General features: G+C 36.6%; 5 protein-coding genes across 7 annotated transcripts; 1 reads left to right on the forward strand and 4 right to left on the reverse strand.

Moving 5' to 3' along the window:
* Nucleotides 1-619: 619 nt before the first annotated feature.
* Nucleotides 620-44,381, reverse strand: LOC126817217 (regulating synaptic membrane exocytosis protein 2). Its single transcript, XM_050544028.1, has 20 exons — nt 44,294-44,381; nt 39,242-39,417; nt 37,434-37,650; nt 30,752-30,910; nt 25,405-26,194; nt 23,890-23,964; nt 22,089-22,208; nt 20,235-20,355; nt 18,641-18,684; nt 17,851-17,918; nt 16,672-16,850; nt 15,938-16,031; nt 14,930-15,239; nt 12,829-12,912; nt 11,261-11,455; nt 8,794-8,896; nt 5,088-5,182; nt 3,976-4,089; nt 3,000-3,142; nt 620-1,240 (listed from the first exon to the last, which is right to left on the reverse strand). The coding sequence occupies exons 1-20, from the start codon at nt 44,312-44,314 to the stop codon at nt 1,076-1,078; spliced, it is 3,273 nt and encodes a 1,090-aa protein (XP_050399985.1). The 5' UTR covers nt 44,315-44,381; the 3' UTR covers nt 620-1,075.
* A 50,485-nt stretch (nt 44,382-94,866) lies between these two features.
* Nucleotides 94,867-142,338, forward strand: LOC126817222 (uncharacterized). 3 transcript variants are annotated; one of them, XM_050544034.2, is made up of 3 exons: nt 94,867-94,978; nt 118,726-118,798; nt 140,511-142,338. In XM_050544034.2, the coding sequence occupies exon 3, from the start codon at nt 140,575-140,577 to the stop codon at nt 141,607-141,609; it is 1,035 nt and encodes a 344-aa protein (XP_050399991.1). In that variant the 5' UTR covers nt 94,867-94,978; nt 118,726-118,798; nt 140,511-140,574; the 3' UTR covers nt 141,610-142,338. The 3 variants fall into 3 exon arrangements, with proteins under 3 accessions (XP_050399991.1, XP_050399990.1, XP_050399989.1); XM_050544033.1 differs by lacking the exons at nt 94,867-94,978; nt 118,726-118,798 and adding an exon at nt 127,864-127,977 and having other exon boundaries at nt 140,511-142,337; XM_050544032.2 differs by lacking the exons at nt 94,867-94,978; nt 118,726-118,798 and adding an exon at nt 136,460-136,603 and having other exon boundaries at nt 140,511-142,337.
* Nucleotides 142,339-164,472: 22,134 nt separating this feature from the next.
* Nucleotides 164,473-195,796, reverse strand: LOC126817340 (PDZ domain-containing protein GIPC3). The gene is made up of 5 exons (XM_050544221.2): nt 195,181-195,796; nt 189,748-190,117; nt 174,525-174,634; nt 172,296-172,377; nt 164,473-171,118 (listed from the first exon to the last, which is right to left on the reverse strand). The coding sequence occupies exons 1-5, from the start codon at nt 195,475-195,477 to the stop codon at nt 170,934-170,936; spliced, it is 1,044 nt and encodes a 347-aa protein (XP_050400178.1). The 5' UTR covers nt 195,478-195,796; the 3' UTR covers nt 164,473-170,933.
* A 5,335-nt stretch (nt 195,797-201,131) lies between these two features.
* Nucleotides 201,132-222,564, reverse strand: LOC126817508 (uncharacterized). The gene is made up of 14 exons (XM_050544522.2): nt 222,455-222,564; nt 221,195-221,381; nt 217,774-217,847; nt 217,012-217,098; nt 215,160-215,369; nt 213,137-213,252; nt 211,850-211,970; nt 211,065-211,290; nt 206,979-207,043; nt 206,500-206,634; nt 205,365-205,610; nt 204,163-204,269; nt 203,671-203,809; nt 201,132-203,012 (listed from the first exon to the last, which is right to left on the reverse strand). The coding sequence occupies exons 1-14, from the start codon at nt 222,522-222,524 to the stop codon at nt 202,855-202,857; spliced, it is 1,941 nt and encodes a 646-aa protein (XP_050400479.1). The 5' UTR covers nt 222,525-222,564; the 3' UTR covers nt 201,132-202,854.
* A 17,394-nt stretch (nt 222,565-239,958) lies between these two features.
* On the reverse strand, nt 239,959-244,941 carry LOC126817841 (uncharacterized). Its single transcript, XM_050545002.1, has 4 exons — nt 244,932-244,941; nt 243,670-243,888; nt 241,421-241,536; nt 239,959-240,102 (listed from the first exon to the last, which is right to left on the reverse strand). Exons 1-4 carry the CDS (start codon nt 244,939-244,941, stop codon nt 239,959-239,961), a joined length of 489 nt encoding a protein of 162 aa, XP_050400959.1.
* Between the last annotated feature and the right edge of the window lie 43,417 nt (nt 244,942-288,358).

A 288,358-nucleotide genomic window follows, 5' to 3' on the forward strand; every position in this document is an offset into this window, starting at 1 on the left:
CCATTCGACCCCCCCACCCCAGCCCCAACGGAATGTGATTTAACGTCTGGTCAGCACAATACTGCAATCAACACGTGGTGTTTTTCATTTCAATGGTTACATACATGTACAATGAGGACACGGGCGGACCGTGATTTTCCACCTACCCGAACCACTAAACACTATTTTCTTGCATCACTGTCATGCATCACTGGCAAGGGGGGACCGCACCGGAAAATTCCATTAAACCTTTTCGGCCAAAACCAAGTCACAGAACAAGGAAAGTTATTAGTTTATACACTGTGTATGTGATTTTAGGCTGAATGCTAGTACAGTATAATTGAATTAAATTCTAGACTAGACATATTAAACTGAGATCTAATTCATCTTAACGGCCCATTTCCATATTACATAGGATCGCCATACAGATGACAAAACTAATAATACGTGTCAATGTCAGGAAGTGATGTCATCTTCCGGTTCTTAATTAAAGTTGATAACCAGTTTAGATCACCCTATTTCATTTCATTTCTAATTTAGCCCAGTTTTAAAGATCAAACTGTTAAAAGACTTTAATTAATCGCAAATAGATGAGACTAAAATAGCGTCTATCCATTTCAATAAATATGACCCATTAACATATAATATAATAAAGATTTTATTACATGAAACTCTGGCACCAGACAGTTATAAAACTGTTTACATATAGTAAAAATAAAACAACTTTAATTTGGATCAAATTATTCTTTTTATCGTTCGATTTAAAACTATAATGTCAATGGTCGCTCTTTTATCAGCCATATTGTTCTGTGGCACGAAAGGTCAATCAACCATTTTGGCTCATAATGACATATCTCTTAATATGGTTGATATTGTACCGAAGGCCATCTTTGATATCCTTATCTTTAAGAGACAGTCGATAGCCATGTTCAGTTTGAAAACCACAGACCGAGATGAAGCATAACCGTCATTTATAGCTTTTTATTATCTCTTGTAAAGTTCTTGAGTTTCATCCTGTCTAACCATTCCATCTTTCATGTCCATTGTATTTTCTTTCTCTAATCACTGCGTCTATTTTCACCTGCGATGTCACTCATCACCAATTCAATGAATCGTTGGACCCAAGATCTGTAGCATTTTGTTTAAAGAGTTTGTACCAGGCCATTGTGTGTAAAGATAAATCCAAACTATCCAACTTAACAACCGCTTCCCCGACAAAAATCTTCCTATCAAATCCTTTGCTTTTTTCCCAAATTGTGACCTGAAAAATGAAAAAAAATGACATTAAATAATACCTCTTTAATCAAAGACTTGTTTTCAAATTATCTGTGAAATGAAATGAAATGAGGTTTAACGTTCTACTGTTCTGCTCCGAACTGGGCTAATGAAGACGGGCATACGTCATACTGTTCATACAGTGTGCTATGAGGGAAATTTGGCCCCGACAGCGGCACTACGGCCTACTCTTATATCGAATTCCAACTGTCAAGGGATTTTTTTACGTGTACGCCAATCCGAACGACTAGACAGCTGTATTATCTTTGTATTGTGACTTTGCGATACTTTATTTAAAGAATCTTTTAGTCACAATTGTTCTTCTTATTGCATAAGATCATCTGATAAAAAGCCTACTATTAACACTGTCAACAACCGCAAAGTGAGGTGGGCGCGCGTTTTCCACTCCTTCTCCCATCATATAGAATCTTTTGCCCTTTTCGACAATCATATTTTTAATGACTCTCTCGTGTCATCGTGTGTACGTGTCTTAAACATACCCTAGGTTGTGCACCATTAGCGTTTATAAATCTCCGAAGTAAAAGAAAATCACAAAGCTAAGCTGATTCTATTGTCATTAGCTTAGATGTTGACGCGATCTTCAATCAGCATGAACAATAACACGTCTCCCATATTAACTTAGTTATACCTCAACAATTCCCATTTGCTAATTTCGTATCCAATTAAATATTAATTTGGATGAAATACATAAACGAAACATTGACTTATCTCCCATATGACTTTATTGATATACTGCGGAAATCCCAGTTGTTAGTTTCGTACCTAATTAATTATTTGGATGAGTGTCCTGGTGGTGACTTTAATGACGTGATACAAAAAAATACACCAGCAATACAAAGAACGAACATTAACATGTTTCCTAAATGAGCTTATAGTTATACTGAGAAAATCCCAGTTGTAAGTTTCGTATCTAATTCCTTTTTTTAAAATTTGGATGAGTTTCCTGATCGTGACATTAATGTCTTATGACATGCTACAAAAGCTCAATCATAAATACAAACAAATATTCCCCATTGAAACCCATTATCATAAATATTATTTTTCCTACAACCAAGATTACAGAACTGTCATTTCATCATTCCGCCGTTTTTACTGAGATGATTAACGGAATAAACTGCACGACAAAAAAAGTCAGAAAAAACCACACGGGACTATGCGCAATAAGCAGATTATAAGTATAATGGTCATATGAGACTTCTGAGGTAAAAGAGTTACGTCACTACAATTCTGATATGAGACTTCTGAGATAAAAGAGTTCCACAGGTGGATTACATTAGTTACGTCACGTCTACTCCATAGAATCCACATAAAGATGCATTATGTAAGCTCTAGATAAAGAGCTGACAGTTCTCACTATAATAGTTAAAAACTAGATAATGAAAAAGGACTACATGTATGTTGATAATTTCAGTCAAATTAATTCACTCTGAGCGGAGTTATAGTCGATTGCAGAACAGTGTTGCCAACATTGTCATCATTGCTATCGTTGTTACGATAATAAACAATGTGTCGATTATCCATTTTTAAATTAAATCATTAACTGTCATCCGTATTTAACTCTACTGAAAATTTAAACATCCGATGACACCATGAGTTGATTATGTTCTTGACAAGTCTAAATGTCTAATTGATAATTTAAATAACATTTGCGGCCTGAAAAACAACTGCAATAGGCAGATGTAGCTCTTGAATAATGCATATTTAAGATGGCAACTTTTACTGACCCTCATACATCTGCCATGAACATTAGAAGCCGAGTATTTGATTTTACTTCTATATTGTGGAATACTGGAAGCTTTAATCAATCTTGTTTTCTTTTTCTGTATGATCTTTCTACCTTCCACCAGATAAGTTTTAATATACGTATCTGAAATTATAATCATTGGGAAGTTATAGGTAGGTGTTTCTAAAAGCTTTTAAATGGACGCGGTAGCCGAGTTGTGTCGAGTTTGAATCTCGAAGTGGGCAGAGAAGAATCTTTGGGTATTTTTCAAACCCAACCTTTAATTGTCAGGGGTTGACCTTGGTGAAGGCTAAGATAGTTTTACTGTTTTGAAGAATAGATATGAATACAGTAGTACAGTAACACCGAGAGAGAGAGAGAGAGAGAGAGAGAGAGAGAGAGAGAGAAATGGGGTTTAACGTCCACTCGACACAAACTGCATCATTTCGGGAGAAACGCATTGTTCCATTTTATTTCAATAATTCGCTTGCCCGTCGGGGTCTTTAGCAGTGGGAGGAAACCAGAGGACCCGGAGAAAACCAACGAGGTTGGCCAAGCGACCTTACTTCTTGTCACGCACAAGCGGGGAATCAAAACCACACCACCTGACTCAATGACAGATCTTATGTTACAAGGCGCACGTGTTGGCCATTCTGTCACGCAATTCGGTCTTTAGTTAAAAAGCACCGAATCGTAACCTGGTGGTTCTAACAGACCGTAGAGCTCTTCTACGAACAGCGCCAGCACACGTAACCATAACAATACCATATATTAAACCACGATATCTAATTGTTAACCCATTCCTTTTATTATAGATGCTGGGGTGGAGGTGGATGAGGTTGGCCACGTCATGCTATCTAAACAGGACGACACATCAACGACCCGCAGGATGTATGTAATTAAAGATGTGTAAATGGAGTAAATAATGTGTGAACAATCACAATAAATACAATAAACTCGTTACTATGGTAACCTACCTGGTGATGTATTGGTGCCACCCAGATAAAGATTCCTGGCACAATATATATCCACTTCTAACTGACCTTTTGTTATCATAAAACCCAATTTAACATCGCCACACACTTCAGATTCTACAATTAAATGTCACATTCGTGTTATGAAAAAATATCTTTATTGATATTTACACTATGAACTATATTAGACTGTTAGAGCATTGACTCTGCACTAAAAAGAGGACAAGACAGCAATCCAAAGCTGTGAATGGGAATACACAATCTATACTAGTATTTGTAACTATCGTTTGTTTGTTTGTCTGTCTGTTCGGGGTTGGCGGCTACACTAGGGTTGTCCCTAGGCTGAAATTTGGTGTATAAGGGTAACTGGGACTGGGAAGTAACATAGGCCTGGTGGCGATGGACTATCACTTCTGGTATCGGTATTAGACTACTTGCGGTTCACGGCTAAACACGTGCTATGCCGGGTCAACCGCTAGTGGTTAATAAAGGGGATATTTGTTTATTGATCTGCTTAATATGGGAAAAATGAAAATGAATTGGGTTAAACGTCCTACTTTTTTGAAGGAAAAAGTACTTTTCACTGAATTCCAGCTATCGAGAGTTATTTTCCTTGCACACTAACGACCAAAATTGAACCCGTGACCTCATGGTATATATAAGCAACCATAAATACTCTTACAAAAACGCAGGTAAGTGCAATGGAATTTTAACTCGTCTCTATGTCTTTTAGCGGGTGGGATGGGGTCTAAGCTGTAAGACCTGTTATCTGGACGCATGTGGGTTACTGAAGGAAAGTAACCTACGAAATGCCCTACCATGATTTCTGTTGCGTGGAGGTTATTTACACCCTATTCCCGAGTAAGTTGTACATATATAGCAGACCGTGAATGCCAGTATGAGGTATATATATATATTGTACATACTAGAAGGATACCTGACTTCACCCGGGGGTGGTAGTCCATCGCCACCAGGGCCTATGTCACTTATCAGTCCGAGCTACCCCAATACACCAAATTGTAACCTCGGGACAGCCCTAGTGTAGACGCAAACCCTGAATAAAGAGACAGCCGAACAAACGACAGTCACAAATATCCTATATTGTTGATAATTACCTGCCGAAGGTTTTGGGGTTAGTTGTCCTGGTCCTAATATAGAGGTTATATCGTCACCATCTGGCGCAGGGCGGTCTGGTGTATCAGGCACGTCCCTGAAAAAAAAAAAGTTACAAATGTATTTGCGTATATTTAATGTTGACCTCTGTATAGGATCAAGGAACGTATTGAAATTTCAGACATAGTGCTGTCTGGCAACCTATATACCAGCAGCAGTTTTATTGTTCCAGCAATTTTTAAGAAAAACTCTCTCCGGTGCTGCCTCTATCGGGTGACGGGCGGTAGGGGTTGGGTACTAACTCTGGGGAATCGTCAAGGGAGGTAACGACAATATACCCACAGCGAGCAAGCACAAAATTTCGTGATTCCTTTATAACCAATTACTACTATTTAAGGTCAAGAGAAAAAAACTATTTCGAGTTGGCTATTATTATGACAAAAATGAGCCACGGTGGCTCAGTGGGTAGGACGTTGGCGCGCTAACCTGGAGGTCCGGTGTTCGATCCCTGCGTTGGCCGAGAAAGTTCATCGGGATTTTTCCGGCGTGGTTCCTCCTTGTCAGTGATGCAGGACCGAGTGCCTGGCAAGGGACAATGTATGGTGGACTTTAAAGATCCCTTGTCAGTTGGCATGCGATATAAGAATCGACCGTAGCGCCACCGCTCGTCTTCATTAGCCCAGTAGGACGTTAAACCCCATTTCATTTCATTTATGACAAAAAGCAGAAACAAGATCGACGTACTGTCACTTTAAATCTGCCATTACCATATTTGATCAATACACTGACATACATGTATAGTATTTCTTTAGATGTTAGATGACTTTCTGGCTAGCGTTTCATCTCCGTGACAGATGCTTTTTGGATTCCAAAGTACAAGAGAAAGTACAGAAGTGCTTCATTTTGAATGGCATGAAAAACATGTTGTTTATTTCAACGGTTACGCGAGCAATGCGGGGCAATCTGAATAAAATACAAATCTATATTTCGTTTCGTTTTTTTTATACTTTCGATGGCCTACACTACATGAAGATTTGACAAGTTATAGCGATAGGTCACGTCAGGGGTCAAAAGACCGACTTATGACCCTATGACGTCAGACATTTGATTAACCAATCAGCATTGATGTTACTAGTGGATTACCCACAGTTCCATGAAAAACACGCCTAAAGCTCGCCGTAACAGACCGTTTCATTGGCTTATCCCTGACAACATTCAGAACACGAGTTAAATAACAACTCTTCCAGATCCAAGTGTAGTACAGACAAGTAAAACGAAATTTTGAACTATAAAAACGAAACGAAATAGGATCTGTGTTTTAACCAGATTGAATGCGGAGCAGGAGAATTTGGGCCAGACAGTGGCGTTTCCTCATACTCTTCTTAGTTTTTCATCTGTCAAGGGCCCTTTTACGTGTTCGCCAATGTATACATGGATCCCGATTTTCCATCCGCACCCCGACACGTGAAAACCGGATTTTAAAGATCTGGAAGGGTCCTCTCGGTCCACGCTCGGATTCGAAAAATGTGCACTGAAACCGATCACTCCAATGGCGACAGCTGTATTCTTTTGTATTTAGACGACGTTCAAGAACAGTGATTTGATATTATCTACATATTATTTCATTCATTATTCACAAATTCATTATTTTCAACAAACCAGACAGTCTTTAAAGTAATCAATAAAAATTACGATGTAAACGTTATAAAGGAAACAATTGTATCTGAACAAGTGGTTCGATGCGATTGCCATCCACAAGCTAGAGCGCCATTTTTCGTACAATCAGTTGAAATAATCCAGGGATTTACGAGCTGTTATTTGCCCTAATCCAATCCATCATAGATCTTGGGAATGTAAAAATGCATTTTAAGTCTCAAAATCGGATAAAAATGTGACCTGTAGAGTGTTCTCGAATAATGTGAACGGACACACGAGTGTCCGACATAATATGTCCACATAAACATGTCGGCGTATAAAAATGTGCCAAATAATAATAGTTTGCAGTATATTTCAAGAATAACAAAAACAGAAAAAAAAAATCAAAAGCAAAGGGTCAAATAGTTAAAAATCAATAAAGCTTTGTTACGATTCTCTAGTCAATCTATTTAAGCTTGTGATAAATCAGTTCATGTTCTTTTATATCAATTATCAGGGAACTCGAAACGGGAGTTGCATCCGGCTGTAAGTTAATTAGAACGCTGGTAATATGTTTTATAGACGTACACTATACATTGTGAATTCTCTAATATAAGTAATCATTTTTATGTATTATGGCGGTAGCGGTGTGAAGCTTCGTGTCGAGTTGGCAGAAATAGTTCCGAATGACATTCTGAATAATTTATTAAGCTCACACATTCTAGTGACATGACAACATTGAATGCATTTTAAGCTCGCAAAACAAATTTCTTGATTTGATGAATTTTCGACTGAAACTGACTTCGGCTATTTTTACTAAAAGCAAATATAGACTTAAGCCCCGTTTACATGACCAAATAATACACATATGTGCATATTTGCATATATGTATTAATTACTCACGTATGCAAAAGTATATTTGCTAAGCGTTCACATGTTGTATAAGCATTCACAGTAAATATGTAATAAAGTGTTTAGATGTCATTTAGTCATGGAGCGGATAGCAAGGATTCGTCGTCAAAGAACCTTTCAATTCTTTTAAGTGTATGAATTTTTACCTTGCATTGATCAGAGGTTTTCTCAAAGCCTTTCTCAGACAGTTCTGTTGATAAACTTTTATAAATGCTCCCATTATTTACAGTTGGGTCCTCTAACTGATGCTCAATACTATTTTCAAGCCAAATACTTATCAAAGCCCTAGTTGCTTCATCATCCCATGCGATTCCGCGACTTTTGCGACCGACTTTACCTCTAGACATCTTGCTGACTATTCAGACTACTAATGACGTATTTGTTTTACCCAAAACACCACTCAACATCATATATTTAGCGATGATGCAACTGATAATGAGATATACACACATATGCAAATATTGCCGAGTGTTTATATGACACAATCTGCACAAATACTTACCCTAAATACTTTTGCATATATGCAAATATACTTTTGCATATGGTCAGGACTAGGTGCAAATTTGCACCTGCAGTATTTTTACACATGTATGCAAATGCGTTTACATGACGAAATTTGCATATATGAGTAATGCAAATTTCGTCAGGTAAACGGGGCTTTAAATGCCATACACAATGAAAATTAAGTATTACATAAAAGTCTCATTGAAATCACATACTATTCAAGCTATCAGTGGTCGAAACGAGTGTATAACCCGCATATTACTGGATGACCACGACTTTACTGTTTGGACCGCATATGAGATGACGAATTTGTGTGTGAGAGAGAGAGAGAGAGAAATGGGGTTTAACGTCCACTCGACGCAAACTATAGGTTATTTCGGGACTAAGACATGGTTCAATTTTATTTCAATAATACGCTTGCGCGTAGGGGTTTTTAGCAGTGGGAAGAAACCGGAGGACAGGGAGAAACCCCACGAGGTTGGACAGGCGACCCTACTCTTTGTCACGTACAACCGGGGAATCGAAATCCCGCCAGTTGACTCAATGACAGACCGTTTGATACAGCGCACCGCCACACGTGCTAACCATTCGGCCATCCAACCCCCCTGACATGACGAATGTACGAGAATATCTTGTATACCGGGACACAACACTTACCTTAAAAGATCCTCATCATTTTCTGAAGGCCCGTCTGTGTGGTAGCTTGACTGGCTGCTGCGCCGACTTAACGGGTGAGGTGGGGCCAACATGTCTAGATTAACTGAAATAAAGAGATATAATAGTACGTTGATAATGGATAAGTTAATTAATGTCTAATTAATAATTTAGATAACATTTCAGGCCTAAAGAAAGACCTGCAATAGGCAGATTTAGCTCTTGTATAATGTATGTTTAATGATAGCAAACATCTGAGCATCGGAGTAAAACTAAGGATGTAATTGAACATTAATTATAGCAAACATCTCAACATCAGAGTAAAAAATAGGACAGAGAGAGAGAGAGAGAGAAATGGGGTTTAACGTCCACTCAACACAAACTAGGTCACTTCGGGACTAACACATGGTTTAATTTTATTTCAATAATTCGCTTGCGCGTAGGGGTCTTTAGCAGTGGGAGGAAACCGGAGGACCCGGAGAAAACCCACGAGGTTGGACAGGCGACCCTTCTCCTTGCCACGTACAACCGGGGATTCGAAACCACGCCAGTTGACTCAATGACAGACTTTATGGTACAGCGCGCACGTGCTAACCATTCAGCCACCCAACCCCCCAAAATAGGACAGAATTGAGCGTTAATGACAGTAAACTGAAGTATGAAAGCTTTTTAAGAATAGTTTAAACCGTTTTTTTCTTTAGCCAAAGTCGATCTTTGCCGATGTTAACCTCCTTTAGTGTTAAACATACATTATGCAAGAGCTAAATCTGCATATTGCAGGTCTTTCTTTAGGTCTTAAATGTTATATAAACTATTAATTAGGCATTTATTCACAAAACAAGACCATAATCGACGCTCGATGGCATTGGATACTCGAGATTTTAACTAGATTAAAACAGTTCGACATTTAAAAATTTAATTTAAAAATGGGAAAGCGAGGCTAACTCCCGATTATACCAGTGCCCTGGTTACCACTGTGCACACATCTTGTCAAAACTACAATGATAACTTGGCTGAGAATGAAGTAATTTGAATGAAATTTTCAACATTTTCTTTTTTTATCATCTATTTTTAAATTATTATAGCAATGTATCTTTAAAGCGAGAATTTCAAAACATAATTATTTCTATGTCTTTTGCTCAATAGGTTGTCAACTCACTATTATACGATTATAGGTATTATTCTCCCTCTTAAAAATCCTTTGACCCCGGATATAATAACATAATTACCTCCCTTGTTTTTCTATTCCCCCCATGGAATAGCTATCTTCAAACGTTTGAATTTAAAGTTGAAAATGATATTTTTGCCAATTTCTCAACTGGCAATAGTGAATTATAGGATTATTCTTTAACAAGGTAGGATTGTTTATAGATACCATCTATTTTAAAGCTTTATTTTAATAAATTTTAAAAATATAACTTAAAAATATGAAATTGCAGCTTTAATATACTTGACAATCAGGAATTATCAAAAAATTATTTCTTTCATTTTGTACGTGACCATCAACGAGTACATGGGTTGACCTTGACATTTGAATTTTCAAACAATGCATTTGGGAAATATCGGAGTCTGAAGAGTACAGTAAGCTAGTTTATCGACGACTAGAAATGATCATATTTGTTTTAATATAATTCAAGGATTCAAACTGGCCTTATTTTATAAATCAATAACAATATTTCAACTTGAAAGATTCCAGACAGGTACTAGAGGAAGATAAATGCGGTACGCTGGTCTTTTGTAAAGTAAGCAGGAAACTATGGATAATTCCTATCAGACACTCCCAGTAGACTTGCTAATGGATAAATAATTTCACATGGAAGTCTAGTGGATATGACAACAATATAACTCATCCACACGGGATCAAATAAAATAAGAGTTTTACAATTTTTATATCATTAACTGGAATAGATGGTTTAATAGTTGGCTGTAATATTATCATGTTCACAGCAGCCATTCTTTGCATATAAATTTTGCTCTAGATTTTTCCTTCTGATATATAGGCCAACTGGACAGGACATTAAAACCGATTGGCTAATTCGATGTGTTATGTATTTAGTCTAATCTGAAACCCAAACAGGTCCTTTAAAGAAGCTAATTCTCTAGCTCAATATTTTCCATATTCGAAATTAAAAACACGAATTAAAATTGATCAGTTTCAATCAATATTGATGTTGTTATCTTGCCTGAAACTACGGGTGCCAATTTGTAATGAACAAATAAAAACATATCCTACAACACGATGTGGAAGTAATTAGTAACGGCTGATTCACAAACGACAAAATAATAATTTAAAAAAACGTGTAGAATGCACTAATAAGCATAAACTAACTACTGCAGTTCAATTTGAATATAGATCACTTTAAATACATTCATGTTACATTAATATGTGCTTTCAGAACCATTTTTGTCTATTTCAAGGTTCCAAAAAATAGAGCCATACACCCTTTAAATATCACACTTTTATACTTACCATTAGAAAGTTTACGCAGTCTGGGACTGTCGAAAGTTTCTGTTTGTTCCAGACTAAGTCCACGGCTGAGTTTTCTAGGGATAAAGCCATCGCTATCGTTTTCACGCTTATCAGATATAGATAAGGATAAAGACACTTTACAAACAGCATTAGACATTCTCTTCTTCACCTTCTTACTGAAACTTTGTCGTTTACCTGAAAGTTAGCAGTAGAAAAACCTACGGTTAGAGGTATAAAGCCAAACGTTAGAGGTATAAAATCCAGAGTTAGAGGTACTAAACCTAAAGACTAAAACCTGAAGTTAGATGTATAAAACCTAAAGCTAGCAGGCTCTTAGCTAGCAAGGGGGGGAAGGGAGCAAGGCGGCAAGGGGTACGGGGAGGGCAAGGGGACAGATGCCCCTCCCCGCTGGAAGGCGCCCTTTCCATTGGACGCAATACGAAGCCAACAACCAACGTGCCCATCAGTTTGACTAATGTCACTCGCGTTTATGAGCGCCTCGCCAATCATGTCGTTATATATGACCCCCCCCCCCATCCAAATGGCGAGGCGCCTCATAATGAATCACACGATTAACACCACAACTTGATTGATTGGGCGCCCAAAACGGAGTGATCTGTGGGGTACCTCATCCCGGAGGAGGGCCCATAATGACATGATTATAAAACATTCTTTAAAAGCGTCATCATGGGCAACGCCGTTGGTAATCCGGGAACTTGAAAGTAGTTCCAATGGCGGACTTCGTCATACAGCCGAGGCTAGATGTAGGGTATCTGGAATCTGCTGAGGGTTTGCCGAGTGTGAAGCGCCCAAAACGGCATGATTGGTTGGGTGCTTCATCCCGGAGGGGCGCCCATAATGTTAGAGGTATAAAACCAGAAGTAAGAGATATAAAACCTCTAAAGTTAAAAGTATAGGTTAAAGGTACAAAACCTTACATTATTAGTATAAAACCAAAGTTACAGGTATAAAGCCCAACGTTAAGAGTATAAAACCTAAAGCTACAAATATAAACCTTAAGTTGGAGGTGTAAAAGCTGAAGTTAGGACGATTCCGCTGGTATTATTAATCAGATTACAGCGTTTGGTTGAACTAGACTAGTATAAACTCTTTATATTATTGAAATCTTTTTCTTTAAAAAATCAGATAGACCCAACCAATTTGCTGTATCGAATTCCACATTATGATGATCAAATCGGGTTTTTTTTCGAACACAACGTAAAGAAGATCAACAACACAACTGCTAATAAATCAAATGAAATAAAGTTTAACGTCCTAGTTTTCGGCACCGACTGGACTAATAAACACGGCTATACGCCACGGAGTGTTTTATAAGGGAAATGTTATACTCTTTTTTCGAATTCTAACTACCCGGGGTTCTTTTACGTGCACGCCGAAGTGTACACGGACCCCGTTTTTTCACACCATCCAAACGACTAGACATAGTCCTTGGCGGGCCCACCTATTAGTATGACATTTTACGGACACCGTATTGGGTATATGTCACAATGTTCAATAATGAGAAGTGGTATCAGGTGTTCTAAACGTGAAATATTGTAAAAGCTTACCTTCGTTAAAGATGGCATCCGGAATATTAGTTGGTGATGGTATCGGTGATGGCGTATAATGGTTATCAATGCCGTGGCCTGTAACTGAAACAATTAGCAAAATGAGATAAATAAAAATAAAGTTTTACATGTATCCTCGATAATCAGCATAAATTGCAACTCCGTTATGGACGATCGCATTTGCACCATGAGTTTACTATGAATAGTAATTAAACAGTGGGGTACTAGTCTGGGGCTGGTTTCACGAAATTTTAACTAAGATAAAATCCAAATTTCAGTAATTTGATTGGATAATATTAGATTGATTTTAGTGCTTAGCCAATCAAAATTGAGATATCTACTAAAATTTGGATTTTATCTTTAGTTAAAATTTCGTGAAAGAGGGCCCTGATTCTAACCGATACATCGGATGTTCGATGTAATTCTAAAGATTATTTGGAAGATTGGCAGCCGACAGTAAAACTCCCCAGAGGACAATAATTTAAAAAAAAAAAATAATAATAACACGTATGCAGAAGCGTTACAACCGTAATTTCCCATGCATAATCGTAAAGATAAATCGACCATGTTGCGTTTTATATTCCGTAATTTATATTTTATCCGTGTGCAGTCTCAAAACAGTAACACAAAACCGCAACGAAACGAAGAAGAGAAAAGACAACGACAGGGATACAGATTCGACTCGTCTGTGTTTCGAATACCTGTGTCCTTAAAAAATCACGGTTAAACAAATAGTTTCTGTCTTTTTCAACATTTTTGGGAAAAAAAATAACTAACACCTTTTTACTGTTAAATTTTTTCATGGAACAATAGACTAATAGTTCCTTGCTTTTAAAACACTTCATTTAAAGACACATTATGTAAAATTTAGATAAAGAGCTAGCCATTCTTACTATACTAGTTCGAAAATAGATCATGTAAAATGAATAATTTGAAAATTTTATTCCAATTACTCTATTGCGAGCGAAGATATTAGCCATTGAAGGTTTAACAAGACGTGCGCAAAAATTTCAATCACCGTACTGGTTGTTCGAAGCTAAAGTCTCGCTCCTCCAGTCTTAGATTATATCAAAATATGTCTGAACTGTTCTAATCTATTTAATATCGGAGAAATAAGTTAATTAATGTCTAATTAAGAATTTAGAAAACATTTCAGGCCTAGATAAAGAAAGACCTGCAATAGGCAGATTTGATTTACCCCCACTGTGCCAGTTTTATTGTTTAGGGATTAATCAAATAATTAACGATACAACAATGGGGATTAGTTAGGATTAAGGGTTAAGGGTTTACCAGAGGATTAACAGTTTAATTCAATATTTTATTCCATTTTAAATCTACCTTTTTTATACTAAAATACAGTATTTAAAATTTTTAGCATATAATGTACTAATGTACAAGTTATCATTTAAACATTTTCCTATTAATAATACATCTTCAACAAAATACATCTTACAATCCAACTAATGGGAAACAGCATCCCCGTACTCGATGACGGTGTAATGCCCTTCATGGAGGCGCCGCTTTTCTGTTACCAGTCTGGGCCCTCTTTCACGAAATTTTAACTAATCGTTGTTGGCCGGATGGTTGTGGCAATCTCTGTATGTGGTGATCAGGTTGTCGAAGGTATTGATGGTCGATGGACAAGTAGTCTTACAGCATCTCCAATGGACCATATCCCCTTTCCTCGTTCGAATTCTAAATTTATGCCCTCCTGAGCATTTGGTATGAAACTAACATCTACTTGAACGTTTGCCATCTTGTGATATCTGTCAGATCAATGTTGTTGACAAATGACAGTGGTTCCATATATAGAGTGTCCTCTGAACAGAGTTCACCACTTAAGTAAGTTTTAACAAAAAATTGCTTATCATCATGATAAAATAAGATGAACACAGTTTACTTGCCATATGCTGAACGAATAATCTGTTGAACACAGTTCTCTACACCATACAATTGGCCCACTTGATTAAGCCAATTAAGGCTGTTAATTAAAATCCGATAATCTAGGATAATCCAGGGATTAAAAACTGGCACAGTGGGAGTACCCCGCAGATTTAGCTCTTGCATAATGTATGTTTAATTAGATTAAAGTAAACTGTACCTGTTTGCATCTTAACCAAAAGTCTGTTACTAGTGTGTTCATAAGATGGTGTTGTTGGTAGGGAACGATGAACTGACGGATGGTCATCACCTTTATCTTGTGATCCGATCAGGATATCTGCTTCAGATATATCCCCAACAGATGATTTACGGTCTGGAAGAGGGGAACTATTCTCGTCATGATCTTCCAGGTCGTACCAGATTGGACCAACTGGAACTTTGTCTTTCAGATCTAGTAAAACCTCCCCAATAAAAATATCTCCTGTTAGCTTCTGACTCCATATCGTAATTTCTACCGAGAGTCTCTTAACCTTAATAAATAAAATATTGAGATATAATTATGAAAAATGGATGAATATAGCAGGAATAAGTGGTGTTTTCAAGAATTTGAGCAGGAGAGGGCCCGGGGTGGAAACATCCCGATGTTTGCAGAGAAAGTTCATTAAGCTGGAGTCACACTGTCCCGAAATCGACACCAGATGGAGGACACACGATAGAATAAATGTTCAAATTCGGCTCTGATTTATAATTGCCATACACATTTGTTACTGTACTTGCTTGGAAACGTTGAGAGAATACTCTTCGAAACGTTGCCTAAATAAATCAGTAATTTTTTCCATAAGTATGTGTTATAGTTTATTGAATAAGGATCAAGGTTCCCTCAAGAAATTTAATCACTATTGTGTTCACAAGCTTTTTCGGACAAATAGTATATCCCTGTAACAGATAATCTTAGATTGATGAAAATCAACAGGATTCATCCGTTACGATTCCAAGGCCTCAATAGAGTTAATTATCACACAGTCCTAATGCTGTTACACAAAACTTGAAAGAAATCTGAATGGAAGGTCACGTAAAACTGAATATCGACAGGGTTTTTACTCTTATGACCACAGTGCTTCAAACCAAACGTGAGAAGAATCCGTTGAAAATTGTAGCCTACATTCACAAGCCAATTGTTGAAGGACGGACCGACGAGGTGATGCCCATAATACGACATAATAATTACCTCATGTTCTGCTATTTCTGGATATTCAAAAGTTTTATTCCATTCGGGATTCCTTGTCTTTTTCTGCGGTTCTGTCTCATAAAAACAGAACAAACTGTAATAGAAAATAGACTTAATGCAAAAATAAAACAAGAAATAGTTGGCTCTTCAAATGAGAAGTGGTATCGGGTGGTAGAATATAAATAAAATTAAAGAAAATCGGGATAATGAATAAGGGCGTGGGGAAGTTGGCCCAGACAACCAACTCTTGTTTCGATTTCCAACTTTCAGGGGACTTTTAACGCTTAGTAGTGACAATGCGTCATGCTCAGCGGGTCGCCAAGCCGCCAAAAAAGTCTTTTACATCATGTCCAATCATACTTGTTAGTTACAAAGTCCCATGCTCAATGGGTCGTCAAGGCGCTAAAAAAGTCTATTACATTATGTTCAATCATACATTGTCTTAATAGTTAAATTTTAATTAAATTAGCCATCGATGCAATTAAAAATTAAAACCATTAACTCTGAACTGGACAAGCTTGTGACAACTTTTAATTCGGTCATCTCCTACTCGGTTCATCGATTAGAACCAAGAATTAAAAGCGAACTAAAAATTTCTGTTTTATTTAGGGATGCAATTATTGACGTCTTTGAATGAGCACCATATTCAATGGATTCTTTAAGATCTTATTACAGAATTATGTCTCTACGTGACAGAAATATCCCAGTTTCATTAATATTAGATCTTCATTTACCTCCTTTGGGGTAATATATGTACCATGGCGAACGGCTTTGGAATTCTTGAAGCTTCATCAGATAGACCAATATCCGTTGCTTTAATAACCATAACTGATAATATTTCATCCGTGGGCGAATAATTAATCTGCGCTTGGATACGACCGCTCACCTTCCGGGTTGTCTTTTTAATTTCGATCTACAGAGAAGGAAAAAAAACGTTAGGCATGATTACAACGACGAATACTAATAGTGACGTGAGCATATGTTGTAAGCATTTGATCCCATGTATAGCACTGATAATTGTCAGCAGGATCCCGGAGAGCCATTATGGGATAACAGGAACTTAATGTTCAAATCGCGAGATCTAGCATGTCAGCTCTGAACTTCATCATGAACCCATTTTTATTGATTTTTATTTCGTTTTTATACCAAGTTGACAACAAGACGACAGCGATCGCTATAGTTAATCTGACAGACGATAAGAATTGCTGTTGAAATTACCCGATTTCCGTTGTGTTAATTGTTTTGAGGTTTCGCCATTATAAGAAACATGATGCATTTGTCGTTATGAGAGAAGACTTAAGACAAAATGCTCATTGTCACGAATAGTCTTATATATCTATAAACAACCTTCTATAATAAGACAACCATGATATTTATAACATTTTAAATCCTTATTGAAACATTCTGTGTCTCTTTTCAGTATAACCGTTTTTTATGATCTATTCTATATATACGTTAAAAAAATATTTCAAGCAGCTCAAGCCGACAATTACCAGAAATACTATTTCTATTTGAATGCCTGGAGTATGCCAAAATAACTTCATCTAAAGAAGACATGCACATTATTGCTATAATAGTCCAAAAATAGCTAATGAAAAATGAATATATTGAAAACTTCATTCATATTACTTTATTCTGAGCGAAGTTATGACTGTTTGAAGATATAGCGTAGATAGTCCATTATCGTACTTGACAACCTAGACTTCGCTTCGCGTGTCCATTTTATCGTAAATTTTTAAATCTCATGGATGTTTAAATCCATTTAAATCTCGGTCATCCGATGACCTAGAGAGTTGTTTATTGGCATACCATGTTAATAAATGTCTAAATAATAATTTATATAAGATTTGAAACCAAAAGAAAGACCTGCAATAATGCATCTTTAAGTGTAAATTGAGAAATATACAACTTACCGGGGTAGGGGGCAACATTCTTCGCCTTGGTTTATTCATTGTTGGTAATGGATTAGCCATGGAAAGACCTAGAATATTTATACAACACATTTATATTCCCTTAATAGTTATTTTTAAACACTGAACCCCTGTTAAGGTCATAGAACAGGTCATCTTGATCATCTACCCTCTCCCACTCTGCTAGGGTTAGGTTACACTTGTCGAATAACCAGATGCTTGAGATTTAGTATGTATCAATATTGGGAGCCGCGGTGGCTCAGTGAGTAAGACGCTGGCTAGCTAACCTGGAGGACCTGTGTTCGATCCCCGTGTTACCGTCGAAAGTTCAGGAGAAAAGGCCTCGAAAGGGACATTGTATAGTCGCCAGGATGGTACGAAAATTCAAGGTCCCATGTACACATTGGTATGTACGTAAAATAATCCTTGGCTGTTCGAATTCGATATAAGAATTGCCTATAGTACCACTGTCGGGGCAAAATTTCCATATTTGCAAACTATGGCGTATGTCCGTCTCAAGCAGCCCAGTTGGAGCAGAACAGTAGGATGCCAAACCCATTTCATTTCATTTCTGTATCAATTTTAGACAGTTTCATTATTCACCCATCATTGTTATTTAGAATGTCAAATGATGACAGCTAGCTGTACCACGTGACGTGGGAAAGCTTGGAAAGTTGGAAAAATGATTGAAACAACACCACGCAAGTTTGAAGTTGTACCGGTTTTTGAGACGATTGCATGACTATGTTTTGAACAAATGTGTATAGAAACCGTTTACATAATTGTCACTAACCTGTTTTTAAAACTCTTCTATCCCCCGGAGATGCTAACTTATTACTGCAATAAACAAATATCGTTTTTTATATTAGATTAGGAAAGAAGCAATCACCCACATTGGAATCGATTGAAATCATATCGTGGAGTAATCGTGGTGATCCTATCAGGTTTTACCATATATTGTATATATGTGGCCAGTCGTTGTAATTGTGTTTGATCGTATCGAAACGTATCCGAACGTATCTGCACGTACCAGATTGTGGACTCATTAGGGAGAATCCTATCGTAACGCATCACACGACAGTGGGATCCTAGCATTACGAATTAAGACTAAATTATCTTTAAATTTCCCTCTGTGCTTCATGATGTTGGTATTTTTCAGTTACCTATTTATTTACGGTGCATACATGATCTGAAAGCTGTTCACAACATGTAATGGTCGATTTTAATATGTTTCCAATCGATGGTTATGTGTTAAGGACCACGACTGTCGAGGAACGGTGAACCACGATTCTGGCTCAGTGAGTATGTCGCTAGCTCAGTGATCAAGGTGTCCAGGGTTCGATTACGGTGGTGGCTGAGAATGTTCTTTTGGATTTTAAAGACAATAAAACGGGGCCACGGGATACCATTGGCAGTACGTTAAAGATCCTAGTGTAGTTGATAATCTAAATAAGAGTAACATGACTGTATTACCCTTGACAAGACAAAATTTCCCTCGTAGATATACTTCAATATCCCTGTTGGTGCAGGAAATACGATTAACACAATTTGACTCATATCATTTGATAGGCTGGGGTAGGTTGACATGCGAACACGTGTGCTAGTCTCAGCGACTTACTGCACATATGAGAGAGAGAGAGGAGAGAGAGAGAGAGAGAGACGTCCACTCGACACAAACTAGGTCATTTCGGGCCTAACGCATGGTTCAATTTTATTTCAATATTTCTCTTGCGCGTAGGGATCTTTAGCAGTGGGAGGAAACCGGAAGACCCGGCGAAAACCCACGAGACTGGACGTGCAACCGGGGAATCGAAACCACAACAGTTGTCTCAATGACAGACCTTATAATACAACGTGCACGCGCGAATCATTCGACCATCCACCGCCCCTCACCCCCTGCACATATAAGTAATTTATGTAATTGAAATTTGATCTATGAAAACAGACTGGAACCAAAAGTTATAGAGAATTCCCTTTGGTTTCCTCTGACTGTTTTCATTCTGAAACACTAGTCTAGTATTTAAAAAATCAATATGTTAATATAAACGAGTGGGTTTATTTTTTTTAATGTCAACGACATGCAGATTCGTCAAAAGATAAATAAAAAAGCACTGAGGATTGATAAGCTTTTCAAAATAAGTTTTATGTTCAATTAAACAAAAAACATAATCAAGATTGACAACATTGTAAAACTAATCTTCAAACCATGATGTCGGCAGGCAGGCGGATATTATGTGATAATCACGGACTACTTTCTTTTATCTTTCAGTTTGTATTTTTTCTTTATCTCGCTTTGTGGTCTGGATTTTAACCATCAGCCTTTCAGGATGATTACTTATGCGCCTTTGTGTCTGAATTAAAACTATTAAGCCATTATACTGAAATACCTCTGAGATTGATGAAGCACCACGAGTTGAACGACATTTCCTGCTTTATCCGTAATATCCCGTGCTTCCTCGAATGTTACACCAACTAACGACTGGCCATCTAGTTCTAAGATCTGATCACCTTTAAGAAAGAAAGAGAGATGGGGTTTAACGTTCGCACAACACAAACTAGGCCATTTCTGGACTAACATATTAGCGTAGAGGTCTTTAGCTGTGGTAGGACACCGAAGGAATTCCACGACGTGAAGAACCAGGCAGGTGACCCTATTCATTGTGACTGGGATCGATGCCACCCCACTTGACCCAATGGCCGACTTTATGATCTAATGTGCATGTGTTAGACCTCTCCGACACCCAACCGTCCCTGATCACTTCTAAGATAAATGCAGTGTATATATTTAGATTTGAGTGAGAACAAGATCAAACGATGAAATAACGAAATGAAATGAAATGAAATGGGGTTTAACGTCCTACTGTTCTGCTCCTAACCTGGGATAATTAAGACGGGCATACGCCATACAGTGTGCTATGAGGGAAATTTTGTCCGGACAGCGGCACTACGGCCTACTCTTATATCGAATTCCAGCTGCCAAGGGATATTTTACGTGCACGCCAATGTGTACACGAGACCTCGGTTTTTCGTCCCATTCGAACGACTAGACAGCTTTCCTTGTCAGCCCCTCCGTCCTGCATCACTGACAAGGGAGAACCACGCCGGAAAATCTGGATGAACTTTCTCGGCCAATGCAGGGATCGAACACCCGACCTCCAGGCTAGCGAGCTAGCGTCTTACCCACTTAGCCACGTGATCCCCCGACGAAATAACAATGTACATAACATAACGTTTGATTAGTTATCATCACCGTGCACTTAAAGATACATTGGTTAAGAGTTTTATAAAGAGTTGGCCATTCTTGCTATAATAATTCAAAAATAGATGATAGAAAAAGAAAATGTTGAAATTTCAGTCAAATTACTTTGTTCTGAACGGAATTGTCACTGTTTGAAGTTTGGACTAGAAATAGGCATCAATTGTGTCTGCACCGTCTATGAGAATTAACGATCGTTTGCTTGACAAACGATAACTCCACCCACATATTCTCGATTATCAAGTAACATGCTCAATGGCTAGGGTAGCCTCGCTTGGCAGGCCTTTCATGACCAGTTTCCGGTAGTGACATCAGCGGCTAACGGTAAACGTTAGCTTGGTCTTCCATTTATTGATTTAATTTTAAATTGACGACTGTTTAAATCCAAACTGTATCCAAGCCATCCGTGGGTCTACAGAGTTGATTTTGAGCTTGTCGTGTAAATAAAGGTCTAATTAATAATTTCTATAACATCTGAAGCCTAAATAAAGATTTGCTATAGGCAGATTTAGCTCTTGCATAATGTATGTATAAAAGTTGGCACATATTCTCAAATGTTTGGCACTTTTCAACTTTGTTCATCTCCAAAGTAGTTTACATTAGTAAATTTAGGATTCATACAAGATAATTTGTGGCATATTTTTAAAATTTTTTATCATTAACTTAGTTTTTGGTACAGGTTTTATATGTATATAAAGTCATATTTAATCATTGCTTGATAAAGGGTAGGCAAGCCTAGTGCAGATGTCGTTGAGTAATAAACAGTATTATTCCATAGAATTGTGCTCTGGGCATCTCCAGTTCAATTACTAAATGCCATTGAAAAAATATAACTAATTCTAACGTAAACGAAAAGAGAGATTGGCTAATAATTCAGTTTATTATGAAGTATCTTTAACAAGATCTTTAACAAGAGCCCAATAATAATATACTTTACAGGTTAAAGACCTTTTACAAAATGAGTAGGTCATCTAGTAACCATTACCTTCTTTGATGCCACCTTGAACGTCTGCTGGGCCGCCCTTGATCACCATGGAAACAAAGGCACCTAACTGGCCACTGTCACTTTCTTTACCACCCACCACCCTCATGCCCAAACCTTTCGCTACAAAATAACATTAAAAATAACATCTAAAATATATTTCAATTCCTAGCACCACCTCGACAGTTTTCCTGTCGTTGGCTGGTTGCTTTATATGACCTATAGCCACGTTCATCACCACCCAGGTACCTACCCCCCTCATGCCCAGACAGATTGCTACGAAATAACATAGATAAAAATAAAATGTCTGATATGTATTTCAATATATTCCTAGCCGGTCTCCTAACCATTTAGTGGTTGATCTATAGCTGACCTGTAGCCACATTCATTACCACCGAGGCACCCTCATGCCCAAACCTTTTGCTACAAAATAACATAAATAAAGCTAAAGTGTCTAAAATATATTCTAATATATTCCTGACACGGTCTCGACAGATCTCATTGATCTTCTGTCGTCTGCTGGTTGACCTATAGCTAGACTGTCTGTCTAAATCTGCTCTGATTAAAATACAGACGTTAATTTGCTTCGGGGATTTTTTCTTTTTGCACTTTGGATCTGACTGACACCAGATTATGGTACTTCGTGTTCTACCTACAGCAATAGGTAAAATGTTATCGTTGTGTGAGGAGTTGCTACCAGAATCGATATCGTTGTTGTTCAAAACAACTGCATGGGATTTGTAATTCTGCACAGAGAGAACTATCTACTTTGAGAACAGATCTCTGCAATAAATTTCCGCCATATTGAAACAGTAGTGTTTCAATTTCTAACGCTTTCTACTCCGTTTCACATCTGTCATACATACACAGACTACATACTTTAGGAATTAAAATGTCGGTCAACCAGCTAAGTGTCTGTTCTCAAGCGGATCTAATTGTAAACAGATAGCATAAGTTTAGTATGAATATTTACAGCAGGTTTTCACATCATCAGTACGCACGGAGGTCCTAGACAAGGGAAATGATCTAGTAATTCGGATGGGGAAAAAACCGAGGTATAAATAACAGAATATTATACCAAAAAGGAAACAGACCAGTAAATATTATTTTAAATGTGAATGGTACAGATCACACCAGATAATTTTTTATACTTATATTATAATGGCTAGGGAATGTACATTGTGTTAGGCCAGACAGTCAGTTGAGGATAATTATCCGGCCATTAGTTGAAAACCATTAACCCGTTGGTTTTAAATACATGAGAAATTACAGTTCTATTTATCTTCAACTGCTAATCTCCTAAACAGTCAACAACAGTACTCAATTACACAGGAATGTTTTTCAACGTGAAACACGAACACATTTTATTTCAATAAATCGCTTGCGCGTAGGGGTCTTTAACAGTGGGAGGAAACCGGAGGACCCGGCTAAAACCCACGAGGTTGGCAAGCGACCCTACTCCTTATCACGTACAACCGGGGATTCGAAACCAAGCCAGTTGAATCAATGACAGGCCTTATGATACAGCGCGCACGTGCTAACCACGACCAATCAAAATAATACTGTCCTCCTTTTACCATCAACTAGCTGTTTACCCGGCGTTGTAAAGGGTAGAGATTTCAAACAGGAAGTAGTATACCCTCAAAACCGAACGTGGTAGGGCAACACCATCAGACCTATATTACTCCCGGCTCTATGGTTAGAGCTGCCCTTACGCCCCAAATTTCAGCCTCGGGGCAGCCCTGAACAAATATAAAGTGGTGGTATACCTGTTCTTCAAAATATGAATACAATAAAAGCTTACTTCTTTGACTGGGGTCTGATTTATCTCTGTGTAAAATAACTTCATGTGGATTACCAGCTGCAGTTGATACGACTCCTACATAAAACAATATATATATATATTTTAGTGATTTAACCTTAACAATACATGTCTAAATATATGGACAGAAATGGAGCGGCCATCTTGGATTTATTCAAATTAGAAACTTTTTTGTCTATCCGCGAATCTACATTTTTGATATGTTATTCAGTATCAGTTCGGAAGTTGATTACTGAAAACCCGGTGTCTGGGTTTGTTTCGCTTGGTTAGCTGGCCACTACACTCTAAACCTAAACAAGATTGGTGGATCCCGCCTTAATCAAAATTAAACAGATGCAAACCCTTAATTACTTGCATATCTATCTGTTTATTAATCACCAAGCAAATCAAATGATGTATCAATCTGCTTAGAGACTCAATATTGAACTTAGTCAAGGCATCGATGCAATGAAACTATACAACCAATTAGATTTTTCATGTTCCAAACCATCTACAAATCTGTCGCGATCGATTGGAAAACATATATCAACCACCAGGAAAACATTCTTGATAATCTACATTTTTTATTTTTTACATGTTTTGTATAAGAGATGTTATTAATGTTAGGACTGGGAAGAACTAGAAGCCTATCAATTTTATTTAATTCTGATGATTACTCTATGGTTTCTTACTCGTGACCATGCTCCGACTCAACAATAAATATGTCACAACCTTTTTGACTTCGCGTCGTAGGAGTATGTTCCGTTTTCTGACAACCTATCAGTTAATATGAAAACGAAGTACAAATTTCTTACTGCATCGCCTCCTTCATTAAAGATACTCTCCCAGAAAAGCATTTATCGGGTGGTTATTTCTAATGAAATTATGGCAATTTTCTTACTAGAAAAATACTGGATTCCATGAAAAACACCCATGGATACGCGAAGATTGTCCGATCTCTCAGCGTTAGTGAGCGCTTGATGTAGATGTTGATAAACTTGATGTAGAACTTAAACCTACCACAGTTTCTGAGATAAAAAACACAGAAAGAGACGTGGGCAGTTGATAATCCGAGAATTTAATTAGGCTTCGATATTTATGATAAATGGACAGCCATGTGCAATGAATTCTCCTCTGGCTTCGCACCCTTGCTACGTAGCCCGTCAGTCAAGTCACATGACACAAACATGACTTCTTTTGATATATGTTTTATAGCAGAGAATTCCCTCGCGAAAACGATGTTCTGAGAAGGATTAAAGTAAAATTTTGATAGATTAATTAGTTTGAATATGTTTTTGGTCCAAATATGTCATCAAATCACCCAGTTTGTACGCGGAAAGGTATCTTTAAGAATCCCTTTCATTAAATAATATTATCACAATAGCTGTCGTGGGTGTATGTTTCATTTCCTTACACCCTATTATTCAAAACGAAAGCAAATTACAAACTTCGTAAGGTTTCCTTTCATTAAATAACACTTGCAGTGTCTTCGGTTACCTTAAATATGATTTCTCTTACCTGAAAAGGGACTATTTTGACAAATTTCAATATTTTCACACTGAGACAGGGTGACACGTCTCGACAATAGTTCTTCTTTAGAGGCTACCTGATAACAGCAGCTCTGAAACCCTCGTAGAGCCGCCGTTCTATTCTCCTTATGGTTAGGCAATTGACCGAAACCATCGCCATTACCGTCGACACATTTGGCGTCAGACACCAGACTGGAAGAACTGCTACGGTATATGGCGTCTTGTCGCTGCATTTTATTTAGAGGTAATGGAGAATTGGCACAATCTGAGATACTACTATCTTTGGTTAAATAAGACAAGGCACTGCTGTCGTCTGTCATTGAATCTAGAGACAATTTGGATCTGGAATGGAACTTTCCAGTTAATTGGAGTTTCGGTAAAGATTTGTACCGACTTCTGAGCTTTGGCCGTTTTCTTTCCTCTGAGCTTAACCCGGAAGAAAACGGAACATCGTTTGTATCGGATGTCATTTCGTAAGTACTTTCCTCGCTGAAATGGTTGCTTGGCAAATAACGTCGACGCCATTTTCTTTGTTGCCTTTTTTGTCTGAATAAAAGTCTTTCTCGGTGAAGTTCTTCTTGATTATCATCAACGTCATCTTCATCTTCGTCAAAACTCTTTGAACGAGGTGTTACCGGAAGACTACAGCGACGAGCACGTCTGACTGACAAATCATGGAAGTCACGTGACGTATCCATGTCACGAATCAATTCAGAATCTGTCAAATTTCCCATGGGCATTTTCTCGCTGTCACTGGGAATTAAATTCTGCATGGTTCCCTGAAATGAAAAAAAGAAACTACATCTCACTCTGTATATCGAGCAATATTTACTGCTTAAACAAATAATCGGCGTGTATGTGGTCTTTGTTAACGGAGACTGGTAGTCTTTGAAATTATGTTCGATATTATTTGACTATCAAAAATCGTTAAACCACGCTTAACCAGAAGCAGAATTTGTTTTGGTATCAATAAGACAATTATCACGGCGGATGTGACGTTATGCGAGGAAGTGTCCACCAGTTTAAATTCCTATATACAGACATCAGAAATCATTAAGAAATAGCATCATCAAAAGGATAGTCTTTTAAATTTTATATCATGACCTACAGCGCACGCGTTAGAGCACTAGGCCACCCATCCCCTACAATGCAAAGGAATCGGACATTACAGAGACAATATATTATCGATTATAGTATACATTAATCAAATTTCAAACATTAGCAATTTAAATGGCGCCTTTTAAATCAAATTGTCTGCGCATCTTGAGTATGTTTCATTTATAAAAAAATATACCATAACAGATATTAACACAATAGATTTAATGTTTGTAAAAAAAATGGTTTAGTTTTTACATGCCACCGCTCTGCTTTGTATTATTCAGGGAATTTGCAGTTACGCAAGTGTACTTATTATGGTTATGTAAATTCGGATTGACGCTTTACGTAAAAGGGATGTACATGTTAAATTAATCCCACGTAAAGGGTATTAAGCCCCCATCTTATACGTGTAATCTTTCAACATTTGATTAAGCACATTGCGCAATATGACGTGATTTAAAAACCTGTGAACACCATAATATATCCAAATAGCTCAAGTGAGTATTTTTGATGATCAAACGGAATGAAAGTCATCCAGAATTAGACATCCAATAGATGATGTAGTGCAACTACAAGAAAACATAAAACAGACGGTACATTATCATCATAAATACTAAAGTTAAGAAACAAAGTTTTTTCAACCACATAAAAAGCAGTAACCTTGCTTTTAACCAGACAGAACATATTTTATTACTTTTTCTCCTGGGATAATGCTATGTAATTTCTATGCCCTGATCTGGTGCCAAGCTCGAGAATGTGGATGATTATCAGAAACCAATAATTTAATGCCCCTATAAAATTTAAATTTATACTTTAATGAATGAAGTGTGCTTTAATGGGACACCAAGCGCGCCAATATAAACTTTAAGATCATGCATAATACCCCCAAGTACTTTTGTAACAAAACCATTGCTCGAAAAGTCAATCAAATCGAATAATTGTCAATTGTCTCCGTTAGCCCTGTTATCGTAAAATAAGTCCTTAAATCACATTTCGTTTCATTTAGTTTCAACTGAAAAGGTAAACAAACACACTTCTATAATCTGCTGATCACAAATGTTTGCTTTTAATAATTGTACTTCCCTGTTGCCAAATCCAAAATGAACGATATTCAAATTTGATGGATGTCTAAAAAACAAAATGTGGCACTGTTTTAACTTTTACATTATATTATCAAATATGACACGCAATAATATCACGGATATATCCCAAATCTTAGTTCTCATAAGGAACATTAAGATGGAACATTAATGATGAGTGTCCAGTTTCACTCGGTACCATGACCGGGTTATGTTAGTGTGAGGCCTGTATGCAATATATCCAAAATCTTAGTTCTCATAAGGAACATTAAGATGGAACATTAATGATGAGCATTCAGTTTCACTCGGTACCATGACCGGGTTAAGTTAGTGTGAGGCCTGTACGCAATATATCCAAAATCTTAGTTCTCATAAGGAACATTAAGATGGAACATTAATGACGAGCATTCAGTTTCACTCGGTACCATGATGACCGAGTTAAGTTAGTGTGAGACCTGTACCATATAAAAGGACCCCGATTAGCACAATATATAGATACAACATGTCCTTTAATTACTGTGTTAAAAGAATAACATCAATTAAAGAAGATTGGCTCGAATCGCTAACCGTAAAGCCGACCATCATCTGAGGAACTTTGAATTCCTTGCCAACTAGAATATTGTTGAAGTTAAATATCGAAATCCGTATTTATAATGCAACTAGCGCTTGACCCGGAGTAGCACGGGTATACCCATGAACCGAACGTAGCATAACTCTGGAACTGGAAGTGGTAGTCCATCGCCACTAGGGCTATGTTACCCCACGGTCCGAGCTTATCCCCATACACCAAATGTTTCCCTCGGGACAGCCCTAGTGTAGCCGCAAATCCTGAACAGACAAAGAAACAACAGTTACACATATTAGTATAGAAGATGAACCATGGCAAATTTTGCAGACAATGTAAAACAAGCCAATGTTACCTATAAATAGTTGGTAAAATCTTTTGATAGGCCTCTTTGATCGGCCACTTTTAAATACGACTGAATCCGCTTGAATATATTTAAAGACAATCTGAAGCCAGTACAGGTGAGTTTAACGTCCACTCAACACAAACTAGGACATTTCAAGACTAACATAGAGTTCAATTTTTATTTCAATAAATCGCTTGCGCGTAAGGGTCTTTAGCAGTGGAAGGAACCCTACTACCCGGAGGAAACCCACGGATTTGACAATTGAGTAGTAGTAGAGCAAGTGTAGAAACAATCAATTGAAATTGATAACTTGCAAACATTTAGCGCAGGCCCCGAAATATATTCTGACAATAATCTCCTCGTGACCTCTTTACATGACATGGGATCTGAACACTCTGGAACTGCTGCGTATGTGCATAGAGATAGATACTGACGTCTATGGTATGTGTTGCAATGTGAGACTTTTATAACTTTACAATACGAATGAGTTTCACGTGGGAGTTATTAAGATTTGAAATACTAAAGACCATTATTTTAATTACTTCACTTATCTCTTTGAACAAATTAATGTGCATGAATTCATTTACTTTCCTATCCAAATTAAAACAGGGATGAGGGGACTTTTAATAACATGTTTTTTTTAAAGATTTTAATTAAAATATTAAAATATTTAATCAAAAATGATTATATTAAACTATAATTTTTGAAAGGCATTTGGGGATTGGGCACATTGAAGCGTTCGTTACTTGTATAATTTAAAATTACAAGAGTAAATTTGGCAAAACTTCGCGCTATATAATAAACCAGTAATTGCCTTCTGTATAAATCGTCGATGAGTTTTTATATTGAAGTACCAGTATGTAAAATTACCAATTAATGAAATATAAAAAGATATTTTTTCGCAATAGTCGGAACCAAATGTATTATCAAATTGTTGACGTTATTAGACATCGAAAATAGTTCTGGATGGTCAAGGACCAGTGATCATTACAATCTATAACAAGACTTTACTTTGGAGACCTCTTTCAAAAATACTGGTAATCAATATTGGAAATTTGCTATTACCAGAAATAGCCCAAGGAAAACGACTACGAATTGACACGGTGTATTGAATAGGTAAATAGGATTATTAACCGATGGTAAATAGACCTGGTATATGAAAGATAAACCATATTTGTTGATCTATTTAGTTTTCCATTTATATTTTGATCTCATAACATTTTATGTATTTAGTAATCTCCATATACAGCATCGCTCATAGCAAATTGACAAATGCGATTTTCCATTTTTATCTCTGGAGAGTCGTCTGGTAACGAAGTGGGTTTTGTTTCTTTTAATCAGCTAACAAAACATAACAAAATTGTGTAGATGCAATTAGTTATTTTTGGAAATATAATCCCAACTTATTTTTTCTGTGGAATTGGAAGGCAAATGAACTGAACATATTTCATGTGTTTAAAGAACACTTCATTTTTCTAGAAATTCACGAGAAGTGGGTAGGGGTAATCAGATGCAATTACGTTCGCGTATTCTTGATTACACATTTACACTGAATTCTAATCTATTTAAGTCTAACTACTCGATCAAATCATGTGTAATTAAGTCTGTATCAGATAGCGCTACATAGGGGGGGGGGGGGGGTCTTGATCATAATTAATACTCAAACATAAGTCTGCATCGGATAATAGGTTGTCGCGTAAATATTGAATGAAATTAGGCTTAACGTTATATTTTTCGGTACCAACCGGGATACGACGTGTCGGTACCAACCGGGATACGACGTGTCGGTACCAACCGGGATACGACGTGTGCTATGAGAGGTAATGCTTTTACGAGCATTGCAAGGTATACACGGGAGATCGGTTTTTCGTCCCAGACGCGGTGTAAATATAGATGATCTTGATGATCATGAGTTTGAACTTACACCACAAGGCTATTCTTTCCAAAAAAAAACCAACAAAAAAAAAAAACAACAACAAAAAAACAAAAACAAAAACAAAACCAACCCATATATAACAAAAATAATTAGCTATGTGAACTACTTCAATGAGAAATGGTATCTGGTGTTCCAGAAAGGGTAAACATCCCTAGAACAACACACATCACTACTTACATGTACATGTATAGCTAAATAAATGGCGTGGCATCAAATTCCGAAACTAGTGGGTAGAAGAAAAGCAATAAATTAGCCCGATTGCAAAGGTCGCCATTTGTATTGATTGAGCAGGCGGATGAAAATATTACTTACACTTAGGTCTGATTCAGTTTCTGTACCGTAGACATTAACTTTACTCAGCATGACCTGTCCACTCGGTATATAAGTATCATCACCACACCATTGTCCTGTCTTGCACAACGTCTCTCGTTTTAGTTGACACATATTACATATCCATTTACCGCGTACACTCTAAAAATAGACGAAACCATATTGATTACAGACCTAACGAGGGATTTATTATTCATGGGCAATTAATAAACGTAACAACAAGACAAATCTTACCGCAGTACACGAGAAACAGAATTCCCAACCTCCAAGAGCCCCTTTCTTATCCACACATTCTAAAACACAAACAATTGATTGCTAATATTACTAGGTTGGGGTTAACTTCCGCAAACATTTATGGTAATATCGCGTAAAAGAATAACTAGAAGGTCTAACGACCCTTTTACAGTGCCTTTTGGTGGCATGAGAGAGAGGGTTATGTCCAAAAAATATTTATTATTTATTCGCTCGGCGTACAGGTAATGTATACTGTGTGTATAAGTTTGTGCTTAATCATCCCTAGAATCTCTATTGTTAATACTGAGTAAATAATGAAATGGGGTTTAACGTTCCACTGTTTTGCACTGATAGCGGCACAGTGTCTTATATCGAATTCCAACTATAACCGTGCTGGTTATAGTAGTTCAGTGTTAGAATTGAAATCTAGAATATTTCAGATAATACTTTAATTTAAAAAAAAGGAAAGTCATCAAATTGAATTCTGTATACATGTAAACTCTAAGGAGCATAATTATTCTATTTCTTCAAACCAGTGTATGTGTGTGTGCTATTGAAAGGTGACTAGCCAAGGATAAAATGTTATGTAATGCTAATGTTAATTCATTATAATCCCTTATTGTTTATAAAAATGTTATAGATAGAAAGTAACTGCCAATATGGCCTGTCTGGTGAACATGCCAATCGTATGATTAATCTATTAATTGTTTTATTTACCATTGTTTTATTTGTTATATTGTAAATTATTACATCAATGCCTGTGTATGTCAAGACTTGATCTAGTCAAGTTATTAGAAGTAATTCCATACAAATATGTGATTGTACTTGATACTTCAGTCTTTTAGGTCTCTCCGACTTAGTAGCATTACGTACTAGTCAGTTATCCGCGGTCCTGGTGTGTATGTACATAATTATTATTATAAGTTTCCAGTATGAAAGATTTGAAGAACCATTCCAGACTCTTGTAATATCTGTATCTGACGGACCTCACGATCACACAACTGTCAATGGTTCTTTTACGTGCACGCCAGTGAGTACACGGTACCTCGGTTTATGCTGAGAGACAATAAGTTATTTTTTAATGTTATAATGTGTTTCTAGAAGAGTTATAAAAAGGTCTAGAGTTACAAGATTTATATTAGGTTTACACGTACATATATCAGCTAAATGTACAAGGGGTGGCTGTACAATGTACAATAATGCGATTTTTTGAACGTAAGAAAATATTTTGGTTCTCTTTCGATATAACTTGTCGATTTTCATATATTTCTTTGTGCGACTGAGATAAAGCAGTTACTGCGCATTTTATGGCTCTGGACCATTTCCGGTGCCCATTGTAAAACCAAGGTGAAAAGCAGTATCTACATATACTCACTAATTGTTTCTGTGATGTACTGACAGTTTACAAACTGCATATTTAAGCATAAATATTGTTACAGAGATTTCCACATTCAGTTGAGTCTAAACACTTGACATAATTGCTCTTTTTCTCCTTAGTTATACCAGGGCAATTTACATTTACTGTCAACACCTCGTCTTGGTGTTCCAAGGAGAACGGCAGTATCTACTCTTACTGTCGTTTACTGGGTTGTCATAGGTGTATTGAGAACGGCAGTATTACACTTACTGCGTTTCTCCTTCGTTATACCAGGACAATTTACATTTACTGCCCAAACTGACACTGTATATTTCTTTGCCTAATTTAGATACAGGAATGAAAATTTTTACATGTGATAGAACAGATACTGCTGATCACAACGATACCAAAAACGTATTTTGACCAAAAGTGTAGATACTGCCTTCTTCCTTTGCACGGCAGTACAGCTCTTGCACAGATAAGCTTAGAACTTTTCATCCAGCTCTGGTAATTCATGCCAAAGAAGCAAGACATCTTTCATATGGGTTAAAAATAAATAGTTTTAATCTCATTGACTCGCAGATAACGTCGACGCCCCTTTAGCTTAGGGGTGGTCAACCTATTGACGATTGCGGCTGGTCCCCGGATTCACTCACTTCTTTTGATATTTCTTGTTTATCTCTTGTAATGTCTGCGTAGTTTGTCTTGTCCGGTTTGTTTGTGTGTAGTGTGGTCCCCCTGCACTTAATATACTAATTACACAAAGACAAGTGTGACTTTGTTTAGTTGTCCTTAATTTGTTCCCGTCCATTACTGAACAAAGTGCATGGTATAACATAGTTTATCGGTAGACCGACGTTGCAGTCACTAAAGATGTTAGGTCATTTGGTAAAGTTTGAAATGTAACACATGAAACTGGTTCTTGGGAGTGTTTAAAAATATTCGCTATTAGTCAATTCTCTGGTTTCCATGGCAACGGTAAAAAATCAAAGATATCGATTGTTAAATCAAAATATTTAAAGGGTGGATATTACTTTGTTCATAGCTCATTTACGCTCTGGTATTTAAATAAAAATAGCATTAGACACAATATTATTTAATAGTGTATGATAACGCAATACAGCACTAATTATATCCGGAGTGTACTTCTACTTTGCATTTGACGTATAGTATATATTGATTCTGTGGATCAGATGCAGAGCTAAATTTATACCATAAAAAAACTGCAGGGATTAAAATCTGTAATAATTTCAAGGTATTTTTTTTTTTTTTTTTTACGTCCAAAAAATATAAATTATTTCCCGAACGGTTTACCATACTAAAATGGGGAGAGCACTCCGAATTTGACGTCGAAGTTGTTTTGACATCCGCCAGCGCGTTGTTTGACGTAGCTTTGTTATCTGATAGGCGTAGTGGTGTCTTTTCCCTAAATATTAGGTAAGTTCTATTGAATTATTGCCTACATGCAAATCGTGCTGTTCAATCTATTAATAACGCAAAATGGCCACATTCAATGGGAGGTGGTTGTAGGCCGTAGGCTTAAAATTGTTTTAAAGATACAATTACTGTAGTATTACAACTACTGGTTTGCTCAACCCAAATAGGCCTACCTATCGCACCTTTGTAATATCAGTTTAAATAATTTACAAATTTCATGACTGAGTCATGGATGCCCATCTTTAACAAATCATGAATAAAATCCGAATATGCCACAGTTCATTTGGCGATCTGTAGCCTACAAGAAGAAAGCCACGAAGAAGACAGACGTTTTCATCTTGCGAATTGTGAATCACTTCACGATTAGCAATGCCTAGGGGTCTGTTTCACGAAATTTTAACTAAAGATAAAATCCAAATTTTAGTAGATGTTTCAATTTTGATTGGCACAGCACTAAAATTCATTTAAATATTATCCAATCAAATTACTAAAATTTGGATTTTATCTTAGTTAAAATTTGGTGAAACAGGCCCCAGAAAGTAGACAATGAAATTTGCGTTTTCTATATCGAATATTTAGTTCATTGGTCTCATTGCGGCTGCGGATCTTGACTTTCGTTTAGATTGTTCCGAGATTGAATACCGGCTTCGGTTGAGAAGAATCTTCGGATTTTTCAAGCCCAAGCTTCAATTGCCAGGGCTTGCTATTGTAGGACTGACAAAAAATGTCTGCCTAGTCGTGTGGATGGGACGAACCATACAGGTCCACTCGTATATATAATGGCGTACATATAAAAGAAACCGTGACAGTTGGCAATCACAGACGTGTAGAAGGAAACGCTGCAGTGCGGGCAAAATTCTCCTAACTCGCGCCGAAATGTTAAAATCCCCATCCAATTGAGTGGTCTAATTATTGTAGGCTAGGCCTACGTTTACGTGTAGGCCTACATTAGTTAAATGGGCAAACCATATTTTATATAGGTCGAAAGAAATACTCCCGTTTCATTGAACTGAATGTTTTGATTTGGTTTTTAACATGAAAACCGTTCTTTGTTTAAAACTATTTACGACATAATCTAATGTTGAGATATGTCTATATTTGACTTAAAGATACATTATGGGAGATAAGATAAAGAGATGGCAGTTCTCGCTATAATAGTTAAAAACTAGATAGTGTAAAGGTAATTTGCTGAAAATTTCAGTCAAATTGATCCACTATGAGCCGAGAAAGAAGCGGGTGAAATTTTGCATAGTCTCGGTCATCATTACTAAAATCATTAATATAAACAGCATAGTCTCGATTATCCGCTTTTATTGATTTAATTATCAATAGCCGTTAGCGGCATATAGGAATCTAATCCAGCCAACATCGAAGGCTAGCCTTGACATCGAGAGTTGATTATGGTCTGGATAAGTTAATTAATGTCTAATTGATAATTTAGATAACATTTCAGGCCTAAAGAAAGACTTGCAATAAGCAAATTTTGCTCTTGCATAATGCATGTTTAAATAACAGATCTTGTCACGTTAGCTTCTCCTATAGATTTTACGTATATAAGATGATTTCTACTTTTAATTAATCTCGCGTGACAGCTGATATCCATATACTTCGCCTGTCTAATTTCAAATCCCCACGGTCTACCTATAAGAAAATAATGACTACCTGGTTTTGTTTTGTCAACGGTTTTGTATTTAAAAACTAGTATGCATCGTAACAGTAATTAATGGTATCTATGTGATATGACGTAGATGGAAGAGGGCGCTAATATCACAGCTGGTACTGGTTGGCCTACCAACACTCGTGACTAATGGTGAGATAGGTACCACTGTTTCATATCCTCAATAAATAAATGCCTGTAGCTTGGTAATTAAAGTCAAAACTGTTCACTATATGTAGTAAAAGCAACGGATTTTAAAATCATTTTTCTCAAGGATTATGTAAATGTTTCATGGAGACTGGACATATTCGGTTGCTTTATCAGTGTAGTGGAATACACTACCCCTAATTATAAATGTAAATCCAGTAACATCTTTCAAATCAGTCAACAGGATACCGTAGTCCTCTTGTGAATGTCCTAACTTTGAAAACATATATTTTTGCTGTTAATGTGTGATTTTCTATTGCACGTTGTGACATACAAGACTGTTAAGAATGGTTGCATAAAAGCAATAAGCTGTGTAAAATGAACATCACAGCTGGTGTTTTTAAAACGTAGCGACTGCACAGGTGTAATCAACAAAATGAGCTACACTCAAAAAGTTTATCCGTTGTTTTTAAAACGCAACTTCAAGATTTACGGGAGCCACGGTGGCTCAGTGAGTATGGCGCCGATCCTCCAGCTCCCCCTTAGGTGCGGTATATGACGGACGGCAGGCAAGGAAAGGCGTCTATTCATGCCAAACAAAATTAAAGAGGGATATTGAAATTGGCCCCGTTCGTACCCCCGTCCCGATTTACTTCCGGACTATATCTCACAACTGTTCAAGATAATGTCTTTATAAAAACTTCACAAATACCGTGAAAGTAGTTGCGCATTTTGATAATTCGAAATTTCTTGGATTTGATAATTTTGATGTTTTCATGTGACCAATTTTTTTATATACACGGTCGCGGGATGTTGATGACCGAGTCTTCTTCTTATTATTAACTCAGAAAATCTTCCGCACGCTTAATGGTAATCCAATAACGTTCTTACAATATGACATTCGCTCTATTCATTTCCTATAATTATGCCAGAACAAAACCTTATACACAATAAAGAAAGTTTGATCATCCAATTACTCAACATGAATTGAAAATCAACTTTAAAAATATATCAGATGTTGAATGGAGTATAACGTCAAGAATGAATCAAAACGAACTTAAAGATGCATTACACTCACTAACAAATGCTTTGTGTAAGATTTAGATAAAGACCAGGGTCCTGTTTCACGAAATTTTAACTAAAGATAAAATCCAAATTTTAGTAGATACTTCAATTTTGATTGGCTAAGCACTACAATCAGTCTAATATTATCCAATCAAATTACTAAAATTTGGATTTTATCTTAGCTAAAATTTCGTAAAACAGGCCCCTGGCCGTTCAGAATTGATACGACTGACTGGGGTTCGTAAATTGATCGACCTTTAGCTCTTACATAAAGGAGTGAAGTCGCTAACTCAATAACATCCACAGTTTTCGACATTGATTGCAAACAGGACATATTGGTCAATTTAAATCAACATTAATGTTGTTATCTTACCGTGAAAAGTTGGGCTTCTGATATCTAATATTTAAGACAAAATGAACATTTTAAAATTGGCACGCGAATTGTGTGCCAGAATGCTTTCGAGCGCCAGTTGTACGAAGCGACTCGATGAACGAGACTAAACATATCCCATTTAGGAGACTACTACCGGGGTATACTGGAATAACCAGACGCCAAAGACTGCCATTCACTTCCGAATTTTCGAGTATTTCGCCGAACATAGCTGATTAGAAATTACAGTAAAAACAGATACTATTGAACGTAAATCAGTTTATGTACATTCATATTACATTATTACATGCGTTGCGAACCATTTGTGCTCATTTTCAGGTGCCAAAGAATAGAATAGCGATTTGTATAGCTATCAATGTTTAAAAAATGTCTTTACCTTATTTTTCTTGACGTTCCATCTTGGTCTTGCAAAAGAACCACATCTTGTACATACACGTTTATGACAGTCGTAACACAATCTACCAATACCATCAGCAAATTTAGTTTTATAACATAATCTACACAGTCTCAAATCCACGTGTTTTAATTTTTTCTTCGTCTCAGCTTGTGCTCGTATAGTTTCCTCATACTTCTCCAGCTCTTTTCTAATTCGTCTGTTTAAATTAAAAGATGACACAGGATTTTAGCCACGGATATTCAATATGAAGCAAATTTAAGAGACAAATCTACATGGATGTATTCAATATGAAGAAATTTTAAGGGATAGATCTGCCATTAATGCACCACTGATCGTCATTTTGGGTATTTAGAATCCCTTGCAGACCACTATACCGAATCTCTAAAAGAAATGTTCAAAAGAGGTTGTATTCCGTTTAGTATTTACACAGATACGCGAATAAAAAACACGCGGCGTCCTCTACAGACGCTCTAAATAAACCAGCGCCATCAATTAGGGTTTGAAAAATATTTTGATTTTTTTTTTTTTTTTGATTTTTTTTTGTAAACAATATTTTATTTCAAAATTATTAAAAGGTACCAGGGAACAGGCATAGCCTTTATCACACCTCTCCTCATACAAAGAATGTAAAACATATAATATACAGATCTGCTATGTACATATTATAAAATAATGGTGGAAATTATATAAATTAAATAAGTTATATACACACACTATTTATAACAAATGTTAATAAAAAAAGAGGAAGTGCTGTTTTATAAGCTGATTAAAATTGTTCTATGAATAAAATCCGATATTGAAGCTTCATGTATTCATGTACTTTTTTTAAAGATTATATTAGCTGTAGCCTGATTATCTATGCCAAAAAGAAGTGATTTAATTGCTGGTGTGATGGTAAAAGATTTATTGTGTTTTGTCGTGCATCTGAATAAAGTGGGCACCAGCGGAGAAAATGTTCAGAATATTTTGATGGTCCTCTTTAATCAATACAAACGTAGATATACTTGCTTTGTTTTCTTAATTAAATGTTAAATAATCAATTTGAGTACATTCGAGCGTTGATCAAATGGACATTATGTAAGATTAGATACAGAGCTGGCAGTTCTCGCTATATAAATAGTTAAAATATAGATAATAAAACGGACTTTGTTGAGAATTTCAGTCCAATTACTTCACTCTGAGTCGAATTGTCCTCGTTACAATAACACTAGCCTTGACTGTCAATACTACCGTTGTTACGATAATAAACAAAGTCTCGATTATCCATTTCTACGATAAATCATCAACCGCAGATCGGATTTAAATCTATTGAAAATCTAAACTATACGGTGGCATCAAGAGTTGATTATACTCGTGGTAAGTTAATTAATGTCTAATTAATAATTTACATGACATTTAAGGCCTAAAGAAAGACCTACAATAGACAGATTTAGCTCTTACATAATGCCTGTTTAAGCTGTTAAAAATCAGATATATACCGAACATAGCAAATGACGATCAGAGGCTTTAATAGTATAAGAAATACATAATAAGAAATAATAAAATTTCGTATTCTCAATTTAAAACCAATGTGGAAAATTATCAAACAAAGCATATTTTTAACTGTGTAAATTTTAAATACTATTTAGAAGTGATATAAAATGTTCTAGAATAAGTAACTATATTTTATCAGTTGCACAGACACCGAAAGATTTTAGTTACATTTTTAAATAGAAAACGAATGCCATCAAAAAATGCTGTTCATTGAGTGGGTCTAAGAGAAAAAGAAAAAAAAAACGTTTACTTACTCAATACGTTGTATTTCAGCTTGTTCAAACTCTTTTTGCCTACGGAATACTTCGTTAAGAGTCTGTAGTTCTCCAGCATTTAAACCGGACAGGTCTGGTGATGGCGGACCATGCGATTGTGTACTTGACGACGTTGGTTTTCCTAGAGTGTGCTTTATACCCAACCCTCCAAACACCTACAATATAAGGTGTGCAAAGAGAATTGTCTTAAGGATCTTAAGGAAATTAGTGATTCCTGTGAAGCAGAAAATACACTTTACTTTAAAAGTCTTAACAGCGTGTAATTAAAAAAACAAAAGTAATCTCCGTTCACAGTTTGCCCAGTATATATATTAAGCAGCAAAAGAAACGCCAGGTTGGTATGTTACTCTGAATAGACGCATTGCATAAAACTTGCCAAATGTTTTATTGTATATTTGTGACCACATCTCTTACTTTACCTGAGCATTAAGGCTCCTTCCCAAACACAGAATTGAACACAGGAAATGTTATCAAAAACGCAACCTAGCTTCTGAAATGGTAATGTGTTCTTCATGATTTGCATGTAACTCATGCTGCTCGTGCTGTTTACCGGGTCCAGCCCTATAAAATGCACCCTCATACCTGGTTGAATCATTCATACTACAACGTCAGCTGCATGCCACGACTCACGACAGCTCAGGGGAACCAGGGGATTGGAAGACTCGACGCTGGCCACACTGCCCAAACCGTTGCCAATCACTTCCAGATCAATGTTCGGACCATCTACAGGCTTCAGCTATCAACTGCAGATTGCAGGGCCAGAATATGGCATTGACGTGGCCAGCGTTATTCTGACCAGTGTGTCATGGAAAGAGACTCATGGGGAGGTCCAAGCATTCTGGGTTGGGTGGAATCGGCCTAAACCAGAGTGTGGGTGGTCCTGTGGTGTTCCAAAATCTTGGTCCAGGGAGAGGAGGTGGCATCACAGCAGTGCGCTACTTCGATCAAGCTCTCAGACCCCACGTCATACCACATTTCGAACGCGTCACCGAAACAACGTTTTCCAGCATGACAACGCCCGTGCCCACACCGCCAGAGTTACTCGGACTTTCTACAGCAGAAGGGTGTCAACGTTATGCATTGGCCAGCCCTTAGTCAGGACTTAAACCCGATTTAACATTTTTAGGATGAAATTCAGAGGAGACATAATAACGCCGATGGATTACGCCAGGCATTTTCTGAGAGTGCGGTTCCAGTTGCAAATGGCGTTTATCAATCGTCTTGTCCACTCCATGTACAGACGCCGCGCAGCTGTTATTGACACTCGCGGTGGGCACACCAGATACTGATGTATAGACTGTGTACAGACTCTAAACCTTCTCGTAATGTCTTGGAATTGTGATGAATTAATCACTAATGTGTCAATATACTGTTCACAAAAATTGCTTTGATCCATTTAGTAAGTCGTTTTCTAGAATGATTTGATTAAAGTGCCTCTCTGATTTTGAAATCGTACTGACGTTTCTTTTGTTGTTTAGTATATAATGTAAAGTCAAAGTGTTCGAAGTTCATCGTGACACAAGGAAAACAAATAACACTGAAATGGAAAATATTATTATTATTCTCAGTAAAAGAAGATTAACAGATTGAAGCATGTTGTCCGCTTCATCTAATATAGTTTATAATCTTTTCCTTGAACTAAACTAATTTGCGTGACTTGTGTATTAAAACGAAAGATAATATTTCATGCAATTCGAATATTAATTAATCTGCAAAAGCAGAATATATAATTCGCTGCATATTCTGATAATACCCTGGGTGTAAGAATATGATCCATGACGTTCAGGTACCGCCCTATTGAATCGTTGTCGAAAACATTTAGTCCCCCAGTCAATTTTACTGGACAACTTTTTACTGCTAAACGGGTGTCAGTCCCTGTGAACGCATATACAATGTAAAGGAACATTTTAGTGAGAAAAGAAGACCTTGCTTACCCCGCTAGAGTCAGTATGAGCGAGGTGAAAGGATTAATCGGACCATTTGAAAGTAAAGGAGTTACTCCAAGAAGTAACTTAATAAAGGTCGGGTGATAAACTTAGTTTGTAGAGTGTTCACGAGAGAGAAAGAGAGAGAGAGAGAGAGAGAGAGAGAGATGAATGGGGTTTAACGTCCACTCGACACAAACTAGGTCACTTCGTCACTAACATATGGTTCAATTTGATTTCAACAAATAGGGGTCTTTAGCAGAGGGAGGACACCCCGGAGGGCCGGGAGAAAACCCACTAGGTTGAATAGGCGACTCTACTCCTTGTCACGTACAACCGGGGAATCGAAACCACGCCAGTTGACTCATTGACAGACCTTATGATACAACAATTCGCCCCCCCCCCCTCCCCCGGGGTTCACAAGAAATCGCGGACGTCTCAAAATTGACAGTCGGCTGGGCTGGTGCGACGACAATATACGAGCACACTTCAATGTGAGTGTGTAAAATCTGTTATATCTTGTATCTATTAACGGCACATTATGATGCGTATCTTCTTTCTAAAAGCTCGATATACAGAGATACATGATTCATCCCTTCGAATACACAAACACAACCCATTATAATATAATGAGATATCCGATAAAAGAAGATAATGGGGTATGTATTTTTTGATACAAAATGAGCTACATCTTTTACCTTCTATAACAAGATTTATTATATACAATTTTCAAAAATCAATACATGTTTCCTATTCTGAAGAGTATATTTTGAAATCTGGTAATTTTTATCAATAGCGTTGTCAGTATTTTCAATACTATTAATTTTGACAAATCGGCGTAACGTCACGAGCTTTTAAAATACCGCATTGAACCGATTTCTGAACAAACTACCTTTTCAAATTACATTCAGATATTTTGCATACATACTGTGATAATGGTAAAGTATAGATGCGTTTCATTAAAAAAGAGAAAAAGTAGCAAAATATATCCCAGACTATTACTTCAGTACTATAATCGATCATGGTCTGTCTGCATAACAAAACCCAGATTTTTGCAATGTGTGCAACAAGCACAGATCGGGATCATTATAATCTCTATATAAATTGTCAAAATAGGCTGATAACTTTTTGAGTGAGTAAGACGTTGGCTCGCTAACCTGGAGATCCTGTATTCGCTCCTGGTGTTGGCCGAGAAAGTTCATCAAGATTTTTCGGCGTTGGTTCCTCCTTGTTTGTGGTTCAGGACAGAGGACCCGGTAATCTACAACGCATAGTCGCCCAGATGGGACGAACACCCAAGGTCCCGTGTACATATTGGCGTACACGTAAAATATCCCTTGACAGTTGGAATTCTATAAGAGTAGGGCAGCTGTTCGGGCAAAATTTCCCTCATAGTACATTGTATGGCGTATGCCCGTCTTCATTTGCCCAGTCTGAGCAGAACAATAGGACGTTAAATTACATTTCATTTCATTTAAATTGATATATTACATGTAAAATGCCGACTGAACCCCTTAAATATAGTTTAGATACCAAATTTGGAGAAAAATCAATAGAATAATCTATCTGTACAATACTATATATGAAAGACAGGATAAAGGACAGGCTATAGTTATTTTTATATTGAAATAATGACTTTCTAATAACGGACAAGTTAATAATAGTCCGGGGGACAATTAGAATCTGTCTACTAGACTCCTAATAGCCATCTTTAATACAAACTATATTGAAATAGACATCTGTCAAAATAACTCAGAACTGTTTTTTTTTCCTTAAAATGCCAAAGATTTGCTTCTAAAAGAACAATAAGCCAGCGTTTCGTAACAGCTGCCATACATCATTACTATGTCCCCAAGGCTATTAAAATCCACCGGGAAATGACCTTTGACCTATTCATTGACAAATTTTAAATAAAAACGCTCCTATGTATTGCTTTAATTGTTGATAAACGAGGGAACATGAATTTCTATAGAATGAGCAAGAGACCGATCGCCTGGTCTCCTTTGAATACCGGGAGCCGCGGTGGCTCAGTGAGCAAGACGTTGTTGGCTCGCTAACCAAGAGGTCTCGTGTTCGATCCCAATCTTGGTCGAGAACTATCATCGGGATTTCCGGCGTGGTTCCTCCGTATCTGGAGAGATAGCCTAAAAAGGGACAACGTTTAGTTGCCAACCTTACTAACACGATAGAGGCCTCCGTTTACATGCCCGGAGTTACATGCCCTTTTCTGAAAACCTTGCTAACGCGATAGATTATTTGGTGTGAAATTTGACGTGAAGCACTGGGATCGGAGAGGGTGAACTCTGTTGAACACTCTAGGAGAATTCATGGACTATAAAAATAATTTAGTATCATGCAAACATACTGATACATTTGTTTGAAATAAAATTAGAATAAAAATCTAAATTTATGATATATTTATCATGTATATTGGTATATATATTTGTCGTGTATATTGGTATATTGATAAAACTACTGGAAAATCGTTAGACCGTTATTTAATCTCGTCTCACTTGGAGTAGGATATTTATGTATATGCTATGGCCGAAGGTGTTTATTTCTAAGAATAAAATGGAAACAATTGTTGACGTGGTGCCAGTAATCGAGATATATATAATATATATATATATATAACAGTTGGGAACATTCCTAATCATGTTTAAGTGAGTATAACATTGTAAAGACAAGTTTCTAAAAGTGACTCATTGTCTTCGTTATCATTCATTATATCAGCTTACTAGAATACCAAATGTCTTCTTTTATGTCTGTATTAACTCCTGGGGTTTGTAACAAATCTCAGTTCTTGTCATTTAAACGAGGACAAATTGTTTCCTTCTTATATTAGCGGACTGGGCAGCACTGAGCACGCAGGCCAACCGGTTTCCTTAGGCCTTCATCGTGGTGTAGAATAGGTGACAAGATGAGAAAAAAAAGCACTCTTCACGCATAAACCATTTTCTCCTCAGGACATTATATTTCTTTGATTTTGAAATTTATTTTCAATTGGAACACGTGGATCCATGACCCTCACTGGGCCCTCGGACACCGCCAGATTTTAAAACAACATCAATAAAAAAGAATCCAATGAACGAATTCGCAAACTTACCTTCTTCATTATGGACGCCATGTTGACATTTAGTAGACATTTCTTTTACATAGTCGTTTTTCCACTTTCAAAATTCATATTCTGATATCTGGAACAAAATAACAAATTGTCACTCTAGTTTTCTTGTAACTTAAAAAAGCACCAAGACTTAAAAAAGGAGTCACAGTGGCTCAGTGAGTAAGACGTTGATTCACTCACCTGGAGGTTCCGTGTTCGATACCGTTTTGACCTAGAAAGTTTATCGGTTTTTTTCCGGCGTGGTTCCCCCTTGTCAGTGGCGCACAACAAAGGGATAAACTATAGTCGTTCGGATGGGACGTAAACATAGACAAAATCCTTGACAGTTGGAATTTGGATTTAAGAATAGGCCATAGTACCGCTGTCCGGGTAAAATTATTGTCCTCATAGCACACTGTGGCGTATGTCCGTCTTCTTTATCTATATCGGTGCAGAATAGTATAACGTTAAAGGGACAATAACACTCTTGCTGGCTTGACAGTTCCAGAAAATAAAAAATAGCCTTATTCTAAGTACTAGATGTGTTAGTGTCCTACCTGTTGTGTAAATTATCCATTAAATCCTATTTTACTTGTCCAGAAATATCTTTAATATCAAAAATATCTTTAAATCCAAGTCTTTTCAAATCATTTAGTTGAATTTGTCCAATTTTTTAAATTAGGTGTGTTAAGATGAAATTTGTATCATCAATTAAGTGGAATATTGTAAAATAGTACAATTTGTTGACCAGAATAAAGATTGGGACATATTATTCAGTTACAACAAGAGTGGTATTTAGCTTAAACCCCGTTTGATTTCATTTTAAAATTGTGTGCGCTCACCCCGTCGGCAAACTTGCATACGTCACTGAACATGCGTATTGCACGTCCTTAATATCTGTAAGACTTCTCGGCAGGTTTGTCATTAATGGTTATTCTGTCCTGTTCAATCATAAAAGAGAATAGACTCGCTATCACCCAAAGATTATCCTTAAATCATAACTCAAATCTAATGCGACCTTTGCCTCTCATTAATGGCATGATTAGCCCGTAAGCTAATAGCGATTCATATATTCCGAATTACCCAAGCACTAAAGAGGCCATTGTTATGGCAAGAAAGCAACAATTACTGTTGAAAAATCTGTTGGCTGTAAAGTAACTGGTACGTTTGATTCTGAAACAATTTCGAAAGCCAAAATACGTGACCTATTTGAATTGTTTAATGGCCAAATCTGGCGGTTTCAGTTATAGAGAGAGAGAGAGAAATGGGGTTTAACGTCCACTCGACACAAACTAGGTCATTTCGGGACTAACATATGATTTAATTTTATGCGCGTAGGGGTCTTTAGCAGTGGGAGGAAACCGGAGGACCCGGAGAAAACCCACGAGGTTGGACAGGCGACCCTACTCCTTGTCACGTACAACCGGGGATTTGAAACCACGCCAGTCGACTCAATGACAGACTGTATGATACAGCGCGCGCACGCTAACCATTCAGCCATCCAACCCCCCTGGTTTCAGTTATGGTATTGGTCTAGTTTAAATCATGAGTATATTGTTTTTATGCATGATGTACGTTCAGAGCTCGGCTAACTAGATAGTATTTATCAAGTCGCAGTATGTAGCCGTTCTCAATCGCTAGATTTGCTAAACGGTGTTATGTTATTCATTAAAGGAATTTCATTCTTAAATTGTAGGAGTGACTTGACCATCTCGACGGCCACTTACCACCATAAGTTGAACACAGTTCGGTAATTCTATACTCGGGGTTATCCAGGCACTTACAAAGAGTGGAATGACCTAGTATACAGGTCTGCATGAGTCTTCTACTACACTCGTCACAGAAATATCATAATATGATCGCTTATCGTTACACCTGAAGTAGCTACCCTGGTTACCGGTAAGCTCAAGGATAAGGTTCGTGTCAACATCTATAAATCAGTGGTACCCAAAATGGCTCATTAAGGATATGATGAGACGCGCGACGGCAATATTATTCGACCACATTAGATTGGCTTATGAGGAAAATGCACAGTTAAAAGAGCAAGTCAATTTACACTCGCTCGGGTGGTAACTAACTTGCCACTTTCACTACTGGAACTTGTCGGGCCCTGGGTCCTGCACCACTGACTAAAGGAACGAATCCCTTCTGGTTAATAAGAACCTTACTTACTGAGTCACCGCTACCCCATAAATCTGTGCTGATTTAGTTGATTGTGCAGTGGCCATTTTGTTTTAAAAAAATAAACACCAGCTGTGATTTATATTTGACACCACTTACAGTTTTTAATACCACTTATTCTTAATAGTGTTGTATTTCACATCGTGCAATTGATATAAAGGAAATAAACTGGGAAGTAAACACTAGATCACATGTTGATGTCAACCTGTTAAAATCAGTATCTATAAATCAATTGTGTTACAGCAGCCATTATCATTTAATCAAAATAACAGCCTTGTTTTGATAAGTTGATAATCAAGATTAAAGATAAAGAAAAAAAATATCACGATAAAAAAAAAGAATCTTTTGAACGAATTCGCAAAGAGCTCCCCAAAACAAATGAGCAATAACAGTCGGGTGTAAAGGATAAACTCTGTATATTAAAATAGGTTCTAAATGCACAACCCGGAAATAAAATCATTTCTACTTTAATTAGCCAATCAAATCACCGATAGTGACGTTGTGTAAGGGACTGCAAGTCATTGTTTATAAACATAATTTTGTTTAAATAAGTAGTGACTGACGGTTAATTTCATGACGTCATGAATTTAAGCCGAAATGATTTATACCTGTTTTATTTAGACCAATTGTAACATACGCCGATTGGGAATGAAATCAGATTTTTATGGTTTCTATCAGTGTTATAAGCCGTTGGGATTAGTCAAAATTGTGATCTTGTTAAAACGTCCAAAAGGAAATAAAGCCGGACATGACCTCGGGGTAACAATTTGTTTTTGGTACAGTACGAGTCCATTGCTCGGTTGGTTCTAGCTTGCTAATGCTAGGTTCCCATTGTCGTACTATGGGTTACGATATGATTGCTCCCATTGAGTCCACGTTCGGATACGTTTCGATACGATCAACACGATTGCCGCGACTGACCTCAATATATGATAAGACCTGATAGGATTACCACGATTACTCCAAGATTAAAACCACGATTTCAATCGTAGCAGGAATAGTGATAGTGGGAACCTAGCAGGCGTCATTTTGTGCGTAATCTTACAGCCTTTTACCTAACACGGTTTCCTGATTTTGAAAAGAAACGTAAAATTTGTATTTTAAGACGACGCCATTATTATCTTGGGCAATTAGTCTTAATTCATTTTAGCACGAACATGTTGATATAGGTTGACTTTGGGATACGTAAAATGTATTTATTCCATCTCTTTTCAAATTACATTTTTTCTTAGTAACTGAAGAATATAATTACGAAGCATTACAAAATACATAGTAGCCTTACAAATAACGGTCTCTGTATTATCTCCAATATGAAGATTATTCATCAAAGTTCAAAAGGTCATTCCCAGTAACACGAGCACTATTCCATTCACAGTTGAAGATACTGTTATTAATCCGCGCAGTAAATTGCCCCACCCCGCCCCCTTGAGTCACCCCCAGACTTCATTTATTTTACTAGACACGCCAAAGAACACACTTGATCAATCGACAAACTTGCACCGAACATGCGTATCGCACGTCCTTAATATCTGTAAGACTTCTCAGTAGGTTTTACATTAATGGTTACTGTGTTCTTTTCAGTCATCCCCCAAAGATTACCCTCGAGTCATACCTTTGCTGCTTATTAATGACATGATTAGCCCGTAAGCTGATAACGATTCATATATTCCGAAATATCAAGGCACTAAGGAGGTCATCGATATGGCAAGAAAACACCAATTACTGTTGAAAAATATGTTGGCTGTAACGTAACTGGTACGTTTGATTCTATAACAATTTCGAAAGTCAAGATACATGACCTATTTGAATTGCTTTATGACCAAATCTGGCCACGTTAGTGCATTAGTCTTAGTCTAAAACATAAGTACTGTTTTGATGCTTAGTGTACGTTCAAAGCCAAGCTGACTAGATAATATTTATGTAACCGTTTAGATGGCACAAAAACCGAGTTTTCATGTAGGGTTATACGGAAACTTCAATGACTTGTAGCCGTTCTCTTAATACGATGGTTCATCGGGATTTTCCGGCGTGGTTTCACCTTGTCAGTAATGCTGGACGTAGGGCCTGACGAAAACCGAGTTCCCGTGTACACATTAGCGTATACGTAAAAGATCACTTGCCAGTTGGAATTCGATGTAAGCGTAGACCGTAGTGCCGTTGTCCGGGCACAATTTCCTTCATACCACACTGTAAGGCGTATGCCCATCTTCATTAGTCCAGTCGGAGCAGGTCTTCATTAGCCCAGGCGGAGTAGAGCAGTAGGACGTTAAACCCCATTTCATTTCATTCCTTAATAAGATGTTAGTTTAAAAACAACCGTTTAAACAGAAACAGTGTGTGTGAAAAATATACAAAGGAAGATTTCTAAAGGACCAGAAAATTCTTCAGTTTTTGAAATTTTTCTCAATGATCTATTCAATTGAGAAGACAATGCTGTTGTGTTCTATAGCACACAGTCATAATCAACTGAAAAAAACGCTATTATATCCTCCTAATAAACTATTCATTGTACATTTCGCATGTAAATTACAACAGAATATCAAAACCAATATCATGTACATACCTTAAGGTTTTAGAATTACATTCTTAAATCCGCACAGTGTAGATGCAACACTTAAAATAAAACATATATACATACAAATGCTACACGCACTATTCCACTTAACCAAACTGGTAAATAATCCACTATTTTTGTTCGCTGTAAGCCTGACACTACATGAGTGAATCTCAGTTCATTTTATGAAGGTGCGATCAACAACAGTTTAGATCGCAGTCCAGGCTGTAAAGTAAATTAACGCCATCAATTCCAATTAGCCATATTATTTGTGATAAATACGACAATTGACACAGCATAGAAAAAGCTCTGTAATAACGCCAGTGTCATGACTACAAAAGCAAATGGTTGGAACTTTATGGAATGGTTTATAGTTCGCTCCATGTTAAATACTCGTTTTACTAAACACAGATAGTGAGAGAGATAGCAATTAGAAAACTAGAGACGAAATGAAGTAATCGAGGAAAGCAATTGGGCATTTACTCTACTATAATATGATCGATTCAAAGTACATTAAAGTCCTGTGTCATCTGAATTACACTTAAATTACACTAAAGTCAAAATGCACTAAAGTGGGGTGTTTTTGCCAAACAACTGATAACACTTCCGATCGACGATATCACGGAGATCGACAGAACTGACATAGAGTTATGACGTCAGAGCATATATAGGCATGGCGTAGAAAAAAACAAAAGAAAAAAAAAAAAACAAAAACGTGAACCCCCTTCAATAACCTGTTGGGCGCTTTGTGAATATAAGGATTGAGCTTATGGGAAGTTTAAAAAAAGGGTTATAGGCCAGGAAATGTCATTAGTTCAACATTAAAGTCAATGGTGAGAGCATTATTATTCTTCATCCATTAGTTAAAAAAATGACTCGACAGAAAAAAAATAGTTGAACGAACGCTGGTTGAAATGTCTTACTCTTAAAGGTCAGGGCTTGCATTTTGAATACGATTTAATCTCAAAATGTAACAGTCGATCTAAATAAAAGAGGAAGGGTCCCTGAATCCTATTATGCAGATTTAAATTCGATTTAGCTCTTGATGTATTTGCATTATTATGCATAGCCAGACTGTAAATATATTGATAAACTATAACGGTTAATAAGACAAAACACATGACGATCACGGGCTTTTAATAAGACAGCTCAAAAAACAAATTTCAAGTATCTAAGATCGGCTCAATAACAAATAGAATAGCATTTAGAATAACAATAATTACTGCAGACATTGAATAGTTGTTTATATCGTTATAAAACAATATTCCACAGAAATAATTTTTATTTTTGTTATATTTCTTTAGACATAATAATCTGGATGAGCGATGGGCATTGAACAGTTGTTTTTATTGTTTTAAAAAGATATCTCACGGAAATAAATTTTATTTTTATTATATTTCAATGAATATAATAACATGGATATGGGATGAGCGGTTTTTTTATTTATTGTTTTCGTGATATCTCACGGATTTAATAAATAGATTTTATTTCAAATAAACACATCTGGTAGTTTAAAATGTTATATTTCAATGGGTATATCAACATGCACGGGCACAAGGTCTATCTACTATTATTGATTTCAAGACGCAGCGTGATTTCTTTTTCTTTCTTATTTATTATAAGTAATGTATCTGGGATTAAGTTAAGGCATTAATGCGTATTACTCTAACAGTATGGCCGTGAAGAATTGTTTTTAACTTCTTTGCTCCTTTCTAACATAAATGTGTCTCCACTGAAAAGATTCTGAAAGGATATTATGTTACCTCTTTCGTTGTTGTCAGTTGTTGAGTTGTGCATGTTCCGCAGTGAATCGACACACTCGGTTATAAATGCAGATAGTCGAAAAGACAAATGTGAATTTAACAACCCGAAAACCAAACTAGCACGGAAAGAAAACATGTAAAATATCGCGTTAGACTTGTTTTTGTCATAGATGCTTTATTGCATTTGAGGAACTCTCGGGTTGGTAAAAAAAATGTATTATTATCGATTTAAAGTGTTATGCCAAAGCAACATGGATTATAAAGATGCCCATCAAAAGAGCTGACTCAACACTTATAGGTGACACTGGCATGTTTATATAATTTACGAATCATGCTGAATGTTGCGACATTTTCAATTTATAACTTTCTTGTAAATACTGAACGGAATTGATCCACATTTATATTGGTAAATCGGGTTGTGGTCGGAGTACAATCTGTATACAATGTCTATTATAATACTATCCTAGTTCGTTCATAAACGGTACTTAATACGCCCATTTCGTCTGTACCCTGTCCGCAGTGAGTTTATATCAAGTTCAGATCGGGCAAATTTGCCATTTCCAAGCAGTCCAAGTCCGCCGTAGTTAGTTTAAACCCGTCGGTAATACCGCATTCCCAATACGCCCGCAACTGGTTCGAACTAGTTCTAGCTAGTTTGTAACCCGACCACCTAGTTCAAAGACAGTTCAGATCGTCCCCATCACAATCTTAGCGCATTCTTGTCATTCCCAAAAGGCAAAGTGTCTTTATTTGAGGAAACAGTTCGAATAGGTCTACTAACCAATCTCACGTCCCCAGCCCATGCTGGACTATGTCTACTATGTGGCTTCTGTGGCAAGTTTCTTAGGAAAGGTGAAAGCAGACGCAAAACCCTACGAACGAATAAACTCGTCATTCCTCATTCCCGTTCAACGCTTCAAGCTCTACAGATCAAGACATTTAAATACAGTACTAGGATTGCCTCCTGTGTTTCACCATGCCTCCAAAGAGAAGTACCAGACGATCTGCCCATGGGAAAGCAACCACTAGTACTACCCGAAAATCCCCAATCCCCAGCTCATCTGAAGGCCAGCCAGATTAAGCCCAAGATGCTGAACCTCCTGAACATGTCCCTGGACCCTGTAGATCTCCACACTATGCTTCAGTACTTCTAATTTATGCTCCAGCACACCACGTTGTAACACGCCCCTAGCACGATGGAAATACAATTCCGTTCATAGTGCGGCAATTCCGTTCGTAGTACGTCCATCGCGTTTAACTGCAGGACTGGGAATCTTTTGAACAGGCTCAAAGTTCTAGAGCACCAGCCCCGTCCAAGCCAGTCCGAGCGCGTCCATGAAGTTCTTAAACAGATCCTAAACAGTTGCTACACGTTCACTCCGTTTGAACACAGCTTTACCCCTTTAACATCATTTTTCGGGAACGCGGTGAAAACTAGTTTAGTGTGATGGAGCGTCCATGAAGTTCTTAAACAGATCCTAAACAGTTGCTACACGTTCACTCCGTTTGAACACAGCTTTACCCCTTTAACATCATTTTTCGGGAACGCGGTGAAAACTAGTTTAGTGTGATGGAGCTTTAGGGAGCGCTGATGAAAATTATATCAGATTAATTAAGCCTATTTATTTTTTCTTCGTGTGGATATTGACGATTTGATTAGCCAACCAGAGTGCGAGGCCAATAGGGGTCAATCTCGGCGCTTAGTATAAACGCATTCGGTGTTAGTGCGACTTCATTTAAATAGTAGTGAAGCAACCAAACGCGTTCAGTATTTACGGCCCTTGAGTTTGCGCTGGCATTTTAATAGACGTGCCCTTGACTTCATCATGCTTTTTCATTCTCGTGACGTAAGTTATGTATAACGCAGCAGAGCGATTTGCTAATGTCTAGGAAAAATCCATGCTGTTTGATTGCAATGTCTGATCACACAATTACGAAAGATTATTTTAGTAGTTGTGGAAACCGTCCACCTGTCTATTAATCATTTTAGTTTTCCGTTTTATTTTCTAATTGATTAAACTTTGCGATATTGGATTGAGATTTGATTTGCTGTTAATTTTACACTTAATGGTTCTTTGATGACTTTAAGTTAAGGGGTAGGGGAAGGTTTGGGGATGGGGGGTGCTAAGGCGTACATATGCTTTAGATTATAAGGTATGGTGTGGTTTCGATTCACCGCTTGACAGGTAGTAGTGTGGCCTGTCCGACCTTGTGCGTTTTCTTTGGATCCTCTTGGTTTCTCCCACTGCTGAAGACCCATATGCGCAAGCGAAATATAAAAACAAAGTTGAATTATTTTGTTGAGTGGACGCTGACACCCCCCCCCCCCCCCCCGCCCTCTCTCTCTCTCTCTCTCTAGGAATATTTGATTAAGGGTTGTTCCAGATCATTGTGGCAGTTGGATTCGATTATGAATTATGAACCTTTTTTCCGAATCATTTTGCTTTAAACCTTGAAGTACTTCATTGAAGGATTTTACAAGTACCATACAGTTTATCCATTCTAGTTTTCTCAAAGTGCATGCACTGTACAACACGTGACCTATTGTCATGTTTACCATGATAAGGAACGTTAAACAAGAAAACCTAGAAACAATGACGACAAGTTGTCATCCCTTTTCTTATTTGTATTTACTCACATCTTATATCTTCCTTTTCTATCAATCTGGTTATCTTTTTCTTTAAACAAAAGCTTTAGAAATAAAGATTCCCAGAATAGCACACGGGTCGTGTTGTTGACCGTTGATTACTTCACGCCATTATTGTATATTTCTTTGGTACACTCAGCTTAATGCATACTAAACTTACTAGATTCGCTTAAGAACAGGCACTAAGATAGTTGACCGACATTTGAATTCCAAAATCAACTAATTTAGTTGAAAACACTAAGTGTAATTCGAGATTTTTGAGGAGTATTTATTCCGCTTTCATTGAATTGGTTTATTTAGTCTTGGTGTGTATGACAGGCTTAAAACTGAAAAGAACGTACTACTTTTCGGATATGCCGACCGTTCAGGGCAGAGACCCCTTTTCGAAGTAGATAGCTCTCTGTGCACAGAATGGACCTAAGGTTCACCCAATAGAATCAACGCAACATTGAACTTTAGTGATAATTTAGATTTCTGCAATAGAGATACGTGGACTGCGTGGACTGTTCACTACTAATGCCTGGTTTCGTTTTAATTTGGGATGGTACGATGACTGAATGCGTATGGCGTTGGCTGACGCTCACTACCAGAGCCCTGTTTCACAAAAACTTAAATCTCTTTAAAATCGCCTTAAACTAAAACTTCATCCTAACTGAAACATGCATTATGCCAGAGCTAAATCTTCCTATTGCAAGTCTTTCTGTAGGCCTTAAATGTTATATAAACAAGACAACAATGAGGCTGATGTCAACAGATGACACATATTAATTAGTTGCACATTTATCTTTTTCAAAAGTATCGATCAATTAAACTGAGTACCCAATTTCATTTCATTTCTATATTTAGTCTAAGCATAAAATGTTCACGATCAAACTTAGTCAAGGTGTTGAAGTACCTGACAGGTAATGTTAACGATTCAACCCAGTCATCATCGAACATAGTCAAGGTTTTGATATAATTAGGACCAAAGTTATCATGTGCCAAAGCATCAACCAATTAAATTGCTTATCTCTGCGTATCTCTTCGAAAGGCAGGGGACAACTAAACTATTTTAAAATTTATTAACATGACAGGACTATTATCAGTGCACGCATCTTGTCAAACCTTTAAAGGCTAACATCTTCGCTCAGAATAAAGTAATTTGAATGAAATTTTCAATATATTCATTTTGCATTATCTATTTCTTTAACTATTATAGCAAGAACGGCTAGTTCATTACCTCAATCTTACATAATGTATCTTTAAACATGCATTATGCAAGAGCAAAATCTGCTTATTACAAGTCTTTCTTTAGGCCTGAAATGTTATCTAAATTATCAATTAGACATTAATTAACTTATCCAGACCATAATAAACTCTCGATGTCAACGCTAGCTTTCGATGTTGGCTGGATTAGATTACTATACGACGGTAACGGCCATTGATAATTAAATTTTAAAAAAGTGGATAATCGAGACTATGCTGTTTATATTTTTGATTTTAGTAATGATGACCGGGACTATGCAAAAATTTCATCCGCTACTTCCTCGGCTCATAGTGGATCAATTTGACTGAAATTTTCAGCAAATTACCTTTACACTATCTAGTTTTTAACTATTATAGCGAGAACTGCCAGCTCTTTATCTTATCTCCCATAATGTATCTTTAAGATAGGGGAGTTTCACAAAACGATTTTAAGCATTTTAGATAAATTCCACTTAAATAATATTTATTTAACATTTTATATCAACCTAAAATAGTGATGTTTCACAAAACTATTTTAGGACAATTTTAATTAAAATCAATTTTAATTTAGTACAGCCGTCTCCATCCCTCTCCTAACTTAAATTCACGACATAAACAAACATCGATTCGGGCTTAGTTGTTATTGCGACAGATAAATCTATTTGGAATAATGATAATACTCTTTCTAATGGCAACCGGGTCACATAACTTTAACATACCACCATTTACAAAAACAATTCTCACTCAATTTCTTTTTGTGGCATGGAAAATACAGCTACGGCCCACCCGTTTATTTATTGTAAGACAAATTAAGCAATTCGATGACGCCCCAAATTAGAACCCCAAGAAATAAAACCCACTCAAAACCCCAGTAAACAAAAATCTTTGTTACTGTTTTATACATTACCATATGATTCAAGTATAAAATTGTACTATTTTTAAATAATTAACAGACAAAAAAACCCAAAAAACAACAACACAACAGCAACAATTATTTATAAAAAATATTTTAGTGTGCAATTGTTCAAAATGGCCACTTTGTTGGTATTAGAAGCCATAAAAGGCTTACAATCCATATGCAAAGTATTTACTCTGATGTGGTTTGGGGGTTAAAATTATTGTTAAATATAAATAAATAATCTAAAATGTGTTTATTGAAAAATGTTATAGGCCTATATATTTGAAAATAAATTTATTATTTTTTAATGAATGCTTGCGTTAATAACATAACATAAATCAGAGAAGTTTTAGGAACCAAAGGTATTTTATAATAGTAAAAAAAAAATCATTTTAATTGAGTAAGATAGATAGGCCTTATCAAGTACGGAGTGTGTCACTTCGGCATTTTCGAAGAATACTTGAAAGGGTGTATTTGGATTACATTTCATGTCAAGGGATCTGAACAATAGCTGATCGGTGGCTAGATTAGTTAGTAAAACGCCAGAATTTCCGTCGTTTGAGTAGGACTTAATTACATTGCTATGCTCCGTTTATTCATCTTTTAAAAAATATTCATCATGTTTTATAAATTCCCGAAACACACCCACTAATCTCATATTTTTGTAAATGACATTATCAATAGTTATCCAAAATATCATAAAACTACGGAATTTAAAAGATTTAGTTGATCGATACGCATTATTTCTATCGAAGCCTGCTAGTAAATCAAAGGCCACCAAAAGCAGCAAGTTCAAGGTCAACCCACTGATGCATTTCCAAACGAATAAAACGCAATAAACTCACCCCAATTATTTATTTCATCTCTCTACGACTCGAGCAAACACCCACTATTGATATTGTAACCGTTAGTTCAACCTGTCAAAACTTTTCAGTTCCGAAGCGTATTTGTTTAAATCCGAATGCCAGCTGACGAAAAATGCTCGGCACAGGTGCAACCAACTTTAATTAAAATGTATTAAAGTTCCAGTTTAAGTTATAATCGATCTTGGTGAAACGCATAAAATTTAAAATTTCAGTTTGATTTGAATTAAAATCTATTTGATTGATTTTAGCTTAAATATTCATTATGCAAGAGCTAAATCTGCCTATTGCAGGTCTTTCTGTCGGCCTGAAATTATTAATTGCGACATTAATTAACTCGTCCAGAGAGAGAGAGAGAGCGAGAGAGAGAGAGAGAGAAATGGGGTTTAACGTCCACTCGACACAAACTAGGTCATTTCGGGACTAACATAAGGTTTAATTTTTATTTCAATAATTCGCTTGCGCATAGGGGTCTTTAGCAGTGGGGGGAAACCGGAGGACCCGGAGAAAACCCACGAGGCTAGGTCATAATCAGCTCTCGGGGCCATCGTTAGCCTGCGATATTTACTGGATTTAAATACATTTTGTGATGGATAATTTAACGTAAAATCGATAATCGAGACTTTATCATACCAACGTCAGTAATTTCTCTTTTGAGAGAGAAGCAATTTGACTAAAATTTTCAGCATATTTTGTTTTCATTATCTATTAAAGGGAGAACTGTCAGCTCTGTATATAATCTTACCTAATGCCCCTTTTAAGTTTTTATGAAAAGGGGCCCCCATGGACTCGATTCCGATTTTGGTGTGATTTCCAGTCCACCATCGCAGGGGTGGATCACGGATAACCTGGCAAGGAAATATCTTTAGTTGTTCGGATGGGTCTCAAAAACCGAGGAGTACCTGTGTACTTGCTGGAATTGGATAAAGAGTAAACCTCAAATTGGACTCATATCACATTATATCAAATGTGCCAATCTGTGACCTACCTATCATATATTGAGGTAAATCGTGTTGATCGTATATCGACACGTATCCGAACGTATCTGGACGTACCAGATTGTAGACTCAATAGGGACAATCCTGTCGCAAAGCATCGTACGACAGCAGGAACCTAGCATTAACCATGTCGGTGCTGAAACGTCATTTAATTTTTCAATATGGAATTTGTTTTCCCCTTTAGAATGCCGGTTTGCTGTTATTTAATTGTCATATTCGGACGTGGGATGCTATTTCGTATCCATGTTTACGTGGACACCATTTCAGTAGAACATAACATACTTGTTTCTCAACCTTATTTAGATCAGTAGCATTGACCTGGCAGCGATGATTCCTGCTAAAAATACTATCTTTTCAAAGATAGCACAAACCTTTGATCTAAGATCAAATACATTTGAATTGAAAACAAATGGCTTGTCCCCGAGGTCTAAAGAGGAAAAAGAAGAATGAATAGATTGTTATGAGAGAAAAATAAGAAGAATGTGTTAATCTGTTGTATAATCCTGCAGGGCAATAGAATAAAATGTCTCTAATTACACGATCCACATTCGTCGACCAACAAATCTTAATCGTTCAAACTATACATGTATCAATTTACAATTATTGTCTATGAAAAGACATTTGCCCCACTTTTTATTGTATATTGTGAAACGCCTACTTGCATGGCATAGGCTTTTTACCCTCAAAAAGAAGAAAATTCCTCATAAGCTAAAATAGCACGAATGACGGGATTAGAAGTTGACCTCGAATACTATCCCATTAAAGGGCGCATGGCTCTATTCTTTGGAACGTTAAAATATATGATAATGGGTCTAAAAGCATATATTAATGTAACAAGAATATATATAAAGTGATTTATATTCAAAATTATTTTTTTAGTGTACTATCTAATCAATTATGTTCGATGGAATACGCGAACAATTTAAATTGAACGACAGTCCTTTACGCCTGCTTAGTCCATTCTACAAGGTTTTTTTTAAAGTTATTTATTGTAAAAATCCATTACTAATTACATCCTCGCTCTCTTGTAGGATCTGTTTTTCTTTATTAAGTATACATGACGCCCGAAACCATAGAATACACGACAAGCTAACAACATCACTATAGATTGAAATGGACCAATATTGAATTCTAATTCGTGTTTTTAATTTCGAATATTATGGAAAATATTCAGTTTGAGGTTTAGCTCCTTTAAATCGGTGCTATGGTGTTATCAATGTGTATGGAATGATGTCGAAGGTATCGCCAACTTACCAGTCTGATTAAAATACAGATCTATATTTCGTTTCGTTTTTTTTATACTTTCGATGGCCTACACTACATGAAGATCTGACCGGTTGTTGCGATAGGTCACGTCAGAGGTCATACGAGCGGCTTTTGATCCTATGACGTCAGACATTTGATTAACCAACCAGCTTTGATGTTACTAGTGGATTACCCACAGTTCCGTGCAAAACACGCCTAAAGCTCGCCGTAACAGACCGTTTCATTGGCTAATACCTCACACTATTCAGAACACGTCAATGATAACAACTCTTCTAGATCCTAGTGTAGTAAAGACAAGTAAAACGAAATTTTGAACTATAAAAACGAAACGAAATAAGATCTGTGTTTTAATCAGATTGCCAACTTACTACTAATGCATACGTACGCCTCATTGGCCCAATGCCTCACATCGAATATGAACCTGTGGCCTACATCCCGTTCACAAGGTTTTTAGATAAGTTTGGTAACTCGAGAACGGAAGGTCGCGAACGCTGAATATCGACGGGGTTTGTCGTCTCACGAACCCAATGCTTCACACTAAATTTGGCAAAAAAACACGGTTAAAACGGTAGCCTCTATAGCTTTCACAAGGTTTTCGAAGCGGAGAGGGGGGGGGTTAACTCTGGAACTGAAGGTCCCGGAATGCTGATGATCGAAAGGATTCGTGCACCCATGTTCCCGATTCATAACACTTGAAAGCTCATAAACTTTGTTACACTTTGTGTATGTAAGGCCATAACCCAGGCAGTTGTACCAAAATCGAATTCAACCAAGTTCTTTTGATCCTCAACATCTAAAAAGGGCACCCATGAGGCAGAATGTGAAACTGTGGTCGTATAAAAATTTACATAATTTACAGATTTGTATTTATAGGTGCGTATCGGTATCGGTTCTCTGCATATCTGTTTAATCACAGTCCCTGTAGCATACATACTTCAATTCGGGACACTCCCGACTTCACAATTTGACTTTCCTAACACACAAAACCAAACAGGATACCGTTTCAAACCGCGACATCGGGTTCAACAACATGTCTGCTTGCGTGATAAAAGTAGATTGGCAATGTTATTACGCGTATTATGCATTCTCAAAATAAAACAACATAGAGTATGGACGGATAATAATATTTCTTACTTTTATGTCACTGCGTGTTACAAGAGTAATTTCAAAGTGAATTTTTAATAACATTAGCTATTAGATTACAGTGTAACGTCAATAAAATAATGTGAGCACGGCGTCTTATTAACAATTATATCCTTGTTTATTACCCGTTATTACTGCCACCATGAAATAACTTGACCATATTATTTCGAATAAACCCATGTCACGCTAACTTAAAATCATTATGAAAAATGAACCAAAGCTGAAATACGGAAGCAAGTTTCAGTCGAATCGTATACGGACAGATTTGAATCTGGTTTTTACTTTAGGCTACTACTTCTATTACGTGTTATGTAGTTCTTTTCGGCATCTGAATTTCAACGGTCCAAGAATTATGATTAGATATCCATGCATGCATACTATCATATTTTCAGTTTGCCGATTGTAACTGTTCATGGTTGTTAGTACCGGTGGTGTGTGAGGGTGCGGCGTCCTGCCTAATTCGGAAACGGCAATAGTGGGAAATCTGGGGCGTAACGAAGATTTTAAGAAACGAAAAGGGGAACACACGAGTTATCCTTATATATATATATAAGGAATGAGCGATAACAGATACATGGTGGAATTTCAGCTCACTGAAAACCAAAAGCTGTTACACGAGACTGTGAGAGGATATCTGACAATTCAAAAAATAAATATTTTCAAAGTCTCAGATAAACATTATTGTCAACCCACAAAATATAGTCTTCCACACATAGACCCACTCGTCTGTTTTAAAGAGGCAGGGATACTTACTCTTCATCATACAGTTTAAGCCTCGGTCCGGATTAAAATACAGATGTGACGTCATCCTTTGATGTTGGCGTTCCATTATTTCAAATAATGGTATGGGCAATGTGCCAAGCGTACATTATTTACAATAGTTGAAATGTTGGACTCACGTGACGTATTTCATTGCAAAGCACGTGCGAAGGCACCCCTATCTCTAAGCCACATACGCCCACATCAGGGATCGAAACCACAACTGCAAGTCAGAGGTGACCGGCCAGCTAGAGGTCTAGACTACTAGGCCATGCCAACCCTCCAAAGATGTGGAATCTTTGAGACCTTATATTGTGGCATACAGTCAGTTGTCATAAATGACAGTAAATGTAATCCAGTCAATGTCAGCTAGTGTCTACGACGTTAGGATCACAGAATTTTCTTTTTAACCATAACCAGATAACACCTAATTAACGCCTGCACAGCCCCCGTTGGGGGTATAATATTAAATTGCTACAAAAACCAAACACGTTACTTTCCATTTAATTGATCTATAAGACCGTATTATTTCCATAAAGCATTGGATTGAAGTTAACTGTCTAAAATTGAACGATGATAAGACAAAGATTCTTAATATAATAACAAATATAAGATATTCTAAACTTGATCAAATTCCATCATTTTCTGGTGTGGCTGTTGCGAGAACATCGGATTTTAACCTGATACTTGACATGTGTCAGCTAATATTTGCATATCAACCATTATTCACTTATACAATATTGGCCAAAAGAAGACATATGATTGATAATGAACCAATAAAAGTAATGGTAACCACGCTTTTAACAACAATTTTGACTGCTGTGAATTTTCCACCTTGTCGGCGGTTCAGCAGCACGAATAACTAAAACACAACTGCATAACTGTTTAGTACTAGCACCTCTCCTTCCTATTAAATGACGAATAATAACCCCAATAAATCTATAGATGTATTCGTCAAATGTTGTTTGTTGGTGGCAGTAGTATGTGTCGTTACTTGTTCACAACGTGTCCGTCTTCATTAACCCTGTTGGTGCAAAAAAGTAGGACGTTAAACCCGATTTTATTTCATTTACGTATTGTTATTTATTTTATCAGTTTGTTCAACCGTGGAAGTGTAATTGTAAGTGGGGGGGGGGGGGGGTGTCTTCATTGGCTGTACTATTGAATTCACCCCAGAATAATGTGACCGAGGTCCATCAGATATTACAAGAGTCTGGAATGGTTCTTCAAAGTTTTAATACTGGAAACTTATAACAATAATTATCTACATACACTTACAGGACTGTGGATAACCGGCTAGTACCTAATGCTACTAAGTCGGGTAGACTTATAAAAGACTAACGTATCTAGCTACGAGAACGTAACTAAAAACTATGAGATATACTGATGTGTTTGTTGTTAGCTACGATTGGGAGCCTTCAGTTTGACGTGACAAACTCAATGCTTTTATTAATACATGTAACATCTTAAAAATAAACTTACATGGACCAATGTAGTGACACAACTATCGCCTTATTCCAAATATTCGGGTTTAAATTAATGAAGCGTCGTTTGTATCCGACTTAGAAACGCCATCGAAGTCCATCCTACACGCTTCTTTTCATTCGGAAAACCTCTACAACTGGACCGCTTCTGGTACCCTACATCTATCATCGGCTGTGCGACGGTGATAGCATGGACCGTAAATAAACCCATACAATTGTGATGCGGCTCCCGGCTTACTTATGTATTATTTAAACTTACCGGTTTTATAAAGAAATTCTCAAAATGGCGTCGTTCGAAGAGTGCGTAGAGCTTTCATTGCATGATTGTAAGGAATCGGAGTTAACCGAGGTGTGCCGAATGGCTTCTGTTAATGACAGACAGCTTTTCAAGATGACTTCCTAGTAACGACTTACAACGCCTCGATTTAAAATGCGATGATTTATACCCATTTCAGGTAGGACTATGTGCGTAATTGTAGTTGGGTGTGGCAGAAATGTTAGAAATAACAATAATCAGTCGTTGTTTTGATAAAAAAAAATGTTGTCAATTGCGCTTAATAAAGCCCGATGTGTTTCACAGGTTTGTTATCTATAACGTATCAAGTACAATCACATATTTATATGGAATTACTTCTAATCACTTGGTGAGATCAAGTGTTGACATAAACAAGCATTGATGTAATAATTTACCATATAAGGAATAAAACAATGATAAACTCAAAATCTCAAATTCACCTTTGTATATTAAAATGAAGCCAAATCAAAACCAAATGAATGGTTCGACATTAGTGTATATCAAGATTGGGTTCAGCGTATAAGTACGAATCTGAAATAAATATATGTTGACAGCTGTCCACCTCGGGTGATAACCGAACTGGGGATCATAAGTCCATTTATTGCTTCCGAAACAATTACCCCCCGCACATATTCTAAAATCTGAATCTGTATCTAATTCAATTATACCAACATGCCATCGATTTTTCGGGAAGATCTGTCAACACGTCGAAAAATTCGTTTAGTAGGAAAATCCGTGTAGTTTTTTTCTCAGGAATCGGAAATGCATAGACAATGATCGGAAAACAGCGGTGATTTGAAAATCACATTAAAAGGGCGATTACTTGAAAATCACGTAAAATGGGTGATAACCTGAAAATCACGAATTTCTTTTGATTGTATAGGTTATATACAATGTACAAGAGTGATAGATAATTAAATAATAACATTTCAGGAAGTGCAGTTCGGTCTAATAGCATGGACTGTTTATTGGTGGATCTGCCATCACATGGGTTAAACATATACTATGCAAGAGCTAAATATGCCTATTGCAGGTCTTTCTTTAAGCCTGAAATGTTATATAAACTATTAATTAGACATTTATTAACTATACAAGACCATAATCGACTCTCGATGGCATCAGATACTAGAGATTTTAACTAGATTAAAACGGTTCGCCATTTAAAAAATTGATTTAAAAATGGGAAAGCGAGGCTAAGTCCCGATTATACCAGTGCCCTGGTTACCACTTTGCATATATCTTGTCAAAACTACAAACAATGATAACTTGGCTGAGAATGAAGTAATTTGAATGGAATTTTCAATATTTTCTTTTTTAATCATCTATTTTTAAATTATTATAGCAAGGATGACCAACTCTTTATTAATCTCCTAACTAATGTATCTTTAAATGGTCGCTAACTGGTGCTAATATTAACTAAATGGTTATAGGTTTAAAATGCTCTGTAAAACATCCCACAGAGATGCTAACAGGTTTCCGTGGGTATAACTTGTCAAGGAGGTTAAAAAGTTACTAAGTGGTGCTAATATTAGCTAAGTGGATGGGTTAAAAAAAACAAAAAAACTCTGTGACCAAATTGGCCGTGGGTGTAATTTTTGATATTCATGTGTATTACAGATTAGGGTGGTGGGGTGACCGGTTGGTTAGGTCATCAGATCTATTATTGATTCAATAGTCGTAGTTTCGATTTCCCGCTGTTACTTGACAAGGAGTAGGGTAGCCTGTCCAACTTGTTTTTTATTGGTCTTTCGGCTACACCGCCTCCCCCAACCAACCCCCCACAGCTAAAGGTCCATACGCGCTAACGAATTGATTGAAATAAAATTGAACAATGATAATTCCGTAATGACCTAGTTGTGTCAAGTGGACGTTAAACTCTCTCTCTCTCTCTCTCTCTCTCTCTCTCTCTCATTATCTGGGGATCACGTGGCTAAGTGGGTAAGTGGGTAAGACGCTGGCTCGCTAGCCTGGAGGTCGGGTGTTCGATCCCTGCATTGGCTGAGAAAGTTCATCCAGATTTTCCGGCGTGGTTTCCCCTTGTCAGTGATGCAGGACGAGGGCCTGACAAGGACAGCTGTCTAGTCGTTCGGATTGGACGAAAACCGATGTCCCGTGTACATATTGGCGTGCACGTAAAAGATCCCTTGGCAGTTGGAATTCGATATAAGAGTAGGCCGTAGCGCCGCTGCGCGGGCAAAATTCCCTCATAGCACACTGTATGGCGTATGCCCGTCTTCATTAGCCCAGTTTAGGAGCAGAACAGTAGGACGTTAAACCCCATTTCATTTCATTTCATTTCTCTCATGAAATTGGGATGTATCTATATATGTACAATGCTGTGATTTTATATAAAGATATAGCCTCATTTTATGATAGCTTCTCACAAAATGCTCTGCTAAGGCGGAGTTTCTTGGTGGTGCCATCTGTTTTATGTCCGGACTATTAGGCAGTGCATCACGACTTCTCGACAAAAGACAGATGATTCGAATTTAGTTTACACTAAGGGTAAGCATATACATTACGTCGTACAGGACGCCCATACCAAAGTTTTTAGGTCTGGTGTTGGTCTGATCTTGTCTTTTAATCTAATTTTGTCATGCCCCATTATATTGTTCATCAGAGATATGAACATATGTGGCATAGTATATACATTATATTATGAAACAACGTGCGTGGACCATCCGTCCGTGTAGAATTTCCATCCTGTGATTGTTCCTAAGCCCCAGATAAATAATTAAACCTCTCTGAGAGGTATTTATCAATTGACTACTAGAATATTTGGTATTGAAATAATAAACACCTTATGATGTATGAAATCTCCATACCTACCCTAGCTTCAAATATCAACAGTCAAAACCATTTTTAATAGGAAGGCTTCCACTCAAGGAGGCTGCCGATTTAAGGACTGAAAATCGAGACCCAGTTTATAATCGTGGCAATGGTTATTGAAAATCGAGAATATTAACTGTAAATCGACCTATTTAGGCTATTTGTTTGCCAAAATTTCAAATTCATAACTTCGCCCAAAATACTGACTTTACAATATCTTTTTTTGAATTATTTTTGCAGGAACGACCAGTTCTTTATCTACATCTTACGTAAAGCATCTTTGATATCTCAAATTTAACATTGACAAAAGGAAACATATTTTGTGACCCATTTGCCTGTGCTGTCATTGAAGCGGAAAGGAAATGAAATGAAATGGGGTTTAACATCCTACTGGTTTTCTCCAACTGGGTTAATGAAGACGGGCATACGCTATGCATCGGCGTAACGACCTATACTACTCTTCCAACTGTCAAGGGTTCTTTCACGTGCATGTCAATGTATACATAGGACTTCAGTTTTTCGTTCCATCCGACCGAACGACTATACGCTGTCTCTGGCCAGGCCCTTCGTACTACACCACTGGCAATACGGGATCAACCTTCGCGGCCAACACCAAGATCGAACAAGGGACATCCAGGTTAACGAACCAACGTCTTACTCTCTGAGCCATAAGCGGAAGGGGATATAATAGTATTCTGTATTGCATGGCAAACAAGCGTTGGCGTTATTATGATCCAACCATTGCGGAAGCATGGTTAACAAAATACATACATTTTATTGTCTAAAGAGACAAGTCTAGCATTCTATTTTAGCGTCAATGTTGTTAAATATATTGCTATCGTTCGGAACACTTCCGTTTACATCCGGTCATGTTTTATTTTCTCAATCTACATTAATTACAGAGCTTGACTACCTAAATGGTTAGAGGGGACTATTTTATAACGAAAGGGCGAGGATGGGGTTTGTTGTATGGTCATTACAATACTACGGTGAATTTTAAACAAACATATAATTATGGTAATTTTCATGTTTACGTTTACGTGTCCACGAAGGAGGACATGTCCAACGGTGAGAGATTCGTTTATGTGCAAGCCAATATGTAGAGAAATGGGTCTCGAGGTTTTAGCTCCATCCGAATGACTAAACACACGTTTTATATTCAACCATAAAGCAAAATACGTTTAACGCCCCACCAACACTCCACATAAGACTTATTTGAGACCAATATATGTTCATTAATTCATTTACATCTACTTCGGGCATAAACATATCATTTCAGTCGCTATTAAATATTAGTTTTAGTGATGAACGAGCCAAAGTCATACTAATATAGCTCTGAAAAAATATCCAGTTCTATTATGTTGGTTAATGGATATTATTATATAACTTATTATATGATTTAGAAAGTATTTCTTTACTCCGCGTCATTTCAATAAATAAATAAGATGTAAACAGTTGATCTAAACGTTTAATTAATTTGGCGTGTATTTCGTGGAGTGCCTAACGCTGACTAGTTATATTTATCGTAAAGAAACATGACATTGTAGAGAACGGATATTTTGTATTAACTTTCCATTCATTAGTAGTAACATTCCAATATCACCAGCTTATGGAGTGTATGTGTCTCAGCTAGTTCGATACGCGATAGCTTGTTCTTTTTATTCTGATTTTTTTTAAAAGTAGGTCGAGGCATTTGTCATCTAAGCTTCAACTACAGGGATACTTGCCCACTAAACTTACAAAAACCTTTAAAAAGTTTTATGGCCGTCACATTGACTTGATTAGTAAATATAACATGACTCTTTCGGCTATTATTGTATATATATTTAAAGTAGCTAAGTCTCTAACTCAATATCATCCAAAGTCTTCGACATTGAAAACACGAATTATTTGTCAATTTAAATCAACATTGATGTTGTGGTCTTACCGGGAAAAGATGGACTTCTGATATCCAATATCTAAGACAAAATAAACATTTTACCATTGGTACACGAACCGTGTACCATAATGCGTTTCAGAGCCATTTGTAGCACGGGACTCGAAGAACGAGTTAGACATATTCCACAAGTCATATCAAACGGTGACGTCATATTCTTATCTGGAGAGCATGCGCAATAAATACTATCGGTGTAGACTGAAATAACCAGACGCTAGAGATTGCCATTCCATTGAGACTTCTATGGCGTATTTCGCCAAACATAACTGATTTGAAATTAGGGTAAAAACGGAAACGATTGAATGTAAATCAGTTCATATACATTCATATTACATTTTTATATGCATTGTAACCCATTTGTGTCAATTTCTAGATCCCAAATATTAGCGACTTAGCTCCTTTAATTGACGCGTATACTATCTTCCTGATAATGCATACTACATCTGTTAACACTGTTCATCATGTGCATTTTGCATACGGATAGTCCATTGGTCAATTACGGTTTGGATACAGCTATGGCGGGTGTGGCGCCAGGCAAGGGTAAGCTTACTCTTCCGGACACCTGTTACCACTGTCTGTCGTGAACAGTCCATTTGCTGATTACACTATTTTGCCTATACCGGTTTTTAGAACTTCGAATTATGTCTAATGGTTTCGATTGTTCGTACTTGGTTTTAGAACCGCACTACACGCAAAACAAGATACACACACGCACGATAAACCTGTGCCGCTGTGGACAAGATAAACTACACAGACATAGCAAGAAATACACAACAAATATCAAATCAAGTGATTAGAAAAAAGAAGTGTCAAAACATGGGATGGCATGATGACAGAGTTCTCATGAATCTGTGATATGCGATCTACAATAAATCTGTGTGACCGCCGGATATTTAAGCTTTCAGTCGAAGGTGGGCGACTGTGGGCGTCTTGTACTTGTTTTGTTGGTGATAAACTGTTTCTATTGAGTTCGTTTTGATTGCAAAATAATAGGCCATTGTCTGTAAGTGTTTTCAGAAGGCGAAAGTTTAAAAGTAGAAGTTACGGCAAAATGTAAGGCAACAGCACGCACACCAAGCAGAAGTCGACTCGAAAATAGGAAATTAAGAAACACACCGCAATATTAGCGCCCCCTGTTTTGCCTTAACTTCTACTTTCGCGTTGTGAAATGGCGAAAAATAGAAATTACAAATATTAGTTATAGGCTTCCATATTTACGCCTTTAGTCTCGTACAAATTATATGTGCAAAATAAGTTGCTTGAATGAAAAATCTCAGTATTGATAAAGTCATACAATCTAATCATTAATGTGAGATTGAGCCCACCTGGGCTCTTGCTAGAGACATTGTTTGAATCCGGAGATTAACTTCCCACTTCATTCGCATTAACGAGTTTCAGAACTCTTAACTATACAATTTCCAATACACGCACAAGTGCGCACGTTTTATTGGTAATGTTTATTCCGTGAGTCTTAGTTTCGAATCTTCATTACTGTCACCATAGTAACCTTCATTTATTAATTTGTATATTTACCTGTAATATACGTGATCAGTGATCAACCAGCGTTTCTATTCAACCAGTGCAAATGTATTAATCAAGCTGGAAATATCAATAAATAACAAACTTTATCAACACACCATGAAGTTTGTGAGTTGGGTTGGAGGGGGCGGGGGCATGTGACAAAACAAAGAGTGGGCCGCCTACCTAGTCCCTTGTGTAATCTCGACGTGCTATGAGGGAACAATTGTGCGAGGAAATCGGGGTTTCCGCCTATTCTTCGTAGCATTCAATTTTCAAGGTTTCTTTAACATGCCAAGGTTTTGTCCCATCCAAACAACTAGAGACATTTTCCTTGTCAGGCCTCCAATCAATCTTGTATTACGCACATGGGGTGATCTGATCAACACCGGGATCGTACCCATTGACATCCTGATTACTTGGCCACTGCCATGGATCCAGGAGGGATATAACAGCGACGACAATCATTTGTTTTTTTATTCTGAGTGAAGCCACAGTATCATTGTATCCCCGGCAATGTGCGGCGCAGTGACCCCCTCCCCGATCTATTCACTTGATTTGAAATTTGTTGTTTATTATTAGTTCTCTTGTCTACAGCAGTACGAGAGGTTGGGTGGCCGAATGGTTAGCACGTGCATGCGCGTTGTATTATAAGGTCTGTCATTGAGCCAACTGGCATGGTTTCGATTCCCCGGTTGTACGTGACAAGGAGTAGGGTCGCCTGTCCAACCTCGTGGATTTTCTCTTGGTCCTCCGATTTCCTCCCACTGCTAAAGACCCCTACCCGCAAGCGAATTATTGAAATAAAATTGAACCATGTGTTAGTCCCGAATGAACTACTTTGTGTCGAGTGAACGTTAAACTCCATTTCTCCCCCCTCCCTATCTCTCTCTCTCCCTCTCTCTCTCTCTCTCTCCACAGGTTTATCTTGCGTGTTTATCTTGTTTTGCGTGTAGTGCTGTTCTAATGCACTTACTATTTAATACAAAATACCCGTTCTCTACAATGTCATGTTTTTACGATAAATATAACTAGTCAGCGTTAGACACTCCACAAAATACACGCCAAATTAATTAAACGTTTAGACCAACTGTTTACATAATCTTATTCATTTATTGAAATGACGCGGAGTAAAGAAATACTTTCTAAATCATATAATAAGTTATATAATAATATCCATTAACCAACATAATAGAACTGGATATTCGTTCAGAGCGATATTAGTATGCCTTTGTCTCGCTCATCAATAAAACTAATATTTAATATCGAATGAAATGATATGTTTATGCCCGAAGTCGAAGAATTGTGTCATATGTAATTGATATATGGACAGAAGACTATATGAGAATGCACTTAAGTTGACTATAGAATACCTATAGAGTCTGTCACGTGTACATGTACAATTTCCATGGCGGTTAGTGTAACATGTCATCCTGCCTTCTTGGTATTTTAATATACCGATTGATCGGATCTCTCTAACACTGGAATTGTATTGGTCCACTATCTTTCGGAAGCAGGAAATCTTTTATTACACCAACCCTCTATTTGAGTTAACTTATAAAACGAGAGGTAGCTCCAGGTGCTCTAGAAATAATAGGCACAACATTGCCTCATTCAAGCAACAATTTACTAGGACAAATCTAAGCACACTCTCCCATCCCGTGTACGATGCCCGTCTTTACGTTTAGCTAAAGGGGGTCACGGTGGCTAAGTGGGTAAGACGCTGGTTCGCAAGCCTGGAGGTCGGGTGTTCGATCACTGCAGTGGCCGAGAAAGTTCATCGAGATTTTCCGGCGTGGTTCCCCCTTGTCAGTGATGCAGGAGGGAAGACCGGACAATGACAGCTGTCTGGTCGTTCGGATGTGACGAAAAACCGAGGTCCCGTGTACACATTGGTGTGCTCGTAAAAGATCCCTTGACAGTTAGAATTCGATATAAGAGTAGGCCGTAGTGTCGCTGTCCGAGCAAAATTTCCCTCCTAGCACACTGTATGGCTATGCCCCGTCTTCATTAGCCCAGTTCGGAGCAGAGCTGTAGGGCGTTAAATGAGATTTCATTACATTTATTTTTAGCTAAATACATTTGACGACACCAGTGCTCGAAATCCGATGTACAAACATTCGAAACCTACGTCACTCCTGTTGTTGCAAATATTGCTTAATGTCTCGCTCTCGACCATAAAACCAAACATATACCATATATCTTCTTATTTCAAACATCGAATTGAACAAACTACAAAAAGTCAGTTCAAATTAAAGAACGTCTGGGATTGACAGTTGTACGTTTTTCTATAGACTGACATTTAATCAGAACTGCCTCCAGTCCTGACTTGGTAATTATTTTGGTTTTATAGACGTAAGAACAAATATACACATACATATATATATATTCAATAACACTAAAAGTTTGTTCAGTATAATAAACTCATTGCTCGTGATTAAAGTGGCGTGGTTTCGATTCTCAGCTTGTAGGTGACAAGGAGTAGGGCCGCCTGTCCAACCTTGTTGGTTTTCAGCGGGTCCTGCGGTTTCCGCCCACTGCGAAAGACCCCTACGCTCAGGGGAATTACTAAAAAAATTGAACCATGTGTTAGCCCCGAAATGACCCTGTTTGTTTCGAGTGGACGCTAAACCTCCCTGTCTCTATCCCATTATCTCAACACCATAAATATATTGTATTTAATTTAGCAACTTTAAACATATTGTGTCGCCGATTAAACATACATTATGCAAGAGCTAAATCTGCCTATTGCAGGTCTTGATTTAGGCCTGAAATGTTATCTTGCATAGACATTATTTAACTTATCCAGACCATAATCAACTCTCGATGTCAACGCTATCATTTGCTACTCCACTTTTATTCTTGATTTAATCAATTGGTTCAGAATGGATCAATTTGACTAAAATTTTCAGCAAATTCCCTTTACATTATCTATTTTTTTAACTATTATAGTGAGAACTGTCAGCTCTTTATCTAATCTGCCATAATATATCTTTAAAAGAGAGCATGGACGTCTCCACAGGAACGTGTCAAATTAAATCTACATACGCAGACATAAAAAGAGTACAGCTATTAGAATCTACATTTTATATCTTTAAATCAAAGTTAACAGCGGGAATAAAACAAATGGAAAAAACATAAAGCGAAACAAAACGAGGTTTAACGACCCACTAGTCTGAACAAACAGGATAAATGAAATAGGCCATGCCATGTGCAGTGAGGGACATTTTGTTTAGATAATTGTGTTTCCACATACTCTTCGCCGAATCCCAACTGTCGCGTGTTTTTTTAAGTGCATTTCAACAAATAAACGGTGAAATGAAATGAAATGGGGTTTAACGTCCTACTCTTATATATCGAATTTCAACAGTCAATGAATCTTTTGCGTGCACGCCAATGTGCACAAGGGACCTCGGTTTTTCGTAACCATCCGAACGACTAGACAGCTGTCCTCAGGCCCTCTGTCCTGCTTCACTGACAACGGGGAACCACGTCGGAAAATCTGGATGAACTTTCTCGGCCCAAGTAAACGGGCGAACCTCGGGCTTTCGTTCCATCCTAACGATTAGTGAGCCAGCGACATACCCACTGAACTACGTCTGTGGATCTCGGGAATATAAAAAAAATCCAGTTATTTAGTATTAGAGTGTGACAAACGATTTGGTTGAGTCCAGTTATAAACAGAAGATTCATCCATTCAATAAACATTTAAGATACGTTCAACTGTATTGCCTATGTAACGAAACCGGAAGTGGTGCATATCAGTGGTAGGTGTTGACAAATCAACATATAACTATGTCATTATGTATTACACTTCAAAACGTATATTAACTACCTAGAAGTGTGCGTTAATCGCAGCTAACTATAGTTTAGACACGACTGATTTAAAATAGACTATTTGTGATCGATCGAAATTGTCTTCAGTTCAACGAGTTGGCCAGTTTGTCCGCAAATTGATGAGAGTCATTTGGCAAGTTGTATTAACAAGCCGTACAGTAGCGCAGTAATAATGGGCATGCGTGATTGTAATTAGTGATTGACATTTAATTGATCACTTGTAATAACAAAACTATTATTTGACGCCTTGGTGTAGTTGTAGTAGTAGTAGTACTACAAACAGCTATGATCTGAATTTTCGAAATAATCGATATTAAGTGTGTTAGTTGTCTTCTAATCCGCATATCTCGAATACATCTTGTTAATATTTGATCAGTACAGAAGGTGTGAAACGGGGTTTAGCCTCCTACTTCTGCACCAACTGGAATAATTAAGATCAGTATAGAACTGAATATAAGTTAATAATTACTTATCAACAACAATATACTTTGAAATCATTGATAACAACATCACTTGAAATGTGGAATAGCATCCAGTTGGAAATATTTTGTAAACCCATTTAACAAACTTTGTGCCACATCTTTAAGGGCTAGAAGGAAATGGCGTTGTCTTGTCTTGACAAATGGAATGAATTGGATATTGCAAATGGAGTTAATTATAGTCTTGTCTGACTAACTAGTTCATTTCAGAACATATTTTTATTTCAATAAGTCGCTTGCGCGCATAAAACCCACGAGGTTTGGCAGACGACCCTAAACCCACTGTCACGTACAGTGCGTTGGACCACTCGGCATTTACAAACTCCCTGTCCCATTTCCAAGCCCATTCCACAGCCAACAATGGCGCAGGCATTAATTGTAATTGACTGAATTATGGTTTTATAATCTTCAAAATGTTGGCCGTCCTTTTCTGTATGAACAGGGATAATGAAAACGGGGATAGGCCATACGATTGGCTTACGACTAAACAGTAAGGACTAAAAGCTACGGTCCATTGCAGATTTCATCATAGGTCAGTGCTTATGTGGAGACTTGACCTCTCCCCCAAATTCTTAAACCTAACCCATAATCTCGTCAACAATCACGTGCCCTAACCCTATTTACATCTCATCACTTATGCCGAAATCTGCAATGGGTCTAAGCAGAATAGCAGTGGACCACTGACAAGGATAAAACAAGGCTGGAAAATCGTGAGGAATTTTTATCGGTCACCAAGTCCCTTATTCAATGTAGGTGTAATTAGTAATCTTTCATACAATATTTCTTCATTGTGTTCGAGAAGAACAAGCGACTTGATAATCCAGACAGTAAACAATCCCTGTTCTTTTCAAGAATAAAAAACCTACATAAAAGTCAACATGTAGCCAATGATTGTCAGTTGAGAATAGATTTAATATCTTGATTCCCTTTTTTTTTGATTGTCTATGTATCAATCTTCCTGAGAGCTTTTTCCCAACTGAAATGAAATGAAATGAAATGGGGTTTAACGTCCTACTGTTCTGCTCCTAAACTGGGCTAATGAAGACGGGCATACGCCATACAGTGTGCTATGAGGGAAATTTTGCCCGGACAGCGGCACTACGGCCTACTCTTATATCGAATTCCAACTGCCAAGGGATCTTTTACGTGCACGCCAATGTGTACACGGGACCTCGGTTTTTCGTCCCATCCGAACGACTAGACAGCTTTCCGTGTCAGCCCCTCCGTCCTGCATCACTGACAAGGGAGAACCACGCCGGAAAATCTGGATGAACTTTCTCGGCCAATGCAGGGATCGAACACCCGACCTCCAGGCTAGCGAGCTAGCGTCTTACCCACTTAGCCACGTGATCCCCTTTTTCCCAACTAAACTGTTTATTGTTCGTATACTTCTTTTATGTTGTATTGCTTGTTTATTTACATAATTTTAATTATTTTTTCACATAGGCCTGCTTGTGTCGGTTGGATATTCTATTGTATATCATTTGTGCCTCACCATTTCACGTAATTAAACATACATTATGGAACAGCTAAATCTGACAATTGCAGGTCTTTCTTTAGGTCTGAAATGTTACCTATATTATTAATTAGACATTAATTATCCCGACCATAATCAACTCTCGATGTCATCGCTAGCCTGCAATATTTACTGGATTAGAACCCGATCTGCTACTCAACGCTCATTGATGATTAAATAAAAAAATGGATAATCGAGACTATGTTTTTTTTATCGCACCGACTTTAATAATGATGCTCGAGGCTAGGTCAAAAATTCAATCGCTAAATTCTCGATTCAGAGTTGATCAGTTCGACTGAAATTTTCAGCAAATTCCCTTTACATTATCTAGTTTTTAACTATTATAGCGAGAACTCCCATAATGTATCTTTAAGGTCACTGATCGTCATTTGCTATTTTCGGACAATATCTGACTTTTCACGTCTTAATCTACACTAATATATATACTCAAATTGATTATTTAACATTTAATTAAAGATATATTATATAAGAGCTAAATATGCTTATTACAGTTCTTTCTTTGGGTTTTAAATGTTATATAAATTATTAATTAGGCATTTATGAACAAAACAAGACCATAATCAGCTCTCGATGCCATCGGATACTCGAGATTTTAACTATAGATTAGAACGGTTCGCCATTTAAAAATGGGAAAGTGAGGCCAAGTCTCAAATATACCAGTGCCTTGGTTACCACAATGAACACATCCTATGAAAACTACAAACAGTGATAACTTAGCTCAGAATAGAGTAATTTGCATGAAATTTTCAATATTTTCATTTTGTATTATCTATTTTTGAGCTATTATAGCAAGAATGGTCAGCGCTTTATCTAAATCTTTAAGAAAACCAAATTAAAATATCAATGGCAAATAATCTTCAGACTTGGATCCAATCGTGTACCAGAGAGAGTATGTGCACCTCTTCTCCCCACTAGACAACAATTATAAACTAGCAGGACTGTTTGCTTCGTTGCTGTATTCAAAATAACTAAATTGGGACAAGATCGAAACAGATATCCTGACAATCATTGCACGTCTATCTATTCCATTGGGAATATTTTAATCATTTGCAGTCAACATCGTCAAAATTATTCCTATCTGTAGTACCAAGTATCTCACATATTTGATCGATATTCATATCCTTCGAAAAATAACTGCTATGATCAATTTTTGGTATATTCAGCTAAATCGATATCTGGTGATATTCGGACCCCCCCCCCCCCCCCAATAGTCTCTTACGTACGTTACATTGTTTTAGCTCAGCATGTGAAAGATTGTTTGAGGAAAGTAACGTTTACATACAAACTTGCTTCTGTTGGCGCTGATCGTGGTATTTATTTTATTATTTCAATGATTCCTTTGTGCTCAGATGTCTTTAGCAGAGTAAGGAGTCCAGATTCCCACAAAAATCACGAAGTGCGACACTATTCATTGTCATGGAATGGAACCATTGACTTGTATATATTACAAACCTTATGATCTACAAAATGGGGGGGGGGGGCGAATGGTTAGCTCGTGCGCGCTGCATCATAAGGTCTGTCATTGAATCAACTGGTGTGGTTTCGATTCCCGGTTGTAAGTGACGAGGAGTAGGGTCGCCTGTCCAACCTCGTGGATTTTCTGCGGGTCTTCCGGTTTCTCCCACCGATAATGACCCCTACGCCCAAGAGGCATATTGAAATAAAATTGAACCATGTGTTAGTCCCGAATGCACCGACTGTGCTTATGAAGACAGGCATAGGCTATGAGGGAAATTATGCTCGGACAGAGACGCTGTGGCGTACTCTTATATCGAATTCCAAGAGCCAAGATTCTTTTACGTATACACCAAAGTGTAAAATGGTTTTTGTCCCATTCGAACGACTAGACACTGTTCTTGTCAGGCCTCCTTCCTGAAACACTGACAAGGGGTGCTATGATCTACAGCACGTACGTTAGATTACTAGGTCACTCAACCTCTTATATATTAATCGCCATAGGTCGTGGCGGGTCTAGGTTGCCGTGCAGGGTATGCTTAATCTTTATAGGACACATGATATCACATCTCATTCTAATTCAATAAGAATAGAAAATCTGTACCTACCTTGTCAAAATATATACCTATCCAATTAAAATATCACAATCACAATTGTAAGAACAGCTGACGCTTGGATTCACAGAAATCTTTTTGCTCTTTCGTTACTGTAAAGAAAGTTCCTTTTTTTATTTTAGGTAGAGAACTGTTGTCTATGTGTAAATAACTCCCGCATTAATAAATGTTTCCGTAAAGGCCTTTTATTATATGATCATGTCGGTGTCACATCAAGTCTCTTTGTAAACAAGATCTACAATTAAGACATCACACGAGAGCGGTAAAAGTACATTAATGCACGGTGTTAAAACTGGCGCTTGTTCTCGAACACTAGATGACGAATAACACACTTTTCCAAGTACTGCACACACATACAAACGTTAACATAACATCACACGATATATAAATTCTATTTCACGATTTACAGTAGTTTGATTCTATATGTAGCTGTCAACAAACAACGCGTACTTATTCTTAGATTTTTAAGAACCAGAAATACAGCATCAGATTTACTGCGGAATAACTTGAACACGTAATAATCCAGAGCGTAAAATGCGTGTACAAATATCGTAAGACCAATAGGCTAAACCTCCATTGTTTATCATTATACTAATAGATTTTGCATTAAAGTCTCATTTTCTTGTCGGTATCGTGAAACGGTTTAGTTTGAACCAGCATCCGGAGCAATACTCTAATGTTATGTTATGCCTGATACCACTGCGGACATCAGTGGTTCCGTGTTCATTAGTCACCGGTCGTTAATACATCTCTAATTACCACTAATAGCAATTATATTAATTATCGTGTTTCCATTATATTTCCATTTTTATTAATGTCGGTTCGATAACTCTAATACAACTATTTATTCGACTGAACAGAACATTTTTCCTTTAAATAGAAAATTTAAAAAATCACTCGCGGGGGTAACTAATTTGTATTATTCAATAAGACTGCTATATTCATTGTTGCTAAGTTCGGTGTCAGTTAATTCAACGGCAGGCATATCACCATGGATACTATCATAATGGGATTCCTTTATGATATTTGTAAGAAAAAAAAAAGGTCATTTAATTAACAAGTTAAGAATCCACACCATAGAGTTGTATAATCCATATTGTATTTTTTCTTTTCGATTTCATTTGAAAGTGTTCGTTTTGCTCTCGTAACGCATCATTGAAATGCCTTCAACACTGTACTTAAAATACATGTATTCCTGTAATAGTTCCAATTTAGATTGTTTTCTACCTACACAGTGTCGGTGTCTATTATCGAGGGATGAATATCTCAAGAATATCGTTGTCGATCTCTTCTACTTTTAAATTAACTGGTAGCTATTATCGTGTCACTATAGTTTGACTAATAATATCGTGTCGTGTTGGTGTCGTGTTAATAAGGCCGGCCACAGAAACGTGTCTGATTAGCCTTGTATCAAGAGAAGCCGGCATAAAATAATTGAACGTCATTGATTGGATGGTGACCATCTGCTATGTAAGTGTCGTCCCTCAATGTGAATAAGTGTTGTTCTTTTTCCTGAAGCAGGGTATCGATATATACACGTCTGGTCTAAAGTAGATAAAGTACACGTACTTCTATGTTGATGGTAGATAAATACATAAACAAACCTAAAATAAGTTCAATTTATGAAAATCAACCACTTGGATAAAGAACACGTACTTCAAAGTTTATGGTAAACAGATACATAAAAAAAACGTCCAATTAATAAAAAATCAACCACTTGGGTAAAGAACACGTACTTCAAAGTTTATGGTAAAGACATGCAAAATACGTATAGTTAAAAACAACTATTTGGATACATGTACTTCTAAGTTTATTACAAATATTAAATACGTCAAGTTAAACAAATCAACTACTTGGATAAAGTACAAGTACTTCTAAATTTATGGTAGACACTGAAATAAAAATGAACCATGTGTTAGTCCCGAAATGACCTAGTTTATGTCGAGTGGACGTTAACCCCCATTTCTATCCCTCTGATACACATCAAATTATAAGTCAGCGGCATGCCCTTTATAGATAAACACATAAAAAATATATCCAGTTAAAATAAAACCCAACTACTTTTACTTCTCCATTTATCAATCATATAGCGGCCTGTCATTTGGTTCAGACCTTCAATGTAATCGACGGACAATTTGATCCTTTAATTACTGCTGTTCACATTTCAGGTTTCTCACTAAGGGTCCTAATAATCTCATAGTTATTTTCTAATCTGTACTTCAAAAAACATGTTCAAAGAACAATACGTTATTATATGACTAACACCTGCGACTCGTCATCAGCGATATGGGTATGGTGTGTTCCTAACAGGCGCGTGTGAAAGCCATTGATTATGGGTTATATGTAAGCCTTAACAAACACTGGTATTAAAAATACTATAACATATGCTTTGACACACCATCTGAGCTGTTGCCTAGAATCTAAAGTATAATAAAATCTATGTTTTAAAGGCGTGTTAACATTGTTATTACAAGGATTTACTTATATCAGTGAATTTACAGGGACACAGATCTATATGGTTTGGGTGAAAATATTCCATTTTATTCATAAAATCCACGAAATCGATTTTATTCATTGAGAGAGAGTTTAATAACTAGGTCATTGCGGGATTTTCATTGTTCAGATTTATTTCAATAATTAGCTTGTTTATGGGGTGGGCGGTGGGTGAAGAGAGAGAGAGAGAGAGAGAGAGAGAGAGAGTTTAACGTTCACTCGGCACAAACCTGGTCATTTCAATACTAACATGGTTCAATTTTATTTCAATAATTCGCTTGCGCGTAGAGGTCTTTAAAAGTGGAAGGAAACCGGAGGACCCAGAGAAAACCTACGAGGTTGGACAGGCGACCCCACTCCTTGTCATGTACAACCGGGGAATCGAAACCACGCCATTTGGCTGAATGGCAGACCTTATGACACAACGCGCACGCTCTAACCATTCCGCCATCAAAGAGAGAGATAGAGAGAGAGAGAGAGAGAGAGAGAGGTAGAGTCCATACGGCACTAGGGGTTTTGATACTAGCATAATGTTACATTTTTATTTCAATAATCAAATATATGTAAGGATTTTATTTAGCGATAGAAAAAAACCGACCATGCTCTTTGTCACGCACAAGCTTTGGATCGAAGCCACGTCACTTTGCTCAATAACAGGCCTTATGATCTAAAACATGAGTTAGATCCCCCTCAGACCCATCAAGGATGTGTACGTACGTGTATTGTATAGATAATTTCGTTAAGACATACATGTATCCCCATCAACATAAACACCTGTCTACAGATAAGAGTACAACTTTGATTTGTCTGTATTTGTAGATGGGTAAATAATTAGTCGTCTGTAACGGTAAGTAGTATTTGAAGTCTCCGTCTAATTCTATTCTTATATTCCAACCGTCTCGTTTTCAACGATTTTATATCTGGAAAACATCCGGGATATTTTAAGCCTCTCGCCATTCTTTCAGTGGTATATAAATAGGCAGTGCGTGTTACAGGTAATTATTTTCTTTGTCGCAGAATACACAATTTCCTAAAAGTAAAAATGTATTCTCGAAGTTAAAGATATCTTTCCATTGGCAGATACAAAGGCAGGCAATTATGTTATGTCGTAGACTATACAATGACATAAGAGTGCGTATTCTCGGAGTTAAAGGAGCTTAGCCTCTATTTAAATATCCATACTATTCAAAATTAAAATCACGATTAGAATTCAATATTAGTCCAATTCAATCAATATTTACTTTGGTATCTTACCGTGAAAATATGGGTTCCTAATATGCTATATTTACGACACAATTTACATGCTAAATTCAGTACACGACATCGTGTACTCTATGTGTTCATTTGTAATATGCGAGAAAAACGTATCTCATTAAAAAATGGCTGATTTACCCTACTCCTTGTCACGTACAACCGGGGAATCGAAACGACGCCAGTTGACTCAATGACAGACTTTATGATACAGCGCGCACGTGCTAACCATTCAGCCATCCAACCTCCTCAGTGTAGAATGAATAAAAACAAGGGAATATAGGGACTATTTCTATTTTTCTTGTTTTCCCTTATCTAGTGACATTCAATTACTTTTATGAATTATCAGATATTCTCTCACAGCCCCACAACCTCCTCAGTGTAGAATGAATAAAAACAAGGGAATATAGGGACTATTTCTATTTTTCTTGTTTTCCCTTATCTAGTGACATTCAATTACTTTTATGAATTATCAGATATTCTCTCACAGCCCCACATAACAACTTTTGGTCTTCGAAGGAATTATTAGTGAGCAGAAATTCGCCCGTGTATCTGTTATCACTCGTCACTTCAGTCAGTTTATACAGAAGGATAACTCGTGTTTTCCTTTTGCGTTCGTCACTTTCCTCTCTTGAAAGCTTCATAAATGCATCTATCGTAGCAATGCTCTCCGTGTTAAAATTATATTTGGAACGTGTTTAACCAGTTCTATCATATGTGATAATGACTGACACCAATATTGTCCTTTAATCTATTCGATTACAGCCAGTGGCATTTGAGCTCAATCATTTCAACAAATTCAACCACTGTATCGGCTATAGCTCTCTGTTGCATAGTTAGAATAATAGTAAAATTAGCTTGACACATCTGCTCGTAAGATATTATGTTTTTGGAAACAAATATATTTTCCCTGCTGTTTTGATTTTGTCAGAGAAGAAGAGACAGAGAGAGAGAGACACACACACATGGTTCAATTTTAATTCAATAATTCGCTTGCGCGTAGCTGTCATTAGCAGTGGGAGGAAACCGTGGGTTCTAGATCTAAACACGCGACCCTCACATACAATCTGGGAATCGGAACATTTTTTTAATCGATGGTTATATTAATGATCTACTTGAAGAATGCCCGGCTTCGCTCGGGGGTCATAACCCCGAAACCGGAAGTGGTAGACTAACGCCACCTGGCCTATGTTACTCCCCGGTCCGAGCTACCCCTATACCCCAAATTTCAGACTCGGGGCAGACCTAGTGTAGCCGCCAACCCCGAACAGACAGACAAACAGACAGACAAACGACAGTCACAAATATTAGTATAGAAGATAGATAGGAGTAATACATCTTTAAATCACGCAAGTTTCCGTATCTATTGGCATCTTTTATTTATAAATATATATAGTTTTTTTTAAATTTTGATTAAGTAAACAATGTAAATTCAGTAGCAGATGTTGTTTGAGGTTTTAATAATATACTAATGACGTCCAGGAACATGATGCAATATGATTTATATTTAAAGGGAGCCACAGTAGTTTGGTGACAATGGCGCTGGCTCACTAACCAGGAGGTCCCGGCGTTGATCTAGAAAGTTTCTTGTAGTTTTCCAGACTCGTTTCATTTTCATCGTGGTACCGGATAGAGGACCTAGTAAAAAAACTGTTTTCTAGTTCGGATGTGGTGAAAAATCGAAGCCTAACAAACAGCGTAATCGGTGGCGTGGGTGTAAAAGAAACGTAGTCATTACCCCCCCCCCCCTCCACCCTTGTCCCCGAAAGCCATCTGGTCATGTGTGGTGGCTTCAATACTCAAATATCACATTTTACTAGCGGTAAAGACAATTGTATTGCATCGGAGATGCCATGAAAGGGAGATAACTGTTTCTATGTACTCCAATAGATATTTACAATATGTGAAATACGGCCTACTCTTATATCGAATGACAACTGCCAAGGGATCTTTTACCTGCACACCAATGTGTACACGGGACCTCGGTTTTTCGTACCATCCGAACAACTATATAAGTTGATCCTTGACAGGCCCTCTGTCCTGCACCACTGACAAGGGGGGGGGGGGCCACGCCGGAAAATCCCGATGAATTTTCTCGGCCAGTGCAGGGATCTAACACGGATTCTCCAGGTTAGCGAGCCAACGTCTTACTCACTGAGCCACCATGGTTTCCTGAGTCCTTTTAGAAATAGTCTAAGAAATTTTATCATTCGCTACCCATTGTTGCTGTGTCTTATAATACGTGTATAATTAGTGACGGAAAAATTCTGACATTTTGACAAAACATATTTCCTTCATTACTGTTATTTTTTTTTACTTGCATTGTACAATGAAAACTGCCCAATTTTCCTTAAGGGATACAGTACGTAATTGTTGGTTTATGTAAACTTCAAAAAGAAATGCGTGAGAAAGTGGTGTTTTAGACCGAATAGCCTGACTCGTGGACGACGTCCGTCATACCATAGCAAATATTACGTGTAACATGGTTTCAAATCTAATTAGGGTTTAAAAACCCTGCTTGCCGTAAATAAAACATGATTCAAACCAAACACAAGTAACAGTCCCGACAGTAATACAACAATTCTCATTGAATCATGCCCCACTGCTGACAAAAGTTGCCTCACTGCTTTGTATAAAAACAAAGAAGCAGTGGGGCAATACCGATGACGTCAAGTGATTTCCTCTTTGTCAAGCAAAAGTGTCCAGTCGAACGGAAGGTATGAAGAAACCTTGGCTCAGTGTATATCATTAGATGCATTTTAAAAATCCACTTTCAGTTGGAAATCAAAAAAAGAGTAGACTGTCGCGCCAAATCTTCCTCCATAGCACATCTTCATTATCCCGGTGATGTAGTACACTTCACATCTGACTTTAAAGCTATGGTCACATCATACCCGTAGTGGGGTATGACCGCAGTTGACCTAGCTAAACGTATTAAACGTAGTTAGACGTAGTTCAACGTAGTTATAAACTTCAAGAAACACATGAATTGAACGTGGTTAGCCCAAAAATGTTCAACATGTTCAAAATATCTGTACTGTGATTTTGGATGCCAATACCCTACCATGACCTTAGTTTGGACGCAGTTGACCATAATTGACCGTATTTGACCACAGTGTTTACCGTAGTTGGTCGTAGTAACATGGCACTACGCTTAACACTGTGGTCAACTAGGGACAACTACTAGGGCTGGATTACTTTTGAAGTACATTCACAGCATTGTTACTAACGGTTGGCTACGTTTAAACTACGGCCACAGTTGGGTCTTTTGCCGTGAGAGCGAGAGAGAGAGAGAGAGAGAGAGAGGGGGAGATGGGGGGGGGGGTATAACGTCCACTCGATACAATATTTCCACATACATGTATTTCAATAATTCACTTGCGCGTAGCGGTCTTTAGCTGTGGGAGAAATACGAAGTACCCGAAGAAAACCCATGAGGTTGGACAGGCGACCCCAATTCTTGTCACGTACAAGTGGCGAATCGAAACCATACCCCGCGACTCATTGTCAGACCTTATGATTAAACGCGCACGCGTCGTTATTCATTCAGCCATTGAGCCATCCAACCCCCACGTCTGACTTTAAACAATCGATGTCACGAGTATATGATGTCAATGTTTAAACATCATTAATATCTACTTATGTAAATAATGAATAGTTTATACAGAAAAAATATCTGGCTTATATTACAAGCAGACATGTAAAATGTTATTTGGTAACATGTTATTACGTCATCAGTGTCAATTATCCTGAATAAAAACAAAAAATTAGGTGTGTAAAGTTTAACAAGGTAAATGGCCGTTGTTTTAGAGTAAATACACCTGGAAAGCAAACAATTTTACACGTGATTTATTTGTATTATCATTAATATGAATGTTTTCTATAAATAAATATTATGTCAAATGATATCTGAATGCGATTTAAAGTCCACCATATTGTATCCGTATTTTACTCAGCCCCTTATTTCGTTGTGGTACGCAATATATCGATACGGTTCATCCCTTTGTGTCACCAATGCTTTACACCAAGGTTTTCGGCTAAGATCACGTACATCGCTAAAATCGATAAAGCTCGTCCACTAATGACCCCCATTCCACACCAAATTTAAAGATAATTCGATTAAAACTGTAGCCTCTATCACGTTAATTTGATGACGGGCTGAAGGAACAGTCGAACATGGAAGGTCCACATGGACCATTGCGCACATGGACCATTGCGTAGTTATGTGGATGGACCCTATCAATTTCCCTCCTTGTCCATCTATAACTTCTTTTCCGAAAATGATATATACACTTCGTTTCAAAGTGGTTTATTAACTAATTGATTTAACGAAATAACTATGCTCCGAAAGAAATCATACCCGGACAGCGGCGCTACGGCCTACTCCTATATCGAATTCCAACTGTCAAGGAATCTTTTACTTGCATGCCAACAAGTAGACGGTGGCTCAGTGTTTCGTCCCATCCGAACGACTATATTGCGTTGTCCCTTGCCCCCCCCCCCCCCCCCCCCTGTACTGCACCACTGCTGACAAGGGGAACAACACAGGAAAAAACTCGACGAAGTTTTTTGCCCAACACAAGGACCTCCAGCTTAGCGAGCCAACGTATTACTCACTGGGCCACCGCGGATGTAAGATAATCCAGAGGTCACGGGCTAGGTCTCGTTGCTGCCCTAGGGATTTTCCAGTCTGGTTACCTTGTGAGGGGTGCAAGAAGGAAAACCTGGAAAAGACTTGAGTCTAGTCGTGTGGATGGGACAAAAACGAGGTCACCTGTATCTCTTGGTGTGCACGTTAAAGCAAATTGCCATGTATATACATGGATTAGAACAACCGAGAGATAAACTAGATAATCGAGAGTTAGGTCTGTCATCGAGTCAAGTTGCTTGGTTTCGATTCCTTACTTGTACGTGACAAAGAGTAGGGTCGTCTATAACAACCTCGTGGGTTTAATGACCTAGTTTGTGTCGATTGGACGTTAATCCCCATTTCTCTCCCTTATGTTAATATTCGCTGAGTAACCAAACTTGAAATGAACGCCTTTTCGTCTTCCACAAATCATCAGAATAGCCATCAGTCGAATACGGTCATCTCTGAGTAACCAGTCATTAGTTAAAGAAACCCTGGGTTATACATTCCGGAATGGACAGAGGGGAACTGTGCCAGCTTATTTTATATCTACCGCCGGTTTATTTAACTTTCGTTTGGCAGTAAAATTAACAGACTGGCATCCTCCCTCGTATCAGTGAATACAGATTCAACAAAAAAAACGATGGTGAAATATTTTTTTCTCTTACGATTTTAAATAATTGATTAAGAAACAATATAATCTATTTCAACTGATAAATTATCAGTTGGCCCACCCACATTGAACAATATTTATAGATAAAAAAAATATTAAATGTGGCTGCAGGCAAAAATCTTAAAACATATCCACCCACACCACCACATGTCGATATAATTTTGACACCATTCAAATTCATATAAAGGTTTATGTCCCAAGATTAGCCAAATAGACATTTTAGAAGTTTGGCACGTAACATGATGGAACGACGGACATGATTCATCTATTCCACTCACCATCCCATCATGTTGGTATGACTGGTATGTCGAAAATTACGAAATCATTTTGACCACATTCAGTTCCCCGTAAAGGTTTGTTCCAAGTATAGTAAAATAGACTATTTAGAAGCTTAACTTGTAGCATGACGGACTGACGGGTATGAGATATGGGTGTATCAAAAAAAAAAAAATAATGTTTAATATGGACGTATCAAAAAAAAGTACATAATGTATAATAATTAATTTGTCTAATTTAACATAAAATATTTTGATTATAATACAAAAGAAATATCAGGGAAATACAAATATAAATCAAAACATTTCCCTCTCACCACAAAATCATACTGGTTACGAAATTTGGAAATAATTGTCAGTTGACTCCATTGTTTAGATAGTGTAAAATTTAGAATTTTGACCGGTAGCCTTAAATTATGGGCGCATAAAAAACTAAATAATGTTTCCAAAATGTATAATAATTAGTCTAATTTATCTTAAGATATCTTATTTGAAATATCGAAAGGTAACATCTCACCTCATTTAGAATCCCTAAGAGTTTTAGGACCCTAATGTAGAAAATGGAAAATATAAAATTTTGGCCCAATTCTACGTCCTTATAGCGTATTAAGTTACCCAATATAAACGTGAATATTTATATTGAAAAAAAACATTAAACCTAATTTTTGTAGGCTTTTCTGACAATCTCTAGTGTCTGATATTATCATGTAATATACATATTGAAAACAAAGATGGACACATATGCACCCATGCCAATATTATTACCGCCTAGAAGGTCATACATTTACTGAACGGTAAAAACGGGTTGCCGTTTACCTCTTGATGGGCCGATTTATTTCTTTATTATTATCCCCTCCTAGGCGATAATAATATTGGATCGTGTGACAGTGGTCAGTATTGAGAGCCGGCTACCCAACCCTAACTCCCTTTTAGGAAGTGTTTTTTCCATTTTGAGATCAACTAGAGATGAGAAAGTTTATCCGGGTTCCATATCCAAAGCTTAGGTATGGGCTGTCGAGAATAGATATGAAGAAAAACTCAAACACATTCGCCCGATTGTAACCAAAACGAAAAAGGCACACGACGGACAAAAGACGGAATGTTGAACTATTGGCTGCTATACTGAGAACTGTTTGTTTCTTGAAAAGAGTTAAACGGAGAAATGACTTCCAGGAACGAACACCAATAACCACTAAGACAAGAAGCAAATGGGAATGTCTAGAAATCTCTAAGAAATAAATCAATCAAACATAATGCCACGCCACCCGACGGGGGTGGGGGGGGGGTTGGTTTATAACAAGTGCCGATATTCAACACAGACGAACTGCCAACAAAAAGCAAACTCTAAAACTACTGCTTAGAGATCAACTAGAGATTCTTTAAATGGCATTTAGTAATTGGATCATAATCAAATAACACACTATTTATGGATAACAATTACTGTGGTTTATTTCACTGCGACGTTTCAACAAGATTTCACAAGTCGTTATCAAGCATATAACACAAATAAATAAAATGAAAACAAAATAGCTATATATATATACACGAGCAGTGCGAACCCTCCAATGGGATGCAAAATCAGCAAGCATGAGCAACTGTCCCAAGCCGTTAAATAAACAATGTACATAGATGGTTATAAACTGTAATTGGTATAGATAAGTGCAGGAATGAAGCCAAAGGATCAAACAATTATTAGCAGGTATAATGAGTCACGAGCAACTGGTCCTGGCTGTAAAAACATATTAAATAAATCTATATATATATATATATATACAGTAATTAGTTATAGATGAAAGTAATAATAAAAGATGAAAGGACAAGTATTATGGGGGGGTGAAACTGAAGCCATAAGCAGTTAATCCTAACAGTGAAGGCAATATGTAGTAAAGCAAATTGTAATTGATTTGAGGAGATGTACAAAGTTAAAAGCAATACAAATATTTAAATTAAAGGATAGTTCAGAGACGATGTAAACTACATTTTAATGATGCGATCATACGCTCTTGGAATGTAAATTCCTGGGTCCCTGTTTAGTTTTGGTTCATGCCTGCGTATATTAATAGCTTCATGGGTTCTTCGGTTTCGTTTGTTGTGGCAATTAACAGCTAACTTTTTGACGTTAGTCCAGTTCACTCGGTGGCGCGGGTTTTCAAATAGGTGTTCGGCAATGGCAGATTGGTTGGTGGGTGTTTTCGACATGTGTTCTTTAATTCTGATGTCTAAGGGTCTCTTCGATTCTCCAATGTATGATTACCCACAGCTGCAGATGACTTGGTAAACACACCCTTTTGGGGAGATGGGTTTGGTGGGGGTTATTTTACCATTTGCTTTTATTAAATCCTTGGTTGTCTTGCCTTTGAGATATGTGGTTTCTATCTGCGCTTCTTGTTTTAATAATCTTCTTATTTGGTGGGAGATGTTTCCGTGGAAGGGTATAAACACTCGTATAGGGGCTTTATCAGGTTTTAGTTTATCTGGTTTTGGTAGGTCGGATAGTGTGGAATTAATAATCTTTTTGACCATCTGTAGCGGATACCCATTGTGTTTGGTGAAAACGTCTGTAAGGTGTTGTACTTCGTGGGGGAGTGTTTCAGGGTCACAAATGTTTTTGGCTCTTTTTGTTAGGGTGGCGACGACGGTTGCCTTAGTGCTGTTAGGGTGGTTTGATTTATAATGAATATACTGGTCCGTGTGGGTTGGCTTTCTGTATACTGAGGTAATTATTTTAGAGTCCTTTCTTTTAACTAGTATGTCTAGGAAAGGAAGACTGTTGCTGGTTTCATTCTCCATGGTGAACTTGATCCTTGGGTGTTGGTTGTTCAAATGGTGTAGCAGGATACCTGCATCATCTTGTTCTTTAATCATGACAAATACGTCGTCAACCTTACGAGACCAGAATAAGGGTTGGAGTGGTGCGGTTTCAATGGCTATTTCTTCCAGTGACGTCATGAAAATTTCTGCTATCAGGGGGGATAAGGGACTGCCCATTGGTAACCCATGGATCTGTTGGTAATAGTTGTCTCCCCATGTGAAGTATGTAGATTCCAGGCATTGCTTGATTAGACAGATGATGGTATCGACTTGTAAAGATGTTTCCAGTGGCGTAGAGAGTTGGCGGATGCGGGATTCTAGGACTATGAGGGCATCTTCTCTTGGCACATTGGTAAATAGATCAATAACATCGTACGAGAGCATTTTCCCTGGGTTTCTTATCTCTTTGAGTTGGGCGCAAAATTCAGTGGAGTCTTTAATGAACGAATCTGCCATTTTCCCTAGTGGTGAGAGTAATTTTGAAAGATACTTGGCAGTATTGTAATAAACTGAGTCTATGGAGCATATCAGGAGTCTGGCTTTAATTGGATCTTTGTGGATCTTTATTGATGCTCTAGCGTATGGTGAACAGGGGTGGTCTGGTTTCAGTCTGTTATGGATGTTGTCGGTGATCTTCTCCTCTTCACAGAGTGATTTCAAAAGCTTAGCATAATCTTTAACATGGTTATTGGTAGGGTCTTTCCTAAGGCGTCGGTAGGTTGAGGTATCATTGAGTAGGTCTTCCACAAGGGTCTGGTATTCATCTGTGTTCATCGCTAGAGATGACGAAGTGTACCGGAGTTCAATACCCAAAGATTAGGTATTGGCTTTCGAGAATAGATTTGAAGAAAAATGTAAACGGCAGATTGAATTGACCAAAAACGCACTCGCCGGACACGACAACTGAACTCACAGCTGAATGTTTTAGCGAGAACAACATGTTTTCTGTGTACGAGCCAAATGTCCACTGGAAAGTGAACAGAAGTCCCTGATAGGTCTGTTTTATGTGTTCTTCTGGGTATGACATATACATCTTGCGCCTGTAAAAAACAGTGATAAAAACCGTCTGATAACATTTGATTTGATTCCCCGGTTTTCTTAACCCTCCAACCTTCACAAAAAGCCAATGATGAAATGGGATGCATTACTATAATTAGACTGAATATTGAAAAGTAAATAAAATTAATTAATACAGTGAATACAGTACACATGAAAATCAATAACCTGTTATTGCCAATCTAACATGTCCAAGCTGAAAATCCATGAAAAGTCTTTAATCTGTTCAACTGCTTGGTCTCCAATTCTATCTATCCTTCACACGCCTGTACAGATTAATAACTATTTCAGGACTTTCATTAAAACCAATAAGTAACAAATGAAGTGAAATGGAGTTTAACGTTCTACTATTCTGCTCCGACTGGGTTAGAAGTAACAAACGTCTATATCTAGCCTACCCTTTGGGAGGCCCAGAAAAAGCTGGTCAATTTTATTGAGAACCTACAATAAGTTAGTTCTTTCTATAAATCTTGCAGGCAGTTTAAGAGGGGAAAAATACATTTGTCTCTTAAGATGCACTAATCATTTCTAAAAGGTGTCGTCAGAACAATCAAGAAGCCATAAATGATGTACTCATCTTGGAAAATCGCACCCACCCATCATCTCTTGAAATTCCTTCACCGCCACAGCGAATGCTTGCATCCACCATTTGGTATGTGCCTCCTCCGCCGCTGAAATGTCTGCATCCATCAATTTCTTTCCACCAATGTGTGTCCACCATTTTGTAACCAATAATCTATAGCGCTGCCAGGTTTGGTGCTGCTGAAAAAAACAATTAGTACATGCGCAATGACAAAATATGGAAGCGAAATTAACATACTGTCTTTTTGAACAAAATCGTTCACACAGACCACCACTTATCTACGCACGCCCTCCGCCGCTGCCTTGCCTGCATCCGTCTATCTGTGTCCGCCATTCTGCACCCCCAACTATATGTACCCCATTTTGTGTCCACCAATCTGTATCTAGCAATCTGTAGCGTCGCCAGGCTTGGTGCTGAAACACAAACGTAAGGCGAGAAAGCAATAAGTACATGTGCAATCACAATATCTTTAATAAATGCGAAATGAACCTAATCTGCGCCGAAATAAATTGAACTGAACTGAACTGTCCAGCTGATATCAGTGATGTGTAAGGCTGCTAGTTACGAAAATATTCATATGCTGCTTTAGATTTGTGTACTCAAAATTTTCCATGATCAACCGCATTCAGTGTTCGAAACAATAGACATTGCCCGGTGTCACTGCGTCTATTAAGGAAACTATAAGAGTCGTCGAAGAGACAAGAATTAAGACGGTATTGAAGAATATTTGGTGGTCTGTAACCTTGATTTTCGTTCAAATGTGGAGTTACCCCCCATTCGTCAATTATCCTTGATAGTTTGGGAGATACACACTTCCTGTGGGGTGCTCGATTGTCAGTCCGGAACGTCCCGAATTGACAGAATTGCAATCACGTGATACGGAATTCAGCCCTGTTACAGTTCTGCCAGTCCCGTCAGCTGAGGTGGTGTGAGTAGGATTGCGACGTATTTTACGTAACAAATAATGTTTTAGCTGTCATGATTGCTTGAGATATTTTTTATGCATTTGGCCCAAGCGTTGTACTCCAAAATTCTCCCTTTCATTCGATTGGCATTATTTTTGGAATTGAGATAATTTAATTCCGGAACGTTCAATCGAATATCCCTCCTGTTTGGCATTTTGAGAGGTGTTATTGTGCAACAGACATGTCCTGAGATCATTAGGAAGTGTTTATCGACATTGTAATATGCTATTTTAGCATTTAAAAAGAAATTACTAATACAGAGGGGTGTTATTGTTCAATCGACAGTGTCTAATTGATCAATCAAAACGCAAGATTCTCCCTTAAGCATGTTACAATGACACATTCACCCCCATTATCCTTTTTGAATCAAGGTGTATTTTCATATGTTTAATATATTTTTTGCTTGAAGACTGTGTTAAGGTCACGATAACTAATTGACTAACCAATTTGTTTTTAATTTCTTTTTATCTATTATCGGGATTTTAAATGGGTTATAATATAGCTGGTTATTGATTAGGAAACTGAGGTCTGCGCGTGTACGCATTGAAGTGTTCGTAAAATAAACCTTGAAAGTTTGAATTCGAAAACTAGTAGTTAGAAATACTCTCTCCAAGTATAAGGAGCATCTGCTAATTGGTGCATGAATCAATGGTTCATGTCGATATATATAAACTTAATTAAACCATGCTATTAAAACATAAATTAGAAAATCGTCCATAATAAATTAGTTTGTTATCGATGACGCAGTTTGACTAGGTAACTGGTTTGACCTCGTTCTATATGCATGGGATTCGTATCAAATGTGTACCTATTTGGTTTCCTGTTTTTATATAAAACCTATCTGACACTCAATAATTGATTTATAATGCTACTTTCTTTTTTTCTCACTATCTTTATAAACCTCTACTAGTGAACTCTCCGGAAACCCAATATGGAACCCTTAGCATTGCTTTCATTACCGGTCACCATACTGAAGCCTAGGGCGTCAAGATATAGGCGTCCTCTGGCCAAGGTTTATAATATTTTTGACACTGTATTTCTTAATTGTTTATATATTTTTTAAAACTGATTATTTTTAGGTGTGCTTGGTTTTATTTGATTCTTTATTGAATATGTTATGTCACCATTTTAACACTATCTTGCTAGCTCATGTTTAATGTTTGTGTCAGAAACATCGGTCTAACAATTTGTACTTGTGAAAATGGTCAGACGAATGTCACCTGTTTTGTAACTACATGAAATAAGGTATCGACCGAAACTTGGTACCGAGTCAAACCGCTAAAACTAATCTGAACTATCCGTTAGGACCGAGTTTCACTGTCGGTTTTTTTTTTCAACATCCTTAATGATATTGATTTTGATATTTCCGATTTTCTGACTAAAAATCGATTTTTTAAAATCTGCATTTAGGGACCGACTACACTTGCCGACAATGTAAAATATATCAGATGGTCTAGAGAAAACAAAGAGTACACTATTTAAAATTGTACATATATCATTCATATTTCACAATACAGGCAAAATTGGTAGAAATTGCTAGAAATTTGGGTTGTGTGGAAAAGGCGCTTAGTGCAAGGCACGAGACATATTTTTGACCCTTTGTTTATGTAAACGGCGGTTTAGTGTGATGTGACTTTTCAATCCGGCAAAAGATAATATGACATTCTTTTTTAAATTCATATTTTGTTAACACAATTTGAGCGATGGACAGACAATTTAAAGTGAACTTGTCAAACATCTATATTGTACAATTTCTGAAACGTTAATAGTACAATACATTCTGAATGATTTCACTTTCAATAGTATAATCGGGTTTTTTTTTCTGGGCTACCCGATATATCCTGGAAGACTGGATAAAATTTCCAGTGTTTTGATGAAACCCATGCAGGATTGTGTCAGATCGTATTCTTACCATGTATGAGGTGTTTACACTGTCGAGTTTGTGTTATCCGACTTACTGACAATAATTAACAGTTTAAATTGAAGTCGCCAGCAGATTTGCAACTTCTAGGCTATCCAGCTTTTTGATGAAACTTCACATGTGTGAACCTGGCATTATAAGCATGATCGATGTGAGTGCTCTCCATAACAAATTTATAACAAATATTGAATTTGGAGTTGGACTGGTTCTAACATCTTCACAAATTATAATAACAAAACTAGCAGAAACAAGATAACGATTAATCAAAACAAATTGATTGTTCTTTGTATTCTCTACGAAGATGTTATTTTATTCGTCAGGATAATTTACCTAAATAAAGGTGTGTTTGATCCGGGTATATTCATTAATGGATTCTGGCATTTAAACAGTTGATTCGAGGAGAAAGTGATTACTTTTTCACATTTGATCATTAATTACTTTTGACAAAAACAACTGGATGCAAACAAATCTGAATTTGTATTTTCGACAATTTTTTTTAACACCATTTAAAGTTACAATTTCATATTTTCTAAGAAAGTCAAAACATAATTATTTCTATGTCTTTTGCTCAATAGGTTGTCAACTCACTATTATACGATCATAGGTGTCATTCTCACACTTAAAACTCATTTACACCGGAAATAATAATACAATTACCTCCCAATTACCTCCCTTGTTTTCTATTCTCCACCATGGAGTAGCTATCTTCAAACGTTGGAATTTGAAGAGGAAAATGATATTTTTGCCTATTTCTCAACTGGCAATAGTGAATTATAGGATTAATAGGATTATTCTTTAACAAGGTAGGACTGTTTATAGATACCGTCTATTTTAAGGCTTTATTTTAATAAATTTTAAAAATATAACGTAAAAATATGAAATTGCAACTTTAACAACATTTATGTTAATTCTGGTCTCTTTGCCCGACACCAACTATAACGTAAAAATATGAAATTGCAACTTTAACAACATTTATGTTAATTCTGGTCTCTTTGCCCGACACCAACTATAACGTAAAAATATGAAATTGCAACTTTAACAACATTTATGTTAATTTTGGTCTCTTTGCCCGACACCAACTTTTCCCCATATTTTCGTTGGGCTGAACTCTTTCCACTACAACTTGCCAGATCTTTGGTCCAACGTTTGTATGAGGTTGACCAGTAAGAAGCACATTACGTCATTGGGGGAGACAGCCTGCATTTTGGGGATACCCTCACATTTTTGTTTTGTTTTCGGAATCTGTTCTTTGGAAATCCATTTTTTTTCTTATAAGATTGGTCGTCTCTACTCTCCATACCAAAATTGCCATACTTGTATCGAAAGTAACTACCCAATAAATACTTTCGTGGGAATGTATCTTTAATATTAATATGAGGAACTCCTTGGACGCCTGTCGGTCTTAGCATCTCAAAGCCCTTCTCGATTATGTCTTTAATGTATATAAAGTTTGTATTGTACGCCAATTATTGTTCTTAACAGTTCTATACAACATTGGTGTTCTCAATGGAATAATAAAAGTCTCGCGCCACGACCGAGAACACGCGATGTTAGGAAAGTATTGGCGTGGTGCTATGTATAATAGTATAGTGTATGGAAGAGTATATTCAGTGTCAGTCGTTATCTTACAGTACAATTATAATTTAGTGCAATATATATTAAAACTTCTATCTATAAGTATATTTCGGGGAGTTCAAAGGATTGATTGATAGGATATGGTATAGGTTGATGGGATAATATTATATATAGGGTAAGTATTAATTGTATTGATGTACATTATACATTATCTTTGCACCTAGCTACATCTTGATTGTTTTCTAGCAACGGTTAAAGTCGCTTATCTCTTGGAATCGATTATAGTACACTTAAAACACAGTTATACTTATCTTATTGTATACACGGACCGAAAGAACTATAATGGGATTCAACGTTCAGTCAGTACGATGTCTCGCTTATTGACAGATTAATTAACATGCGGGGCTTGCATGTTCAACCCTTGGAAGGAGAATTTGACCGAGGCGGCAACGTTTCCGTCTAGTCGAGTACAATTTTTACTATACAACAGGCACCAAGCATAAGAAGGGAGAACCGAACTAGAAAAATATTGAAGGGCCCTCTCCGATCATGCCGCGATTTTAATCTTGGATATTTTAGTTAAAAGTCAACTTCTCGAGCCGCTCTATTACTCCGGCTCTTAAAGGACAACTCCACATCACAAAATTAATATAGCAACTGAGCACAACCGGATTCCCGCAGGAAATTTTTCATTCACGATTTTCTTTTAAACAAGATAATCTGAAATACAAATTTCCTGCATGACCTCTGGATTTTTTAAAATTCACAATCTGGGATAAAAACCAGATAAATCTATATTAAAATATATTTACTCATGTTTATGACAATATGTAGTGGCGATAGCTCATCATTTAAAACGACTAGACCTCGTGGATTTGGTAGGAAAAGAAACTTGTCTATCTAATTCAGTTAGATTTGATTTGCGGAGTGGGTATCTCTTAACTTTCGTGGGGTTGGGTGGCCGAATGGTTTAACGCGTGCGCGTTAGATAAGCTAGGTCTGTCATTAAATCAAGTGGCGTGGTTTCGATTCCCCATTTTTACGTGATAAGGAGTAGAGTCGCCTGTCCAACTTCGAGGGTTTTCTCCGAGTCCTCCGGTAAACACCCCCACGCGCCAGCGAATTATTAAAATTAAATTAGATCATAATATGTTGGTCTCGAAATGACCTGGTTTATGTCGAGTGGGCGTTAAACCCTCTCCCTCTCTCTATGTAATACTGATTACCATACAAGGAATATTTCTTTGTTTGATGATATCAGATAATAGTAACACTAATAATAATCTCAATGGGTGTCTATCATTTACAGCCACACACCTACAGTTGATTACTACTGTATATTAATCAATAGTAATTAACACACCCACAGTTAAAGCTGCCGAACGTCATTTAAAGAAACGGATCGTCATTTACATTTCCCAGACAATAATATTATATAATCCCTCACCACTTAATCCATGCTCAAATTAATCATTTATCATTTAATTAATTAAAAAAAATAATAGATAATTTACAGTAGATAATTAATCCATTGAGATTCATTCGGATTAAAAATAGGCTATCACAAGCTTTTAAATTGTCTGCGATATCACTACCGTAGAAGCAGACGTTAAACCACCAGCTACTTCAACTGCAAAGATTTTACCCATCTTCAGGTTATTTCGTATCCTGCAAAATTTTCAATTCAACATACCTTTTGTAAATATTGAACGGAACTGAACCTACTATGTACATGTATTGTTTAATGGTCGAGAGCGAGACATTAAGTAATATATTGTAACAACATGAGGGCCGTGAGGCCCGAATTTTTTTACAATCTATTACTCAATGTCTTAAGCTCGAGACCATTAAACAACTTAAAATACAGACACTTGCACGGGCTTTGCAATGAAATACGCCACTCAGTTCAATATTTTACGAAGTTACGCTTGGCACATTGCCCGTACGATTATTTGAAATAATGGTATTCCAACATCAAAGGATGACGTCACATCTGTATTTTAAGAACTGATATTCGTTTTTGGTTACAATAATGCAGCTAACAAGACATGTCTTCTATGGAAGACCAAACAGCTCTTTATTCAGTGTTCATAATTCTTAGTTCTTAATTCACAGTCCTTAATTCTTATTCTTCATTTGTTGAATATTGATTTTAAGATACAAATTTTATTTTTAGAGTACAAATGTTGAAATACGACAACAAATGATGAAATAAGAATGAAGGACTAAGAATTAAAAACCAAGAATTAAGAACACTGAATAAATAGCTGTTAGATCTTCCACAGTCTTCCGATAAAAATATTTTCAGACAGTTACACTTTTATAAGTAGCGAAACAAGTGTTGGACTCTGACGATTAAATTGAAGTTAATGTAACAGAAAGTATTCTTTCGGGTTCTTGGAACAGTCAAAACTAAGCTGCCAACAGATTATGGCCTCTTTTAACTGTAAATAATAATTATATCTTTGTGCAAATTATTTAGGCTAAGCATTTCACAGAAAATTTGAAATGTTTGATGGTGGAGAAGGGTCATTAAGTCTAAAAGATCTAGAGACTACTTCTACCAGTAAGGTCTGGACCCTAATTGCATTGTCTATAAATAGTATTAGCACTTGGTTTAACTTATCGCTTGGGACAATTAAACCTACATTATGCAAGGGCTAAATCTGCCTATTGTAGGTCTTTCTTTAGGCCTGAAATGTTATATAAACTATTAATTAGACATTTATTAACAAAGCAAGACCATTATCGACTCTCGATGGCATCGGATACTCAAGAATTTAACTAGATTAAAACGGTTCGCCATTTAAAAATTGACAAGGAGTAGGGTCGCATGTCCAACCTCGCGGGTTTTCTCCGGGTCCTCCGGTTTCGTCCCACTGCTAAAGACCCCTATGCGCAAGCGAATTATTGAAATAAAATTAAACCATATGTTAGCCCGGAAATGACCTAGTTTGTGTCGAGTGGACGTTAAACCCATCTCTCTCTCTCTCTCTCTCTCTCTCTCTCCATTTAAAAATTTAATTTAAAAATGGGAAAGCAAGGCTAAGTCCCGATTATACCAGTGCCCTGGTTACCACTGTGCACACATCTTGTCAAAACTACAAACAATGATTACCTGGCTGAGAAAGAAGTAATTTGAATGAAATTTTCAATATTTTCTTGTTTTATCATCTATTTTTGAATTATTATAGCAAGAATGGCTAACTCTTTATTAAACTCTTAACAAATGTATCCTTAATGGAAAAAAGCGGGTTGTTTCCAGTTCCATGTACTAAGTAGATTGCTGGAACAGCCAAGCAGACATAAATTCATGTACAAACAACTCTTTCATGTTGCTCAGACTTGGACGATGTTTAATGGTTAATTTAACCGATAAACGACCTGGAAATGCAAATAAAAGGAAAATGTTTTGTGGTTATTTTTATACACCACAGCTTTCATAGAAATACTTTGAGAAAAAACAAACCTAACAATTGAATGAGTAATCTAAAGCCCCGTCCACACGAACAACGTTTATACAAAACATTATATTACAAATTAGTCAGATTTATCTGAACTGCTCAGGTTTTTCCGTCCACACGGTCCAGCACTTTTTGACATTTGTAGGAAGTAAATCAAAAACAACTGTTAAAATTTTTACAATTTGTTTGTCACATGATAATTATGCTGCTGTACCACATACTTAGTCTGTCCTATCCTGGGGGTATGGGTAATCGAATGGTATAACGCGTTGGATCACATGTATTTACTTATTTTTATGGCAATATACGTCTGTCGTGTTTCGATCTAATTAAGTTAGATTTGATATGTGGAATGGGTATCGCTCAACTTTCGTGAGGTTGGGTGGCCGAATAGTTTAACGCGTGCGCGTTAAAAAGCTAGGTCTGTCATTGAGTCAAGTGGCGTGGTTTCGACTCCTCGCTTGTACGTGACAAGGAGTAGGGTCTCCTGTCCAAGCTCGTGGGGGTTTCAACGGGTCCTCTGGTGTCCCCCACTGCTAAAGACCCATATTCGCAAGCGAATTATTGAAATAAAATCAAACCATATGTTACTCCCGAATTGACCTAGTTGGAGTCGATAGGAAGTTAATGACATTCCTGGTACTGCGAGTGGCTTGTTACGTGTTTAAGAACGCTCTCAAAGAACTGTTTCGTTTGATGTTCAATATTAAAAGGCTTGGGAGGGGAATTGGTCTAAAACGAACTCACAAGGTGGTGTAGTATAGGAATAGATAAGGGGATAAAAGGAACAGGACGTAAAGTATATAAATACTGATAGCGATCAGTAACCTCGGGGTATAACAGATAGAATCTCTCGATATCAAGGTGAAAAGTAAATGATAAATACATTTTTGATAGTTTTGCTACGAGAGAAGACATACAAGTGTATTCACTCGAATATAAAATTGCGTCATCTCTACGACCTTCAATTTTTTTTTTTATCCGAAAGTATATTTCTATGCAATAAATGAAGCAAACTACTTATTGCAGAGTGTGAATTATGTGGAATCTGCCATTGATAATCACTGCGCGTTTTTCCACCGTTGTCCGGTAATGTCCCCGTCAGACCGGGGTGGTGTCCTTACTGCGCTGCACAAGGTCGCCAACAAACGTGAACACAACGCGAGAAAATGTCCGAAAAAATTACAAACTTGAAAAAAAGTCTCGGTCTCACAGCTTTCCAGGTCATATCGCAGACCTTGGCGTTTGTTTTGAACTGGAGTGCATGCGCAATAAATTCCAGTCTTTGTTGACTGAAATAACCAGACGTTAGAGATTGCAATTCGATTGAGACTTCTGACGTATTTCGCCGAACAGAACTGATTTGAAATTAGAGTAAAAACAGAAACGATTGAATGTAAATCAGTTTATATACATTCATATTACATTATTATATGCGTTGCGACCCATTTGTGTCAATTTCTAGGTCCCAAATATTAGCGATTTAGCCCCTTTAAGTATCTCAAATACTATATATTTAAATAATCTACACTGTTCAAGGAAATGTATTGTCGATATTTGCGTTTTTAATTGGGTGTTGTAGAACATCTGCGGTCTGATGACTGAGTACAGTACAGATATTTATTTTTTCTATTGGGTTTAAGTCTGAAACAAATTGTGCAGTAACGCTAATAATTTGTTTCTTGTCCTGTCAATACCGAAAAAGGAATGGATGTGATGACAATTGAGATTTGAAACTTAAACGAAATTGCAAGGCAAACAATCCATATAAGTATCAATACAGGACACGGAAATCGTGAGACATTTCAAATTGCGCAACTCAAAGCGTACTCCATGTAGCCCAGCGCATTCTGGTACGCGATGACACAACCTGCACGTATAGTGTTTCGGGAACGAAAGGAAACACCTAAAACGCTAATGTATCACGCAGCATGCTTTAGGTACTGAACATGGATCTCTGGTTTTTGTATGTCCGGTGGCCATTGTCTGGGGGGTTACCTTGGGACCTGCTATCCTTATTTCATTCCACTTTTTGATAATTGCTGTACTTATTGGATTGTATCTATATTTTCTGTTTTGATTATTCGTAATCTTAACGGAATGTTAAGGTTTAATGAAAAGTTCAGTTAAAAATATATTTATTCATAAATACCCAAAAGAAATTTGTCATTTAAAATTACACACGCCATCTTCTGATCTTTAAACGTTTAGGGCATTATAAAAAATAGCTTTTCTATGACATCGATCAAGAACAAGACACGTCATTTGAATCTTGGCTGAAAGTCGCTTGAACTATGTTATCAGTCCAGTTTCAAAATTATCGCTAATGAATATCAATAAATAAAGTCCTTGCAGCTTTACAATTGGAACCGACGCGGGATATAAAAAGCCATTTTGCATTTATCATAATTCACACAATTTTTTTTATTATTATTATCAAGAATTGTTTCTATAATTAGTACCATAATGTATCATCAGTGAATGTTGCCCCTGGTGGGTTGTGACAGATAGATCAGTCTACTGGTAAAATTTTCGAGCTTGCTGCCTTTCACTGGTTAATCGAGCAGTTGTGTACAAACACTGTCAAGCGAAATACTGATGCCAAACATAAATGGAACAGGGCTGCTTTTTATTCATCTAACAAAAAACCCCTGTTGAATTGGAACGATTTTATTTCGATACGTGCTCGGTGGAAAGTCTATGCGATTATGAGGGTGGAGTGGGGCTGCATGGGCTAACGTGTGCGTAGTAGATCATAAGGTCTGTCATTGAGTCAAGTGGCGTGGTTTCGATCTCTCTCGCTTGTAGGTGGCAAGAGATAGGGATGCCTGTTCAACTTCGTGGGCTTTCACCGGGTCCCCCGGTTACCTCCAACTGCGAAAAAATCCATACGCGGATGCAAATTATTGACAGGAAATTGAACCACATGTTAGTCCCGAAATCGGGTACTCTCTCTCTCTCTCTCTCTCTCTCTCTCTCTCTCTCGTTGAGTAGATTGTTCAATACATGTGCGATGTACCAGATACTGCGATATAATAATCAAGTCAGCAGATGTTTTCTGTGTGCGAATGTATCAAGTGACTCGTTACTCATTAATTGAACATCTAAATGTTCTCCAGATAGCAATTACTATAGAACAATGTCTACTTCTCAATCAGTAATTTCGAAACGAATAGCAAGGACAGTTTAAATAATTACACTTTTGTTTTCGAGGTTATTAGTACTGGCTCTGAAATCCAAATTATCGATCTATCCAGCCATTAAGTAATGTTGAATGTCATGTACAGGGTACCATGTGCTTATTTCTTTAATAGAGTAGTCCACTGAGCTGCTGCCAGGGCAAAATTCTGTTATAAGAAACGTTATGGCGTATTTGTCTTCATTAGCCCTTTGGTGTAGAAAATAAGACATACTATTTCATTTCATTTACTCTTTTTAGAACACCCTGTATCGCTTCTCATTTGAGGCCTTCGCGTAGACCTTAATGTAGCCGCCATTACGGCTGCAAGCTGGAGTTTACCTTGTAAAATATGAGTCATGTACGTGTTAACGTAGCAACGTCGGGATATGTGGTTGAGGCACTGTAATACGTAACTTTATTATGAGCCTATGTTAGACAATTTGAGTCATTAGTCTGATTTGTCCAGGTTGTAACAAATATATTTTCAGAGGGTCGAACAGATGATTTATTCAGACTCAATGGTCGAACAGATAAAAGTTTAGAGGGTCGAACAGATGACACAATCATGTCCGAGGCCCGTCCCGTAGCCAGCTTGCTGGCTGCGGAGGGGCAGTGAAGTTTTTAGTGTGGAGGGGGGGGGGGTTATTATTCGGTTGTATTTGTTACTTCAATACCTGAACCATGATGTGTTGGATTTCACCCGTTTTTCTCGCAATTTCCCCACTGTATGTTTGTATTATATTGACTACTTGCCCCGTGGCAGACATGGAAATGGCTGAAACTGGGATATTAACTAACTAGAATTAAGTCTCCCTTTCAAAACTTTTATGATCACCATCACGACATTGTTGATTGCTATAAAATGTCTATGTCTGCTATCGTTACAGATCTGTTCGGTCAAGCCCTCTGTTTCCGTTTTTCATTTAACAGAACGGCTGTGGCGGTTGTTGCACGCGACACGCGGGTCTTGCTCGCCACGTACTACTTTACGGGATGTGATATTTCTCACGTGGCGAGTCCCTTTGATGTCATTACTAGATTTGACCGAATTCGTCCACTGGACCTGGTTCGGGTCAATTTTGCTCCATATCATTATTATCTTTGTGTGCTAGTTATTTTCCCACTGACATTAAGACAAAGGCTATTTTAGGATAACATCTCATTATCTCACCCATACAGACTATATAATCTATTTTTAAGGACGTTTTGACGCAAATGTTACACCACTATCGGTATTCCATGAGTTACCGATATATAATTAGGAAGTATGGAGTTAATATGTCAGAATATGCAGCTATTTATATAGTAAAAAGACAACTTTTAATCAAGTAGAATAATTATGAAATCTTTTTTGTCAATGAGAAGAGAATGGGCCGGGTGGTGGAGTCGGGGGGTAATAGCCTGGGGCATTATTCACAAAATGATGTTTGTTTGTCTGTGATTTCTGCGTATTTCTTCGTAGATTTGTTTTTATGTAAATTATGTGTGGTCCAATCCCCCTGCACTTACTATTAAACTAAAATATTTTAAGGATACATTTTTTTTGATTGAGACACCGTTGTATCTAAAGTCAATCGAATGTATTTTAGGAATTCCTTGTAAACTTCAATATTGTGAAGATGTATCTCTAAATGGAATATCAGTCCAATAATGTTTCAATTCCGTTACACATACTTATGCAAGAGCTAAATCTGCCTATTGCAGGTCTTTCTTTGGGCCAGAAATGTTATTCCTATATAAACTATTAAAGATACATTATGGGAGATTAGATATAGAACTGGTAGTTCTCACTATAATAGTTAAAAACTAGATAACGTAAAGGGGGTTTGCTAAAAAATAACTAGCCAATTATTGAAATAAAATTGAACCATATATGTTAGTCTCTCTTTTGATGGTCCTCTTATAAAACCGACTGGATCTACTACGGGAGATAATCTACCGTTGATATTTTGAGTTTTGTTCTTCATCAAATGCTAAATAATCAATTTAAGTACCAATCTGATTAAAATACAGATCTATATTTCGTTTCGTTTTTTTATACTTCCGATGGCCTACACTACATGAAGTGTAGTAAAGACAAGTAAAACGAAATTTTGAACTATAAAAACGAAACGAAAAAGGATCTGTGTCTTAACCAGATTGTTTAAGTACATTTTAGCATGGATTTAGCGGTGAAGAATCATCTATTGGCCGTGAAAATGTACACAGGGCCCGTGAGAGGTTGGGGGGGGGGGCAGCTTGAACACTTGTCCAAGGTTGCGGAGCGTAAAGGGGCCCGGAGGTATGCCAAGTAATGTTATTTAAAAACAATGTTGGTATAAATGTAATAATAAAAAAAATAACTGTTACTTGGTCGTAAAGTAGAATAATATCGGTGACTTATCTGTGTTGGGGTACCTGGTGGCGTGGGTAGGATTGGACTCTAAATCCTCAATACTCTTTTTTGGGAAAAATTGGTGAATTAAAAACTATGAGCCGCGTGTCCCCGGTCCGTCCTCGTTCCATTTGAGAATCTCGTCACCTTCAGTGTATCCGGGACGCGACAGCTATGCAGGGGCCTAATCGGGGCCTGTAGAACGCTACAATGAATGTGAGCGCGCTCTGCCACCAGTGATCATGTAGGCGGTTGCCGATAGCTCTAGGTGGACTGACTAGTATCAGATCATTAAAAACGAAACCGGAAGCGAAACTTTTACTTTCGTCTTCGTTTCGTTAGGCGCTAAAAAAATCTCCGACCAATAGTAGCGTGGTTTTTGTTTTTCAATTTTTTTTACTTGCACAAAATTTCCTGTCAAAATCATGTACATCTGATTATTTTTGCATCCATCAAACTAAAACGTAGTACATGTATTTGGTATGTCATGTTGTTTTGTTGAATCCCAGTTTCTGCGTTTTAGCAAAGTGACCTCCAGTTACCCAGATATACGCCAAAATGACGCTACAAGCATAGGCGTACGGGCTCGATGAATGTTGGTGGGGGGGGAGCAAAAAAAAAAATCCGGGTTACAGACAGTTTCGAAAAGAGAGACAGAGATGGGGTTCAACGTCCACTCGACGCAAACTAGGTCATTTTGGGACTAACACATGGTTCAATTTTATTTTAATAATTCACATGCGCGCAGGGATCTTTAGCAGTGGGAGGAAACCGAAGGACCCGGAGAAAACCCACGAGGTTGGACAGGCGACCCTACTCCTTGTCACGTACAACCGGGGAATCGAAACCTCGCCAGTTGACTCAATGACAGACCGTATGATACAGCGCGCGTGCTAACCATTCGCCCCCCCCCCCCATATGAATAAGTATACCAATAACAATATATTATAAAGAGCACGGTGTGTGAAATTGTATACGTATGTATAACATCAACGATAAATACATGGTTGGTGTAATTCAATATTTATACATTTTGTTAATAACAAGGTTGTGGCACCGGTGTCCTCTTACCAAGATAGATCTAGAAATATCAGATTAATTTATTCATAAAATTGTTTCGTGATGCTTAGGCGTACAAGTTGGCTTTATAAATGTTACAGATGGAGTACCAATCCTCTGCGAGAGGGAGGGCTGGAGCGTACCGTGTAGGACGAACAGATACATCAAATACATAAAGTTGTAATTAAGCGTGCGGTGCATGACACACATCCGTTTCTGTGGCGGACATATTGATCGTGGGATGCAAGGGGTAAAGTTTCATCAATATTTGATTCTAACGAAGGAAAATATTATTGTACTTCCGAAGCCCCGTGGATTGGTCTTTGTTCCGCTCTTCAATTGTTTGTAGAAATAACGATAGTGTATTAATGTAAATAGTCATTTGTTGAGTTAGTTATAAATAACCCTATATACCATGTTCGTATTTATATTCTCTGATGTATATAAACAATATATTCTAGTAAGTCTGTAGTGCTGTTTGTTTATATAACAGTTAAATAGGAATATCCAATCCACCAGATATAGGGCAGGGCCCGATGATCCTGAAAACAATATTAACTAATTTTTGACGGTGTAATCCATGCTAAAATTACAAACCAAAAAAAAAACCCCAAAAACAACAAAAAACAAATTCGAATGATAGGTAATCACCGGACATGGTTTCAACCGGATTACCCAACACTAAAAGATAGCGATGGTTTGTTTATAGCGCCGGCAGAGTATGCAGAATGTTGTGCAATACTCGTTTCATCATTTATTTGTAAATACTGAACGAAATTTTATAGATTCCCATTTCACAATATTGTTGTTTGCAATTGGGGTTGCTAACAACCAAATGATGATCAATAGATTCCCATTTCAAAATATTGTTGTTTGCAATTGGGGTTACCCCCGCCCCATCACAACCAAATAATGATCAATAGATTTTTAAAAGGGTTATGAAGATATTGATGAAGATGGGTTAGGACTAGTAATTATTTCATCTGAATGTAGTTCATATATTTAAAGAAAGTCTCCCCCACACCTTTTGTACATCAATAACAATTTACGTAGATATGTAGAAGTTTTCGTCTAAAACCGACGGAGGATATTTGAATTTACGTTTTCTGTCAGGTTTTGGTGAATATTTATGATTTTGAGCCGTGGGTATCAGAAGCTAACTGAATTAGGTAAATGGCGTCACATCTTATAGATCGCTTTTCGCTGACGAAGAAAAACATTCGAGAGGCTCATCACCGTTTATGCTTTTTTTTCACAGGGATAACCAGTAAGGAAAACCCCGAGTAACTTTCTGGGACAACACCGGGATCGAATCCGAGAACCCGTGGTTATTGAGTCAGTGCCCTTTCTCCCTCTATGTCTTTTGCTCAATAGGTTGTCAACTCACTATTATACGATCATAGGTGTCATTCTCACACTAAAAACTCATTTACACCGGAAATAATAACACAATTACCTCCCAATTACCTCCCTTGTTTTCTATTTTCCACCATGGATTAGCTATCCTCAAACGTTTGAATTTGAAGAGGAAAATGATATTTTTGCCAATTTCTCAATTGGCAATAGTGAATTATAGGATTAATAGGATTATTCTTTAACAAGGTAGGACTGTTTATAGATACCATCTATTTTAAGGCTTTATTTTAATAAATATTAAAAATATAGCGTAAAAATATAAAATTGCAACTTTAACAATTATTACCTAAACTGACACCTGTTTATGCTGCAAATGAAATGAAATGAGGTTTAACGTTCATCTTTTCTGCACCGACTGCAGTGTGCTATGGATGGTATTTTGCCCGGACAACGACTCTACGGCCTACTCTTATATCGAATTCAAACTGTCAAAAGTTCTATCGACTGAGTACGAATTACTACCTACATTCAATAGACACCTGTTTATATTGGTATGTGGATATACGTGTTTTATTAGAACACATAGGTTGAACCAGTACTCATATATACCGTGTATATTTATGTGAATCTGTACCTCATCGGTTTATTGTCTACAGATACGGCCATCTGGTTTATACCTGCCACTATAAATAAAGGGAGTAGTAGCTTAAAGACTTTTTATATCTATGATATTGCACAGTTAATTTACTACAACCAACAGAAATGGAATAGGGTTTAACGTCCTACTGTTCTGCGGTTGTACGTCACAAGGAGTAGGGTCGCTTGTTTAACCTCGTGGGTTTTCTCCGGGTCCTCCGGTTTCCTCCCACTGCTAAAGACCGCTACGCGCAAGCGAATTATTGAAATAAAATTGAACCATATGAACGAGTGGGTTATTACACTTTTCAGCCAAATTAAGGTCAAATAAAGGGTACGATGGACTTGTATTTGTCCGGGAGGCCATTCAGAATGGCCTTGGTTCGATGTGACTCAGATCGTTTTTACCTGAAATTGATTGTTTTCAGAAAGCTTACACAATTTGCTACCAGATGGCGCCATTAACTGGGGTTCATTGAAAAAGTGACTTGGATCTTTCTTCCCCGGGGCTCTTCAAATGAATTTGGCGTAATTCAGGGAGTCTTCGGTTATTTAAAATTAATTATTTTCGTGGTGAGAGTGATAATTCTCCTTGATTTCCTTACCTGTTTAAACAATGGTTTTAGTCGATGATAAAGGATTTGGGAACCCAGGCTATAAACTATTATGTAGACATTTATTCACATGACAAGACTATCATCTACTCTCTAGAGCATCGGATGGCCGATATTTAAATAGATTAGAACCCCCGCTAGATTAAAAAGATACATCTTCGAACACTCAAAAGTAATTTGAATGAAATTTTCAATTTATTCATTTTTCATTATCTATTTTTCAACTAAAACGTCTAGCTATTTATCTAAATCTTAAAAAATGCATTTTAAGCGAAACGAGATTACGTTATAGCGTTACTATCCAAATATTTATTCTAAAATAATTGGATATAAATTTTCTTAATTTCCTAAAAACATACATCGCTAAGAGATCATGAAGTGTATGACCAGGAGGAAAGCGACAAAGCTAGAACTAGTATGGAGGAGCTTCTATTCCCGTCATTCTACCTGTGTGGTTATTGTATATATAAATCGAACCATCTGGTTTTATCAGTCTACGTTATAACCTAATGCATATCAAAGAGATGATAGATATGAGAGATATAAAGATACATCAATAATTATAATGATACTGTCGTCGTGTATTTTTAGTTTACGCTTTATCATTCTTGCGGTTCAAAAACGTGAACAATAACTCCTTGAACCTGCAAATTTTTGTTGATGCCCTTCCCACGTTGTGGTGGTTTCCCCTTGTTAGTGATGTAGGACGGAGGGCCTGACAAGGACAGCTGTCTAGTCGTTCGGATGGGACGAAAACCCGAGGTCCCGTGTACACATTGGCGTGCACGTAAAAGATCCCTTGACAGTTGGAATTCGATATAAGAGTAGGCCGTAGTGCCACTGCCCGGGCAAAATTTCCCTCACAGCACACTGTATGGCGTATGCCCGTCTTCATTAGCCAAGTGTAGGAGCAGAACAGTAGGACGTTAAACCCCATTTCATTTCATTTCATTTCCCACGTTGTGCTATAAGGGACTGTGGTACTACAGCCTACTCGGCCTATTTCGGATTCCATCTTTCAAGGGCGCGTTTACGTGCACGTCAATGTATACACTGGACCTCGGTTTTTCGTCCCATCCGATGAACTTTCTCGGCCAACACCGGGATCGAACACAGGACATCCAGATTAAGGGATAATAGAGAAAAATGTTTACTTGACTTCCTTATCGGAAACTTTGAAATCAATTGTATCCATTCGTGAAGTAATATTAGGTTTCATTGGTACGGGAAGCATACTCTGCTCTGCGCGCGGCACCCACTGTGTAGGTGAGCTCCTATAAATAGACTCGGCGAACCACAAGCAAAATGTGTTGGTAAAAATGACGCGCGATGATACCGGTAGTAGTAACCTCTGGGTGGCGACCATACACATTTCCTGTATATACAACCCGACTAAATGATATATACTCTTCAAAAAAAGTAGTGGGTATTGAAATGCAAATACCTACGTAGGTTGTGATATGATAAATAGGCATGAACACTTGACATGCTTTGAGGGTATGTTCACAGATGAAGAACTTATCGCCCCAACAGAACGACTGAGCTATATATGCGACACGCAATGGCGCCATACACGTGGGAGGGGTTCATTGTCAAATTTGACACTTCAAGGAAGGGTTGATGAAAACTGCCGCGTGCTGGTTTATCTATCTATGTTTGCTTTCCTATCGATTCCTGCATAAGATTTACTGTTTAGCGTATCTTTGCTTTAATGTGTTACGTTTATTTTCATCGGAAGACGTGTTTGTCAACGTCAACGTCAACCGACAACACTGGAAGAATTGGCCGTGGCACTGCAAGAGGAGTGGGTCAGATTGCCCAAAATCGTGATTGGACGGTTGATTAGGAGAATGCCACGACGAATTGCTGAATGTCTGAGGATTGGCGGAACAATTACTCATTATTAAGACAAAAATCAAAAACGTCCATTTTCACTTTTGACGGTGTATCTCTTTGCGAGTGAAATGGGGCCGTCAGATAAGCCGCCCATATGAACTGTTAATGTTCATGTGTAGGTAATTGGCCTGTTATTAACATACACTGGTTACCTCTAATAAAATCAGCAGTGCATTTCCGCAGTTTTGTATTGTTTCTGAATATCCGCTACTTTTTTTGAAGAGTATATATTTTGAGAGATGTACCTGTTCACATAACTTAACGATAAATTATGTAAGATTTAGATAAAGAGCTGTTCGTTCATGCTATAATAGTTTAACATTTGATAATAAAAGATGTATATATTCAAAATATCAGTCAAATTGCCTTATTATAGTTTCGATCGTCAAGTTTCATTGTTACGTTAATAAATAAAGACTCGCTTATTTATCTTCAAATTCAATTATTAAATTGCGATACCCTAGAGAGTTGATTATGGGCTTGCCATGTGAATACATGTCTAATTAATGATTTATGTAACATTTGAAGTCAAAAGAAAGGCCTGCAATATGCTGATTTAGCTCTTAGATAATGCATCTTTCACATTATGCCATTCGTGTTACACAAAAATGCCAGAACCTGAACAAACTTTTGTATTGATAAATTGATACATAAATTCCTAAGACTAATTTACCTCAATTGAAAATTATCGAATATTCATATTTACCGAACATGACTTGTATGCCAGTGATTGGTGTTGCTACAAGGTCGTTAGGGTGGTATTAATAAGGAGTGGAGCATCATGTAAGTCAGACATAGGGGATACAATATTTAAAGGGGGACGAATTTTTAAAATAATTTAAAGTTACAATTTCATATTTTCTAAGAAAGTCAAAACATAATTATTTCTATGTCTTTTGCTCAATAGGTTGTCAACTCACTATTATACGATCATAGGTTATCTTTCTCACACTTACAAATCTTCACACCGGAAATAATAGGCTAACACAATTACCTCCCAATTATCTCCCTTGTTTTTCTATTCCCCACATGGAATAGCTATCTTCAAACGTTTGAATTTGAAGTTGAAAATGATATAATAGTGAATTAAAGGATTAAAAGGATTATTCTTTAACAAGGTAGGACTGTTTAAAGATACCACCTATATTAGGGCTTTATTTTAATACATTTTAAAAATATAACTTAAAAATATGAAATTGTAACTTTAATATACTGTGATATTACTAATAGCAATGTGATAAACGTCGACTCAGAACAAGAGATTTAATGTCGACTCAGAAAAAACTATTACAATAATTGCTTGTGCGCATGATTCAAGTTGAAGTAGTATAATATAACCGTGCTGGTTATAGTAGCTCTATGTTAGAATTTAAATCTAGAATATTCAGATAATACTTTAATTTTAATAAAAGGAAAGTCGTCAATTCTGTATACATGTAAACTCTAAGGACAATAATTATTCTATTTCTTCAAAACATTGTGTGTGTATGCTATTGAAGGTGGCTATTGGAAGGGTGTAATGTTACGTAATTCTAATGACATGTACAATATGGCCTGTCAGGTGAACATGCCAATCGTATGATTAATCTATTAATTGTTTTATTTACCATTGTTTTATTTCTTATATTGTGCATTATTACATCAATGCTTATTTATGTCATCACTTGATAAGGCCAAGTGATTAGAAGTAATTCCATATAAATTATGTGATTGTATTTGATACGTCAGTCATTTAGGTCTATCCGACTTAGAAGCATTAGGTACTAGTCTGTTATCCGCGGTCCTGTAAGTAGAATTATAGAATTATGAGAGTTCTTGATATCGTCCACCGCCGTAATAAGTATATTGCATGTCAATGATATATATATATAATATATATTTTAACTTTTATCTTCTCACAAATCACAATAGACTGTCTGGGACATTCATCAATGATGTTTAAAGGGATACCAGATGTTACATGGTAAAATCAGTTGAATCAAACATCTTCTTATCTTTTTCATCATTGACAAACCGTGAAAATTTGAGATATTGAGGAGGAATGTTTCTGTGGTTTGGTAATAAGTGTAAGAGACGAGAAATTTGTCTTGGACAGAGTCGACCCCGCCTGCTTTTCTTTGAATTTGAACTCGATTAGTTTTATTGTGGTAACTCATGTTTTCTCGGCATACGCGGGTCATCTGTTTGTGAGTCCAATGTTCTAACGTGCATCGCATCCCCATATCCACACACACAGTGACAGGTGGGATTACCTCTTGTATGTGAATTAGGGGGTTATGTGGGTTGGACATGTAGAACGTATAACCCGTCAATCTGTTTGTGATTGTTCCTTTAAGCTAATGCATACCTATGCCGCCTGTAACCACATCTTTACAAAGTATATCTGATTCAGTTATAAGCTCTTCCTTGCATGTTAGACCAACATTTATCAGATTTTGTTCCATAATATTGCAATCCGTATACGATTATAAATACATATAATAATGCACGATATTGCAACACTAAACCTAAGTAGTGATTCTTATCAAAATCAAAGAAGATTATTTTTTTTTTATCTATTTGATATTATGATAATCAAAATGGCCAAGTGTACAATACGTGAATGTATTGAGTCGGTTTAGCTATTTCGGAAGTATATATTTAATTGTCCGTGATTATAGTTCATGATTATATAAAACTAACAAAACGTTTTGATTGATAGAAAATTATCGTCGAGATTGACTGGAATGCGTCTTACTAATAACATATTGGCATGGGGGGGGGGTGTTGGATGGCGGAATGGTTAGCACGTGCGCGCTGTATCATAAAGCCTGTCATTGAGTCAACTGGCTTGGTTTCGAATCCCCGGTTGTACGTGTTAAGGAGTAGGCCTAGGGTCGCCTGTCCAACATCGTGGGTTTTCTCCGGGTCCTCCGGTCTCCTCCCAGTGCTAAAGACCCCTACGCGCAAGCGAATTATTGAAATAAAATTAAACCATATGTTAGTCCCGAAATGACCTAGTTTGTGTCGAGTGGAAGTTAAACCCCATTTCTCTCTCTCTCTCTCTCTCTCTCTCTCTCTCTCTCTCACACACACACACACACACACACATATTGGCATACTTAATAACACTAAATCACTAAATCATTGATGTAAATTAAGCAATTGGTGTGGTGGTAAGAACGGCCTGTTACTCATTTATTTATCTTCATTTTTACCGTCTACATTAGCCCAGTTGGAGCAGAACAGTAGGACGTTATTAAACCCCATTTTATTTCATTTAATTTCTTCATATTTATTTATTTACATTATTTATTTTTCTCGTCATAAAACACTTACCTTCAAATATTACTATGTATAAAAAATGGATTCTTGAATTATCACAAAGTGAATGTCATATATTAAGCAAATTTATATAAGCTGTTAGCCTGTTTGTGTATCATATCCTTAAAATAATACTTATATTTTGATATTTTATAATAAATAGTGTTTAAACCAAACCTTCCATTTCATTTAGAGCATGAAGGTCTTTCATCGATGCAAGTGTCCTACTTTCGATTCCAGACTTGTGTTTGACCAGAGTGGTGTCCCCTGCCTAATCTCGCGGGTGTTTACCTTGTCCGTTCAGTAATTACTTCATGTGTGTTGGATGAACGTTAAAATCCATTTCTATCTCCCTCGCACACTTTCAATTTTTAAATAAAGAAAATGTATGTTTATTAAGAAGTAAAAACGAAACGAAGTATTCATAGTATGCATAATGCCTGTAGAAATCGGATAACAAAAAATGAACAAGAATACAAACGAAACGAAATTATATTAAAAATTCATAATACTCGAAAAGACATTACATGAAGTTGGACAAGAAATAAAAACGAGACGAAAGAAGTGTTAATTATATAAAAAAAAATAGCTGTAGACATTTGAGTTCATGAATTTGGACAAGATGTAAAAAATGAACCGAGTGGAGTGCACGAAGGTGAACAGGAAATAAAAAGGAAAAGAAACATTAATACCATACATAATGCCTATAGACAGTAGCGTACATAAAGTTGAACAAGATACTAATCTTTCTGTGTGAGGTTTTATTTGTGTATCAGAAAACCAGCTGTCTGTTAGATTGGTATAATTAAAATCACCATGTCTTCACTGGTAGCTGATCTAAAATTAATTACACCAACCAATCAATATCCCCGTACTATTTTCTCATACCTCCATATTTGGAACATGACTTACCATTGCGCATAACTTCTAGTTTAAATGTAATTGAAATGTTGGTTTTGTTTTACTTTTTCACCATTGTTTTATTTTGAATTGATGTATGAAATTGTGGTAGACGAGTATATATTGTCCTGGTGACCAGAATATCGACATTTTCTTATACTTTTTGTAACACCGTGGTTTTGGCTGACTGTTAAGAGTTTTGCCACCGACCTAGAATTGTACTCATAAGGGCATAACTTTCAACACTAATATATAGATTAACATGGAAATTTCAAGTGTCTAAATTTTGTTAGATCGCGTGGGTCAAGTTGTAGAGTACTAGAATCTCCCGGGTTCTAAGAAGAATCTTTGTGATATTTCAAGCATGGTTTTTACTTATCAGGGATGTCGCCTTTGTAACTGACAAGGAAAGTGGGACAAAACACGAGGTACATCTGTGTTGAGCGCAGACTGCCCCTCGCGGACAGATACTTTTTGTTGACTAATCTGTGTTGAGCGCACACTGCCCCTCGCGGACAGATTACCGCCGCGTATGCGCGAGTCTCTCTAATTATTGTTGACTAACCTGCGCGCGCTGAGAGTGAACTCTGTGCACGGTATTTAATGGATTACCGCACTGATAAATCGCCATTGGCGGCGGGCCCGTGGGTCCGGCTGACAGTCAACCCTAAATTTATCTACCTTATATAAGATCGTAGCATTTATGGCAAAGCCGACCAGACTGCGCACGTTCGCCATTCATCCATTTCTTACACCCGGAGATTCTCCTTTGGATAAAATTCACCTTTGGAGTTTCCCTGCAAGGACATTGTTTCTTACTAAAAAAAAGCCGGATAAAGCCTATTAATTTTTGTGACTTCCTCTGGCAAGTTTCTTGGGAAACACTTGCCTACGATATCACCCCTGGTGGAAGTGGACGTAAAACACCGGGAACGAACGAATGATAATCCGCCCCGTCATTAAATGTTTCATCTGTTCTGTACATATATTTAAATATTTCATCAATCCGTTCAATTTTTCGCTAATCACCTTGTAAATATTTTGTTTTTGTATATATAACATGTCTGCGATATCACTTAGGTGGAAGCGGGCGTTAAATAAAGCTATTTAACACACTGATAATCCGTCTAATCCCACTCGGTATTCACCATGGATCACTGCATTAGTCTTATTCGTTTTAATGAATTTAATAAAATTCTGTCAACTGTTTGTTATTAATGTGTTTATTTCAACCATACAAAACTAACACTGAGGTTTACAGTAATGAAAGCAAATATTTGTGGACATTCAGTCACGCGATCAGTTGACGTATAGCGAAGATTATCTGCGGACTCGAACTTAAATCTTATTCGTACACAGTGATATTGAAAATTATTTGAAAAACCATTACAGAACAAAGTCGATAGAGGACAGATCCTACATGGGGTGCCTAACAGCGCAAAGTTGACAAACGCGCACCAGCTTGATATGCGCAGGGTCCAATCTGCGGGGACAAAGCGGACTCTCCGCTATATGGCAGCACAGACTGCAATCTGCGCGAGGGGTGGAGAATGCGCCCAACATACACATTGGCGTACTCGCAAAAGAACCATTGACAGTTAGAATTCGAAGAAGAGCAACGGAAACGCTACTGCCCAGGCAACAGTATCTCGAAAATTATAAAGAGTTAGATTTGGTAAGATATATTTTCTCTGGTGATTTGAATATGTTTTCCAATCGATGGCTATGTACATTACAGGTTTGCAGCTGTCGACGAAATATACATTTGGTGAAACAGTGGTTTCATCTCGTTTATAATATCACCCTGTTTATTGCGATAATGGCCATGCTAGAAGTGTTAAAGTTTTTCACGCTACATATTTAAAGTGAGAAGATTATACAAGTGTTTATGACTCTCTGGGGTATTATGTTATATAAATGTGGTATTTGATATTATACTAATAGCTAAAAAGTCGTTTCACGATTACCAACTCTGTCGGGAATTGATTTTTTAAAACAAAATCCTTAAGCACAATATAATTGGGTTCCTTTCTAATACGCCAGTTTGCTGGTATTCAGCGGTAGACACAGTTATCAAGACGTTTCTATTTGAACTACCTAAAATAACGACATTCTTAGTGATTACAGATTTCACTGGTAGTTATTTGCAACCTTGTATCTATAACCTTTGGCTTTACTGCTCCAAGTTGGGACGAGTGTCGTGCGTCTGACTCTAGGTACATGTAGCTAACCTTTTTGTTTTATCTGGACAGTGTTATCTTTCTGTAGGGATAGGGACACTAGATCCACGACTTGAATGTACCGGTGTCGCGGTTTAGCTATTGTACCATACTGGGTTCGACTTGAAACAGATTCAGATACATATTTTTTGGTTTCCCTGTTCCCATATTGTCCCTATTTTATGTCCTGTTGCTTCATCTTGTTTTTTGGTAATTTTTTTAGGAAACAGCCTGCTTTTAAAGTACTCAGCTAGTTATTATTAGTCTAAACCTGTACTATTAATTCTACTGCGTTCTATTGAGTTCTATTGAGTACTATTTTGTATAGTATATATGCCTTCTATTTCACTTCAGAAAGGGTCACGGTAACAAGTCAAACCACAACAGTGGTTTCGAATCCGAGATTTAACAAATCCGTGTAGCACTTGTCTGGAGTGGCGCCAGAAAAAAAAAGTAGACTAGCATATGTAACCAATCAATAAAGAAAATACGATATTTTAGTCTCAGAATTACCGATATGGTCATTGCATCATCATTTCATTCCATTTCAGTTTCTCACTACCTATTAATAGCCTTGCTATTCACTTTGACATTTTAGATTGCGACTTGTGTGTACTTTTTATTCTATATTTGGTTGCAGGCTGTGTTTATAAGATCCGTGTGAATTGTTGGGTGACTTGGGGGTAATACATGTAAGGTCAGAATTTCTTCATCCGTGATAACTGGTTGTGCTGATGATATTCGATAATATAACGATTGCATTTACATATTCCACACAACACCTGCATTATTAATAATTATATTGTAGCATCAATGATTTCGTTGTTCAGACTCATACCCCAAATGTATCAATGACATAATCGTCAAGCAATGGTTACAGATATTGTAAGCTCCACTTGTGAAGTGGCGTTTCTGATTAGTTATCTCCCCCTTGACAGGGTTAGCAATTCGGAGTAAACCCGAAAAATTGTAACCATTAATATAATGGATATTCTTCTTTTAAATTTTATTGCAAAAGCAAATTGTTAAAGGCGGTCCAGCTTCTTCAAGCTGTGTCCACACGACAGAGTTCATGTCAAACTGAAAATATATATTAGACCTACAAAATGTCGAACATTTTAACTAAGAGCATAGTTGAACGCAAATCAAGAGAATATTGCTCTGGACATTGTCTTACTAAATCTATCGCCTGAGGTGGTGCGCGAGAAAACAGGTCTTGTTTTTCAAGATGGTTGACGGTGGTACATGTAAGTAGGATGTTGGTGGCACATGTAGGTGAGAGTTGGGTGGTACATGGTGGGATATTTTAAAGCTGGAAAGTCTCTACTTATAAAAACTAAATTGAGCAAGATGAATTTGGATTTTAGAATGCAGTATTAAATTTAAATGTAGTACCGATCGTTAGCTATAATTATGGAGTAGTTCCGGTTAAATTCAAAATTTTATAGCAGCTATTTTTACATCCTTTACCTTCTTCAAATTATTAATCTTATTGCTTCCTGGGAAATGCGACCACCTGTCCAGTTCTGACTCGAACTAAACGCTTTGTTACTGTCATACATGACTGATCTATTTACTAACAATATGGTTAACTTCCTCCCAGGTCCTGTATGAAACCTGATGCTTTTATAAAAGCATTATTGATCTCAAGTAAATCTTGCAGCATCCCTGGAAAATAGCAGCAAAAACAAAAGACTAGGAACAACAATGGAGTCACGTAGGAGAAGAAAATCAACATCCACAGCCATACACCGAATCGATTTTGATTGTATTGTAAAACAAACAGTTCCATTTAAGACAAATTCCAGCGAATGTCCTTCAAATATTAATGTTTCATTTTTTACTTAAAAGCTTTCAGGTTTTTCATCATTTCGTGTATCTTGATCATTTGTATGATAATAGCTTCTTCTGGAAATTGAAGCGCTTTTAGTTTCTGATATTATGATTTAATGATTTCGTGAGTAGATCCAATGTGTGTTTTTTCTCTGTTTTCCCAAATGGGAAACACGGTGGCTAGGTGGGTAAGGCGCTGGCTCGCTAGCCTGGAGGTCGGGTGTTCGATCCCTGCATTGGCCGAGAAAGTTTATCCCGATTTTTCCGACATGGTTTCCCCTTGTCAGTGATGCAGGACGGAGGGCCTGACAAGGACAGCTGTCTAGTCCTTCGGATGAGACGAAAAATCGAGGTCCCGTGTAAACATTGGAATGCACTTAAAAGATCCCTCGGCAGTTGGAATTCGATATAAGAGTAGGCGATAGTGGCGCCGCCCGGGCAAAATTTCCCTCATAGCACAATCACTGTATGGCGTATGCCCGTCTTCATTAGCCCAGTATAGGAGCAGAACAGTAGGACGTTAAACCCCATTTCATTTCATTTCATTTCGTTTTCCTAAATCTAAAAAAAGCACTGAATTAAAATGTATCATGTGCTAGTCCCCAAGTTACCTAATCAGTATTGAGTGGACGTTAAAGACTATTCATCCACACATCATCGTCTTAATTAAAGCTGTATGATTTATTTAACAGGTGTTAGTCCAGAAGTTACCTAATCAGTGTTGAGGAGACGTTAAAGACTATTCTTCCACGCAACATTGTCTAATCAGTGTTGAGTGGACGTTAAAGAATCGTCTTATTAAACACGTGTTAGTCCAGAAGTTGCCTAATCAATGTTGTGTGGACGTTAAAGATCATTCATCCACGCATCATCGTCAAATAGATCAAGGCTATAAGCTGCATGTTTGAAAGTACGTGAATATTAATTAAACCTATACAACCACCTGCGATTTTTCTTCTCTTCAAATTAATTGACGGAAACGCGCGTTCTTTATTAACAATTTTCTTTTTTTCAGATGATCGAATATCATTAACACAAGCGGCTTTCTTTGTGTCTGTTATTAAGATTTATATCATTTTTCTTTCAGACGAATGGATCGTAAGAAACTTTGAATTAAGAAACATAAAAGAAAGAATTATGAAGGAAGATAACACGAAATGGTAATAACAAGGTTTTAATATTTAAAATCTAAATCCTAATGAAGTGTTTTAAGCCAGATTGTTTGGTTTTGGTTTTTTTTGGAGATTTTGTATTTCTGATTCACACGAAAATGAAGGTTTTTAGATGAACTATTTAAAGGAAATGAAACGAAGTTGGGTTTAACGTTCTTGATATCATGTTATCATCTTGATGTCATCTTGGGGGACTGGGTGGTAGAGTCATCAGAATGGCCCCGATCAAGTGTCCAGGTTTTGATACTATTGTGATTAACCACTGAATTTTCTCCTGGTCTTTCTGTTTTCTAGCGCAATTGAAATAATGTAAGCAATGATTGGCGATTTTATTTCCTCCAATTCTGTAGGTTTTATAATAATTACATAATAAATACACTATAAGTGCATAATAAATAAATAATAAGTATATATACGATATACGATTCAATTAAACAAAAATAAGTTAAACATGGTTTAATAATGTATTTAGATTATCAATTTGCATCACAAAAATAGTGGTCATTATTTAAATGAGATAATCTAACCTTCCACAGAACACCGAATACAAAATGTAAATACATTTCTGAACAAGAAGAGATATGCGTCTGATTTAAGTAGCATTATCAAGACTAAATATGAAAAACAAAAAATCTAGTTCATTTGCATGTATGGGATTGAACAAGTCATTTGTGGTGATCTGTGTTTTTAATTTTAAAAAGAATATCTTTCTTATGTTGTCAAACCAATATACGCCTTGTAGTGTGAGATATGATGTAAATTTAATTGGAACAAATAGACGTTTTGTAAAGTAATGTAGGCTATAATTTTAACTTAATCAGAAAAAATATACGTTTTGTAAAGTAATGTATGCTTTGATTTTAACATAATCAGAACAAATAATATACATTTCTTCTATATGTATTGGGGTTTAATATTCTATATTAGCTTTCTGGGTCGATCATGTATGTTTGATTGGTACAATATGACGCCAATAATGTTTTGTTCATTTAATTTATGATTTATAGGTTAAATATATACAAACCACTTTCATGTTTGTATTTCTGTTGATATTTTACCCGAGAGAATGGAATCACGATGATTATGGCGCTGGTTGACTAAGCATGGGTTCACGATACGTGAACTGATCGTTCATTCTGTAAGGAGTTAGTCATCCCATCAATGGTTCGGTTTTCATTTTTGCTCCCATTTGTAAAGTGTTGTAAATTTGTAGAATAGCTTACACACAAAATGGATCCTTTTATGTAATGTAGACATGTATACAGATGAGGTAACATCATATAAACAGCTACGACACTGGGCTATGTGCAGACATGCCTACAGGTACGGCAATGGGATATATACATGTAGATACGGCAACGAGGTCTGTAGACATGCATACAGATACGGCAATGGGATATATACAGCTACACCAACGGAGTCGAAAGACATGCATACAGATACAAAAAAGGGGTATATAGAGCTAAAGCAGAAGGGTTATAGACATAGAAATATATCGAGGTAATAACAGTATCTGTTCCAGGCAGATGTTGCTGGTTTGTGCGCTGAATTCGCAAAACGACTACCTATTCAATTATTTCAGAGGTTCTTATTTGGACAATAATCCGTAATAGCAATTTTTCGAAAAAATGCGTTTACTTTAAGAATTTGAAAATTATTATTGAAATCTTATTCATTTACAGTCTAAATCTATCATTACATGGCAATTTAAGTGTATAAAGCTACACCAATTAATAATCCAATACGACCAGAGTCAAAGCAACAATAAATTATAGTCATAACGGCCATAAAAAAACGACAAATTAAATATTTAATATTCGAATCTATTGATAAATAATTTCATACAATTCGACCAGCTATTTTGCCGTTTTGACTTATGTAAATTTTGTCCATTTCTGTTTACGTCTGTTTTGAAATACTCTGTTTTGCTTCTACAGAGTATGCCGAATGTCGCAAGATTTTCAATTTATCACATCTTTGGAAATACTGAAGGGAATAGTAGGACAAATATTCGTTTTAGAGACTCAACTTCAAAAATGTTGGTCAAATGACGAACATAGACTTTAAATAACCAATATGCATTTTACACATGAATATTAGCTAGTCGATTTTCAGTGAATATTTGAACACTTGTTGCCTACGTGTCTTTTTCATTTCTCTCTCTTTATCAATATTTGATTTACTCTATTCCCACTGGTACGTATTTAATCAGATTAGTTGTAGCTGAGTAGAGCATGCGGTATTAGTGAGCAATTATTGTTCTGGAATCTTTTCTTGATGACTGGTAATAATTTCCCCCGAGGTTTAACATATTGAAAGTGTGTACATATATATTTGATAGTAAAGAGTGAAATATTTCAATGTGACAGGTTGAATATTGATAAAACAAATAAACCACCGTCGAACAAAACATATCCACAAACGGCTTGATATCAATATTGGTCCCGTAGTGATTCGTATTCCATTAATAAGCAGGTCCGCGGTGAATTTGGTTCTTCATTCAAGTGGTCGTTATTCGTGGAGAATAATGACCAACATGATAACTGCATCATCAAGTTAATAAAGCACTGATCATTCTCTGATACAATAGCTTGGAAATTAAGTTAACAATTATGCAACTATTCATCCAATCCACTAATTGGTCTGGATTATTTATATCCCAAATGACATGGGGTTGAACGTGTTACTTTTCTGCACCAACAGTGCTAATGATGATAAATGATGATGATGAATATGATGGTGACTTTATTTATTTTTTTATTTTGTCAATGTAAATATATATACTTTTGAAATTGGTACATTTTAGTAATTGTATTGAAATGTAAAATTTACATGGAGATGATTTATATATCCTTCGGATTGTTTTCAAATCCATTATATCAGTATTGCAAATACTCATGTTGTACTCGTAATACAAATATTTTTTAAACCAATGTGCTTTCGGGGAAATGATGACTGGGCAGTGGCTTTATCGCTTACTCTTCTGTGAAGTCACACTGTCAAGGGTACGTTTACGTGCATGCCAATGTTTACATGGGATCTCGTTTTTTTTGTTCCATCCGAAAGACTAGACACGTTTTCAAGTCAGCCAAAACCATACTCACCGAACCACCGTGGTCCCGGTATGTATCTAATCATATAATATAATTGCTGTTAAATACATGATTCCGGAGATTGGGGGCTATATGTACTTGAAAACTATATTTTGCTGATATAGTATCTCTATGGCTACTGCTAAAGAAAGACCCTGGCGACTCCTGCCTGTGAGGAGGTTGTCTTTAACGTCCACTCAACACAAACCATCTGATTGGTGGATATTAAGACAATATACCCAGGATAAAAATGTTAATAAATATATGTTTGAACAAAGATTGGTCTAATTACTAACTGAAAACCAGTCAGAATTTTCCAGATTGGTTCCTCTTTGTCTGTGATGCAGGTCGGAGGGCCCTGCAAGTAAAAGGTTCAAGTCATTCAGATTGGAAGAACAACCGAGGTCCGATACATTTTGATTGCACGTTAAATATCCCCCGACAGATGGAAATCTTCGATTTTAAATCCTCTTATAATTTTTTATATTATGTTTGTGAATTGACTTGGTGGCAATGACGGTTTGTATAAGATGTTTATATAATCAAAACCCATAAACAATACCGTAAATTGACTATAATGGTTGGACAGGCGACCCTACTCCTTGTCGCGTACAACTGGGGAATCGAAACCACGACAGACCTTATGATGCAGCGTGACCCAACCCTCCTAAAATGGATGCAACATGTTTATAATCAAAACCCATCAACATTACTGTGAATTAACTGACTAACGGTTGTAATAGTAAGAGCAGGGGGACTGCACCACACACAAGCAAATATACAAGAGAAATCGACGGAAATGAATTGAAATTGGGTTTAACGTCCTACTGTTCTGCTGTGACTGGGCTACTGAAGATGGGCATACGATATGCAGTGTGCTATGAGGGAAATTTTGCCCGGGCAGAGGCACCATGGTCTACTCTTATAGCTAATTCCAACTGCCAGGGGATATTTTACGTGCACGCCAATGTGTACACGGGACTTCGGTTTTACGTCCCATCCGACTAAGGGGATATTTCTCAAACGTTGTATAATACTAGTGGAAGCTACATGAAATATAAATGTAGGCACATTGAAGTAAAATACCTTTATGAGTACCATTTACGTGAAATTAGTAGAAAGCAAAGTGAAAATTAAATGGCCTATGTAGTAATAAAAGAATAGGGTTAAAACATTATAGGTGTGCTAAAGAATTCAAGTGTATTAATTACAAAGTTAATGCATAAGTCCTTGTTTATATAAACATAGCAATAAACCAAAACTGAATGCAAACAAGTAATATTAACAAAACCCAGCAACAATGATGAGCATTGCCTGGATACATAATACACTGTCTATATAAGATATTTAAAATAATCAAATCCCAGATATAATACAGTGGAGTAATATTGATATAAGATTTAGAAATAAAACATCGATGATAATTATTAATAATTTATAAAACACTCTAGAAAAAATAACATCATTTAACCATTAACTATAAGCTAGTCTATAGATTTTTTGGAAATGGATTGATAAAAATGATATAGAGGAGGTTTATTGTCCCCTACCTACTAACAATACTCTGGAGGTTTTGAGTTTAGAGGTACATTAACTCTTTGGAGGTATTCGCCTTTTAGTAAAAATACTATTTACGAGTCGTTATGTATTATGCAGTATTTTTTAAAGGGGTTAAATACTTTCGTGAACACTATACCTATTAATGGGTTAATGCTCAGAATTTCGGTGAGTCTAAATGGTTATTGTGATTGAGAAAAAAGTACAAATTATTCTAGTTTCTTTAACTTTGCCCCTCAGATCACCCCCGCCCCCACCCCCGCCGTCCCCAACACACTCATCATATAAAACTGACTGATAAAGTGTCAATTGCCCTTGTAATTGACAGATCTTTAGTCAAAATGATGTTGGATTAAAAGCGGCACTTTTTTGTAATGGGAGAGGGTGTGATGGGGGTGAGGTGGGGCTATTGTTGACGGTCTCTGGTCAAGTTCCGCACATGCCTACGATAATTTATATGTGACAATTTGTTGTGCTGCCAACGAATAACCCATGCTGGACACTGATCTTTACTATATTATACAAATTGCACTAGGATATTTTATCTCCAGTACATGGTAATAAAGTTCATACAAAATAAATAAAATAATACTGATTAATGTTGATATAGGTATTTATATATTCTCGTGTAAATAGAAACCTTATACTCATGTTTATTCATGGCTTATCATGTTCTATTACCATTATGATATTTTATATTAAAATACGTTCTTCTATTCCTTGGTTGATAATTTGTTGTAGTTGGTATATATAGATAATAAAAATGACATTACAGATTTCATGGATGGACTGTTGATATCAAAACGTGGTTATCTAATTGATTTTGTGCCATTTTATCATTCGATGCCTTCACTTTCGGAGTGGCATGAGTCTCGTGGCCTTGTAGTCCTATTTCCAGTTTCTGAGTTATACTACTTCTTGTTTCAGGATTAATTCCTCCGCTGATTGCCCATGAATCTAGTGCAAAAGCTATTAATAGTCTTTCTCCACCTTTCCACTTTTCCTTCTTTTTCATGGCAATTGTTGTTGATTTTTTTTTGGTGTAGAATAGAGGGAAGGGTTTGAAAATATATTTTCCGCCAGGTTTTGGTGAATATTAATGATTCTGGGGCGGACGGATAAGAGAGATAAGATATTGGTTACGTTGAAATCTATGGCGGGCAGTTGCTTGTTTAGTAGTACCCTACTTCCAATTTGTGTATCACAAGATCTCCATGGGGAACCTTATAATTGTTTTGAGCAAGAAATTGCTACATGTTGCTCCATCTGTGGTAGAAAACGTTCAACCTAACGAAAATGTGGGAAAAGTTAGAGCCGACCGAAGAATAGAGAATTAACACTAGAGTCAATGGGGAAATAAATGGTGTATTGTGTTTATACGGAAGTGTATGAGGGCTGTTAGAATTGTCATTAAAACAACATATGGACTATTGTTTTTAGAGAAAGAAAACCCAACGTGTTGTGTAGAAATTGGTAACGCATGCAAAAGATCCTTCGGGAAATCGAAGAAATGTAGTAATGCCGTGAACTATCCTTCCCTTAGTCTCGTCTTCAACGTACAGAGGGTCTGGGGCGGTTGTTAATATTTGACGTAAAGTCCATTGCTCATGCGTAACCGGGAATTTGGTTATTAATGTGGTTGACTATCCAGTATCTTTGGCCAAGTCAAGTAAGAGTTGCTCGCCTTCCCGCAATAAATCCCAAAATTTGTGCATTAATATAAACAAACATGAATCGTGACGAAGAATTAGGATTAATTTAAAAACATAGATATGACCCATAAAGAGAGAAATTTGGATATTGAACTGGCATGCAATTAAATGGATAATTTAAATTAATTTCAGAGGCGTCACCATCATGTTTTAGGACGAGTTACCTCCCTTATACGTCATTTATGATAACGTAAAGACCGGATAATCTAGCCAATGACCTATTATTCTCAAATGTTGACAACGCATCCAGAATAATATTCGTAGAATATTTTTCTGGATGATAGAGACTATCTTTCTCGTATTTCACACTTGGCCATAACAATCCATTCCATTCATAACAATCATCAATTTGTGTGTCAGCGATAACATTTAAAAAACAGAAGGATATTCGTCTATTTGGTTATTGTTGTTTGAAGGTAAACATTAAATACTGGACTGCCATACGTGATAGCAAATCAAATAACAAGGAATTAATAAGTTTAAATAGCAGTCAAAATATGAATTAACAGCAACTCGTTTTTTTTTCTACCAAACCAACTTAATGTTTATTTTTAGAATACACCGTACGCTTATCACCAAATTGCTTCACAATGGAAAAGTAAAATATATAGTAGGCCTGTCATCGGAAATAAGTGGTACTAGAAGAATGCCCGGCTTCACTCGGGGGTCATAACCCCGAAACCGGAAGTGGTAGACTAACGCCACCTGGTCTATGTTACTCCCCGGTCCGAGCTACCCCTATACCCCAAATTTCAAACTCGGGGCAGACCTAGTGTAGCCGCCAACCCCGAACAGACAGACAAACGACAGTCACAAATATTAGTATAGATTTGGGTCCATAAATACAAAATGGCCGACTTTCCTATCGTAAAGTAGTACTAAGGGATGTGAAAAAATTAAGTCACGGGTGCCTTAGTTTTACCATCGTCGACTTTCCCACGAGTTTAGTAGTATCTGGTGTTTCGTAATTTCCGTTAAAACGACTATCTGGTCAAAAATAAAACCGTCGATTGCATTGGATTTTGTTTACGTTGATTTGGTTTTGTTAGATGAACATTTGGAGCCATAGTGGTTCAGTGAGTAAGACACTTGCTTGTTGACTAGGAGGTCCTGGGTTCGATCCCATGATATGTGGCTTCCTATTGTCAGTACCTGTCAAGAAGCGACTTCTACAAGGGTGCGAATTACTAGGTCATTTCGGGACTAACATATGGTTCAGTGGGAGGAAACCGGAGGACCCGGAGAAAACCCACCAGGTTGGACAGGCGACCCTACTCCTTGTCACGTACAACCGGGGAATCGAATTACTGAAAGAAAGATAAACTATTATGTTAGTCTTGGTATTACCTAATCAGTATTGTATGTACCTTAAGTTAAATATCATTTCTCTGTTCAATAGTTCAAGGTACGCACCCACTTTTCGAAATTCGGAACTTCATTCTTTATGTAAACACGTAGCATTCCAATACGCAAAGAGGCAGACGTTTTATTGTTAAGCAGCAACTACAGCACGCAACGATGCCGACTTAATTGGTTATGCTTACAGAATAGAACGATCTCCCCATTGTTTGCCACAAACCAGTGTAAATTTAAATACTGTGATGAAAATACATTTTCATCGATTTATGAACCACATATTCCTGTCACCAAAAAACCCCTCTGTTTTCTTCTTCCATTCATCAATATGAATAATTAATAGGAATTTTGACGTGTGAACATAGAATTTTTATTTTTACATTGAGCAAAATCACCAATCATCCCTTCAGGGTGTTTTACGTTGTCTATTTCTTGTTTTTTTATGACTAACATTCTCATTGTAAAATTAAGATTAATAGTTTACACAAGCTTGAATATGTATCTCTGATGGAGCTAGGTTAATGGTATATATGAAATCAGCATACACTATGTGGGTGTCATTGTTACTAGAATATTAAAGATTTAAAATCATCGTCGTCGTCATCATCATCGTCGCCGTTGTTAGTTGCAACCGTAACCAACACTTCTTACGTTGGTGTTTTTTGATGAGAACGATACAGATTGACAGTCACCATCATTAATACTATCAGCATCTGCAGTAGCTATTTGGAAGCAACGCAGCTGTTTGTAGCTATCGTCATCATCTGCTGCAATCATAGTAACAACTCGTTGCGTTATAGATTTATATTCCTCCCCATCATCTTCATTATCCGCACCAGCATAGGCAACATCAACATCGTCATCATCATCACTTGTTATGATCATCTTCATGGGCGAAGTGTGTGTGTCTGCGGGGGGGGGGCGAATGGTTATCGCGTGATCATATGGTCTCTCTCTCTCTCTCTCTCTCTCTCTCTCTCTCTCATATAGTTACTTAATCTCATGTTTATTCCTAGGCGATCTAGATTAGGTTGAGTAGATCCGCTTTGTCTCTTTCCTAAGCAAGTGTCGGACCTTTTAACTTCTGTTACAGAATTTTCCATTATTGAATTTCTGGCAGTGCTTGAATTATAGATGATGCTTGCAGTAAAGTTTCTACCTCCTACTCCCATTATAGCCTAAACTTGTTTGCAGTCTCTCAGTTGAGTTTTATATTGAATTATTCGAGATGTGATGTTTGAATAATTGATGCTATGTATCACTGTGTTTGAATCTTTGGAGCCAATCCACTGCTTCGTATTATCACGAGTTGTTCAATAATAAGTATTGTTTACCAGATGAGGTGTGTCTGGTTTCGACTATACGACGTGTTGTAGACGCGGAAGGATATGCTAATGCCATCTGATACCACTTCCAATCTGGTGTGGTCCCAGATGTTCGTCACTCTGTGGTAAGTTCGCTTAACTAATAGCTATATATGGTTTTAGATCTGTCTGTAATTTGTTGTGCGCAGTTTAATATCAGTGCCTGTTAAAGTGTTTATTTAGATATCATTAGATCTATAATCCGTTTTATAGATCAGTGATAAAGCGGTCTATAGGGTTTATTTCGAGAGAGTCGCAGTACCTCAGAAACTAAGGTACAGATTGGCTCTTCTCCGGTGTGGGTCGAAAAAGTTTCTCTGGATTTTCTGTGTGGTTCCCCTATCAGCGGTGCGCGATCTAAGACCGAGCAAGGAACAGCATAATATAGTCATTCGGATGTTACGAAGTCTCGAAGTCCCGTGTACACATTGGCGCGTCCCTAAAAGAAACCTTGACAGTTTGAAACAAGTGTAGACAGTGGTGCCCAGATCGTCTTCATTAGCCCAGTAGATGCAGAAAAGCAGGACGTTAAACCCCATTTCATTTCATTTCCGTTTATTTCCCACTGAAAAGGAATTGTTGGTCGAGATCTATTATGAAATTTTATATATTATTATTATTGATAAGGTCCAACATCTCTCTCTCTCTCTCTCTCTCTCTCTCTCTCTCTTGGGTCACGGTGGCTAAGTGGGTAAAACGCTGGCTCGCTAGCCTGGAAGTCGGGTGTTCGATCCCTGCATTGACCGAGAAAGTTCATCGAGATTCCCCGGCGAGGTTCCCTCTTGTCAGTTGTCTAGTCTTTCGGATGGGACAAAAACCCGAGTTTCCGTGTACACATTGGCGTGCACATAAAAGATCCCTTGACAGTTGGAATTCGATATAAGAGTAGGCCGTAGTGTCGCTGTCGGGGCAAAATTTCCCTTATAGCACACTGTCTGCCGTATGTCCGTCTTCATTAGCCCAGTTCTCAGCAGAACAGTAGGACGTTAAACCCCATTTCATTTCTCTCTCTCTCACTCTCTGTATATTAAGTTAATATCCTATTTGTACCAGAAATAAGTGTACATGATAATTAGACTGAAATGCCAGGGAATTATCTTGTCAATTATTGATAATCTACCCACCCACAACAACTGACATTTTATTAACCCTTTAACGCTTGAATAGTCACATGGTCGGTACACAATGGTTTGATTAATCAACTACAAAATGAATACATGTACATATGTTTGTCTGTTATATTTATCTATTACACTAGGACAGTGATTCTCAACTAGTGTGCCGAGGCACACAGGTGTGCCGCGAGATCTTCCTAAGTGTGCCGCGAAATTTTGAACGGCACACTACGAAAATGTGAAAAACCTATGATCCCAAGTGAGTATTCACTGGTGTCTACTGGTAAGTTCATAGCTGTGATTTTCTTTATTTAGTTTGAGTCATTCTATGTGCCTATGCGATGACTAGTCTCTGTCTACGGTTGTGTGTCGTCTATGACTTGCCATGTTTTTATTTTGCATAATTTAAATATTTTTCATATATATTTAGACGGGTGTGCCGCTATTTGTTCATGTGTTCCAAGGTGTGGCGTTGGCAAAAACGGTTGAGAACCACTGCACTAGGAGTTAAATTTATTTACATTCGAAATAAGTTGATCACTATGTTGATGACACTGTCGGTTCGTAAATTCGTACACATTTGTAGTCCGAATTACTGGCTGAAAATGGGCACCGCAGTTTAAACACTGCAGTACGCTGTTGGTTTTTTATTTCGGGCAAAATATCTTTTATAGCATAATACAGTTTGTAAAGAAACGTATAATGTTATATCACATTTTATAACATTCCCTTGCTCACTAACCAAAGTTTACAACGTAAAGCATATCTGTAGCGTCGGTTGTATCAAGACTCCGAGACGTCATAGCGTATTAAAATCTTAATTATGACAATCAAACGCAAACGTGCGACAGAATAGCATTTTAATCTTGTCTGAAACTTTCAGCTCAAAATGTTAAGCCGTGTTAAAATGATCGCCAAAAAAGTCTATAGGGGTTACTCCTCAGGTGATTCATTGAGTGACCTTATAAAAACGACTATTCATTACCGCTTCAAAACTTTGCCAATCGGTAATTAGGACGCAATATTACTTGCTGGAAAACAAGCACAAAATGAAAGTATGGCAGATTTATCCTGGTACATGGTGATTGCTAGTCAAGAAGCTCGTCTATTGGTGGTTTCATTTCTTATTATAGGGTTTCAGTAACTTGATTGAGCTTTGAATAAAGAGTGGTGATAACATTAGATCCCAGAGTTTTATATGCTGAAATATATTTTTGGTGTCTAGTCACGAGATAATGTTATAACAGACATGCGTGTTTTTTTCTTGGTGACTTAGTGTCATAATAATATGTGACACTATCCTGGTCACGGATCTCTAAAACAACAGACTGTGACACTACGGCCAATTAAGAACCAACTCTGACTTCTACGTTGTGTATATTATCAAGTTTTTATAACTACATGTATGTTTATATATGGAATACGGGAAACTACAACATCTATGATAGTACGTTATGAGTTATTATATCTACAGTCTGAGTTTAACAAGCCTAGAACTCAGACCTAACACCTGAAACACTACATATTGTCTATACCCGGACTCGAAACAGAGACTGAGAGTACGTCCTCAGAACCCTACATGATGTCGGTATCCCGGCCTCTGAGCCGAGGCGGCTAAACGCCCCTCTATGACATCGCTATGCTGCCTTCCTTAGGAACACTGAATGAAGTCCAAATCCTAGTCTCTAAGTCGAAGAGGCTGTGTGTATGCCTTCTAAGAACCCTGCATGATGTCTTAAGGGCAATTTAACCTCGCTCTTTCTTATATAGAAACTATAGATACGTCAGCTATCAGGGCGGGATAATTACCATTTTTGGGTAAGTGTTTCGTATGGGCACCGTTTTACGTCAACGTTATTATATTTAATTGACGAATCTGTGACTGAACGATAGTACCGTACTTTCAGCAATTGATGGTGGTAGGAACTGTCTGTGAGTTAGTCTAAGAAAGTTGAATCTTGCAAAATACCTATTTGGCCCAGTTCTCGTTGTCACACATTTGTTTAACCACTTCAATATATTAAACAGAACATATTTAAATACCCAATTATACTATTAAATTCCAAAGATTTCTACCCTGAGTTGTGATTAACTGAATATATTTTTCTCCTATCGTAAATTATGGCCATTTAATATTTAAGGTTTTTAGTGATTCCATGCTGCCTTTTTATGAGTTTGTAATGATCATAAATATATAATAAGATTTATATTTAAAGGCATGAATCGGTCTTCATTTGGAAAATCTTATGGCTTATACGGTGCTCCCGCTACATTTAGACAATTTCAACTTCAGAACATGAACACTTTGTAGTTATTCTAATATTTGCCGACTAATGATTGATCGAGGTGGGTAAATAATCGGATTCAGGTTATAAAATGTGTAGGTGTTTCGAATAAACTTATGGAAAAGTGTAGGTGTACTACTAACGCGTGAGTTTATTGGCTCTAAACGTACAGGGAACCGCAGTAGTTGGGCGGTAATAAAGGAACTAGACTATCGACTAAGAACGAGAGTCGTACGGGTTCGAATTCCGGTGTAACCCGAGAAGTATCTTTGTAATTTTTCTAGGACGATCTCTTGCGGCTGTGGGGCTGATAAAGAAAGTGTGCAAAGTTGCCAAGATGGGACAAGAAAAAAGATTCATCCATGTACATATTGGTGTACACGCAATTTAGCTATTTACAATTGGAAATCGAAAAAGGGTCCAGGAGATAATATTCTAGCATTTCACATGTGCAATCACTGAAATAATAATTACTTAATATTGTGTTGTCGGGGCATTGTACCCCATTCCATTGTAAACCTACACTTTAAAACAAAGTATGGTTATTACGGTATATAAACATACACAGCGTAGATAAAATATACACCAGTATTCCATTCTATTAATTATTGAAATTTTATCCACCTTCGATACGCTTCACAAAGTGCGATAAAAATCGTTACGCTGTAAAGCGTACAGCTTTGTATTAAATTGATTAGGAGATAATATTACCATAATATGATATTGTTCTACACACCATAGATAAATTAAATATATCACTTGTCCACTGTGTTATTTTTCACATTAAAGTGACAACCTTACTAAATGTAAAAAATAAATTCCTTTTTGAATTGCATCCACTCTTTGATCTGCGTAAAAAATCAAATTGTTGATTCCAATGGATTATTTTTTTTTGAGTATTAGCTGCTCAAAAATACTGCAAATATTTCATTTCTTTATTTTGATAACCTTGGATATTTTAAGCTATATGTCTTTATTCAGTTGGTATTTTTTTTAAAGCTTGATTAAATGTTAATATTTAATATAAACCAATGGTGAAATGAAATGCGGTTTAACGCCCTACTGTTCTGCTCCGACTGGGATAATGAAGAAGGGCATATGCCATATAGTGTGCTATGAGGGTAATTTTGCCCGAGCAGCGGGTGCCTCGTCCTACACTTATATCATATTCTAACTGCCAATGTGTACATGGGACGACGGTTTTCCGTCCCATCCAAACGACTTTACAGCTGTCCTTGTCAGGCCCTCCGTTCTGCACAATGGTGAAATGACAGATATAACAGATGTATCGTGAAATTATTCTCGGCTGTGTAAAATAGATAACATATATCGATCTGTTCTACAAGGTTAGTTTAATACAATAAGAATAGCAGCTTTTTAAAAAACATTGTTTTAAATTCAGCAATTTATTTCCTTTAAGGCTGTTTTTACATAATTGCGTTTCGGACTTGTGTTTTATTTTTATTAAATTTTAAATTACTTTTTATTGACACATTATTACAATGGTATTTCACAATTGGAAATTTAAACAGCGATTTAAGTCAGCGGTTGTAATAAAAGTAAGGTACATCAAAACTGTGTTAGCTGTGTGAACGTCTCATCTGCAAAGTGATATTGGGTGGTCTAGAAAGAGCAAGCATACTCTGTGGTCTGTAAGCCACGCTTCATCAGTGGTGCAGGACGGGGAGTCTGACAAGGACAGCTGTCTAGTCGTTCGGATGGGACGAAAAACCGAGGTGTCGTGTATATATTGACGTGCACGAAAATTATCCTTTGGCAGATGGAATACGATAGGCCATAGTGCCGCTGCCCGGGCAAAATTTCCCTCATACCACACTGTATGGTGTATGCCCGTCTTCATTAGCCTAGTCGGAGCATAACCATAGGACGTTAAACCCCATTTCATTTCATCATTCGGTGCCATTATTCAGACCTTTATTTCAAAAAACGATAGCTACTGGGTCAAAATATCGAATCACCAACCCAGAATTGTCATGACGATTATTCGCCTTTGCTAACTAGTCCACATAACCACCACGGGTAGTAGCTAAAAGATCACGAATTTCAGGGTTGCTCTTGTTATAAAATGATGTCAAGTTGAAATCGGCATTCCTGGATATATTTCGGTTAAACATTGGCAGAGCTCGTAAAGGTTATCCTCCAAATTAGGTATTTCCCATTAATGTTTAAGATTGAATTTTAAAGAACCTTTATACCATTAATTAAAAAGAGGAATAAAAGGCGATGGATATTAATTTTATTAATGTCCATGACTTTGATCCTAACACACAGATAAGTCCAGTATACGGATGAAAAGTGGTACCAGATGTTACAGTTAGACCATCAAACTTTCGAAAGGCCGACTTAAGTCTAGTTGGTAAATATCACTGTTTCAGCCATTTCAATATTAACCGTTTGCCACGGGCCACGAAGGCCTTACAAAAAGAACATGCTGTAGCATACCCGTTAAACTGTAGAACATACATGTTGCTATGCGAAAATGGAAAATTAACTATGGGAAATTTGAGGTAGTCACGTTTGTCATGTAGTCCAACACTAAGTTTTCGTTTTAGGATGCGTATCAAAATAGGATGCGCAATTGTCCAGTTCAGTTGCATACTAAATATCCATCTTAGGATAAATGCAGTCGAAAAATTCAATTCGCAAAACTATGAATTGATCAAAAGGCATCGCGTTTGTCTGTGTATAAACTCTGTGTATAAAAATACATAAACAAAATAAGTAAGCAACGGTGTGCAATTGGTTCCCATAGGAACTGAATATTATGTTGTTAATAGGAAATTTCAATATTCTAAAGACGCCATTTTTGCTGAACGTGTGCTTATGTAGGCTATAAATTGTTAGATAATTTTAGACCATGAAAAATAAATTGTTCCTGTCAAATGGTCAGATCAATTATTCATATTTTACTCATGAACAATGATATCTAATTAGTACTTATTGATTTATGTATACATATGTAATAATTTATATCTACATATCAACTAATAACCATGAATTATAAATACATCCGTGACCTCAACCAGCTCAACATCGTCGGGTGGCCTCTGTAATGCGCGTTTAATTTGCAACGTAAGTCAACAATGCAGAACTTTGACCTTGAATATCCCAAACATTATAGTCACCTCGATAACCAAGGCACCCAGAGATTAGGTTGTTTTAAATGGAAGGATAACGTTGCCAATATTATTCCAATGTTCATGGTCCGGACTTTTTTCCATATGCAAATGAGCTTCGTCGTAGATTCCGTATAAGGTACATGTTCTAATATGCTAGCTAAGTTCTATTATCCATTTGTCTAGAATGAAGACGTGCAATGTGCAAAATAACTATTATACTGTATTTTGTGTGAGAGAGAGAGAAATGGGGTTTAACGTCCACTCGACACAAACTAGGTCATTTCGGGACTAACATATGGTTTAATTTTATTTCAATAATTCGCTTGCGCGTAGGGGTCTTTAGCAGTGGGAGGAAACCGGAGGACCCGGAGAAAACCCACGAGGTTGGACAGGCGACCCTACTCCTTGCCACGTACAACCGGGGATTCGAAACCACGCCAGTCGACTCAATGACAGACTTTATGATACAGCGCGCGCACGCTAACCATTCAGCCATCCAACCCCCCACTGTATTTTGTATTATTGAAAAGTGTATTTTGCATTTTAACACTGTGACATTGGTACTGTGGAACAATGGAAATTGCAAATTGTAAAACTAAAATACGTATTTTGAACTGCTGACATATGCTGTTTGCACCGTGAACATTGAAATAATATTGCCAACGTTATCCTTCCATAGTTTTATGCCCTGGGTAAGGATGTGACTACACATCATGACAATGCGAATATGTTTAATATTGATATTAACTTTTTATTCCCTTTAAATTTTAAAACAAACTCTACTAAACAAAGTCTATAATTATTTGAGAAATAAATGCATTCGTTTAAAGTATGTTTAGATAAGAATAAATCGGTACTTAAACTTTATTTGAATAAACAGTTATTGACGATATGACTTACAGCTGAATAATCATAACATTATCTTCTAGCATAACGGAATGTTTATATCACTATACAATATTTATATCACTATAGCTTTAAAAATTCACCAATGACATTATATTGTAGATAGAAAATAATATCTCGAAAGGCACATTAGGTTAGATTAGATAAAGAGCTGACAGTTCTCACTATAATAGTTCAAAAATAGATAATAAAAAGGAAATATGTTGAAAATGTCAGTTAAATTACCTCACTCTGAGCCTAATTACTTCACTCTGTAGCCTCGATTGTCATTGCTACCGTTGTTACGATAATAAACAGTCTCGATTATTGTCTTTTACAGTAAAATGGATAACATTTAAATCTACTTAATGGCATCGAGAGTTAATTATGGTCTTGCTATGTTAATTAATATCTAATTAACATATAACATTTTTAGGCCTAAAGAAAGACATGCAATAGACAGATTTAGTTCTTATATAGTTACTGTTTTAATAATTCAACCTTATTTATTAGAAATAAACTGATATTTATGATGGTTTGAAATCTTTATAATAACATCTCTCTGGGGAATAATGAATATAGATATTAACGGGAGATGTGTAAATCCTTTATAACACCGATATTGGACATTTAAGAATGGAAATAAAATATAAATATATCTTTATAAGTCGTCAGAATCCGCAAAGCTAGCTTAAAGATCTCTTTAATGTGCCTTTATATCTGAATTAAAATCTAAATACCAATATGCACCTTGAAATATGTTTTTTTATGTTTTTTAATAAACCCAAATTTTTTATATGACGTTGTTTTATATGCTTAGTCATAATAGCGTTAACTGAAGAAATACAATTAACATTATCTGTAATTTAGATAAAAAAATATAAAAGCTCTTTGTAATGTAACTTAAATTATTATATTTAAAATAAACTAATATGAATACCATGATGAAGGCCCTTATAATAAAAATTATTCACAATGAAACTATTGTGTTATCGATATTAATATATAAAGGTGAATACATGTGTATACAGTGTAATCAATAAGTTTAATGATAGGCTGACAGAATAAAAATCTAATTTAAAGTGGGGTAATTTCACCGTATATTTATAACGGGATTGTTCAAATTAAATTTCAGACAAGCCTGCTAAGCTGTCATTGAGATATTGGCTATTTATCTTCATACTTACAAGTTGGACAAGTTATATTAATGGTTTTCGAGGATTTTAAACGAACAATCGCCTTACCCGATACCCAAAGCGGGCCAGTGCTTGTATTTACGAAAATTCGGTAAGTTTAAGGTTATTGTGAATGTATTATATTAATGTACCTGGTGAACGTCACACTACCGTTTAAATATCAATATAAACATAATATATGAAATATGTAGAGACTCACCGATGTGGAACCTTTTGGTTTTTAAGACGATTGGTTTCATCTTTTAGGTATATTAAAATGATTGAATAACTACCATAATATTTCGGAAATAGGCTTTAAAAAGCAGCGTTTGGTGTACAGTCGTAAATATAATTTTAACGTTATTTAATTCTGACGTCTGGCCAGGTAGATTTTCCCCGTGATTAGTTTATCCTAAGTGTGGATCGATTTGTATACATGACAAAGTAATGTTATTAATTCTGTCTGGAGAACCTAACATTGATTTAAAGAGGGGTGTATGTTTTTAGACTAATTTTGTTACATTTTGTTAATACTTGATCGGCTTAGCATTTATCATTTGAAGACACAAGGAAATGAAATGAAATGGCGTTTAACGTCCTACTATTCTGCCCCGACTGGGCTAATGAAGACGGGCATACGCCATGCGCTACGGCCTATGTGTACGCCAACGTGTACACGGGATATTGGTTTTTCGTCCCATCCGAACGACTAGACAGCTGTCCTTGCCAGCCCCCCCCCCCCGTCCTGCACCAATGACAAGGGGAAACCACGCCGGAAAATCCTAGTGAACTTTCTCCGCCACCAACGGGAGCGAATCCGCGGGCTCTAGGCCAGCGAGTCAGCTTTTTACTCACTTAGCCACCATGACTCCCCGAAGACACAAGGAAAATCATGACAATGTTCATAATAATAATACCAGGTATTATATAAATTGAAGATAATGTATCTGGTACTCTCACATGGACGGTATAAACGATATATATATTAAAGTTTCAACAAAGACCCCATTTTTGTTGGAAATTTTCCGTTTTGTTATTTTGCTGATAAAAGTATTTTCAACTTTGTATATATTCTGTAAATGATGGTTTTGGATCATTTTTTGTACGTCTATATTTTTGATTAAAATGGTTTGGTTCTTCATTATGTGTGCATTAAGCTTTGCTAGTAAAACATCAGCTTTAGATTAGTCCATGTCTTGCAATATTTGTAAATATATTTTTTTTAAAAATGAATCCACAATTTTTATGAAACAGAACATGCGTAAAAACAGTGTTTCTCGCACTTGCTCCTAATTTATACGTTTTTGTGTTTAGGATTCGTTTATTAATTCGGGATTGAAATTCTCTCAGGACCGACACCCATTTTCTATTTGATTTTCTATTATTTTTTTTTATTCAAATAGCATTTGGAATACTGAGCAATCCTATTGATCCTATAAATTTTGTTTTCGATAGTTGCTCTATATTATTATACATGGTTTTGGTATTGCTGACATATACCTAACTATAGTAATCCACAAATGTATCCTTAATTTTGCAAATTTCTTCCAGTTATTGGTATATACAAAAACTTCATTCTGGGTATTTCAATTCTGAAGCTAAACATAACCCATCATTATGTCAATTTTGAATCCTGCCAATGTTAAAATTATACTAATTGCAGTATTTTTCTAAATAAATAATCATGTTAAAAAATCATAGTACGCCAAACTGACGCCTTCCAGAGATCGTTTTCGGTTAATTCTGTTATAGGGTTAGGGTTAACTTTAAGAATATCCCGGATGCTCCCAGGGCATCGATTCGGGAATAGCGTTCAAGGGGTATTTTGGATCAACAAGCGCCTTTTCCTGCTCAGTTTGAGATATTTATGGGAAGGTTTTAAGAAAGTTTGTCACTTTTTGACCACCTATACCAGATGGTTAAAAAATTTGATCTGTTTTGATTTTATCGTTCCTCTTCCCTTATTTACCTATCAAATTCTTTAAAATATTTGAAATTCAGGTTGAGTCTATCTTTATTTTATTTTACATTTTATTTATATTTTGTGTAGGGATAGGGGTGGGGTGTCAGGAACTATACACCAAGCACTACTCATTTTTTTGTTCTTCTTGGCGGAGGCTCTCTTTGAGAATGGCCTAAGGCACCACCACTTCCCGTTGATATGACGTCACAATTCCAAGACGGCGGTGATGACCCCATGCTCCGTTCCTGGTTCATAGTTCGCCCTTTGTTCTTTCAATAGAGATATTTGAATTTCTGGATGTAGTATTGAGCTTTTAGGTATCTTCTCTTTTCACATCGTAGAAAAATTAATATAGATATGAATCTGTGATTTAAACACAATATAATATATGTTCATTTTCGGTCTATCCGATATTTTGACTTTCATACAGTAAGGGGTTCCTTTGTTTCAGTCTTGTAGACTACCATCGGTTGATTATTTCTATCAGTAGAATAATATTTTGTTATTAAAATAACATGGTTCCAAAATATGGATGCATTTGGGTTTCCTGTAAAAACATTAGCTTTAGAGTAGTACCTGACTATTGGGATGGGATTAGCCTTTTCTACTGAACATGATTTTTTCATCTGTAACTTTTACCTGTTAAATATTGCTGTAAAGGGACAGTAATTGAAACACATCTTTAGGCGAGCCTGACAAATGTTAATGCCGTTATTAATTCGAAATTGTTCAGTATAGCATTCTGGGAAACACGATTCATACACATTACGCCTCATTTACCGTTTGATCAGTCAATCGTTCACCGAGTAGCAACACTGCAACAGTTCGGACAACTTTCTTTTTATCATTAATTGGCATAGATTGGTTTTGCCTTGTAAATTTGTCCGAGAATAGATTAATTGAGAAATACCTGATCATTCACCGATATACTTCAATTGTTTTTCGTGACAGAAAGAGGTCACAAATGAAACTGTTAACAATTCCCTAATAGTTAACTGATAATGTGAATCGTGACAAATTATATATCATTGTTAGGGAAACATGGTGCTCATAGTTGGAATGTATTGGTCGTTAATCATGTAACAGGAACCAATCGTTACCTAGCGGTAATTGATTTTACTTGGCACAAAAATCCAAGTTAAGGGATCGGTGTTGTAATACTTCAGATTAATGTCACACAGGTTTAAATTAAAAATACGGGTATTTTTCTGGGCTAAGAGAATAACTTGTGTTTGTGTGGCCTTTTACAACGTTGAGTTATTTAGATGACAGGGGCGGTGTTATATTAGCTAAGGGAATTGATTTCAACCGGTTTAATAGCATCCACGGTTTTGGCCAGCTCTTTTAAACTAACAGATGAATAATTTATTGACGACCGGGATATGTGCCAGAGAACTGATTTCGAATAGGATTTATCAGTAATTGTTAGCTTATTGTTGATTTGTTCTAGAATCTCTCTTGACGACCGGGATATGTGCCAGAGAACTGATTTCGAGAAGAATTTATTATTAACTGTTAGCTTATTGTTGATTTGTTAAAATCTCTCTGAATCTTCTAAGTAACTGTAAGTTTTTCATTATTTAAAGATACATTATGGGAGATTAGATACAGTGCTGGCAGTTCTCACTATAATAGTTAAAAACTAGATAATGTAAACGGAATTTGCTGAAAATTTCAGTCAAATTGATCCACTCTGAACCGAGAATTTAGCGATTGAATTTTCGTCCTAGTCTCGATCATCATTACTAAAGTCGGTACAATATAATGCATAGTCTCGATTATCCAATTCTTGATTTAATCATGAATGAGCATAAAGCAGCAGATCGGGTCCTAATCCAGTAAATACCGCAGGCTAGCGATGACATCGAGAGTCGATTATGGTCTGGATAAGTTAATTAATGTCTAATTAATAATTTAGATAACTCTTTAGGCCTAAAGAAAGACCTGAAATAGGCAGATTTAGCTCTTGCATAATGTATGTTTAATAACAGTATCCTCAGCTGCTACAAATGTATATACTTATTTAGAACATTTAAAAATGTATTTATCGTTTCAGGTGAATAATGGAATCATCGCGACCTTTGAATAACGTCTTGGCGTTGATTGAATAAGACAGGGTCATGCCCCCTGTCCGTTTTCCGGTACCATGCACAACATTTGCTCCATATAACAGCACAATCAACGAAAGTCAAGCATTAGAGTTGGCGAAAGATGATCGCAATGCCCTACTATACATCGTCGTCACGCTTTTGTTTTATTCCATGGGAATCATCATTGGGATTATCACATATTTAAAACGTGAACGGCGTGAGATGCTGGAAGATAAAACATTTGACCTCTATTTTCAAATGAAAAGTGACCCGTATACTACCTTTAAAGCAGAACGAGTGCAAATGGTCGCAGCGCGATTAGCGCAGTTAGAAAAAGATAAGTTGGAAAAAGAGATTCTCATGAGTTCAGAAGCAGGGTGCAGTAACGGAATTCAAAATCAAACATCTCTGGAGGTTAACCAATCAGAATCGTCAGATTGTGAATCTATTCCTACTGTAGCAAGCAAATCAAGCCCAACCATGTCTTCTTCCTCGGGTAACAACACAAGACCAACAGATATAGACATTACCAAACAGACCATTTCAGAAAATGAGATTAATGTTTCAGGGGATGAAATAAAATCAAAAATAGAGTCAGTGAGTGATGCCGAACCTGCTGAACCTGCTAGTGATCCTGCGGGTTCTGGTGGTGGTGCTGCTGCTATTGCAATCAAGACTGAAATTCCTCTAAAACCAGGACTTGGTCCCACCGATAATCAACGACGTACTGTCTTTCAAGTTTCTCCTTCAGGGGAGCCGATTTCTTCTGTGGTAGCTAAAATATTCGACTCGGAGAGACGAGGTGGATTGATGATGTCCCCTAAAGCTCTACATCTGTTCGATCGGGGCAAAAAACGGTTAGTGGGACGCCAACTTTCTCTAGACGTTCCAGATAGAAGGGTAACTCCGAGATTAAAAACCCGTCAACTTTCCATGGATATTCCTGATACGGAAATGGTGCCAAATTTATTTAGCGAAGTAGAAAAAGATAGACTATTGTCTGAGATTCAGAGAGACGAAATTCCAGAAGAAACTTCAGAGGATTCTCTTGTTTCTAGAGTTTAAGGGAATTGTAGGAGATGAGTGCAAAATAATGGAAATAGTAGTGATTCTTTTTGGATTAAAAGTTTGTGATTCTCATATACTAGTGATGCGTTTGGCTGATAACTTTTCATATGTTATTTGTTATGCAGGGTATCGTTAATTGTGATAACAGATCTCAGGCTGTGCTTTGGAAAGTTTAGTCCATAAGGCGGTTTCGACAGCTTCGAGTAAGGCTAATACCAAAATCATTTCTTGTTCGTATCCTGTTTTCCAGCTCAAATATTACTGGGTTATTCCAAAATTGGTAAGACTTTTCCTGAAGGGTAGATTGTTTAATGGATAAGAAATACCGGCAGTGGTTGATTTAATCAAATTCACTCAACGATTGTATATAGACGTACACAACTGTTTTTTATTTTTACCGCACAAAATTTTAACAATCTTCATTAAACACTTCACCGTTTCTAACAAACATTTTTTTAAACATTGCAACAGGCTTATTATAATTTATTAATGTTTGTCCTAGATACCTGACGTGTCATTGACATCTTGTTCACATGAAATGGGGTGTCGAATATCACGTGCAGTTATGTTGGGGGGTGTTTAAAATAAAATAAATTTTCTGTAATACGTGTTATTCCAGGAGCATTATGTTCTTTGCAGTAAAACTGTACTTTGTTTGAAGTGGGTTTTCTCGTAGGTTAATTCGCAAGGAGCATAGTGTATGTTGTAGTCATACGCCATTTTGTTATAAGTTTGGTATTTGTTTAAGTGGTAGCACATTTCATTGTGTTATATATGCGACAATGCTTTAATTGGGAGCGTAAAACATATTCCACAAGATCGTATACGTAGTGATACGTGATTTAAACATTGCAGTGATAAGTCATTACTGTGGAGCTGTGGGGTGATGATGTTTATCGCAGTGGTAAGTCATTACTGTAGAGCCGTGGGGTGATGATGACCGTGTATTGCTGTAATACGTCATTACTGTAGTGGTGTCAGGACGTATATTGCAGTGATTGAAATGAAGAATAGTGAGGTGGGAACGTGCATTGCAGTGATATTGCATTATTGTACAGCAGTGATGTTGGGCGTGCATTGCAGTGATAAGCCATTGCTGGGGCGTATATTGCATTGATAGACGATTTCTGTAGAGTAGTAAGGTGGAAGCATATATCGCAGTGATTAGTCATTACTGTATAGTTTTGAAGAGAAAACACGGTTTGCATTGATTCATATGATTCATCTCGATAGTATTGTACTATATCTCTACAGTAAACTTTTAGCAGTATGTCATCATTTTGATATGTTCATGGTAGAGTATAATTGTCTCCCAATCGGAACTATGTTGCGAAGTAACATTTGAAGTGATTAAATAAACAATGAAAAGCTGATATATTATATTGTACATAAGTGACGAGACGTTATAGATTCGGTTGTCTTGATAAGTATTACCATTGTTGACTTACAGTATTTTAAATCACACGGTCATGCGCAGTAGAGTGCATTCCGTGGTTATGTTTAATATCTACCATGGTGGGTTTAATAGTTTCACTCTTTGATATTTATTTGGTGTGTTTATAATTTTACTGCATACCTGTTACATTGAATATCAGTTTTATATTCGTATATTGTATACACATTCCAACTGACCAAATTATGGTCATCACTCAGCCACTTTACCCTAAAATTTAATACATTATGTCAACCACTCTTTGATAATATATAAAATTCAGGAGATCGAAGGTTCAAAGTACCATACATTAAAAAGTTTAGGATAAACTATTAAACCTTATATTGCAGGGTTAGGGGTGGGGGTTAGCAGGCACTCCAATCTGATGAAAATACAGATCTATATTTCGTTTCATTTTTAGTTCCGTGCATGGCACGCCAAGAAGTCGCCGTAACAGATTTTTTCATTGGCTTATCCGTCATTTCAACCAAAATGCTTGTAATATAACAACTCTTCCACATCCTAGCGTAGTAAAGACAAGTAAAACAAAATTTTGAACTATAAAAAAACGAAACAAAATAGGATCTGTTGTAAATAGACAAAATTCCCTTTAATTTTCTTTCTCCCTATTTCCAGCATTTTTTGGTTGATTGTTTGGCCTAGATTTGAAGAAAAGGGATGAAATGTGCTCTTTCATGGCAGTTTGACGTGGATAGGGGGTGTAAAGTGTTTTAGTGCAGAGCAATCATTGGGTCGGCAGTGACACTTTGACCCCAGTCAACACCAAAGCCTCCTCGCCAAAAACATAAACGGTTAACCCCCTACACAAATTTGATTAGAAGACTGCAAAATACGGTCCCATAGGTGTCGCTAAAGTTTGGACCCAACGGAATGTCGAGCTAAACGCTACAACCTGTGATCTTACAGTTGCCAATTAACAAATTAAATTACTAGTCTGAGACCATACCATAGAAAAAGGCAGACTTTGTCCCCTTCCGGTTAGAGCAAGATTGATGAATATGGCGTTTTAACGATTGTTAGCGTGAATAATGGACCCATCAATACCTAAAAGACGATGTTTAGAATATATGGATACGGTTTCAAACAATCAACGTTGGGAATTTAGTCAATGCTAAAAATTGACAGAAGTGGCATTTTCTAATTACCTAGACGAAAGAAAGAAAGATTGTCAGCTTTGTAACATATTTTTAAGATGTCACAATGAGATAACTAACCGAGACCCTATCGACTAGAAATTGCATGATGTAATACTTTTTTTTATATTATCACATTCCTAGACTCACAGCTACCTAATTAGACTACGGTATTTTACGCAACCCACTGAACTATTTGCTAATCAATATCGTCTCAGGGGTAACTTATTCAATTAAAATTCAATAATTAATACATGCACCCTTTCATATGAAGTTAAAACCTTCATGGGCAAATTTTCACTTTTTCTGATTGATGCAGAAGTGCAACTATTTCCGTTGAATGTGTTTCACATCAAGGAAATACTCCAATCCGCGTATTTTGCAGGAAATTTTAGAAAGGCCCGCTAAGGCGGAATCATTGAGTCATCTCTATTCTATAGACGGAAGCGGGAACGACTCGTAATGTATTGTTAATGTCTGTATGTCTGCCTCGGATGGATTTACAATTTTACACATTTTTTTTTCAGACAATGTAAATATTAAAATGTACTGCAAAGGGGCATGGCGGTGGGGGTGGGGGAGGGGGGCTTTGCCACTGACTCGGAAAGTGTGTCTAGGTGGACGTCGGTTTTCCTCCCATCCCAACGACTAGACGTTTTTGTTCTTGGCGCCTTTGCGGCTGACTCGGAAAGTGTGTCTGGGATGACGTCGGATTTCGTTCCATCCGAATGACAAGACAATATTTTTCTGGTCTGGCCCCCAATACTGTATCACTAACAAGGAGAAATAAAACTGTTAATATCTCGAGAAACAATCTCAGCCAACGCCAGGAATCGAACCACCAAAGTGCACGGTTAATTGAACGATGAACCGGATTTTAGTCTAAAACTCAAGTAGTGAGTCCCGGCACCCCTACCCGTGCTAACATCATTTCCTTTGTTGAAAATACAATATCTGCAATTAATAATTAATATGTAAGTTTCAAAAGTGTCAATTTTCAGGCGTTCTTTAATAAATTTATGAAGCGAAGCCTACATATTTGTTTAATATATCCGCTATAAACACAATAATAATTGCCCGTAGGTCGGTCGTATTTAATAGAAATAATGAAACATTATATTTCTGCTTGGAAAGGTTATTTGAAAATCAATTATTTGTAAATCTATGGAATAAAACTTGAGCGTTTATAATCAGCGATATAATAACTAAGTTTTTAATCATCAAACACAAGGATTAAAAGTCGATATTTTCATTTTACAATAAAAGCATGTTAGCGTTAAGCCAATTTAACGTGACAATGTAAAAATGCCACAAACTAGGCATTATATTTATTATATTAAATCATGTTTAAAGCGAACAGATGGAGCACAAAAAACGAAAGTAGGATACAATAATTTTTTGTCAGATTTATTTCCAAAGTTCACATATTTTTTAATAATTTTAATTTATATTTAAAGTAGCTTGTTCTCTTACTCATTATTATCCATAATCATTATCCAAAATCATTGGCGGGTTGGATGGCCGAATGGTTATCACGTACGTGCACTGTATCATACGGTCTGTAATCGAGTCAACTGGCGGGGTTTCGATTCCCCGGTTGTACGTGACAAGGAGTAGGTTTGCCTGTCCAATCTCGTGGGTTTTCTCCGGGACCCCGGTTTCCTCCCACTGCTAAAGACCCCTACGTGCAAGCAAATTATTGAAATAAAATTGAACCATGTGTTAGTCCCGAAATGACCTAGTTGGTGTCGAGTGGACGTTAAACCCCATTTCCCCCTCTGTCTCTCCATAACCATTATCATTATTAGCCAAACACGAATTAGAATTTAATATTGGTCAATTTCAGTCAATATTGATATCCACTAATTTAATGCATGGTTAACGGTTTAATATTAGTGTGCCGCTGTGTTTTCTCTATGGTCTCGGGCGCCATTTGTAATTAGGTACCTTGATGATCGACTCAAAACGTGATAAAATGTAAAACCTCCCGATATAGACTGCACTAACCAGCTGCTTGCCACTGCTTTCATCTTGGACTGGTCGTATATTTTGCCGAACTTTACTGATTGGAAATTACAATAAAAAAATTGAAAGTAAAGCAGTTTATATACTTTCATATTACATTAATAAGTGCTTTTCGGCTCATTGTTGTCCATTTTAGGTTGCACGCGCCCAAGATAACCCTCAATGACTCCCCACGTGGTTGTAACACAAAACGATATCTTCTCACAATAGAAATATCATTTACCATTTAAGAAATCATATAATTACGATGCTGACGAGACCTTAAGTTCCATTTTATTCCCTTTCTGATATTCCCCTCTCGTAGATATATATTACAAGAAGTAACGCAACGCCATGAATGTTACTGGTGTCAATATACAACCACACTAGATTTAAAAATAACCGGATTATGGAATTGTCTTTCATATCGTCAGTTTAGCTGCAGAAAAGATCAAATACTTCTCGTTATATTTTCATATGTTATCATTGCTTGATAATGACTAGAGAAGCCTAGTTGAAACGTAGCTCAGTAATAAGCAGTAATTGTATTCTATAGAATTGTGAACTGTATACTCCAGTTCAATTACTAAATGTCATTGAAACAATTTAACAAATACTTCTTGTGCATACTTATGTCTTTCACATAGTAATTATAAAAATGGGAAGATAAATTTTGTCAGATTTTATAAGAGGATTACAATAGTAATCTTTAAATGGCATTTACATATTTACTTTCTAATCTATTAACTTTATTGATAGGATAACAATAAATAGTGCAACACTGACTGCCTATACAAAAACACAATCTGAAATGTCAAAAGTGAGTGACAAAGCTCTTTTAAAAGTTTTAAATATTTTCAATGAAATTTTTTGTATGAATAGCCTAATCTTTTCCATCAAATTAGAGAAATGTCAGAAAAGAAAAATATCATGTCAGAAAAAAAAACTTTCATTAAATTCAAAGAATACTTTAATGCAGAAATTATGATGAAACACGTGAGGTGGTCTCGACACGGTACTAGGAACGGCACGGTTGAATTTTTGTAGCGTAAACTCTATCCGGTCTGAGAACGGTATTCAGTACGGATTACTGTGCATGCGCCAAATGAACCTTTCCCTATTTCCCCGCGAACTTTGACAATTCTGTCATCAGTTCTGGTACGTGCTGAGAATGGCACGCGTATCGCGGCCAAGTATAAACGGGGCTTATGACGACGAATCTGCAAAATATTGCGAAAACTGCTGGGCTGGTGTAGGCTAGATATATACATTGCAAAAACCATGAACCTGCATCCTAAGGTCAAAAATTGGATTTACACCAATATAGATGTACCTATCTGGTCAGTATCGTCGCCACAACTGGGGAAACTCGTTTGAAGAGTTCGCGTGTCTTTTAATTTTTTATTGTAGTAACAACCGGTGAAACGTTTCATAAAATCAACCATTTTTGATTCGTATTTGTCTTGAGCAAAAGGGCTTACTTCATAAAAAGTAAATTAACGCATAGAAAGCTACTACAGAAATAAAAGCCATATAGGCCAATTTAAAGTCATAGTTGTGAAATGATATGTTTACGGCCATTTAATCTGGCGAATGTGTTGAAGGGAGGGCTAATTTGATTAGATATTTTCTTGGTGTATTCAGATCCGATCACGTCTTTTGGCTCAGATTCTAAGTCAGGTCATCTGTAGGCCTAATCAATCCCAGTAGTCAACAACAAACACGGAGTGTTACAGATACGGATGAAAAAAAGACCTTTTAATTTTTTCTGTTCGTCTCACGCAGACTTAAATTAAAACCAGTCTTTTTCATCTTTTTTTTTCATTTCCGGATGATTTCCCAGTAGTATCATTATAAAACTTGCTTTATTTCTGTAAGATTGACATTTGGTAATTTTAAAATGTTAATTAAACTCGGGAGTTCAGATTCTAGACTAAGCTTCTGTTTAATATTGGATATGGTTCTCTCTTCTTGATACACGTCATCTTCGTACAGTCAGGAAAAATTAATTTGCCTTAAATTCTTGGTAGACGAGTGAATACGGATTTGAACTAGAATACATGAGTGTGAATCCTGACGTGGGCTAAGAAGATTTTGCAAGTCCGATTACCACTTGTCAGGGATGTGATCTGTCTGTTGAGAAATTGACTGCCTAGTCCATCGCATGGGACGATGAATCAAAATCCGATGCTGTACACATTGGTTTCATGTTTTAATTTAACATAGCTTCTGTTTATTAAAAGTATAAAATGGAAACGAGCAGCCCGTGCACATAGTGTTTAGGCTCATCGACACTATCTTCTTCTGGGGTGAGGGCCGCGGTGGCTCAACGAGAAAGAAGCTGGCATGCTAGACTGGAGTTCTCGGTTCGGTCTGAGAAACTTCCTCGGAATTTTCTGGCGTGCCCCCCCCCCCCCACCCCATGTCAGTGGTGCAGGATGGAGGACCTGACAAGGACAGCTGTCTAGTCGATAGGATAAGACGATAAAATAGACCCCACTGCATGGCGTATGCCCGTCTTTATTAGCCCAGTCGGTACACAAAAGAGGACGTTAAACCTCATTTCATTTCATTTTGCCTTTAGGGGTAGGCTAGGCGTTTCAAGTATGAACCGAGTATGTAAATGTCTGTGGCATATTGTTACGTTGAATCTTTGGGCACTTTTCGAGTTACGACGTTTCACCTTCAGAATAACGTATGTGACATTCGTTCCACCCAATAAGATATACTCTAAAACCTATTTAATGTACCTTTTCTAAAATGTTAAAGCTCCTGAAATATAATCAATAGAACAATTAAAAGGATTGGAAAGTTGGAAGCGTATACCAGTTGTTTTAATAGCTAGAGTTTGAACAGTTTTAATTTCGCTTTAGACTGATTACTGATAAATGATACGGTACACGACTTGTCTATAGATTGCTAGCTTTATCGACTCTTGTGGATGATGATCAGGTTACTCGAGTTTCACAGAACAATTAGACTAAGTGGTCTGATGGAATTAGAAGCAAACTGAAACTTAGTTAACTCTTCTCGACCTTATTTCACTGTTTATTTAAGGATGTGTACGAACAATTTAGTAGTTTAGATGCACGCTACAATAGCTGCGATTTACGCCCTCACGTTTTTTTGCCGGGATTTCAGTATACGTAATCATTTTAACGACTAGACAATCTTGTTTTCATTATTGAAAGTAGCTTGAAAAGAACATGAATTAGACTTCTCGACTATCGTTTGTTCAATATTTTCTCTTATAACCATTTCTTCTGTGTTTTGCCTCTGGTAAGGTTTATTAAAACCAAGTTATCAACCAGTCTTTTCGAAAAAAAAACCAAAAAACATCGGATAGAGAGAGAGAGAAATAGGGTTTCACGTCCGCTCGACACAAACTAGGTCATTTCGGGACTAACATATGGTTTAATTTTATTTCAATAATTCGCTTGCGCGTAGGGGTCTTTAGCAGTGGGAGGAAACCGGAGGACCCGGAGAAAACCCACGAGATTGGACAGGCGACCCTACTCCTTGTCACGTACAACCGGGGATTCGAAACCACGCCAGTTGACTCAATGACAGACTTTATGATACAGCGCGCCCACGCTAATCATTCAGCCATACAACCCCCCCCCCCAACATCGGATAGACGATACAAGATAACATTGGACACAAGTTAGCCGGGAAAGTTACTCAAAAAGGTGCAAGACGGGGAAATGAAATGGAGTTTAACATCCTACTGTTCTGGCTAGACGGAGAACGCGTCTAGTCGTTCGGATAAGACTAATCACCTTTGACAACACGTTAAAGATATCCTGGCAGTTTGAAATCGATATAAGATTAGGCGCCGTTTTCCGGACAGAATTTCTCTCATAGAGTATTGCATGGTCTATGATCGTCTTCATTAGTCAGGTAACCTGCTGTTTCAAAACATGGAAACATGGAAACGTGTTTATAAATCCGACTGTATAATGCGTATCGATTCAAAGTTCTATTATAAAATCTTTACTGATAAATTTATTTCGTTGTGTTAGAAGTCCATTAACAGTTTGAAAACCAGATTTGACCGCACTAAAATAATGTAGATTGTGCGATTCACTATTGATTTCCTATCTCATTTAGAATCTAATATTAAATGTCTTCAAACAAAATTAAATTGAGATCTCCCCATGTGTTTCTTAGTTCTTTAACAAAATGAAAACGGTTTGAATGAAGAAACATTTGGTGTAAGGACATTGTGCATGGTGTGTTATTTTGATATTAACATATCGTTGTTATGTGATATATTTAGCTATGTGAACTAATCAAATTAGAAGTGTTTTTCGATATTCTGGGAGACATTCCTGAATCGTACACGGCACCCAATGCCTGCTAACTTGGGTGATGTTGTTGGCTTGGATTTTCAGCAGTCGTAGGCCATGGTTTTAAAGATAAACTGCGGGCCAAGGGAAACAGTGGTGTCACCAGCCCATATTGTAGAAATATTGTAGAAATATTAAGAACGTGTACTGTTGAAATCTGACATTACACAAAACTTCAAATTTTACTGAAAATGGCAAGTCCCCTTTGATCTGGATTAAGAATAAAATTTCCGATTTTCCTTGATTTTATGTTTTTTGCTGTTGGACGATAGTTTTCTCTACGTTTAAAATTAAGCCAAAATGAATATAATATTAGTAAATAGGCCGGCTTCCGTTTTATCTTTCTAAACAAAAAACACTAGCTGCTCTCTGGGTTGTTGAGATATAGACGTTTTCACACTCCTTACGTATCGGTGCATGGACATATGTTAGGATGTCTAGTGCGGGCGTATTATGTCGTCACAATATCTATCGGCCGATCGGTCTGGCAACAGAGGCTACAGTTTTCGACGGATTCTTTTCAGATTTGGTCCGTTCCGGAGTTATTCCCCATTTGCCAAAAACCATTAGAACGCGATAAAGGCTACATTTTTGACGGATTCTTTTCCAATTTGGTGTGAAGCATTAGGATCATCCGAGGAGTTAGGCCTTTTCCGAAAATAGCATGAACCCAATAGAGGCTGTAGTCTTTAACATATGTTTTTAAATTTTAAATGGAAGCATTGGGTCATGAGAAGATGAACCCTATTGATTTTCAGTCTTCCGGGACTTTTCGTTACGAAGTCATCCCTTATTTTAACAGATGTCTTTCAAATTTTGTGAGAAGCATTGGGGCCCATTAGAGGATGAACCCTATCGATATAAAGCGTTCTGCCACTTTCCATCAAATTTGCTCAACATCCAAGTTTTCCTTTCGGATAAGCTGCAGTTGATTCTAAGCTATTGTGTTGACATATCCCCACTCTTTGTGTGGCTGTTTTTAAATAAAGTAAGAATATAAAATATGTAAACTGTTTGTTTTCTTGTGACAGTTCATATGTCGGATAAAGCACTTAGCGTTCATGGTGAGAAAAACTCTTCAAGATATTATCTGTAAGGCAAAGAAATAGATCTTTCTTTTACATCGGATTTCGTTTCTCGGGATTTATTGTTTCCAGTAATACCTTAGAGTCAGGCTTCATATCTTACTTCTTTACCTACTGGGTGGGCGGGGGGAATGAAACTTCAAATTAAAACCTTTTATCAGACATTGATGAAACATTTGCCTGTCTACAGGACATGTCTGTATTCATTATTTAGTGCCATGGCGCTACTTTCAAAATATATATATGCACACTATGATTGCCTTTGGACACTATTTATTGCTTGTTTATATTGTAGTATTGTTTATACACAATTTTATTTCTAATAAACAAGGGTATAAAACTGATCAAACTGCTTAGTGTTTTAGTTTCTACCCCATTTTGAATGGGAATAAAAGGAATGGGATACTATAATAAGGTGATATCTCAGCGTGGTTTGCTCACCAAAAGAAAAACTGACCAGTTTGGAAACAGATTTGTTTATGAAATAACTTTATTTAACACCGCTTTAACAAGCGAGACAGTTCATCGGGATTTTCAGGAGTTTGTCAGAGGTGCAGGGCGGGTGGCTTGACAAGGAAAATCGTATAGTCGTTCGGGTGGGACGTGCACGTAAAATAACCCTTGACAATTGGAATTCTATATAAAAGTAGGGCATAGACAACATTTCCCTCATGACAATCTGCATGGCGTATGCCCGTCTTCATTAGCCCAATCGGTGCAGAGCAGTAGGACGTTAAACCACATTTAACGATACCACAGAACAGTATGACATTAAACCTCATTTAACGACATCACAGACAACAAACTGGCTGTTGCTTCCTAGCTTTCACGCTACTGTCAGGCTGTCGCCATGGAAAATGGCAATCAAACATGTTTCCTTGTTTCATGAGTTCTATGTGCTCTCGTTCGAATCTTCTGTTTCCTGGCCTCTGACAGCTACAGTCAAAATCATAAGGCTTCAAATTTTCGGGGAAGACTGTGAGTCCTGTCCTCCCTTTCGAAACCATGACACAAAATATTCTTGAGCAATGTGTAAATCCTACCTTCCCACTCCCTTCATCACAAAGACAGTTAATAATATTTTACTGCCATGACCTAACCCTATCCTCGGAATTCAATTGCCTTATAAACGATTGTCAGGACTTGAGACAGATCCTCCAAATACAGGGATGAACTGAATTCCCTTGATTGATTGTATCATTGCATTCATCAACCAGTATTTTTGTTTTAACTTCTAACTGGCCAGTGAGCGTGCTGGCCAATGAAAGCACACCATAAAATAGTCACATTAAAACATAGCTCGTAAAATGTATAGCAGCAGACTTCATAAAACGTCTCGACACGAGGGTTATAGTTGTAACATTAAAATGGTTGAACAAAAATACCAAGAACTAAATGCCAAGAGTAAGAATGATATGTTTTATTCTTCTATCGATCAGGAGCGTAATTTTGATGAACCTTTCTTTCAGATTGTTCTAGATCTGCAACAAATTGACACATATTGTTAGCAATCTATCAACTTCGATTTATTTATATTACGAGAAAGATGAATGTCGATAATCTCTACATTATTAAACAAGAACCAGAATAATACTGATAAATCACCTAAACAAAACGTGACATAAACACGTATTAACATCCTTGATGAAGGAATGGTATTTAAAAGGCGTTTTTCTACGCACACCGATCACGATTTTATACAGGATGACCTAGGATATCTGGCACCATATTCCATTCACACTAACCAACACTCCCGAATAAGATATACTATTCAAAAAAAGTAGGGGATATTTGATTTTTAAGTGTTATTAAAGTCACCTAATGAAACTGACGAAGAAACAAATGACAAAATGAAATGAAGTTCACATTCATCGATTTATTCCAAATGATCGTTAGACTAAGTATGTCACAGACTGACCATTATAAGGGTAAAATGATACCCGGGGTCAAACAGCAAAGTTACCACAGCATCACAACCAAGTCAGTAACGGGTAAATCCTCCTCTGTTTGCCAAACAAGCATTGATCCGACGTGGCATACTCCTAATGAGACGTCTAAGGTCATTTTGGTCCAGATTGTCCCATTCCTGTTGCAACGCAGCAGCAAGTTCTTGGACATTGGCAGGACGTTGTTGACGTTGACGTAACCTCTGTCCAAGCATGTCCCAGACATGCTCGATGGGGGAGAGGTCGGGACTCAGTGCTGGCCAAGGTAATGTGGTGATGTTCTGTTGTTGGAGGTAACCTGTAACGATCCTGGCCCTGTGACATCTTGCGTTGTCATCCTGGAAGATGAAACGGCGGCCATGACGTCGTGCGAACGGCACAACATGGACTGCCAAGATGTTGTCCCGGTAGTACTGGCCTGTAACACGCCCTGCAACAACATGTAAAGCCGTTCTTCCAGCAACAGTGATGCCTCCCCACACCCCCAAATCGATCATGTCTGATGACGTTAACGTCTTGGAAGCGCTCGTTTCGACGACGCCACACCCTCCTACGTCTGTCCAAAAAATCAACAGTGAACCTTGACTCATCTGAAAACATCACATTGCTCCAGCGTCGATTATCCCAGTGTTGACGATCCCTACACCAACGACGTCTTGCCTGAATGTGATGATCTCTCAAACAAGGGATCACGCGAGGACGTCGGGCGCGAAGGTGACCCCTATGCAGTCGATTCCGAATCGTCTGGCCACTCACTCTCACACCAGTGTCTGTTTGAAGACGAGCGCTGATCTGATTTGCTGTGATGACACGATTTCTCAAGGCCAAGGTACGGATAAATCGATCCTGGGCTTGAGTTGTCGCCCTTGGTCGACCTGAGCGTGGTCTGTCCTGTACAGATTGTGTATCACGGTATCTGGACCATAGCCTGCTTATGACAGACTGAGAAACATTCATCGTTCGCGCCACAACCGCCTGTGTTGTGCCGATCTGTAGCATGCCAAGGGCACGTAACCTTTCATTTTGGGTAAGCCGACGCATATCAAAATTTGTTTTCTGGTCACTAAAACAATTAAACTGATGTTTCCACCCTGGAATTCAATGCCACAATGACTGTAACATTCAAAGTCAGAGTCGTGCAAATCTTGGGTTGGACCCCCATGATGATCCCAAGCATCACCTGCATTCCATGTGGTAGCTATTGGTGCGTTTGGGCGTCACATGTAACTGGAAATGTTTCTTCTGTTAGGTTCTATAGTGACTTTTTTCGTAGTCATTTGCATATTTTAGTATTATGCCCCCAAAATCAAATATCCCCTACTTTTTTTGAATAGTATATATCTGGAAATCTGAACGGTTTGTTTTAGTTTTAGGAGCGTCTGGCAAGGGACAATGTATAGTAAGTAGTTCGACGTCCCGTGTACACATTGGTGTGCACGTAAAAGAACATTTGACACTTGGAATAAGCCGTATGGCCGTCTTGACTAGTCCAGTCGGTGTAGAACAGTAGGACGTTAAACCCCATTTCATTTCATTTCATTGATCAAATATGTTAATCAATATGTAGAGCAGTGTCTAGTTTTAAGTGGCATTATCGCTCTGACAAATAAAATGTATGTAACTTTGAAATTTCCTGGGTATCTCAAAGCCAAGCACTGGTCTACTTATAGGAAAGGTAATTTGCAAACCACTTTAAATTCCTCCTTTGACAAATAAAGTTAGTATAACTCGGCACCGGCTTCGAAATTTTGTCTCGGATATTGCATACAGTCGAATTTGAATATGTCGTACTTAACTGTATGGTCAAAAAATAAAATGCTTCGAAAATCAATGAACCTTAGATCTTGAAGTGTGACCGGGAACGTCGGGATAAAGTTGCGGAGACATAGACTGACAGACGGGCCAGGTATAAGTCTGTTCCATTTTAACTTATTACACTCGTACTAAAGGGACCCTCACATTTTATTAGCGTGGATTACCCGTATTCCTCGATTATTAGAATCATATCGCGTACCTTTTACCGACAGAAAAGATAATCTAGAGCCGGATCAGACACAATTCTTTTATAGTGGTACAGTCCGACCTTAAAACAATTTATATTCCATACTTCAGAATCCTTATTTGGGCTGAACATTCGTCAGAAGTTGCGTGGAGTTACACGTCGAAAAGATGTTTAACTTCCGTTGAAAATGTCTTAAGTCCCATTAAAGTAATGACGGGGCATCAATCAGAGTGTTGTATCACTGTAAGGTTGTAATATGACACCTCTAGTCCACATATGTTTCCTGAATCTGGTCAGATGGTCAGACAAGAACTGATTAAAAAGGATGTGTTCTTGTCAGCTGTCATTTACAGCCAACTCACATCCAGTTTGAAGAATATTTACAGCAAGTTTCCATCACTGGCGTATGTAGTCTGTTTGTGAACAGCGATTCTCTCCATTCGAAACATGAAATGGGTTTTAACGTCCTACTGTGCCGCATCGACTGGGTTAATGAAGACGGGCATACGGACGGCGGCACTACGGCCTACACTTATTTCGAATTCCTGTCATTGAGTCAACTTGTACGTGACAAGGAGAAGGGCCGCCTGTCCAATCTCGTGGGTTTTCTCCGGATCTTCCGGTTCGTCCCCCCCCCACTGCTAAAGACCCCTACGCGCAAGCGAATTATTGAAATAAAATTGAACCATGTGTTAGTCCCGAAATGACCTAGTTTGTGTTGAGTGGACGTTAATCCCCATTTCTCTCTCTCTCTCTATTTCGAATTCAGACTGTCAAGGGTTCCTTTACGTACACGCCAATGTGTGCCTGGGACCTAGGTTTTTCGTCCCATCCGAACGACTATATGTTGTCTCCTGCCAGACTCTCCGACCTGCACCACAGGGTATAACCACGGAAAACCCGATGAACTCTTACGGCCATCACCGGGTTCGAACACGGGACCTCAAGGACAGCCAGCCAACGTCGTACTCGCTCAACCACCACGGCTACCCATTCGAAACAGGATTACGTAATATAAATTATATGCATATTGGTTAATGAAGTCATCATTTGGGCTTGTAAAAATAAAAGCCGATACTACAGTGTTACCAATGTATCTGAAATATTTCCGCAGTGGATCTTTCTCTTTCACTAAGATCCCTGAACGTACGACAGTAGAGAAGCTTCTAAGCAGGTTGGAATATGTTTTTCTTTGAAATTTCCGTACTTGTCTTTATCCCGTTTAATAAAAGTGTGTGTGTGTGTGGGGGGGGGGGGTCTATCATTGAGTCAAGTGGCGTGGTTTCGAATCCCCGCTTGTTCGTGACAAGGGGTAGGGTCGCCTGTCCAACCTCGTCGATTTTTACCGGGTTTCCCCATTCACTCCACAGCGAATTTTTAAAATAAAATTGATTCATATTATTATTAGTCTCGAAATCATATATTAGTTTGTGTCGAGTGGACGCTAAACCCCATTTCTATCCCTCTCTGTCCGTTTGATAAAATATTAGGCTCCCGAGAAACTGATATTGATTTTGTCAAGGTTTTGCAAGCCATGTGAACTCTTCAGCATAATGAGAAGTGGTACCACGTGTTCTAGAAAACGTAAGCCAACAATAAAGTCAGAAGCAAGCAGTAATTGACTAACGACTGCCATGATTCGAGGAAGTACGTTCTCTTATCTGGAAAAATGGATAAGTTTTGCGAATATAACAAGCTGTAAAAATGTGTTCGGCTCGCAAACTTGAAAAAATATTATTTATATTTGTTTTGATTTAATCCTATAATTCCCTGGTGGATTAACTTCCCGTTCTTCCTACACAATCAGTCCATCAAATACGCCTACTTTGGGGTTATAAGAAATATAACATTGATGAATACACTTAATAAAACATTAAGGTTTAACCAAGGCACCCCACGTTTTAATTAGACTTTTTCAGAAGAAATGAGACAAATACTTCTAGAAAGAAGAAGACTAGTAACCGATTCTCTTTCTTATTTTATTTTATTTTTTTGTTAACTTTTTATCTAGAATCAGGGTGTTTGAATTTTCATTTTCTGTCAAGTGTTGGTAAATATTCATGATATTGAGAAGGTCGAATCGGGAAACAACCATTCAGGAAATCACGTACCATGAAAATAACTACACAACTTAAAGATGCCGTTAACCTGTCGTATATAAAAGATTAAGATCATTGGAGTGTTAAAAATTGGTACAGGTCAGGTTAATGGAGTGGATTAAGTCAGTGGAGAGAAAATCCAATGCAGCCCAAGGGAGACAACCACAAGATAATGATGACACACCACAGCCCGTTCACAGACCATTATTACAGAATCATAATAGCAAAATAAGTTATTGCCAGGAATAAATAGGATTCTTCTCTTTCAAAAGTAACGGTTTGGGAACCGGTTGTGTACACTATCAAGCTCTCGCAATTTCATCTAACCTCAGTACTGCCAGGGGAGTACTATGCCGTTTCTATTGAAAATGCTGCGTTTCACTGGAATGATTGAACCTCGTGGGTTTTCTCCGGGTCCTCCGGTTTCCTCCCACCGCTAAAGACCCCTATGCGCAAGCGAATTATTGAAATAAAAATTAAACCATATGTTAGTCCCGGAATGACCTAGTTTGTGTCGAGTGGACGTTAAACCCCATCTCTCTCTCTCTCTCTCTCTCTCTCTCTCTCTCTGGAATCATTGCCTAAATACTTACGATTTCACTGAAATGTATCGTCCCCATGTAGTCTGTTGTGTTTTCGAGAAATTGTGCCCAACAGACCGACAGTGGCTACGGTAATACACGCCCACATTACAATGTGAACGTATAATACATGTAGCCTGCTGCAATCAGATTTTGGCTAGATAAAAGAAAATAAACAAAATGTTATTTAATATCTTTTGGAAAAAATATTTTCTTGCCTTCATATCGGCAAAATAAAGTGCGATGAATTAATGGCCTGGAGCCATATTGTTTTGTTCGACAATTATTTGTTTCATCATTTTTTCGGGAATCGAAATTTCTTTAAATTGACCTACGGATACCAATTTATTTAAAACATATTGAATCAGTGTAATAAACAGTGTCTATCGCCACTTTTTTTCGGGCATCTTTATTTGTTTTCTGTCTTTTCTATCTTTTTGTTGTGAGCTTACTTTATGTGTAATATGTTTTTGTTTGTTTTCTACTAACACAATAAAAATGTAAATTACGGAGTATCTCAGTATTGTTATGGTACTCTTATTTTGTGTTTGTGTGCACATGCGCCTGTAACGAGGAAAATCTTTTTCAATATTTTAATATTTTTTAGGGGTTTTAAAAAATGGGTTAGAGGTTAGGGTTGCCCCCCCCCCCCCAATATATATTTCACGGCTAGGCCTCTGATCCAGTTACAAATGCCTCTCAAAGATTAGATTCGTTATCAGTGTTAATAATACGTTTATTACAGTTTTAGTACAGTTTAAAAACGTTTAATACGTTTATTACAGTTTTAGTACAGTTTGGGTGGAAATTAAAATTGACTTGGGTGAAAATTATAAAAAAAACAAATTATATTAAAATTGACTTGGGTGAAAATTATAAAAAAACAAATTATATTATTTTTCATGTCCCTTATCAGCCACCGTAGTTTCAAGACGAGTTGTTTGCCCCTGAATCGGATTCAGACCAGTTACAATCTCGCTCACTTGATCACAGTTTAACATTGAAAGATATTTTCCACGTTAAAGGTGCCTTTGTTTGTGTATAGTATGTACATGCAGTCCAAAACTTCCTCCGTGGACACACAGGCCAATTTAATTATTTATCCATCTGTTTTGTTTATCACTGAGTAAAATCCCTTAAATATAGATTTGCTGAATTTTATATGTTCTTGAAAATTATCCCGAAATTTCATGACGTTATACTATTGTTTCAACGTAATACAATTGGATGACGTCATAAGAATTATATTTCCTGTGGATATCGCTACTGGAAAGCCGCACGTCGATTTTTCTGAGATTAAAACCTTCTTAACATCTTAAAGATTTAGAAGATTTTACTATAAATTGTCTTCATAGGTAAGTCTTTCATATTATAAATACTTTCAAAATTTTCAGATTTTTCGCATTGTTTATTAAGCCGATACCTCGATACAATATCAAACACCAACCATTCACTACGCTACGCCCACAACATTAGGACAAACGCGAAATATTCGCTAAATATTCTGATTAATTTCAGTAAGATTAAAATTCAATCTAACTGTGTTAAATATTAAATGAACTAGGGTTAAATTGGAAATAAATCAAACATTTTTAATTGTTTTTAAAAATTGTTTATATTATGGACGTGCGCTCCTATCAAAAACAAAAGAATGACGTCGTTGTCAAAATTCTTAATGAAAAAGCTTTTAAAAAGGAAAAAAAATTATAAAATGAATTCATTATGAAAAATATTACAATTATGATGAACGTGTAAGAATAATTATATTATATTACAGAAAAATGGCGGATAAAATGTTACAAGGACATCATGGTGTAGAAAATAATGGAGAAAAAAATCAACCAAAAGGTTTGTTGGCTTCTTTAAAACAAAAACATTTTCTTATAGAAAAAAAACCCCAGCTTTGATTATTAAAATAAATCCTTATAAATTGGTGTGTCTTGACCATGTGATATTTCAAAACGACATATCTGTTATTTATTTCTCTTTAAATTAAGACTTAATTATTTTTTATGTTTTCAGGATTTTATCCCAATTATTTCCATCGACTGAGATTTATTAGGGATAATTTAGACTCCTCCAACATCCTGAATGTCAGGATGTCGCCTTGGTATTCCAAGAACATGGGAAATGTTGTTACTAGATACCGCAGTATCAGCGAAACAAACGCCATCTTAAAGAACCTTATTTACAGGAACTCAGTTGTTACGCAGATGGTAAGTCGGGTCGGTGGTGGAGATGCCGAAGAAGTTGCTGGAAACAGCAAGGCCGCAGTAGCCGGAAGCAACGTCACTATTTTCAGAACCACTCGTCCTGATAATTTGAAAACTTGGACTGATTATGGAAACTTCGACAGAAATCATAAGAAACCACTTGTTGGACCCAAAGCTGACGAAAATGGTATTCTCAGTCATTGGAGTGCTGCCACAACTTTAATTTCAAAAGCTAACGAAGTAGATGGGGTCATCGGCAAACATATCAAGACCGCCGTATGTGATAAGCCAGAAACAGATCAATTAAAACAGCAACTACTGACAAAATATCTCATAGGACAGTATGGTAGATTGAACAGACGTTGTTCCTATGATACCAGAACAGATGCTGATGTAAAAACATCCAGTTCTACAGATGGAGAATTAGTAGACGAAACAGCAGAAGAACTGAAAGATGCTGGAAAAAAAGAAATGAAAACAGACAAAGGAAGACCGAATTTTTTAACTGTAAGTTTAAAGATTGTGTAATAATTTAAGATTATCAACACTATTAGCAAGTTATCGATTAATTTTATCCGTATTAGTTTTACAAGAAACTGCCCAACATGGCAGAATGAAAGTTATCGATAAAATTCAGCAAATAAACAATCAAAAGTACTCTCTTTTTTATTTTAAATAAAAACCAACAAAACAAACCCGCATTCTGGTCCAAATAGTATTCAGATCGATCACAAATTGTGGCCATTTAAAATTTACATCTATATCTATCGACGCTTGCACAGTTGTCTGTGAGAGGTTATTTCTAGGGGGCATTAATCACAATTTATCTTTTCATAAACGGGTGAGATTACTACTAACAATCTTTAAACTAGTAATACGGCTTGCTGTCCCTTTAAAGAACGGTGTAAATACTGATTTAAAATAAACAATATATCTATTAACGCTATTGTCGTAAAGACATTAAAAATAAAACGGTTTTTATTTTATTGCAGAAATTATGGCGTAGAATCATAAGAAAACCTAACGAAAAGACAAGTTCTAAAAAAGGTTAGTTTTAAATAATCACACCTGTCGTAGTAATGAAAGATATATTATGTAAGAATTAAATGAAGAGCTGACTGTTGAAGATATATTGAAAATGTCATTCAAATTACTTTATTTTAAGCGAAGTTGTGAGTGTTGGAAGATATTGCGTTGGTTGTTTATTATCTTAGCAACGGTACTGGACAAACGAAACTTAGTCTCGATTATCCATTTTATCGTTATTTTTTTTAATCTCGCGGACGTTCTAAGCAAAAGTAAAGACCCACAATAAGCATAATTAGCTCTTACATAATGCATCTTTAATATACTTACCCTCTTTTTGAATACATCCGAAAATTTATTTTCTCAGCTGTTTAACTTCGACGGAAACAACCCTGTATTATAACACATCCTTAAGGTATAAAAACAAAAATTAGGACTACGATTATGGCATATTATGTACATTTGTTTATGTGTAAAATAAAAATTATATTTCAGAAAATAAAGTTAATGAAACAGTAAAGAAACATTCCAGATTTTCATCCTTTCTCTGCAGTCGCCAACCTAAAACCATGTTATAAAGACTAGATTATAGATCATCGGAATCCAACTAATGCCAAGTTATTACAAAAAAGTCTACATTTTATAAACTAAACTTTATTTTACTTTTACCATCAAGTTTTATATTAAAAAACACAACACAATTTATATGGAAAAACAATCACTGGATTATACACATATAGCGCGACGTTTCGACAGGTATTCTCTTATCGTTTTCAAGTACACACAAATCATTTGAACTTGATAACGATAAGAGAATACTTGTCGAAACGTCGTGCTATATGTGTATAAACCAGTGATTGTTTTTCCATATAAATTGTGTTGTGTTTTTTAATGTGCTCAATCACTAAATGCCACTCAATGATTATAAGTTTTATATTTTATGTTTATTATTCATATTACATATTTGAAGAGACGTATTTAGATAATGTTTCTTATGAATACATACAAATACAATAACGAAAAGAACCTATGTGCCATTTATTTTTTTATAAAATATATAAATATTTACATTATATGTTTCTTTTGTTTCCGTTTTTATTTAAAGAGCTTTTCGTATCCTGGTGGGTTGATTTGCCGTGTTCTTCAGACTATACAGTGGTAATGAGGTTGTTTTAAGTTTTATAGCATTCAAAAATTGGAACATCTCTTCCATTCCATCGCGGACATATAACCGTTTTAAGATTTTGTGCGAGACGTAAGCATTAAGAGGGATTGGGATGGCCTAGAGGTATAGAGTGTCGATAAAAAAAAAGTTTTTTGACGGATGGTATATATGTAGATTCAGAATCTTGATGCAACCCTGGGAAAATGTATATATTCAAGGTGGAAGCCATTAGGCATTTCTGGTTATTTAGTACGGTAAAATTCGTGACCAATATTATTATTCTCGGGTACCTCGGTCTAAAGATAGCTTCCATAAATTCGACCCTCTGGATCCAATGAACTTGTATAGTCCGCACAAAAGTGCTCATTTTGGCGGGAAGGTTGTGGAACGCTGAATAAAACAACCGTGGCGTCTTTAACTGTGACATTAAAAGTATGCTCTATAGTTAACTTGTGAATGACCGCAACATTGAATTAAAAGAATTAACAACACGATACAGGTTAATTCGTAGATTCATGTATCTGTAGGGAAAAAACAGAATTATAGATTTGGATTTGCTGTAAAATCCTCGATTGATTGACTGGTGATGCTTTTATCGTGGGAAATAAACAATCTTCATGTGTGACATGAACTGACTTCAAATCCCGCACAATTCAAATATCGTTCCGGTTGTAGATACATTATGTAAGAACTAAATCTGGCTATTGCAGATCTTTATTTTGGCTTCAAATTTATTCACATGGCAAGTCCACAATCAACTCGGTAGACCATTGTTTGGTCGTGTTTTTTTTTAATAGATTGTAACAGGATCGCCATTGATAATTTAATAATCGAGACTTTGTTTATTATCGTAACAATGGTAGCAATAAATAAAAATCGAGACTACGCTATTCTATCAAAACTACAAACATCCATAACTTCGCCCACAATAAATTCATTTGACTGAAAATATCAATATATGCATTTTTCATTGCGTATGTTTAACCTACAATAGCGAGAACTGTGAACTGTTTAACTAACTCTTGCATAATGTATCTTTAAGAATAATATTTATGTATATCTTTGATGAGAAATATCGACCCGGTTTCTGTTGATTAAATAGCAGGGTCAGGGATCTGTGGTTATGGTGGTGGGGGCATTGTTTTAGGCTATGGTTTCAGGAACTATCCAGCAGTAATAATTCTCATCTGTTACATCAAGATATTTCGGCATGAAACAGTTTTCCGTTTTTCTGATGATGATGTACAAAATACGAGAGGTCTGGGTTGGGCTTTAGAATTTGTCTTTGCTTCGTATTAGCTGTATTGCAAGGGCGTTCGATATCCATCCAGATGTTAATTAAATTACGATGCGCCATGCATACGCATTTGTGGCCAAGTTCATCACGGCTTCATCCACGTTAATATGTATTCAGATAAATTATTTTACATTTAATAAAGAAACAAAATGTTAAATAATGTCCTGGCTTGTATTCGATTAGATTTAAAACAGACCTTTCATTAAATATTCATGGGCGACAAAATGACGGCGGGCTTATTGCATAGCGAGAAGAACAGATCTATGAAATTCACATATCTTTGTGAATACTGAATGGAATTGAACCATTATTGGACTGATATTCCTAGTAGAGATTCATCTTTGACATTATGACAGTTTGCAAGGGATTCATATTGCTTCAAATGGCACATCGGACTTGAATTTTTTTTTTTTAAAAATATGGACAATACAGGTCAGTGTTAATCTACATATCGGTGGTGGGGTGGGGGGATGACCAACGTCACACAATATATAAAATACACAAATATATATTCCTTCCTTTCATTGGTCAATATAGTCAATACACAAATTATACAATACGTCTCATTGGCCAATATATTTAAAATATACAACTCCTTGCTTCATTGGCTTAACATAATGTACAAATATACAACATGCATCTTTATTTGTTAATTACTGGAATATACAAATATATTAAAGTTTTGTTGACACAAAAAAACCCCCGCCAAAATATCACTTCTGATTATTTTTGCATGTGCACTGATAACAACAGCTAGAGAGTCCCGAAGATTTCAAAATGTGACAAAGGGCAATAACTCTAGCAGTAATTTTCATATATCGCTCATAATCACAAAAGTTAAGAAATTGTTGAATATCACCAATGTGAATAATGCAATTCTGGACCAGAAACAAATCAAAATGTGGGCATCTAAAAATTATTTAAATTATTTTTTTTATTATGGGCAGTTTTAACCAAGAAGTTTCAAAGTTTGTCTGAAACATTTCTCTTTTTTTTTGTGTTAACAAAAAGCATGTATAAATATGGATGATTGTCGGTGAAATACAAGAATAAGAAAGTGTCAAATAATTCCAACATTAGTTAAATCACAGCTAGTAAAAACATTTATCATTTTCATAAACTTTCAAAATTATAACTTCCATAGAATTTTATAACATATCAAAACTTAAACAATTATCTAAAGTTTTAATCCTTGATTTGTCCAGGTAATAACGCTTTCTTGATAGCTGGTGATCATTAGAAAATAAATTTTTAATTTTACTTTTTATATGTGAATAAATTAAGGTTATCAAATCATCCATCATGTTCCTGAAACAACGATTGCGAGTGTTACAACATCTCATATGATAAAATGTTATGGATTTAAAGCAATATCAATCCATCTATTTAAGATGTTGAATCACGAGTTAACATCTAATGAGTAAATATATCTTGTAGCATTCAAAGACACTCTTGATTCTTTTGTAGGGGCTGTATCTTATTCTAAGTTAGTGCTTAGATTGTCAGCCAGTAGAGGAGACACAGAATAATTTTTAATTGATGAAATCAATTGGGTATGTGTCAATGCCTCTTTAATTAAGATTACATGCAACTGAATCTTTTAAATGATTCAAAAAGACAAAAGTATACTTTATCACACATGCAACATATCTTTAGATATCAATGGATCAATGAATGGTAATTAAAATAGCACATTCAATGTTGATGGAATTTGACACACTTTAATGATTTGACACAGATATATAATATGTATAATCCTTGTAACTTAATAAGTAAAGCCTTCTTATTTAAGATCAGTGACCTGGATTTATTTCAGATTCAGACTACTTTATTTGAGTAGTAATACAGGCATATGGCAACTGGAAAAACTAAATTAACACCGATAGTAGTCACAATAATCCAGGTCATTGATTTTATTTGGTGTTCACAATTAGCAAGGCAACCTTTATTGAAAATATTAATTTACCATCACACACACACAAACAGGTTAATTTTATCATTGATAGCCACAAAACATGCTTATTTATATAGTAGCATAGCACACTCAGCTAGTTATAGTTAAATATTATTAAATGTGGATACATTTTTTTTTACTAGTTATAGTTGATGTTATCAAATGTGGATACAAATTTTTTAACTAGAGGTGGGAGCGAGGTGGGGGTGTTGAATAGATCAATTTAGAAACCATCTCAGCTAGTTATAAATATTATCAAATGTGGATATAATTTTTTTTACTAACTAGTTATAGTTAATGTTATTTAATGTGGATACAAATTTTTTAACTAGAGGTGGGAGCGAGGTGGGGGTGTTGAATAGATCAATTTAGATACCATCTCAGCTAGTTATAGTTAAATATTATCAAATGTGGATACAAATTTTTTTACTAACTAGTTATAGTTAATTTTATCAAATGTGGATACAAATTTTTTAACTAGAGGTGAGGTGGGAGTGGGGAATAGATCAATTTAGAAACCATCGCATTGGTAGTTGGTTAATAAATATTAACCTGGTTTTGCTATCGGAGGCTGGGGAAGGAATCGAACGATTTGGACTACTTAGATCTTTACTATCAAGAATACAGTCTAGTTTAATATATTGATAATATCACATCCACACAACTCTTTTATAATATACAACATTTACACAATAAAATGTTTTCTCTGAAAACGTTACAAAATTTATCGAAAAAATTTGAATATTCATTCGGATGGAATTCAAAACTATCAGCAAGGTACTGTTAGTGTTATAAGGCCTTTGTTATATCTCAATATTGAATCCAATTACAACAATTTATCTCCTATCATATTGAACTGAAAATGAGATCAGTAAAAAAAATCTTATAAAATTTTTTAGAAAATCTAAGCCACAACCTAATATAAAACTAAGCATACTCTTAATTGTCTCTTTTCTAGTTGAGGTAATTAAAAGAAGCATTTTTTGACCTTGATTTTAAATCAAAATACCCCCCAAAAATTGGGAGAAAAATGTTGAATGCATTTAGTTGATATTGAATGGAAAATGAAAATTTAAAAAAAAAAAATATTTATAAAAATTTGCAGAAAACTACTTTTGTATTTCAGAAAAAAAATGTTGAAGAAAAATATAAAATGTAACATTCACCGTAATAATAATGGGTCTGACCCTTGATAAAATTCTACAAATTGATACTGGCTTTCTCCTATCAGGCTACTTTAAGCCAAGAAGTGTGTGGAAATTAAAATATCCATACTTGAGATTAGGTCCCTATTACCCACTTGCACCCAAATAAATAAAGTAAGTAAATAGAATGATACAAAGGGAGTGAGGGATATTGGGTTTAACATCAATTTGACACAAACCAGGTAATTTTAGAACTAAAATGGAATTATATGTCCACCAATTGTACAAACAGTTGAGAATAGTTTTATTGATAAATAAGGTTCAATTATCACAATTTTTATCAGTTGATTCTCACATGCAATACAATATACAGTAGTATGTCTTGAAAATTAAATATAATAATAACACTTTTAAGTGTTAAAAAAATATGTAATAATATTCTAAAGAATAAAACTGAATAGTTTAATTGAAGAATGACAGCTAGATATACACTGGATCTTCAGTATAACACTATGTTGGTAAATCCCCTATATACTGGACTTCACTATAACACTGCTGTGTACCATGCTGACCCCCCCCCCCCTATATTGAGAGAGAGAGAGAAATGGGGTTTAACGTCCACTCAACACAAACTAGGTCATTTCAGGACTAACATATGGTTTAATTTTATTTCAAGAATTCGCTAGCGCAGAGGGGTCTTTAGCAGTGGTTAGAAAGGCGACGTTACTCCTTGTCATGTACAACCGGGGATTCGAAACCATGCCAGTTGACTCAATGACAGGCTTTATGATACAGCACGCACATGCTAATCATTCGGCCATCCAACCACCCCCCTTATATTGAGAACTGACTTTCACTACAGTTCGGGTGTTTTACAACATTACACGTTTGTTTTGTTTTCAAGCACATGAATGTTTTCTGGAGTTATTTCCCTTACACGTGTAACCTTCTCATTGAAGCATTTTTAGTGTTGTCTCCATCTTTCAATACATTTCATAATATAGCCCTACAGTGCATTAGTACAATACAGTGAAGTACATATTTACAATACGCAAACATATATTAGTACAGTATAGCTAAGAGCAACAAAGACAGGTACAGTACAGCAAAGTAAAGTACATTTTAGTATTGTACAGCAAAGTACAATACCACACACAGTGCAGTAGATAGTACAATATAGTATACCAAAGTACAATGCAGTTTAGTACAATAAAGTACTGTATGAAGACCTACAATACAGTACAGAACAATAGGCTAAAATACAGTACATATAAGTATTAAGAAGTACAATGCAGTACAGTGAAGTACATCACAATGTGACAAAATACATACCAGTACGGAAAAGTACAATGCAGTGAAACACTTTTTAAGTAGCAAAATATTAAGTACAGAAATGGGCAAGAATATTATAAGCAATGGAACCTTAAAAATTAACAAGTTTCTCCTTAAATACATATTAATAGACTATAGAATAGAATGGTTAATAAATAATAGCATACATGAGTAAAATTCTGTAATCTACTGAACACAATCTACATATTTGGTAATAATTTATCATTGGGACACCAGACAGACTTGTATTTTGATTTTCTGTGAAGATCATGGCAGATAAATATATTAATTAACCCATTTTCACTATGTTACAGTGTCAGGATATACGTCCCATACTCAACAATGTAAGTTTGAATATGTACTGGGCACAATGGAACATCAAAAGAGTTGTTCACATACTTCAATTTGTAATGATTGTTGTGAATGTTTCATTTAATCAACTAAACAGGTCAAAAACAAGCTTAGTTTTATTATTTTTTATTGGTATATTTAGCAATAAATAGCAAAAGGTCTCATGCTTAATCCCTCTAGAAAAACTGATACAATTTTGAGGATTTCATGAGTTCAAATTTTTTTGTTGTATTCAAGGTACAATAAAATCAGCAAATTCAGTCAAGGTGTCAGGATTTATGTTGTATTATCCTAACAAGTCATTAGATGAGACAATGTTAAAATATATACTACATTAATAATATATTAACAAATAACAGTATATACACTTGTATATAATAACTGTGGAATATATTGGAATGGTTTTCATTAATTATTATTTATTTAAATTAAAGATATATTCCTATACAGTCTAAAACCCTGATTTTACAACCATAGATCAGAGATCAAATTATATTTTACCAGTTGTAATTAAAGGAATATATCTTAAAAACAGATAAATAAGCATTCATTGGAATGTTTTTATCACAAATTGTAAAAGTGATATGTCGTCCATCAGATATCTGTATATATTTGTCTAATGGTAAAAAAAAAATATTTTAAATATATAATCACAGAATCACTGATCTTTCGTCAATATATAGAGAGCATACAACAGATACCTTAATAACAGAAATCAAACATTTTATAAATACCTGCAGTACGGCTAAAATTTTAACAACTGCAATACATCTAGGTTTTAATAAATGTAATAAATCAGAATTTTAAACAACTTAAATCATTATATATTTTAAACAACTGCTTAACATTTTTTAACAACTTCTGGAAAACAACTGCAGTAAAACATGTTTCAACAACTACAATAAAGCAACATTTTTTTTAATGATGAAACAACAACAAAGTTATTAAATAGGTAATTCAAGTTGGAGAAAACCAACCTGGCCTGTCAAAGACAAATCAAACTTTTAAACTTTATAAAGGAACTTTTCTTGAATTATCAAATCAACAACAATCTTAAAGTAGCTAAGTCTCTAACTCAATATCATCCAGTCTTACACGTTGAAAACACAAATTATTTGTCAATTCAAATCAACATTGGTGTTGTAATCTTACCGGGAAAAGGTAGGCTTCTGATATCCAATATTTAAGACAAAATAAACATTTTACCATTGGTACACGAATCGTGTACCATAATGCGTTTCCGCGTCATTTGTAACAAGTCACCAGAAAGAACGAGGCTAGACATATTCAACAACTCAAGTCAAACGGTGACACCATATCTTATCTAGAGAGCATGTGCAATAGACTGGAATAACCAGACGCTAGAAATGGGCATTTGGCCGAGACTCATGCCATATTTTGCTGGACATAATTGATTTGAAATTAGAGTCAAAACGGAAACAATTGAATGTAAATCAGTTTATATACAATCAGATTACATTATTATTTCTTGGTCCCAAATATTAGCGATTTAGTTCCTTTAAAGTTCAAGAATTATCATGTAAAGAAACTAAATTGTGAATTGTCAATGACAAACTAATGTGTTTTTTATATATGTAAATATCACATATTTAATGTCTACTTTATGAAATGCTACACTTAATGAAATATATATAAAAACGAAATTGTTGAATTCCAATTTCAGTTGAAGTAATTACAAAATGTGTATAAATTAAAAAAAAGTATTTAAAAAAAAAGACTTTCTTATTAGAGAAAAAAAAAAATTACCTCAGTTATGAAAAACACACAAAACAAAACAAAGACAAAAATTATTTGACACACAAACCATAAAAATTACTAAAATAATGATACAATTATAAATAATTATAATTACTAATTACAACATGGCCACCATTATCAAATATTCAGATGTTGATGAGAACAAAATCGACAACTGGTCTTAGCATGTGACTTTAGTATAATCGCATAATAATATTCAACTTTAACAATATTAATATTACAAAAAAAAGAGAAGGAAAATGCAGAAAATGAAATCATATTTGGAAATTATTGGCCCTTTGTTGAGCATTAACGCATTATATTCATATTATTTAATAATCAAATCAAATTTCACGACACAAATTTGGAGGCCATATATTACATAAAATAAGTCCATATATAGATATTCTACAATTAATTAAATTATTCTAAAACTGTTCGTTAAATTCTTGCGTTTTCTTGAGACGTCCACTCTTAGCATCTGTGATAGCTCCCCATAAATCAAAGATGAATGTATCTGTGAAACCGAAATCTTTCATATCAGATTCATCAACGGCACAAGCAAAATCGTGAGGGTTGTCACATTTATCACCAATTTCCCAGATACTTTGTGCTGAAAATAACATACATATAATTACCCTTTGAATGGTAAAATAACATACATAATTACCCCTATGAAAGGTAACATACACAATTACCCCTATGAAAGGTAACATTCATAATTACCCCTACGAAAGCTAAAATAATCTCAATTCTGATTCAAGAGGGAAAGCGGTCAGGGGGAGCTGATTATTTTTATTTGGGGGATAACATTTGATTGTTTGTCCATTGCCGAGACTCTAGAGAACCTGAAGAAAACCCCCAAAGGCAGGAAACAGCAATCCTAGCCACATACAAGTGTGGGAAGGAAACCACTACCAAACCCCAAATTCTTATCAACACAGTATTCTGGTTATTTTCGAATTCAAATCACGATATTTATTTCCCATAGTTACATTTTAAGTATGGTCATTTATTTTAGTGTAATTTCAACCACTTTGAATACCCTAGTCCTCTGATACTGAATTTTAATGCTACATTTATTTTACCTTACAGACATCATATCCATACCCAATTACAGCCCAGTGGACTAGAATACAGTTATAAACTGTCTTATCCTGAGACTGTGGGTAAAGACATCAGCAAGAGAGATGATAAAATGTGGTAACAGATCTACACGTAGGTAACACATGTAAATGACACAGGGTTCAACGTTGGCGATTTTCTTTTTATTCTTTTTTGTTGTTTCAATAAGTAACCTGTCACTCTTAATTATCCACGTCACACACTCTTTAAATTGTTTTGGTCCATATTTTGATCCAAACCAATAGCGTGTTATAAAACAGTTTTATTACTTCGACATCGGCAGGACTAAAAATATCAATTATTCATTTATCCTGGGGTTTTTTTTGGTATATATTGACCTGGTTGTGAATCGTGATATGAATCGTATTGTGGCACCTGAATCGCAATAAGTATCGTATCGTGCCTGCAGTGGCAATACCCAGCACTAATTTCCGCCTACATTTCATCAAATTCCAACAGTCAAGGGGTCTTTTATGTGTACACTGGTGGTGTGGCCCACAGTTTTTTGTCAACACGATCAACTAGTTGCCATGTCCTTCCTGGGCCGTCATACTAAAATTTCACATAGCTAATAAATATTTGCTAAACAGCTGCAAGATATGTTCATTACCTCCCTCTTCCTGTTTTGTGTTTTTTTAATTCTGATTAAAATATTTAATACTTACCTAGTTCTGTATCATTTATTCCCATGTAGGATTCTAATAAATTATTGATTTTATCAGTTGCTATATTTGCTGCATCATCGTCCTGTAAAACAACATTAATAAATTATATACACTAGCACAGACACATTGTAAGGCAGGTGTCTGTATAAAATGATAGCGCAGTCTACTCTTATATACTCTTCAAAAAAAGTAGGGGATATTCAGAAACAATACAAAACTGCGGAAATGCACTGCTGTTTTTATTAGTGGTAACCAATGTATGTTAATAACAGGCCAATTGCCTACACATGAACATAAACAGTTCATATGGGCGGCTTATCCTACGGACCCATTTCACTCGCAAAGGGATACACCGTCAAAAGTGAAAATAGATGTTTTTGATTTTTGTCTTAATAATGAGTAATTGCTCCACCAATCCTCAGACATTCAGTAATTTATCGTGGCATGCTCCTCATCAACAATCCAATCACAATTTGGGTCAACCTGACCCACCCCTCTCGCAGTGCCACGGCCAATTCTTGCAGTGTTGTCGGTTGACGTTGACGAACACATCTCCCGATCAAATTAAACGTAACACACTAAAGCAAAGATATGCTAAACAGTAAATCTTATGCAAGAACCGATAAGAAAGCAAACAAGGATAGGATAAAACCAGCATGCAGCAGTTTTCATCAACCCTTCCTTGAAGTGTCAAATTTGACAATGAACCCCTCCCACGTGTATGGCGCTATTGCATGTCGCATGTGCAGCTCAGTGGTTCTGTTGGGGCGGTAAGTCCTTCATGTGTGAACATACTCTCAAAGCATGTCAAGTGTCCATGACTATTTATCATATCACAACCTGCATAGGTATTTGCATTTCAATATCCCCTACTTTTTTTGAAGAGTATATATCGAATTCCAACTGACAAAGATCTTTTATGTGCACGCCTCTGTTTTTCATCCCATCCGAACAACTAGACCACTGTCCTTGTCAGGTTCTCCATCCTGCAGCACTGTCAAGAGGAAACAACGACTTAAAATCCTGATGAACTTTCTCGGCCAACACTGGGAGTGAACCCGCGACCTCCAGGCTAAAGAGCTAGCATTTTACCCACTTAGCCATCGTGGCTCCCCTATATAGGATGCAGTCAGAAGACTCCAACAGTAGGCAATACTAGTAGTAAACAATAACTTCACAAATGATGACCTCTTTTCTAAATTTGTCACACAAAACTTTTTGCCAAACTAATTTTATAATCCTTACATTTACATCGATTGTATAAAAAAATTAAATAGTTTTTATTTGTAAAGAACAGACAAAATATTGTTTTAAATTCCCCAATAATTTAATCAATTAACTGCAAGTTTTTACCCCAAAATCTGACATGGAAGGATTTATCAAATACTGGTATATGGTAAAAATCATGAACTGATATTTGTTTTATTCGAATTCCTCTCGACAATTTATTTGCTATGCTAAAACTTTAATCAAACATTGATAAAAAATCTAGATGAACTGAAATGTAAAGTTATCATTTGTGTTGAAAAAAATGTCACAACAGTACCAAACTAGCATTCTCTCACAGCCTTCAAATTCATGATAATCTATCTACTATTGCCGAAAATTTATGCTGACAAACAGTCTCTAAATCTGGGCCCTGTTTCTCGAAATCTTAACTAAAGATAAAATCCAAATTTTAGTAGATACTTCAATTTTGATTGGTTAAGCACTAAATGCAATCTAATATTATCCAATCAAATAACTAAAATTTGGATTTTATCTTAGTTAAAATTTCGTGAAACAGGCCCCTGAATCCTTGGTAATTTGCACCTATATCATAAATCTTCTTTTGCAACAGTTAATAAAGCAAATCAAAATGAGATTTAATGTCCTTTTTTTCCTGGGCTAATTGGGCAAATGAAGATGGCAGAGACAGGTGCTATATACTGCTAGTGATAAAAAGGATGGAGAGCATCCCCATGTTTTTATTCACAATAAATGATGTGTGGATGTGTTATTCTGTAATGAAATGAAATTGGGTTTAAGTCCTACTGTTCTGCACTAACTGGTTAATCAAGACAGGCATATGGTGTATGCTATGAATGAAACTTTGTTTAGAGAGCGTCACTACGGCCTACTCTTATATCGAATAACAACTGTCAAGGGTTTTTTAACTGACAAGAGGGAACCACACCTGAACCATGTCTTATGATAAAGAGTCCAGCATCACAAAGATCTTATAAATACCTGTTCAACTGTAGCTGGTCCAGTAGATCGCAACCGCAGTGTCTGTTTTCCACTTCCAACTTTATTTGATACACTTGACGATTTCTTACCAGTTGATTGACCAACAAATGCTGAAATTAAATCAAAGTTTTTTATTTAAAATACAGAATACATAAAATAGTTCAAATTTGTTTTGTTTTTGGCTAATCATATTCATGTCCTTAATTCATTTCTCAGGATCATGTGCTATAGCAATTTTATAAAGGCTGCCAATGACTTATTCATCCCGGCTTAATCCATATAATGTACTCAGATTGATAATCTAACATTTAATTAAGAAAAAGAATTCAAAATATCAACGCTAGAGGCCTACCATTAAATATTCAAGGACAACAAAATCACGGCAGGTTTAATGAATAGATCGATGAAATTTCAATTCGTCATATCTTTGTAAATAGATAGATGAAATTTCAATTCGTCATATCTTTGTAAATACTAAACGGAATTGAACCATTATTGGATTGATATGGTTCTAAAGTGATTCAACTTTCACACTATTGGAGTTTGGGAGTGATTCGTATTGCTTAAAATGATGCATTGGGACTTTAATATTGACCCACTGCCTTCAATATATTAAATACAAGCTAAAAGCATTAAGGTCATTTATTCTGAAAGTGCTAAGGAGACTATTTAGTTGGGAAAGCAGAGAGCCATGCCCCCCAATATCCTTTAGGTCTAGGTCATATAAAATTAATTATATATGGACTTATTGAAAAATTAATTTAAAAACAATCTTCTGTACATAATTCTGTTGTTTCTATGTTATCATTTGACACCCCCCCCCCCCCCCAAACTATTATCATTTATCATTTGACCTCCAAAAAACTATTATGGTAAGTCCCCAGCCAATATTGCCTCTAGTTTTTTGTAGTCAGTGTGTACAAATACCCTATGGTATGCAAATTTTATTCCTGTGGCAACAGTATGTGCGCAAGGTATGTTTACAAATTTAAATCTGAAATTGTTGTAAGATAATTTTGGCACTAGTAACACAGCATATTTCTCATGCCACCTAATAAAAATATATTGGCAAATAAAAACAGGTCATTCAGACCTGTTAAACCATATGTAGGCTACATGTTTTATGCAAACCATACTATTATTTTATATGGCTCATTATATGTGCGTCTGCTTATGCATAACTTAGAGTGAACAGTGCCGTTTTAGAATTTATGCATACACTATTCAGTGCGATTTAAGTCGATTTCATCATAATGGGGGAGGTATGGCGAAGCAGGCCGAATGGTTTAATGTGTGCGTCTTAAACTCAAATGTCTGTCTTTGAGTCAAATGCGTGATTTCATTTCCCGTCTTGTACTGACAAGGAGTAGGGATGTATGTCCAACCTCGCAAAGAGATACACCATCTAAAGTGAAAATGGACGTTTTTGATTTTTGTCTTAATGAGTAATTGCTCCACCAATCATCAGACATTCTGCAATTCGTCGTGGCATGCTCCTAATCAACCGTTCAATCACGATTTGGGGCAATCTGACCCACTCCTCTTGCAGTACCACGAACAATTCTTGCAGTGTTGTCGGTTGACGTTGATGTACACGTCTTCCGATCAAATTACACGTAACACACTAAAGCAAAGATACGCTAAAAATTAAATCTTATGCAAGAACTGATAGGAAAGCAACCATGGATAGGATAAACCAGCAAGCGGTAGTTTTCATCAACCCTTCCTTGAAGTGTCAAATTTGACAATGAACCCTCCCAGGTGTATGGTGCTGTTGCATGTCGCACATGCAGCTCAGTGGTTCTGTTGGGGCAATAAGTTCTTCATCTGTGAACATACTCTCAAAGCATGTCAAGTGTCCATGACTATTTATCGTATCACAACCTGCATAGGTATTTGCATTTCAATATCTACTACTTTTTTGAAGAGTTTATAATAAGACAAATGATAATAACGTCAACAACAACAAAATTGTTAAAATATGTAACATGTTGTTGTTTAAGATGCTAAATAAAGCTATAACTAGGAATGGTTGTTGATTATTACTAAACTATGACAATCTAAGTCATTTCAAATCTCTACCACTAAACAATCAAACATTGCTACCACCAAAAGTTCACCGCCCAACTTAAAAATTTCACTTTTTAAACACAGTTTAACCGGGTAGATAGTTTCAACAGTTGCCCGTGCTAAAATATCTGTACCAATGTGTGGAATATTTGAGTCTAAAATCTTTCGGCAAGCGGTCAATAACATTGGTCAACATTGAAACAATTTGGTCAATACAATATGTGAAAGGTCAACTAAGAAGCAAACAAAATTTGTCTGTGGGTGAAGTTTGCATACAGACATGATACAATCGGCCATCTGTATTGGGTGAAAACTGCATCATGTTTGACGAAAAGCTAACTTAATATATTTTCAACTGTCTATCTTTTTTGGACTGTAGATCATAAGAGAGAGAGAGAGAGAGGGAGTTTAAGGTCCACTTGATACAAACTAGGTCATTTCGGGACTAACTCATGGTTCAATTTTATTTCAATAATTCGCTTGGGTGTAGGGATCTTTAGCACTGGGAGAAAACCAGAGGAATCGGCCGAAAAACCCACAAGGTTGGAACAGGTGACCCTACTCATTGTCACGTACAATCGGGGAATCGAAACCATGCCAGTTGACTAAATGACAGACCTTATGATACAGGGATCTCATTTTTTCGTCCCATCCGAACGACTAGACAGCTGTCTTTGTCAGGCCTTCCGTCCTGCATCACTGACAAGGGGGACCCACGCTGGAAAATCTGAATGAACTTTCTCAGCCAATGCAGGGATCAACCACCCAGCCCATAAGGATATAAGACCAACAATGTAATGCATGTCATATTGCCTGATTAAACTTATGGCGTTTTTCTGTTTCCTCTCAGGCTCTTCAACTTCAATGAATGACTCCACAAAATCTGCTGTTGGACATAGTGTGAAGATGCTGGGTGAACTTGTAAATGTGCGAGGTCGGATGTTCCTCATAAACATCCAACTTGTATGTACGCTATACATTTAATGTCTCAGGTTACACCATCCACAGCCAGCTGTAAAGCTTCCTTAAAGATGTCTAGTGAATCCAGCCGGAGAACTTGGTCCGATAGATGATTCCAAGAATTGACTATGCGTGGGAAGAATGATTCAATGAGTGTTGATACACGTTAATTTTATAGTGGTATGGTACATGTATAAACTTTCTGATGGATCTGCCAGTAAAGACATTGGTACTGCTACCAGGCTGATTGGTACTGCTACTAACCTATGAACAACTTTGTACATAAGTATTAAATCTGAATATTTTCTGTGTTGTTCCAGGAATGGCCAGTTCAACTACTGTATCATAAGTCTAACACTACCAGGGATCTGATAGTTATATGGCTTGCTAAGTACGAATCTAGCTGCATTAAGTTGTATCTGTTCTATTTGTTTCGCTTAATTGTGTCTTTTGCTGCGGGTTCCAAATTGTTGAACTATGCTCAAGCTTCAGTCGTACTAATGTTTGGTAGTCTCGAACTGCTAAAGATCCATGTGCAAATGTGAATTATTGAAATAAAGGTATAACATGTTAGTCCCAAAATGACCTACATGTAGTTAGTATTGGAAGGACAAAATTACAATTTTTCATTTTCACTAGTTATGTTCAGAATTTGATAAAACAGCTGCATTTTTGCACTGCATAATAAAAAGCAAACTTGACTGTACTTGGACAAAATAATAATAAAAATAACAAACAGTATAAAATAGAGTGAGAAATAGGGTTTAATGTCCACTTGAGACTCACAATGTCATTTTGGGATTAATTTAATAATTTGCTTGTGAACAGGAATTATTTACATGCGGGAGAAAACTCAGCATTGTGCTTGAATGATACAGCCATTTAAGCCCTTTATGCACAATTAGTTCACTACAGGGAAAAAAACTGTGTCAACGACATTGTAGGATAAACACTTCTCACAATTCATACACCCCTCTATGATCTTCAACTCCTCTATCAATAAAGATAGGAATGTATTGAATGACTCACTGACATTGTTAAAACACAAGATTAAATATGTCTTTAATGTTTAATTTACACATGAATATAAACTACTGCGTTGAAAAAGGATATATATAAACTTGGATTACTAGGTTTTAAAAAAGACAAACTTTCTTCCTGGTAGCAACATATTGTCTACGTTTGATTTGTAGAGGCTTTACAGTTTCAAAAATAAAATAAAATAAATTTAGTAAATCTTTTATAAAAACTATATAAAACAAATCCTGTGTACAACCTGTAATGAATCCTACATTAAAGGTATTTTACAACAAAGATGTCTAACTTATATTGTCACAGAGAAAAAACCCCAACTAAATCAGCATTGCTCCCACTTTAAAGTTTACGATGTTGGCAATTTTTTCTCCACATGCTATTTTCAGCATACAAGTCGCGACAATAGAGCATGCTATTGAATTGTTGATCATGTAAAATTGCCATTTTTATCTCCTCGAACAAAATATAATGAAAGAGATTAAATCAATTATATATCAGCATTTATATAATTGGTATTGCATAAAAGTATTCATAGAATATACACTAATAGAATATGACAACAACAATACACTGACACTCATGAACATGTATATACAACATATCTGGCAAAGTTTTCTACATGTTCATATTATTTTTCACACGCCTTCAATCTATAAAGGGTTGTTGCTATATATCATACTTTATACAGTCATGTATATATAATCAATTTTGATTGATATATTAAATTTCAAATAGCCGTATGTACAAAGTAATAGAATTAAGTACAAAGTTAAAGTTTAGACAGAAAACAAACACCTCATTAGATATGCACGAACAATCATAAAGAATCCAAATTGCAAAATCCAGGAATTCTTCGCCTGTTACTAATGTTAGATTTGATGTTATTTGACTATATTTATACAGTTAGCTAAATCGCGGTATCTAAATTAAATCATAAGTAGAATTTGAGACAAATCTACCAAGCTATTGCTAAAAAATAAATTTCTAATTTATTTAGTGGTTTCAAGGAGTTTTACATAAGCACGAGAGATATAATACATGTATTTTATTCTAATTAGGTCATTGGTTGGCTTTAAGATAATTTGTTGAGTTTAAGATTATTTTGAATGTCAGTGATCAACATAAATTACATTTATTTTCTTCATCAAAGTGATAGCCTGCAGTGTTTAATATGAAAGGTTAGCTACAAATTGAATATAATCTGGGTAATAAAATGATTTCCTTAGTAATATCCTTTATCATTATAAATTCAAAGTTCTTTTTCCAGAAGACCGATGTAAAATTCTGGTACAATAAAAATGTTTTGTCACATGAAGTGATATCTGTTGTTCTATAATGAAATGAAATGGTGTTTAACATCCTACTTTTCTGCTCCAACCGGACTAATGAAGACAGGGATATGCCATGCTTTACGGTATGAGGGAAATTTTGCCCACACAGCGGCGTTACGGCCTACTCTTATTTCGAATTCCAAATGTATGCCAATGTGTACAGGGATCCCATGCGAACGACTATATATTGTCCCTTGCCAGGCCTTCCGTCCTACACCACTGACCACGCTGGAATGGAAAATCCTGATGAACTTTCTCAGCCAACACCGGGATCAAGCAATAGACCTCCGAGTTAGTGAATCAACATCTTACTCACTGGATCAATGCGGCTCCAATCTGGTACTATAAAAAGATCAATCTTGCTCTGTCTGGTAGACGAGACAAGTCACCACCAATTATTAAAAAAGGTGAGAATGATTTTCAAAAGGCAGAAAATCCAATTTCAAATGAAGACAGATTAAATCTTAAATCTGCCATACTATCTTTTACCATGTGTTATATGTTGTAAATGACCTTCAAACAAGCAAAGGTCAACGTGCACCGATTACCATCTGAGGTTATGTTGACAATAAAAGTTCAGTGAAATTTCTCTCCAACCTTTATCATTAACCGTAGCTCGATTTGATGTAATCATAGCCGTCCTTTTAACCAATAGCTTTATCTATAAAACTTAAATTCAGATGGGTCCATTTATCCAGAGGATTTGTGACATAAAGGAGTTAACCTCTTTGATTGATAGATCTATTACTGATGGCGCAAGATCAATATGATTAAATTTTTGTTTTGAAGTATTAAGTGGAAGTCTGTTAGCTAATTTAAGTTTATCTACTACCCACATCACAAAAGAAATCAACAATCAAATGTTAGTCTATTCATTTTAAATTAAGATTTAGTTTAGATTTGAAGCATGGGTGCAGATAATAGTGATTACATGTATATTGAGGGCATTCACATTCAAATTATTCTTAACTTGTCCATTTTCACATGTATTCAACAACATTCCTCAAGAGGACTCTTATCAAGATTCAGAGTTACTGACCTTGTTGTAATTTGAGAGAGAGAGTGAGAGAGACAGAGAGAGAGAGATCGGGTTTAACTTCCACTCGACACAAACCAGTTCATTTCGGGACTAACATAGGTTCAATTTTATTTCAATAATTCACTTGCGTGTAGGGGTCTTTGGCAGTGGGAGGAAACCTGAGGACCTGGAGAAAACCCATGAGGTTGGACAGGTGACCCTTCTCGTTGTCACGTACAACCAGGGATCGAATCAAAACCACACCAGTTGACTCAATGACAGACCTTATGATAGAACATGCACGCTCTAACTATTTTAATTTGAAAAAGAGTACAGAAGTGGAATAATTACTGCCCAGACAAAATTTGTGTTATTACATTGTAAGGCCGCGGTTAATTAATTGTTTGTTTCTCGCAACCTGTGTTTGTGAAATATACATGCTACATGATGGATTTTAATTTTTTTTAGTTTATCGCTGTTTCTATTTCAGTAATAACTAATGTCAGTTACTTGGTCATTGAAAACCCAACAGTAACCAGCGTCCACGATTTCTTCACATTTAATACATTTTTATAGATTAAAATATCTGGTGCACAATATGTCTACAACCATAAATTATTAGTGATATGCTTCTATAAGTTAATTGTTCGTTAATTCATTCATTCTTGGCATTTCATTTCTTCATGATCTTTCTCTACTTTGACAGGTTACGAATTGACCTGTTCCAATCAGGTTGATGATTTGTTCTGACATAAATATTTAAAAGCATAGGTCCTACCTTTGGATTTTTAAATACAACAGGAGTTAGATTATTAACATGTCAGTCCAAAGAATTTATTACACATGTGTTCGTTTCTCTAAAATTGAAGAAGACAGTACCAATAACTAGCTTGTATGTTAATTGTCTTCAACTTTGACCCCATCGGCACATGGCATCATGATAATATAAATACTTTTATAATTTTGTCTATCTTCATCAAAGTATTCACATTTATTAGTATCTTTGTGTCCTTTTGAGACTGTTTATAGAATACTGTGAAGTAGTTTCAATCAGTCACTACCTGTTTATAGAATACTGTGAAGTAGTTTCAATCAGTCACTACCTCATGATCGAGGCTATTTCATAGCGGCAGTATTGGAACTAAACGTTGGTCACAGAGTGCTAGTCACCTAAATAAAATATTTTAGCAGGAATTTAAAGACATTTATATCTTTCTGTGCATTTTATTACATATGACAAGTGCCTTATGAAGTATGTATGTCGTCTTTGGTGAAAGAAAATGCTTTGAATGGTTTGAATGACAGATATGATACAGCTTTTTTAACTTCCTGTTTCACATATTTTTTTTCACATTCTAGACTTTACTTATCACCTACGTACAGTGTCATTTTTATCGACAAACAGTCGATTTTAATGCGCCAATTCATTGTTCATATTTGAAGGCAAACAAATATTGTCTTACAAATTTTATAGGACGAATTTGTGACCTCACTAAATTTGACCAAATAGTTAGGGAAGTGCGTAATTATTATGGATGAAAACAGACATGTGGCGGGTCATGAGAAACAAGGAATTAATTAACCGCGGCCTAACATTACACATGTGACCATGTGAATAACATAGATCAAAGTATTGCATTGATGTGACCTCTAAAGCTGTCTTCCTCATCTAGCATGGCCTATTTGACTACAGACTAGAGGTTTAACAAAATTTGTTTACAAAAGCCTAAGGTTGAAAACCAATTAAATTGAAATAGGAGATTTTTTTTTAGTTTAAATGAAACTTTTATCATATAAATATGTACTACAGTATCCCTGATGAAGCTTGATGTGGTTGTCATGGTTACTAATTAAGAGTCTAGTATATTTGATCCATTATTATTATTTTTTTTATATTACATCTGCTGTCACTTTATCCTGATTCTTCTATGATAACCATTGCAATAACCAGGATGGCCTTTTGATTGAGAGAGAGAGAGAGAAATGGGGTTTAACGTCCACTCGACACAAACTAGGTCATTTCGGGACTAACATATGGTTTAATTTTATTTCAATAATTTGCTTGCGCGTAGGGGTTTTAGCAGTGGGAGGAAACCGGAGGACCCGAAGAAAACCAACGAGGTTGGACAGGCGACCCTACTCCTTGTCACGTACAACCGGGGATTCGAAATGACGGCAGTTGACTAAATGACAGGCTTTATGATACAGCGCGCACGTGCTAACCATTCGGCCATCCATTCCCCCTTTTGATTGAAATATGTCATATCATCACATGATAAACATCACATTGTTACATTATGATATTATCAATTCATGTGCTGTCATATTGTATCTTATTTCAGTGTTTTCTTATTTTGATATATCATTTCAATGGTCAAATTTACAATAACAACTCAACTTTTAACAGTTTTATGCTGTATAACAAAACTTAACTCCTCAAATGGGGAGTGGTAATAGTTGATTAATGTATACCCTGCCTTATACACAACACCTTGATATAGTAGCTGATACACTTGGTGTTTCAGATACATGTCACCTCAAGGCCCAAAGCCACCATGTGCTGACTTCAAAGACATTATCAGTTGATTATGTAGAATATACACCCACAAGCAGAAATTTGAAGGGTCTCAGAAAATAACAGGGCAAGCCAAAATGTTTATATCTCTCCTCATTACCAATAGTCAAACAATCCCAGTAACTTTGCAAAAGGTAGTTAAGTTAGGTAGTACTAGTCAAACATTGAAAGTATGTTTAAAAAGAAAATCTCAAAAATTCAAACCTTTAAGATGTTTACTAGAATTGGTGGCAGAGAGAAAACAGCGATAACAACAATATAAAAAGAAAATCTCAAAAACTAGTATCTGTTGACTAAGGGGACACTCGAACTCTCTCAATCCTAAAAATGGTGACAATCGAGTGAAAAGGGGTATTTCGAGATACAACGCATGCATCAACTAATTAAGAAAACACCTCAACCAACCATACAGCCGAAACATATTTGTTGTGTTTAATTACGTCACAATTCTACTTACACCACCTCCCTTGTCGGAACTGACAGACCTGTTACAGAACTGAATTCCGCGTCACACGATTCCGTCAATTCGAAACGTCCCGGACTGACAAATGAGTATCCCCTACATGTACATGCTAGTACATGGCAAATTGATGAATTGTCCGACAAAGGATTAAGTAGTTAATCAAGGTAGGTGTATAGACTATATAATAACACGATAAATACGTCGATCACTTAATTACCTAATCAATCCAGTCTATTATCAACAATAATCGGGTTGAGTGGTAGTTATACACTCAGTTATATTAATTTCAGAATTTTGAATCTTATTCACCATGTCTTGATATCCGATTGGGCATATTCTTGGTCGGAGAATTTAGAACCTTTGAAAAATACCGCTGGATATGTCCAGAATATACGGGCGAAATTCCATCACCGCAAATAACCATGACCAGTATCTGTTGGCTATATATACATGCTAATAGACTACGCTGCAAATAACCATCACCAATATCTGTTGGGCTGACCTTAAAAATTTCTTTGTTTCGCCTGACGCGACCGACTAACTAAAACCACCCCCGACTTAAATTATTTTATTGCACTTTTCCACGATCTTTTTATTTTATTTTGTGTGTCAACCTGAAATATATCACGAGAGTTATTTCCCTTTACTATGGCTATGGTTTGATTCATTATTGAAACTGGTTGATCAAGACGAAAGCGTCATAGGTGTCGCTTCTCATCAAAATGGTTGCAGACGAAAGCACGTCCATTCCCACGAAATTATTCTGCCCCTATGTCTGTGGTGCGTCGTTTTAAACATGACGACGATATTTTCAATATCCGTTTTCGAGAAAAATGAAGGCACAACCCGCACGATCGTTAAAAACGTGTTAAAGGAGTTTCACACTTCAAGTTCGTGGCAAATCGTGTGCGAGTCGTGCAACACGAAAAATCCCGATGTCATTGATTTGTTTGCCAATAAAGACGACGAATGTTTCCACCCAGAAAATCATCAAACAGTCAAATTAGCTCTTAAGTTTAATAAAAACTTTAAGTTCGTTACTTTTTACGTCAGACCCAAAATTCATTAAACAAAATTAATTTTAATAATTTTTCTGTATTGATTTCTCTGACTTTAAAAAAAAAATTTGAAAAAAAAAAAACGACCGACCTAGACTACATGGCAAATAACCATCCCCAATATCTGTTGGCTATATACATGTACATACTAACAGACTACATGGCAAATAACCATCACCAGTATCTGTTGGCTATATGATTTGATGATGTTTTTATCATCAATCAATACTATCGTATATACAATCTATACAAGTCTTCATATTTACGCCTAATAAATAATCTATATATTAACTTTCAATGGTTTCACATTACTCTACAGTAGTCATTACTTTACAGCTCAGAACTTGACTATTCTTATAAATTATAACACAAATAGGTTACTTTCATATATTTTTCAATATATATTTACATGTATGTTTGGATGTTTATGGAGGGGAGCAGGTCGTTTCATCCCACTACCGGTTCATCTCGGGCTGTTTCATCCCAAATTTACACAGGTCCTTTCATCCCACTTATATCGAGTCGTTTCATCCCACAAATTTAAAAACCCACATTACATGAATTTTTAATATTTTATTTATACATTAATACCAATAACAATATGTCAATGCAATTTTATCATGAATAGTGTTCAACTCCTTCTATTGCATACGCTTTAGCTGATTTTCCGATTACTTTAATTATTTATACAATATGTCAATGCAATTTTAACAAATAATACGAATATACAGCAGTGTACTAATCTCGGTTGTGATCGGTAATCAACAAAAATCGACGAGTAAAACAATAAGTAAGTGTTTAACAGTTTATTTAACAATAAGTACAACTCAGTTTATTAACTGCTATTCTAATAACAAGGGGGATGAAACAGCCCGGAGTGAAACAGCCCGATAAAAAAATAGGTTGGTATGAAACAGCCCAGGATGAAACGGTCGTGGGGTGAACTGACCCGCATCCTTTATGGAGAGGGGGTCTATAGGTTTATTCTCCAATCCAGTTTCTGTAGATATATGTTGTTTAAAAGAAAAAAAAAACTACCAAGAATTGAATTGGGTTCTTCTCCAATCCTTACTCAAAACCTTTTTAATACATGTAGGTGTTTACCTGTAGTAATTGGAAAAAATTAACACAAGGTACAAACTGAGCGATTAAGACGCTGGCTTGCTAACAAGATCTCAGGTTCGCTTGCGGTGGTGGCCGAAAAGGTTCCTTGAGATTTTCTGGCGCAGTTTCTCCATGTCAAACATGCCAGATGGGTGGCCTGGCAAGGACAGTCACTAGTAATTCGGATGGAATGAAAAAAACTGAGGTTCCAAGTACACATTGGTGTGCACTAAAAAAACCTTTGACAGTTGGAATTTGAAATAAGAGTAGGCTATAGCAGCGATGTCTGGGCAAAATTTTCCTCATAGCAATATGTATGGCACAAACCTGTCTTTATTAGTCATCATTTGATTTATGGATAGTCCTACACAATTACTGAATTTATTACTATGCAAAGTTTGAAGGAAGATACATGTGTACTCTCTTCCTTATGAAGGTCAGAAATAAGAAAGTGATAATAATTTAAAGTTTAAAATGTAAGCAACCAAACTTGAGTCCAATAAATATCACCCTACACAAACAAATACTATCAAGTTAGTCATAATTCATATTTATCAAGTCGTGACATCTAACATGAAATACATACAAGTACATAGATACACCAAGCTAATCAACATAATTATCATCCTGAAAATCGTGACTACCCTATCAATCAATACATTAATAGTGATAAGATATCACATCACGGAACTAAATTTACTTCTTCAAGTTCGACGACTGAACCAAATGCCCAGCAATTGATTTTTGATAAATACATTATCGCTTACAATGCAGTTTTTGTATTGTCAAATTATCGCCCACCGTTTTGATTTCTAGTTTCTTGTTCCGGCGTGGTTTCCCCTTGTCAGTGATGCAGGATGGAGGGCCTGACAAGGACAGCTGTCAAGTCGTTCGGATGGGATGAAAAACCGAGGTCCCGTGTACATAATGGTGTGCACGTAAAAGATCCCTTGGCAGTTGGAATTCAATATAAGAGTAGGCCATAGCGCTGCTGCCCGGTCAAAATTTCCCTCATAGCACACTCTATGGCATATGCCCGTCTTCATTAGCCCAGTTTAGGAGCAGAACAGTAGCACGTTAAACCCCATTTCATTTCATTTTCTAGTTTCTTGAGTGGCCATATCATCTAATGTGTGACATTTAGATGGTAACTGCTGTTGACAAAACGACTGTCTGGGACCTCTGTATTCACCCCTGCTTTAATTCCACCTCTGTTGTTAGTGTGGAACCTCATGTCCTCCCTTTCTTTTCTAGTTTGTTTTAACATGCTTTATTGTGACCCTCCTCTACTGACATTCAGGAAACCAACTACAAGCCAAATAGTTAGCAACATGTACATGTAAACTCAAATATTCTAAAATAAGAGGGTAAGCATAGACACGACGACATGACGTAAAAATATGTGTTTCGCCATTTATTCTTTACTTTTTAAGCCCAACCCAAAGTTTAAAGACTGAAATATGACTTTATTTTGTATTCTCGGTTAAATCATATTTCATCTTATTAGTCAATAATAAATGACATTGTACACCATCCATTCTTTTGTTTGTTCTTTACGCTGGTGCTAGGGGGAATATAGTATCAATAGAAAAATAAATAAGAGAGAGAGAGAGAGAGAGAGAGAGAGAGAGATGGGGTTTAACGTCCACTTGATACAAACTAGGTAATTTTGGGACAAACATATGGTTCAATTTTATTTCAATAATTTGCTTGCACGTAGGGTCTTTAGCTGTGGGAGGAAATAGGAAGACCTGGAGAAAACCCACGAGGTTGGACAGGCGACCCTACTCCTTGTCACGTACAACCGGGGAATCGAAACCACGCCAGTTGAGTCAATGACAGACCTTATGATACAGCGCGGATTCGCTAACCATTCAACCCCCCTACACAAATAAGAGGGTAAGCATACCCTGTCTTGAGTTTGAAACCAATCACTATCATATTTTATTGGAACAAGTTTTCCATTGAGTGAAATTGATATAAAGTACATCTTTAATTTGCATGTGTGCAGGAGTCTTAGAAGTAAGAGCACCAAAAGAAAACTCACAAGATAGGCAGGTGACAGTACTCAAACCTGGCATCTAACCCAAGACTTGTATAGATAGGTTTTATGATCTACCTGTACTGTGCATGTATTAGACTTATCTCACCTCACAGTAAAGGTACATGTATATAAAACATGATTTATGTGATTTATAGTCAGTAGACTATATATATATGTATCTAAGACTATATAAAGGTCATATAAAGATATTATCAAATAGGTCAATTTCACAAGATGAATTATTAAACGATAGATTTATATCATATAAAATTTACACCTAACTTTCATGAAAAGAATGAAATGAAATGGGGTTTAACATCCTACTGTTCTGTACCAACCGGGCTAATGAAAATGGGCAAAGGATTCTTTTACATGCACACCAACTGTCCGTGTGGGACCTCAGTTTTTCAACTAGACACTGCTACATTTCGGGCCCACCATCCTGCATCACTGACAAAGGGGAAACCAGGTGGAAAATTCCAGGAGTTTTCTTGGTCAAAACCAGGATCGAACCCAAGAACTCTTTGTTAGTGAGGCAGACCTATGCTAACTGAGCCAATGTGGGACTTATAAACATATGGTAGACCTTCATTTCTATAATTTGTATGTTTCAGGGAGAAACCAGAATTTACCCACATGGTTAAAAAGTTTTATCGTGACAAGACCTTGATTCAATATTTTAATAGCAGGTAACGTAATCTGCTGGTCACTGCCCATTTCTTGGTCACTACTTGTCTGATAATCAACAACTACAAATTTAAAGCCCTACCTACATGTACATGTCAGATTTATAAGAAAATTTATTTCGACTCTACATGTACAAAGGATTGTAGACTAAATGGCAAATGTTTTGTACTTTTTGATCAAAAGACTTTAATCAAAGAGAAAATGTGTAAAAGTAAGAGAAAGAGATGAAGACTGAAACTGGGCGTGTTTATTGATAGAATGAGACCAGTATTTATTTATCTCTCTATTCATCAATACAACAATAACTAATGTATACTTACAGAACACATTCCTTAGATGTACTATACAATATCTTTATTGGGGTATATTGTTGTCTTAGTGTATAGAGTTAGTACTCAGGCCTTATAAAGGCATTGCCTACATGTATTTATGCCTACATGGTGAACAAAGATATTTTGAATCTTTGTGATCTGACAGAGGCAGAGTCATCAATCCACAATTAAAATTAAACTATATGCCACTATCATATACTTGAAAGTTTTTTATACTGAAGACGTTTGTGATCTGACAGATGCATAGCCATCAATCCACAATTAAAATTAAACAATATGCCTACTATCATATACTTAAAAAGTTTTGTATACTGAAGACGTTTTAAGGGATGAAACTTGCTCTTTTTTACTGAAACATAATTAGAGTCTGATATTCAGGTCAACTATATTAGAATTCTGTTACCTGTGTGTATGTACAAAGGACTGGAAACAAATTATGAGGAGGCTATAGTTTTTATGTTTTGTGCCAGGCTATAATTAGTGATAAAAAAACAACTCCAACCCAAATTACTTCAAATTATCCGGTAATATTAAAATAATACTTACAGAAACCAGATTTAAGAGGTTCCACAACTCGTAATGTAAACGTTGTTCCTTTTGGTATTTCCTTTAACATTTTAGCTACTTCGTAATGTCTTAGACCTACCACGGTTTGACCGTTTAACTTCTCGATATGATCCCCAACATAAACTATCGGAACTTTATCCATTATACTTCCCTCCTTAATCCGTTTAATGAAAGCATATCCATTTCCGTTATCTGTAATTGTAAGTCCTAGCGCATCTTCGGATTTCACTACTTCTACTTCCTTTGGTTGACCTTTAACATGTGCGAAAATAAAATCCTCTAATCCAATTTGTCCTCCTAGTAATCTTGTCATGTCACATTTGTGTGTATTTAATGTACAAAATAGAATCTGCAAAGAAAAAAAAGAATAAAACAATTAATAGAATCAAAGACAAATTCAAGGGTTAGTGGTAGACAAACTCTTTAGAGGGATCTGAAAGTCTGTTTTAACATCAAAATGTACGTTAACCCCATTTAAACTTGTCAAAAAAAATTATTTTCTGCACTCCTCGCTCCAAATCCAAGAAAGCGTCTGTAAATGTACTATTATGTCCATCATGGAAATGAATTTTCAAATCCATTCTAAGCTCCCTATATGTCATAATATTGTTTAAAGCATGTGCCCTAAGATATTACAGACCAGTGATGGGATTTTAAAATTTTTCTTGTCAGACATTTTACCGAAAATAAAGGGGCATAACTCTTATTTAAGCAGAAGAACTGTTCTAGAAAGAGTAAGCATACCCTGCATTATGTTTGACACCTCTTACTACTAAAATTGAAACTGAGTGATGCATATACACGATTTTCAGATATCAAAGCTACAAAGAACAAGTTATAACACTATGGCACTAGCCCCAAAAAGAGTCATGATCTAGGATTAACAGTATCATATTTTATCAATAGATTACCATTGGCAACCCAAGATGAATAAGTTTTCAGGTATAGCTCTCTTCAACACAGGTGACTGTGGAACATAATTAGGGAAAAATTCCTACTTTTTTCTACCCCTATGCAGAGGCATGCTGGGATCTACTGAGGAATGTATGCAGATCAAAATTGGGGCACTTTTTGAGGCATGTTGCTCTCTTTCCCCCCACAGTGCCGAGAATTTTTTAAATTCTTGTTTAGAGTCGATTTGACGTACTATGGCCATAGCTTAATTTTGCAACCAAGTTAAAAATAGAGAAAATGCTTTTGTTAATCGCATGTACATGGCTGTCTAGTATATACCTGCCAAGTTCCATTCGATTCTGTTCGCTAATGAGGCAGGAGTAGCACTTAAAGAGTACAGTGAACCCTAAGAACAAGAAGATGATCAAGATTGAGACATTGGCTGTGGCTCCAGAGTAAAAAGTGTACTTTAAGCCTGAACAAGGAGGTTGCTGAGGACATAATAAATGTCAATAGGGTTTGTGGTAATGTTAGCGTATTGGCCTTGAGTATGCTAGAAGGTACAAACATTCCCGTCGCCTGTGTTACATTTCCCTATTTTTGTTTTCACTTTCCTAAATTCACTTAGCGAAATAAATAACTCTAATCTGAAAGCCCTCTGTGGAAATGGATTGCATTTTTGATCCTGAAATGAAATTAAAAAAATCTTTCAAAAAATCATCCTGTGTCTTTTTCTCCAGAAGTTTGTGCCAAACACCGACACTTCTTGGTCCAGGGCAAATTGTTTAAATGAAGAACAAGTACAGTTAATACTCAAATAAATTCAGAACTGGATAAATCAAAACAGAAATCAGAGGAATTTGGATACCAGCCACAATCAATCGATCACCAGCATCGTTGACTGGTCCCCTGGTCCCACTGAGACTGAGAGTCAACCAGTGGCGAGGAGTGATCGATTGTGCATACACTACATAGCGCAATTGATATTTATTATCGCTGAATTTGGTAAGAACAAGGGAAGGGCAGCGGAGAAAAGAGGGCACGATATTGTCATTAGGGCAATGTGCATATGATGACATTGATGCGGACATTTCCTTGAGTATTTGAGGTAACTCAAGGCCCATCAATATACCCTGGTTGAAAATCTCATCCGATTTCCGGTTTCATTTGTGTTTGCATTATGAGTCGCCTACCCTGCCTACCCATCCAGCATGCATCTGCCAATATGTCTTCAGACTTCAGACCAACAGATAACACTTGTCACATCTGAGAGGGGTATTGTCTATCCCATGCATAAACAATTAGGTACCTACATGTACATGTGTATACTAAATGACACTGAGAGTCTGGTAGTTTTGACCTCATGTATCATCAAATCACTCACTACTGACTTGACACATGTCACAAAGTTGCTACAATAGTAAATACTGTTTTATAAGAATTTGTATAAAGTGGGTTACAGGTCTTTACAAAGACATTCAGTAGTTAGTAAGTTACCTTGATGTACTTGTTATTCAAACTTATATGCATTTAATTATACATAATAGCAACAGTCTTTATATTAAAGATACATTATGGGAGATTAGATAAAGAGCTGGCAGTTCTCACTATAATAGTAAAAAACTAGATGATGTAAAAGGAATTTGCTGAACATTTCAGTCAAATTGATCCACTCTGAACCGAGAATTTAGCGATTGAATTTTGGACCTAGCCTCGATCATCATTACTAAAGTCGGTACGATAAAAAAAACATAGTCTCGATTATCCATTTTTTGATTTAATCATCAATGAATTTTGAGCAGCAGATCAGGTTCTAATCCAGTAAATATCACAGGCCAACGTTGAGATCTAGAGTTGATTATGGTCTGGATAAGTTAATTAATGTCTAATTAATAATTTAGATAACATTTAAGGCCGAAAGAAAGACCTGTAATTGGTAGATTTAGCTCTTGCATAATGTACATAATGTATGTTTAAAATAATCCATATTGTTGACTGTTGAGATGTACATGTATTTGAACAATCTGACCATCTACATTTTGATCTGTTTTATCAGTTTACTGACAGTTTCTAACAGGGCTGACAAATATCATATCTGTTAACCATGAGTCAACCAAACAATGATTGCATTCTGTGGTATGTTGTGTAACAGATAATCATTTATTAGGTAATACTGCACTACACAGGTGATGTCTCCTATTTGGTATTACATGATATCTACAGCGATATCTAAATTACATTAATCTGCTTTCAGCTGTCATTCTGATTTCCATATGTTTTCTCTTTAAATTATTAATGATATTGACAGCCAAATAAATAACTCATACTTGTCTAATTTGACATTAAATATATCAACACTACTATGTAAAATATAACAAAATCCTTAACATAGCCGAAATATTCTATTTAATTGAGTGTTTTTCACATTTTAGATACAGCTATAAATGTGTTAAGGCTTGTATAAGGCAATGCACTTTTAAAACACGAACATCTTTCAATTCTATTTATAATTTCCGATGAAATCATATAATCTGTGGTTGGATATATAATCTGTGGTTGGATGGCTGAATGGTTAGCATGTACGTGTTGTATCATAGGGAGTCTGTCATTGAGTCAACTGGCATGGTTTTGATTCCCCGGTTGTATGTGATAAGGAGTGGGGTCGCCTGTCCAACCTTGTGCGTTTTCTCTGGGTCCTCCGGTTTCATCCCCTACAGGCAAGCAAATTATGGAAATAAAATTGAACCATATGTTAGTCCCAATCTAGTTTGTGTCGAATAATCTCTCTCTCTCTCTCTCTCTCGTATTAGTCTCATAGAGAGGTTGTCATCATGTGAGATATAATATAAATACAGTTCAAGTAGCTAAGTCTCTAACTCAATATCATCCAACACAAATTATTTGTCAATTCAAATCAACATTGATGTTGTGATCTTACCAGGAAAAGGTAGGCTTCTGATATCCAATATTTAAGACAAAATAAGCATCTTACCATTGGTATATGAATAATGTACCATTGTGCGTTTCAGTGTCATTTGTAACAAGTGACCAGAAAGAACGAGGCTAGACATATTCCACAACTCATGTCAAACGGTGAGGTCATATCTTACCTGGAGAGCATGTGCAATAGACTGGAATATCCATACGCTAGAAATTCCTATTTGGTTGAGAGTCATGCCGTATTTCGCTGGACATAACTGTTTTGAAATTAAGAGTCAAAACCGAAACAATTGAATGTAAATCAGTTTATATACAATCAGATTACATTATTATATCATTGCGACCCATTTGGGTCAATTTCTAGGTCCCAAATATTATCACTTTAGCTCCTTTAAAGTAGAATATCTAAAACTTTGGAATACAGTTACAATACAAATTTTACAATGCCTTATATATTGGAATATAGATATTCCAGAATTGTAACCTTTACAGTGTATTCTGTGTCTATAAGAATGGTAATAATAAAATATTGAGATAAGATAAACTGCAGGATATAATATGACAATATAAATCATGTTACACTGTTTGTGTTGTTGTTCTTATTGTTTAAATTCCGCTTCTACCAAAGGGTGATATCGCAGACAAGTTGTTTTATTTTATTTTTTATGCACAGGGGTCTTTTCTGTGAGAAGAAACTGGAGTACCCGGAGTAAAACCACGAAGTTGAGAAGGTGCCCCTATCTCCAAAGCACATACGCCCACACCAGGGATTGAAACCATGACCACAAGCCTGAGTTGACCAGCCAGTTAGAGCTCGAAGCATGACACCTCTTGTCCCCCTGCCCCTTCCCACTGTTTGTGTACAGTATTCTATGTATTTGTACAGTAGTCGTTTATTAATGTGTACAGGTGTGATAGATATGTGTGATGTATATTGTTGATCTCCTTTATATTATGGTTTATTCCATCTCCATTGAGTATCTGTCCATGATTTTTTGTACTTTATAATATATTAGTACACTGAACCAATTTGTATTCAATGTGTATTAGATGAGATGTAATATTGGTTAAAATCACCATTAGATAGTATCATTGTTTATACCCTATTTCTCTGTATAGTTGTTGTGTGTTAATGTCAGAAAAGCTAATTAACATCCCACTGTTGATATAGATTTATCATTACTTATTGAAGACCTGTAATTAGTAATTACCTGTCAATATCTGAGACAGGTGAGTTGAATAATTAAACAAATTATAATACCATACCGGTACCTACAATTCGTCTCGATATAAATGATAAATAAAATGGTAAATATTGTATATAATGGTAATGGTAAATAAAACATGATGGAATTATTGTCAGAATCAATTTTTCTAATAGTAAAACATAGTCTTTACCAAAACCCTTGATGTGTGTAGTGAATACAGGGAATACCAGTCTCAGGCAAACTCTGGTAAGTAACATGTAGATTTCTTAATATGACTTTCAAATAAAATTAAAAATTCTCTGTACTTTAGACAGGTAAAAATTTGACATTTTTACAATCCCACCCCTACCTGTCAAAATTTCATACTTACTTCTGAGGATGGTATCTCGTAACATTCGGCTATTTTTACATACAATTCTTTGACGTTTGTGAAGCCAGATATAATACCCGTGGGACTGCCTTGTGCCTGTTGACAATGAAACACTAACTTTGGTCTGGGAGGTTGTTGAGGGTGATCTGATTTTACGGTATTTCCGCCATTGGCTTCAGGTGTCGTCGTCGGGGCTTCGGGGCGGGGTGTTTCTCTCGTCGGACTGTTCTGATTCTCGGATAGATTTTCTTTACTTTTGTTCTTCTTCTGTCGGTTTAGTATATTTTTAAGAGGCATTTTGAAAGTTTATCGTCACCAATTTATCGTAATCCAGATTATGTCCAAATAAATACACCTGTTCACAGGTAATCAAACCGGGTGAAAATTCACTTCGTTATACCTGACACTGAACATTGAAAATGGCCGACAATTTGCGGGAAGTGACGTCGATGTATGGGGTGGGGTAGTTCGTTGCACGCGCTCTCAGGTGTGCAATAATGTGGCATGATGATGTTCGCACCGTTAATTAACTGTACAGGTGAAACGTTTTCACCAACAGATGCAATGGGAATTACTGTTACACGTAACAATAGAATTGGCCCAGTGTTTATTTGTTTAGTTGGAAAGGAATTCAAGGGAGAGTCGCGTTTTTCACAACTATTTGTATTAGAAGTGGGCTTTGATTGGTAGCTTGTCAGTATTATATATTGACGTAATATACCTCTAAGCTGTGTTTGAAAGGTGAATAATAAAATAGAATAGAGTGGTGTATTCATAGATTTACCAAGCGCGGACCCGAGAGGGGGGTGAAAGGGTCGTTTCTAATTCGATAGGGAACCAACCATAATTCCATCTACGGAAAATGCTTGTGAAGTGCCTGCATTCTACACAATCAAAAAGAACGGTAAATGACATTTCAACTTCACAGTGACAGATAGTCCCTGTTTTGATAATCTGATCTCGGCGCATGGTCCAGTAGAATGTAATTTAATGCGGCTCAAGTTGTGAGAGTGGTTCATCGGGCTTTTTGTCGAATTCCCCCCATAAATCGTGCACGCCGCAAAGGCCAATCCGCACTACATAGGTACTTTATAACTAGCCCAAGATACAGATATCAAACATTCAGTAATCCATATATATATATATATATATATATATATATATATATATATATATATATAAACATTGTGTTTTATAATAAAAATTTCTATACTACACAAACAAGATTTCCTTTTCTTGAAAATTTACGTCACAACTGCCCCCCCCCCCCATCTTGGCCGGATCCGCCCATTAGTACTCACGACAAACCTGAACCACGGAGATGATTATATGAATACTACGTGACTCATTTAACTTTATTTAGGTCCCAAACACCCTGGGCTAGTCTTACACTGCCATTTATAGTGAATAGAGATGGACTCTCAATAGACCACAATATCATCGCCATATATATTTTTTGATAAATAAAAACACCTAGTTTAGCCTACTCATTGTTGATTCATCGAAAACGGAAGTTTAGGAATGAATGAAATACCTTTTGAAAATTTGTAAATAAAGAGAAAATGAAAGGGATAGATAACACACCACAAAATATGTGTTTTTATTTTTCGCCTGATATAGGAAGTATAATTCTTTATATCGTTCAAGTGAAAAGACATACATTTTGTTTTATTCAAAAATATTTATTGTTAGTATTTTACATTTCTTTTGATCAGAAGAAGTCTGACTTTTATGTTCTGAGACAATACAATACAAACTAACTATTATTATGTGACAATTTCACAAATAAGGGTGGGATGGGGGTCAAACATTGTTCAGTATGCTACAATGTTGAAAATCATGTACAACATCATACTAAACGTAGGCTGTCTGTCTACAGTTAGCTCCGCTTGAGAACAGACACTAAAAGTTAGTTGACCGACATTTTAAGACCTAAATTGACGATTTTAATCGAAACACTAAGTATACTTCGAGAATTTTGTTAAGATTTTATTCTGCTTCCATTTAATAAAATGAAAAAGTTTATTTAGTTGTTGTATGTAGCCTATGCCAGATGTGAAAGGTAGTAGAACCGATGTACAAAACCGTATACATGTATGTCATAAAACAGACGAAGTAAACCTTTTATTCAAATATAATATGACACTTTGTATATATATAACAAAGTTCATTAAACTTAAAGTATTTCGACTTTTCGAATGGAAGCCCCCCCCCCCCCCCGCATCCTACCCTGAAATGGATTCACGGGGCTGTCACCCCCTCTGCCCCCATCCCCTCTCTGCAGTTTACATCCATGTGACTCGCGAATTAACTAGAAGTATTATTATCAATATCTTGTGGTAATATGGTTTACTGTTATAATTCATATAAACCAGGAACCTATTAAAGATCAATTATATTACAAATATTTATAAACTCTATATAATAACGGCTGTTAAATGTGAATAATTGAATTATAATGGTTTTTATTGTATGGATTTATTAAATTATATATTATAGTTAAGACGCCACTCTATTGAATGCACACAAAGGAAGTATACGGTCAGTTGAAAAGGCAGTATAAATAATCTACGTTTTATTAAACTTTTATTTTAATTCAACGGCTATCGTCCAGAAGAACAAAGAACAGAACGAAATAACCAAAAACAAACTATTTCGATATCATAGCCTATAAATTACTATATTTTAAAAATATAATTGTATATTACCATACAATCTGGCATTTTAACAAATGGCGGGATTATTTCTTTTCTATTGTGTCATGGCTATAAGTTCTAACACTGACTATTCTGCTATTCAAACACCATCATACATCTTCTTCTAAAAAAAATGCATATTCTCTATCTTCCGAAAATAGCAATACTTAAAAACTTTTATAAAGACGTTTGACACAGAAAGAAGGTCTTTAGAAGGGGCTTTTAGAAGGGGTAGAATCCCACCAGACATTGCGTCAAAATACGTGACGTCCTACGTCGAATACGCTAAACACAAAAGACAGTCTGCTGGGACCAGTATTTCCAACCATTTGGAAACTCGAGCGAGGGAGATGAAATTTGACGTCCACTCAAAACAAACTACGTCATTTCTGGACCAAAATAATAATGGCATGTATTATTTCCTTGTGCGCAGGAAACTTTTTAAGTGGGATCGAACTATCAAAACCTAGATCGGTAACAGACTTTACAGTGCAAGCGCAAGATCAGTCAGTCACCCACCTTGAAGCCCGTGGTCAGTTCGGAGCGATATAAAATATAAGTGTTAGTACGTAAACTCCTATTGAGAAGTGGTATCACGTGTTCTAGAAAGGGGGCTGTGTGTATTAAATAAGGACCACAGGTGGAAGATCTCCATTTTATCATCTTTTTTTTGCCTCCCCCCAAAAAAAACCAAAAACAAAACAAAACAAAAAACAAAACAAAATCATATACCCGGATAAATTAGTTATTAGAAAACATTAAAAACCATTAACGTCTCGTAATTCCTTTAGGAACCAGGGGGGGGGGGAGGGGGTGAATGGCCGAATGGTTAGCACGCGCGCGCTGTATCATACGATCTATCATTGAGTCAACTGGCGGGGTTTCGATTCCCCGGTTGTACGTGACAAGGAGTAGGGTCGCCTTTCCAACCTCGTGGGTTTTCTCCGGGTCTTCCGGTTTCCTCCCACAGCTAAAGACCCCTACGCGCAAGTGAATTATTGAAATAAAATTGAACCATGTGTAAGTCCCGCAATGACCTAGTTTGTGTCGAGTGGACGTTAAACCCCATTTCTCCCTCTCTCTCTCTCCTTTAGGAACAGTCTCTCTAAACTTCTCGTAGACACTTTACTTCGTTCATAATCCATTATGTTTTCTTATTTTCTTGTTTTACGTGTTAGATATTGGCAGAGGGCCCGGACAACGCTGTGTCGTTGCTAACCCCATTAACGCATCGCAGATCCCGAACTAATTCATTGTCACTATCATAAAGGGATTTTTTGCGCATTTGAAGGACAGGACAGGTTGGAGGCGTGTCTAAATGTCATACGTTCATTCTTATTTCAAAACAAGACAAGAAATGCAACATCGGAATATTAGTCACACGAGGAATTCTATTATCATTATCATTTCTTGTCAGTCATGGACAATTTAAAACTCTTGTTTGTAGTGTGTGTTGCGGTCTCCCTATACTTACTGTTATATAGATAATCTCCTACGAGTCTGTTTTGATATATAAAAAAAAATACGAATAGATTTTATTTATCACCCTACCCTTTCCATCCTAAAGCGATATCTCCTAGGAGAATGAAGTTATCACACAAGCGATATCTACTGTAGAATATGTTATTGGGTAATAAAATACTATATCAGGTAGCCTATACATACAGCGTACCAGTCATTATAACTGGTATTATTAGCGACACACCTTTAAGGTCCACCACACCCTAAATCCGATGATGTTAAATATTTGATCAATCTAATTGCATACACAGCATACACACAGGCAAAGTAAAATCCAATGATATAATAAATAAGACGGGAGTCAAAAATCTTTCCCAATTATCGGTTAAACCAGTTATATACAGAATCTTTTGGAGGCGATTTCCAACCACGTAATCCTCCGTGAAACAGATTGATGATAAACGTTTAATGTCCCATTTTATCATGAAAGCCGAACAAGTTTTGAAAAAGTATAATATTAAATATAAATTATTCAAATTTAAAAGAAAACAACATGGGTATATTTTTTTGTGGGGGGGGGGGGGGCATTAACTGGTCGCTAACCGGAACTCATCTTGTTCTTCTTTTTGTTCTTGGGGTGACGCTCTTCGAGCAAGCCTAAGGCTCCGACATGAAAATTGGTAGGCTTGTACTTTGAACAATTCTGCATCGAACTGGTGAATTAGATTTTTGAATTTTATCTAACAACATTATTAGTTTCTGGTCCATAGTACTATCGTACTTGTTTAATTTGACTGCGAGTTTCTAGATTATACACAATAACGATTATTTTGAGTAGTGGTGGGCCAAGCTTTATTATACTATTGTATTTTTATATGAAGGATGAAGCAGAAGTCGGCTTGTTTAATAATTTTCGTTTAAATGTTTGCTGGCTGTCAACAGTGGCTAGTGGAACACACAGTTGGGTATGTTTCATCATAAAAAATTAACCAACAGTGAAGTCGAAAATGTTCTTTTTGATCAAATCTTCCGTTAGAGAGTTATGGCCCCTCTTCGGAAAATCCTGTGAAGGTGACAGAGTCTAGGGGCTATATATTTTAACTCGTTTAATTTTTCAAATCATGTTCGCGGATTGACTTCTTGAGAGGACAAATCCTATTGATATAAACAGCATTCCGCGACCTTCCGTTCCCGAGTTATGCCCCCTTAGCCTAAAACTTGTGAACGCGATTAAGGCTACAGTTTTTAACCAAACTTTTTGATATTTGGTGTAAAGCAGTGGGTTTAAGAGAGGATCAACCGTATCAATATTCAGCATTCCACAACCTTCCATTGCGGAGTTACCTACCTGTTGCAAAAAAATGAACCTGACAGACTAGTTTTTTTTATAATGCATTTATTTCAAATTTGGTGTAAGCATTTGGGTCATGAGAGGACCCTGTGGATATTAATTGTTCTTTTACCTTCCTTTCTGGTCTTACTACCTGCCCCGTTTCCTGAAAACAAGAACGCGATGGAGGATACAATTTTTTTTTCAAATTCAATATACATGTATTGAAGCAGTGAGAAAATGCATCCTATCCCTGTTCTCCATCCAATTCTTACAAAATGTCAGCGTATCTTCCGTTGTAACTGCTTGTTAGGACTAGGCATACTTACCTTGTTAGCCAGACAAGCAGCAGCAAGTAAGATCCTGCTTGAAAAATCCTAATAATTCTTCTTAGCCATTGTCAAGATTGAAACCTGGGACATTCAGCCATTTTTTTAAAATTAGATTGATAAAACATGAACACCTTTTGGTAAAAAAAAAATTTATTACAATAAAATTTATTAAAAAATATAATGAAATAGATGATTAATATAAAATGTTATTAATGACAAATTAACAAAATATTTACAACATTTATTGGTTTTTAACAGATCAAGAAATTTGATAGACAGTTAAATATCTATCGCATCATAGATTTTCCAGATTCCAAATTTACACAAATCACTGTTTTCAAATCATTTCAGGTCAAATTTTACTAAAATAACAAAAATGTTACTTGTCTTGTTTGTAGGAGAAAAACAATTCTCAATATATTTTCAATTCCATATTTATCAGAATAAAATATTTCAAGATTCAGAATTTGTTGAACTCTTAAATCAAAAGTCTCCTCTTCCCTCAATCAACATTTGTAGAGGTTTTTAAGATTTTAAATTAATCTATTGCATTTATTTTTCATTGAAACTTTTCATCTATTTTTATTTGACTTACTTCAAAGTATAAAACTCAATTTATAGAATCTATAAAATGAAATATATTTACAAATGGTATAAAATATTTACAATATTATTTTAAATCTAAAGGCAAGTATATGTTACACATAGTATATTTTCATATTATGGGAATTTATGCTATTGAAAATAATGATGACAAGATATGCGTAAATAATGTAGACAAATTAAGGAATAAGGCAGGATTTTCAACTTTGTATAAGTGTTATTCCTTTCAAAAATGAAACACCTGGCAAATTGAGAAATTTTCTAGAAAAATAGGATTTTGCTGATGAAGAGGAACTTACATATACAGTATATATGCAAAATTAGCAATATTGACAAACATATAAGGGTTCACAAAAAGCTCCCCTTTCCCCATCCTGTCAAAATCCAAGGTATTTTTTAAAAATAAAATATGATATACATTTTGTGCATGTAATAGTAAGGAAATGAATATGTAAGAGAGAAAAAGAAACATACAATTATTTGTTTATATCCACAAAATATACATATCTTTTATAATATTAATTTGTAAATATATACATCATTTTGTAATGTTATTAACTTGATAAAGAAACCTGATTTTGGTTTCGATTTTCTTGGTATCGGGTATTTATAAAATCTATACTCAATATCAAACATAATTTATGCAATTCTAAACTAGACATTTGATTGAAGAACTTATAGTTTGTTCTACCATGTTTTAAACACATACAGATAATGTTATCAATTCAGATAAAGTTCTGAAGTAAACTGGAAATGTTATAAAATAAACAATTCTGGAAATATTATAAGTAAACAATTCCAGAAATATTATGAAGTAAACAATTCCGGAAATCTTATCAAGTAGACAATACAGGTAATATTATCAAGTAGACAATACAGGTAATGTTATCAAGTAGACAATACAGGTAATGTTATCAAGTAAAAAATACAGGTAATGTTATCAAGTAGACAATACAGGTAATGTTATCAAGTAGAGAATACAGGTAATGTTATCAAGTAGAGAATACAGGTAATGTTATCAAGTAGACAAATGCTATCAAGTATACAATACAGGTAATGTTATCAAGTAGACAATACAGGTTTTCAAGTAAACAATACAAGTAATGTTACCAAGTAAATAATTCTGGTAATGTTACCAAATATACAATTCTGGTAATGTTACCAAGTAAAAAATTATCCTGCATGGGTTTAAAACATGTTGATATTAGTTGGGATGACCCAACATTTCATAAACAGCTAAATATTTAAAATTCTAACAAATAGAATCTAGCACTAAAAATATTGTCAGCAAACTTGTAGTTAATATAGCTGTGAAACTTAACAGGGAGTTTGCAGAACTCAGTACGTAAATAACCATAGGTTTACGATATGGGTCGATACCTGGGTCAAATCTTTGTGGACAATCGTCAACTGAAAATAAAGAAAATTATCTTAACTAATAAAGAACTTTTAAGCTTCATAACTAGAAATGAACCAATGAATCAAATCTAATGCATAGCATAGTAGACAGAAACTGGTGTCTTTTCTGTCTTTGTTACGATATTTTAGTAATTGTGAAGCAAACATTTTAATTTTTGGATATTAGAAAATGGTCATCCTGTCCATCTAGATTAGAGAAGAAAAGAAATTAATTGTAAGTTTCTGTATCTCAGGTATCAGAGAGAGAGAGAAATGGGGTTTAAAGTCCACTCGACACAAACTAGGTCATTTCGGGACCAACGTATGTTTTTTAAAATTTTATTTCAAGGGGTCTTTAGCAGTGGAAGGAAACCGGAGGACCCGAGAAAACCCACGAGGTTGGACAGGCGACCCTACTCCTTGTCACGTACAACCGGGGATTCGAAACCACGCCAGTTGAGTCAATGACAGGCTTTAAGATACAGCACGCACGTGCTTACCATTCGGCCATCCAACCCCCCCATCTCAGGTATCATATCACATGCATTCTTTATGTGCCAAGGTAAACATAAAACCATTTAGATTAGTTAATAACTGTGAGTCAGTTTTAGACTGACCACTATCAAGGAAATTGTATTTGAAAACTGAAAAAAAAAATGCATATGCTTACATAGTCTTTCATTTTCAAAGAGTTCCATTCTCAGACCGGTTCCTACTACATCAAAACTTTTGGCATCCTGATTCCGTGGACATCTGGCAGTTTGAGCTCGGGACATCACTATATCAGTCCAACTTGATCGTTCATATACCTACAAAATAATGCAAAAAATTACCTGAAGAGTCGTTTTCTGAAAAAAATGCCATTCAGACCCCAGCTTTTTTTAAAAAAATGTACCTATTTCAGATAAACAGCATTCATTTAACAATAGCCCTCCATCCTGCACCACTGACAAAGGGAAACCATGTTGGAAAATTCCGATGAACTTTCTCAGCCAATGCAGGGATCGAACATGTGACCTTCAGTCTAGCGAGCCAGCATCTTACCAACTTAGTCACCGTGGCTTCTTACTGGCTAATCAAAACCATTGTGGACCAATGAAATCAATATGAGGTATAATAAATAATTTAAGCTAGTTATCTTGTTAATAAAAAAAGGTCTTACCCAACATCTGAAAGCTGATATAGCATCTTCTTCATCATAAGTTATTAGAAAAGATTTCATGTCTTCCATCCAGTAACCAACACATGTTAGAATATGATCAGAGTCATCTAAAAAATATAATAAAATAATTTAGAAATATATTTGAGTTTTGTCAGTGGATAAGATGAAATGAAATGAAATGGGGTTTAACGTCCTACTGTTCTGCCCCTAACCTGGGCTAATGAAGACGGGCATACGCCATACAGTCTGCTATGAGGGAAATTATGCCCGGATAGCGGCAGTATGGCCTACTCTTATATCGAATTCCAACTGCCAAGGGATCTTTTACGTGCACGCCAATGTGTACACGGAACCTCGGTTTTTCGTCCCATCCGAACGACTAGACAGCTGTCCTTGTCAGGCTCTCTGTCCTGCATCTCAGTGGATAAGATGCTGGCTGGCTAACAAGGTTGCGAGTTCACTCCCGGTGTTGGCCGAGAAAGTTTTTCAGGGATTCCTGCATGATTTCCTCTTGTCAGTGGTGCAGGATGGAGAACCTGACAATGCTATTAGAGTGAGAGAGAGAGAGAGGGAAATGGGGTTTAATGTCCACTCGACACAAACTAGGTCATTTCGGGAGTAACATATGGTTTAATTTTATTTCATTAATTTGCTTGCACGTAGGGGTCTTTAGCAGTGGGAGGAAACCGGAGGACCCGGAGAAACCCCACGAGGTTGGACAGGCGACCCCACTCCTTGTCACGCACAACCGGGGAGTCGAAACCACGCCAGTTGACTCAATGACAGATCTTATGATATAGCGCACACGTGCTTACCATTCGGCCATCCAACCCCCACGACAATGCTATTAGATGTCATGGATGTTTGTAAATACAATCAAGTATATAATACCTACGACAACGGAGACACATTGACTCAATACAAGTAAGGCACTAGTTCAACAACTAAAGAGTCCCATGTTTAAGTTCCTCAGGATTTTTTAGTGTGGTTTGCCCTTATCAGTGCTGCCAGATTAAGGACCTGGCTAGAAATAGTGTCTAGTCATTTGGATGGTACAAAAAAGGTACTGTGTGCATGTTGCTGTGGGAGTAAAAACTCTTAACAGTTGCAAATTGATCAAGAGCAAGCTAAAAAAGTATGCTTCCCTGGCAAAATTTCCTGTCTTTTTTGATATCGTTGGGTATAACCCCATAAAATCTTACCGTATTCTCCAACAGGACGTCCACGATAATCTACAGATTCACAGTACTCGGCATCAATTTCAATCTTCGACTTATCTTGACTGCATGACTTGAACTCGGACACTTGGATTCGACAATCAACCTGAACACGAGGTCTATCTGTCACACCACGAATTCTCGTTTCATATTTCTCATTTTCAAAACTAACCTTCTGATTAAAACCATATCGACCAGCAATTGGGCACGGAATAGGGGATGGTGGATTTACTGTAAAACAAAGTATGAAAAGGTCAGGAAAGTTTTGAAACATAGAAAATGCCTCACCAGTATATTTCAAAGCCAAATGAACAATGACAAACTGGTAAACAAGAGAACTGCAGCCAACAATCTGGTTAAAACACAGATCTAATTTCGTTTCGTTTTTATAGTTCAAAATTTCGATTTTACTTGTCTTTACTACACTTGGATCTGGAAGCGTTGTTATTTAACTCGTGTTCTGCTTGAAATGAGGGGTCAGCCAATCAAATGGTCTGTCAAATCAAGCGACTGACCATTTTTGCGCGGAACTGTGGGTAGACATTAGCGGCAATTGAAATCAAAACAAAGCCAAAGAACGTGAACTCCCACTATAACTTGTTAGATCTACATGTAGTGTAGGCGATCGAAAGTATAAAAAACGAAACGAAATATAGATCTATATTTTAATTAGATTGTGCAGTCAACCCTATCCACTGATACAGCACGCACGTGCTAACCATTCGGCCATCCAACCCCCCCCCAAGGGGGAGATAATTTTGGCCGGCTAATCTTTAACAGGATGAACAGCGTCACGAGATGATAATTCTGTGAATTTGTAAGAGCATCATGTTTGTGTGCTATGCTATGGTACCACATTGTATCAGCTGGTGTTCCAGCAAGTGGTGTAATAAAAGTTGAGAGAGAGAGAGAGAGTTTAGCCTCCACTTGACATGAACTAGGTCATTTCCATGAGGTTTGACATGCGACCCTACTCTTTGTCAAGTACAACCAGGAAATTGAAACCACGCCAGTTGACTCAATGACAGACCATACTACACAATGCGTACACACTAACCATTCGGCCATACAACCCCCCAAAAGTTGAGAGACTATATTTCAATTTCATTTGTTGACTTACAGATGAGAACCTCGTATTTCCAGTGAGTATCATCTCGATTAAAACTGAAGGATACCCAGCTGCAAGCTTCACGGAACTTTTTCTCAAGGTAATCTGTATCTGCAATTTCATCTCCCGTTAAACGAGATGGTTTCCCTATTTTATGAAAAAAAGAAATTAAGAATTTAACAAGTGGTAAAAATAAAATCTAGAATGTCTTTTGTCTTGCTTACTTTTTAACAAACAGTAAGCTGAAATCATTTTAATCAACAAAAATTATATATTTTACTCCAGAATAGGTTGACAGTAATAACTCAAAATGTCTATAATTTAAAAAAGAAAAAAATATATATTAAATTTCCCTTTGAAATTGATGACCTTTCTGATTTGGGTGAAAAATGATTAAATTAGATGCTAGATAGTTTCTACAAATGTAGATAATTATCGCCTTTAGATAGTCTTTCAACTTCGAAAATGATGCTCAAATTAGAAAAACCTACCGACTCTGTATCGAACAATTCCATGATGTCTAGGTAAAATGTCATAACACACAAAATCTACCTCACTGGAAAAAAAAAAACAAAATATTTATTATTAGTAAATAGGATGAACACTCTATACGATATAGTCGGAATGGAATCATCAAGTATAGAATCTTGTTAGTACAATATTTTGTTCATCGTAAGCTTCCCTGAGATCACATAAGGACCTCTAAAGCCTAGCTTATCTCATCTTATGACATGTAAAACTGACGGCGACTAATAGCAACTGAGAGCTTATGTCGCTACGACTGAATTTATCTACGACTGGATGCAACCATGGGCAATCAGTTGATCATAGTTGTATGTGCGCTCATGTCGCCTGGCGTCATTTGCAGAATCGGAGCCACAACTAATCACATGACTGCCATGTGATAACCTTCAAAATGGCCTCATTCCACTTGTCCGCCATGTTTGTTACCACCCCCCTGGTACCACGTAACTAACTAACCGAAACGTATTGGCAACCTTAGCAAGGCGCTGACTCAAAGTAGTTGTGGGTGCCCTCATGTTGCTTGCGACTAGGGACAACTAGTTGTCTCCAGTCATAGTATTAGAACATGTGCAACTCTGAGAAACTGGAGGCGACTGGTTGCCGTCCGACTTACACAAGTCGTAAGAGTGTTCAGGTTGGAAAGGTAGTCACGACTGATCAGTTCCATTTGATCGTAAACCAGTCACCGATTTCGAGTCACAGTCAGTCTAATATCGGATTTCAACTCCATGTTATCTTTTACATGCACGACAATGTGTACGTTGGACCTTGGTTTTTGATCCCATCCGAACGACTATACATTGTCCTTGGCCGGTCCCTTGGTCCTGCAAAACTGACAAAGGGAAACCACACCGGAAAATCTTGTAAACTTTCTTGGCTAACGCAGGGATGAATACAGGACCACTACTTCGACAATATGATCTATGTTCTACCGGGGCGCTCAGTGTTATATGCAGTATTTTGTCGAGGTTCATTGTGTGGGGGGATTGTTGCGAATTGGAACCGTTACCCCTATTAACAACTTTTGGATCAGCTACTAAATGAAATGAGGAGAATTTTGTCTTCGAGTTTTAAAATACATATTTCAATCGATAGGTTTCTGACAAGTGGTTAAGAGAAATGGTGGTTTAACATCCAATCAACACAAACTAGGCCTATGTAGGATAGTGATTTCAACTACATACAAAAACTGTTTAAGTTTGGGCTCTTTCAAAGATTTAAAGGGAGATAATCAGGTTTTATGTGTATCACCGAGTCTAGGCTAGTAACTGTATTTTGCTTTGAGCATAACCATTAATGAATAGTGTTTTTCTATTTCTATTTCAATACTTTGATTGCACAGGGGGAGAAAACCAAAGTGACCTTCCTTAGACCAGAACCATAACCCCGCCCCACACTCTTTTGACACGTAGTAACTACATACATGAAGGTTTACAAGGTATTGACCTAATAAACACCTACACCAAGTTTGAACATTCTAGCTCAATTAGAAGGAGAGTTATTGTGTCCCAAAAACTGTGACGGATGGAAGGACAGAGAGAGGAACGAACATATTTTAATAGGCTCCTGCCTTTCGAAGGGGACAAAAATTGTTTTTAGTCTATAGGATAATAGATCTGCAACTGGAGAGTTTAAATGCAAGTATGTCCCTTTTAATCATTTGGGGAAAAATACACTTGACAGCCAATTCTACTGCTTTATGGATGGAAACTATCATTGCCATTTTCTTATATACTCTTCAAAAAAAGTAGGGGATATTGAAATGCCAATACTTATGCAGGTTGTGATATGATAAATGGTCATGGACACTTGAATGCTTTGTGGGTATGTTCACAGATGAAGAACTTATCGCCCCTAACAGAACCACTGAGCTGCATTTGCGACATGAAATAGCGCCATACACGTGGATGGGTTTAATGTCAAATTTGACACTTCAAGGAAGGGTTGATGAAAAATGCCGCATGCTGGTTTATCTATCCATGTTTGCTTTCCTATCGGTTCTTGCATAAGATTTACTGTTTAGCGTATCTTTGCTTTAGTGTGTTACGTTTGATTTGATCGGGAGACGTGTTTGTCAATGTGAACCGACAACAAGAATTGGCTGTGGCACTGCAAGAGGGGTGGGTCAGATTGCTCCAAATCGTGATTGGACGGTTGATTAGGAGCATGCCATGACGAATTGCTTAAAGTGCACATAAGATGGGTTTGGGAACTTTTGGATATGTGTAGCCAATGGTTACTATATCAACTTTACGGCAAGTTCACACCAATCTGATTGAAATTAATTCAGTTATCTTCACTCAAAGTCATAAAAATAGACCTCCCTTAAAAACAACTTTGCCAATTATCGAAAACACTCTTAATCCCCTCAGACGCCAGTGACGTCACAGTGAATGTTTATTCCTTAATTACCTATATATAGCCGGCGTGTGTATTCGTTAACGCCTGACTGGTTCCTTAATCCCCCTAATTAAATAAAACAATTGACTACGGAATAATTTGTTTTGTAATTCATTTTAATTTAAAATCCAATTTTAATACCCTCTAACATCGTGTGCAGTCCAATCGATTCGAGATACATTTTCGTCAAAAGAGTATTGTGGTTCTAATTTCCCCGAGTTAAAGAGTACAGGAGTAAAAAGATGTGGTCATGCAAAATGTATCATAAAAGTCAAACATGATTGAAAAGCGATTTGTAAATGACGATCCGTTATCATCGTACGGCGGATTTGACTTCATTACTCTGAAATAGACTGTAAAAATGAAATACGAATTTTAGGACTTCGAATTTCGTCTAATGGTTTGGATTGTTCGTACTTGGGTTTATGTTATTTATACCAAACCAAACGGCATCAAGAACTCCGCGTATGATCAAGTGTATTTGATATTCATGACCATGAATCCCATGCAATTTTCGCACCAAAGTTTAACCTCAGTTACTACGCCCGTAGTGCATGGAACCGTACATGGCAATAAGATTCCTGGCGTTGATTGGCTGAGAAATGAGGGCGATCTATGCATGGTCATCGGAAAATTCCATATTCGCTGTGAATTTCAAATGGAGTTACGATAAAAGTTGTTCTTTGTGTATAGAAATGGTATAGCTAATAATGAATATATCTAAAATTGACTGGCACCATTTGTATTTCTGTACTTATAGAGAATAGTTTGGGATATCAAGTATTACGGGGTTATCCAAATTACCGGTAAATGCGCCAATTGCTTAGTCGTCTTCAGTTATCCCGGGGCCTATTTGTTGTTGTTTGTAAGTTGTATTTTACGTCCGCTTCCACCGAGGTGATATCGCAGACAAGGGGGCCTATTTAAACAATGGCACCTTAAATGGATCTACGGCATGATACGGCTTTTTAAATTCACTCTAAAATATTCCACTCACAAAAGTCTAATCTATAACAACACAAGACGATAATTCTTTGATTATGATTATGCCAGTCACATGTTAATTGGACCGACACGTGAACACTTGTCAATTGGTGGTGAGATATTGTATAGATAATGTAGTGCCTGTGACGTCACCAGCCAATCAACCCGATTAAGGTTGTAATTGAAAATTTGAAAACCGTTTTTGGCTTTCCGATACTTAAACGTCAATAGCTGAATTAATTTTAATCAGATTGGTTTGAACTTTCCGTAAAATGGATATAGTAACCATTGGCTATAAGTACATTCATTTAAGATTTTTAATCTTATGTGGTCTTTAATGTCTGAGGATTGGTGGAGCAATTACTCATTATTAAGACCAAAATCAAAAACGGTGTATCTCTTTGTGAGTGAAATTGGGGCCGTCAGATAAGCCGCCTATTTGAACTGTTTATGTTCATGTGCAGGCAATTGCCCTGTTATTAACAAACACTGGTTACCTCTTAATAAAAACAGAAGTGAATTTCTGCAGTTTTGTATTGTTTCAGAATATCCCCTACTGTTTTTGAAGAGTATACCTCACTGCACAATTATCTTATTTTTGGTAGGAATGGCATACACCATTTGTGCATTACAGCTATTCCCACATAAATCCCACAGGCCTAACTTACCATTTTCCCACTATGACTTTAGTCATGAGATATCTTGTTCCGAGGGTTTGCTGACATGACAAGTATGTCTCTTCATATTCAAACTGATTCTTCTGTGTAAAGTAATAGATATGAGTCTCATTGAGTGTTACATCTGAACGGAACTGTAAACCCTGCGTGAACCATGATCCTGATATATTACGTGGCAAGTTACATTGTGGTGTCGTGTATTTAGACAATGGTGGAACTGAAATAAAGCAGTTTATAACCTGTTTTAAATTTCCTGACAACATATCATCACTTCTCTACCCAAAATGTATTTAAATCAAATATTTGTCTTTTATGTACAATTAAATATCCATCAGTAGTTTTTTTTAAATGGTACTGGCCTGTGCAACATTAGGACGATATCCTTTTGCCTGTATAATGTAGGAATTTCACTTATAATTTTTCCAATTAATTTTTTGGTTAGGGGCACTCATAGGTTAGATTACAATGTAGTGTAACAATAGTTTAGATTACAATGTAATGCAACAATAGGTAAGATTACAATCTAGTTTAAAATGGGTTAGATTGCAATCTGGTCTAAATGGGTTAGATTACAATACAGTGTAAAACCAGAACAAATAATCAAAGCAAAATTGTAATCTACTTTTGATTATAGATTGAAACAGATGAGAACTACACTTGCAAAATCTTTAACCTTATGCTTGGATCATCCAGTCTTGCATTAAACCAAGGACATTATTAAGGCCTGATTTAAATTTACTAGTTACACTTATAAAGAATACACGTAATGTACTTACTCAGTCGTAGAACCAATCTGACTGGACCATTGTACAAACTGTTTAATTTACTGCAATCAGCAAATCTTGACATCACCCAACGAATACTGTTATCAGGTGATTTTTGATTTTTCAATGTCAACTACAAAATAAGACTACACAAATTATTTATCGATATAAAGAATGGCAACATTAGACCCAACAGTGCACGAATATTGCAACACTGAGAAAACACAAAACCATAACACACTGACTAGTGGGTTAAAATGCATACTGAAACTTATTTGACAATCAATGCAATATTATTTTCTAAACTGTCCATCTTTTTGTAATCATTATATAGACCTAAAACCTCAATTATCAGATTGATTAGCATATTATAATTGTTGTTTTTAGAGGTGTTATATAAGTAATCACTATTGAATATTATATTGTTTTGACAGGTGTTAAATATACATTATGCAAGAGCTAAATCTGCCTATTGCAGGTCTTTCTTTAGGTCTGAAATGTTATTTAAATTATTAATTAGACATTAATTAACTTATTCAGACAATAATCAACTCTCGATGTCAACGCTAGCCTGTGATATTTACTTGATTAGGATCCGATTTGCTGCTCAACTTTCATTCATGATTAAATCATGAAATGGATAATCGAGACTATGTTTTTTTATCGTACCAACTTTAGTAATGATGATCGAGGCTAGGCTGAACATTCAATTCTAGGTCCAAAATTTTCAGCAAATACCCTTTACATTATCTAGATTTTAACTATTATAGTGAGAACTGCCAGCTCTTTATCTAATCTCCCATAATGTATCTTTAATATTCCTGTAACCCTACAGGATAACTACACCATGCTGTTTTACAAAAAGTTCAATTACTATCGCAGCTACAATCTTTACATAAATCATGTCCATGGTGTCCGGTGATATCTTGACTCATCAATAATTCGCTAGCATTTAGGGGTCTTTAGCAGTGGGAGAAAAACAGCGGACCCGGAGAAAATCCATAAAGTAGGACAGACGATCCTACTCCTTGTCACATACAAGTGAGAAGTCAAAAACCAAGCCACTTGACTCAAAGACAGACCTTGTGATTTCATGCGCACGTATTCATCCACAACGCCACCGTCCACTAAAACCCCCGCGAGATTGGCGTATTCCTACCTAAAGGACAATGTCCTTCGGTCCCGTCAACTGCTATATTAACAACCTCACTGTTTTTGGGCTTATGACTAAGATGTATTCTGTCATTCTGTTCATTTAGTTTCTAGAATTGTTTGACTTTAGTAATAATTTCTACTAACCAAACATTTAAATCTTTCTCTTCGGTCCTTTTCTACTGTATCAGCAATAGCAGCATAGGTGTAACCAGTTGAACCAACCATAGCAAACCAACTTCCCATACACTGGTATCTTATTTCTAAAAATACACAAAACACAAATAAACAAACCAACTTCCCATACACTGATATCTTATAGCTACCAATGCACAAAACACAAATACACAAACCAACCTCCCATACACTGATATCTTATAGCTATAAATATACAAACCAACTTCCCATACACTGGATCTTATAGCTATAAATACACAAAACCACAAACCAACTTCTCATACACCGATATCTTATAGCTATACTTACTGTTTGTTATTCAAATAACCATAGCTATTAACAGTTTAACCGTTCAGTATCAATTGTCAACTTAAAACAGACCTTGTCAGGAGGTGCAAGCCATTACTTGCACCCACGCAATACTTGCCTAAAAGGCATTACTCCAACAAAAATTTCAGGAAACTTTTCATAGAAATGCACAATTCTTAATGAAAATTTAAACTCTCTAAGGCCAGAGTTATTTGATTACCTGGTTAATTTGGTTCATTTGTACCATTTTTTAATTCAATATCTACGATAATATACAAGACAATACTTGGTTTCCCGTCGTACGTGGCATATGGCAATAATTTTACAATTACAGAATGCTACTAAGAACAAAATAAATTGGAAGGTGTCTATTGAATGGACAATAAAGAAATAATTTCGGACTTGCAAGTAGCATTTTTATGATTGGTTAATTTAACTAAAAACCAAAGTAGAATTCTTGCAAGAAATTATAAGATATGAAACATGGTAGAATGTCATAACGAATCTACTTTAATGTCATTTTTTAGCACTTATTATATTTTGAATGGTGGTTAAATTTTTAAATAAATGTTAAACAAGGTAGAATATAGTTAGAAATCCCGATAAGTATTTGGACTGGATTAACAATAGCAAAAGTCAGAACAGGCAGACATTCTAGCATATACGGACAAAACATCAGTGATTATCAGATCATTTCTTGGAATAAAAAATATCACATCTTCTGTGTTCAAATTCTATTTTCGATTAACACTGGATGTATCTCATGTCACTTAGGTAATAATACCATGGCAATGCAATAGAGAGTTCTCACATCAACAAAAACTAGGGATTTTTATGTTATAAACTTCTATTCAAGGTTAGGCACAAACTGCACGCAGCGATCGATCTACGCAATACGTCATTTTGAACACTGCCCAAATTAGCCACCATTTAAAACGCTCACATGATCATTTTGGGGCGGGACTTATTGACCGGACTACAGCTTTGTGTACAAAACAGAGTAAAAATAACCCGAGCACGCATGTGTTTTATGTAAACACATGTCTTTAGCAAAATGTCAACTTCTGCCAATCCGGTAAAAGCTATAGGCTATATAATATGTACTAGTGGGTAATATTGCAATACATTCTTTGCCATTCTAAACTGTCTTTAGAGTTTCAATCTGTTTATCTTTAAAAACAAGGTTAGATACTCCTAAATTTGTCTTCGCAAACAAAACCGCTCTGTGAAATTACCTTTTATGGGCGCCGCCATATTGAATAATTAGAGGACTATTTTGTGATTCGGCTTTGATTAGTTTGACATCTTTCATACACACAGCGGCTAAATAAACATATTTAATTTCATTCAATATGACAATAGAAGAGAAATAAATACTTCTAAAAACTACTAAAAGCATACTCAGTGTTTTCGACTAAAATCGTTGATGTAGGAATTAAAATATCGGTTAATTAGCTTAGGGCCTGTTCTCAGGCGGAGCTAGCTGTAGACAGGCAGTCTAAGTTTGGGATGGGTTAGGCAGAGATCTCATCCCCAGTCACATATGAGCCTGCGATAGAAACTACACTATTTGGCTCTATGACAAACTACATGACCTATAGTGCACGTCATAACCATGCATATTGATATTATTATAAAGTTCAGTTATCGATATTATTATAAAGTGTCTAGTATGTTAACTTACTCTGTTTCTTGGATGTCTGGACGTCGGGACATTTACCATAGTTCATGAGAAATACTTCGTTATCTACGTATTCTGAACCAGGATCTTGACAAGCTTCGAGAGTACTCTCTTCACTATTACAGATACCACCACCTCCTGTATTTACTTCATATGTGAACTGATAAACACCTTCAAACGTTGAAATACAATTCACTGTTTGAATAGTTTGTCCTGAAATTAAACGGATATCATTTGGATTAATAAATTTACATATAAGAATATTATCTTAAGAGAGAGAGAGAGAGAGAGAGAGAGAGAGAGAGAAATGGGGTTTAATGTCCACTCGACACAAACCAGGTCATTTTGGGACTAGCATATGGTTCAATTTTATTTCAATAATTCGCTTGCATGTAGGGGTCTTTAGCAGTGGGGGGAACCGGAGGACCTGGGAGAAAACCCACGAGGTTGGACAGACGACCCTACATCTTCTCACGTACAACCTGGGAATCGCAGCCGCGCCAGTTGACTCAATGACAGACCTTATAATACAGCGTGCACATGCTAACCATTTGGCCATCCAACCCCTCTATTATCTTAAGAAACAAATGTTAGGGTGCCCCACCATAAATAAATATCTCCAAATATCTTGACAATTACACCGCAATATTTATATATATATACATGTACCAAGCCTTAAATCAGTTTCGCACATTTATAGTTACTTAATAAACGGTTATGTTGTACTTAATAAGCTATGACCATTTAACCATCAATAAATAATAAGACTGAAAAATGGTTATGGGTGTCAGCCATAACATCCGGCCACTTTTGAGTAAAAAATAGGTTACCACAATCTAAACACGCCATTTTTCGTACAATCAAGTGCCATAATTCAGAAAGTTACTATCCAATATACGTCAATATCGAAAGGAACCACGATCGTTTATTTATAAAGATGTATTTAAAGTTTCATCAAAATCGGATCAAAATTGTGACCAATAGAGAACCCACAACCTTGATATACCATATGTTTACACTATTCGCGTACGAGGGGCTGCCATTTTGTCTGGCAGGTTTGGTCCGATTTTCACGAAATTCGAACTCAACCATCATCACGGTGTAACAGTGTTATATACACACATTTTTGTAAATCAGATAATAATTATTATCTCTAGAGGGATCACAAGCTAAAAACGCCATTTTTCATACAAATCAGGGGCCATAATTCTGGAAGTTACAATCCGATATGCGCGAATATCGAAAGGAACCAAGATCGTTGGGTTATAAACATGCATATCAAGTTTCATCAAAATCAGATGAAAATTGTGACCTCTAGAGACTACACAAGCTAAAAACGTCATTTTTCATACAATCAGGGGCCATAACCCATGAAGGTATGGTCCGATACATGCCAATATCAAAAGGAACTGAGATCGTTGGGAGACTGACCTATATTTCAAGTTTCGTCAAAATCGGATAAAAATTGTAACCTGTAGAGTGTCCACAAACAAATTGTGGATGGTCATTGGCATGGACGAACAGGGGTGAAAGCATAATATGTCCATATGAAATTATGGGCGTATAAAACGCTGCAATCTTTAACTATTTCTTTTCATTTTTCGTGTCAAAGGCTGTAAATCATTAATAATCCCGATCAACTATATCTCAGATACTTTTTATGCTTTGACAATCCAATTTCTGCTGTCTTGTGAATTGTGGTTAAACCATATGAATTTAATCCCAAATTTAATCCAAAATATCAGCTTTATTCTGGAATTTGGACACTTGTTTATGGTACAATGTATCAAAAAAGGCCTAGAAAAAACCCTACACACAATTAAACTGTAAAGCTCTATAGAGTAAGCCTACTTACTGAATAAAGTAGCGAGTTGATCAACACCGGGAAGTTTGTCTTTTCCTCTACACATATTAATACCTCCGTTATTTGTAAAACAATCACCTGAAAAACACAAACACAATTTTATCTGTTCTGCCAAAAGAAATGTGATTGATTTTCATGCTATGGAACACTACAATATGTGTTATGCAAAAGTAATATTGAAAATGAAAGATGCTGCAGGCCTATGCGAAATAAAAAGCCTACAGGTTTTTATAGCTGATTAACGAAATGAAATGAGGCTTCGAGTCCTGAAGACAGGCATAGGCCATGTAGTGTGCTTTGAGGGAAATTTGGTCGGGACACTTGTGCTGCAGTCTATTTCAATATGGAATTCCATCTGTCAAAGCTTCTTTGACGTGGACACCAATGTGAGGACGGGCTCACATTTTTCCATTCCATCCGAACAACTATATGTTGTCCCTTGCCAGGCCCTACCATCCTACATCAATGACAAGGGAGGACCACGTCGAAAAATCCTGTGGACCTTTCTCGGCCAACATCATTAGCGATCCTGAGACTTCTAGTCTAGCTAGCCAGCATCTTACTGAGCTCTCAGGGTTCCCAAGTATTGCTGATCTCCACATCTCAGACGGGAGACAGTAAAGCTCATCTGGGAGAGGTTTCATTGAAAAGAAATTAAATGGCTTTCATTGTATAAACATATTGAACTACAGTTGCACTACCATGAAAAAGTTGGGTATAACAAAAGTATATTTTAATTTTAGATGTACTTACTCTTTCTATATTGTAAAATGTTTATAGTTCTCCACAAAACATCAACACAGTGAAAACATTTGGAGTTACCTTCTCTAAAAAATATAATAATAAGATAATATCAACTTTGTTATCAATAAAAGAAATGGGGTTTAATATCCTACTGTTCTGGCACACAAACTAAGTTCCAGAAAACTTTTGAGTGTCAGTTGTATGAAGTGACTGAATGAAGGAGGCTAAACATATCCCATGTAGGAGAATACTGTTGGTGTAGACTGAAATAACCAGACACCAAAGACTGCCATTTAATTAATAATGTGCATATTTATAATGCACTATATCCACAAACTAAGTTTATGCTCAAAGCGCGACACAATTACTATCCCTGTCTCTAGGATACAGGTAAAGCCTGATTACCTCCCTTTACCCCTGAACTCTTTTTAAATGTTAGAAAGAGCCCCAACATATGCTGCCTAAGGAGCGCAACAGTTTTTTGTGTAATACATACCCCATACTACCGGCACCCATTTACAGCTGGGTAGACTGGAATACAGGGATGAAGTGTCTTATTCAAGGACACCAGAATTTGGCGCACAATTCGGGTCTCGAACCTGCAACCGTTAGGTCACAAATCCTACTCTCTAACCGTTGCGCCAAATCCCTCCCATAAATCCCTCAGACTATTCGCGTATTTCGCCGAACGTAACTGATTAGAAAATACAGTAAAAACAGAAACTATTGAATGTAAATCAGTTTATATACATTCACATTACCATATTACATTATTTTATGTGTTGCGACCCATTTGTGTCCATTTCCAGGTGCCAAAGAATGGCGATTGAGCTCCTTTAATAATATCAATAAAAACAGAGACCAGCGGCTGCCAGGCAGGATACGCCCACATTTTCGAGAGATGGATAGAGAACAAGCTAAAAAGAAAGTGATTTTTCCTACAATCAAGGGCCATAATTCAGGAAATTACAATTCGATATGCGCAAATATCGAAAGGAACCAAGATCTGTGTGTTATAAACTTACATTTCAAGTTTCAACAAAATCGGATAAAAATTGTTACCTCTTTAGGGTCCACAACCTTGATATACCATATTTTTTACGCTATTTGAGAACGAACTGCAGCCATTTTGTCTCTCAATTTTGGGCCGATTCACACGAAATTCAGACTCGGCGATCCTTAGGGTGTAACGGTGATATAATAATACAGCTTTTTAAATCGGATAAAAATTATGACCTCTATAGGGTCCACAAGCTAAAAATGCAATTTTTGGTACAATCAGGGGCCATAATTCAGGAAGTTACAGTCCGATATGCGCAAATATCGAAAGGAATCGAGAACTTTGGTTTATAAACTTACATTTCAAGTTTCAACAAAATCGGATAAAAATTGTGACCTTTATAGGGTCCACAACCTTGATATACCATATTTTTACGCTATTTGAGAACGAAGGGCGACCATTTTGTCTGCCAATTTGAGGCCGATTTTCACGAAATTAGAACTCAGCCGTCCTTAGGGTGTAACGATGATATAATAATACGTTTTTTTAAATCGGATAAAAATTATGACCTCTATAGAGTCCACAAGCTAAAAACGCGATTTTTCGTACAATCAGGGGACATAATTCAGGAAGTTACTGTCCGATATGCGCGAATATCGAAATGAACCGAGATCTTTGGGCTATAAACTTACATTTCAAGTTTCAACAAAATCGGATAAAAATTGTGACCTCTATAGGGTCCACAACCTTGATATACCATATTTTTACGCTATTTGAGAACGGACGGCGGCCATTTTGTCTGTCAATTTGGGGCCGATTTTCACGAAATTCAAACTCGGCCATCCTTAAGGTGTAACGGTGATATAATAATACGTTTTATTAAATCGGATAAAAATTATGACCTCTATAGGGTCCACAAGATAAAAACGCGATTTGTCGTACAATCAGGGGCCATAATTCAGGAAATTACGGTTCAATATGCGCGAATATTGTAAGGAACCAAGATCTTTGGGTTATAAACTTACATTTCAAGTTTCAAGAAAATCGGATAAAAATTGTGACCTTTATAGGGTCCACAACCTTGATATACCATATTTTTACGCTAGTTGAGAACGAATGGCGACCATTTTGTCTGTCAATTGTGGGCCGATTTTCACGAAATTCGAACTCAGCCATCCTTAGGGTGTAACGGTGATATAATAATACGTTTTTTTAAATCGGATAAAAATTACGACCTCTATAGGGTCCACAAGCTATAAACGTGATTTTTCGTACAATCAGGGGACATAATTCAGGATGTTACAGTCCGATATACGCGAATATCGAAAAGAACCGAGATCTTTAGGTTATAAACTAACATTTCAAGTTTCAAAATCGAATAAAAATTGTGACCTCTATTGGGTCCACAAGCTAAAAACGTGATTTTCTGTACAAACAGGGGCCATAATCCATGAAGTTTCGATCCGATACATGCCAATATCGAAAGCAGCCGAGATCTTTTGGCGATAAACCTATATTTCAAGTTTTGTCAAAATCGGATAAGAATTGTGACCTGTAGAGTGTCCACAAACAAATTGTTGACGGACGGATGGACGTCCAGACATACGGACGTCCGGACGGACAGGGGCGACAACAATATACGTCCACATGAAAATGTGGGCTTATAAAAAAAAGACAAATCTGTTCCGGACAAAATATCAGGCACAAGAAGGATTGCGTCTGACAATGCCTATATTTTTGCTGGGACACTGTCTTCTACGGGTGCCTGATTTCCTAGCTTGATACTTGCAGATCAGTGTATCCACTTTAAAGTGACCCAGTTACAGCCTCTCATCAATATAATAATTTGCCACATTAAAACCAAAATTGAAAATAAAGCTTGATAACACCAAGGAATTTTCTCCATCAGCACCAATATCAGAGAATGAAATGAAATGAAATGGGGTTTAACGGCCTACTAGAGAGAGAGAGAGATCAAAGAGAGATAGATGGGGTTTAATGTCCACTCGACGTAAACAAAGTTATTTTGGGCCTAACATATGGTTCAATTTAATTTCAATAATTTGCTTGCGCATAGGGGTCTTAAGCAGTGGGAGGAAGTCGGAGGACCCGGAGAAAACCAACGAGGTTGACAGGCAACCCTACGCCTTGCCACACACAACTGGGGAATCAAGACCACGCCAGCTGACTCAATGACAGAGCTCATGATACAGCGCACACAAGCTAACCATCGCCCCCCCCCCCCCCCAGCACCTTCAACCAATCTTGGACCTCCTCGCCACTAAGCGATCACCATTGTCACTGACCCCCCCCCCCTTTTGCCCAATTAAAACATTCTGGCGACACCTTAGTTGTGATAGTAAGACATTAAACCCCATTCCATTTCATTTATTCCTTAGTTGTGAAGATACGAAAACTGATACAACTTACCCTTCTTTAACCTTCATCAACATAGTTGAATTAACACCATCAACATTGTACTCATTTTTATGAGTGAATCTTTCAATACACTCTAAATTACCAAATTTAGATTCATCTACTAGAGTAAGGGTATCCACACCAGTTTCCATGGAGTACCAATCACCACCATATTCTTTTGGTATTTGACAGGCTTGTTCTGTGGACGGAAGAGGTAAAATAAGTTCAAGGCATGGCAACCATTACAATACAAAATTCTTTTTTGCTACATACACTCTAAACAGCTCAATACCACTCTTGTTGTAACTGAATAATATGTCCCAATCTTTATTCTGGTCAACAAATTGTACTATTTTAGAATATTTCAATTAATTGATGATACAAATTTCATCTTAACACACCTTACTTAAAAATTTTGAAAAATTCAACATAATGGTTTGAAACGTCTAACGTAAACCTTTTCAAATGAAACTTCGATTTAAAAATATTTTGGAACCCTCTGGACAAGTAAAATAGGATGTAATGGATAATTTACACAACAGGTAGGACACTTAAACATCTAGTACTTAGATAGAGATATTATTTATTTTCTGGAGCTTTCAAGCCAGCAAGAGTGTTATTGTCCCTTTAAGACTGGGATCGAACCCTGTACCTCCCCGTTTGTAACCCGATGAGACCCTTTTGCCCCAAACATAAAAAGTATAGGGGCGAACGATTTACATGTATGAAGAGAGCTACATGTACCACTCCTAACATTTAGGATTTTTACAAGGGAAATAATTTACAGAACTTTCTCTTTGGTTATTATTATTTGACAGTCTGTTCCATATAGTTTCGATCAATAGGCCCTACCTAAATATTTGTGTTTAAATCTGAAGGATGAGGAGCATGAAAGTGATGTATTCGTTTACAGGTTGGATTATTTTCATGGCCAAATGTGTAAAAAAAAAACTCCAAAAAACATGATTTTATTTGATTGGGCATTGACAGTACCAATACTACAAACCCTTCTTTAGTGTTGTTACTACATAAGTACATGTTTCATTCTATCCTCCCATCTCCAACAATTTCCTGAAATACCCTAATATATAACTGAATTTGAGGAATTCTTTGCCGATGACTAATAATTTTATAACCCATTCGTAAATAATAAACACCAATGACAAAGTAAACTATGATTTTAAGACAGAGCAATTCTAAAACATTGTCAGGATTTAATTCCTTTCATAGGTATATTTTCTATTAAGGCAGGTGTTGAATTTGACTACTTACCTGAATTATGAACCCAAAGAATTAAAATAAATAAAGTATACATGGTCTTCCTATGGCCTGCCACCGCCATTTTACCTTTCAAATATGGCGTCTTTTTAGGTCAATTAGATGACACCGAGGCTCAGGTATGGCAGGTAAAACTCCCAGGTGACATTGAAAGGGAGATAACTGTATACAAATAATGAAGACTTATCTTTTCCCGAGTGATTAGGCCCACCACCAGTGGCGCAGCAAGAAGTTATTGTGGTCATTGCAGAGGTAGTGAGTTCCCGCCCCCTAAACTTGTAAAATTCACGGGTAAGTTCTAGACATTCGAATATACAGTATCGAAATGACCTTACAGACAGGTGTACAGGGCGACATTTAAATTATGCAATTTGACGAAAATTAATAAAATTATCATTTTGTTTTTGATAACCGCGACAGCATCTCTGTCACTTGCCCTGCCCCAGAACGACAAATATTTTCTTTGATTCTAGCCCTTTTCAACAACTCAAAAGTTGTGCCTACTCAGAGAAATATATCTAATATGTAGCTAGCTTCGCTGTTAAATACTAGGCCTATACATCGAATTGCATTTGTCTGCGATATCACCTCGGTGGAAGCGGACGTAAAATACAACTAACAAACAACAACATTTCATTTATTTGTTTTACGGGGGGTTGGATGGCCGAATGGTTAGCACGTGCGCGCTGTATCACGAAACCTGTCATTGGGCAACTGGCGTGGTTTCGAATCCCCGGTTGTACGTGACAAGTAGTAGGGTTGCCTGTCCAACCTCGCGGGTTTTCTCCGGGTCCTCCCACTGTTAAATATCCCTACGCTCAAGCGAATTATTAAAATAAAATTATACCATATCCATATGTTAGTCCCGAAATGACGTAGTCTGTGTCGAGTGGACGTTAAACCCCATCTCGATCTCTCTCTTTTATTTATTTTACGTCAATACCAATGTGTACACTGGTGGACCACCTTTTTTCCGCCATTAAACGTTTCGTCAACACGGTACTTTTCAACCCGACAGGCCCAGGCCTGGGACATTCTAATATAAGGTCCATTTACCCTACCACTTGACACACATGCCTTTTCAGTGTTGCAGCAAAAAGTTCAGACAAGAAAAAGGCGTCTAGTTGTTCAGATGGAACGATAACCGATGGCCATCCGTGTTCTCGTTGTTGTGGACGGAAAAGAGCCCTTGACAGTTGGAATTTGATGAAGAGTAGGCGGAAATGCCGATGTCCGGGCACAATTTCCTCCATTAGGCTACACAGTGCATGGCGCATGCACGTCTTTATAGCACAGAGAATTAAGAAGTAAAACCCCATTTCATTGCCTCTAGAAATGAACAATAAACCATTACTAATTTGAAAGAGCAAGCGTTGACCTCGCAATTGTGGTGCAGCCTCGGTAAAGCGAGGATGATAGGGTGGCAATCTTAATAGCTGGATATATTTTTTGTATTGATATTTGTCAGTACAATACGTCATGCATTCATATGCTGCAGGCCAATGCTAAATAAAGGCCTACAGGGTTTTTATATTCGTTTATGAAATCAGGTTTAGCGTCCTAGTTTTCTGCACCGATTGTGTTAATGAGGGAAATTCTGCCCAGAGAGCGTCGCTACGACCTACACTTATATCAAATTCGAACTTGCAATGATTCTTTTACGTGCACGACTGTACCTCGGGGTTTCCTCCCATTCGAACAACTAGACAGCTGTCCCTCCCAGACCCTCCGTCCTGCACCACTGACATTGGGAAAGCACTAGGGGAGCGATGCCGAAACCTTCCGGTTAGCGTGACAGCGTTAGGGGTTAGATCTATTTTACGTGGCTAATTGCATAATTCTTCAAGGTCGCTGGGATGTAAACAAGGTTAGGGCACGTGATTGTTGCCGAGGATTGTGGGTGAGGGTTAGAGTAATGCACAGGGTTAGATCTTGGGTGAGGGTTGGCGCTAGCCCATTTTGCATCTGGTAATTATGCCCTGGTCTAACGAGTTGATTGTGGACTTTTCATGTGAATAAACGTCTAATTAAAATCAACATTTGAAGCCAAAATAAAGACCTGCTATAGGCAGATTTAGTTCTTACATAATACATCTACAACTGGAACGATGTTTGAATTGAGCGGGATTTGAAGTCAGTTCATGTCACACATGAAGATTGTTTATTTCCCACAATAAAAGCATCACCAGTCAATCAGTCGAGGATTTTACTGCAAATCCAAATCTATAATTCTGTTTGTTCCCTTAAGATTTTCAAATCCGAATTCGAATACATGAATCTGCAAATTAACATGTATCGTGCTGTGGATTCTTTTAGTTCAGTGTTGCGGCCATTCACAAGTAAACTACAGAGCATACTTAATTATCACAGTTAAAGAGGCCACGGTTGTTAATTATAAATATTTAGCGTTCCGCAACCTTCCCGCCAAAATGAGCCCCCAATTTGAATTTGGCATCTAGCGGAATCAGCCGTCACTTTTGTGCGGGATATACAAGTTCATTGGATCCAGTGGGTCGAATTTATGGAAGCTATCTTTAGACCGAGGTTCCCGAGAATTGGTCACGAATTTTACCGTACTAAATAACCAGACATGCCTAATGGCTTCCACTTTGAATATATACATTTTCCCATGGTTATCAGGGTGGCATCAAAATTCAGAATCTACATATACCATCCGCCAAAAAACTTTTTTTTATCGACACTCTATACCACTAGGCCATCCCAACCCCCCTTAATGCTTACGTCTGGCACAAAATCTTAAAAAGGGCTATATATCGGCGATGGATTGAAAGACCTGCTTCAATTTTTGAATGCTTTAACTTAAACAATACCATTACCACTGTATAGTCTACAGAACACGGCAAATCGACCCACCAGGATATGAAAAGATCCAAAGCTTCTTTAAAAATAAAAACGGAAACAAAAGAAACATATAAAATATAATGTAAATATTTATATTTTTTTTATTAAAAAAGGCACATCGGTTCTTTTTTTTTTAATGTATTTGTATGTATTCATAACAAACATATCTAAATACGTCTCTTCAAATATGTAATATGAAAAATAAACATAAAATATAAAACTTATAATCCTTGAGTGGCATTTAGTGATTGTGCACATTAAAAAACACAACACAATTTATATGGAAAAACAATCACTGGTTTATACACATATAGCACGACGTTTCGACAAGTATTCTCTTATCGTTATCAAGTACAAATGATTTGTGTGTACTTGAAAACGATAAGAGAATACTTGTCGAAACGTCGTGCTATATGTGTATTAACCAGTGATTGTTTTTCCATATAAATTGTGTTGTGTTTTTAAATATAAAAGTAAAATAAAGTTTAGTTTATAAAATGTAGACTATTTTGTAATAACTTGGCATTAATTGGATTGCGATGATCTATAATCTAGTCTTTATAACATGGTTTTAGGTTGGCGACTGCAGAGAAAAGGTGAAAATCTGGAATGTTTCTTTACTGTTTCATTAACTTCATTTTCTGAAATATAATTTTTATTTTACATATAAACAAATGTACATAATATGCCATAATCGTAGTCCTAATTTTTGTTTTTATACCTTAAGAAGGTGTTATAATACTGGGTTGTTTCCGTCCAAGTTAAATAGATGAGAAAATAAATTTTCGGATGTATTCAAAAGAGAAGTATGGTAGGTATATTAAAGGTGCATTATGTAAGACCTGAAGAAGCCTATTGTGGGTCTTTACTTTTGCTTAGGACGTCCGCGAGATTTAAAAATTTAGCGATAAAATGGATAATCGAGACTAAGTTTGGTTTGTCCAGTACCGTTGCTAGGATAATAAACAACCGACGCAATATCGTCCAACACTCATAACTTCGCTTAGAATAAAGTAATTTGAATGACATTTTCAATATATCTTTGAACTATTATAGCCAGAACAGTCAGCTCTTCATTTAATTCTTACATAATATATTATCTTTCATTAATACGACAGGTGTGATTATTTAAAACTAACCTTTTTTAGAACTTGCCTTTTCGTTAGGTTTTGTTGTGATTCTGCGCCATAATTTCTGCAATGAAAAAAAACCATTTTATTTTTAATGTCTTAACGACAATAGCGTTATACATAATATTGTTTCTTATTTTAAATCAGTATTTATAATGCTCTTTAAAGGGACAGCAAGCCATACTACTAGTTTAATGTAAAGATTGTTAGTAGTAATCACACCCGTTTATGAAAAGATAAATTGTGATTAATGCCCTTTAGAAATAACCTCTTACAGACAAATTAATGTGCAAAAGTCGAAAGATATCGATGTAAATTTTAAATGGCCACAATTTGTGATCGATCTGAATACTATTTGGACAGAATGCGGGTTTGTTTTGTTGGTTTTTATTTAAAAAAAGAAAAGTACTTTTGATTGTTTATTAGCTGAACTCTATCGATAACCTTATTCTTCCATGTCGGGACTTTAAGTATAGTTTTAAGTTTCTTCTAAAACTAATCCGGATAAAATTAATCAATAATTTGCTAGTATTATTAATAATCTTAACTAATTACACAATCTTTAAACTTACAGTTAAAAAATTCGGCCTCCCTTTGTCTGTTTTCATTTCTTTTTTTCCAGCATCTTTCAGTTCTTCTGCTGCTTCGTGTACTAATTCTCCATCTGTAGAACTGGATGTTTTTACATCAGCATCTGTTCTGGTATCATAGGAACAACGTCTACCCAATCTATCATACTGTTCTATGAGATATTTTGTCAGTAGTTCCTGGTTTAATTGACCTGTTTCAGGCTTATCACATACGGCGGTCTTGATATGTTTGCCGATGGTCCCATCTACTTCGTTAGCTTTTGAAATTAAAGTTGTGGCAGCACTCCCATGACTAACAATACCATTTTCGTCAGCTTTGGATCCAACAACTGGTTTCTTATGATTTCTGTCAAAGTTTCCATAATCAGTCCAAGTTTTCAAATTATCAGGACGCGTGGTTCTAAAAGTAGGCACGTTGCTTCCGGCTACTGAGGTCTTGCTGTTTCCAGCAAATTCTTCGGCATCTCCACCACCGACCCGACAAACCGTCTGCGTAACAACCGAGTTCCTGTAAAAAAGGTTCTTTAAGATGGCATTTGTGTCTTTGATACTGCGGTATCTAGTAACAACATTTTCCATGTTCTTGGAATACCAAGGCGACGTCCTGAAATTCTCGATGTTGGAGGAGTCTAAATTATCCCTAATAAATCTCAATCGATGGAAATAATTGGGATAAAATCCTGAAAACATGAAAAAAAAAAAATAGTTAAGTCTTAATTTAAAGAGAAATAAATAACAGATATGTCGTTTTGAAATATCGCATGGTCAAGACACAGCAATTTATAAGGATTTATTTTAATAATCAAAGCTGATTTTTTGTATTTTTTGTATAAAAAAATGTTTTTGTTTTAAAGAAGCCATCAAACCTTTTGGTTGATTTTTTTCTCCATTATTTTCTACACCATGATGTCCTTGTAACATTTTGTCCGCCATTATTCTGTAATATAATATAATATTCTTACACATTCATCATAATTGTAATATTTTTCATAATGAAGTCATTTTATATATCATTTTTTCCTTTTTAAAAGCTTTTTCATTAAGAATTTTGACAAAGACGCTATTCTTTTGTTCTTGATAGGAGCGCACGCCCATATAAACAATTTTTTAAAAACAATTAAAAATGTTTGATTTATTTCCAATTTAACCCTAGTTCATTTCATATTTTACACAGTTAGATTGAATTTTAATCTTGCTGAAATTGATCAGAATATTTAGCGAATATTTCGCGTTTGTCCTAATGTTGTGGATGTAGCCTAGTGGAGGGTTGGTGTTTGATATTGTATCGATCTATCGGCTTAATAAACTGTGCGAAAAATCGGAAAATTTTGAAAGTATTTATAATATGAAAGACTTACCTATGAAGACAATTTATAGTAAAATCTTCCAAATCTTTAAGATGTTAAGAAGGTTTTAATCTCAGAAAAATCGACGTGCGGCTTTCCAGTAGCGATATCCACAGGAAATATAATTGTTATGACGTCATCCAATTGTATTGCATTGAAACAATAGTATAACGTCATGGAATTTCGGGATAATTTTCAAGAACATATAAAATTCAGCAAATCTATATTTATGGGATTTTACTCAGTGATAAACAAAACAGATGGATAAATAATTAAATTGGCCTGCGTGTCCACGGAGGCAGTTTTGGACGGCATGTATATACTATACACAAACACAGGCGCCTATAATGTGGAAGATTTCTTTCAATATTAAACTGTGATCAAGTGAGCGAGATTGTAACTGGTCTGAATCCGATTCAGGGGCAAACAACTCGTCTTGAAACGATTCGTTATCGATAAACTAGAACACATACTTATGGAAAAACAGCTACTTGTTTATTTGTGCGACGTTTCGAAGTGTATTCTCTCAATGTTATCGAGCTAATACAGTAGGCCTAATACAAAAATTATGAGAATACTCTTCGAAACGTCGCCTAAATAAACAAGTAGTTGTTTTTCCAGAAGTATGTGCAAGTTTATTGCTCTATCCAGTTACTAAATGTCTCCCAAAGATTAGATTCGTTATCAGCGCTAATATTACGTTTATTACAGTTTTAGTACAGTTTAATATTGAAAAAAGATTTTCCTCGTTACAGGCGCATGTGCACACAAACACAAAATAAGAGTACTGTAACAATACTGAGATACTCCGTAATATACAATTTTGCGAGCCGAACACATTTTTACAGCTTGTTTCATTCGCAAAGCTTATCCTTTTTTCCAGATAATAAGAGAGTGCACTTCCTCGAATCAGGGCAGTCGTTAGTCAATTTATTGCTTGCTTCTGGCTTTATTGTTGGCTTACGTTTTCTAGAACACGTGGTACCACTTCTCATTATGCTGAAAAGTTCACATAGTTTGCAAAACCTTGACGAAATCAATATCAGTTTTTCGGCAGCCTAATATTTTATCAAACTGATAATAATATGATTAACCTTTATTTTAAAAATTCGCTGTGGAGGGACGAGGTTGGATAGGCGACCCTACCCCTTGTCACCAACAAGCGGGCATCAAAACCACGCGACTTGACTCAATGATAGACCTGTTGATCTAAAGCGCACGCGTTAAATTTTTCGGCGACTCGACCCTTCTTTTTTAAAACGGAATAAAGACAAGTACAGAAATTACAAAGAAAAACATATTCCACCCTGCTTAGAAGCTTCTCTACTGCGGACATATTTCAAATACATTGGGTGCACTTTTGTCAGCTTTTATTTTCACAAACCCAACTGATGTCAGTGGTGCAGCCCGGAAAGCCTTTCAGTTGATAACGTATAGCCGTTCGGATGAGTCGAAAAAACGATGTCCCGTGCACACATTGGCGTGTACGTAACGGTAAAGGAACCCCTTGAAGTTTGAATTCGAAATAAGTGTAGGCCGTAGTGCCGCCGTCCGTGCAAAATTTTCAGTATAGCACACTTTAGGGCGTATGCCCGTCACAATATAAGGTGGGGTTCAGCATGGTACACAGCAGTGTTATAGTGAAGTCCAGTATATAGTGGACTTACCATAATGCATATTATGTTATCAGTGGACCCCACACAACATAGTGTTATACTGAAGATCCAGTGTATATCTAGCTGTCACTCTTCAATTAAACTATTCAGTTTTATTTTTTATAATATTATTACATATTTTTTTAACACTTAAAAGTGTTATTATTATATTTAATTTTCAAGACATACTACTGTATATTGTATTGCATGTGAGAATCAACTGATAAAAATTGTGATAATTGAACCTTATTTATCAATAAAACTATTCTCAACTGTTTGTACAATTGGTGGACATATAATTCCATTTTAGTTCTAAAATTACCTGGTTTGTGTCAAATGGATGTTAAACCCAATATCCCTCTCTCCCTTTGTATCATTCTATTTACTTACTTTATTTATTTGGGTGCAAGTGGGTTATAGGGACCTATATCCCAATTATGGATATTTTAATTTCCACACACTTCTTGGCTCGAAGCAGCCTGATTGGAGAAAGCCAGTATCAATTTGTAGAATTTTATCAAGGGTCAGACCCATTATTATTACGGTGAATGTTACATTTTATATTTTTCTTCAACATTTTTTTTTCTGAAATACATAGTTTTTTAAATTTTCATTTTCCATTCAATATCAACTAAATGCATTCAACATTTTACTCCCCATTTTTTTTTGCATATTTTGATTTAAAATCAAGGTCAAAAACTAATTTGCATGAACTGTTGCAATGAAAAGGCTTCTTTTAATTACCTCAACTAGAAAAGAGACAAAATAATGCTTATTTTTATATTAGTTTGTGGCTTAGAATTTCTAAAAATTTTATAAGATTTTTTTACTGATCTCATTTTCAGTTCAATATGATTGGAGATAAATTGTTGTAATTGGATTCAATATTGAGATATAACAAAGGCCTTATAACACTAACAGCACCTTGCTGATAGTTTTGAATTCCACCCGAATGAATATTTAAATTTTTCGATAAATTTTGTAACGTTTTCAGAGAAAACATTTTATTGTGTAAATGTTGTATATTATAAAAGAGTTGCGTGGATGTGATATTATCAATATATTAAACTAGACTGTTTTCTTGATCTAAGTAAAGATCTATGTAATCCAAATCTTTCGATTCCTTCCCCAGCCTCCGATAGCAAAACCAGGTTAATATTTATTATCCAACTACAATGAGATGGTTTCTAAATTGATCTATTCCCCACCCCACCTCACTCCCACCTAGAGTTAAAAAATTTGTATCCACATTTGATAACATTAACTAGTTAGTAAACAATTTTGTATCCACATTTGATAATTAACTATAACTAGCTGAGTGTGCTATGCTATTATATAAATAAGCATGTTTTGTGACTATCAATGGTAATATTAACCTGTTTGTGTGTGTGATGGCAAATTAATATTTTCAATAAAGGTTGCCTTGCTAATTGTGAACACCAAATAAAATCAATGACCTGGATTATCATGACTACTATCAGTGTTAATTTAGTTTTTCCAGTTGCCATATACCTGTATTACTACTCAAATAAAGTAGTCTGAATCTGAAATAAATCCAGGTCACTGATCTTAAATAAGAAGGCTTTACTTATTAAGTTACAAGGATTATACATATTATTATATATCGCTGTGTCAAATCATTAAAGTGTGTCAAATTCCATCAACATTGAATGTGCTATTTTAATTACCATTCATCGATCCATTGATATCTAAAGATCTATTGCATGTGTGAAAAAGTATACTTTAGTCTTTTTGAATCATTTAAAAGATTCAGTTGCATGTAATCTTAATTAAAGTGGCTCCTCTACTTGCTGACAATCTAAGCTCTAACCTAGAAAAAGATAATACAGCCCCTAGAAAACAATCAAGAGTGTCCTTGAATGCCACAATATATATTTACTCATTACATGTTATCTCATGATTCGACATCTTCAATATATGGAGTGCTAATGCTTTAACTCCATACATTTCATCATTTGAACGATATATGAAAATTACTTCTAGAGTTATTGCCGTTGGTCACATTTTGAAATCTTCTGGACTCTTTAGCTGCTAAGCTGGGCTAATGGAGACGGGCATACGCCATACAGTGTGCTATGAGGGAAATTTTGCCTGGGCAGCCGCACTACAACCTACTCTTATATCGAATTCCAACTGCCAAGGGATCTTTTACGTGCACGCCAATGTGTACACGGGATCTCGGTTTTTCATCCGAACAACTGTCCTGTCCTGCATCACTGACAAGGGGAAACCACGCTGGAAAATCTGGATGAACTTTCTGGGCCAATGCAGCGATCGAACACCCGACCTCCAGGCTAGCGAGCCAGCGTCTTACCCACTTAGCCACGTGATTCCCCGAAGCCGAGATGAACTTGGCGATGGCTTAAAAGACCTGCTTCAATTTTTGAAAGCTATATAACAGAGGCCGCGGATCGATTTCCGAAGTGGGGGGTCTGACAATAATAATTGAGGGACGAAGTCCCGAAAACGAAGCGTCGCGTAGCGACGTGAGTGCGTATTGCTGGAGGCGCCGGAAACTTCCGGCGTGGGGTTTTGAAATTTTTATGTGATTTTTTGCATTTTTAAGTAACTCAATACCGTCCTGCTATCACGAAAGAAAAACTGACCATGACTCACCACTCATGTTATCCATGACAAGAACAATGCCAGTTATAATTTGCAAAAAAAAAAGGTGTGTGGGGTGGGGGGGGGCTGAAGCCCCCGCAGCCCACCCCCTCCTGTCTCGCGGCCCCTGTATAACTTCAACAACCCCAATACCACTGTATAGTCTGCAGAACACGGCAAATCGACCCACCAGGATATGAAAAGTTCCAATGCCCCTTTAAATAAAAACGGAAACAAAAGAAACATATAATGTAAATATTTATATATTTTATAAAAAAAAATAGGTTCTTTTCGTTATTGTTTTGTATTTATTCATAAAAACATTATCTAAATACGTATCTTCAAAATATGTAATATGAAAAATAAACATAAAATATAAAACTTATAATCCTTGAGTGGCATTTAGTGATTGAGCACATTAAAAAACACAACACAATTTATATGGAAAAACAATCACTGGTTTATACACATATATCACGACGTTTCGACAATTATTCTCTTATCATTATCAAGTACAAATGATTTGTGTGTACTTGAAAACGATAAGAGAATACTTGTCGAAACGTCGTGCTATATGTGTACAAACCAGTGATTGTTTTTCCATATAAATTGTGTTGTGTTTTTAAATATAAAACTTGATGGTAAAAGTAAATAAAGTTTAGTTTATAAAATGTAGACTATTTTGTAATAACTTGGCATTAGTTGGATTGCGATGATCTATAATCTAGTCTTTATAACATGGTTTTAGGTTGGCGACTGCAGAGAAAAGATGAAAATCTGGAATGTTTCTTTACTGTTTCATTAACTTTATTTTCTGAAATATAATTTTTATTTTACATATAAACAAATGTACATAATATGCCATAATCGTAGTCCTAATTTTTGTTTTTATACCTTAAGAAGGTGTTATAATACTGGGTTGTTTCCGTCCAAGTTAAATAGATGAGAAAATAAATTTTCGGATGTATTCAAAAAGAGAAGTATGGTAAGTATATCAAAGATGCATTATGTAAGACCTAAATATGCCTATTGCGGGTCTTTACTTTTGCTTAGGACGTCCGCGAGATTTAAAAATTTAACGATAAAATGGATAATCGAGACTAAGTTTCGGTTGTCCAGTACCGTTGCTAGGATAATAAACAACCGACGCAATATCTTCCAACTCTCATAACTTCGCTTAGAATAAAGTAATTTGAATGACATTTTCAATATATCTTTGATCTATTATAGCCAGAACAGTCAGCTCTTCATTTAATTCTTACATAATGCATCTTTCATTAATACGACAGGTGTAATGATTTAAAACTAACCTTTTTTAGAACTTGTCTTTTCGTTAGGTTTTCTTGTGATTCTACGCCATAATTTCTGCAATAATTAAAAAAACATTCTATTTTTAATGTCTTAACGACAATAGCGTTATACATAAAAGATATATTGTTTATTTTAATTCAGGACATCAAGCCATATTACTAGTTTAATGTAAAGATTGTTAGTAGTAATCACACCCGTTTATGAAAAGATAAATTGTGATTAATGCCCCTTAGAAATAACCTCTTACAGACAAATGTGCAAAAGTCGAAAGATATCGATGTAAATTTTAAATGGCCACAATTTGTGATCGATCTGAATACTATTTGGACCAGGATGCGGGTTTGTTTTGTTGGAATTTTTTATAAAAAAAAAAGAAAAGAAAAGCCATTGTGAAAACTCTATCGATAACCTTCATTTCTTCTAAAACTAATCCGGATAAAATTAATCAATAACTTGCTAGTATTATTAATAATCTTAACTAATTACACAATCTTTAAACTTACAGTTAAAAAATTCGGTCTTCCTTTGTCTGTAATCATTTCTTTTTTTCCAGCATCTTTCAGTTCTTCTGCTGCTTCATGTACTAATTCTCCATCTGTAGAACTGGATGTTTTTACAGCGGCATCTGTTCTGGTATCATAGGAACAACGTCTACCCAATCTATCATACTGTTCTATGATATATTTTGTCAGTAGTTGCTGTTTTAATTGATCTGTTTCTGGTTTATCAAATACGGCGGTCTTGATATGTGTGCCGATGACCCCATCTGCTTCGTTAGTTTTTGAAATTACAGTTGTGGCAGCACTCCAATGACTGAGAATACCATTTTCGTCAGCTTTGGGTCCAACAACTGGTTTCTTATGATTTCTGTCATTTCTGTAGTTTCCATAATCAGTCCAAGTTTTCAAATTATCAGGACGAGTGGTTCTGAAAGTAGTGACCTTGCTTCCGGCTACTGCTGCCTTGCTGTTTCCAGCAAATTCTTCGGCATCTCCAGCACCGACCCGACAAACCGTCTGCGTAACAACCGAGTTCCTGTAAATAAGGTTCTTTAAGATGACATTTGTGTCGTTGATACTGCGGTATCTAGTAACAACATTTTCCAGGTTCTTGGAATACCAAGGCGACGTCCTGAAATTCTCGATGTTAAAGGAGTCTAAATTATCCCTAATAAATCTCAGTCGATGGAAATAATTGGGATAAAATCCTGAAAACATAAAAAAATAGTTAAGTCTTAATTTAAAGAGAAATAAATAACAGATATGTCGTTTTGAAATATCACATGGTCAAGACACACCAATTCATAAGGATTTATTTTAATAATCAAAGCTGGTTTTTGTATTGTTTGCATAAGAATATTTTTGTTTTGTTTTGAAGAAGCCAACAAACCTTTTGGTTGATTTTTTTCTCCATTATTTTCTACACCATGATGCCCTTGTAACATTTTATCCGCCATTATTCTGTAATATAATATAATTATTCTTACACGTTCCTCATGATTGTAATATGTTTTTTATAATGAATTCGTTTTATAAATCATTTTTTCCTTTAAGCTTTTTCATTAAGAATTTTGAAAATGACGTCATTCTTCTGTTCTTGATAGGAGCGCACGTCCATAATATAAACAATCTTTTACAGACATTTAATAATGATGGATCCTTAGTTTATTTCATATTTTACACAATTAACCTGGTTTGAATCTTAATTTTTTATCTAAATTGATAAGAAACTATTGCGAATCAATTCACGTTTTTCCTCACGGAATCGGCGTCGGGGATAGTTGGTGTTTGATATTGTATCGATGTATCGATCTAATAAACATAGAGAAAAATCTGAAAATTTTGAAAGTGTTTATAATATGAAAGACTTACCTATGAAGACAATTTATAGTAAAATCTTCTAAATCTTTAAGATGTTAAGAAGGTTTTAATCTCAGAAAAATCGACGTGCGGCTTTCCAGTAGCGATATCCACAGGAAATATAATTGTTATGACGTCATCCAATTGTATTGCGTTGAAACAATAGGCTAACGTCATGAAATTTCGGGATAATTTTCAAGAACATATAAAATTCAGCAAATCTATATTTATGGGATTTTACTCAGTGATAAACAAAACAGATGGATAAATAATTAAATTGGCCTGTGTGTCCACGGAGGCAGTTTTTGACGGCATGTACATACTATACACAAACACAGGCACCTTTAACGTGGAAAATATCTTTCAATGTTAAACTGTGACCAAGTGAGCGAGATTATAACTGGTCTGAATTCTATGCAGGGGCAAACAACTCGTCTTAAAACGATCAATATCAATGCTAATAATACTTTTATTACCGTTTTAGTAGGCTACAGTTTAATATTGAAAAAGATTCTCCACGTTACCGGCGCATGTGCACACAAACACAAAATAAGAGTACCATAATAATATCGAGATTACTCCGTAATTTAAATAAAGATTGTGTTAGTAGAAAACAAGCAATAACATAATTATTACACATAAAATACGTCCGCAACAAAAAGATCGAAAAGAAAAAAATGTTCTTGTATAATTAAAAAAAAAAAATCTTACTACATTTAAAAGATTAGGATATTACCGCTAATGAAATGGGGTTTAAACCTCCTACTTTTCTGCTCCAATCCGGGCTAATGAAGACTGCATGATGATGTCCGAAAAAAAAAAATGGCGCGCGTAAAGCAGATTACTCTAAAGTGACGATAGAATAAAATTAAACCACATGTTAGTCCCAAAATGACCTAGTTTGTGTCGGGTGGACGTTACCCCCCCCCCTCTCTCTCTCTTATCTGTCATTGAGTCAACTGGCGTGGTTTCGATTCCCCAGTTGTATGTGACAAGGAGTAGGGTTGCCTGTCAACCCCCGGGTCCTCCGGTTTCCTCCCACGGCTAAAGACCCCTACGCGCAAGCAAATTATTGAAATTAAATTGAACCATATGTTAGGCCCAAAATAACCTAGTTTGTATCGAGTGGACGTTAAACCCCATCTCTCTCTCTCTCTCTCTCAATTTCAGCACTCCGTCCAACCATCAACCAGACGAAGAGCCGACGCGGTTCCCCCTTGTCAGTGATGCAGGACGGAGGACCTGACAAGGACAGCTGTCTAGTGGTTCGGATGGGACGATAAGCCGAGGTCCCGTGTACACTTTGGCGTGCACGTAAAAGATCCATTGACAGTTGGAATTCCATATAATAGTAGGCCGTAGTGCCGCTGTTCGGGCAAAATTTCCCTCATAGGACACTGTATGGCGTATGCCCGTCTTCATAAGCCCAGTTCGGAGCAGAACAGTAGGATGTTAAACCCCATTTCACTTCCAGACGAAGAGCGAGTCAACACAAGGTACAATTTTATGGATACACAATTACTGAGTTTAATACTAAGCGACGTTTCGAGGAGGATATGGAATTCTATATCAAAATAGACTGTAGCACTGCTGTCCCGTCCAAATTTCCCTCAAAGCACACGGGAGTATCCTCGTCGAAACGTCGCTTAGTATTAAACTCAGTAATTGTGTATCCATAAAATTGTACCTTGTGTTAATATGTTCAATTACTAAATGCCAATCAAAGAAGAAGAGCGAGTCGTTTATATCAATATAATGATCCCGACCAGGTGCGCAATCACCAAATGAGCACGCAGTGGCGACACCAAACGACTTCATAATGATGGTTGCTAGGCAGAAGTGTAAAAATTCTAAATTCTTTAATGGCATCAAAGAAGAAGACGTTTTTCTTCTAAATAATAGAAATAAGATGAAATAGAATTAAAATTTACACTCAACAAATAAAGAAGTTGGCTTAAACATCGTCTTAATTTAAAAGTTACATTCGAATAGAAGTTAGAAATTTCATGAATAGAAGTTAAAAATTACATGAATAGAAGTTAAAAATTACATGAACAGAAGTTAGAAATTAGACGATAGCACAATTAGAATTTTGAATCTAATATACCGCCATATGGGTTGGCTCGGTTTATTAATTTTCATTTCATTTCACTTAATCTCATTTATAATTATGTGCTTCACCATGTTTCCTCATTCTTGAGTGATCTAGTCTTTTTTATCATAGCGGCACTAGAACGGACTCATCAACCTTATGCGGTCGGTAATCTGCTTTTGCTCCGACTGGTTAACCGTCCCGAATTGTTGGACTGGTATCCTATCATTTGCTAATTACTTTCGCTTTGAAAATCAAAGTAATGTTTTGACAAAATCGGTTAATTTTGATCTCGCACTGCACTGAAATAGACGGGAAGCCTACCACTAAGAAGAGGACATTTTTTAAGATAGCAAACATGATTTTTTTTACCCAAGATATACGTCCGAATCCACCAAATGGCATTGAATTTTCAAAGTTTTCTGGAGGAATGAACTTCAATTTGGACAGTTTACGTCTTTCACCAAACTTAATTAATTAGACATTATAATAAATACATTAAAAGTTGATATAAATCAGTTCATATACATTCATATAATTATGTGAATTTAGCACCACTTGCGTCTATTTTAAAGGAGGCAAGTCGCTAACTCAATATCATCCACAGTCTTTGACTTTGCAAACACGACTTATTGGTCAATTTAAATCAACATTGATGCTGTTATCTTACAGCGAAAAGACAGAATGAAAATTTTAAAATTGGCACATGAATCGCTTGCTATGATGCTTACCAGTGCCATTTGTATTGAGGCGACTAGATGAATAGCCAGACGCCAAGGACTGCCATTCAAGTTGTACTCTTCACGCATTTCCCCAAACATAACTGATTAGAAATTACAGTAAAACAGATACGATTAAATGTAAATCAGTTTATATACATTCATATTACATTATTATGTGTGTTGCGACCCATTTATTTGTGTCCATTTCTAGGTGCCAAAGAATAAGGGGATTTAGCTCTTTTAAGATACCAACGAATAGAGCGATACGCCATTTAAATCAGTAATGCATCTATCCCTGGGGGGATACTATTACAATGCTGAATTTCTGAAATAAAAATGAGAAGGTTAAAGATGCATTACGTAAGGACTAAATCGGCCTATTGCAGGACTTTATTTTTGCTTTAAATATTATAATTTATAAACTATTATGTAGACATTTATGCATATGCCAAAGCCTGTAAAAAAAACTCTTGAGATGGTGGAGATAAAACAGATTAAAACACAATTGCCATTTAATTATTTAATTTAAAAATGGCGAATCGAGGTTAAATCTCGAATAACAAGTACTCTTTACGATAAAGAATCAAACAATATATGCTACGTCTTGTCAACATTTTACACAGTGCGATTAACTCAGAATAAAACAATTTGAATGCCACTTTCTATCTTTTCATTTGCATGATCTATTTCTGAACTATTAGAGCAAGAAGGGCCAGTCCTTTATCTAAATCTCCATGATCTCTACTGGTTGCCTGTACACAGGCGTACTGAATTCAAAAGTCTCACTTTCACTTAAAAATATCTCAACCAGCTAGCACCACCTTATCTGTCTGATCTTTTAACACAGATAGTTCCACAGAGGCGGACCCGCCCTTCAGCTGAAATCCTTCCTATTGAGCCAGCGTGACCGTTCCTCCAAGCGTGCCTTCGCTATCTGTCCCTCGACTAAGGCACCCTCTCCCCTGTTCTATTCTCAATGCCTCCTCCCTGGACTCCTTCAAAACACCTAAAACACATCTTTTCCGACAGCACTATACACTGAATGGTTCACTTACATTAGTATTGCTTTTATTTTATACTTTGTTTTTATGTCCTATTAAATGTTTTTGTACTACGCATTGAGATTTTTTTTTAATGATGTAATGCGTATAATAAGAAATAAATATTATTATTATCATTATAATGCATCTTTAAGTAGTAGTGGTGGCTCCATAGTCCAGCCGTGAACTTTATTGCTTTCCCACCAAACGGATCAGTTTGAATAACGGGAAGATCCTAGGTAAACCATGGCAATTACCTTAATAAATTATAAATAATACGTGTACTTACTCGGTTGTAGAGTCAATCTGACTGGACCATTGTACAAACTTTTTAAATTACTGCAATCAGAAAATCTTGACATCACCCAACGAATACTGTTATCGGATGACTTCTGATTCTTCACTGTCATCTATATACATGTACAAAAAGCAACACGAGAAAAATAAAATTATTTACCTAAATGATTAACCATATTAGACCTGCGAGGAAGAGCACGAAGACTGCAACACCCACAACAACGAGCAAACACGGGACCATACACTGACAAGTGGCTGGACATATATGCGAATAGAAAACTATTGTCTGTCTTCTTGTAATTTTTCACGTAGACCCAAGACATCTATTAACAGATTGCTCACCATTGATTATTATTGTGTTGAGGGGTGTCATGATTTGCATCATCCTCGGTATCCCCAGTGGTCTCATTCCGTTCTACTCCACTATACCCAAGTTCATCCTTGGGGTATTCACCTATTCAAAATATCGGCCCTTGGTCGTAGCTTGAAATATCTACAAACCAACCAAAAAGAGTTTACAAACCAGTCTTAGCCCCATTGCTTACACCCAGAACAATATGGGGCCTTGTTTGCTGCAAAAAGATGAGAGTTATTTCCCTTCAACAATTTCATTTGTACATGTATTTAACGATTATTTTGACTGGTCGATAAAAATAGTAGTCTCTATCATCCAAAAATATTCCACGAATATTAGTCTGGATGCGTTGTCAACATTTGACAAAAATTGGCTAGATAATCCGGTCTATTACATTGTCATAAACAACGTCTAAGGGAGGTAACTCCTTTTAAAACAAGATGTTGAGGCCCATGAAATTAGTTTAAGAATGTCATTTCAAAAAATCCATTTGATTGCATGCGAGTTCAATAGCTAACACTCTTAATTTTTTATTGTAAAATTTCTCTCTTCATGGGCCATATCTATGCTTTGAAAATTAATCCTAATTCGTCGTCACGATTCATGTTTGTTTATATTAATGCAAGAATTATGGGATTTATTGTGGGAAGGGGCGCAACTCTTACTTGACTTGGCTAAAGAGACAGGATAATCAACCACATTAAAAACCAAACCCCCGGTTACGCATGGGCAATGAACTTTACGTCAAATATTGACAACCTTCCCAGGGCCCGACAGCTGTCTAGTCGTTCGGTTGGGGCCAAAAACCGAGGCCCAGTGTACACATTGACAGTTGGAATTCGATATAAGAGTAGGACGTAGTGCCGTTGCCCGGGCCAAATTCCCCTCATAGCAGACTGTATGGCGTATGCCCGTCTTCATTAGCCCAGTTCGCAGCAGATTAGTAAGACGTTAAACCCCATTTCATTTCATTTTGCATTTTCCAGACATCTTATTTTTCACAGCTTGATCCACACTGAAATGTACCCAAATTGATGTTTTTAAATTGAAATAATTCTTTGATAATTTCTACTAACCAAACATTTAAATCTTTCTCTTCGGTCCTTTTCTACTGTATCAGCAATAGCAGCGTAGGTGTAGCCAGTTGAACCAACCATAGCAAACCAACTTCCCATACACTGGTATCTTATTTCTAAAAATACACAAAACACAAATAAACAAACCAACTTCCCATACACTGATATCTTATAGCTACCAATGCACAAAACATAAGTACACAAACCAACGTCCCACACACTGATATCCTATAGCTATAAATACACAGAACACAAATTGTAAAAAATAAAATACTTATTTTGAACTGCTGACATATGCATTTTGCACATTGAAATAATATTGGCAACGTTATCCTCCCATACAAATAAGCGTACAGGTAAAGGAACCATTGGAAGATGGAATTCGAAATAAAAGTTGGCCATAGAGCCACTGTCGAGGTAATATTTTCCCCATGGCACACCATATTCAATCCCTGTAAATAGCTAACGCCATAGCAATTGCCATATTATTTTTGAAAGCCCTCAGAGTTATTATTATTATTATTATTATTTATAAGCGTTTATATAGCGCCATTTCCACAAAAGTGCTCAATGACGCTTTACAATAAAGATAACATGATTGAGAAAACAAATATAAGATTAAAACAAAAGTGAATAATATATACATAAAAGTTGAGTAAAAGGAAGTAATGCATAGAATATAGATATAATTATCACAGAGATAACTAATTAAAAACCCTTTTAAACAAGTGGTTTTTTAGAGAAATCTTAAACGATGACAGAGAAGTACATGACCGAATGGAATGGGAAAGTTTATTCCATAGTTTGGGGGCAACTACCTCAAAAACCTTCTCGCCGAAACTGACGAGATTAGCTTTTTTCTCAATAAGGAGCAGATTGTCACCGGAAGACCGTAATTGTCGACGAGGTTCATAAAAACATAAAAGATTACTAAGATAAATAGGTGCCATGTTATTTATACATTTAAAAACTAACAATAAAATCTTATATTCAATTCTAAAAATAATAGGAAGCCAGTGTAGTTTATATAGAATAGGTGTAATATGATCTCTATACACTGTTCCAGAAATAAGGCGAGCAGCTGAGTTTTGTAATTTTTGCAGTTTTTCAAGATGTTTGAGGGGTGCACCGTACAGGACAGAATTAAAAGAATCAATATGCGAAGTGACTAATGAATTTATTAGTGTTTTTGTGGCATCCACTGACAGATATTTAGCTAGATGAAATAATAATCCATGATGTCTTACTATGAGGCCAAGTGGTTTAGTGTATAGACTAAACAAGATCGGCGAAGTGACTAATGAATTTATTAGTGTTTTTGTGGCATCCACTGACAGATATTTAGCTAGATGAAATAATAATCCATGATGTCTTACTATGAGGCCAAGTGGTTTAGTGTATAGACTAAACAAGATCGGCCCGAGGACGGAACCTTGTGGTACACTAGAAGCCAGAAAAGAAGGGCTAGAAGATATTCCTTTCACTACAACACTTTGTAGTGACATAAGAGCGTAACAGTAACACCAAAATCAGATTGTAGCCTGTGAAGCAAGATATCGTGGTCTACAGTGTCATAAGCCGCGGATAAATCTAAGAGAACTAGAAGCACACATTTACGGTGATCTAAACTCATGTTGATATCATTATGTACCCGAACAATAGCGGTCTCGGTGCTATGAAACTTCCTGTAAGCACTCTGAAACTCTTCCATTAGATTATTGTCACTGATACGGGATGTGAGTTGGCTTGCTATTACGCGTTCTAAGGTTTTAGATAGGAAACTCAGGTTAGATACTGGTCTGTAATTTTTCTCCAGATTCTGATCTAAGTTGAATTTCTTAATTAGTGGGAAGATGATTGCGGTTTTGAAATCGTCAGGAACAGTGTTTTCACAAATACAAGTGTTTATAATGTCAGTCATAATAGGTACAATGGTTGGTAGGCATTCTTTTAATAATATTGTCGGGAGGGGGTCAAGTGAACATGATTTTGAGGAAGACTGATTTATAACTTTAGCCACTTCGGACACAGACACGTGTTGGAAATGAGAGAGAGTTGGAACTTCAGAAGACAAATTCTTATGATAGACATGTCCGCTGATCTCAGTAACCAATCCTTCACGAATCTTTACAATCTTATGAGAAAAGTAAACAGAGAATTTATCTGCGAGTTCCTGTACAGGCACAGTTTCTGGAAGCTTAGTGGCGCCATAGTACTGTTAGTAATGACTATCCAGAATGCTTACTTACTATGATCCGTGGAGGTCGGGACATTAGGGCATTTAGCATACTTCATGAGAAATACTTCGTTGTCTCGGTAAGGTGAACCAGGATTTTTACAAGCTTCGATAGTACTGTCTGGATTATTACAGATACCACCGGCACCCATGTTCTGCATGTTCTGTTCATACGTGAACTGATAAACACCATCAAACGTTGAAATACAATTCACTGTTTGAATAGTTTGTCCTGAAATTAAACGGATATCATTTGGATTAATAAATTTACATGTAAGAATATTAAGAAACAAATGTATGTTGTCTTGAGTATAATAATATGTTATCCCTGAAATTAAGCGGATATTGAGATCAAGAGAGAGAGAGGGATAGTGAGAAAGATAGAGTGTCCTCTTTGAAACCTTGCAGTTAATAAACCTAGTAATTGTTATCCATAAAGCTGTCTGTTATTATTACAGATGTATATGTAAGAATATTATCTTAAGAAACAAATGTATTTTCTGGGTCCTACTAATCACCGAAAAGAGCGTTCTTTAGCCAAATAGCGAGCTTATATAATTATTTCGACATAACGAAAGGCTAATTCTTTAAAACGAAATATTAATTCTTTAAAACGAAATATTAATTCGTTAAAACGAAATATTAATTCGTTAAAACGAAATATTAATTCGTTAAAAGAAATATTAATTCGTTAAAAAGAAATATTAATTCGTTAAAACGAAATATTAATTCGTTAAAACGAAATATTAATAAAACGTTGGCTCGCTAACCTAGATGTCCCGGCTTCGACCACAGTGTTGGCCGAGATAGTTCACGGGGATTTTCCGGCGTGGTTCCCTCTTGTCAGTGGTGCATGTAATAGGGTCTAGCAAGGGATAGGGTATAATCTTTCGGATGGGGTAGGGGTGCGAGGTCCCGTTTACACATTGGCGTACAGGTAAAAGAACTCTTTCAGGTAGGAATTCGAAATAAAAGTCGGTCGTGGGGTCGCTGTCTGATACGATTAAAAACGCATAGACAATGAATGTTAGGGGGGTTGGGTTTAGGCCCAACGGGAATCAACATAGGCCCCGACCCGAAATTAATTAGGCCCACGCCGCCCCAGCCTTGGTGGAGCTTAATCCGCCACTGAACGGGTCACCCTACCAATGGCATACGGAACTCATACACAGTGTGACGGAGCCACCATGCACGTTGAATAACAACTGTAAAGCCATATAGAGTACTTACTGAATAATGTTACAAGTTGATCGACCTCAGGAAGTTGATCTTTACCTGGACACATATTAATACCTCCATTATTTGTAAAGCAATCACCTGAAAAAAAACCCACCTGATTAAAGTCCCATTGTCTCATTACGCTATTTATGTGTAATCGGGATCCATCGCAAACTAAAATAGCGAGAAGGTTGAATCTCTGCAAGTATATCGGTGCTAAAGTGTATCAATTCTGTTCAGTATTTACAATGATATGCCGAATTGAAACTTCATTAGTATACTATTTTCTAAAGCAGCCACGGTGGCTAAGTGAGTAAGGCGCTAGCTCGCTAGACTTGAGGTCGCGGGTTCGCTCCGTTGTTGGTAGGAGGGCCTGCCAAGGACATGTGTCTAGACGTTTGGATAGGACGGAAAACCGAGGTCCCGTGTATACATTCGCGTGCATGTAAAAGATCTCTTGCCAGTTGGAATTCGATATAAGAGTAGGCCATAGCTGAATTGAAACTTCATTAATATACTTGTTTCTAAAGCAGCCACGGTGGCTAAGTAAGTAAGACGCTAGCTCGCTAGCCTTGAGGTCGCGGGTTCACTCCGGTGTTGGTAGGAGGGCCTGCCAAGGCCAGCTGTCAAGTCGTTTGGATGGGACGAAAAACCGAGGTCCCGTGTATATATTCGCGTGCATATAAAACTTGCCAGTTTAAATTCGATATAAGAGTAGGTCATAGCGCCGCTGTCCGGGCAAAATCGCCCTCAAAGCACACTGTATGGCGTAAGCCCGTCTTCATTAGCACGGTCGGAGCAGAACAGTAGGTCGTTAAACACTATTTCATTTCATTTCATTTAATTTTCTAACACAGTTCTAATCCTTTCACATTTGTCATACACACAAATAGTAAATAAACAGCTTCAATTCTATTAAGATAATTCTAAAAATTAGCGATTTATACATAATGTTTTCGGATAAAATCGTCTTTGAAGGCGCCACAATGTCGCTCAACATGCTGTGTGTCTGTTCCCCAGCTAGACTAATTGAAGGTAAAAACATAAGTTTAGTATGATAAAAGAATGTATATTTGTAGTTGAAACTCAGTGTGTCATTGACACTCCAAGACGCGTGTTGTGGGTAACATAACTTGTAACTAGGTAATGAAAGTACTTCTAGGAAATTCCGTTAGTGCTTAAACATATGTTTCGACACTGAAATTGCTAAAATCCTATATTTCAGAAGAAATCATTTTGAATGGTGACATAAAATGAGTTTATGTACATTGGGTCCAGAGAACATAATGAAATACGACGACTGGCTGAAATTGGGTTGAAACAAACATTTGCCACCAACAATAGGTCGAGAGATGGATGGGGTTTCTTATCTAACAAGGCTGGCTGAAAAGTTCTAAGCCTGAAAAGGATATATCAATTGGCGATGACCCGCGTCCCGGAAGGCCATCAACAGCAACCATTCAAGAAAACATTACCCGGATGCATTCCATGGGGATGGCTGATCGACGATTGACTACTACACATATTGTTTGTGTTGTGGGCATGAGAGGGTTAAGCACATTGTCGCCAACGAGTTAGGAATTACAAAAGTTTCTGCAAGATGGTGCCAAAGCTCTTGACTGCAGATAAGAATCGTGTCAGATTTCTGAGGTCATGTGACAATCAGCGCTGTTTTGAAGCAGATCCTAATAATTCTTGGGCCAGATTTGTAACCATGGAAGAGACCTGGATTCATCACTTTCAAACAGAATCCAAAATTCAGTCTAGAGAATGGAATCAGCCTCCCAAAACGTCAAGTCGGTTACCTTTGCTGGGCAAGTTATAGCTCCAGTCTTTCGGGATTTAAAAGGTATTCTGCTGATTGACTATCTCGAAGAAGGCCAGGCTATCACGATAGTATGCTGACATACCGAGAAAGTTGCGTGAAGCTATCAAAGCTAAACGACGGGAAATGCTCATGAAAGACATCTTGTTCCACCAAATTAATGCCCCTGTTCATAAATCAGTGATTATCATGTCAGCGATCCATGATTGTGGCTTCGAACTCATGGACCATCCACCTTACTCACTCGATCTGGCCCCTCAAACTTCCACCTGTTTCGAAAAAAGAACTAGCCGGTCGCCATTTTCCTAGTAATAATGACGTCATGTTAGCTGTGAACGACTTTTTTCGGGTGGCAAAAGTGTGTACACCTTGAAGGGAACTATGTAGAAAAATAAATGGAAACCATCGACTTTGAACAGATATTTCCTAGATAGCTTAGAACTCTTCATCCAGCCCTCGTACATGCTTAATTTCATTCATTGGTCAAAAAGTAAACGATTCTATGAAAATATCGACCTAAGCAACCTATATGAAAAGTTAATTTCAGTCCCTATGCAAATTACCCGAATGAAAATAATTATGATGGTTGATTTAGTTTGAGCAGCCATTTTGACAGAACTGATGACAGAACTGTCAAAGTTTGCGGGGGAAAAAGGTCAAGGTTCGTTTCGCGCAATTGCAGTTATCCGTACTGAAACCGTGCTCAGACCGGATAGCGTTTACACTTGGCCGTGATAACCGTGTCGTTCTGGGCACGGTACCAGGCCGCGATAAATTTCAAGAAATTGACCCGTTTACATTACTCTAAAATAACCGGTCTCGGAACCGTGTCAATCACGCCGAATGTGGAACTCTTCACAGAAAAGTTAATTTCAGTCGCTATGCAAATTACCCGGATGAAAACAATTATGAAGGTTGATTTAGTTTGAGCAGTCATTTTGACAGAACTGAAGACAGTTTGCGGGGGGGGGGGGGGTCAAGGTTCGTTTCGCGCATGCGCAGTGATCCGTACTGAAACCGTGCTCAGACCGGATAGCATTTACACTACGAAAATTTAAAGCGAGCCGTTCTTGGTACCGTGTTCAGACCACCTCATTTCAGTTGGCCAGACTGGCACCGTACCTGGTACGGCAGGCTTACGTTTGACCCGTCTACACTACAAAAAAAAAACAAAGCGTGCCGTACCTGGTACGCTTAAAATTTTTAATGTAAACGGGGTTCATGTGTCCCTGAATAAGACCCTCCATCCCTGTCTCCTAGTTTGCCTAACTGTAAATGGGTACAATAAGACAGGTTGTAGCCTATGCATCTTACGCCATCTTCATTGGCACAGCCGGTGCAGAAAAGAAGGACGTTAAACACCATTCCATTTCGTATGCAAATACACACATCATGCTGCGGCGACTAGAGCGATATAAAACTTTAAACATCAAGCTTTACGACATCTGTTTAAAATGCAGGTCTATATTTCGCTTCGTGTTTTATACTTTCAACGTCCCCCACTGCATTAAAATCCGACCAGTTGTAGTTGAAGGTTGCAATCAGTATCCGTGTTCCAAGTGGCTTGTCGGAAATATAACTTTTGCTTTTGTTTTGTGTTCTGCCGACAGCTCCGAACGCAACACGGTAAGAACTCAACAGACGATTTGATTGGCCAATCCCTCTCACATCACTCAGAATGCAGCAGGTTATGGTGCAGAATATTGAAATGATTTAGTTATTGAAGGGAGATAACTACATAAAAGACCCGTTTATCCTACTCTTCTTTGTCGGAGATTAATATAGTTAAAAAGATAGAATTTCCTGTTTTTCTGTTTGTAGGAAAAGCACATAATTAGAGTACAGAATAAAATTTCTTTCATAACTCAGTTTTAGTTCGTTAATAATTTACAGGTTATTTACAACTGTCCAAAATCGGTAAAAGATAAAAGATAGATGTAAATAGAGTTAGGGTTAGCCCCAGCCCTATTTACATCTCGTGACATATGACGACGATCTCTGCAGTGGCCTTAGCTTGTAGCCCTACCCTTCCTGGTAGATTGAATACAAGAAAAACGACATTTGGAACTATTAAAAACAAAACAAAGCAGGATCTGTGTTTTAATCAGATTGGGTTTACGATGGTTCATGAAACTGAGTTAATAATGTGCAGCAGCACATCGAACACGCTGTGTGATTAACTGCTTCATAAGTATGTTCATTATTAGGAATTGCTAATAACCAATGGGTTTAAATGGGAACAGGGAGACCCACAGATGCACAGTGGACGTGATATATAGAGGTATGTTATAATTCTACTTACTCATTCTATATTGTAGAATGTTCACAGTTCTCCACAAAACATCAACACAGTAAAAACATTTGGAGTTACCTTCTCTATAAAATATAATAACAAGATGATATCAACTTTGTAACCAAATAAATGAAATGGGTTTAACGTGCTACTGGTTGGTCTAGCATAGGGTTCAATTTTGTTTCAATGATTAACCTGCGCGTTGGGAATTTAGCTGTGGGGTGGGGGTGGGGGAATCCATGAGGTTGGACAGGCGATCCTACTCCTTAACACGTACAACCGGGGAATAAAAACAGTTGACTCACTGCCAAGCCTGATTATCTAAAATGCACTTGGAACCGATATCTACTGATATAGAACAGTTGGTTTAATAGTTTTCTCTTGTGTTATGTTCAGACGTTTTAAGGTCATTTCGGGACTATTTCAATAATACCAGGATTGTATTCATGACTTGCATAAGTGACCGACAGTGCATACGGCCGCCACCCAATCTCCAAGACATTACAATCCAATTCATATATATGAGTGTAAGACCGCTTGTCCCAGTCAGGGGGCTTGGGTGGCCGAATGGTTAGCACATGCGCTGTATCATAAGGCCTGCTAAAGACCCCTACGCGCAAGCAAATTATTGAAATAAAATTAAACCATATGTTAGTCCCGAAATGACCTAGTTTGTGTCGAGTGGAGGTTACCCCCCCTCTCTCTCTCTCTCTCTCTCTCTCTCTCTCTCTCTTTGTCAGTCACTAAATACTATATTGAGATTGTGACTATAAGGGAATATTGTTTTAACATCTCGTCAAAAAGGTACTTCTGTCAGTTTCAGACTAACAGACAGTTGTTTTTTTCAGTGAGATGGGAGACATTTATCTTAAACACAGCAGCAAAATCAAGAGGGGGTTTTCTAGGTCCAAACCGCGATCGAACTCGAGACCTATGGTTAGTAAGCCTAACCTATACTCACTGGGCCAATGTGGCTCTCCTGGGTAACCTGTTTCAACAACTATGAAGATTTGAAAACTGGTACAACTCACCCTTCTCTAACCTTCATCAACATAGTTGAATTAACACCATCAGCATTGTACTCATTTTTATGAGTGAATTTATCAATACACTCTAAATTACCAAAGTTAGATTTATATACCAGAAACATAATATCCATATTGTTATACCAAGAATACCAATCACCATGATATGCTCTTGGTATCTCTTCTGCAAAAGGAAGAAATAATTAACAAGTTCAAAGCACGGGCCGCATTCCATTATCAGAGAATAAAATGTCCACCTTTTCGTACACTAAAAAATACTAGACTGTCGTAATGGGCCGTTCGCAGTGCCAGATTTACCTATAGGCTTTATAGTTTGAAGCTTACTAGGTCCTCAAGAAATAGGGGCCTCTCGCCAAGGTGTATGATATTTTTGACAGTGTCATAAGCCTTTTTTTTTTACACGAACAGTAGTCGCAAACATCCGTCACCATCCTCGATTTTGCTCATTTGTGTTTTAAGCACAATTTCATCTTGCTGTAGTCGTAAGGTAGGGGGAGTTGGGAGAGGCTTCATAAGTAGAATAGCTTATACATAGGGGATCAATAGGGTCAATATTTCTGACAATGGCTGGCTTAGTATACAATTATTATTTGCCCGACATCAGATCCGTAAAACACAACTGTGATCTCATTAGCCCCATTTAAAGATACATTATTGGAGATTCGATAACGAGTTGGCAGTTCTCACTATAATAGTTAAAAAACTAGATAATGTAAAGGCAATTTGCTGAAAAGTTCACTCAAATTGATCCACTATGTACCGAGAACTAATATCGCCTACTGGCTCACTGGCATGGACGTTGCGGGTTCGTACCCGGTGTTAGCCAAGAAAGTTCATCATGATTTTGAGGCGTGGATTCCCCTTGTCAGTGGTGGAGAACGAGGGGTCTAATGAGGACAGATGTCTATTCGTTCGGATGACACGAAAAACCAAGGTCCCGTGTACAAACAGGCGTGCACGTAACAGAACAGATGAGATTCGATATAAGTGAAGGCCGCAGAGCCGCTGTCCGGGCAAAATTTCCCCAATAGCAACTGTATGGCATGTGCCCGTCTTCATTAGCAAAGTCGGAGCAGAACAGTAGGACGTTAAACACCCTGATTTCCGGACAGAAATTCCACCCCTAGTTTTAGTGGCAAATAGTGTAAAGAAAATATATTTCATTTTACTAATGCTAGGTTCCCACTGTCCCACTCTCCTGCGGTGCGTTACGATAAGATTATCCATATTAAGTCCAGGATCTGGTGCGTGCAGATACGCTCGGATACGTTTCTATACGATCGACACGATTGCTACAACAATATATGATAAGACCTGATAGGATCACGATTTTAATCGTAGCGCGAATCGTGATAATAGGAAATGAAATGAAATGAAATGGGGTTTAACGTCCTACTGTTCTGCTCCTATGCTGGGCTAATGAAGACGGGCATACGCCATACAGTGTGCTATGAGGGAAATTTTCCCCGGGCAGCGGAACTATCGCCTACTTTTATATCGAATTCCAACTGCCAAGGGATCTTTTACGTGCATTCCAATGTATACACGGGACCTCGGTTTTTCGTATCATCCGAAGGACTAGATAGCTGTCCTTGTCAGGTCTCCGTCCTGCATCACTGACAAGGGGGAACCACGCGTGATAGTAGGAACAATAAATGTTATTCACTTTGATTTAAATACTTACGGATATTATCGGTGATTAGAAAAGCGTTAGTAGTTTGAGACAGATAAATGGCTAGGGATATTAGCAATAAGTACACCATTCTGTAATAGGATATACAAAAGTAAAACAACAGTTTGTAAGCAATGTGAATTACCCACACGAAAGCTTACCCTGCTTCGTGTACAACACCCAATGTATTAAAGCTAAAAAGAGCAATGGATTTAAACAGGTTTTTATAACCTATTTAAAAGGAATCTAAGCGGGTAATTGCAAGGCCCGCGACAGGGACCTCCGGGCCCTGGGACAGACATCTCCCTGAAATTGGTCGGAAAATGGTCCGCAATTGGCAAAAATATTTTAAAAAATTGAGATTTTTAGTGCCTAACAAAACGAAGATGAAAGTCAAATTTTCACTTTCAGTTTCGTTTTTAATGATCGGAGAACAGTCAGCCTACCTAGAGCGATGGATAACCGCGTGCATGACCATCATCGTAGCGTTTTACAGGCCAGGACTAGGCCCCTATTACTTGCCGGGGCCCGGATATCCTCAGACGGAAAGGCCTGGGCAGGTGACATAGTTTTTAATTCATCAATTTTTCCAACAAATGTGGACCGACAGAATCCGATTCTAATACCCACGCTACAAAGCACTCACACATTACGAACATGTAATAGTGTTAATTTATGCCATCAATTTTTTTTGAAACATACTCAGCATACCCCCTGGCACCTCTAGGCTCCGGGCCCCTAGACAAGCACCCCAGCTGCACCCCTCTCACGGGCTCTGGGTAACTGTATATTTTTATGCAAGTTTTTAGTATTTAAATTATAATCTTACCTTTGTCAAGAGCAATACTGTTGTATGTTGTAATCTTGTTTTCAGTTTTATAGTAAATAAAATAATAAACATCTGTAGATTTCACAGCTAAGACGAACCGAGATTAAATATCCATTGCCCAATACCTAAATCTGCCAGTTGTAGGTTTTTTTTCTGGCTTATAATATAATGTTCTGTTAAATAGATATTTTTTCACATCACATAATCAACTCTTTTCCAGACCATGCATAGACTGACTGAGATATAAAATGTTAGAATGGATAATTGAATTGTAGCAAAAGTGCTTGAAAATCTAGATTTATTTACGCTATAACCTGTCAAAACTTCGAACATTCATAACTGGCTACCAGAATAACAATCTTATTAAAATATAGATCTATATTTCGTTTCGTCTTTTATACTTTCGATGACCTACGTAGTAAAGACAAGTAAAATCGAAATTGGATCTGTGTTTTAATCAGATTGCCAAAATAAATAATTTTAAAGAAATTTTCAATATATTCATTATCTATTTTTGAATTATTATAGCAAGATCCTATATACTGCATCTTTAAATTATGCTATGTAAAGAAATGGAATGGGGTTTAACGTCCTACTGTTCTTTGGGGGGGGGGGTGGCCGAATAGTTAGCACGTGCGCGCTGTATCATAAGTCCTGTCTTTCAGTCAAATGGCGTGGTTTTGAATCCCCGGTTGTACGTGACATGGATGAGGGTCGCCTGTCCAACCGCGTGGGTTTTCTCCGGGTCCTCAGGTTTCCTCCAACTGCTAAAGACACCTACGCGCAAGCGAATTATTGTAATAGAATTAAACCATATGTTAGTCCCGAAATGACCTGGTTTGTGTCGAGTGGACGTTAAACCCCATCTCTTTCTCTCTCTCTCTCTCTCTCTCTCTCTCCTACTGTTCTGCTCCGACTGGGCTAATGAAGACGGCCATACCGTGTGCTATGACTATGAGGTAAATTTTGCCCGGACAGCGGCGCTACGGCCTACTCTTATTTCGAATTCCAACTAAAAGGGATCACGCCGGAAAATCCCGATCAACTTTCTCGGCAAACGCAGGGATGGAACACGAGACCTCAAGGTAAACGAGCCAACGTCTTACCAACTGAGTCACCGTGGCTCATCTATGTAAAGAAGACGGTCACTAAGATCACCTTGGGTTGTACACATATCCACGTCGTTCTTGATATCATCAATTTTGTTCACACAACAAATGGAATTAGTTTTAATCTCCTACTTTCCTTCACCAACCGGGATAATTTTAAGATGAGTGTTTCCGCCTCTTGTGAGATCTTTTACATACACTCTTAATGTGTACACGGAATCTCGGTTTTTCGTCCTATCCAAACTTTATCTTGCAGGGATTTCCGTCTTGCACCACTGACAAGGGGAAAGTTTTCCCCAGCCTAATGTATCTACCCAAGAAATTAGAGAATATAGAAATGAAAATTGGGATCACGAGATGTTAAACCCAGTTTTTTTTTAAAATAGTTGCAACGCCCATTTGTCTCTAGGCTGGAGTTACTTCCCTTTATCTATTAGCTGACATTGACTGAAAGGGGGGTTATTCCTTGTCAAATTGTCAACTCTACTGGTCGGTTTCCGCAATAAAAGTGATTGATTTGACTAAGACAGGGCCTTCTAGGCTGCTATTTTTTCCCTTTAGACATTTGTCGGTATTGAATGAAAAATAGCTACTCTTTTATGTTAATATATAATTCTACTGGTCGATTTCCGTAATCGGCCCTTAAAGTGTATGAATGAAATTAACGTCCTACTGTTCTGCTCCGACTGGGCGAATGAAGACGGTTGTATTTAAATAGAAAATGGTGTGCGATACAGGGACACATGATAAACAGTCAAATAAGATAAATTAATATGGATTAATTTAGTTCTTATTGAATAGTGAATACGTTCTTATGCATAAACGGCCTCCATTGGCCCAGCCGTTGTAGAACAGTAGGACGTTAAAGTAAACGCGATTCCATTTCTAAATCATGAAATATAAACCATTTTCTATTTTAAATAGAAAACTTAATATTTCCACAGAATTCTCCTACTTTTATTTTTTAAAATGTTGTATCCGTCTTCATGAGCCCAGTATAGGAGCAGAACAGTAGGGCGTTAAACCTCATTTCATTTCATTTCTAAACAAGTACTTTATTACTGGAAAAAATTGATTACTGGGTATTTATTTCCAATATGGGAAATTAAATATATGTGTTAAAGGTAGAAACACATAATCTTACTAGATAAATAATGGATTCTCAGAAAAAATTGGACGCACACAGGACAAAAATGCACAGGTACTACAAATTGACAGACTGTAGTTTTGTTTCATCGACAGCGCAGAGAGCCTTTGCTATGTGTTAATCAAATGGCTAGCAGTTGTGAGAGCAGCGAGAGACAAAAACGTACTCTGTGTTTAAATGAAATGAAATGGAGTTTAACGTCCTACTGTTCTGCTCCTATACTGGGCTAATGAAGACGGGCATACGCCATACAGTGTGCTATGAGGGAAATTTTGCCCGGGAAGCGGCATTATCGCCTACTCTTATATCGAATTCCAACTGCCAAGGGATCTTTTACGTGCATTCCAATGTATACACGGGACCTCGGTTTTTTCGTCTCATCCGAAGGACTAGACAGCTGTCCTTGTCAGGCCCTCCGTCCTGCATCACTGACAAGAAGGAACCACGCCGGAAAATCTGGATGAACTTTCTCGGCCAATGCAGGGATCGAACACCCGACCTCGAGGCTAGCAAGCCAGCGTCTTAACCAACTAGCCACGTGATCCCCACTCTGTGTTTAAGCACCGGAAAATGAAATGGACAGAGGATAACCTCATTAGGTACTTAGGTTTCGATATGGACAGCCAGTAAAGAAAAAATACAAGCTTAAAATGGACCCCTAATGGCAAAGTCAAATGACGAACAAGGCTACTTAAAATATGTATTTATGGTTTTAGGTAGTTCATTGGGATTAAGATGTTTTGAGATGGATTTGAAGCAAACGTTTGATATATAAATTAGTTTGAATTTGTTTTAATATATCATCAAGTCACACAGTTTTAACGTGGGAAGGTATCGTTAATTTCTGCCAGACATGAAGAAATGCAGATAAATATACAGAAGAAAATTTAAAGTAGCTAATATCATCCAAAATCTTCGACATTGAAAACACGATTTATTTGTCGGTTTAAATCAACATTGATGTTGTGATCTTACCAGGAAAAGATGGCCTTCTGATATCCAATATTTAAGACAAAATAAACATTTTACAATTGGTACACGAATCATGTACCATAATGCGTTTCAGCGCTATTTGTAATAAGGGACTCGTAAAACGAGGCTAGGCATATTCCACAAGTCATGTCAAACGGTAACGCTATATTCTTATCTGGAGAGCATGCCCAATAAATACTATCGGCGTAGACTGGAATAACCAGAAGCTAGAGAATGAAATTCGGTTGAGAATACTGGCGTATTTCGCCGAACCTAACTGATTAGAAATTACAGTGAAAACAGAAACGATTGAATGTAAATCAGTTTATATACATTGTATGCGTTGAGACCCATTTGTATCAATTTCTAGATCCCAAATATTTACGACTTAGCTTCTTTAAGGCGTGTTGTAGGGGGAAACTATTCCTTTTTACTTTGTATACGATAAATAATAATTAGTTTTTGGAATGCTTCTCCTGGTCAGTTTTTAGTGTATTTCAATGCCCTAGATTCATATTATATACAAAAGAAGAAACAAGCAATAAGCTTTTTCGACTGCCCGACGAATTAGCTGCTATATGTGTGGTTTCCCGAAATGAAATCTAGTATTACGTAGATTGTACTATTAATTAGAAGATTGATGAAAAACAGATCCCAGAAAAACGGATTTGTTACTAGAAAACCAATGTCTATAGATTTCATTCTCATTGGAAAGGTATAGTTGTGGTTAAGAAATGAAATTAAGAGCGTTAAAGTATTAGAAGAACTATAAATCAAGAACATTTGTGATTTCAATGTGTTTTTTTTTTTTTTTTTTTTTTTGGCTTTTGTCCCCCGCCGTTCGAAAAAAAATAAATGACTATTAAAATGGGTTCGTCCGTCTTTCTGTCTGTCAAACTTTTTTTTAGGACACATTAACTCTGCTTCTAATTGAACTAAAGTGTTCGAACTTGAATTGTTGTTTATTTTGGTTTAAGCTAAGCAAAGGTCAGCTACTTCATTTGTCGAAAATTTGGAACATTCTGCTTATAATTGAACTGGAATCTTCACAATTGGTGCATACTATGTTCATTATGTGAATGGCATGACTGAGATCGAAGGTAAGAAAATTTCTGCTTATAAGATAAGCCGCGATAAGCAATTTCATTGGTCGAAACTTTAAGACACAAGTATTGAGGTAGATGTGTTCTTACGTCACGGATATGTCGTATGCCAAGAAACTTATAATGGACTTTAACAGGCACTATTCACATCTATATTGTGTGCTGTATTTTGATTCTTTTATCTGCATTTATGCACCATTTCCTTACTTAACACATATTTTCTTTCATGGCACACTGTATGGCGTATGTCCGTCTTCTTTAGCCCAGTGGGAGCAGAACGGTAAGACGTTAAACCCCATTTCATTTCTATTGTTAAAATTGGAAGTAATTTCTCGAGGGAGAGAGGGTCGAATCTGCGATTATATGAAATGGGGTTTAACGTCCTACTGTTCTGCTCCTAAACTGGGCTAATGAAGACGGGCATACGCCATACAGTGTGCTTTGAGGGAAATTTTGCCCGGGCAGCGGCGCTACGGCCTACTCTTATATCGAATTCCAACTGCCAATATGTACACGGGGCCTCGGTTTTTCGTCCCATCCGAACGACTAGACAGCTGTCCTTGTCATGCCCTCCGTCCTGCATCACTGACAAGGGGAAACTACGCCGGAAAATCTGGATGAACTTTCTCGGCCAATGCAGGGATCGAACACCCGACCTCCAGGCTAGCGAGCCAGCGTCTTACCCACTTAGCCACGTGATCCCCTGCGAATATAAATTGTCCACACCTCTATCCCCGTTCACTCAAGTCAATTTAGTTGTTCTTTTATACAAATAAATAAATTAAATGCATTAGCATATTTATACAATTTATGATTAATGAAGTGTGTTTCTAAGCTATTTTAATAACATTCACCCATTCCAGTTGTATCCAAAGCTATTTTTGTTGATGCTATAAGACTAAGCAAAATGGTTCAATATCCTTTGCCAAATGAACATCGTTCGTACAGCATCAGGGCACTTGAAAAATACAGGTTTTAAAAACTAATATCGAAAAAAAAACCGAAAGTATTTGTAACTGCATGGTTTTATACACCTTTCCCTCACTGAATACATTCTACCACAATATTACTGTTTACAGAATACAACAAACGTTTAACAAAAAAATCATTGAAGTGAATCAAAATAACGTTGTTGGCTCTTTATTCTTTAAAGCAGCCAGCCCAGTCAATAAACTAAATCTGTGAAAAGGCTCTAGCACACATTTTACTTGGGATTCGAAGACATACAACTGTTGTCTTTCACTACCGGACATTAACGCCCACTCAACACCACTAGATCATTTCGAAACCAATGTTAGTCTTTTTTTTAAAACAATATTTTTATTCGGGTTGTCTGAATGGGATTCTTCTTTAACGTATGCCAACAAATGTCTTAACTCTTAAGCCATGGAATGATAACTCTTAAGCCACGGAATGAACGAGAGAATGCACAGGTGACACTAAAACTTGATAAATACATGTACAAACATAGGATCGAACTAACGACACTTCCACCGATAACAGACCATATGATCTAAATCGCATGTGTTCGATCACCGACCGACAAATTACTCGTGTTATCCCAACCGATCTTCGACCGCCATTATTTCTTTTCCTACCAACATTAGATTACAGTTTCGTTTCATGCTTTTATCTGATTTTGACAGTGATTGTTCCATGTTGATCAGCCAATCATACAATACCGCCTTACCCGCCAGAATCCCACTTTCATTAATACAAAGCGAAGCCCCCTTTTAGTAGTCAAAATCAGCAAGATAGCACTGTAGTGGAACATACACACAAATGAAAATAAAAGCGAAAGGGAATAAAATAAAATAAAACGATTTTGATCAGATTGGTATCAACTCATGCGGTATAAAACCTGGTACCGTGCCTTTAAGTTTTCTCCATCAAAATTCCGATATCGGATAAAGTAAAAATTGAACGCTCTATAGTTATCGCAAGCTACTTTATAAAAAGGTCATGCTTCAGTTCTCAGTCTTTTTACGATAAAATGGTGGTCGATCTTTTTTCATCATTCGTGAGAAAGCTTCTCTCTTAAACAATAACGAAGCACCATGTTTCTTCTGGTGGAATCATAATAAAAAAAATATTCGTGTTATGATTTTCAATGGATGTTGTCTTAACAAGTAATAACCATCTACTTAATTTAAAAGCATTCTATAATCTGATAAGGGCTCGTCCAAGACAAGCTTTGTTAAGCAGTTCCATAGGAGTAGTGGTTCCCCGCTAGTCTAAGACCGCTACTAATATAGAAGCTTAATGGTTTATCATTCCCCGGTATTTATTCTGCTATACACGAGACTTTTGGTATTAAATAGACTTAACTCTATGAAATCTTATTAATACCATGTACATCTAGTTATTATCATCATCATTATCCCATTAAAGGGACATTCTTAATGTCCCCTGTAAATATAGATATAGTATCATCGATTCTGGACCTCAAGACCAACCGTAAAACGAAACAAAATCAAATACGATTTATGGAATACTGATTTCTTTTGGACAATTTCAAAGAAAACATTACGGTAAAACAGATGTTCAGATTTTTAGACGGAAAAGCTGTCTATAATCTAATTTATTTAGGCTTTTCTATCCCGTATTTTAAGGGGATATTAAATGTTACTACTTTTATACTTTGCTATATTTGAAGGAGATTCAGGGAATTTTATATTGTCTTTTCAAAAGAAAACCAATGCAACATTTGAGTACTGTAGTGTGTATTTAAATTTTAGCAGGTACGGTAACTGCTGAGATAAGGAAAAGTTATTTAACAGGGTAAGAGACTTATAGAACCCCTCTACGAAACTTCATTTCTTACGGACCGAGGAGAGTGAGTGTGACACTATGGGGACAGATGATCGTCTAGGATCAATTATTTCAATCATCCATTAACTGACTCTCGAACACCGTTTATGTTGTTACTAAGTTTATATAACAAATACAGCAAACTACAAAGGTTGAATACTTTTCGAGTTATTAAAATATCTACGGTCTGAGGTTAATATCCTTTTTAACTCAGATCTAACGGCTTAAACGTGGCAAGAGCCACATACTTCTTGTTAGTTCTACATAAGGTTCGCGCTAGGATGATGTGTTCGCCCTAGCCTCGCCCTAGTAAATCAAACCCGCTCTATAATATATAGAAGTATAATGCAGCAGCTATTAGGGCGCGACAATTACCGTCAACATTATTCTAGTTAATTGTACCAATCTGTGCCCGAGATGACTGGACTATAGTACCCTACTTTCCAGAAATGGATACTGACACAACTGGGGGTGAGTTAGTCTAAGTCTAGACTCTAAGTTAGTAGTAGGATAATGCAAGCTACTTCATTACCATAGTTTTCGTCACACATCATGTAGGTAAAGATTTCTATATTAAACATAACACTTTTCTTAGACCTAAAATAACCCTACAGTGTTATAAAGAGTGCGCTGGAAAACTATCAAATAAAATAAAACATTTTTAATTTCATGCAGGTATTATTTCATGCTGGTATTAGTTTACCTTCTCCTAAGAGTAGGACGTCTCAAAATCCAAACAATCAATAAGGTGGGTGCGCTTTTTAGAACACCTGATATCATTTCTTATTTAATTGTACCGCACGTGTATTGTACGGGTCCAGGACAACTGTCGACCAGACAATTGCCGGCATGGACAACTGCCGACAGGACAACTGCCGACCATTTTCTTATTTATTTATTTTTATTATAGTTTATAACCGTTGATTTTATTGGCAGTGATTTTATTTGCGCTTTTTAGTATAGTTTATTAAATGATAAATGAGACAGCAGTTATAAACTATATTTAAAAAGATGTATATATGTAATCATTATAAAAATGTAACTGTTAATCATATTACAAATGATTTCATTGTTTTTGTTAGTATAGTTTATTAGTTGATGGATGTGCACAATGCATGTAATCATTATCAAAACCCTAGGCTGTCCGTAAGTTCAACAGTCGCCATGTGTTGGACAATTTACGTGGCATTGCACATAATATTCACCTATGATAACTTTATGCCAGAGTGTGCTATTATAGATAGTCAGTCAGTCAGTCACTTAGTAAGTGCTATTATAGACAATGTGTTAAGTAAACTGAACCTGTGTGATGATAATAAAGAATATTGAATTAGTAAGAATTGGTTATTTTTAACAAAAAGGACAGAAAAACAAATGATATCATCGGCAGTTGTCCTGCCGGCAACTGTCCTGATCCCGTATTGTATAATAATCATTTGACTTTCGAAATGGACACACCGGCTAATTCACTGTTTATATCAGCACGGTATTAATAATTCGATCATACCTTTAAGTGGCTTGAAAGGTGGGGAAACCCGGACATCAGAAGTAATTATCTGAAAACAAGATAAGGCATAAATCGAAAAAGAAAGAATGGGCTATCTATAATGTAAATTAGTAATAATTAATGGGCGTTGGTCACCTTTTCTTCAACCCCGCCACCTTCATCCTGTATAATCAGAAGTACATTATTTATAATCATTGATCTATTATATATAATGATTTATTAATATCTTATTGTTGAGAACACATGTCAGTTCTCTTATACTTATTTATCATGGCGAGACCCCGTAACAATTTATGAGTGTTGGTGTTCAACTCAGGTGTTCAACAGTTATGACAGCTCCACCTAATAGTCCAGCTAAATTCATTGGTGTTGTCCAATTTCAGTCCGGCTGAGGAGATTGACTTGGTTGGGGAGGAGATCAAGCCAGTTGGGGAGGTCATTTCAATACGGAAAATTCATATGTCTGGGTTCTAGGGTAGAGTTAGGGTTAACTTCCTCAACCCTTAGTCCGTCGTGATATATGGAGCGGATTTCATGATATAATTCTGATTCTTAACCTATATATAAACGCGTAAATTTATGTTGTGAATACCGTTCCATAGCTTTCAGCGGCACTGTTTTCCCCAAGAAATGCCCATTGTATTTATTTCTCGTTAGTATTAGAAATCATATCGACTTTCATCGTGGAAGAATGCTAAATAGCAACAATCAACAATAATTAATAGATTTATCGATTGAAATTTTACCTATGATATTAATAATGGTTTCTTTCAAACGGGTCACAAAAGATAGGGCTACCATAGGAAATTGTTATTGTTTGAGCCCTTCCTACCTGTAACAATATTTTATTGTATAGCAATTGTTGCTATATATATATATATATATATATATATATATATTCCGTATCCCGTAGCTAAGATGTATGTCCATCAAACGCCTGGAAATCACCGAACTGGTCACGATGTTTGAATTTTCTTTTGTCACAAAAAAAGAAACTTTTGGGGTATTCAAATACTATCACAATTCAGAGTAGCCCATCCATGATAACCGCGTAATTGCCGTACCCATTGAATCTTGGAATCGCTATTCGTGCAGTTAGTGTTTCTTAGATTTGTTTTCAAACTTGCTTGAATTCTGCAGAAATTAAACTTAAAATGGAAACGATTGCGCTTTTAGAAAAGGCTCGATCGACAAGGTTTGTCTTGGAAGTATGTTTCGTTGTCTGGTAAAAAGAGTGCCTCATTATGCCACTGAAAAGACACACATATCTAATCTGATCCCTTACTCCCCGGATGGATATAGAAATGTTTTTAGATTAATCCACCATTATCTAGACATATGTATGTTTTTTGTTAAAAATAAGCCTTAGTGGATTAGTTAATGGAATATCCATGAATGACTTAAAGTAGTCCACAAAATATAATGTTCTTTCTTATGCGAGGAAACATCTTTAGTCATCATCTTACGTCTAATTTGACTGAGAGTCACCATCATGAATCACTGACAAGGTAAATCCACGCTAAAAAAAATCCAGGGGAATATGCTCGGTCAACACCAGATCTCTTAGTGAGCCAGCGCCTTACTCACTGAGCCACTATTTCTCCAGACTTTCAAAGAAAACGCGATCAGAGACAATCTGATTAACACTAGATGTTAATTTCGTTCGATTTATTCTGTTGTCAGTTCATGAATATCTAAAGTCTTGTTTAAGAAACTCGCGTTTCGGGTCTGTGACGACAACATTAAAGTAACTTTAATCATTACTAGGCAGACAATCAAATGTCTGGACAATCAAATTCGTTCAAAGATTTCGGGAAATTTTCTGTTTCACGGGTTCAGATTGGTAGATTAAACTTGAGTTGATCAACCAAACAGCCCTTTACAGAATTCGGCACACAAACAAATGGTTAGCCTAAAATGAAACGACGTAAGCAACCGGAAAACGAAAGTTTCGTGAAGTTTCATTTAGACTGAATCAGAGATAAATGGATATCGTGTAAAGAAATAGCTCTTTCATGTCTTTACAAGAGTTACAGATATCTCACGACTTATTCTTTATTTTTTGCCTTTTATCAATAGCTTAGTGTGCTGTCAAGATTTGAAGAATCTGCAATGAATAATCTCTTTCTGGATTAGACAAAATACTACTCAAACCTGAGGAACTTAATGGCTAATTCGTATGTTCCGGATAATTCGTTGTGATCCAGGACTCCGGGCAACTAATTCTTCAAGTATAAAAGGATAATGCTAGGTAGTGAAGAGGTAAAAGATCAGTTCTTACTAGTAGTACTGCGCGGATACCAAAATGAAATGAAATGGGGTTTAACGTTCTATTATTCTGCACCGATTGGGCTAATGCCCTCATCAGACCTGGGTGGCGTCCTTACTGCGCTGCTGCGACCGTTCGGCGACCCGAAAATGCACATGGTCGCCGGCAAATGTGAACACAACGCAAGAAAATGTCCAAAAAATTACACCCTTGAAAAAAGTCGCGTTCTCACAGCTTTCCAGGACACATTGCAGAACCTTGGCGTTTGTTTTGAACATGCTCATGGAGACCATGGAGACTACATAACGATATCTGGCGTTTCCACCTCGCTTTTACCACGCTTATGGTGATCTTAACGCGCTCTGAGGCCATTCTCCCATCCCAACCAGCCTGAAAATAGACTTTCCCTTGGGGGGAAAAGGACGTACATTGTACGTGCAACACTACAGAGCTCAGTGGTTGACAGAATCTTCAGCATGGTTCCTAGTCTGGAGTTATCGATCAGCCCAGTTTACGATATCATTTTACATACATAATATATCAAGGGCGAGTTAGACAAATTTAGAATGAAATAACAAGAGCTGGGGCGAGTTGGTAAACTATTGAGCGAATTAGCCCAATGATGTTAATGGCTAGTGTACCGCAGGAAGGCCCACACCACAATAGTCCTTGTAAATTGTTATTCTGGTGCTTTATTCTGGTGACAATTAAACTAAAACAAAATTAAAAACTCCTCCTTTTCATTGGTCGAAAGCAAAGTCGGTGACGTAATTGTCTTTTTCAACCAATGTTGGTTATTACCATTAAAGCATCGTAGTTGACATTTTCTTGAAAGGGTAGCGGGAGTAATTATAATTAGATTCTTCTACTGTTAAATATTTGACAAATCAGTGAAGGGGATTTCTGACCTGATAAAAAAAATTCCAGCACTGTTACAGAGTAGTCTCGTTTAATTAGACCGTTAAATTCGGCGGTCTTCTTCATAAAAATAAATCGATGGGGGTTTTATGTAAAAATCTCAATTCACAGATATCCTGATATAAAGGGACTGGATGAAAGAGACTATTTTCAACAGTTGGTTGACAAGACACCGCAAAACTGGTACAAACAATCATTGATAACACGTCATTACACGCTATGCACGTGCATTTATTTTTCCATCAATAGCTGTCAAGTTGACTGACTAATTTGTCACTGAGCAGAAATAATGAGCCGATCAAAACCCGGTGCTGTTTGAAAAGAAAAAAAAAGAAAAAGAACTATTGATAGCACCAGACTCTTTAGCGCTAATACGAGCAGTTCCAAGATTACTGCACTACACGCAAAGCAAAATCTACAAGATGAACCCGCGGACAAGGCAGAATATAGACATTGCAAAAAATAAACAAATATCAAATCTAGTGAATGGATTAGGGACCAACCGTAAGCATCCACTGCGCTGTACAGTCCCGGGCCTGTAATGGTACATGCTTTACTCAAAATTAAAAAAAAGAATGCAGGTTTTAAACGTGGCCTCCAGATCCAAGTCCTCCAAATGTTTCTGCTAATATAAGTTAAATCTACTTGTCTGAACTTTGCGTCCCAAGACATGGTATTGTACCAATTTTATTAGTTTAGTAAGACATTTAAATTCGTTTAGTTTAATGGATTGGTCAGAACTATTTCACGAATTAAAGAGTTTTAGTTCCCAGTTTTCCCATACAGAATTTCGACGCATATTCGCAAGGCGCATCTTGTGCTGCGTGATAGGTTTGATGTCTACTGCCTCGAAAGACTACAGCTTTGATCGGACAGACCTATTCTGAACAATAAAAATGTTATTTAATTTCTAAGTTGGTGCATCATGCTTATTAGAATAGCACTCAAACACCACATATTAAAAAATGTTCTTCCCTTAAAATATTTTGGCTTTTTTATTGGAAACTATCTCGATGGTTATTATTGGTAGCGCATTTATAGTAACTCTCCCTTTCTCCCACCACATGATTTGTCTGGGATTAGAGAATAGTGTTTTTGTGGATATTCATGATTTTGTGTCGGAAATGATTCCTTTGACTAGTCCTAGAAAAAACCGAATTAGTCAAACCCGTCCAACATTTTATCAGATGATTATGACACATTGGGCTCCTTGTGGTTATAAAGATTAAGATCATCTGGATATTCAAAAATGTTATAGGCCGGGAAATGTCATGGATTTAATATTGAGGTTAATGGGGAACGAATTACTAATACAAACAGCTCACTGAAAGAGTGATCACGATTTATGTTTTTAGACAAAGCTGTTCCGATTTTCAAGTGTTTGTAAATTCAAGCTGCGGCCAGACTTCGATTGTTTATGAATTAGTCTTTATTGATTGTTTTGACCGCCGACCATTCTAGTATTACATCCAGTTCCAGTACTGGCAGCTTGAGTTTTACAGATGGTCAAATTCGTATTTCTTCGGCTACAAGAAGATGACCACCCACAAATCCTGTGTATATGCCACTTTGTTCCAGATTTTCCCGAAGGGGGTTGGGGCGCGGGGAGTGGGGCTCACAAGAATCTCTTAAATTATATAAAATGATATTAAATGGGGTGCCGCCATATCTTTTGGGTGTTAAACAGCAACTATTGGAAACGAAGAGATGCCATACCCCTCCCTAAAAGTACCACTGCTAATGTCACACCTCACCCCTCTACTTCTGTTATATGTAATTAATGAATTATTGTTGATTCTCACTAACAACCCGCGTGCCGGTATTGTTTCTCTCCATGGTCATGTTTGGAACAGGAACTAGTCGCTAATCGCTACTCATCTTCTTGGGGTAACGCTCTTCGAAAAAGCCTATATAAGGCTCCGTCAATTCAAATCCGATCGACGTGGAAATTTGCATGCTTCTTCTTTGAACAATTCTGCATCGATTTGGTCAGTTACTGGTCCATAGTACGACCGCACTTGCCATATTTAGGCTCATCTTATAATATGCAACTGAACCTATCAGTGAATATTTTACGTGTGTGAAATAGCTTCATTTAACGTCTGTTTCCACCGAGGTGATATCGCTGACAACGAACCTTTCGCGTATTCTACCTCTCTCTGTACCTGCCAGGTAATCAGGCTCTTTACCCTTTACAAGTTATAAAAAAACTCGGATCATTCAAGTCATGAATCCACCGTCCCTACAATATAAACATTCCAGCTTCTCAGTAATATAGTAAGCCATACATAAATAAACGGACAGTCTTATAGAAGAGAATCTCTCCAGTTAAATAATGACTTTTTAAATACACACAGAACTGTCTTACGATGTATCCACATTAGTTGTTGAAGCCAAATAACGCTACATTAATCAAAGTGCTGATGACCATAGTCAAGTATTGAATTTTGATTACGTTTATTTGTTGCTAGTATGAGTCATTTAGTTCGTAAAGACTTGTTTCACTTCGGTAAAACCTTGCCTTCACTTCTAGTTTGTCGGTGTAATGAACCTTAAGTACGCCTCTATACCCGCTTCATCAAGTGTCAATCCTCAAAGACCAGAAAAGGTCCTCAATTTGAACTCAATTCGACGCCATCTTTGAAATCAAAAGAGCAAGCGCATACAAGACGAAGAATAGTCTCTTCTATTTGAAGGAAGCCATAATTTGTACAAGTGATTATACTCCGTCTTGAGGAGAAAAATTTGTCATGGCGACTCGAGTATTAAGATCGGTTAATTGAAAACTATTTCAATCTAAAAACAGTGACTAACGCACAATCGTTTCCACCGGTTGTAACTAAGCAGTTACTTTTGGTTAAATGATTTTGAAGAATTGAGCTATTTCTTGTTAAAGGTTCATTTTGAAACGAGTGGATTATGTTACACTTGGGTAAAACTTTACCCAGAGTCATTATACTTGATAAAATTACAAACCCCCTCTTCATGATTGGTTTGAGAAATTCAAGAAGAAAGTTGTTGCAAAACGTATCTAATTGATGTGTTTATTCTGAACATCATCCGGTAACAGGAACAGTCTGGACCTAGGCAGGAAGCAGATAGTTCGGCCAGAGAGTACCGTAAAGCCAGAAAACTTTGTAATAGCGATTTCGCTTAAATCAACATAAATGCAGATTAAAATTATTGCGATCGCTCTAAACTAAAATGTCACCGCTTGAATTTGCCTTAAATATCAATTATGTCGTACACGAATCGGCGTTTGCTATCTCTTTCTAGAATGAGTGACACCCCAAATACTTTTGAGGCTTTGGTATATAACATTATGTAGGAAAAATAACTTACAGAGGTTTAGTGATTCATAGATGGTTCACCAAATCTAATTTTCAAAAGGGTTATTATCAATTTTATGCATGACAAACATTAAAATATGAAATGCTAAAATAGTGAACAATTGAATAAAGCTTGAAACATTGAACGTTAACTACATTTAATGCATTCTGCACATGCATGTGAGTTCGGCGGTGAACGTAGGGTCATTTATAGCTTTAAGCCATGTAAAGATAACTACTTTATTAATCTGTAATATTTCACTTATAATTAAAACGGGTTTGATAACGATGCCTTTTGGCGAATCTCAGTCTCTGTCCCTCGAATATCGATAATGGCGTTAAAAGATGGCAAATGCAAGATTAAGTGGTTGATGAAAAGTTTTATAGATTCAGTAATTATGCACTAGGAGTTGAGTCATAGCCTCTTCTCTGTCTTTCATTTACACTTTTCTTATTAGCTATTAAACAGTCTTAAAGAGTCACCACCCTCTTAGTTAGCGACTCCATCATCAAATTCCAGCCGTGTCTCCAATATGTCCATAATAGTCTGTATAAATATAAAATGTAGTACCATCCAACCTTAAGGGCACTCTAACGCAAAGCTCATAAATACAAAGTAATGTAATAATAGCCTTAGTGGACAATGCCTCTACTATAATAACACGCAATTTGAGTAGGAGCCACGGGGCGTCAGTGTGTAGGGTCCTGCCCCAACCGAGAATGCTACTCGTGAATTTTCAGCCTGATTTCTCCTACTTAATGGCGATAAACGGGAGGGGGGGGGTCTTGCAGAATGCATAAGGTCGTGTTCGTATGTGACGTAAACCCGAGATCTATACAAAACCCTTGACAGTTGGAATTCGATGGACCACTGTCCGAACAAAATATCTTTCATATCACCATTCATTGTCCTAGTCCCGTATACATTATCAAGTTTGGTGCAGAGAAGCTGGACGATAAGCCTCATTTCATTTCTAATTGAGTAATTATAACACACTATCTTAGCTAATAAGGTTAGAATGTTACATCTGAATTTCGAAGTTTTGTTGAAATAGGTGAGAATCCATACATTCAACCAAGATGGCGAATAACGTGTTTCCGGTAACACTGTAGAAATATTTATAAAGGGTAAATTTCAGATATATTTCAGTGAATAAAACTGGTTAATTCTGAATATTAAAAAATCTGTAGACCCTAGCAAATATCGGAGACGAGCCTATTGACTAGCAATGATAGTGTACATGGATTATCCTGTCAGCAATCGAGTCGTGTAGCTGGAACCAGAGTACAAGCGATCGTTTATAGCATAGTTGTAATGGTGCCCAAAAAATTGTAAAACTGTGCCCACGACTAGGTATAGCGTAGCGCCCAGAAAATGTAAAACGGTGCCGAATAAACTGTATAACATAGTACCCACACCTAGGTATAATGTATTGCCCAGAAAAGTAAAACATGGTGCCCACACAAAGGAATAACGTAGTACTCACAAAAAAGTATAATGTATTGCCTACAAAAGTAAAACGTTGTGCCCACAGTCCCACACAAAGGTATAACGTAGTGTCGACAAAAAACAAAAAAAAAAACAACAAAAGATGGTGCCCCCACGGGCCAAAGTTTCAAAAACAAGTAAGTGGAACACATGAAAGATCAAAGAATATCGAGGGCTGATAGCAGAATCGACTACTGTGGTTGATAGGCTTTTACCATAACTCTAAATTAGACGGTTGACAATCACCTCAAGATGCCAACCTCAACACATTAGCCATATGATTGTTGTCTAATGTGCCGTCTTATTGGGTTTCAGCAAGAATTGTTTCTATAATGTTAATATACTTGCAAACAGTGTGCCTCGGATTAACGTGCTGGAAAGAAATTACCAATTCAAAGACCTAATATTGTCTTCGCCAAGTTGAACTGGAAAATTGAACATCAGTAACGAGGCTACGATTTCCAATGATGTAGGTACATTATAATTGTTCAGAAATTGGTTGGAAGTGCTTGCATCGGGTGTATGATTTTATCACCTTAGAAATAATTAAATATTATTTAACATTGAAGCAGTTTGGCGCGTACCAAATTCTTTGTAGTCAATGCGATCGAGCCTGCTACGTTTGCAGTCTACGAAAGGGTGGGCTACCCTTCAACTCTTTTCGAAAGGGCAACTACGTGAACTTCCTAAATAGACACCAACGTAGTATTGGGTGAATAAGAAAGAAAAAAAACATAACCGTCCACATGCTCGATAGTTAATACGGATTGTAGAAGACGGAGCTATTTCAATTTCATTTTTATGAACGATGCTCCTGGCTCAGGGAGAGATTGTACATAACAGACCGATTAACCCCCATGGTATTAAGAATTAATTTAACACTATTATAGCCTATAGATTACCGATCAAAACCATTTGAACTGAGGGTCTAGATTAAGACGTGGTAATTAATAATCTATATAAAATCCCCAATCATATGATGACAGGCAGAGTCTAGTGTTTTGTTGTACACCGTAGGATCTCAGTAGCCGTAATTAGAAGTTTAACAACCTTACGGCTGTCATCTTGTTAGCGATGAAAAAACTGATACCAAAATCTGTTCAGAGACTTCAAATTAGTTACAGCAAGACCCGCCAGGGGGCTTCATAACATCGATGTTAAAATATTCAGAGAACGAGGTTTAATAACACCTTTAGGGTCACGTCGAAAACTTTTCAAACCCCTACCCCAGGCTTTCTTGTGTTGAAAATATTCTTAATGAAGCCACTTGATGATTTGGCGAAGTAGAAATGACATTAAGAAGGCAAACAAAGTGCTAGGCAAGTAGACATGAAGCTTACGGCAGCCACAAAATTGCTTCATGAAGTCTTATTAAGATAGCAAATGATGTTAGCCGACAGATATAAGGACCTCATTATAAATATTTAAAGCCAAGAGGTATAATATTTATTTTAACACGACTATTAATAACATTTCGTGTTCGTAAACAACCACAATCTAAATAAATCCCAATATCGATACGATATAAACTGATAAAATTTTACATTGAACAGGTTGACATTAAGTTTAGAAGACTATCCATGGACATGTCATTAGACGAGTTGACATACGTTTCATAATTAATGGCATTTATCCAAGGGTATGTGGACATAAGTTTTAGACTACATGGGCTCTATCCATGGACATCAGAAAACACAGATTCTATATAATCATGTGACAATGAATTGGTTGACATAAATCCACAGATACTAGTTGTTATACGTTTTAGAAAACACGGATTCTATCAATGGATATGTCATGGGACTGGTTGTTTTAGAAAACAGTGACGCTATCCGTGGACATAACACTGAGCAGGTCACATAAATTGTAGAATACAAGAAACCTGTACATGGATATGACATTAAATTGGTTGCCATCAGTTTTAGAAAACATGAAATCTATCCATTGATATGACATTGAATTGGTTGACATAAGGTTTAGAAAACAACGAGAAAATCAATGGTCGTTTGTTTTGTTGACATTATATTGGTTAAGAGGGATACTGGTGAAGAGGGAACATGAACACTACGGTACCCTATGATTCAATATTCAGAATGCATGTTAAGCGTATGGAATACGACAATTCCTACAAACCATTGCGTTAGATATTAAAATTCAAATACAACAATGGATCGAGGTCAAACCGCATTAAATCGAAAACGTCGGTTAACCAAGGTTCCACGGTCTCTTTAAGCATGCAACAAGTACTAGATGTAGATATCAATATGATCGGAATCTATAAGTAATGCTAATTATTTTCTTATAATCTATTTTCGTATTTTGATATTCCCGGCGGACAAGTGAAATGGTGAAAATTGCGGCGTGTCATTGACAGAATATTATAATAATTAGCTCGAATCCCCCAATGACACCGTATCGTCTCTACCCTTCCATTACACAACATCCATTTATCATATTAACAATGATCTGTTAGTGAGAGTAGCCTCCCTTGACAATTCTAGAGGGCGCTTTGTACATGACTTTGATTTTACAGGTCTCGATCTGCGGTTGTTCTTTTCTCTGTGATGTCAGATAATCGCCGGGTGTCACCCCGAGTCGTGGAATCTCCAACACTTGATCAAGAAGACATTTATCAGAGAACTGACCCGCGCTATTTTTCTAACGCCATTTTAATTAGTTGTCGATCAGAGAAATCTCTGTATCTGTATTCCATGAGTCACATTTTAAATAGTTCTCCTCTTAAAGCTTTTCACGTATTGCCACCAAATCTTTCTCAATCGTTTTATTCCCCCATCAATAATTTCCCCCCATTATAACCTGGGAATTTCAAACTATGAATTTATAATCGATCTAGCAGCATAGACTAGGCTACAGATCACTCATATTTCTTCATCGTCTATTGTGAATCCGTCATCTTTTTCTTCGCAGTATTTGGTCGATTTTATCCCAAATAATCGAATTTTATGATGATATGAAAGATAATATTGCCCTTAACGTTTTCTTCAAAGCCATTTTTTTCAAGCAAGGATTTGCAGTGAATGGAATGAACGTGTATAGTTTGCTTCGTTGATCTACATTTTAAAGAGGATATTTATGATTTGAAGGCAATTTTTTGTTCTAAAACAGAACAGACTGATTGACAAATTTTATTAAGATATGAAAGCTTTAATAAAAAATAAACAAATTCCCTTTGAATTGTGATTTACTGGGGTCCTGTACAGTAGTGTCATTAATTTTGATATTTGGAGATTATTACAGTTTATTTTTGTTTATTTATATTTTATTTCCTTAAGGGACATCCGTACCCTAAACTTTTTTTAATTCTAAAATCTCATTCGACTTTCAAACATAGAACCGTTAGACCCGTTTCATGACACTCGCGTAAATTTACCTACAGGTAAGTTTAATGTTTGATTTACGTGTATATAAATCTATGCGCATGCTTTGTTAAACGGGACACATCCACACAACTGTCAAGGAGCCGTGTTCGATCCAGACGTTGACCGAGAAAGTATAGTGCTGCAGGACGGAGGGCCTGGCAAGGAACACCGTATAACCGTTCGGGTGGGACGAATAACCGAGGTCCCGTGTACACATTGGCGTTTATGTAAAATAACCCTTGACAGTTGGAATGCGATATAAGAGTAGGCCGTAGCGGTGAAGACGAGCAAAATGTCCTTCATAGCAAACTGTATACAGTATGTCAGTCTTCATTAGCCCAGTCGGTGTAGAAAAGTATAGGACGTTAAATCCCATATCATTCAATCATTCATTACACAACGGTCAAGTGGTTATATCGAATAATACATTTTGGTCCGAAAATTATTCATAACAAACATTTATTTGTTAAGTTATAGCCATTTAAAATGTACATTACCGCCACGATAACGTGTCTGATAAATGGAGTAATAATAATTGTGCTATCTTTCTCATACAAACCAGCTACATGTATTCTTCGTGAAGTTTACTTTTATGGGCGGATGTGCATTAAAAGAGTTGATTTTACTGGTCAGGTTTTTAATCATTTTTATCATCTAAACCATTTATGGACGAATCTTGAGGGTTTGCTTACCTTCTGTATGTCATCCAATACCACGTCTAACATAGCTAACACTTTCAAGTATGTTCAAAATAAAATTATAACCCAATTTGCAGTATTATACCTGATTAATATATCTAATTATTGGTGGTGTATCTCAGATGAATAGATTAAACTAGAACTATAATACCATATTTCATCTGTTTGACTAGCTGAAATATCGACAAACAATGACCAAATATGACCATCAAATGTCGTTATCCCACGCCTGAACAAATAATATTAATGTTTTTATAGCTGCTTAACGGGGCTTGGCAGCTTTTGTCATTGTTGATCATTTAGATTAAAAAAAGACAAAATGCTGTCATTCCTAAGCTGCAAGATGAATTTGACCCATATAAACCAAATCAGGGCATATTTTCTAGGAAAAAATGTCTGCAATAACCCAATTGAGAAATCAGTTTTAATTATTATTGTTATGGGGGGGGGGGGGTGGATGGCTGAATGGTTAGCGTGCGTGCGCTGTGTCATAAAGTCTGTCATTGAGTCGACTGGCGTGGCTTCGAATACCCGGCTGTACGTGACAAGGAGTAGGGTCGCCTGTCCAACCTCGTGGGTTGTCTCCGGGTCCTCCGGTTTCCTCACACTGCTAAAGACACCTACGCGCAAGCGAATTATTGAAATAAAATTAAACCACATGTTAGTCCCGAAATGACCTAGTTTGTGTCGAGTGGACGTTAAACCCCATCTCTCTCTCTCTCTCTCGCTCTCTCTCTATTATTGTTATACACGTAATAGAATCATCAAGGTAAAGTTTGATCATAAGTCGTCTTTGACTTACGATTGTTCTAGCATCTAGTTATCTTTTCTCGTTTGGAGACGAGCAAATGTATGCCCAGGTTCAACAGACAGTGGGCTACATACACCCCCCCCCCCCCCCCCCCCGCCTCCGCCCATTTCAGCTCAACCATATTGAACAGACAGTAGGCTACACATGCTCTCGTCTCTATCATCCAGAAAAATATTCTACGAATATTAGTCTGGTTAGTGTTAGTTGTATTTTACGTCCGCTTCCACCGAGGTGATATCAACATTTGAGAATAATAGGTCATCGGCTAGATTATCCGGTCTTTTGCATTATCATAGACAATTTCTCAGGGAGGTAACTAGCCCTAAAACAAGAATGCCATTTCAAAAAACCCATTTTATTGCATTGCATGTTCCATATCCAACACTCTTAATTTTTTTTATTGGAAACTTTCTCTCTTCATGGGCCATATATTAATTCTAATTCGTCGTCATGATTCATATGGAAGACCAAACAACTCTTTATTCATGTTTTTTATATTAAGGCGAGAATTTTGGAATTTGGACACAGCTCACCAAATATTTCTACGCCGTCACCAATGATTTTGAGGCGAAGGATACAAGAGTTGAGAGATTGGTTAGGTTGAAATGTAGGGCCGAAAATTGCAAGTTTACTTGTCTCTACTTCCAGCTTGTGTATCTCAAGTTTTTCATGGTGAACCTCATACATGCTTTTGGGCAAGAGTTTGCCACATGTTGCTCCATCTGTAGCAGAAAGCGTTCTACCCAACGAACATTTGGGGAAAAGATCGAGCCGGTCGAAGAGATGAGTATTAACATTAAAGTCAATGGTGAAATCATTAGTGATCTGTGGCCTGTCTATTGCGGGAAAGGGCGCAACTCCTACTCGACTTGACCAAAGATACTGGATAATCAACCACATTAACCAATCTCCCGATACGCATGGGCAATGCCCTTTTCGTCAAGTATTGATAACGGTCCCAGACCCTCCGTACGTTGAAGATTAGGAGGTTCTGGGTGACCGGGACTGCATATGCCCCACCCCACCCCATCCCCTAAATTTTAATTGTCAGTTCTTTATTTTTGTTAATCGCCCCAGTGTACCTACTGTAACTGTTGAGAATAGTTTGAATATTGGATTTCTGTGTACGGATGTTATTAACATTCGTGACTGTGGAGCGGAAGAATTTTCATTTCTACAGCCAAGATTCTACAGTTTGATATCCTATAGTGGGAGTTAAATCTAATACATACGACATGGTAACCTGGACTATTAATAAAACTTTTGGTCGATGATTGATCGAGTCTATTATTCGGTTCCCAATGTGGTTAAATTTATTTTGTAATTGACACGTTTTGACAAAACAAACAATGATTCCTGGTTTTTCTTTGAAGAGAAGGGAAACTTATCACATAGGATATTGACTAAAATATAATGTTTTATATCCACGTCGGCTTGAAACAGAAATCAACACAAAATTATTGAATTTGAACATTTACAAAAGATAATCTTCTCAGATAAAAACTAATTCTATAATCCGTAAGCAAATGTTCGGCCATGCAAAAGACGATAATCTATAATTGATGAATTTCTTATCGGGCTTAATCTGAGGATTATTTTTCTGTTTATCTGTGAATCATGAAAATATATTATTCACCGAATACGATATGTGCAAAAGTACAAAATCGACAACAAGCCGTATTGCGTGTTCCAAGCATAATTAATATACTGTCTCGTGGAAGACAGCTATTACTTCATAGATTTAGTATTGTCCTGTGAGCCGCGGTGGCACAGTCCCATGTTCGATCCCGGTGTTGGCCGATTAAATTCGTCGAAATTTCCCGGAGAGCTTTGCCCTAGTCATTGATGTAGGACGAAGGGGCTGACCAGGGACAACGTACTATAGTCCAGACGGAAAACCGAGGTGCCGCTTTCTGGGCAAAATTTCCCTCTGCATGGCGTACGCCCGTCATCACTATCCCAGTCGGTTCAGAAAAGTAGGACATTAAATCCCTTTGCATTTCATTTGTTTAACCTCTTAATTTAAGATGTCGTGCCTGAATCTACCGGTATGGAGTTCATACCACTATATACGAATTCTGTACTTATAGCCATCACTTCAGGATACCTGACGTATATGGAATTTCTCGTGGGCGTTGGGGTGGGGCGGCTTAGGCTCTAACTTTGTATTTGATACAATCATATTTTTCAAACAGTGTTTTTGATACACTCAAATTTTTCAAACAGTGTTTTGAATCCCTAACGATTTTGGAGGTTGTTTGTTTTCCTTTAAAAACTGAATGGTTATTAACCATTTTCAAGCGGTTTGCTGATCATAACTTACATTAGATTAGATTAACAAAATATCTGGGATTTATTCCCATTTTTTCGTGGATTGTCTCCCTTTTTATTGAAGAGTTTTCATTTTAAGTGAACCCTGTATCACTGCAGACCCGGTCCCGTAGAGCACAATGTACCCTTTCCACTGTTCCTCCGGATACATTCTCTTGATTTGATAATCCTTTTGAAGTTTATTACTGATTTATGTTTGTTCATGCGTGGTGTGGTTCTCTTGCACTTACTATTTATTAGTAACACCATGGCAACGGAAACGAAGAAAACTAAATCATAAACTCTAATGGAAACATGCAAAATCACGATGGAAACGTGCTAAAATGGAATATTTCAGAATTGGATAACAAGTCGATATGTCCAAATAAGTGGATATAAACGGAATTTTCTACGAACAAGAACAAATTAGTTATTTACTGAGTAAAAGGAACATGCTTGCGGTGTGCTACTGTGTGATCCTAATAACGATCTTTATAAAGCATGCACTTATTCCATTTCTTTATATCATCACTAAAATACAGATTAAGCTGTGATGTACAAAGTATATCAACATTTGTAATAATAGTTGCGTTATTCCGTCAATAAAAGAAAGTAGGGCTTATTTTCGAAGACGCTAATGGGGTTAGAGGGTGGGATTAGGTTGGTTCAAAATTTACAATGTATTGCACTCCACGCCACATCAAATTAACAAAAATACAATTTCCTGTATAAAAATAATTTTTTTCAAATAAGTATACGCTCTGTCAATTTCCAAAACGATTATCGTCATTGAAAAGATTATCTAGATCTCCCCGTTTGTACACAGCTATTAATTTGCTTTTGTTCAAATTAAAAAGGAACACGGTTCAAACATTCTTTCGGAATTAATTATCAAAATCCAGAACCCAATGAATATGGATTCTATAATCTTTGCTTTATATTTGAATTGAAGTTATTTCATTGCTTCTAAATCAAACTGAACGGAAAACTAATTTTTAATTTAAAAAAAAAATCGGCTTAAAACTAGTTTCTCTGACCGCTTCTTAAGAAATTCAAAACATGACTCAAAGTTCAAGACCTTTTCATTAACTCCGCGACTGAATGGAGCTATTTAATAACAGAGGTTCTCGGACATAGGGGAACTCTAATCCGATTCTTAATTCATTTGTACTTGGCTATGTAATCCCTCTTAAGCCTCCCCGACATCCGACTTTCACCAGGAATTAAATCAAAGACAAATTAATTTGCAGTTCGCTCGGCAACATTTTGTTTAATTTATTTACCGATGGGGGGTCTTCTTTAACAAATTAGTCACCCAGATAACTCTCTTTTAACCCTAACTCTGTGGCATTGCATAATGGCCATTTGACGTCGCCATCCCACAGCGTTGTCTGCGGTATTACTCTATTGACCGGAAGACGTCACGGCAGGATGGAATTAGATATCGTGTATTATAAATCCTTTACCTGAAATTTTGCGCTTTATTTTATTTTTGTCTTTGACCATACCATCCAGTTTTAAGTTAGTGTATTTTCTTTCGATTTTATTTTCTCTTTCTGGTAGTCTTTCTAAAATCCGACCGCATTTAATTTTATCCAAAATGACGGATGTCGTGCACGAGACCCGTACCTTACTATTTCTAGAACGCTTTATACCACATCTGATTTGTTTGATATTAATGAATAACAACTGTTTTTATTCTGGCATGTTGGGGTTTTAACAAAGGTATTGTAAGCTGCGAAGCTTATTAAGGAAGTTTAAGGAAGTATATGCAATATTGATTTGTGCTGTACGCGTAACTGATTATTTTTTACAATATCATTTAAAAAAAAAAAGTGTATGTCACTTTATATACACTCATATTACATTAATATGTGCTTTTAAACCCACGTTCATCTGTTTTAGGGCTCCAAAGAAATGAGCTATACACCCCCACACGTCTACTACTGATATCACTTCCCGATGGGGTTGATAGAATATTTTGGGATACTTTCATATTTGAAATATTAAGGAATAATTTACGATATCAATTTGCAACATATTTTCTAACCATATATATATATATTGTACTTCGGGCTATAGTGTAAAATTAATAAACAAAGACGAAAAATCAATGATGCAAATTAGGAAAAAAAATTTGACATCAGAACAAAAACAATGGCATTTCCGCTAAAATAGTACCCAAGTAGCTGTCTTAGAGCTAACGTCTACTTCAGCAACAACAAGAGTATTATCTACTTCGATTTCCGAATCTTCCAACAATAAAGAGTTAGCAGAAAATGTTGTTGATGCGCAAAGCCATGTTCGTTTTCTGGAGATTCTTCATTTAGCTAAGAAGACAATGACGGTCAATAAGTCGAAAGGATAATTAAAAAATACCTTGAATCAGAATTCCGGAAGTTTGAGCACGGAAGTCATATTTTAGCTACAAGATTATAGGTGTAGTTTCGCATTTACAATAAAAAAACCCCACATTATCTTAGAAAGAAGGGTGCATTACGCAGTTCATTAAAGACGGCGGTGTTCGGAGTTATAAAGGTCATTCTTATGGATTAACATGATATAATTTGATTGCGCGCACTGATCTTTTACCGGTGGTAGGCAATCGGGGAATCCGCAGAAAACATATACATGTATTTAATACGCGAATTATTTTGTGTTTGAGCTTTTAAATTTACAAATGATACATTTGGCTTGTGCCAAGTGGAGCGAGGCGTATACAAAGACTGGCAGATATTTAATAATATTCTGTTATTTTTGAGATTACGCGCGTTTACTTTTAAACAGTTCACTTACATTTTTGTTTAAGATCTATAAAATAATCCAAACTATTTAAAACAGATTTAAATATAAAATTAAACTCTTGTATTCTATGGTTTATGGAACATCAGGTTCATGCGTATGTAACTTTAATAAATGTGTAAATTTGTCCTAACGGCTTTATCGAAGTTCAGTGTCTTAAATCGTGAAGGTAATTAACAAATGGACAAAAACGATCAAAGTAAAATAGGGTTTTAAGAAAGTGTTTTTCAAATAGCCTTCGGTGAGTTTCGTATAAAGGTCTTTCTTTAGGCCTGAAATGTTATCTAAGTTATTAATTAGACATTAATTAACTTATCCAGACCATAATCAACTTTCGGTGGAATCGAAAGAATGCGATGTTTATTGGATTAGGTTCCGATTTCCTGTTCGACTTCTATTCATAATTTAATCATTAAATGGATAATCGAGACTATGTTTTTTTAATCGTACTGACTTTAGTAACGATGACCGAAGCTAGGCCGAAAATTCAATCGCTAAAATCTCGGTTCATAGTGGATCAATTTGACGGAAATTTTCAGCAAATTCCCTTTACATTATTTAGTTTTTAACTATTATGGTGAGAACTGTCAGCTCTTTATCTAATCTCCCATAATGTATCTTTAAATTCGATTTTATTGTGTTATTTTTCTTTTTAAAAAAGAGAGCCACGAGATCCTGTTATAGCAATATTAGTGGGATGCTCCGTTATTGTAGTAGTTCTATTTGTAACGTCAGAAACCGGAAGTAAAAACAGTTTAGTTTGGGCAAATCTTCTAAAAGATAAACTGGACTATTTTCCCATTGACTTCAATGTTAAATGGCTGTAACATCACAGGCTGTAGCATTTTGCCCAACATTCCGTTGGTTCCAATCTTTAAAGGCACAATGGGGACCACATTTGGCAATCTCCTCATCATAATTTTGTAGGGAGTTGACCGTTTAGATTTTTTGCTACGGGGATTTGATGTTAACTGGGGTGAAAATCTTACTTTCGACACACGTATATACTTGTCCAGGTGTTTAATCAAGGGTTGCTGTTTTATACTTTGACGAAGATTTTCGACATTAAGAATGGTTAATTCAAAATATTACTAATATTACTAAAACCGTGAAAACGGAAACCCCTGTTCCTTCAAATTTTGTATTCTAACCTATTTGAATTTTAACCCCCATGTCCTTCCATAGTGAATCTTTAATCGACAAATTCCACCCAAATGAAACAAAATAGATAGACCATAAGTCGAAGAAAAAAAAAGTAAACCTTTGCTACTTTTACTTCTTGGTTCTAAACTAATTGAATTTTATCCTTAATATCCATCGGCAATGACGCTACAAAGTACTAATTCCACACAAATGAAAGAAAATAAAAAGAGAAAAAAAAACAGAGAATAAGAAATGTGATAGCTGGAGGCGTGAAGTGATAAAAAAAATATTATATGTATGATATCTGTTGTAATCAATCTGTCATGTACTATAGTTCATATATGATATTAGCAACTTGTCATATCCAATATTACACAATTAATACCAGATTAAATCACTTATTCCTCATACTAACGCTAATAGATTAAAGGATATGAATGAGGATTAGTTAAGGATTTGGATTAGATCTGTTAAGGATTTTTGTTCTTATTGTATATAGGAATTCATTTTCAAGTTGGTCTCTCAATCTGTGATTGGAGATTAATGTATGCTTCTTAAAGGTGTTTTGTTGCCATTGTATTATGCTACATTTTAACAATTTATTTTCTTGAGTATGGTATCTATCTGCACAGTTTAAAGGGACAATCCCAGTATTTAGAAACCAAAAGCCAAATATTTAGCCGCTCCTCCGAGTTGAGATCGCTAGATTTGCTAAACGAGGTTACGTGACTGATTTAAATATTTATTCAATTGCATGAGTTACTTATCTCGATGATCACTTGTCATTAGAACTTCTGTAATTATATGCACATGCTTATAGAGGCACTTACAAGGCTTTCGGAGAAAAGGCACCATGGCGTTACGACTAGGATAAAGATTTGCAAGAGTCCTTTATTCCGAATAAACTATTAAAATATATCTATACCTCTACCATAAACCTAGAATATGCACGTTTTACGTGCATAATTTGCTGTTGATCGTAGTAACTGATTCGGACGAGATATGGTAATGAGTTTGTTCCCATTGTATGTGTAAAAGTTTTAACATAGGACTTCCAGTTATATGGATCACCATGGGAATCTATTTCATGCAAGACTTTGTCCTGAGCATAATCCTTTCCGCTATTCCTTACCGATATCGCGCCTTACTGATCTGGTTGTTCTAATGGTAGGAAAAACTGAGGTACATCCTTGTACAGAAAAGATAGCGGAAACGCGGCTATTTGGGCAAATTTCTCGCACCTCGCATCGCAGGTTCATGTCTTAAAATAGCCTTGACGAGACACTGAACTACATTCTTACTGGTCTGTTCTCGTTGCTTGACATATTGCTACATATATTTGTGTATGGATGTTGGCCACGGTGGCTCAGCGTGTACGACGTTGGCTCGCTAACCTGGAGGTCGGATGCTCGATCCCTGCGTTTTCCGAGAAAATTCGTTAGGATTTTCGGGCGTGGTTCCCCCTTGTCAGTGGTGCAGGACAGAGGGCCTGTCAAGGGACAAGGTATAGTCGTTAGGGTGGGACGAAAAACCGAAGTCCCGTGTGCACATAGGCGTGCACGTAAAAGATCCATTGACAGTTGGAAATAGAAATAAGAGTAGGCCGCAGTGCCGTTGTGCGGGCAAATATTCCCCTGATAGCACACTGTATTGTGTATGCCCATCTTCATTAGCCTAATCAAAGCTTTTCATTTTGTGTGTGTATATGTGTGGTTCCGTACGTGTTCAATGCGACACAACGATGTGATATGATAGCTTTATAATCCGAGTAATTAAGCATGATTTCTAACATAATGCTGTTTCATGTTCAGAAGGTTATTCCTGACATTTTTCATTTAATGAATGGTGTGAGGTATTAGATTAACCGATTTGCAATACGATTAATAGGATTACGATGGAAGCCTTTGGCCGTTTATGCGTGATCGATCAAACTCGCTATACTTCTCCATATCTCTATGGGATATTTGCAGGAATTATGTACAAGTATTGCATAATAACAACAGAAGAAGAAACTATACCTTTCTGCGTCAACGGTACATATGAAGACCGGTAAAATAACAACATAGACGAATAGTCGTTTGTGCGCATTTTAAGAGCGCGTCTACCCCCCCCCCCCCGTATTGAATGAATGAATGAATGAAAATACTTATATTGCGCCATTTCCAGAAAACTGCTCAACCGCGCATGGGAAAATTCATCAATGACACAAAGGGGAAAACTAGTCAAAATATGAGCCTTTCACAGTAGGCTTCACGGAAAAAGTGTGTCTTCAGTCTCGATTTGAAGATATCAATTTTGTCCAAAGCTCTAAGCTCCAGGGGGAGCCGGTTCCACAAATAAGGACCAGTAACCATGAACGAGCGGTCTCCAAAGGTACGGAATCCGGATGGTGGCACATACAGGAAACGGCTCTCCGATGACCGGAGAACTCTGGCTGGCATATAACTGGTGACGAGGTCGGTGAGATACTGAGGAGCCTGGTTGTTGATGCACTTGAAGACAAGTAGGAGGATCGTGTATCGTATCCTGTATAACACGGGGAGCCAGTGAAGTTTGGCACGGTCATGTGTGATGTGGTCAAACTGCTTTGTGCCTGTGACCAGCCTGGCTGCTGCATTCTGTACACGCTGTAACCGTTGGATGAGGTAGTCGGGTAGTCCGTGAAGCAGATAGTTACAGTAGTCTAGGCAGGGGGTGATGTAGGCATGGACTAGCGTGGAGGCAGTGGCTTCGTTCAAGTATTTTCTGACAGAATAAGGGGATATGGCTTTCTACATACTCCCAGGGGTTTCCTTTTGACCTAATCCCAATCAAACACTGCCATACTCAGCGCAAATTTCTGTCCCAAATTATGACTGGTTAACAGTCCGATCAACAACCAGTACATAACGACGTAACAAAATCAATCGGGATTAACCAGAGCTCTATACCGCGCACGTAGAATCTTTTTATCATCTCTGGGACCACACAGCAGATCAAAGAGAAGGACTGTCATGTTAGGTATGGTGGTCAACAAACTGGATAGAAATACGACATGGTGCTTTTCTAATAAAATAAATAATTCATGGATTTCTTCACAAAAATGGATAAAATATTATCGATTCCAATATTTAAAGGTACGCAGTAATAATTGGTACACATTTATAGAATTAAATCGGAGATTTGAGCCAAATTTACCTATGCGAGTATCGATGTTTGTTCCCGATGCATCCATGGGTAAAATTTTTTCTTGTAATCAGCACTAACAAACACTAGGATTTTTTTTAAAAAGAGGTCACCCGGGTTAAGTAATGAAAATTCCCTATATTTTACTCAGGAGAGAGGAGAGATTTGATTGGACGATGAGAATGGACACGTTCCGTCAAAGACTAGAGAGGGATTTCTCGGGCCATTGCTTCGGGAATATGGACTTTCTATGTAGAATGAGACAATCAGATGCTTATCGACTTTTATCAGAGGTATTAAATGAAAACTTAAGACCCAGTAGCTCAGGTGGACGTTTACGATCGGCCCCTGGTTCCCCTCACATGAATTTTATAATATCCGTGCCTTGCCTTCTGGTGTCCTTGTATTTGTCTTATATGTTATTTCTTTGCGTCCCATTGTTGTTATGTGTTGCCTGGCCAACCAACATACTACATGTACAAATTGATAAGAACCACAGTAAGATAAGTCTTTCTTTCTTCTTTTTCCGTTTTACATGCCCTTTTTTTATTTGGGAGGGGGGGGGGTAAATCTGCATTGGAAGGGTTTCAATTTATATTTTAACGCAGAAGGACAAGAATGTAAAAAGAGACGCTTTGTTTATATCCTAGTCACGATTTCTACCGGACTGACATATTCGGCTATGGGGTTAAACAAAAACCGGTGCGCAAGCAGTAGTTCTTAATAAAGTAATAGCTTGAATTTAACTAAAGGGAGAGAAATGGAGTTAAACGTCCACTCGACACAAACTAGGTCATTTCGGGACTAACATATGGTTTAATTTTATTTCAATAATTCGCTTGCGCGTAGATGTCTTTAGCAGTGGGAGGAAACCGAAGGACCCGGAGAAATCCCACGAGGTTGGACAGTCGACCCTACTCCTTGTCACGTACAACCGGGGATTCGAAACCACGCCAGTTGACTCAATGACAGACTTTATGATACAGCGCACACACGCTAACCATTCAGCCATCCAACCCCCCATTAACTATAAAGGAGAAGGAGAAATGAATTGTGGTGCTACTCTCGCTGTTCCAAATATAATTGCAAGCGAATATTTGAAATAAAATTGTACCATATGCTGGTATCTAAATGACCCCCTCATTGTTATCTCATTTTTGACTGAGATGGCGTATACTGTGTTTGAATATAAGTACCCAATGCATCAGGTCCATCGAATACAAAACCAAGCCGGGGAAAAGTTTAATTCAGTTCCTTGAAGTCAGTCAACAATCTATCTTCAGTATATTTCGTGGTCATTTGATTCGATCATTGGCATTTCTTTGTTTTGAAGATATAGTTTTAATGGAGAATTGAAAATTATCCGAGTTATCTCAATTATAGATTAAAGTTATCTATCTCTCCCCGTTCAATTAGATGATAACATATCAATAACTGACGTCTAGCAATATTCCACTGTTTCTCTGTGACATCCGCTCTTTAATTATTCACTAATTCTGTATAATTATTAAAATTTGCATCCGACTTCAAAATTAGAACTTGAACAATTAATTGATGTCGGTTCCGGAAAATTAGATACTGGGAGTGAAAGTATGTATTATCTGTAAAAGATAGACGGAAGTGTTGTTGTTGCAGTTTTATGTTATGTACATTAAAAGATTACGGTTTATTTCCTCTAGTGTTATTATTATGCCTTGTTTCGTCCTGTTGTCTGTCTTCATCTAATGGTATAATTTGATATCCTAAAAGAAACCAAAATCTCTACAAAGGAATATATCGTCAGCTGCTTGACAAATCCGCTTAAATTTTCAGCATTTAAATCAATGACCATTACCGCCTACCATCAGACAGGGTTGTGCAGTCCAGTACCAAGTCATTCGTCGGGGTATAAGTAGTGGTGTGCGTCGTACACGAGGTGGGATATGATCACGATTATTAGAACACCGGTTACCACTTCTCGTATGAGAATTTTTCTTTTGTATTCTGTATAGTTTAGACACACCTGCTCCGCATCAGTACATTTTCCACCCACATAACTCGGTTTCTTCAAACTATCGCCATGTTTAGCTATAAGCAGTCACGGGTGTCAGGCCCGAGACGGGATATACATGCGTCTTCAAGAACACCAGATACCATCTGATCACTGTACTTCATTAGCCCAGTCGGAGCAGATCAGTAGGACGTTAAACCCCATTCGTTTTCATTTCATTTATATGTAACAGGGGCTATGTTGGGACCCGGACTTGATAACACGAAGATATCCTCAATAGTTCATCTTGTCTATCAGGCTGTTAAATATAGAACAGCACCCAAAACAAATTGCATCGCAAAAGTTAGTTTTTGAATATCAATTTTGCATATAGAAACAAAAGTCTCCAAAACTCGGACTCTTGGAAAGGGTCTAATTAGCACAAATTCAAGATGGCCGCCAATTTGAATTTGACATCCAAATAACGGCTAAACTGTTCACTTTGAACCATAAAAATGTATTATGAACAGATAGAAACATATACCCAAAGAATTCGAATATGACATCAAATTATGTCTATAGCCGAAATGTTAGTTTAAATGCCCTGGTTAACGACAATGGTTGAAAAAGTTAACTGTGTTTTAAAACCAACCAGTTGATATATTGATATTGACATGAACCATACAGAGACTTCAGCTTTCTACCTTTTGCTATTATTTCTTTAAGTAATTATCTCTCGCTAGAAAAATTCCATTTATATCTGAAATTAACAGACAGTGGATCGATAAGACACGCAGAAAAACACAAGACAGAAATGAAATGTCATGTGATCAAATGTCATCCAATATGCAAACCAACCTGGATCTTGCAAACAACCTGAAGGTTTTTAATATACAAGGGGCACAATTACAAAATACAATTACTGTCCAGTACATAGCAATGACGATTTGAGTCGCTTAGTAATTGTACATCTAATCCATTTACTAAATGCTATTGAAACAATAGATTTTAATCTAAATCGAAAATGGGATCCACGATTGCTTAGTTAGGATGACACTGGTTAATTAACTAAAAGGTCCGTAGTTCGAGAAAATTCCCAGGGATTATCAAACTTGCTTTCCCTTGTCAGTGCCCTATAGCGCTAAAATTATGGCTTGTAAAAGCGTATAGTGTCATGATAAACCGAGGTCCTGTGTACACATTGACGTCACGCTAAAAAAAACCTCTTGTTGTCATTAGCCCCAAATCTTTTCATTGCATTTCCCATAAAGATATAAAAAAAACCCAAAAAAATCCAGATAAAAAAAACAATAAAAAGAGATCTGGGTTTGATTATCGTGACTAGAACTTTCCCGCTTTGAATCCCGGATTTCGCTAACTCTAACCAGAAAGTTGTGTCTGAAATTAATTTATGTACAAAAATGTAGAGCAGGTAAGAGTTTCATGTCCAGTAACCAGCTGCTGTATGCTGAACCCAAAATAACTAGTGTACTTTTTCTCTGACAGGGCACTTTATTGAAGATATGCCTTGATTAATTAATTGTATTATAGATGTATTCAATGGTAACTTGGCGTATAAATCATATATATACTTTGCTTTTAATTGAATTAAATTAAAGATGTATGCATTGATAACTGGGAGCATAGCCATATTAAATATACATTTATAATCGAATCAAATATATATTTCTTGGTTACCCGGAATATAATTATATTAGATATACACTGCCTTACAGAATCAAAGATGTATTTCTGGATAACTGGCAGTATAATTATAGCAAGTATACATTTGCATTTGAATTAAGAATGTATTTCTTAGCAATACGAGTACAGTCATATCGGATATACATTGCTTAATTGATTTAAAGATTATATTCCTTCATACCTTGTGGTATAATTATAGTACATACACATGGCTTAATGAAATTAAAGATGATAACTGGGAATATGATTATTATATATTACAATATATACATCAATATCTTTATTGAAATAATCCTTTAGTGGCATTTAGCGATTGGACACATAACAAATCTAACACAGTTATATGGGGCAACAATCACTGGTTTATTATACACTAGCATGACGTTTCGGTAAGTATCCTCTTATCGTTAGCAAGCACAATGACATTTAGTAAGCTTGAGGGTCTATATATATATTGTACAATGTGAAGCCATACTTAATAATAATGATTAGCAGAGTTCAAAATACTTAACAAACATATTTGACAACAAAGAACTAAAAAGCATCTTTATTGAAACAATAATCTCATTGTCATAAGCTCAACGAATATTTTACTATATAGTCCTTACTAAATCATTTTCCTACTCAGAGGTTTTCGAGAGCCCCGGTGGCTCAATTAACGTTCGATCCCCATGTTGGCCGCGAAAGACCTTGACAGTAGACAACGTATAGTCGTTCGGATGGGACGACAAAGCGAGGTCCCGTGTACACATTGGCGTGTACGTAAAAGAACCCTTAGCAGTTGGAATTCGATATAAGAGTAGATCGTAGCCTCGCTGTCCGGGCTAAATTTCCCTCATGACACACTGTACAGCGTAGTCTATGCCGGTCTTCATTAGCCCAGTTAAATCTCGTTTTATTTCAATGATTTTCATAGTCAGTTTCAAAGGCAATGAAGATTCAATGTATCCATAAAATGCCTAAATTCCCCTCATGGCACACTGTACAGCGTAGTCTATGCCGGTCTTCATTAGCCCAGTTAAATCTCGTTTTATTTCTATATATGGTTTTCATAGTCAGTTTCAAAGGCAATGAAGATTCAATGTATCCATAAAATGTATATAGGACAAAAAAATATACAGGTTTATTTAATACAACGTAGACAGACTAATAAACAAAGACGAAAATAAATTACTTGAACGGT

The sequence above is a fragment of the Patella vulgata genome, chromosome 4 (genome assembly GCF_932274485.2).
Source record: "Patella vulgata chromosome 4, xgPatVulg1.2, whole genome shotgun sequence".
Taxonomy (NCBI): Eukaryota; Metazoa; Mollusca; class Gastropoda; family Patellidae; genus Patella; species Patella vulgata.

What these genes read in the sequence shown, in the direction of transcription:
- LOC126817340 (XM_050544221.2), bottom strand. Translation starts at nt 195,477, where the DNA reads ATGCCTCTTAAAAATATACTAAACCGACAGAAGAAGAACAAAAGTAAA. An exon ending in GACCAGCTACAGTTGAACAG is followed by an intron (nt 172,378 to 174,524) that starts GTATTTATAAGA and finishes GTTGTTTTACAG; the next exon opens with GACGATGATGCAGCAAATAT. An exon ending in AATAAATGATACAGAACTAG is followed by an intron (nt 171,119 to 172,295) that starts GTAAGTATTAAA and finishes TGTTATTTTCAG; the next exon opens with CACAAAGTATCTGGGAAATT.
- LOC126817217 (XM_050544028.1), bottom strand. Translation starts at nt 44,314, where the DNA reads ATGGCGTCCATAATGAAGAAG. An exon ending in AAACTGAATCAGACCTAAGT is followed by an intron (nt 26,195 to 30,751) that starts GTAAGTAATATT and finishes TTTTCATTTCAG; the next exon opens with GGAACCATGCAGAATTTAAT. An exon ending in CATATATTACCCCAAAGGAG is followed by an intron (nt 16,032 to 16,671) that starts GTAAATGAAGAT and finishes TTTCTATTACAG; the next exon opens with TTTGTTCTGTTTTTATGAGA.
- LOC126817222 (XM_050544034.2), top strand. Translation starts at nt 140,575, where the DNA reads ATGCCCCCTGTCCGTTTTCCGGTACCATGCACAACATTTGCTCCATAT.
- LOC126817508 (XM_050544522.2), bottom strand. Translation starts at nt 222,524, where the DNA reads ATGGCGGTGGCAGGCCATAGGAAGACCATGTATACTTTATTTATTTTA. An exon ending in CATTTTACAATATAGAAAGA is followed by an intron (nt 217,099 to 217,773) that starts GTAAGTACATCT and finishes TGTGTTTTTCAG; the next exon opens with GTGATTGTTTTACAAATAAC. An exon ending in TCAACTCGCTACTTTATTCA is followed by an intron (nt 215,370 to 217,011) that starts GTAAGTAGGCTT and finishes GTTTAATTTCAG; the next exon opens with GACAAACTATTCAAACAGTG.
- LOC126817841 (XM_050545002.1), bottom strand. An exon ending in CCCGACCTCCACGGATCATA is followed by an intron (nt 241,537 to 243,669) that starts GTAAGTAAGCAT and finishes GTGTATTTTTAG; the next exon opens with AAATAAGATACCAGTGTATG. An exon ending in GAGAAAGATTTAAATGTTTG is followed by an intron (nt 240,103 to 241,420) that starts GTTAGTAGAAAT and finishes ACATGTATATAG; the next exon opens with ATGACAGTGAAGAATCAGAA.